Source organism: Carcharodon carcharias, chromosome 2 (assembly GCF_017639515.1).
Source record: "Carcharodon carcharias isolate sCarCar2 chromosome 2, sCarCar2.pri, whole genome shotgun sequence".
NCBI lineage: Eukaryota > Metazoa > Chordata > Chondrichthyes > Lamniformes > Lamnidae > Carcharodon > Carcharodon carcharias.
Genome location: NC_054468.1, coordinates 184,999,679 through 185,288,036, shown reverse-complemented (window position 1 = coordinate 185,288,036; position 288,358 = coordinate 184,999,679). Strand labels below are relative to the sequence as shown.

The following is a 288,358-nucleotide window of genomic DNA, read 5'->3' as shown; positions in this document are numbered from 1 at the left end:
GTTCCACAAAAGTGCGAGTCACGTGAGTCTCACTATATATTTGCTCTGCTGCAGTCTGAAGCTGCCACACAGGTATCATCAGCCACATCCCCTGCAGGTAGCCCTTGTCCATGAGGAGCCAACCCTGCAGCCTCTGTGGACCCTGGAAAACGTCAGGGATCTGAGACCTATTGAGAATGTAGAAGTCGTGGACACTCCCAGAGAATCATGTGCAGTATGTGTTTGCTGTGGTCGGAGACCAGCTGAACATTGAGCGAATGGAAGCCCTTGGGGTTGACATAGTTGACTGCCTGTTGCCACGGAGATCTGAGTGCCGCGTGAGTGCAGTCAATGGCACCCTGCACCTGTGGGAAACCTGAGATCTGCGCAAATCCCAGCGCTTCTGCTTCCCGGCTTTCCTGATCCCAGGCAAAATGCACAAAGTTGTGTGCCTTCAGGAATATGATGTCCATGACCTTCCAGATGAACTTGTGGGTGGAGGCTTGTGATATCCCACTGAGGTCACCTGTGGAGCCCTGAAAGGAGCCACTGGCTTAAAAATTGAGCATTACAGTCACTTTTATGGCCACTGGCAGTGGATGCCTCCAAGTCCCTGTGGCACCAAATCCTGCAGCAGGTGGCAGATGTGACCAACCAGTTGCCTGGACATGCGCAGACTTCGGCTACAATTATTCTCAGTAAATTATTCTGGAGCCCCCTGAAACACTCATTAATTTGCAGTCTGTGCCCGAGGTGTGAAAAGTTCAGGAGCATTTGGTGGCAATTTCATGCCCCTATGTTGCTTGAGTGGGCAGATAAACTAGAGGCCTGACTCCAAGCAGGTCAATGTGGCTGCATCTGAACTGTCTCAGCTGCAGAAAAATACTCACTTACTATAAGGTTTCACTAATGTGTGGCCGCTTCCCTCCACACCCCCCTCCAGCATGTGCTTTTGCACTAGCATCAGACCTGGCTGCCTTGCCCCCACCAACTCCCCTCAGACGCAGTGTAGCCCTTGCCCAGCATCACACTGTCAGCCAGCCGGAAAAAATTTACTTGCCTGTGCCCTCACCTGAATGCATGGCGCCTCTTCCTTGAAGTCAAAAGGGAGACCTCTGCAAGCATTGCACAACATTAGTGTGCACTCACCTCTGAGCTCCCCTTGAAGTTCAGCTTGCCGGTTGCATGCCTTTTAAATGCTGTTGTGAAGCACAATCAGCATACAATCAAGCCAATGTGCCCGTATGGTCCAGTGTGGGGGGATGATTCCAGCAGGCAGGCAAGATGATAAGATGCAAATGCATTGAAGTTATGTTCCCGTCATTGGATGGCGGGAAAGGCGGCCTACCATTGATGGGCGAAGCAGACGATCGCAAACTGGTTTCACGGTGGCTTAAAACCAATTTTTGGCCTTCGTGTCTTATTGTCTGCTTGTGACCACCATGGTGCCCAACACGAACAGGGCAGAGAACTCCAGCCTTAATCTTTATATAGGTTGTCCAAATCAACTTGAAAAAGTAGCCTGGAGGAGGAGTTCATAGACGGGATTTGGAACAGCTTCTGAGAACAGTACGTTTTGGAATTAAACCAGGTATAGACTCTTTTAGACCTGGTAATATGTAATGAGACAGGATTAATTAATTACCTCACATTAAAAGGTCCTCTAGGTAAGAGTGATCATAACATGATGGAATTTCACATTCAATTTGAGCGTGAGGAATCTGGGTCTGAAAATAGTTTCTTAAACTTAAGTAAAATCAATTACAAGGCTATAGTTTTATACAATTGTGTGGCTTGCTAGGCCATTTCAGAGGAAATTTAAGAGCCCATCACATTACTGTGGGTCTGGAGTCACATGTAGGCCAGAACAGGTAAGGATGGCAGGTTTCTTTCCCTTAAGGACATTAGTGAACCAGATGGGTTTTTTATGACAATCAACAGTGGTTTCATGGTCCCTATTACCAAGACTAGCTTTTAATTCCAGATTTATTAATTGAATTTAAATTCTACTACCTGCTGTCTGGGCATTTGAACCTGTGTTCCTGTGATCACTAGAGAAATATTACTAGGAAAACTAATGGGACTAAAGGCTGAGAAGTTGCCTTGACTTGATGGCCTGCGTCATGGGGTCTTAAAGGGAGTGACTACAGAACCAAGATTGTTCTCGAGCCTTGACTCATAATCCTTGTTAACAACAATAGATGGGAGACATAATGAGGCCAGGCCACCAACAGGATCAAGATAGAGCAACTCATCGAAATATGAAAGCAAAGGTTTTAATCATTACATCATAAAATCATAAGAAACATGAGCAGGAGCAGGCCATTCAACCCATTGAGCCTGCTCTGCCATTCGATAAGATCATGGCTGATCTGATTATGGTCTTAACTCTTAACTTCCTGTCTGCCCCCAAAATCCTTGACTCTTTTGTTGATCAAAAATCTGTCTAACTTGGCCTTGAATATATTCAATGATGCAGCCTCCACTGCTCTCTGCAGAAGAGAATTCCAAAGACTAATAAACCTCTGAGAGAGAAGAAATTCCACTTTATCTCTGTCTTAAATGTCTTATTTTGAAACTGTGTTCCCTAGTGCTGGATTCCACCCCCAAGAGGAAACACCCTCCCAGCATCTACTCTGTCAAGCTCCTTCAGAATCTTATGTTTCAATAGAATCACCTCTCATTCTTTTAAACTTCAATGAATGTAGGTCCAACCTGGTCAACATTTCCTCATCTCAGGAGTCATCCTAGTGAACTGTCTCTGAACTGCTTCCGTTTCAAGTATATCCCTTGTTAACGAATATGTAATTTCATGATTCATATGTTTTGGGAGTATAACTTTTACTTTAGAGGTTAACTGTCAGTCATCATCACTGGTGCATTCTCCACTAGCCAACCAATCAGCACTCTCTTCACATACAGTATAAGTTGTCATTTTCCCCTTATATTGGTATTCTTGCCATGGGGATACATTTCAGGGAGGTTTTTTAATTTGGTTTTTGGTTTTATCTGTGTGATTTCTCAGAGAAACAGGTAGTAGAAGTCAACCTAGGAGTACTTTGAGACAGGCAAAGAGAATATCTGCCAGGAGCTCCAAAACAGCTGGAATCAGTACTAGAGGGCTTTAAGGAACCAGGGGTATTTCTGATTTGGAGTCACGAAGCAAAAATACAGTGAGGCCCATGCTTAAGCTGGAGTTCACAATCTTGAGGTGTTGAAAGGGAGTTGGAGGTTTTGCCTAGTCGGATGCTGGTGGAAGGACCCCAAGAAATCTCAAACCACAGAAAATAACAGGAACACTGAGGAGCACCAAAGTGAATTCCTGAGAGCTGTGAGCATGCCTTGGTTTGGTCCCAGGAGAATTGAATGAACTTTCAAGATCCTGTAAAGTATAGAGGAACTCGAGTGGAAATGAAAGTAGAATGGGGAGTGCGATATTGAGATTCTCAGGTTTAAATTATCAGTGTTTATGAATTATCGGCCTGTAACTTCCAGGCTCCGGGGAACACCACTGCTCCATGCCCCCGGAAGTTCCCAGGTAAGGATTTCTCGGCAATTGCCCTGCAATTGGAACCATCCAAAAGTGCGACTTAAATTGTAAACTACAGATGATTCTGACTAGTTACCCAGCAAAAGTTAGAAGAATTAAAGCCACCCAGTTACTCCTGGGTAATTATAGTACTGACACCCCATGGGCCTCCCTCCACAGGACTCCCCCGACCACTTGACCTCCCAATTGACCAGCCCCCCCATTGACCATAACCCCAATCATCTGACCCCCAATCCCCACTAACTACCTGATCCCCCATGACTGACCAACCTAACCACAGCCCCCAACCACCCAACTCATTGACCTCCCCCAACTGGCCTTCCCCCACCGCTGACCACCTGACCCCTCCCCTCTGACCACCCGACCCCCCCCAAACCAACTGAATCCCCCCAACCGACCCTCACACCCCACTGACCATTCAACCCCACCCCAACCGACCGACCCCCCCCCCCACCAACTGACCCCATTTGACTGACCACACCCCTACTGACCACTCAACCACCACACCCCCAATGACTGACTGACAACCACCACCCCCTCAACCCCAGTTAGTGCCATAAAAAAAAGAGGTGTTTTCCTTACCTCCAACTCTGCAGCCCTCGACTGAAGGCCTACATAGCTTTCTCCCAACCTGTGTTGAAAGGTCAGGCAAGAAAGGAATGGCTGGATTTCCATGTATGAAACTAGCGGCAGAGTGGCAATCTGACTCTGATGGCCACTCTGCGGAAGTTCAATGTGTTATGTTAGTAGTACTTGCTTTGGTTAAATCTTGTAAGTAAAGGTTTTGTTTAAATTGTGGAATCTTGTGGTGTAATTCTTTCAGTTAATAACAGGAAGCTTGAATTTCTTTTTAAAAGTTACTAGCCTCTACAAGATCATAATACCCTCCATAGGTAAGTAGACCAAAACTGCACACAGTTCTTCAGGTGTGGTCTAACCAAAGTCCTGTACAGCTGTAGCAAGACTTCCCCATTTTTATTCTCCATCCCCTTACAATAAAGGCCAACATTCCATTTGACTTCCTAATTATTTGCTGGACCTACATGCTAACCTTTTGTAATTCATGTACAAGGACACCTAGATCGCTCTGTACTACAGCATCTCTCTCCATTTAAATAATATTCTGCTTTTCGATTCTCCCTGCCAAAGTTGGCAATTTTTTTCACATTATATTCCATCTGCCAATTTTTTGCCCAGTCACTTAACCTATCTATATCCCTTTGCAGATTCTTTGTATCCTCCTGATAACTTGCTTTCCTACCTATCTTTGGTGTCATCAGTAAATTTAGCTACAATGCAGTTAGTCCCTTCTTCCAAGTCATTCACATAGATGGTAAATAGTTGAGACAGTTCCTCCGGACAGTCTGTTTCCTGTTAGTTAGCCAATCCTCTATCCATACTAATATATCACCCCAACACCATAAGCTCTTATCTTTTGCAGTAACCTTTTATGTGGCACCTTATTGAATGCCTTTTGGAAATCCAAATACACTACCTCTACTGGTTTTCCTTTATCCAACCTGCTTGTTACATCATCAAAGAGCTTGAATAAATTTATCAAACATGACTCCCCTTTCACAAAACCAGGTTGACCCTGCCAAATTGTATTATAATTTTCTAAAGGTCTCACTGCAACCTCCCTAATAATGGATTCTAGTATATTCCCAATGACAGATGTTAGACTAATTGGCCTATTGCTTCCTGCTCTCCGTGTCCCTCCTTTCTTGAACGGTGTTGTTACATTTGCGGGTTTTCAATCCTCTGGGACATTTCCAGAATCTGAGGAACTTTGGAAGATTACAACCAGAGTTAAGACCATAATCAGATCAGCCATGATCTTTTCAAATGGCAGGGCTGGCTCAATGGGTTGAATAGTCTACTCCTGCTCCTGATTCTTATGATTTTATAATGTAATGATTAAAGCCTTTGCTTTCATATTCTGATGATCTGCTCTGTCTTGATCGTGGTGGTGGCCTGGCCTCATTATGTCACCCATCTACTGTTGTTCGCGAGGACCATGGGTCAAGGCTCGAGAATAATCTAGGTTCCCAGATAGTCATACTCCATTCTTCCTTGACCTTCAACTAATGTTGACAACAAAAATTATGTCTGCTGTCAGGGTGCTGGGTGTTGACCTAAATTATTTTATAACAGCGGTCACAATGACTTGAACTTGAATGGATTTGTACCATACTGCTGCTATGGATCTCATCAAATAACCTCTGCTGTTATTTTGAAAAAACCAGTTGCATAACAGTTCAAAGCATTGATAGCCACTGATGGAACAGTCTCTGTCCTGGAATCAAAACTAGCCTGCAACCTCCAGGAGGGGGCATATTTTTGTCACGGCTTCTCTCATGAGACCAATCACAGATCTCCTCTGACACGTCTTTGCATAATCTTTACACACACACAGTTGGGTAAGGTTGTTCCTTGCTCCATAACCTACAGCACAGTGACAGCATTAAGCATTTAGCCACTTTCTCACATGCAGTGTGGACTATTGTATACCAATTATTATACTCTCTGCCCCAAAAAGGTCAGAGAGTCCTTTGCTATAATAGTTCAAGAAGAACTTTGAGTGTAGTATCTTCAAAAGAAGCAGTTCTGTAGCAGAAGCATCTCTATTTCATAATTTCCTCTTTTATACTGCATCTTGTTTCATCCCAAACTTTATAGTTCTAACTAACAGCTGCCCTAGCAAAAGATATCTCATCCCTACAATCAACAAGCACCCCAGCCCTAGGTCCAATCCAGGGAGAGAACAAGAAAATGATATATAAGTAACCCTTGGGGTAATCTAATGAATGTTTTTGAAGATAAAAAGTATTAGTAATAATTGTAAATGCCATTAATATTTTGAATATATCTTTCAGCCTTGCAAAGGATGTTTGGATAACAAAATACCTGGCAAAAAAATGGCTGGCAGAATATATGTTGAGGCAGCATAAACAAATCTGTAGCTAATGGGACAGGACAGCACTCTAATTAAATATTTAATGGTGGGGAAATAGCAAACGATTCTGACTGAGGTGGGTAGTGAGGTAGGTGGTCATGCTTTCCATACCACAGGACAAGTGCAGGAAGAGGACTAGATGGCACAGCTGACCATTACAAGCATTGGCAGGGCCAGCTACATGTTACAAAACTGATTTCACCAGCTCCCTTAACCTTCTTAGCCTCTAGGTAGGAAAATCTTAATTTACATAAAGGCTATGAAAGAAGAACACTTTGAACGTGGGAAGTACTAATGAAGAATAACAAAAAAAGGAACTCCATTCACAGTTCGTCATAATGAACTAGATTTTAAACTCAGCTTCTGCAAAGACCCAAGAAAAACATGTTTTCATACGTGAGAAGGGATAAGGATCAAGGGAGACCAGTTTCACATTAATTTATATAATCAGCCTAAAGATGCCTCTTCTCTTCCTTTCTAAAATTAAGAAACTGATGTGAAAGCTCAATGCCCACAATGCAGAACATGGAATGAATGCAGTTTGGGGAATGTTCCTATTGCGCCCCATGGCTGATAAAAGAGGACCCAGGTGAATATCCAGAAAATGCAAACTTCTTTCCAGGCTAATTGTGACTCCATTATCAGGTGTTACTCGGCCCACCAGCCTTTTCTTAATGAAAGAGGTCTATAAATGGTAAACTTTACAAGGGAATTGGCTGAGTGGCCCCAATGAGAGTTGCAGGGCAAGAGTTTCCAACTCATAGTTACCTGGAACTGGAGACCCAGTAACAGTGCTTGAAGCCCTTCAAAGTCCTTCAAAACCTGGAGAGTTTCAAGCATCTCAATCATATTCATGCAGCTGGATTTTAAGGAGGGGATGGGAAACGGGGTCTCCGCAGTCTAAAAGACAAAGCGAGCCCACGTCCGCTTGGCCAGTTCATCCTGCAGCTGTTTAATGGCTGTCAGGGCATTAATTGGCTTGAGACCGGCCTTAAGCTCCATCTGGAGAGGAAGTCCCAGCTCTGAGAACTGGTAGGGGATCGAATGGCGTGCAGCTCTCTGATCCCAGCAGCGCCACCTGTAGAAGTGGCCACTTCTGGGACTGCAGCCAGTCCCGAAGAAGGCTTGCCGGGATGGAATCGGAATTTAAGGTAATTTCAAGGCCTTGCCAGGGCCAGGCAGGCAGGAACTGGAGAAGGGGGATTGGGGCATGAGGTGGCTGGGGAACGTCAGGGTGGACAAGGCAGTGGGGGAGATGAAGTGAGGGGATGGGAAGACCTCAGGAGGCCCCTGATGGGCACAGGGGGCCCATAAAGGAGGCACCCCCACCCTTGACAGTGAGACCTGTAGTGCTACACACTTGGCGTGGGCCTCTGCCGCCGTGGGTTAAATCCCTGCAGCTGGGGGGCAATGCCCTTAAGCAGCCATTAGTTGGCCACTTAGAGGTCTCAATTGTCCCAGGGGCTGGCGGACCTCCTGATATCAACCCAGCCACTGCTAAGATTGCAGAACAGGGTGGGCAAGTAGATGCCAAGAACGGCACCCATGGCATGGTTTCCAATTTTACAGCCCCCTGCCAAACCCACATGCCCAGCACCTCCCAACCTATCCCTGGATGACCTTACCCAGTCAATGGTTTCTTCCCTACTGGTGGAAACTTGGGGGAGAATTTTCTACCCGTCGGCCAGACTGGTTGAGAGTGGGAGCGGGCACGAATAGACGCCCGCAATTGGCTCTGTGCCACCATTTTATGTGGGCGGGACAATTAATGTCCGGCCAGCATGAATTGCAGCTCCTGAGGACAACAGGAGTGAGCGGGCAGCGGCGGGACTGCAATGACTGCTGGATCCAATGGCGACTTGGCAGCCTGTATAAAGAGTGCTCCTGCAGCCTTTGCAAAGGCTGTGAACCATGGCCAGCAGAAGGACTCCCCAGGACACTGCTGGTGAGCAGGTCAGGCAGGAGGTCGGGTCAACAAGGCACTGTGCCCCTCACTTTTTGGATGAGTGCCTTGCTGCTCTCCTCGAGGAGATGGCAGCACAGCGGGAGATCCTTGTTCTCAGGGACGGGAGGAGGAGGCCCCCCCACATGACCAAAGGTGCCTGGGAGGAGGTGGCAGAGATAGTGAGTTCCCACGACATGGTGCGTTGTACCTGAGGTCATACCACAAACGTTTTAACGACCTCCTGCACTCAGGAAGGGTGAGTACCGTGGTGGCATGGGTCACTTAACACAGCGGTTTGGCATCCCGCCCTGCACCCCCTGCCAACTCTGAATGTAGTTACTGCATTGAATCATTCACGGCATATGTCCTTCATTGGGTGGGCCAGCAAATATTGCCCATGCCCACTTCACCCTGAGAGAGTTGTGCTGATCTGGGCTCTGCACCCGCTGCATGTGGTAGATTGACACCCACAGTACTGTCTTGGGGGCTACCTCAAGGATCTGCACCTAGGCACAGTGCTGAAACTCTGAAACATGTCAAAGTCAGGCTGCTGACACGCTGGGAGGGGAAATTACAGGTGGCGGGGCACCCATCCATCTGCTACCCTTGGCATTCCACATGCTTGTGCGTCCTTGCTTTGCAAAGTGAATGCTTCATATGTGAGCGTGGCCCAGGGTGATTCCTTAGTTCTGCAGGTGCACGGGAACCCATGATGTTATGAGTGACTTATTTGTCTTTGAGCTTTATTGACAAGGCACATAGTTAACATTCCTAACCAGGCAGATGTTGCTCTCAGGCATCGAGTTTGGAGTCTGCAGCCCTGGCGTCATTGGAGGTCTATCTATGGTGTGCTAGCTGAAGGTTCATTGGATTAAAGCCTCCCGGGTGTCCCTGCCTCTCTGGAGTATGCCTGGGTCAGTGTCTATCCCCTCAGGGTTCTCCTGTGTGTGCTCATCCTTGGACTCACTATTGGACTCATCGTGTGCAGCCGGAGCATATGCATCTACATCTTCTTCCTCCATTGCGTCTCTCCTTTCTAGCACCAGATTATAGAGAGCGCAGCATGTAACCACTATCACCGAGACACGATCTGGGGGGTATTGGAGTGTGCCCCCTGAACGGCCCAGGCATCAGAAGCGCATCTTGAGAAGACCGATGGTTCTCTCTACCACAGTCCTTGTGGAGGCATGGCTCCTATTGTACCGCTGCTCAGCTTCTTTTCTTGGATGGCGGAGAGGTGTCATGAGCCACCTTTTGAAGGGATAGCCCCTGTCGCCCAGCAGCCATCCATCCAGCCGGGCTGGAGCACTGAAGAGACTTGGCACCTGGGAGTGTCTCAGGATGTAAGCATCAAGGGAGCTGCTTGGGTACCTTGCACAGACCTGCAGTATCTGTATCCTATGGTCACACACTATCTGCACGTTCATGGAGTGGAAGCCCTTCCTGTTGACAAAGGCACTTGGTTTACCCACTGGCCCCTTGATGGCCACATGTGTGCAGTCCATTGCACCCTGTACACAGGGGAACTCAGCAATCACTGCAAAACCTCTGGCTCTATATTTATAGACTCTGGGTCTATACTCGATGGAGTTTAGAAGGATGAGGGGGGATCTGATTAAAACTTACAAAATACTGAAAGGCCTGGATAGAGTGGACGTGGGGAAGATGTTTCCATTAGTAGGAGAGACTAGGACCCGAGGGCACAGCCTCAGAGTAAAGGGAAGACCTTTTAGAACAAAATTGAGGAGAAACTTCTTTAGCCAGAGAGTGGTGAATCTTTGGAATTCATTGCCAGAGAAGGCTCTGGAGGCCAGGTCATTGAATGTTTTTAAGACCTAGATAGATAGGTTCTTGATTGGTAAGGGGATCAAAGGTTACGGGGAGAAGGCGGGAGAATGCGGATGAGAAACTTATCAGTCATGATTGAATGGCGGAGCAGACTCAATGGGCCAAATGGCCTAATTTCTGCTCCTATGTCTTATGGTCTTATGGCTCGCTCTGTCTGGCTGGCCTCGTTGCAGCAGTAGTGCATGAAAGTCAATGCACGCCTGAACAGAGCGTCTGTCACCTGCTTGACACAAGTGTGGACAGCTGACTGGGAGACTCCACAAAGATCACCCACTGGCTCCTGGAAAGAGCCAGAGGCATAGAAGTTGAGGGCAGCCATGACCTTCAATGCCACTAGCATAGGGTGCTCACCCACACAGTTGGCGCAGATCTCAGGGTCTATCTATCATCTGACAGATGGAGGTCACTGTCTCCCTTTGGCACTGGACCTCAGGCATATTGAGGTAGCTGCTTCGCCACCTGTATACCCTAGCAGCAGGATAGTGGCGTCTTCTGCAGCCCCTTCTGCCTTGCATTTCCTGTTGGCCCTGTGCCCCCTTGTGCCTGTGCCTGTCCTCCCAAAAGTGTCTCCCCTGGAGGCTGAATATGGACTCCAGGCCTCCTCCTCTTTCTGGCTCTCCCTTCCTCCCCAGAGGAGGTGCCTCCAGTGGAGAGCACAACTCCCATTCCCAGGGTAAGGTAAGGCTTCCTGAAACCAGCAAGACCCCAAAAATTATGTTTACTCCAAGGACCTGACCTGAAGCCTGTTATTAGTGTCCAAGCAGATGTGAAGAGATTTGAAGCATTCCTGCTCACACAGGCAAGTAGCAGTGAGTTTAAACATGAATTGTTTACCGAAGACCACTTGCGACCCCACTCACCCCTCTTATCCCACCCGTGGATGAGGTTTATAAAAACGTCGCCTACCCGCCTGCCCGTTGCACCTGTGCAATGATCTGAAGACCACACGGGCCCCGAAAGATCGGCGTCAATTAGTTGCTCGAGGCCCTTAACTGGCCCGTTAATTAATGGCGGCCGCGCATCAGAGATCATCACACGCCCCCCCTCCAAAATATCACAATGGCGCACGGTGATGTCGGGACGCATGCCTGATATCATTGTGCGTCACTTTAAACATCAATTCTGTTCTTGGAGATACAGATGCAGCTACCTCAAATTAACTATTCTCAGCTGTGTTCCAAATTTCCACTAGGAGCTAACCCCGAGAAAACAGTACCTTCACCACCCAAAAACTTTCCTCTTTTAATGCATTCCATTATCAGTTTACAGAAATATTTGTACTCTATCCATCTCATAAGTGCTGATATCACCCAGTTTGCTCATTTTATAAGTCAGTTAATTTAGGCCAGATTTGTGCCTTTTGTCAAACCAACACCCTTATCTTTGACTCTTTTTTCTGATCGATTTTTACATAACTCCAGCAATGTTTAATCGCTTTAATTATGTCTGGTCAAGTTCGCCAGCTCATGAGTTACTTGTCCTACTTCATTCCTGAGAAATGTTTATTTTTCTATTGGATAGGAAGCACTTTGATCTAGGAAATAATACTGGCTGAATTCTTAAAAGTGCTCACCACTTTGATAATGTGCTTTACCTATATGCCAGTCAATCTTGAGATAGTTAAAATCATACAATATTATTACGCTGCTGCTCTTTGATAACTCTCTGAGCTGTCTTTAGATCTCTATCTCCATTATCATTTCCCTTCCTATTTCTGTGCAGATCTAAGCCACATCTCTATTATAGCTGCTGCATTGAATTTCTACAAGACATTGGTTAGGCTACAGTTGAAATATTGCATTCAGTTCTGGGTGCCCTATTATCAGAAGGATATTAGAGCCATGAAGTCAGAATGAGAAAGTAAACAAAAAGCCACCCACCCTATGTCTCCAGCCCCCAAGAACTCCACAAAGAACAATGCCCCAACTCTTCAAAGCCCATCACCACGAACGTAAAACTCAGATGCACACCTGGCCCAGTCAAATACCAGGGACCCTCATCATTTTACCTTAATGCTTATACATATGCTTACCAAAATGTGCAGAGCATTGTGTCGATAACAATTTGCATTTATATAGTACATGTAGTGTGGAAAACCTCTCTAATGCAACAAAATATTCCTCCAAGTGTGATTGCACAGAATATATGCATTTACTTTATAACAAAAAATTATTTCATATGTTAAAGGTGCCACATAAATATAAGTAATTGTTAAATTGATAAAAATAATAGGGGATACCCTTGATTTTGGGCAATAGTATAAAATGCATGACATAGGCTTGAATACCTGTTACACTCCTCCCGATTTTTGTTTCTATTGACTCTCATCCAAAGTCAAAATGACCCCTTTTTAGTTTACAAAGAAGTAAACACCTGTGCATTTGATGACATTTTCTCACTTGCCCAAACAAATGTAAAAATATCACTATGGAAGAGGAAACTGAAGCTATACAAATCCATTCTTCTCACTATTCTCTTCACCTCTCCTACTCCGCACCACCTTTCAGATGTCCTAGCTTCTCTTTCTTGTTCTGCTCGCTATGTCGTTGACAAATAAACAGGTCATGAGAAAACTGTTGTTATGGATTTGAATCCAAGGACACAATTCAAGAATAACTCTTCCATCATTGTTACAGGGACTTTATTTTTTTTAGCACTTTCACACCCATTTTTTTCAATAACTGTGCTTGAAGTTGAAAAACAAAAACAAAAATACCTGGAAAAACTCAGCAGGTCTGGCAGCATCTGTGGAGAGGAACACAGTTAACGTTTCGAGTCCGCGTGACTCTTCAACAGAACTAGGGAAAAATAGAAAAGGGGTGAAATATAAACTGGTTTAAGGGGGGGGGGTGGGACAAGAAGAGCTAGATAGAGGGCCAGTGATAGGTGGAGATAACCAAAAGATGTCACAGAGAAAAGGACAAAGAGGTGTTGAAGGTGGTGATATTATCTAAAGGAATGTGCTAATTAACAGTAGAAAGCAGGATGAGCTAGGTACAGATAGTCCTAGTGGGGGTGGGATGGGGTGAAGGAATCGAAAAAGGCTAAAAGTAGAGATAAAACAATGGATGGAAATACATTTAAAAGTAATGGAAATAGGTGGGAAAGGAAAAGTCTATATAAATTATTGGAAAAAACAAAAAGGAGGGGGAAAATCGGAAAGGGGGTGGGGATGGAGGTCAGAGTTCATGATCTAAAATTGTTGAACTCAGTATTCAGTCTGGAAGGCTGTAAAGTGATGGCAAGTGACAGGGAGGTCTGGGTAATGCCTGCGGACAGACCGAAGGTGCTCTGCAAAGCGGCCACCCAGTCTGCGTTTGGTCTCTCCAATGTATGCAGTAGACTAAGTTGAAGGAAGTGCAAGTGAAATGCTGCTTCACTTGAAATGAGTGTTTGGGCTCTTGGACAGTGAGGAGAGGGGAAGTGAAGGGGCAGGTGTTGCATCTTCTGCGGTTGCATAGGAAGATGCCGTGGGAGGGGGTTGAGGTGTAGGGGGTGATGGAGGAGTGGACCAGGGTGTCACGGAGGGAACGATCCCTACGGAATGCCGCCAGATGATGCAACACCTGCCCCTTTACTTCCCCTCTCCTCACCGTCCAAGAGCCCAAACACTCATTTCAAGTGAAGCAGCATTTCACTTGCAATTCCCTCAAGTTAGTCTACTGCATTCGTTGCTCCCAGTGTGGTTTCCTCTACATTGGAGAGACTAAATGCAGACTGGGTGACTGCTTTGCAGAACACCTTCGGTCTGTCCGCAAGCATTACCCAGACCTCCCTGTCGCTTGCCATTTCAACACACCATCCTGCTCTCATGCCCACATGTCCATCCTTGGCTTACTGCATTGTTCCAGTGAAGCTCAACGCAAACTGGAGGAACAGCACCTCATCTTCCGACTAGGCACTTTACAGCCTTCCGGACTGAATATTGAGTTCAACAATTTTAGATCATGAATTCTCTCCTCCATCCCCACCCCCTTTCCGATTTTCCCCCTCCTTTTTGTTTTTTCCAATAATTTATATAGATTTTTCTTTTCCCACCTATTTCCATTACTTTTAAATGTATTTCCATCCATTGTTTTATCTCTACCTTTTGGCCTTTTTTGATTCCTTCACCCCACCCCACCCCCACTAGGGCTATCTGTACCTTGCTTGTCCTGCTTTCTACCCTTAATTAGTACATTCCTTTAGATAATATCACCACCTTCAACACCTCTTTGTCCTTTTCTCTGTGACATCTTTTGGTTATCTCCATCTATCACTGGTCCTCTATCCAGCTGTTCTTGTCCCACCTCCCCCCACCTTAAACCAGCTTATATTTCACCCCTTTTCTACTTTTCCCTAGTTCTGTTGAAGAATCATGCGGACTCGAAACATTAACTGTGTTCCTCTCCACAGATGCTGCCTGACCTGCTGAGTTTTTCCGGGTATTTTTGTTTTTGTTTTGGATTTCCAGCCTCCGCAGTTTTTTGCTTTTATCTTAGTGCTTGAAGTTGAGCCCTCCTTCAAACTTAGGGAGCCTCCAGCACCTGTACCATATTCATGGGGTTGGATTTTATGGGTTGGGGGAAACGGTGCCTGCACCCACTGGTGTAAAAGTCAATAATGTTGCCAGAAAACAAACCCATTTCATAATTCACCTGAAAACCACTGAACTCCATCAGAAATATGGCTAATGGATTTCAGTAATAGATAGCCTGTGACTTTAAACTGCAGGAGGAAAAATTGGATTCAACCTATTTTCAGGCATTGGAGTTACAATGTATGTTTGCCCTGCATCCAATCCTGTTGAGGCAAGCAGCATCAAACTTTGCATTGTTTCCTCATGACAACAGTTGCAGTGTTCATTTGAGTGTGAAACAAGCTACTGAGTAGCTGAACACTGGAAAGCCAGCCCAGCAGGGTGTGTGGCTAACATATGTTTCAGCTATGCCACATATCTTAAAGTTTGTCCTACTTAAATGGGAGCTAGATTTATTAAACCAAACCTACTGCCGACTGTGGAGAAATTGGCTACAAGGAAAAGGACACCAAATGGAACAGCAGACAAGAGAGAGGCCTCCCAGGTTTTCAGATGCAGCACTTGAAGGCCTTAGTAAAGGAGGCAAGCATTTTTTCAAGGAGACCCTGAAGGTAAACCGTGAGAAGGTAGTCAAGGAGGTCAGTTCTCAGAGTCTGGCCCAGAGGACTCTGCAGCAATTTCAGAAGGAGTTCAGTGACATCACATGGGTGGTCAAGGTCAATGTGAATGCATCTTCACATGACATCTCCTACCGAACTCTCATGCTGCTGTGAGAAGTGCTTCCTGAAGACACTTGCTGGGTGGGGCCTTCATTCAGAGGCCTCTTCCACTCTACGCACAGCTGCTCCTCTACACCCTGTGTTCCATGTCCTTGCCATGTTTCAACCCATGAGGGATATAACTATAGCCCTCATAACTCTAAGAGATGGGACAGAAAACTCCTCTAACTGCCCTTTCAGGATGCAGCAACACTCCCTTCAAAACCCAACAAGTCACCAGAACTCCTCCTAGAGAACATCATAGTACTTCCACAAACCTGACAAGAGCAAAAGTAAGGCAAAAACACCTCAGCTGCAAGTTGGATTGTTGGTCCTTTACACACTAGTTGACGGTTGGGGGGGAAGCACAGTGCCCTTGTGCAACTGAGCAGATATTCAGCTAGGAGTGATTATAAGAGGACATTAACTAGACCTGTGGAGTCCAAACTGGCAGAATGTGCATTATATCAGTGTTATAAGATTGTTTGAAGTCCCTATCCAACCACTGCACATGCTTTTGGAGTATGCAGGGTCAACCATGTTAGCAGGGCACCCAGTGTAGGCCACACCAGAAGTAGCCAGGAGCGTCATAGCTAACAAAGCTCAGGACATCCTAGTGCTGTGACCTGTAGCATCAGATTTCACAGCTATAATGCCTTTACTGCACTGGTTCAAGTGTTGTGTGCAGTTTTGGTCTCCTTACCTAAGGAAAGATATACTGGCCATAGAGAGAGTGCATCTAAGGTTCACTAAACTAATTCCTGGGATGGCAGGATTGTCCTGTAAGGAAAGATTAAAGAGACTGAACCTGTTTCTCTAGAGTTTAGAAGAATGAGAGGTGACCTCTTTGGCCTCATACAAAATTCTTACATGGCTTGACAGGTTGATACAGGAAGGATGTTTCCCCTGGTTGGGTGTCTAGAAGCAGGGGACACAGTCTCAGAATAAGAGGTAGGCTATTTAAGACTGAGATGAGAAGGGATTTCTTCAGTCAGAGGATAGTGAATCATTGGAATTCTCTACGCCATAGGCTGTGGAGGCTCATTCATTGAGTATATTCAAAGCAGAGGTTGATAGATTTCTAGACACCAATGATATTAAGGCTTACAGCGATAGTGCAGGAAGATGGTGTTGAGGTAGAAGATCGGCCATCATCAAATGACGGAACAGGCTCAAGGGGCCGAATGGCCTACTTCTGTTCCTATGTTCCTAAGACTGTTCATTGCACTGGCTTGCAGAAGAATCTTTACTGCTGCATATGGATTATTTTGTACTAAGAAGAGTTAAGTGATTATGTCTTATTAAACGCAATAATTTCCAACAAATACTTTCTGGAATGCATCCAACATTAACAAAGAGAGAGCAAAAAATATAGTAAAAAAAACCGTACCGCTTTCTTTCAGTGAATTCTAATGAATGCAGGACAAATATGTAGGTATCAACTGCCAGATAACTGCTTTCAAATTAAGCACTAATTATTGTCAGGATTCAGAAGAAAGTTATACCTTGTCATAAAAAGGCCAGTTTAGGTTGTGCCCAGTTCTGTATCAATTAATATTCAAGCAGTAATTACCACAAACCCTTTATTTTCTATGGTAATTAAGATTTGATGTTACCTCCATTATGCAAAAAAAGGCATGAATGAGCTAAAGGAAATATTTTAAGTTATAGAAACTAGTTACCTATTCCACTCTTATGTCATCAACCCTATTTGACTATTCTCACCAGCATTGAGATCAAGCTAGAGGCATGGACATTGTTTTGTTTGCTTCATTATTTCCTTGCAGAAAGCTAGGAATATACACAGGCTCCTCCAATCAAGCTACACATCATTGTTCAACGTTTGGGCCTAGGAGAGTACAATGGCTAGATTGTCAAACATGCAGTTACAAATTTAAATAGAGAAATGTTTACCAATGGATTTGTTTTTAATTTAGCTGCTACTTTCCATTTGTTCTGTCTCTTCCCTCATGTCCAATCACTTCCACACATCTCTTCCACCTGGCCTCCTCTCTAAACCAATGTTGATCCACAAGGTGAGGCTTCAAGCTACACCATCTGTTTCCAACTATATCCATGCAACTTAGTCCCAAACCAATTTCTTTACTCTCACTGGAGCCAAATGGTCTGCTTCTCATGGTCCTGCTGTAAATATTGATCGTGTGTTTTCATGGGATAAGAAGGATCACTTATCAGTTTGTCTCCAATGCAATACCTAGAAACTCAGACTGAGTACTGAAATTTATAATGTATACCTTGGAGCCTGATTGCAGAGAGTCACAATTCCACAGCAACTTATGATCTAGCTGCAACATCAAATTAATTCTTCAATAGTAAAGCAAGGACAACTTAAAAATAATTGAAGAAAAGGAAACGTCAGGGATATAAGAAAAATAAACAAAAAGCAGCAGCTTCTAAAATAAGACAAAGCAAAGGTTGAGCAATTAATTAGTATATTAGAAAATTGAAATAGATTGCAGATAATCTGTATTAATTAAATGTCTATAGACAAAAGACAGTTTTAAAGGAGTGACTTTTAAAACAGCGATACATTTGAACTGGCTGAATCATTATACAAGATGCTGTCAAAATATAAGTTTAAATGTGAATTGTTAGAGAGTGTTAGGTTAGCACCAGTACCCAGGTACCCCCAGCATTTTCTGTCTTCTGTTTTTATAAGATAACGGTGCCAAATATATGTTATTCCCCTAAATGTCAGGATGCTTTCCATTGCATGTTCTGCATTTGTATTAGGTTTGGACTTATTAGTGCTTTGTCAATTGAACCCTATTACTTAAATGCAAACAACTGTAGCAAAGAGAACTGTTTCATTAGCTTACATCTTCTGATTGTTGAAAATGGTTCTTTTCTCTACTGCGCAAGTCACAGATTTCCTATAACTTGTTGTATGCTCCAGTAATTCTAGTTCAGCAAATGACAACTCACTCTGCATAAAGGGATACAATTCCCATCAAAAATATTATCTGTGGGCAGGGGAATCTCCATGGACAATGTAAGTGGTAAATGAAGTTATATTGTCAATAATCTATATTGCAATTCTGGTGCAGCTGCCGAGGTGGTCACTGACATAAACATGGAAGTCTGGCATAAATCTTTACTATTCCAATCATATTCTTCCATAAGGCTGACAATATAGCCACATGTCTCCAATATTGCAGAGAAGAGCCATACTCTAAATTGTAACCATATTCATTAAGTCCGGTAGTCTGCATGACTTTATAATTTACTGAGTCCAGAGTTGGAGGTAAGTCTTTTACAGGCCTTGCAGAACACTAACATTGTTCACAGTGACAAGTGGGACTGGCCTATCTTGAATACTGCCAACATCTAACAATATTTTTTAACCAGCTTCATCGTTTGCTTGTCCCACTACAAACTCTGCTAAGAAATATGAATTCTGCATTGATAAAATCGTTGCCTAAATTCTACTAGCACTAAAGGCAGCACATCATTTTTCTGCTCATTATCCAATATGTTTGTAGCCGTGAGTGGATCACTACTCATCACTCAGATGGAGAACTAACCATAGGCCAGGATTTTACATTCGTCGGTCAGGCTCAGCGGAAGCGGGTGGGGGCGGTCGGGAACCCAACTGCTGCCCGCAATTGGCTCCGCACCGCCATTTTACACCGGCAGGCCAATTAAGGCCCGCCCAGTGTACTACGCAACAGCAGCATCAGTGAGAAGGGGTGGGTGGGGGCGGGAGCTCAATGTACACCAGGTCTAATGGCGACCCAGCAGCCGATTCTAAGGCGGCTGTGGCAGCCATGCGAAGGAGGAACCTCGTGTGGACCACCTTAGTGCTGATCACGGCAGGCGGGAGGGAAAGTCAGCAGGGCAGTCGGCCCCGCAGTTTTCCAACGATTGTCTCGCTACCCTCCTGGAGGAGGTGGCAGCACACAGAGATATACTTGTCCCCGGGGACGGGAGGAGGAGGTCCCCCCACCTCACCAAACATGCCTGGGAGGAGGTGGCATCCAAAGTGAGCTCCCATGGCAGGGCAATGCAGGTACAGGGTGGACTAATCAATGCTCCTCTGTCCTTTCAGGAGAAAACATCCCATAACAATGCAGAGACGTTACGGAATGACGGAGGATCACCCCACCTTCTAATCTTGAGTAGACTCAAGCAGGGGGCCCTGGAGCTAAAGAGGCGCCATGCATCTAAGTCGTGGTGATGTTGGGGTGCCACAGGGAGGTAAGAGTGTAGTGCACAGAGGTCAGAATGTCTGTCATAGCAACCATTCCACTGTAGTCTCCATATTGATGTGAGCCTTGAACGTGGAATCCCCATTGATAATGGAAAGATGAGGGCTCCCTGATCCAGATGCCAGGTAATAGTGTAACAACTTCAAATAATGACATGTCCTTGTTCTTCCTTTCAGGCTCACCAGAGGCCCATTGGGGTGAGGAACCTGAAGGCCTGCTGCTCACTCCAGAGGTCAGCGACCACAGAAAAGCACCAGCGTCACAGACTCTCAGCCAGGCAGGCACCAGCACAGTTACCAGCACCTCAATGGGCATTAGATCATCAGATATCTCTGTGCACAGCGGTGAAGGCACCTCACACTCGCTTGAGGTGCAGAGAGTGTCCAGGGTGCCGGCAGCCGGAGGAATGCTGGGGACCAGGAACATGCTCAGTCGGTGGCTGATGATGTGCCTCTAGACTCGTCCCTGAGGCAGCAGATGCTGGAGGTCCAGCAGGGTGTGCGGGAGGATCTGGCGGAGATACCTGAGGGAACGCATGCCATGGTCTCCTTAGTGGAGGAGTCCATGCGGAGCATGAGAAATGCAATGACCCTCATGGCTGACCGCACTGCCTCCTCCATGGAGAGAGTGGTGACTCTCATGGAGAGGCTCCTCCAGGAGAACAATCAGGGGTTCCTGACCTCAGATGGTCAGTGTCATTGTGGGAGATGGATTGGGCACCCAGTATCCCAGCTATCATCCATCAATGGTGAGCAGGAAGGTTCAAAGCGACCTCACGTTGGCGCATGAGCTGACTGGCGTCTCTGCGGGCTCCTCTCAGGGCACTCTGGATGATGGCAGTAGCTCCTCCGCCCTTCTGCCAGTGAACGTGGCATCTGATGAGGCTGCGGTGACTGGGGAGATGCCAGCCGTGGCACTGGCCACTCCCTCCCAGGTTAGGCCAGCACAGGCTCCACCGGCCAGAGGACGCCCGCCAAGGTCATCAAGACCAACAAGACAGCAAAGTGAGCAGGCTGTCTCCAATACCAGTGCCAGTGATGGGGGAGCACCTAGATGTAGTGCGCACAAGTGAAAACTTAAAGCACCTTAAGCACAACACGGACTTATCACTGGCGGTATTTTTCCCCCGCTTTTAAGTTAGTTATTAGTAAGTGTGATGGAGAACACCTTTCCATTTAATTTGTTTTAGTTCTGCCAGGCACCACACCATTAAATGTGTTTGTGTTGTACAAGCATCTGGGTGCTTCATTAGTTCTGCAGGTGCAGGGTAACCCATGATGTTATGAATGACTTGTTTGTCATTGAGCTTTATTGAAATGGCATATAGTGCATGTTGTTCACCAAGCAAATGTTCCTGTCAGGTATCGAGTATGGAGCCTGCAGCTCTGGCAGTGGTTCATCTTTAGTAGGCTAATTGAACGAGCATTGGATCAAAGCCTCCCAGGTGTCCCTGCCTCCCAGGAGGTTGCCCAGGTCAGCGCCTATCCCCTCAGCATTCTCCTGAGTGTTCTCGTCCTTGGACTCACTACTGGACTCATTGTCTGCAGCCAGACAACATCTTCCTCCACTGTGTCCCCCCTTTCCAGTGCTAGATTGTGGAGAGCGCAACATGCAACCACTATCAGTGACACATGATCTGGGGGTATTGGAGTGCGCCCCCTGAGCGTTCCAGGCATCAGAAGCGCATCTTGAGAAGACTGATGGTTCTCTCTACCACGGCCCTTGTGAGGCGTGGCTCCTGTTGTACTGCTGCTTGGCCCCTGTTCTTGAATGGCGGAGAGGCGTCATGAGCCGCCTTCTGAGGGGATAGCCCTTGTCACCCAGCAGCCATCCATCAAGCTGGGCTGGAGCACTGAAGAGCCCCGGCACCTGGGAGTGTCTGAGGATGTAGGCATCGTGGGAGCTGCCTGGGTACCTTGCACAGACTTGTAGAATCTGCATCCTATGGTTACACACTATCTGCATGGTCATGGAGTGGAAGCCCTTCCTGTTGATGAAGGCACAGGGCTCACCTGCTGGCACCTTGATCGCCACATGCGTGCAGTCTATTGCACCCTGGACACGGAGGGAAGCCAGCAATGGCCGCAAAGTCTCTGCCTCGCTCTGCCTGGCTGGCCTCGTCCGTGCGGTAGTGAGTGAAAGTCAGTGCACGCCTGAACAGAGCATCTGTCATCAGCTTGACACAACTGTGGACAACTGACTGGGAGACTCCACAAGGATCACCCACCGACCCCTGGAAAGAGCCGGTGGCATAGAAGTTGAAGGCCACTATGATCTTCAGCGCCACTGGCATGGGGTGTCCACCCACACTGTTGGAGCTGACCTTAGGGTCGATCATCTGACAAGGCCAATCATTTGACAGGTCACGGTCCCCCCTGAGAGGCAAAGCCTCCTTCGGCATTGCACCTCAGGCACATTGAGGTAGCTGCATCGCCACCTGTATACCCTGGCAGCAGAATAGTGAAGTCTTCTGCAGCCCCTTCCACCTTGGACTTCCTGTTGGCCCTGTGCCCCTTATGCCTGTGCCTGTCCTCCCAAAGGTTGCTCCCCTGGAGGCTGAATAGGGACACCTGTCCTCATTCCCCTTCTGGACCTCTCTTCCTCCTCAGAGGAGGTGCCTCCAGTGGAGCCCACAATCCCCATTCCCAGTGTAAGGGAAGGCTGCCTGATACCTGGAAGGCCCCAAGTGTTATGACTCCTCCAGGGTCCTGAACTGAAGCCTCTTATTTCTGTCAAAGCAGCTCTGAATTGAAATGAAGTTGTCCTGTTCACACAAGCAAGCAGCAGCAACTCATAAGCTAAAGTACTAACAACATGCATTAGCAAGCCCACCCACTCCGCTCTTATCCCATTCGTGGATGAGGTTTTGAAAATGTGACCTACCCGCCTGTCTGTTGCACCCATGCGACATCCTGAAAATCATAAGGCCGTGTAAAATCACAGACAACTATTGCCTCAAGGGCCTTAACTGTCCCTTTAATTAATGGCGGGCGTGCATCCATTCTCATAGCACTCCCACCTAGTGGAATATCACGACAGAGTGTGGTGACATCGGGACGCACGCCCGCATGCTGAATGTAAAATTCTGCTCATAATGTATGTCAATAGAGAAAAGTAAACTGCTCTCCTCTGGGGAGGATACCCTGCAATTCTTCTCACACCCACCTCAAGCTGCTGCATGTACCAGCCTTCAAACAGTGGGCCAAGAACCATCCCATCCCTTTACTTGACCACAGAATTTGTTTTGTGCCTTCACAATTGCTTCTTTTTACCACTTATGGCTGCAACTTCTCTCCCCTACCCTTGCCCCCAGGTTGACACATATCTGAACTTGTTTGGTGAAGCTTGAGTAAGATTAAATAAAAAAATGTTTCCGTATGCAACATTTAACCTTTAAGTGTGCATATCTCTTTAATTTGGCCCTGCTGGCCAATTTTTCCCTTTTCCCCATTGGACTGCTTTCCCTGTACCAGGATAAAGTTGCTTTGGCACCTATGAATAATTGTTCAAAGGAACTGAAGCAGAACATCCAAGCTCTTTGTTGACCGCTCCAGTGCTTAGCTTTCTTCCAGCAATGTGACACAAAAGTCTCAATTGCATTAAAATTGTATTAAGCTGGTAATTAAATTTCAATCCTTTAAATTTTTATTTTTAGGATTGCTGAACTCCACACAGCCCATCCATTTGGAGTGAGATGAAAGTTAAAGGGTGGAATTTTCAATTCTGGAGTTTAAGTCCAGCAGTGGGTGGGAAAGTTGGCATGACTCCCACTGTGCTGCGGGGCAGGTGAATATGCACGATCTTCCACTTTTCAGCTCGCTAATTGTGCATCCGTGAGAAGCGCAGCGAATCTTATGGCACAGTGGGCAGGAAGTCGCCTGCCCCACTGTTACCTCACGGGGTCAAAAGTCCTGGCGCCGTATTGAAGGGGCACCCAGACAGACATTCACTCACTGCAGGCCAGGAGCTCTGCATTACTCGTCCAGAGCCCTTGCAGCCGCAGTTCATACTGGAGAAGCTGGCAGATGTACGCAACCACATCCCGGGCAAAACAAGGGCACCTCCAGCATTGTCTTTTGCTCATCTCTAGATAAGAGCACCAGCGGCGGTACACTCATGGTCAGGTCAATGTTCGCATTTGCAGTGGTCCTTGTTTGCCAGCCTCTTGACCTTATAGAGGCCCCACTACCTTGTGCTGCTCAGACCCTTGCTCCTCATGGCCCTGTGCCAACTTTTGATGGCCCCTCCTTCTCCTCATCTGGATGAGAGCCATTACCAAGGCAGGGCTGCCTGGAGCCTGCATCATCGACACCTCAGTGGATAAATGAATTAAATGATACATTTAGTGTGCATGTCCTTTACAGTCTTCCCTCCATCTCAAAGCCAGTAGGCAAGTGCTAAGCCCTTCACCCAGTCTGCATTTAGACTTGGCACCCCCGTCCCACGCCTTTCAGGTAAAGGACATCCCGTAGGGCTAGTGTTCCTCCTGTTCATACATGACTGCACGTGGAGACATCGCTCTTTGACAAGGGTGATGAGAGCCATGTGCAAGAAGCTTCACTTGGACACTTTTCCACTTGACCCCCATTACACTTGAGACTCTGTAGAGGGACCATTGCCTTGGCAGCATAGAAAGACTAATCACATGATTGTCTTGTCAGCCATGGCCATTCACCCAGGAGGATGGAGGCTTGGAGTCACAAGTTGGCTGCCCTCCACCAGCCGTGCCCCTTGGAGGCATCCACCTCCCTCCCTCCCTTCACCCCTGCCTCTGACAGCAGCCGATGACAAATGGCACAGAATGAACGGCAGCTCCGCACTTTGCTGGGATCTTGATGTTATGAGACCAATGAGTCGGGAACAAACCTGCTGCCATGCGGGCTTCACCATAGAGAGAACGCAACTGAGCACCTTTGACATCCGATTGCCTCATAATTATTAGAGTGTCCCTTTAATCAGCCATATATGGTGACCATGAACTCCACTCACCTGAAAAGACCCTCCTGCCACCTCAAGGGATTTCACTGACTGACTAACTGTGTGGTCAAGGTCAGTTTGGAAAAATAGTGCATACAAACTTTCAAACTTGCTCCACCACCTTCTATCTTCCCCCAATCACCCATCAATTTCCTCCCATCATCATAGGCCAACCCAATATCACCATTCCTCACTCGTCTGTCACCTTTGAAACTCCTCCCTTTACCTTGGACCCAATCACGATCTACCTTCACATGCCTTTGCACCCCTCAGAGCCAACACCCATTACCACTTCCTATATCCACCCTTACCATGCCCCCTCCTGTTATCCGAGCCACCTCCTTTTTCCCCCTCTGCGACCCACCCAATGAGACCTTCACCTACCAGACTTTCACACTGGACCTGCCACCCTACCACATCCCACTCCCCCTCTGACCGTGACTGTTCCCTCCTATCTCCAGTGTCCTGAGTTCTCCCCCCAGGACCCCAACATTGACACCACCAACCCCACCCTTTAAGACACTCCCCCACTTCCCTGGACACTCTTACCTCCCTCTTCTCCTGACATTGCCCCCCGCCTCCCATTCCCCAGCCACTCTCCCCACCCTTCCCTGTAAGCTTGCCTCCCCTGTCCAGCCTGTGCTCCACCCTTCCACCCTACTCCCCTCCCCTTCCATCCTTCACCTGCCTCCTTAACTGGCCTTGGTGAACCATTTGCTAATAGCACTCAATATGAGTGAAGTTATGCAAGGTCCCCAAGAAGGAGAAAGCAACATCTACTGACCTCAAAGTCATGGAAGAGGTGAAGCCCGCCAGGTGCAGATCACTTATATACAGTTGTTAAAATGAATGTTCTAAATTCTTGATGGCAGGGAACTTAATATGGAGGGGGAGCTTCATTCTGGTGAGATGGCCTTTTAATAAACAAGCAAAGGATGCTATTGCATGCAAATGGTGTTCCCACCATTGTCCATCAGGAAGCTCGACTCGCCTTTAACCCACCTTGAAAGTCAGGAGAACAAAATTCCAACAGTTTACCCCACCGTCGGGGAACAGATTTTTTGCCTCCCACCAAATTAAGTGCCCCAGACCCACCACAATACCCACTGCAGGCAGGAGCGGAAAATTCCTCCCAAAGTCTGTACTTGTTTGACCTGGAAGAACGTTACATGCTACACTAAATACCTCAGCACTCTTTCTGAGCATCACTGCGAGCTGGTCTATTCCAGAGTTTGTACTCAGCACAAACATCCTCCTACTCTAATTCCCTCATCCCAACTTCATCTTTCCTTCTCCCCCATGTTTGTGTTAAGCCTCCCTTTGAACATGTCAATTCTATCTTCTTTCACGACTCCAAGTGGCACTCATCTTCACATTCCCACCATTTTCTGAGTAAAGAAATTCCTCCTAAATTCTTTATGTGATTGGCTTGTGGCTATCTTAAATTAATGCCTCCTCGTTCTGGACTCACTCGCAAGAAGAAACAGTTTTTCCATGTTCATCCTATCAAACCCCTTCATAACTTTAAAGACCTCTCTCGGGTCTTCTCTTTTCCAAAGAAAAGAGCCTCAAGAAATAATGATGTATGGATCCACAGAAACAAAAGCACCCACTGTCCTGCTCCAGGCAATTGGTAAAGGAAAAAAATCACAACGAAGTTGAGTTAACTATACAGAGTAAACAGATCAGAAACTATTGGAGTCCGAATAGCCTCTTTTTCTGTTGCAATCTCCCAAATTTTGCAAAATCTGGTCAACGCTGCATAGATAAAAATAAGACAAAAGCCCAGAACTTACTTAGCTTTTGGCATGGAACTGTCAGTGTGCACCATCATTCCCCCTCTGAATCTGACCTCAACTTCAGGGTTTAGTGCAAGTGCAGATTAACACAGAAATCCTGAGGTTGCAGTCTGTCATTCACTGCACTGCCACAGGCTGCACTGCCTCCATTCTGATTAATTACTAGATTATTTTTAAAACAGGTTTCCTACATAATTTTTAAAAATAAGTTTGTTCATGATATTTTAACTTCTATCTTAACTCCATGTGTGTGCCTCAATCTTTAATTTGCTCTCTGTAAAATGTTTAAAAAGTGATTTGATTATTAGTGTTTTTCTTCTGGTTGGCTGTACATGGGATCTCTTTAATGTGATTGGTTGCTTGGACAGCTTGATGCCATCTCTGCAGCTCGACACTGGGAATTCCCATGAAACAATGTGACAATCAATTTCACGTTGAGAGAGTTAACATTCTCACCTTGGAGATCACTTCGAGGTCAGCAGTGAGGGCCCTAACTTCATTACCGACCACAAAATCCAGGCCAAAGTTCCCATTCCTCAGAGATGATACAAAAATCTCACTGTGAGAGAGAATTGAAGCCAGAGAGGGAAACAGAAAGAATGAAGTTGCTATTATCTGGTAGCGCCAATTCTCGATTCAGTACCTACAATTTTCTTTTACAACCAGCAGTGCCTTAATTGCACTGCTTGGCTGCAATTCTGAATGTCAGATCCAGAGTGGAGTTCTGCACATGCGTGTTTATTCTTATGTGCTGAGCTCTACTCCCAACCATTTAAAATTTTAAATGTATTGACACTGTTGGCAGGAACATCTACACTGAATACATTTAAGTCAGCACTATGTAAGATTATGAAAGGATAAATTTTAGGAATCTGCTCTCCTGGCACAGGCCTGAATTCCTGGTATGTGCTCCTGTTGGGCAAAGCTCAATGCCCGTTCATAAAGTTGCCCCTGAAGTATTATACTAATGCTCTGAACACTTTGTAAACCTGATGTGATACAGCTCCACAAATGTACAACAAAAGGGGATAGATTTTCTGGACTGGTGTGCATTCAGGAGAAGCTAAATGCTTCACATTGATTTGAGTGGAGAATGAAAGAAAAAAGAACTTGCCTTATTTTTAAATCCTGAGGATGTTTCAATGCAGAACATTGGCCGTGAAGTGCTTTGGGATGTCCTAAGGAGGCAGGCCATATTCAGGTTTCCACAGCCTGCCTCATTAGTATGGATCAAGTGAGCTCTCTGCATGCATAAAGGCCTGTATTGAAGGCTCATTGGCTTGTGGGCGGAAGATCTGGAGTTCTGCAAACTTTCGAAGCTTGAAGCTGGACCCTAAAGTCCATGGTGTTCATAAAGGTAATGTTTGCTTCATCTACAGCAAGACATAGTGGAAGAAACCAGAGGTAAAAGCAAGAGGGTTCATACAGTTTTGGATGCTTGTCTAAATGTTCTGCTGAGCAAAGGTCAAGAGGGCTGCAATATTTGGAATACAAGGGCACAGGCCTCACATAAACCTGGAATGCCAGTGGTGGCAATAGCACCAATTAAAATGTGGCTTCAAGTCTGAAAGACCAATTCCTCAGAGGAAAGATCAAGAACCTCTTATTACATTCTCTGAGTATGATAACAAAGTATGGTTGGCACACTGTACACGCTCAGTCCATTCACACTTCATTACCACATATGTTCATTTAGCCACAAAGCATCTTTGAAACTGTCAACAGCTTACTTCATTTTACCTCTCTTATAGCTTTCCAAGCAAGGTGCACTTTACCTTCCCTCCTTACCAATGCACTTTGCAAGAATGCTGGGATATTCATCAACTTTGGCATCTAATTCAATTGGACTCACATCAGGCAAGATTCGAACCTGCCATATGCACCATTTGAACAGCTGTGTGTGTTTGTATGTGTGTGTGTGTGTGTGTGTGTGGGTGGGTGGGCGGGAGGGGGTGGTGGGGGGAGTTGGGGGGGTGCGGGCCATCCTTAATAGCGAAATATGGAAGCTTTCACAATTTGACAGACACAAGGGGCAGAATTTTTAGGTAAGCGTGCAGGCACACGCCCGACGCGCTTGAGCATAAAAATAGCACGTGATGACATCAGGTGAGCATCCCGACATCATCCCGTGCTCGCGTGATATTTCAGTCGGCAGGTGCGCGCAAAAGTTGGGAGCGTGCCCGCCAACAATTACGAGGTCAATTAAGCCATTAAAGTTGTAATTGGCCCCGATTTTTCGTGGTCCACCCAACCTTACAGTTGGTGGATGGGCGAATCTGCCAGGCGGACTTTGTGTTTTTAATGAATCCTCATCCAAGGGCGGGATGAAGTTTCCATTATTAAAGTTTTAAAAATTAAAATGTATGGACAGAATTTTAATCATGTATATGTTCAGGTGAATGATTCTGATGCATAGACATTTTTTCAAGGTTTAAAAATCTTTATTTATTGGTTTTAAACTCTTCAACTCCCTAAGGCAACTCTTCAACTCCCTCTCTGCCTTCAGGGAGCTTTCATTCCACGCTCCCCTGCACCTTCATTTACGTCAGCGCCCATCCTCCTCCTGCCCCCACCCTGGCAGCGCCGAGCATTTCAGCACAAGCTGGCTGGCCGTTAATTGGCCAGCAAGGCATGAAATCAGAGTCAGGGGCCAATCGCGGGCAGCGGTCTGTACTCTAGCTGCTCCTGGGCCCCACCGATCGCACCCGCACACTGACCTAAAAATCTTGCCCAATGTCCTGTTCAGTAAGGTTTTGATTGTTTCTTGGTATGTTCATCACCAATTGCAGTGCATTTTTATCACCTGAGTAATCAGACCCCTAATTAAAAGAACACAGTTTTTATTTTGTAACTTCAATATGTGCACAGCAACCGCACAGTAGGCTTTTCATGTCATCACGTCCTTTCCCAGAACTCTCCCCATATTCTCTACATGCTCAGTATTATACTGTACTGCACAACTGTCCTCATCATCCATACCATCATAATTCACAGAGAAGTGATGTCTCCATTTCTCCTCATCATCTTCATCTGCCTTCTCCTGTATCTCCCATTTCAATGATGGATCGCAGGAAAATTCTATACAGGTTTAACATAACTTCCTTGTTTTTATACTCCAAGTCCCTATTAATAAAGCCCAGGATGTCATATGCTTTATTATCCACTTTCTCAACCTGTCCTTCCACCTTCAATGATTAATACACATAAACACCCAGGTCACCCTGCTCCTGCCCCCTTTAGAATTATACCCTTCATTTTATATTGCCTCTCTAAGTTCTCCCTACCAAAATGAATCACTTCACATTTCTAACTTCAAACATGTTGCAGGAGAAAATGCCTCACAATGCTTGGGAGAATCAGGACACGGCAGGGAGCAGAGTAATGTGAAATACCTCATTGCTTTCTTGGAAAGGCCATGGGACTCATGGGGAGGTACACTGCTCTTAGAGTGGGACAAGGTGAAGTCAGAAGCATAGTGTCTGCACCATGTTAATGACTGAACATCTACTTTGTGATCATGACATCCTTCTGAAGAGGCTTCTAGCCACAAACTCCCACACCCTTATCTCTCTCCTTAAACCGAAGGGGACAATACTCACCGATTTGAGTTTGTGTCCTCCTTTCTCCTGCTTTGAAGCAATGTTTAGGGCCACAGGGAGAAGGTGGGATAGTGGCACTAGGTGAATTACTCGGGGATCCAGCAGAGATAGAATGAGCCATTTATAGCCATTCGGTGATTCTGTGAAGTTTGAGTAGGGGTAAAGACAAGCAACTGATGAGTGTGTGCCAAGTGGTCTTGAAAAGCTGAAGTAAGAAATGTAGTGATATTCTCCTGTTAAAATGGAGTAAGAGACATTATGGTTGTGCACACAAGTAATTGATGGGAAGGAAGTTAGGTAGCTAGATTATAAGAGATCAGTTGTACATTTATAGTATTTTTGTGCCTAAGGTCCCAAGGAAGAAAAGAGAGAATTATTGTGTTACTTCACCTGCCTAGCTCAGGACATTTAACTTTTTTCCATTGCTGATCTGCAGTACTCTTCTGCTGTTAACTTATCAGATATATAAAGAGTCTATCCCTAAATTAATCCGATCAATCTCATATACTGATCTCAACTACAAGTCTATAATCAGCAAGCAGTTAATACTGAATTACTGTCACATGACTGAACTCCCTTTGTAACTTCTATTATTTATGTCATTAACTAACACTATCTGCTAATTATTTACATAGTCAATGTTAAAATTTAAGTGCTGCTTACTATTATTCTAGGATTAATGATATATTGTTGATTCATGACTTTATTGTCTGACCTCTTTGTTAACTGGCAAAAAAAGTTAATTAACGCACTCAGTGCATGTGCAGATCCTGGTGGGAGATTGGTATTGTAAATGCTAATATAATCTGACCCTGTTACATGTAAGCCAGTTCAATCAGCCAATTTTAGATATCATCAACTCCTGGGCATAAACTGGATGTAAACCCTGGCCAGTTCCTTGACAAGGAGTCAAGGTGAAGGGGTAATCAATTTCTGTGGTGGCCTAGATCAATATTCATGTCAGGATATTAATCCCAGTGTTCTTACATTCACCTCTCTCCGCATGGCATGAGTGACCTTTTATTGGCAGGTTTCTTACCATAGACACCCAGCACTTGATCGCTTCTGTGTTCTATTTTATCATGCAGAGTTTGCAGGTCAGAGTCAGTAAAATTGTGGCACCTTCTTTTTGCCTCAGTGTCATGCCTTGTGCCTTCATTGCCTGCCTCTGCCAGAGTTTCCTGTGTTATGCGTTTTTGTACATACACAAAAACAGTTAGTCCATCTGGCTGACAGTCAAGTGAGTGAGTTCCTCACTGAGTTCCTCAGTCTTTGTCAATCTCTCCTTTGCTGGCCTTCTATCCAACTTCACCTGCTCCATCTCCCTTAAACAGTATAAATTTCATCACATCCATTTCTCTTCAGCTCTGAAGAAGGGTTATATGGACTCAAAACATCAGCTCTGTTTCTCTCTCCACAGATGCTGTCAGACCTACTGAGTTTTTCCAGCATTTTCTGATTTTGTTCCTGTTTCTCACTTACTTGCTGCCCCCCAGACCAGAAATGGCTTTTTAAAGGCTGTGCTCTCATTCACAAGGACCCCAGCAGATTATTTCCAGTTTACGAGGCTTTTACACTAACCACTATTCCAGCTGAGTGTGTAAAAATCTTGCTTTACAAAATCTTGGTGCAGCTATCTCTCCACGCCATCTCCGTAACTCATTTTCCATTGTTGTAAAAACAGTGCAATTCACCACATGGAATTTATGGTCCAATATGTTGTTGCTCATTTCCTGTACCTGTGCTCACATGCATTAAGGAATTCTCACAGACATCTGGGTTGAGTAGAGAGCCTTCAGGCTCTCTAGATTATTCTCAAAAGGCAAGTAACCTATTGACAGAGTGAGCTGCAGATAGGGTCCCCACAACATCTGGCCGCTCACTCCACCTGAGAAGGAAGACATGAAATTCTTGGACAGGAATATTGAAGAAGCAGCGTGAAACAGGGAAAGGGGCATAAAGGGTGCCAGCTGTCGATTTCTCCTGAAGTCATTGTCTCATGTCTCTTCTGGTTTTGTAGTGCAGATGTACCTGTCAGCATACCACAAAGTGGATGTTTGAATTTATACATTTGACTGAAAATGTTGTGGCTATTTTACTGCTTATCTACTCCAACTTAGCTCCTCTTTATCTGGCGGTCCAGTGTGCCTCAGCAATAAGCGGACAAGCAGTGGAGAAATCTGGCCCCTCCGCTCTTGGGCTGTCCAGCTCCTCTCCAAAACAACCACCCACAATTCACTCTCTCTTAATCAAGCACCAGTTCAGAGGCACTCTCCTAGTGGAGGCAAGTGGTCAGTGGGCAGGATAGTTGTGCAACAAGTGCTGTACAGAGAACAAGCAACACATTTTGGTTGGAAGACATAGGCAGTGTTTGTTGACCTGATGGAATTAGGAAAAAGACATCCACCCTTGGCTCAGGAGCCTGAGGACCCAGGTCTCAGGGGACATACATTTAAAAGAATAACCAGACCAAAGGCCATAAATGGAGGATGAATTCAGAGGGCAGTCTCCTCTGACTTCAAAGTGATTAGGACAGGAATACAGTCAAGGAGTGTGATGGAACACTCTGCACTTGTCTGGATGAGTGCAGCTCCCAACAACATTCAAGAAGCTCGACGCCATCCAGGCAAAGCAGCCCGCTTGATTGACACCCCATCCACCACCTTAAACATTCACTCTCTCCACCACTGACACACAGTGTTTACCACATACAAGATGCACTGCAGCAACTCATCAAGCCTTCTTCGGCAGCATCATCCAAACCTGCAACCTCTACCATCTAGAAGGACAAGGACAGCAGATGCATGTAAACACCACCATTTGCAAGATCCCCCCAAGCCACACACCATCCTGACTTGGAACTATATTACCGTTCCTTCACTTCCTTCATGAGCCAAAGTCCTGGAACAGCACTTTGGGTATACCTACACCACATGGACTACAGCAGTTCAAGAAGATGGCTCACCACCACCTTCTCAAGGCAATTAGAGATGGGCAACAAATGCTGACCATGAAAGAATTTTTAAAAAGTATCTTTCAGAGGTTCAGCACTGGTACTATTTTGAAAGCTTTCTGGCTGCTCGGAAAGCCACTGTGGCCAAAGCCTGAGGCCTAGCAGGTGTGCACTTGCAATGATAGTGCAATTTCTCAGGACAGTACATGTAAGCTCCTCCCCCACAACCCATCCCCTGATCCCACTTCTACCTCTTAAAATCCTTGTAGCAGAAAATACCAGGACAAGGTTGTTCTTGCAGCACAGCTCACAGCCGATTTGTCTGGGAACATTGAGAAGAAATAAATTAAAAGTGAAAAGACTTACAAGAGGTAATACAGTGGAATCAAAAAGTAGAAAGACACATAGATCTTTGTTTATTACAAAAAACCGTTTGCAGTGCTGGTTCATGTGCAGGCTCTTTTTCAGCTAGTTGAAATCTTGGCTTAGAGAATGACTTGGAGGATTTTTCAGAAAGGGATTGCTGGAGACTGCTTAACAAATCGGCACAAAACTTTTTGAAAGTTACATTTTTGTGGAGCTAGGAGGAGCAGTAGCTTCGCTTCACTTTCCTTCTTCCCAGGACCTGCCAACATGCCGGTTTGGTCAGAATCCATCGGACTGGCAAGCCCCACGGCAATGCTCGATTGGTGCCTGTCACTCGACAGATTTATTCAAATGAGACCCGATGCCAAGTTTGTCTCAGGTCTCAGGATGGCAGGGATCTGCATGTGTAGCATTCAGTTCACTGACTGGCCACTCGTTTTGGGCACAAGTCCAATTTTTCCGTCTTGTGCCGTTTTATCTCATTGCTTTTTGTGGGACCTTGACGTTTTCTGTTATGCTTTCCTGCATTACAGCATTGTGAAACTTTTTGGGAGGTCATTAAAGATGTTTTGGAAACGAAACTCCTTTCTTGTGTCAGTTGCGTGCACTCTTATCGTAACAGAAATAACATAATGCCATGTAATTTAGTGCATCCTCTTTGATTCATGTTCCTTCCCACTTTTTCATGAAGACAGTATCTTTAATGCAATTAAAGGAAGTGGAAGTACACAATGAACAAAAGATAAAGGTGCAGTTTGAATCAAAATGTGGAACTTATCATTCACAATAAAACTTGCTTAAACCTAGAGAAGTCTGGAAGACACAAAACTCACTTGCTGTTTATTTTATACAGTGCTAAAGCAGAATTAACAATATTTGTAATTCTACCTTGTTTAATTTGCTTCCTCTAAATATATTAAGAATACAGTAAAACCAGTTACCAAGTTGTGATTTCTTAAATGTATCCAACGACTAATAAATAGTTAAAGATGAATTTCGCTATTTTCATATGAAATATCGCATGGTAAATAGTGATAAGTAATGAGATGTTCATTGTTGCCTAATTAACATGCACATAGAAAAGTCAGGCAAGGAGGGGGATATTTATTAATCGTTTCCTAAGGGCACAATGAAGCAGAGTTCTGAATATTCAAGACTTGTTACTGAAGGACAGTGAAGTCTCAAAGCTTTAGCCATCTTCTGAATAAAAATGGCAGTAAGCGGGGGAAGCAAGTTCAGGATTTGGAGGAATAAAAATGGGTTTCAGTGAGAAACTTTCAGTTTTAAAATCTACAGGTTTAGGTAATTCTAAGACTTAATCCCATCATATAATTTTAATATACCATGATTTTTTTTTTGGAGAATAAAATATGATATATTGAGTAATTTTTGTTCATTCTGACATTACCTGATTGTTTCTCAATACACTGTGCGGTTTCTCCTATTAGTGTTCCAAGAATCTAACTCAACAAGGAAGGTGCTCTGTTCGTCATTTCCTGCCTGTGAGGTGGGATTGCTATCAAAAGAAAAACTGATATAGCACAGTACCCTATCCAGACATATCAATTGCACAGTGGGTGCTGCTTTGGTTATTGTTTTAGAGGTCCCTGTTAGAAGACATTGATGCACTGAATCTAGTAATGTCTGTGTCCTGTAGTGCAGAGGTCTACTAGACAGCTGGCAACGTAATATTACCCTGCTTGCCCAGCATTCTGACTGGAATCTGTAATGCAATGCAGTCAGTGGCACTCAGGCTAGAGACTGCAGTGCTTGACAACAGAGGAAAAGGGGGTAATTTTGACTTTTTGCGATTGTGTAAAGCGGACATATTCAGCTGCCCATTGTACATCTCTCCTCATTTACATTTCCATTGAAATCAATGTTTTGTGCCCTTGCCAAATTTGAATTTCACCCCTCTTAGGAATCAGAAGGGAATCTTCTTATACAAAATAGGCTTGTAGACTAAATTATCAGGAGAGACAACTGAAGAGAATAATAAACCAAGCTCAAGAGGCAATAAGTTGCACTCTTGGAGGCAACGGTTTAGGAAATGGTGAGTAAATAGACAAGTGAGGCTTAGATCAGTCAAAAAAACACTAGTTTGGTGGAGACAATGTTTTTTGTGCTTATTCTTTTGAAGTATAAATTATCGCAATGCAACCAGCAAGAACTGTAAATATATATTAACTTGTGTCTTAACAGAAATGAGAAAACGGCTGTTACAGAGGCCCTAACTTATTCAGAGATATAAATTCCATGTTCTGCCAACCTGAAAATTTCCTTCCCTCAAAATTATACATGTTATTGTTGGTTATAGAGTAAGTTTTACCCTTTGGGTGGAATCATCCCATATTTGCATTAAGTGTGGTAGCAGGTGATAAAAAGGACATTTTACCCGCTGGCCGCATTTGTGGATTTTTAAGCCGTATTGTCCCGATCCTGCCTCATTAATCATGCATTCCTGGGAAACACATTGGGTCGCTGGTCCTCTCGTTTGCCTATCCTGCCATCACCTCAAGCCTTCAGTAAACTGGGTGCCATATTTAAAGGTCCCCCCTGCAAAGAGCTAGCACTCTCCAAGGGATAGGAGGCTACTGGGAACTGATGGCTGCCCCCACATTTCACCACTCAGCCGCCTACTGGACACAGTGGAGGCCCGCCTCAATGCCCTCTACCCCGGTCTGGGTGAAGGCCAGCAAGCAAGGTCACCAATCCTGCATGGGAGGCGGTGGCAGCGGTGGTCAGCGTCTATTCCCTGCAAAAGAGGACAGCCACCCAGTGCCGAAAGAGGATGAATGCTCTCATCCCTTCCGCCAGGGTAAGCCACTCTTCTCATCACTCTCAACTCACACACTCTCAAACCCATCGCGCATCCACAGGGATCTCACACTTCAAGGGACAACACCACTAACTCTCACACTCACCCTCACATCTCCATCAGGCTCATATCCTCTGGAGCTTGTGTCCTCATCCCGTCCATGGCTCCACTCACCACACAAACATTCCATGCAGTGCCAAGTGTCCTGCTCACACTTACCATCTGTTTTCATGCAGGAGAAGCAGGCTCACAGCAGCAGGGAGAGGTCCCAGACTGCAGGTGGAGTGGCCCACATTAGGCCCCTCACTCACCTTGAGGAGCATTCCATCGCGCTGACTGGTGAGGACATGGACCGTGCCTGTGGTGATGGTGGGGTCAGTGGCAAACACCCATAGGAGGATCCTGCACCACATCATCCTTCTCTCTCAACGCAACTGTGAGTACTTGCTCTCCTGCTTTTGACTCTGCTACCATGCACTTATCATCTTTAGTTCAAGGGGAGCCTCTGCCAAGCAACTGACAACATCAGCCAGTTCCTCAGCTCCATCCACATCCTTACCTTCTGCCAAGAGGACACCTCTTCTATGGAAGAGCTAGAAATAAGCTAGAAGACCCATCACAGCGCTTACCCACACCCTCCACCAGCACAGAGATACACACCTCACTGGGGCCTAGATCTAGAGCAGGCTCAGGTTCACAATCTGGTGGTTACTGCATGGACACGTGTCTACAACAGGAGGAGGCAGGTTCAGCCAAGCTCCCCAGCACTTGGAAGACTGCTGGGGAAGCAGCATCTGTGAGGTCCAAGTCAGATGACGAGCCTCTGGATTCTGGTTTTCCAACTCATCCTGGAGAATCAGCAGAAGGCAGGGGAACATCACACAGAGCTGTTGGAACCCCTCAACAGAGTGGCATGCGAGTTGGAGGAGTGCAGCTGCCTGGTCTCTGATGGAGTGGTGCCAACATGTGCATGTATGGAGGTCTCCATGGGTAGGAAAGCGGATGCCATGGAGGCCCTGGACCAGCAGAACGTGGAGATGCACGTAGACCTGCACTCCATCGTGGTTCCTGCAGTGGCAACATGGGAGGGAAACAACGCACCTCAACATCTCTCCAGGTGCTGCTTCCCCTCAAGTAGTCAGGCCAGGGGCCCTCAGGCACCTGAAGGGAGGGGGAGCGGCAGCTGGACACCCCTGGGTTATCCACTCAGGAATCTCAGAGGCTTTCTACTCCCTCCAAACCCCTTTTGCCTGTGACCCCCTCAAGCTCGTCCTCTGTCACTGCAGAGGGAGCAGCTGGACCACAGGAGGACAGTCAAAGCAAGCTGGGGCCCTCAAGACCTTGGCACTCCAGAGGACACACGCCAAAGCCATCAGAGGCAACAGGGCCAACCATTGCACAGTCTGTCTCCACGCCTGCTGCAGATGTCAGGGCAGCACCTAACAGAAGTGAAAGGCCTAGAAAAGTTAATAATTTCTGATCACAAGTGGTTGCACGGTTGAACACATTTTGTCACTTTATAATCTGAAAATATATTCACTTTCATTGAATAATGTGTAATGTTGTCTTCCAGCTTCATTTACAGACTTTGCAAGTCCTCCCCCTGCATCCCCCCCACTAGCAGTTCAGCTATATGCAGCCATACCACGAGTGATTCTGGAGGGAGAAGCGTGTGTGTGGCAGATCCCACACACGCAGAGCCTTCCTCCATCGCACTCATTTCCATCATGCTCATCTCAATGTCCCAAGCATTTTCAATGCTGCCTGCTGGGATTCTCTTTCAGTTGTCCATCTGAGCCGACCTGCTTCTCCACCCACCCACTGATCGCACTCCCGTGCAGCATCTGTTCCTGCTCACCATGAGGCTCCTCTCACTTTCGATTTTGCAAGTTGGTATTGGTGAAGCATGCCTTTAGCTCCTTGTCCTTTCCTCTCCCAGAGTCACCCCTGCCCTTTTCCCCATTACTTTTGACCCTTTTGATGTCACTTTCACCTCGTCACCATCACCTACCAGCCAGAAACCTTTTCTTTCCAGGATGTCCTGATGAACGTGCACATTTCCTACCTCCCTGAGAATCCCACCCCCATCCACGCTGACCTCCCCAACCTCCTCCTTCCCAGCCCCAGTGTTCGTGTCTTCCTCTGAGTCCCTACCAACCACCCTCGCTGTCCCTCCTACCTCCACCATCATACTCTCACCCTCCCATGTCACCGGCTCACTCTGCCTTCTCCCATTCTACCATTTCCTCCCACGACGCCCTCCCTCATCTCACATTGACTCCACAGACCTCTTCCTTGCACATTCACCTGAACATCCCCCCGCCACTTACCCCTTCCTCCCCCCGACTCCTTCCTCCCCCTGAGAACTCCTTCCTTCCCTCGACTCCTTCCTCCCCCTGCAAACTCCTTCCTCCCTCTGGACTCCTTCCCCCTTCTGAACTCCTTCCTCCACCCGAAGTCCTTCCCCACTCTGAACTCCTCCGCCCCCCCTAAACTCCTTCACCCCTCCTTCCCTTACACCTCCCTCCCACCTTACTCCTATCTCCCCAGTTGCTGCATTCTCCCCATTACACCCTTCTCCCCACGTATTTCCTCTCCCCAACCTCATCCCCCAACACCATCACTCCCCCCTTACCAACTTCAACCTCCAGCCCCCCGGTACACGTTCCTCCCCCAGTCAAACCCAGCCCTTCTTCTCCACCTCCTCAACAATCGTCCATTGCAAGCCAAGACACTGATGTCCTGAAGCAGACCCTCAACGGTGACCTTCCACCTTCTGTGAGCTGCTTCACAGTGGAGCCATGTCCATGGGAATCCATCCAGCATGCGATGCACATGTTCCTTTAGGGTCTGGTAGCCATACGGCTCCAGCATCCTCTGTTCCTTGGATGTCCACAATATGAGCAAGGCCCTAATGATAAGTCCTGACTTCTGCACATCACGCTTTTCAAGACATGTTCCGCACTGTCGTGTTTTCCTGCTGACATTGGCAGTAAATTTGACCTGGCGGGGGTGGGGGAATGATTCTGACAAGAAGGTTTATAGTGATATGCAGATGTATTACAATGAAGTCCCAGACGTCTGGCGGCAGGAAAGGCAGCCCGCCATTGACAGGCGTAGCAGACAATCGCAAACTGGTTTTACAAAGGCGTGTAACTGATTTTTGGCCTCCCTGCCATATTCTCCGCTCAGCCCACCATGATGCCTGATGCCAACAGGCACAGAACATTCCACCCTTTAACTTTTAAGTATTGTCACTTAAATCCACAAGCCAACTATTTAATAAGCTCTTTTCCAAATTGGGCCAAGGATGTGTAAAATGGATTCCACAAATCCAATACAGTTTCTGAAATCTGAATTATTATTGTATTGTCTTTGGAGTTACAGTTATAACATCTGTTCACAAATCACTCCCCACCCACTAACTAGAAGAAGAACTATGGATTGGAGTACTTATAAAGGAATAAAAGGGGGCATACTAAACAAAATAATTAAGGAACATTTTGAAAAATTGAATTTATGTGTTCCACACAAATTTGTCCTGGTACTACCTGACCTCAGGAAAAGGAAACATGAGTTAAAATGTTGCACAGCACTCATGCAAAGCGCAAGACCAAAAATATTTTGTAATTTTTGGCCTTATTAGCTTACAGAGATTTTAGAGGTATTGGGTGTAATGCTTCCGTGAAGTGCCTTGGATCATTTTACTAACTTAAAGGCACTACAATATAAATGAATGTTGTTGAGATTAGGCCACCCCAAGTTCCAAACCATAGTATTTGCTCAGTATTGCAAAAGGCTTATTCCATTGAGGAATAGGCATCCTATATGTGCAATTTGTGGAGTTAACATACAAGTTAACCCAGAACACATCATCTACCTAGGATAAAAAGTCCATATTTTAAAGAATACAAAATAATTGGTGCAGGTTAATACAGAAATTTTTAGCATTGGCCCCCACGGTTGGTACCAAGAGTCAGCAGTGCAACGATACCACAACTGCAATATACTCACTGCACTGTAATCAGAATGACAAACTGAGTAGTGCAGACACTGTCATGTAAATGGCTACTTTGCATACCGGCATGACTCACATCGTCTTTGTCCTCAGATTTGCATCTGTGCTAAACAAAGCAAAAATAGCAACCATTACTTTATAAAAGGATGCGCACTTTCTGGCAACCTAACATTAATTGTACTATTAATGTCACATGTGTCTTTTAACACTGCTCAAAAGGCTTTTTTTTATGTGATTGAATGATTGAATTTGGACAAATATTAAGCAGATTGTTGTCCGTCGTTCAAATGGGCTCCATTGCTTTTGCATGAAATATTCCTTTTAAAAGATTTCTCACTCTTCACTGAATTGAGTCTGTAAGCCACATCTGTCTTACCACTGGCAACAAAGTCAAGAGGCATGAGGCTTTTTGTAAGTTCTCCAATCCCAAAAGACGCTTTATTACTTTGCATACTGTGAAATGTCACCTTTTGAGCAAGCTGTTGCAATGTTTTCTCTGCGCCAAAATGTGAAACCTCAGAGGACATGAATTAATCCACTGTTCTCAGTGACAGCTTTTTAAAGGCATTAGAAGCCTCAGGCATATCTGACACACACAGTGCAATGCAGAACAGAAACTGCTAGTTACAAAGAACTTTTCTGAATAGCAAAGTGAACAAAATAGCACCTTCTTTTAGAAGATTGCTGTGAACATTTCAACGTAATGTAGATCACATTTTATAGGGTGCCATTGATGTTCAACTAAAGCACACAGAACCATGAGGAGTAATCAGCAAAGATTTCACAGAATCACAAAGCATTACAGCACAGAAACATTCAGTCCAACAAGTCTGCTGTACTGTCCTTCGCCTTGAGCCCATTAGTCTGATCCCAGGCTCTCACTCATTCCCCAGATATTTTGTATTCCTTTTATCAAGTAACTCTTTAATTCTCTTCTAATAGAATTTATGAACTCTATTTTAAGAATACCTTGCACCACACGCTAGCCTCTCCTTTAAATCTTCTCCTGATTATCTTAAATCCGTGCCTTCCCTTCTCAATGGTTTCCAATTATTTATTTTCTCAAAGCCCTTCATAATCTTGAAGACTTTTAGCAAGCCCTCTGCATAGTACAGTAAATGAGAAACAATAACAGCTTCTATTTATCTAGCACCTTTCCTGTTAGATAAACATCAAGGGTACAAAATGGATGTTCAGATTTTAAAAAATAGTAGGTGGGGTGACCTAACGCTTGGTACAAAGATGTGGATGTTTAAAGGTGGGCATAAAGAAGGAGAGACGTGGAGGCGAAGGATCGTGAGTAGGGAATTCCAGATCATGGTAGTTAAGCAGGTGAAACATAAGTGCCAACAGTGGAACAAAGGGAGAGGGGATGCACCAGAGACCAGAGTCAAAGGAACAGAGAGCTCAGGCTGCAGGACTTGTCGCACTAGAAGAAATTATATAGATAAGGAGGGGCAAGCCATGGAAGGGTTCAAATATCAGATTCTGATGATGAGGATTTTACATTTGAGGTGTTGGGGAACTCAGAGCCAATATAGGTCAGTTAAGGCTGGGGTGACAGATGAGTGGGACTTCTTGTGGGATAGGTTATGGGCAGCAGAATTTTGGGTGTTCTGAATTTTACGGAGGATGAAGGATAATCAGAAGGGCTTCGGAATTATTGAATTGCGGGATGATAAACACATGATGCAAGTTTCACTGGGCAATGGAGTCAGGTTATTTTATGGAGGGGAAAATTGGTAACCTTTGGGACAGGAAAGATATGAAGTCAGAAAGTTAGCTCAAATAAGACAAGTCTGGTTTGGCTTGATACAGTGGCTGCGAGGAGAAATGGAGTCAATGGTAGAGCGTGTGCCCAGGAATGTGGTCTTCCCAGCATATAGTTGGAGAAAATTGTGACTCATCCAAGACCAAGGGCGAAATTCTGCAAGATGTGCGACAGGACCAGGGGCTGCATTTGCCAGCAGTATCCAATAAAGTGCCTGATGCCAGGGCTGCTGGAATTAGTAAGGATGGCACACCCCCTCCCCACCACCCACCCATTCTCCCCCAAGAGCTGCTCACCCAATCAGAGAGTCAGCAGCCTCAGCAGCACCACTACTAGCAGTGGCCATTTCTGGGGCTGCCCCTGGAGAATGAGGATGCCTTGATGGCTGTGTGTTCTCAAAGTCAGGTGAGTGGAGGCCTGGCGTCACTCAGATGGGGGGGAGGGGGTGTTGGGCACCGAGGACAGGTGATGCTGATGCCATGGGTGAGGCCATTTCCACTAGGGGTCCCTCCATATGCCAAAGATTGCCCAAAAAGGAGGGATCGCGCCCCAGAGCCAGTTGGGAGGCTACCAGAGTTTGCCTGGAGGTCTCCCCATGCCCCAGGCCCTCCTAACATGGGACAAAATGCCCACAGAGGCATGAAGAGGCCCTTAATTGGCCACAGAAATGGCTCAATTGGACATGGGACGTGTGGGCATGCCATCTGCTACCTTTCTCACAGCTGGCAAAATGACATGGCGAGAGAAAGATGTCAGATGTCATGCCTTTACATGCCACTTTGCCAGGCTTCCCGCCTCTCAGCCTGTCTCTCAGCCTAACAGCACCAAGACAGTGCAGGGTAGACGTGCTGGTGGAGAGGTGCTGCTGGGTGCCAGTAGTGCACAGGTTGAAGCTGACTCCACAGGTGGAATTTTCCAGTCCCAGGAATGGTGGGTTTTATGGCGGGCGGCGGGGAGAGGGGTTCAATGTGACTGGAGCTGAAAACTCGATTTCCCATCGGCATGAAATGATGGTGGGAACGTGCCAGTCATGGTGGGTCACCATTCCCACCAGAGGCCGGCGTGAAGCTGTTTTACATCCCGCTAATGGAATGAAGGCCCAATTGGAATTGTCCCCCTTGACAAATCACCTACGTTGCCAGCAGGATATCACGCTGGTCCAGAGCACATTGGGACATGTCTGGACTCACCTGGAAGAAAATCTGGGGCAGCTTGTGGAGATCCGAAGATGGAGGCCGCCAGTGACTGCTGACCCTGAAACATCACGTGCAGCAATGGGCGGGTGGAGCATCTACCACGTGGATCTTCTCACTGCAGGAGCTTCCAGGACATGGATGCTCTCATTACAGGTGGTCGAAGCATGAGGTACTGTTGGGCAATAATGGCCTGTGGGGGGTAATGAAGAGGTGGGGGAAGTATGAAGGCCTAGAGTGGGGCAGGGGAGGTTGGGGGTGGCAGGGGAAAGATAGAGATGCTGTGGGGCCATGGAATGGATGAGCTGGTATGGAGTGGGAGAGTGAGAAAGGCCATGGTGAAGTGTGGGTGTTGGGGCATGTGAATCTTTGAATGGGCATGGGTATTGGCATGAGGGGAGGAAGGGAAAGGAGTTCAGAGCGAGGTGTCAACTAATGAGTCCTGGGGGGCATACTGAAGGAACTGGTGATAAGAAGGCATGGTGAGGGTTAAAGGGGGCAGTAGGAGCTGGTAGGGTGGGGTGGGAGGGTGAGGGTTTGGCAATGACGATGAGGGCTGTCGGGGGGGATACGGAAGTAAATGCGGATTCTGGGCTAGGCAGGAGGAGGGGCTCATATTTATTGTAATGGGTGGGCTCCTCAGGAAGGTAGGGGATTCACCGGCATGGGACAGAGGGTGATGGGGGCGGGTTGAAGGGTGACTGTGGGAAGGTTAATTGTTACAACTTGGGGGGTGGGGGGGGGGCGGGGGGGCGATGGTGTCAATGATCATGGAGGGTTGGAGGGGGAGATTGTGGGTCACAGGGAACAGTAATGGTATTGGACTCCACATTGAATGTTACACGAACAATGGCCACTCACAACTATCCAGAGCCTCATGGTGGACATCTCAAGATGCTGCATGGGAGCTGGGTCACTGGGGGTGGGCTGAGATGCCTATGATCTCAACAAAGCAATGGAAGGGGGTCCCCAGCAAGTAGTATTTAAAATGTTAGGGTGTTGGAACAGATAATCGTGTGAAGGACAAAGACTCAACGTGGCGGGAAACTTCTTGTACATGGCTTACAAGGTCTCTGACAAATACGTTTGCCACCCTGTACTTCACTGATTCCAGGGAACATAGACCCAGCCTTGGGTGTCTCTCTGAAGATGGTGGGGGATGTGGGAGTGCATGAAATGCAAATAAACCACAGCAGACCTTATTCAAGTGCAACTGTAGTCTATTTACAAAAGTATCAAAAGATTTACAATCATAGTGCACCTGTGCAACCACACATTAAATCAAAACTTCTGAATCTTGCATTCCATACCACTTCTAGGTGCTCCCTCGACATCCGCAGCAGGGGTGGAGACAGCCTGCTAACCAGTTGGCCCTGCTGTCTTGGATGGCCTCGGCAGGCGTCCTCTGTAGACCCAAGGCCTGGAGGGTCTCAATTACTATGGCTATCCTCCTGTGGGGCAACTGCTCCCTCTGTGGTCATAGAGGATGAAGCTGAAGGGGTCACAGACAAGGGGTATTTCGAAGGGCAGACACCCTCAGAAGGTCCCGAATAGAGGTACCAGAAGTGACCAACAGCCAATCCTCTTCCCTTTGGGTGCTTGAGGGCTCCTGCCCGACGCCTTGAGGGGAAGGTGCACCTGGAGGGAGGTTAAGATGCCCCACCCCATCTCACATAGCATTGCAAAGCTCACTCATGGCTACAGCAATGGAGTGCATGTCTGTGCATATCTCCAGCAGAAACTGGGTGTTCAGCTGGACCAGGTTCTCGATGGCAACTGCCACCCTCCCCAGGGAGACCTCAATGCGCACACATGTCATCACCACTTCATAAGCCAACAGGCAGACAGACTCCTCGCCTCAAGTTCCACCCTGTATGGGGCCTCCGCAACCGCGTCCTGATGTTCCCTCGCCTCTTGCAACTTCCCCAGCATCTCGTGCATGGCTGATCCCAGAGGCTCGGCATCCGACTTGGACATCACGGATGCCTCTTCCCCTGTAGTCCTCCTGGTGCTGGAGAGCTTGGCTGACACTTTCCCCTGCTGCAGACAAGTGCGGTGACCACCAGAATGTGAGACCCTGCCTGAGTACCTGCCGAGGTGTTGGTGGAGGGTGCAGGTGACTGCTGTGATGCCTCCATAGGTGCACTTTCTTCCTCCTCCTCAATGTCCTCTGTGGGCTGGAGGACCTGCTGGACAAGTCTTCCTCTTCTGGCCTTGCCCTCTTACTGCTGGCATCTGTAAGTGAAAGAGGAGAGAGCGAGTGGCTGCACGAGCTGCCTACCGATGGAGGAACGCATGATCCTTAGGTTTTTACGTCACTACATTATGTATGGATCCTTACTGAAAGAAGGCCGCCCGCTGATCTCTACATCCGCGCAGGCTCAGTCCGGTTCCTGTCCTTCCAGCTGATCTGCCCACTCCTCGAACCTGTTGAGGTTTTGAGGTCAGGCCGGCCCCTCTCGTCTTCCTTCTCTCTCTCTCCTGTTGTACCTCAATGTTTCCTGCGCATAGAGAGAAGACGTTTCGTGTATCTTTCTCATGCTTCCAGTCTTACAAATAACCCACTGCCATGTGATTGATGTACTGCAGGTGTTCCATAAGAGTTCTGGGGCAGCAGCCTCCAGAGCGTTGAGCCCCTGCAGATATAAGGATATGGCTCACAGAGGCATGGTATTTGTGGTGCTTGCTGGTGCCCTCAATGCCTTAACCCCTCCTCACTGCCCCTCCCCAACACCCCGTCCCCACTACCCACGCACCCCCCCCCACCCCCCCAACTCCCAGACAGCATGTGAGCTCTCTGTGTGGAAGGGTCAGGTACCCACAGTGGCCTCTCCATCTGCTGACTAGATGGACTGCAGTGGGGCTATGAGGCATCAACTCATCACGTTGAGTAGCTCTTTTATACATGGGCCACACAGATGATGCCCTTGCCACTGAGGCCCATGTCCCCTCTACCATTCAGTGAGGTGAGTATAGGCAGTTGAGGGGTCACTTACCCTGGCGGCACAGATGAGGTCATTCATCTGTTTGCAGCATTGCAGGGCAGTCCCCTAGTAGAGTTCATGAGCACCGACCTCTTCCCATGCAGAAGAAACTTCTTCCCATGCAGGGTTGGTCTTACGGCTCAGCTTCCTCCTTCCATCCTCAGATTAGAGGACACCTCTCCTGGCCTCCTGCATTGAGCGGCACTTCGAGGGATGAGTCACTGAATTTGGGGGCTGGAGCTCCCTGTGATTGGTGGGCCATCTCCTCATTCAACGGTGGGTAAGTTGATGTCCAGGCACCTTTTAAATATGGCGCCTGGATTAGATGGTGTGGCACATGCCATCCAGCCCGCCCTGCCGCACAAGATGTTGGGAAACCCCCAACTGCATAATTAATTAGGCCAGCATTGCATGATTCAGCGCAGATTCCCACTGGCCTCCGCAGAGGGAAACACTCCGGATCTCCGGCTGGAATGAGAAAATTCCGGCGTATGTCTGTGAATGATGTCAGTAGAGGTCAGCATGTAGAAAGGGACCAGAAGGGCAAGTATTGATCTTTGGGTACTCCAGAGCTGACGGTGCAGGGTGAGAAGAGAAGCCATAGATAGAAATGCTCTATTTATGATTGGATAGTGCAGAATGGAATGAGGATTTTAAAGGAGAGCCAAGAGGGTTGGAAGAGAGTGAAGTGATCAAAGGAGGAGAAGGTGCAAATGAAGTCCTAGGCCCAACCATCTTCACCTGCTTCATCAATGACCTTCCCTCTATCCTAAGGTCAGAAGTGCGGATATTCGCTGATGATTGCACAATGTTCAGCATCATTTGTGACTACTCAGACACTGAAGCAGTCCATGTCCATATGCAGCAAGACCTGGGCAATATTCAGGCTTGGACTGATAAGTGGCAAGTAACATTTGCAACACATAAGTGTCAGGCAATGACCATCTCCAACAAGAGAGAATCCAACCATCCCCCCTTGACATTCAATGGCATTACCATCACTGAATCCCCCACTATCAACATCCTGGGGATTACCATTGACCAGACGCTGAACAGGACTAGCCATATAAATACTGTGGCTACAGGAGCAGGTTAGAGGCTGGGAATTCTGTGGTGGACTACACAAAGCCTGTCCACCATCTACAAGGCACAACTCAGGAGTGTGGTGGAATACTACCTCTTGTTACTTGCCACTTATCAGTCCAAGCCGAATATTGTCCAGGTCTTGCTGCATATGGACATGGTCTGCTTCAGTGTCTGAGGAGTCGCAAAAGATGCTGAACATTGTGTCTGGATGAGTGCAGCTCCAACAACACTCAAGAAGCTCGATGCCATCCAGGACAAAGCATCTTGCTTGATTGGCACCCCATCCACTATCTTAAACATTCACTCCCTCCACCACCGATGCACAGTGTTTACCATCTACAAGATGCACTGCAGGAACTCACCAAGGCTCCTTCGACAGCACCTTTCAAACCTGCGACCTCTATCACTTAGAGTCACCTAGAGGAGGTGTCAATTTAGCAGCAGTTTAAGCAATGAAAGGGGGTGAGCAGGAAGGGAAGCAAGTTGACAAATTTGTTGACATCAGGTGGAAGGGAAGCAAGAGCTGAAGATGGAGCTGTTGAGGTTGCCTCAAATAACATCAAGAGAGGTGCAAAGGGGAGCTATGGATTTATTCAAAGGAGATTCAAGCCAGGACTGGCAAAAGAAGAGCTGGAATGCAGAACAATAGTGTAAACTGGAACTGTGACGGTGAGGGTAAAGTGCCTGAAATGGAGAAAATGAAAGGTTCTGGGTTACAGGAAGGGGATGAGGAAACAGTTGGGCCCAAGAGGGGTGAAATGTAAAAGAAGGGAGATGGAAGTAATGGTCATGGTCCAGGAGAGAAAATCAAAATGGTATTCCTTGAAGCACCCAATGCTGACTCCTTATGAGCAACAACCCCAATTACCTCATTCTCCTCTCTCACTAATGTTCCCACCCAGCATATTCACTAAAGGTGACTTTGCAAACCTTCCCATGCTGCTCACTCCACCTTTTACTAACTGACCTGAATGCAAATAGAATTTTGGTTGCATGCGTGGCAGAGATTAGGAAAGGCATGGCATAGATACAAGCAGAGGAGAGGGAGCAGGCAGTATTAAAGTCTGAGACCCTGTGATGAAATGGTTGACTCTGTTTGGAGTATCCATGCACCAATATCTCCACGTATTTATTTATTTATCCAGGACCCTTTGAGGGGCAGAATATCAGCTGAGGAACTAGAACATCAGTCAGTAAAATCAGAGGGATGAAAAAGAGAAGATGAACCACAAGTCAGAGGAGGTTGACTCTGGAGCTCAGGAGAAATGAACGGCTTCATGTATCACCAGTGCACACACAGGGAGAGGCAAGGGAGAAATAGTGGAAGTGAAACTTAAGGGCCGAGAACAGAGATAATCAGGTAGCCAGAAAAAGGTGAAGGATAAATCCATAATATCAGTGCATCATCAATATCTGGTGGTTACCATTGACTAGAAGATAAACTAGACTAATCATGGGAGATTTGCAAAGTCACCTTTAGTGAATATGCTGGGTGAGAATGTTTGCGAGTGAGAAGGATGAGGCAGTTGGGTTTGGTAGTAATAACGGAGGGCCAGTGAGTTCCTCAAAGACTCAAAGCAAGCTGAAAGGGTAGGGCTGAGGTTGGATACTATGTGTCGAGTGGCTCCACTACTAGCACCCTAAAGTCTCTCCACCATCCACAAGACAAAAGTCAGGAGTATAATGAAATGTTTTAACTTGTTAGGATGAGTGCAGCATCAGCTGTAGATTGGCCAGTAAGGATGAAGAGTTTTGAGGAGCTGATTCAAACTAGTCCAGTGAAAGAAAAGTGCAGCACAATAGTTAGCCACCATGGGAATCAAGCAGATCAGGGCAACTCAGAGATTGTTTGGCAGCATCCAGTGCAGGATGGGAACAGCAGGAAGGGATCACTGCTCACCAGCATAGAACAGGCCAGATAGACGGATAAATGAAACCCAGCTAGGAATACAGGCTCAGCAGAAAATGGCAGTGAAATGACAGAGCAGCAGAAGCCAAATGGGATTTAATCCTGGAGGCAGAAGGAATTCTGCAAAGGATCCCAAACAGCAGGAGAGTAAACTTGAGAAGCCAGTGGTGCTCTGGAGCAATGCGGAAGCTCAGTAGGTAACAGGAACATTTGGCAGGTGGGCACTCTAGGCTGATACTTGATGAAATTGAATGGCACAGCAGAGCCACAAAAGCCTATTGTACTCCATCTGAACAGTATTGTCCTGTTGGCAGAGGAATCCAACAAAATCAAATGTGAGCAGAATTTCAGCAATAGTTATGAGTTCATATAAAAACACAGAACAAACTAGGTGAAGGGGATGTGTAGTGTACTATATATAGCTAAGTTGAACTTGTAGATTGAGCTAAAGTATACCCAATATGCTTTGGGAATGTGCACAGGCAAAGTCGAAGAGTTGGAGGGAATGCACAACCCTCCAACCACCTCATCTGCCTTCAAGCACCGTCTGCCCTACATGTGTGGGAGTCTCCAAATCGCGCATCTGACTTATCAGCCATATCAGAACCCATTGAACCTGAGTGGAAATAGGTCATCTTCAATTCTGAGGGTCTGCCTAAGGGAAGGGATCCAATATTAGAAGTAGAGCATTTTTAACACTGGAGGAGAGGAGGCTGGGAGGGAGGAGGAATGGTAATGGATGGATTTGCAAGGAGAGGAATTCAGTAGGGAGATGTCAACCTGGGAGCCATCTTGAGATGGCAGCTTCCTCCTGAGACTGGAGGTCAGCATTGTTAATTCTGGAACCTTTTCTGCTCATACTATTCAAAAACAAATAGAAGAAGAATGCTTATAAAATGCTATTCTGACTGCAATTCACATGGCCAAGTGACTGATGTAGAGGACACATAGGGATCAGGTCAAGGACTAAGGAATGCAAGTAGGTATTATGTGATTAAGTACGGGATGAGTGAAACAGAAAACATAGAAGGCAGTAATTAATGGAGTTAAGAGGGTTTTGCCCAACAGCTAGAGAGCCGCATTGCTTCTTTTCGGGAAGGCCCGCCGTTATATTAAGTGTCAACCAGGCACTTAACTGGGCAGTGGTCGGCCTTCCTTGGAATTAAGGTTCCCAGGGGTGGAGGTCCAGCCAATCAGAGCCCAGCAGCTCTTTATTGATTGGCTGCGCCACTGGGGAGATGGTGACTGCTGCCGATACTACAACCCCCAAGATTGCCATGGGCTCAGGCACAGGTGAGTGATGGCAGGATGGAGATCATGAGATGGAGGTCCTGGGGAAGGTGGGGAGGAAGCTCTGCAGCAGTAGCAGAGGGTGGTTCTCAGCACCTCCCCTCTTCCTGATGCAGTATCCTTCAACCAAGCATTGAGTGCCTGACAATGAGGGTGTTAGGTGGGCATTCATTACCCAATTATCAGCCTCAATTAGCAGCAGGGCAAGAAGGCCATCCACAGGACTTCCTGCCATGGACATAATCGAAGTGGTGGTGGGAATAGTGGGGTACACCGCCCCCCCCCCCCCACCCCTGTCACCCTCCAGCCTGATTAAATACCCCCCGCCATCAAACTCGCCACGGGGGAGGGTATTAAATTCCACCCACTCTGTTTGCTGAATAAATGGATATCCGTTAGTAAAGGTGGAAGAGGTGTTATTTTTGTTGTGTGGCTATTGGCTGTTCACTGAACAAATCCAAATCAATGGCAATTACTTAAATTATTTATAACTCATTGCTAACATCTGGAATCTGGAACATAGTGGGTAACTATTGGCACCTTAGCTTCATAAGGCACTGATTCACTTAGGAAATGTTCAAAGAAGAGCAATTACAATGCCTCCAGTTTATAAGTCACAGAATAAAAGGCATGAAGGATGTGAGCAATTTATTTACACTATGTTGATTGCAGAAATAGAGGATACAAATGCAGTGCTAACTAGTCCCTAGCGAGGCCATAGTGCAAGAAATCTCCTTCCCACAGTGTATACATGTTTGGAATATGTTTCTATAAAAAGCGATTACTGTGGCAATTGAGTCTTTTAAAGGACAGCTGGACAAATATGTGGCTAGGGATGGGATAAGGGTAATTGTAGAATAGATGATCAAATACTCTAAGGAATAAGTTTGTTCTGAGACCAGACAATGAAAATGCCATCTGTGAAATGCAAGAGGTTATTAGTAAAGAGTGTAGATGGCAGTGTTGCCTGATATACTCCTTAGAACAAAGGAAGACATCTGAATGAATATTATCTTTGTGGAAGTTCTACATGTGCTGAGCAATCATCCTAAACATTTTAAATAAGTGGGGTGGAAGTCAGGCTGAAGTACTCCATTACTGGCCTCCCACCTTCTACACTCAATCAACTTCAACTTCTGCCATATTCACCAATCGCTGACCTATATTGGCCTCCAACCTGTCCCCAAACACCTTAAATTTAGAAGTCTCATTTTTTTTTTTAAATCTATTTTTATTACTACCTCCATATATACCCTAACCAGAATATGTTGTTCCTCAGACCTTAGTTTCTCATGAGCTCCTCTTTCTTGGCCCATAATTAGTGGCAGAATGTTCAACCACCTAAGTCCTACACTGGAATTCCCTTTCTAAGGCCACCTCCCTCTTCTCCTCCTTTAAAATTCTCAAAGCATTTCTTTTCTGCCAAGCTTTTGATCACCCCTTCTAACCCTCTCCTTTCCATTCCTGGCTCAGCACCTGCGTTTTGTACTCCTACCCGCAAACAACCTTGTGTAATTTTTGAGATTAAACATTCTATATAAATCCAAGTTGTTTGAGGGCAAATTATTCCTAGTCCATGGAAGGAACAGACTCCATTAGTCAAGTGGTCTTATTTTGTTTCATATTTTATATTTTTATAACTACAGATCCTGAGGTGAAAAATAGGACTGGTGGAGTCAGGCCATGATTTTTATCGGCTGTTCTTTCACTGCTAGATGAGTGAATTAGGCCTAGTCAATTAAATAGGACCCCTGCTGGCTGATTTTCCTTTAGTCCAGCATCAAAATTTAGTTTAGCATTGTGTTTGCACTGCTGTCTTATGACAAGAGAAAAATTCAAGTTAAAACTTGAAAGTTATCTGAACTGAGATATTTCAGGTAATCCTGTGACAATTTTTTTTGTCCAGTTTTGAATTAGGATAGCCATATCGATTTTTAAAAATTTAAAGATTATGCAGATAGAGACATAGATCCATTCCAAAATCATGAAAAGTACATTGCTGCTGTCAGTGACAAAAAAGTATGTACATGATTTGTATTTACCCGGTTTAATGGAGAGGGAATATCTTACATCATTTTCCTTGATAGTCTAAAGGGATGATCAATATGAGGAAAGCTGAGTTTACATCTAATAACTGTTGATGCATCAGTGAATATACTTCCATTTCCCTTGTAGTACAGTAAAGGGATACATCCATGTCCACTCGTTTCTGAGGAAAGCTTGAATGTCACCTGGCGGGGTCAGTTTTAACTGTGAGAATGCCTAGATTTTCCAACATCTGAAGCAAAGATCTGAAGAAAAAATTTCCTTTGGATCTTTACCGATTCTCCTAGTATGTGTCTCTTTATTTGTAAGTCAAATATACAGTGACAGGAGCATTGTGATTGATAACCAGTTTACCCAATTGCATGTGCAATTGTGAAATCAAATTATTTGTTCATTCAGTGAACAGAAAGGGTAGAGTGCCCACAGCAAAATGCTTTGGAGTCAAAGAATAAGTGTGATCTGCTTCAGAGTCAACACAGAGATAATTGAAGACACAGTTGGAGATCACCTAAATAAAAATCTCCAAGATATGGAGGATGAAGGATTCCACCAGGGCACATGAAAGTCCATTGCCAGACCTGACCAAAGAAGGTAGAGTTGGAACCTGGCCGAATCACAAAAAAAGGCTGAGCAAATTTCAAAAAGGGAAAAAGATTGAAAAAAGAAGAATCTACTATAAGGAAGAATCCACTGTGTAGATGAAGAGAAGAACCTGCATGAAGGCAGAGTCCAGAGACTTGGCCAAGTCACAAGAAGTGTGAGCAAAATACAGTAAAAAAACCTGAACTTAGTTTTTAAAATAGGCAGCTATCAGGGTCAGTGCATCCAGGGGGCAGCTGGAGGAAAGCTGCAGTGCCATCCAGAGGAAAGCTGGAGTGCCAGCTGGAAGAAAGCTGGAGTGCCAGCTGGAAGAAATCTGCAGTGCCATCCAGAGGAAAGCTGCAGTGCCATCCGGAGGAAAGCTGTAGTGCCATCTGGAGGAAAGCTGGAGTGCCAGCCAGCAACATAACACGAGGTAGCCAAGTTGGTTAAAGTAATGGATTTAACGGAGGAGCAAAAGAAAGACGGAGAATTGAAAACAACTAATAGAAGGAGCAGAATCAGACACATACAAAAGGCACGAAGGATCTATATTCAAGACGGAGTGGTTTTATGTGAAAGAAAATTTGTGGTGCCAGAGGGGGGACAAAACCAAACTGGTACCATGACTTGTGGGGACATAAAGGAACGGAGAGCACCCTGTTTCAGATAAAGGAGATGTGCTGGTGGCCCAGAATGAAAGGTGACATGGAACACTATGTCAAGAATTGTTTGATCTGTGCACAACACAACCCTGATAGAAATGTTAGGAAAGGGGCCCTCTGACATACTAGACCAGTAGAAGGGCCTTGGACTAATTTACAGATAGACTATGTAGGACCCCTTACCCCTCCAGGAGGATACAAGTATATTCTAGTAATAGTGGATACATTCACTAAATGGGTGGAAGCTTTTCTGACCAGAACAAACACAGCCAAAATTACTGCGAAAATTCTATTAGAAAAGGTGTTTACCCATTGGGGTTTACCCCAAAGCATAGAATCGGATCAGGAATACGTTTTACAGCCCAAGTAATGCAAGATTGTATGACCCTTTTTGGGGTCAGTCAGAGATTCCACATACCCTATAGACCACAGACTAGTAGAATTGTGGAAAGAATGAATCGGACATTGAAAAACGTGATAGCTAAAATGTTGCAGCAGCACAAGACAACCTGGCAGGTTGTTCTGCCCTATGTGCTGATGATAATCAGGAATACCGTGGCTTCATCAGCAGGCTACAGTCCTTTTGGACTCATGACAGGAAGGGACATGAGGGCAGTGGAGGGGTTGGTAGGTTTGGATTTGTCCGAACCCGAGGTAGACCACATTATATCAGAAAAATGGGTACAACAGCTAGTAGAAACAGTAAAAGTAGCAAATTATGTAGCTGCTCACCAACAGGGAAAGATGAAACAGCAAAGCAAGGCTTATTTCGACGCAAAAACGGCCTGATAGAGTTGAGCCCTGGACAAAGAGTAATGATTAGAGTACATCAGCCCACCTCATTCTTGAGTCCAAAGTTTGCTGGCCCCTATGAGATAGTAGATAAAGCTAGCCCATCTGTATACAAGATATTAATGACACCAGATAAGAGTTAAAGTTAGCAGGAGAAAATCAAGATAATCACCATTGGCATGTGCTGCTCGATGCTAATGATGTTCCGAATCCCGATGGTCAGGGAGATCAAGAATGGGACCAGCTACAGATCAAAGAGGAGGTAATTGAAAACAAATTTGATACTGTCCGTTCACATGCAGAGGCGAATCCAGGAAAAAAACGAAAGAAAAATAAAACAAAGAGGGAGAATAAGTGGGTTAGGAGAAACGGATGGTTAGAATCTGAAAGAAATTGGGAACAGGTTATGGACAGTCTGGCTCAGTATATGGAGAGACTGGACTTAAAATAGTACTCAAAAGAAACTGTAAATAAGAACAAAAATTACATTTGTTCATTACAGGTCCAGCCTAAAATGAAGGGGGTAATGCATTTTGTTGCTATTGGATTAACCATCATCAGAACTGTGATTGAAGCTGTTTTGGAGCTATCACAACGAATTAATGTGCCCGAAGCAGTATCTACGGAGGAGGGATATCCCGAGACCAAGAACAACTCTGCTGTGCAGAATAAGACAGTCCGAACCAACAAAGGGAAAAGAGAGGACTTAAATTTGTATTATAAGGGAATGGATGCGTTTGTGTGTGTAAGAAAAACTTTGGGTATACCCGAGGGAGCGGGAATACAGTTTTCATGCAATAAAGTTCTAGAAGTGACATCGTCAGTAATCCCAGAAGGAAAAATCATTAGTCAATTTGTGGGTCCATTTATTGAGCGACCATTGGGGAGCGACGGTCGAGGTAAAATTATGGTCCACTGGGACCACACCTATGTGAATATTGACTGGGGTAGCAACTCATATCGGAGGTATATTGATTGGGGAGGATATAGCAGGCATTTTAGAAAGATTGGCTGGATCATCATCAATTGTGCAATGGAAGACACAACACAAGACAGGGATAGAGCAAAAAGGCATTAAGGGCTGCAGACAGGAGTTCTGTCGGGGGCCAGGACCCTTCATAATTTTCAGGACCCCAAGGAGGGATACCACCCCCCCTCCCCCCTCCCCCCGCAGTGATTAAAACCACACCGGAACCTAAATGTAGCGAATGTAGGACGGTGTAGGTCTGGTGCTGGAAGAAATAGGAGAATCTATCACTTTGGTACCAGGATATCAACATGTGCAGGTGGTCTTCAATTTGACTGAACTAACTGCTCCAGAATGGTGTTCATACACCACAACAGATTTATTTATTCACCTCCTTAGGAGACAGTTAAGCAGGAATGAGTTTAGGCCAGTAAACAAAAGGAAAAAAAGAGGCCTATTAGAACTAGTAGGAGCAGGTTATGCATCAAGAGTGGCAACAGTCAACACGTTGGACATAGCAGAATTGGAAAATCAGATACAATCCCTCCAGCAGAAAATGCAGGTTATTACTGGAGAGGGTTATCGGGATCAGATATGAACCAGCCAAATAGGTCAGGATGCCTCACGAATGACCCTGGACACAGTTAAGTTGCTGAAACCTTTACAGGATACAAAGCATTTGATCATTGACCGTACGGCTAATACTTCAGAGGAGGCCCATAAGGCCGAGACGTGTACCCTAGCTGGACTATTGACTATGATTGGGACTAATTTGTTACAGCTCAATGCACACCAAGTTCTAGACTGGGTGTCAGATGAGCAGTTAGAGAAATGGGTCAGGGAAGAAACACCCCTGTCACCTCAGGAGTTTAACCTTAACTAATAGGGTGTTAGATACCTGTCATGAGGATAAAGGGAGATATTATGTTGGGGTGGTGTTTCATATTCCCTGGCATAGAAGCAATTTGACATACCCTTTAAAAAGAGTTCATAAGGTGGGCAAGTATCAGTATTTAGGTTAACAGAATATGAGCACTAGGTTTGTAAAACTTAATAAGTAGATAACTGTTTATTGAACAAACTGTCATTAACCAGTGGCAAAAGAAAGAAATATGAACTGCTAACCTCTAACACTATAACTTAAACTCTACCCACTTCTTACATCCCTATACACACACACAAGACACATAAGACACACAAAATCATGGATATTAAGGGTGAGATGCAACAGTTCAATAGCCCCAATCTCAAGTACAGGATTCAATGGGTTGATTTTGATCAATGTCTTCCAAATTCCTTTCAGTTCTTGTTGATGATGCAAGGTGGTTACTGTTTCAACCATTCAATGGGTTTTGTGTGGTAGCAATGCATCAGAAAGCTCCTGGCCTGCAAAGAGAAAACATCTAAAGTCTCTTTTCTTCATATCTTTATAACCTGGTCTCTCTCTGAAGAAAGCCCTGTAAAAAGGAAAAGGGGAAAGCCATTGTTAAAGGCATTGAAAAGCAAATGCTCAACCAGTGAACTAAATACTGAAAGTGCTGGAAAACCACCTTGCATCATCAACAAGAACTGAAAGGAATTGGGTATGAATCTGTCCTCTTTACTACATTCACTTTCCTGTAGTCTACACAAAATCTAGTGGATCCATCTGGTTTAGGAACCAACACTACTGGGGAACTCCAGCCACTTTGGCTAGGCTCAATCAATCGATTGTCCAGCATAAGTTGGATCTCTGTTTCTAATTGAGCTTGTTTTTCTGGGCTCAACTGATAAAGATGTTGTTTAATCGTCACTGAGTCTCCTGTGTCCACATCATGTTTAGCTAATGTAGTACATCCAGGTGTATCCCTACAAATTCCCTTATACTCCCTAAGTAACCTTATTAGATCTTCCCTTGATCCTTCCTCTAAATATGAGAACACACTATCTAACTGTTGCAGTATTGTCATATTGGCTAGTCGAATTGTAGGAGGTTCGCTTTGGGCAAGTCTACTTCTCCTTCTACCTTCTCTTATTGTCTCTGTCATCCTCCACTACTCCTATCATCTTGCATACTTGTTCTGTCTTATCATCTTCTCTGCAATGATATTGCTTCAACATGTTTATGTGTCATAACCGTTTCTTCTTCCTACGCTCAGGAGTATCTATCCGATAAGTCACTTTCCTAACTCTCCTAACTATCTTATAGGGGCGACTGAATTTTGCTTTCAGGGAAAGGCAACAGTACCAATACTTCATCCCCTGCTTAGAACATTCTAGTTGTAGCATGTTTGTCTGCCCATTCTTTCATTTTGGCTTCGGAAATTTTAAGTACTCTCGTGCTACTTTACTTGCTCCTGTGAGTCTTTCTAAAAACATGGACTCGTAATCCAACATGGCGGATTCGTCTTTCTGCTTTAGGAACTTTCCTTAATCTCTTTTAATGGACCTCTTGTTTCATGACCATAGATCAATCCAAAGGGAATAAATCCGATAGATTCATTCGGAGAATCTCTGGTAGAAAATAGTAAGAAATCTAATCCTTTGTCCCAATCCTTTGGGTATTCATGGCAATAGTTCTTAATCATGGTTTTGAGCATCTGATGGTATCACTCTAAAGCTCCGAGTCTGCAGGTGATAGGCAGTAGGCTTTATTTGTTTGATGCCGAAATTGCTGATTACGTCATGGAAATTTTTAGACATAAAGTTAGAACCTTGGTCAGATTGTATTTCAATTAGTTGGCCACAACAAATGAAAAACTGAGTTAATTTTTCCACTACTACCTTAGCTGTAATTGACCTTAAAGAAATAGCTTCTAGAAAGCGGGTTGTCATATCCATGATTGTAAGGATATACAGATGTCCTGCTTTCATTTTGGGCAATGGTCCTACGCAATCTACTAATACCCGACTGAATGGTTGTTCAAAAACTGGTATGGATATTAAAGATGCTGGTTTGATTACATTTAAGGTTTACCTACTACCTGACATGTTTGACACAGTTTACAAAATTGCACTACATCCTTATGAAGTCTTGGCCAGGTAAAACACTTGTTTATCAATGCTTGGGTATCCCTTATTCCTACAAGTTCTGCCATAGGGATTTTATGTGCTACTTGCAATACCTCCTTAAGATATTAGGGTGGTACCACTATCTGATGAACAACCATCCATTCCTCATCCGCAGGTCTGTGAGGGTGTCTCCATTTCCTCATCAGAACTCCATTTTTAATGTAACAGCACTCTAGAATTCCTTCCACCTCAGCTTCAGTCTGAGCTGACAGTGCTAGCTTGTTAAACTCTGGATCTGCTTTCTGAGCCTCAATTAATGAAACCTACTAAACACTTCCTTTGAATTGTCCTCATCCTTAAAGCAAGGTTTGGCTACTCTAACATCTGCCCATGGTATTACTTTGACTTCTAGTGATGGACCTTGTTTAGCCATTGCCCTGGTCACCACACACGATAGAAAAATACCAGGAACTTGTTCTTGTAACTGTTTTGTCTCTTTAGCCTCTCTTGAACTTTCTGTAATTATGGGTGAAGCTATAACCTTCACTCCTGCCAAATCATTCCCCAGGAGTAAATCAACTCCATCCACGGGTAACTTCCTAACCACTCCTACAACCACCGATCCAGACAACAAACCATAATCCAATTGCACTTTGTACAATGGAACCAGGATATACTCTCCACTTATCCTGTTTACCAATACTTTAGCTTTCATTAAACTCTTTGGAGGGAAAACTAGGTCCTTCTCCAGCAAGAGTGTTTGAGTAGCTCCTGTGTCCTTTAATATAGTTATGGGTTTAGCTGCACCATTTGATGAAAAAAGAGCTGTCTTTCCTTCAGATAAAACCCTTTTATTGGCAGAAATATCCCCCCGTTGGGGGCATTGTGCGAGGGTGGGCGGGAGCCAGCGCAAACCTGATCAGTGCCCCTGATCGGGAGCACGCCACCATTTTACATGGGCGAGCCAATTAAGGCCCACCTAGTGTGATGCACACCTGGAAGCGCTGAGCGCTCCCTGTGTGAGTAGGGGGGATTCCCTAAGTCGAGACCTGCGCTCTTTTGCGCATGTGCGCAAAAGAGAGCAGAAATCTCCCTGAGGCACAGAGGTGCCTCAGGGAGATTAGCCTAAGTTTTGAAAAATGGAATAAAGGTTAAAAAAAATTTAAGGACATGTCCCCTCATGTGAAACTGTCACATGAGCTAGGACACGTCCATTAATTTTTCAAAAATTTTTATGTAATTAATAAACCCTTTATGAAACCTCATCCTGCCCGTGGCTGAGGTTTCATGAAAAATGCAAAGGCCGCCTGGGCTCTTCACCTGCCCGCCAACCTTAAGGTTGGATGGGCAGCATTCTTAACAGCTTTAATTAATTTATTAATAGCCTTAATAGGCCTTTGACAATTCAACGCGCACGCAGTCGCGTCAGCTGCGCACCCACCGAACTGACAATCTAAGTGACATGCGGTGACATCGGGACACCCGCCTGACATCACCATGTGTCATTTTATGCGTCAGCAAGCGGGCCAGGAAAATTCCTCCCCATATCTCTCACCTACCTTATTCACTTCACCTGCCTACACAGCAGTGTTTACCTGCAGACCCTTATTTGTAGTTAAAACTACAATTTGATCTGTGGCACTTTCTTTTTGAGTTTCCTTTTCGGACTCACTCTTACCAACTCCAATAATTCCCATGAGCTTCCCTCGCAACTTCCAGCATTCTGAACAAGTGTGTTCCACTTTATTACAATGGAAACACTTTGGCTTTTCAGTTTCACCTCCACCCTCAGTATCTTCCTTCCTGATCTGGGGAGGAGTTCTCAAGGTATTCCCAGCTATCCATTCTTTACCCAGGCTACTTGCCTTCCTTTCACTCTGCCACTTTCTATCCTTTTCAAATTTATGGGGCTGATGGAAAAAAGGTTTAGTTTATGGATCAGCTCATAATTGTCAGCCATTACTGCTGCTTGTCTAGCAGTTGCAATGCTTTGGTCTTCAACATAGGTTCTTATTACAGAAGGTAGGGAGTTTTAACATTTTTCCAAGAGAATGGTCTCTCTGAGAACTTCATAGGTAGTTTCAACTCCTAATGCACATATCCACCTGTCAAACTATTTTGCTTAATCCTTTCAAATTCAACATAAGCTTGCCCAGGCTGTTTCCTTAAATTTCAAAACTTTTGTCTGTATGTTTCAGGAACGAACTCAAATGCACTCAAAATGGTCTTTTTCACCACATCATAATCCCTGGAAACCTCCTCTGACAGTGAAGCATAAATTTCCTGTGCTCTACCTCTCAATTTGTTCTGCATGGGCAATGTCCAGTTTTCTTTTGGCCAGTTCATCTGTTTAGCTATCTTCTCAAATGAAATAAAGGATGCTTCCACATCCCTTCCCGCAAACCTTGGAAGAGCTTGTACAAATTTAAACATCCCCCACTGGGTTCTGATCTGGAAATAAGTCCTGCCTCACCTACTGGTGTCTCTTTTTTAACTGCCTGAATTCTAAGCTGGAATTCTCTCTTTTTCTCTTTCCTCCTTTTCTAATTCCCTTTCTTGTTTTTTTTCCTATCTCCTGCCATTCTACCTGTTCCCTTTGGAATGCCTTTTCTCTTTCTGCTGCCTCTAATTCCAATTTTTTTTATTTGCAACTGAATTTGAGCCCATTACAATGAACCTCCACTTGGATAAATCGGTCTTTCAGGTGTTCCAATTTCAAGTGCTGCGCCATCTCTTCGATTATCTCTGCCTTCCTAGCTTTGGCAGGCAATCCTACTTTTAATTTATTTGCCAATTCGATTAATCTGGTTTTTGGGATCCCTTGTAAAATCGTCAGGGACATCTCTTCCATTTGCAGGAAAGCTTTAGCAGTTTCCAGTGCCGCCTTATTTTTGACAGTACAAACCTGGTGTTTCCTTTTAGCTTTTATTACTTACTAAATCTACACCCAAATCATCATTGTCTTTTTTTCCAAAATATCCCAGACCCAAGCCCCCAAACTTTGTCACGACTTTCAGTGCGCTGTAATATCAAGCCCTACTCTTCCCTAAGCCGCAACAAATGTGAAAATTGATCAAACCACCAGATTGCCCAATTGTACCTAACTGTTTAATTTAGGTTAACAGAATACGAGCACCAGATTTGTAAAACTTAATGAGTAAATAACTGTTTATTGAACAAACTGTCATTAACCAGTGGCAAAAGAAAGAACTATGAGCTGCTAACTTCTAACACTATAACTTAAACTCTACCCACTTCTTAAATCCCCACACACACACACACACACACACACACACACACGACACATAAGAAACACAAAATCATGGATTTTAAGGGTAGGATAAAATAGTTCAATAGCCCTAATCTCAAGTACCGGATTCGATGGGTTGATTTTGATTGATGTCTTCCAAATTCCTTTCAGTTCTTGTTGATGACATGAGGTAGTCTTCCAGCCCTTTCAGTATTTAGTTCACTGGTTGAGAACTTGCTTTTCAATGTCTCTAACAGTGATTTTCCCCTTTTCCTTTCTACAGGGGTTTCCTCAGAGAGAGGGCAGGCACAGAGATATGAGGAAAATAGATTTTAGATGTTTTCTCTTTGAAGGCCAGGAGCTTTCTGATGCATTGCTACCACACAAAACCCTGGTCACCTGCTCAGGAGCCAATTAAAATGCTGTTGTCAGGCAGCTCCCTTCCTTTCCAGCACCATCCTGTCTTTCATGGCATACTCTGTTCCAGGACTGCAACATTTTATATATATCTCACATCCTGTTCCAGTGGACATGTCCTTTAAACTGCAGCCATTTGTAATTCTAACCCGCAGTCCAACAGAAAGTGAAAAGATATGTTTTTTACAACCGTCTAACAGAAATAAAAAGACATGTTCCTTACATGAGATTTTAAAAGGCTTTGACACATATTTTAAACTCCAATAAAGCACCAAAGGGATGAGCAGACCCCAGAGCAAGGGGGGCATTAGAATCCAGAGAATGGGAGACAAAAGACCTATGCTGAGGGAGACAATACTCAAGCAAACCACAACATAGTAGCAGACCATGTCAGCATAATAAAGTGCATGAGCTGAAGAGCTTAGTGCAGAAAAAAAGGCTGAGAAGAAGCCAAAAGGCTTAAAAATAGAGCTCTTTGAAAATGCTGACACAATACCCATAACTGCAACAGCAGGTGGCAGTGCAGAACAAGTAGATGGCTGTGAATGAGGGAAAGCTATCTGAGGTAACCCAAAAGAAACAAAACCTGCAAATTCCACTGGAAAATGTGCATAGTAAAGTTAAAATGGAAGATTTGAAGCACAGGATTTAAGCTGAGTATATACCTTTGAAAATGCACGATAAAGCAAAGTGTTCAATGAACCAAGCTGTTCGAGATCTGAAAAAACAAATTTCAGAGATGACACAAAGGTACCAGGAGGAAATAACAAACCTCAATTCCACAGTTGTCAAATCGAAGCCAGAGATGGGGAAACTCTAGCAGATGTGCAGCTGGGCACAACAGCAGGCAGAAAAGGCTCTCAAAAGAATTTGCAACCTTGAAAGACTCCTTGAAGAATCAATATGCAGCCATGGATAAACATGAGGAGCTAAGAATATGTTGATCGCTACTTCAGCAAAAGTATCATTGGAACTATCAGCAGTAACAAAGCAACACGCTGAAGTGCAGTGTGAGTTGCCAAGAGGTCAACAAGAAATAAATAGTTGAAAGAACAGCTGATTGTCCTTCAAGATCAAATGCAAAAGGAATATGTACCCCTTCAGAAGCATGAAGAAATGAAAAAACAAAAACAGAATTACCTGGAAAAACTCAGCAGGTCTGGCAGCATCGGCGGAGAAGAAAAGAGTTGACGTTTCGAGTCCTCATGACCCTTCGACAGAACTTGAGTTCGAGTCCAAGAAAGAGTTGAAATATAAGCTGGTTTAAGATGTGTCGGGGGGGCAGAGAGAGACAGAGAGAGAGAAGTGGAGGGGGTTGGTGTGGTTGTAGGGACAAACAAGCAGTGATAGAAGCAGATCATCAAAAGATGTCACCAACAATAGAACAAAAGAACACATAGGTGTTAAAGTTGGTGATATTATCTAAACGAATGTGCTAATTAAGAATGGATGGTAGGGCACTCAAGGTATAGCTCTAGTGGGGGTGGGGCGAGCATAAAAGATTTTAAAATATTTAAAAATAATGGAAATAGGTGGGCAAAGAAAAATCTATATAATTTATTGGAAAAAAAACAAAAGGAAGGGGGAAACAGAAAGGGGGTGGGGATGGGGGAGGGAGCTCACGACCTAAAGTTGTTGAATTCAATATTCAGTCCGGAAGGCTGTAAAGTGCCTAGTCGGAAGATGAGGTGTTGTTCCTCCAGTTTGCGTTGGGCTTCACTGGAACAATGCAGCAAGCCAAGGACAGACATGTGGGCAAGAGAGCCCAATGAAGAAATGAAGACTGTCTTAAACAGCAGAATGGAAAAACAGCAGAAGAAACTTGAGGAGACTGTTGAACTACAAGAGAACTCAAGACAAAGCAATCGAGCTTCACAAAGAAAAGAGAAATGCAACTCAAAGGAGTACAGAAAGCAAATCAAACAGAGACAACCGAGTACTGGAAACAGAGTGCTACAATTTCAACGCCAAAATGATAAAGTCAACCCAAAGCAACTGAGACTCCATTCCTCCATAACTGACAGACCGAGATGTGGAAGAATTGTCGAGCCTCAAAGCCATCTGAATTTATTGTCAGAGACTTGAGTGGGGGAGAAAGGGTAGCAAGGAAAGTAAAGATTGTATTGTAAATAGTTATATTTCGTCAGAAGTGGGAATTTTATTTTTAAAAAAGGGGCATGTTTATATGTCTTTAAGGGATAGTAGCCTGCCATTGTAGTATAAAGGTGTTTGGCAGAGCAAGGGTTAATGTGGGACTGGAGAACAGTACCGTCCATGATATGATGTAGAGAGTCACATGATAGTGGACTGTGTAGTAGAGTCTGGAAGGAGCCAGCATGGAGGCAGCAACCATGCATGGCAGTACCTGGGGCATGTACACAGTTATGGGTTAACAATAAATGGTTTATCTTTAAACATACAAGTCTCCAGACCTCCCGGTTAGACGCCAAATGAAACTTTACAATATGTGGCAGCTAATGAACGAACCCAGGACCTCAACATTCTTCATAATCACACAATTTTCTTTCAAAAGTTTGTATTACCATCTAAGGACACTTCAGATCCACCCAGTGGAGATAATATGACTTGACTACCAATTGCCAAATGCGTCATTGAGAGTGTGCTGGAGTCATTATGCCTTGCTGCTATTACAGTCAGCTTATACACAAATATGAAATGATATAGATTAAACATATATTAATAAACCATGTACAGTAAACTCAGTTCTGCACAAATCTAGACAAAAGAAGCCAAGGAGCAGAACTTTTCATTTGACGTGTGGAGGGCAGGCCCCACACGTCTGTAATGTAAAATGACGCGTGGTGGGTCAGGTGAGCGTCCCAACGTTACCACACGTCGTTGCCACATTTCACTGGGTGGGTGCGCGATGAGGAGCGACACGCGCCTGCCATTAATTAAAGAGCCACTTAAGGCCCTTTAGTCTTCAACTGATGCCGATTTTTCGGAGCCCGTGCGATCTTTGGGTCAGCGCACAGGCGTAATGGGCTGGCGGGTAGGAGATGTTTCTATTAACCTCATCTAGGGCGGGATAGGAGGGCTCAGTGGGGTCGTGCATCTCCTCTGTGAAGTATTTATTGGAGAAAGTTTTTTAAACTTGCCTGTATGATCTGCAGTGCTTCAGAATGCATCTCAGCAGCTCTTCTGGACTCTTAACCTTCAGGTCAGCACTCTGCAGTGAGGAATCTTTTTCCAGGCCTGCAGGCTTTAGGAAACCTTCCCTTGGCCTGGGAATGGGATCTGATCTGTCCACTGGAGGCAGCTCCTCTGAGGAAGAAGGGAGGGCTAGAAGGGGGAGGAGGTCAGGAGTGCACATTCAACCTCTAAGGGAGCCACCTTTGGAAGGACAGGCGCAGACACAAGGGGCGCAGGACCAAGAGGTAGTCCAAGGCGGAAGGGGCCGCAGAAGACATCGCTATCCTGCTGCCAGGGTATACAGGCGGAGAAGCAGCTACCTCAGTACGTCTGAGGTGCAGTGCTGAAGGAGGCTCCAACTGTTGAGGGAGACAGTCAGATGATTGGCCCTGAGATCTCTCCTAACTGTGTGGGTAGACAACCCATGCCAGTGGCTCTGAAGGTCACAGTTGCCCTCAATTTATATGCCTCTAGCTCTTTGCAGGGCTCGGTGGGTGATCTTTGCGGTGTCTCCCAATCAGCTGTCCACACTTGTGTCAATCAAGTCACAGATGCTCTGTTCAGACGGGCATTAACCTTCATCTACTTCCGTTGGGACCTGGCAAGCCAGACACAGCAAATCAGAGGCTTCACGGCCATTGCTGGCTTCCCCCGTGTCCAGGGTGCAATAAACTGTACACATGTGGCCATCAAGGCGCCAGCAGATAAGACCGGTGCCTTCATCAACAGGAAGGGCTTCCACTCCATGGACATGCAGATAGTGTGTGATCACAGGATGCAGACTCTGAAGTTTGTGCAAGGTACCCAGGCAGCTCCCATGACACCTACATCCTCAGACACTTCCAGGTTCCGAGGCTCTTCAGTGCTCCGGCTCAGCTTGATGGATGGCTGCTGGGTGACAAGGGCTATCCCCTCAGAAGGTGGCTCATGACACCTCTCTGCCATCCAATATCAGAAGCTGAGCAGCACTACAATAGGAGCCACGCCTCCACAAGGGCTGTGGTGGAGAGAGCCATCGGTCTTTTCAAGATGTACTTCCAATGCCTGGACTGTTCAGGGGGCGCACTCCAGTACCCCCCAGATCGTGCCTCGGTGACAGTGGTTGCATGCTGCGCTCTCTACAATCTTGCGCTGGAAAGGGGGGACGCAGTAGATGATGAAGGTGTCAATGCAGTGGATGCGGCTGCACACGATGAGTTCATCAGTGATTCCGAGAATAAGCATGCACAGGAAACTGCTGAGGGCCTACGTGTTGACCCGGGCATACTCCAGAGAGACAGGGACACCAGGGATGCTTTAATCCAATGAACCTTCAGCTAGCACAACACAGATGGATCACCAGGACAAGCCTGGGCTGGCGCCTCAATCTTTGACATGTAAGTGCAAAATCTGCCAAGTCATCAGCATAACTAAGGACCTTGTACATAAAGCTGAATGTCCAAAAAAATACTCATGACACTTTTCTTAAATGTATACGTGCAGATGAAACAAGGCATCCTCAGCCATGGTCACACATCTGGCATTTAATGAGTGAATCAGGAGTTATCACAAATATTAAACAATAGTGTAAACAATCCAAAAGAAATTAGAAGGACCTAATCTCAGGCCAACACAAAAGCACCAGTGAGAAACCCGTGGTGGGCCTAAGGTGCCTTATGCTTTCGTTTACAGGTGCTATGTCTTGGTGCTGCCCCATCGCTCGGAGTGGCTTGTGAGAAACCTGCTCACTCTGCTATCCTGTTGGCTTCGATGACCTTAGCGGTCGTCATATGGCCCGTGGAGACTGTGCTGGCCCTGCCTGGGAGGGAGTGGCCTGTTCCACAGCTGGCATCTCCCCAGTCATCACAGCCTCACTGGATGATATGGTCACTGTGAGAGGGGCAGAGTAGCTGCTGCCCTCATCCGGAGCGCCCTGAGAGGAGTCCCCAGAGACAATGGGCAGCTGCTGCGCCGACGTGAGGTCACCTCGGACCTCCCTGCTCACCGTGGATGGATGGCCAACGAGCTGTGGAAGTTGATGCCCACACCATTTCCCACACTGGCAGTGATCAGCTGAGGTCAATGCCGGTGTGAGGGCTTGCTGGGTCTCCTGGAGTAGCCTCTCCATGAGAGTCGCCACTCTCTCCATGGAGGACGCATGGCGTTCGGACATATGGCTCATTGCTCCAGCGATCGTCCGCGTAGACTCCTCCACCATGGAGGCCAAGCCAAGCATAGCCTCATGTATCTCCCCCAGATGCTCCCGCTCACCCGGCCGCATTTCCTGCACCTGCTGTGTTGCAGACAACTCCAGAGGCAAATCATCAGCCACTGACTGAGCATGTGTCTGGTCCCCTGCAGTCCTCCAACTGCTGGCGCCATGGGCACTCTGTCTTTGCCAGCTCCTCCAGCAAATGTGAAGTGTCCTCACCACATTGCTCTGGGACACTAATGGTGTTCAAATTCCCTCTGAGGTGCTAAGGCTACCTGGTGGGTTAAATGCTCAATGCCAACATGGTGCTCACCCTGCCAGAGCGCAACAAACTGTTGAAGCGCTTACGGCACTGGATCCAGATGCGCCGCACCACGTTGCAGGAGCTCACTACCTCCGCCACCTCCTACCAGGCACGTTTGGTCATTGGGGTGGGGGGCCTCCTCCTCCCATCCTGGGGAACCAACACCTCCTGCTGTGCTGTCACCTCCTCGAGGAGGGCAGCAAGGCATTCATCAGAAAAACAAGGGGCGCTTTGGCCCCCCGCTGGCCTACCCCTCCAGCCTGGCCTGCACACCCGAACCCCTCTGGTGTGGCCTACAACTGCCCATTGTGAGCAGCCTACAGGAGGCTGCGAGGCCTTCTTTTAAACAGACTGCCAGGTCGCCATTGGACCCGGCGGTCTGTATGCGCCCGCCGCTGCCCGCACACTCCCGCTATTCACGGGAGTCGGCAAATACGCTGGTCGGGCCTTAATTAGCCCACCTGCGCAAAACGGTGGAGCGGACAAGATCACGGAAGGTGGTTGGGTCTGTGCCAGCCTGCCCGCGCCTGCTCCCACTCCCCAAATGGAAAATCCTGGCCATGATGTAAAATGTAAAAAATATTGAAAGTGCCAATTTCATCTTGGTAAACTGTCAGCAAGAGGATCAGTCGGTTATGCTCACATGGAGCTAAAGTTTTTCTCTCCGATCATTTTAATGTGTAAGTGGGTGTTTTAAAAAGTCGGCTTTTACATTAGGAAGCAAGAACAACCAATTTGTCCCTTTTTGAGGATTGCTTAATTACAGAAATTACAATTACAGAAATATCGATCTAGGAGAATTAGTGCAAAGTAAAAAAAAATCACTTAAGGGCTTTCTAAAATGATAATCAAGAATCATTCGAACTGAATTAAAAACAAAACATGATCGATACTGGAAATCTGAAACAAGAGCAAGAAAAACTGGAAACGCTCAGCATGTTAGGCAGAGCATCTGTGGAAGGAAGCAACCAGATGAAGGGTTATGCCTGAAACGTTAACTGGTCACTTCTCCACAGATGCTGTGCCTGGCTCATGAATGTTTCCAGCATTTTCTGTTTTTGTTTTGTGCTGAATTACAGGGGGGAGGCATAACAGAAGTGGTCAGACATGGCGCCAATGCTTAACTAAGAGGAAAGATCTTGAAATATAATCACAATTGCAGATATATTGGAAAGATACGTGATATTACATTAAAATAAGAGACAGAAGACAGTAAATCTCTTCCTGATTACTGAAAACAGTATAAAAAAACAGCATTATTGGTATATTTACAAATAAGGCTCTCATAAATATGAGTGGTCAAGGATATATATTCAGCATATTTTTGCTTGTTAATCATTTTATTAGTACTTTGACCCACTCCTATTGCCTGAAAGATTGTGTTGGTTAAAAGCAAAAGCACTTCTTCAAATGAAGTCAACAGCTATTTTTTGGAAGATGCCAGCTTTGGTATTATCAAATAGAAAACCTATGTCAGGTTTAACTTTATAAATTATTGGACAACAAAGAACTCCTTTTGTTTTCACTGGAAGACATGAATAAATATCAGCATCCTAGGGGGTTTACCATTGACCAGAAACTGAACCGGACCAACCATATAAATACTGTGGCTACAAGAGCAGGCCAGAGGCTGGGGATTCTGTGGACAGTAACTCACCCCCGACTCCCCAAAGCCTGTCCACTACCTACAAGGCTCAAATCAGGGGCTGAACAGTGCGGTGTGGGGGAGCAGCAAAGCCGACACGGGGCCGACAAGCTCCATTCTGACCCACCCCGCAACCATAAAATGCTGCAGGGCGGCTAAACAAGGACCAAGTGGGGCTTCTACCCCTCACTGGAGCACATCAGTGACAGCTGCCCGGACTGCAGGAGAAGAAAGAAGGTCCATGGATCCCCAGAACAGAAAAGTCTGGAATCTTAGGCAGAGAGGGTTTGGGTAGGTCAGGGAAGAGGGGGGCGGGTGGAGAGAACGATTCGATTTTAGGGGGTGATCAACAAAGGACAGCCCCGTGATCAATAAAAGGTAGCCCCTGAAGAACAAACACCCCCTTCCTTCCCACCCTTTGAAGAGACTATTTAAAAGTTGGGCTTCCCGCTCCTGCCCAACTGCCCACGCTAAAGGTTTTATGGTGCGAGCAGTGTATTATCAGGGTCAATTGGCTTGATTACAAGTCTAATTGACTCTTGATTACTTATTTGATTATGGTGGGTGGGCTACTGATTTTGGGGGCTGCCACTCCCCTATTATGGGGCTGAGGTTGGAGATGGGTGGGGAGCTGGTGGGTGGGCACCCATTATAGTTTGCGTGTCCCCCCTGCCAAAAACACACCCAGAGTGTGGTGGAATACTACCCACTTCCCTGGATGAGTGCAGCTCCAACAACGCTCAAAAAGCTCGACACAACCCAGGACAAAGCAGCCCACTTGATTGGCAGCCCATCCACCATCTTCAACATCTTCCCCCACCACCACCGATGCACAGTGGCAGCAGTACGTACCATCTACAAGATGCACTGCAGCATCTCACCAAGGCTTCCTCGGCAATACCTTCCAAACCTGTGACCTTTACCACCTAGAAGGATACGGGCAACAGATGCATAGGAACACCACCATCTGCAACTTCCCCTCCAAGTCACTCACCATCTTGACTTGTACTGCCGTTCCTCCACTCTCGCTGGGTCAAAATCCTGGAACTCCCTTCCAAACAGCACTGTGGGTGTACCTGCACCACATGGACTGCAGCAATGGCTCACCACCACCTTCTCAAGGGCAATTTGGGATGGGCAATAGATACTGGTCTAGCCAGCCGCGAAAGAATAAAAATAAATAAATAAATAAATGCACTAGCAGCATGAACAGACTACAGTTTTCATTTTGAAAAATCTTCTGTATTAAGAATATTACAAAACGTTTAATTAAAAAAATTGTTTTTGGTATTTGATATGAATCACTTATTTAGTACTGCCCAACACTGTAATATTCCTATAACACTCAATGTGTAATATAATCTCTTCTTGAACAATATTGTTGAGCCTTACAGCAATTACTCATCCTACACTAACACCTTTCCAATGCTAGTATAATCTCTCTTCTTGCCTCCCACCCCTCATGTTACACATCTTCTACTTAGCTGGGATACTTTCTCCATCACCTTCCTCTGCATCCTACACTTTTAAAAGGGTTCACACACATAATTTAGTACACCCATAAACTGTTATAAAGTAATCAGGCTCAGTGGCATAAATGCTCCTTGAAATTATAGAGATTTGTTAGGAATTTCCTCATGGTTTGTCCCTCTTCACCTCCATTACATTGGCAGAAGTTCAGCAGCAACCTCATTCACTGACTTGGAGGAACAAGAAAAGTCCTGAGGAAATTCCCAGTGACAGTCACATAAACTGAACTTGAAAATGACAAATACTTCATTGTTTGATTTGAGGTGTGCTCAATAGCCTATGTTTTCAATTTCACTTTCCAGACTAAAGTATGTACTAATTGGTTAAAAATTGGTGACGGAATACATGACAAGTAGCATTACAAATTAAGCAACTCCTGAACAACAACTTATTGTGCCTATAACATAATCAAAGGTCCCAAGACAATTCCCAGGAGCATTATAAAACATATTATGACACCGAGACACATGAGGAGATATTTGGCCAAATGGCTAAAACTTTGGGCAAAGAGATAGGTTGTAAGGAATGTCTTAAAGGAAGAAAGTGAGGTGGAGAGACGGAGAGGTATAGAAAGGGTATTCTAGAGTTTGGGGCCTAAGCAACTTAAGGCACTGCCACCAATAGTGGAGTAAGTAAAATTAGGGCCACGATTAGAAGAAGTAAGATATCTTGAAGGGTTGCAGAGTTGGAGGAGATTCCAGAGATAGGGAGGGGAGAGGTGAGGGAGGGTCTGAAAACAAGGAAGATAATTTTAAAGTGAAGATAAGTGAACCAATGCAGGTCAGCGAGCACAGGAGTGATTGGGGAATGGAACTTGCTATGAGTTAAGAAATGGGTAGCAGAGTTTTGGATGACTTCAATGCAGGCTGACCTGCATTGGTTCACTTATCTTCACTTTAAAATTATCTTCCTTGTTTTCAGACCCTCCCTCACCTCTTCCCTCCCTATCTCTGGAATCTCCTCCAACTCTGCAACCCTTCAAGATATCTTACTTCTTCTAATCGTGACCCTAATTGCGGAGGGTAGAATGTGGGAGACCAGTAAGGAGTGCATTGGAACAGTCAAGTCTAAAGGTAATGAAGGCATGAATGAGGCTTTCAGCAGCAGATGAACTGAGACAGGGGAAAAGTCAGGTGGCGTTACAGAGGTGGAAATAGGCAGACTTAGTGATGGCACAAATATGAGGTCAGAAGCTCATCTCGAGGTCAAATGTGATATCAAGGTTGCAAACAGACCGACTTAATCTTGGACTGTTGCCAGGAATGGTGTCAGTAGCTAGGGAATGGAGTTCAGAAAGGAGACTGAAAATAATGACTTCCCAAATTTAATTGGAAGAAATTTCTGCTCATCTAGTACTGGATGCTGATGTAGCAGTCTGATCATATGGCAACAGTGGGAGTTGAGAAAGGTGGTGGCAGGAGCTGGGTGTCGTCAGAGTACATGTGAAAACTAACGCTGTGCCTTCAAATTACATCACCAAGAGGTAGCATGTAGATGAGAAATAGGAAGGGGCCAAGAGACACCAGAGGTAACAGTGCGGGAGTAGAAAGAGAGCATGATGTTGCAAATCTGGTTTACACAGAAGTGTTTTTTTTAATTAATAAAAGCTTTTTATTGATTTTCTTATGAAAACCTAATGATCTTTTGTTTTAAATTAAATGTAAATATAAACAATGATCTGCATTTCAGAAAATATCTGGTTTTGACCTCTGTTGCAATTTCTTTCACCCAATTTAGTTTCTCATACTTATCCGTGTGCAAACCTGTAACCTTTACATTTTACTCAGGGTGATATATTATGTGGACTGCACCATAGTTTGAGGGGATGTTGAAGAAAGTGTAATTCTACGTGATAGCACAGACTAAAAACCAACATTTCTCATGCTGCATTCTCAAACAGAAGGCGTAAGATAATCAGACATACAGCTACAGAGGTTAGAGTGTAAACTGCCACAGGATTCTCTGAACATTATCATGAAATAAATGTCTTGCTTGTCACGTTGTTGGATAATTTTTCATTTATCTTCTGGGTTAAACCGGGCTTTGGTGCTCACTGAAATGAAACTGGTGGTAAATAAAATGTTAACATTTCATTGATTAGAAATTTTAAGTCAGTGTTAAGCTCGCTGGTAATGGTGCCAAGTGCTTTCTTTGTCATCTCAATATTAAACTCTAAACACAAAGGAGAAAGGGTCATCCAGATGCTGCAGCACAGTGTTTCCATTATCAACCATGACCATCTGGCACCAAAATTGGCAAACATTTGGTGCAGATTTTGTTGTGGATTCCTGTTCACTGAACTGATGCTGAGTCTGGCAGCAACCAGCTCAGAGTGTATACCAGAACAACAAGCAATGGGTTGTGCTGGACTAAAACTCTATACATACACAGGCAATTTCACTCCCTCTGACAAGATAAGCTTTGGAGTTGCTTTCAATTTTTAAACATATTTTCAGTAACATTTCTACCAGTCACAATTACTACAATCCATTCAACTTGATGGAAAGTCCCATGAGCAAGTAGGATTGTCCAACAAGAAAATGTTTATGCCAAACATTTTAAAAATTAATTTATGATGTGGAATTCATATATTGCCTATCCCCAGTTACCCTGCAAAAGTGGCGATGAGCCATCTTGAACTGCTGCAGTTCATTGGTGAAATTATTCAGAACAATCTCTGAGGAATTCTTTACTAGCAGTCTCATGCAACTGAATGACACTGCTAAAGCACTTTAGAAGGCAGTTAGAGTCAACCACACTGATATGGGACTGGAGTTACATAATGTCAGACCTGCAATGTACAGCTCTGTTGTGGTTCTTCAGTTCCACTCCCAGCTCTGCCCTCTCCCTAGCCAGTCTAATTCCAGTTCTGCCCTCCTGCCACTCCAATCTCAGTTCTGCTTCCCACTTCAACTCTCAGCCCCATCCCTAAGTACCACTCTTAACAATTTGCCTCAGCACTGCTCCCGACTCCATTTCTAGTTCAGTCCCTGACTGTCACACCCAACTATGTCCCTCAGCAACATGCCTGATTCAGACCCCGAGTACGGTTCCCAGTTCTGTCCTTCACGACAATCCCTACCTTGGTCCCTCAGCACAACTCTGATTGCACTCCAGCTCCAACAAGACATAGGAGCAGAAATTAGGCCATTCAGCCCATCAAGTCCGCTCCACCATTCAATCATGGCTGATAGGTTTCTCAATCCCATTCTCCTGCCTTCTCCCCATAGCCTTTGATCCCCATACCAATCAAGAACCTATCTATCTTGGTCTTAAATACACTCAATGACCTGGCCTCCACAGCCTTCTGTGGCAATGAATTCCATAGATTCACCACTCTCTGGCTAAAGAAGTTTCTCCTCATCTCTGTTCTAAAAGGTCTTCCCTTTACTCTGAGGCTGTGCCCTCAGGTCCTAGGCTCTCCTACTAATGGAAACATCTTCCCCACGTCCACTCTATCCAGGCCTTTCAGTATTCTGTAAGTTTCAATCAGATCACCCCTCATCCTTCTAAACCCCATCAAGTATAGACCCAGAGTCCTCAAATGTTCTTCATATGTTAAGCCTTTCATTCCTGGGATCATTCTCGTGAACCTCCTCTGGATCCTCTCCAGGGCCAGAACATCCTTCCTGAGATACGAGGCCCAAAATTGCTCACAATATTCTAAATGTGGTCTGACTAGAGCCTTATAAAGCCTCAGCAGCACATCCCTGCTTTTATATTCTAGTCCTCTCGAAATAAATGCCAACATTGCATTTGCCTTCCTAACTACCGGCTCAACCTGCAAGTTAACCTTAAGAGAATCCTGGACTAGGACTCCCAAGTCCCTTTGCAGTCTAGATTTCTGAATTCTCTCCCCATTTAGAAAATAGTCTATGCCTCTATTCTTCCTACCAAAGTGCATGACCTCACACTTCCCCACATTGTATTCCATCTGCCACTTCTTTGCCCATTCTCCTAGCCTGTCCAAATCCTTCTGCAGCCTACCCACCTCCTCAATACTACCTGTCCCTCCACCTCTTTGTATCATCTGCAAACTTAGCCAGGATGCCCTCAGTTCCTTCATCTAGATCATTAATGTATAAACTGAAAAGTTGTGGTCCCAATATTGACCCCTGCGGAACTCCACTAGTCACCGGCCGCCATCCTGAGAAGGACCCACTGATTCCCACTCTCTGCCTCCTGCCAGACAGCCAATCTTCTATCCATGCTAATACCTTGCCTCTAACACCATGGGCTCTTACCTTACTGAGCAGCCTCCTGTGCGGCACCTTGTCAAAGGCCTTCTGGAAGTCCAAGTAGATAACATCCATTGGCTCTCCTTTGTCTAACCTACTCATTATCTCCTCAAGGAATTCTAACAGATTTTTCAGGCATGACTTCCCCTTGATGAAACCATGCTGACTTTGTCCGATGTTACCATGCACATCCAAGTGTTCTGAAATCTCATCTTTAATAATGGACTCTAAAATCTTACCAACGACCGAGGTCAGGCTAATCAGCCTGTAATTTCCTATCTTTTGCCTTACTCCCTTCTTAAACAGGGGGGCTTACATTAGTGATTTTCCAGTCCTCTGGGACCCTCCCTGACTCCAGTGATTCCTGAAAGGTCACCACTCACGCCTCCACTATCTCTTCAGCTATCTCCTTCAGAACTCTGGGGTGTAATCCATCTCGTCCAGGTGATTTATCCACCTTCAGACCTTTCAGTTTTCCTAGCACCCTCTCCTTGGTAATGGCCACCATACTCACCTCTGCCCCCCCGACTCTCTTGAACTTTGGGGATGTCACTCGTGTCTTCCACCGTGAAGACTGACGCAAAGTAGCTATTCAGTTCCTCCGCCATTTCTTTGTTCCCCACTACTACTTCTCCAGCGTCATTTTCCAGCAGCCCAATGTCCACTTTTGCCTCTCTCTTACCCTTTATATATCTAAAAAAACTCTTGCAATCTTCTTTTATATTACTGGCTAGTTTACCCTCATATTTAATCTTCTCTCTCCTTATTTCTTTTTTAATTGTCCTCTGTTGGTCTTTATAGGCTTCCCAATCCCCTGGTTTCCCACTGCTCTTCGCCGCATTGTATGCTTTCTCTTTAGCTTTTATGCTGTCCCTGACTTCCCTTGTCAGCCATGGTTGCCTTGTCCTCCCTTTAGTATGCTTCTTCTTCCTAGGGATGAATTTTTGCTGTGTCTCCCAAATTACTCCCAGAAACTCCTGCCATTGCTGTTCCACTGTCTTTCCTGCTAGGCTCATCTCCCAGTCAATTCTGGCCAGCTCCTCCCTCATGCCTCTGTAGTTGCCTTCATTCAACTGCAATACCGTTACATCTGATTCCAGCTTTTTCCTCTCAAATTGCAGGGTAAATTCTATATTATGGTCACTTCCTCCTAAGGGTTCCTTCACCTTAAGCTCCCTTATCAAATCTGCCTCATTACACATCACTAAATCTAGAATTGCCTGTTCCCTAGTGGGCTCCACCACAAGTTGCTCCAAAAAGCCATCTCATAGACATTCCACAAATTCCTTTTCTTGGGATCCACTACCAACCTGATTTTCCCAGTCTACCTGCATATTGAAATCCACCATGATCACCGTAACCTTGCCTTTCTTACACGCCTTTTCCATCTCCTGGTGTATCGTGCCCCACATCCTGACTACTGTTCGGAGGCCTGTACATAACTCCCATTATGGTTTTCTGCTACCTTAAAATAGAATAGTTTCCCTAATACAGTTTTTCAAAATCAGTATGCAGTACTTATGGTTTTATTTAACGTGTAATGCACCTTTAAGAATAATGCTTGTTAAGGAAGATCACATGATCTGTAGTAACCAATAGGAGAGTAGCCAGGCTACCTCAGCCGTCAGTGTAGAGATGGAGTTGGAGTTGAAAGCGCATGTGTAGATGCTGCTGAGTATATTGTAAATAAACTTAACGTTTCCACCCAAGAAGTGTCTGCTGATCAACTCTATCATTAATAGTACAACTCAGCTCCCCTTCAACAAGCTGGCAATGAGGATAAAATAGAAATGAACAGAAGAAATCAAGTTAAAAAGAAAGGAAGATATACTCACCAGGTATGCTGTCGCTTTGGGTTAAAGAAAAAATGGGCCCCGATCCAAATGGCTGAGAAATCTCCCAGAGCACTCCCAACATTAAGAAAAATACAAAATTGCAAGACCCCTGAGTGAGAATCCACAAGGCAGATGAACAAAACAAAAAAAAAATCTGTACTTACATTGTGCAATGGGCGGCACCCCGCAGACTCAGTGGGTTGGGGCTGGCACACAGCTTCTGGGTTGGAGGGGAAGGGCAATTGGAACAGAAAGCAGTGCTGCAGTTTTTAAATTTAGAAAAAATGGGAGCCCTGCAGAATCGCCCAGAAAAGGGAGAGGCAATTGCTGCTGTGTTTTTTCTCCAAATGGGAATGGGGTTTTACACAGTTGAAGGTGGTCTGTGATCGTGGGGATCCCGCCAAAACCCAAAAAGCATGGGAAACGCAGCACAGAAAGGCTGACAGCTGCAGAGACAGCCCGAGTTAGAAAATGGTGACTACTCTTAAAGCGACAATGCATTTAAAGTGGTAAATACAAGATAAATGGCTATGGACAGAAAATTAGAAGAGAACCCAGAGAGAGGGCAACTCTGCCAAAGGGAATAAGAGACCCCAGAGAGAGGGTAGTTCTGCGGAAGGCAACAAGAGGCCCCAGAGAGAAGGCAACTCTGCAGAAGGATACAGCCAGGAGAGTGGAATTCGGATGAACACCAAAGTAGTGCCAGCTCAGTGAAGCTAGCTTCCAGCAAAGAGCTGAAGAATCAGCTAAACGAAGCCGAAGAGGCTTTGGAAGCAGAAGTTGCAGAATTTCCCAAGAAGCAGACAGATAATGAAATTTTGGGAGACTCAGCCACTGAACTCAGACAAGTTGAGCTTGCATTTGAGAGAAGTCTGGCCAACAGTGAAGTCAAAAAGAAGGCAGAGATTAAAGTCTGCGCTAGAAAAAAGAAAAGTGCACAATAGGTAATCTATCTGGGTCACTAGATAGATTCACAGGGTCTCCACCCGGTTGAGGAGAAAGTGAGAACCATAAGAGAGGCACCTGTGCCAAAGAACTTCTCAGAGCTCAAATCATGCCTAGGAATGATCAACTATTATGAGCGGTTCTTAGCCAATTTGTCTACAGTGCTAGCCCTCCTGCATTCTCTACTCAAAAAGAACCAATGTTGGTCTTGGGAGGTGTCCCAGAAAGAAGCTTTCATAAAGGTGAAACAATTGTTGCACTCGTCCAATCTTTTAGTGCATTATGACCAGACAAAAGAATTGGTGCTGACATGTGACGCATCTCCATGTGGAGTGGGAGCAGTGCTCTTTCATCGGATGGATGACGGCACAGAATGGCCAATAGGTTATGTACCAAGAATGCTTACCACAGCAGAAAAGGGATACTCTCAGATAGAAAAACGTCTGTCCATCATCTTTGGTGTAAAGAAATTTCACCAGGACGTACATGGCTGTCATTTTACAATCATTTCAGACCACAAACCATTGCTAGGATTGTTTAGTGAAGACAAGGCTATGGCACCCATAATCTCAGCAAGAATACAACGGTGGGCCTTAATTCTGGCAGCATAAGAATACACTTTCATACATAGGCCCGGCAATCAAATCGTTAACGCGAATGCCCTTAGTTGTATGGCTTACAAGAAAATGATGAGCACTTCCCAGTCCCACAGGAATTTGTTTTACTGTTAAATTTCTTAGATTCCTCGTGGTATGTGCTTGGCAGATCAGAAACAGGAGAAGTCGGACCCAGTCCTATCTCAAGTACGAGAACAAGTGCTTCATGGTTGGTCACAGGAGCCCGTATCTGATGAAATGAAACCGTACTTCAACAGAAGACATGAAATAACCAGCCAGGATGGCATCTTATTGTGGGGAGCACGAGTGATAGTTCCTCCAAAGGGAGGGGAGCCACTTTTAATTAAACTATACAATGCCCATCCAGGAATATCCTCTAAGAAGACCTTAGCACGCAGCTATCTATGGTGGCCTGAGAGGGATGGTGAAATAGAATATTTAGTAAAGCACTGTGTGCAATGTCAGCAACTGCAAAAGTTGCCAGTGACAGCTCCGTTACACCCAGGGGAGTGGCCAGGTAGACCCTGGGTGTGGTTATAGATTGACTATGTAGAACCTTTCCTGGGAACAATGTTTTTGCTCAATGTCGATGCCCATTCAAAATGGTTGGACATATATGAGGTGAAGTCGCTAACGTCGCCTGCTACAATTGAGAAACTACGTCAGAGTTTTGCCATTCATGGACTACCAGAAGTAGTTGTTTCCAGTAATGGCACAGCATTTACAAGTGCTGAGTTTCAATGATTTATCAGCCTCAACGGTATCACTCATGTGAAAACTGCACCTTACCACCCTTCCTCAAACAGACAGGGCAGTTCAAATATTCAAGGCAGACATGAAAAGGCTAACTGGCAATTCCTTGACAACTAAGCTAGCACACTTTCTTTCTCATTATAGGACTACCCCTCACACAACAACACCTGCGGAGTTATTGTTGAAAAACTGTCTCAGGACAAGGTTGAGCTTAAAAATGCTGAATTTAGAGAAAAAGGTGGAAAGTAGTTAGGGAGGCCAGAAAGTTATACACGACTGGCATAGTCGCAAGAGGGAATTTACCATGGGAGAGTTGGTATATGTGAAAAATTTCAGGGAAGGACCAAAGTGGTTACTGGGTGAAATAAGTGTGGTGACTGGACTTCCATCTTACCACATGGAGGTGGAAGGCCAGATCATCTGTAAACATGTGAACCAGTTAAGGAAGAGAGGTACAGATCACCAAGAGTTGGTACCACCAGTGACCATGACCAGGTCAGCATTTCCTGTTGAGATTAATCATCCCAGGACTGACATGCCTGATGTTCCTCTAAGAGTTGAGGATACAGAACTGCAAGTGCCCACCAAAGCACCTGATGTTCAGGCAACTCTGGAAAAGGAGGTTCCTGACAAAGAATCTGAAGTTTTGGAGCTGCGGCATTCCACACGTACCAGGAAACCAGCTGAAACACTGAACTTGTAAATATTATGTGTCTTGAAAAATATGTACTTGTGAATATATGTATTGGTAAGTTAAAGGGGGAGGAATGTAGTAATTATGGTTTTATTTAGTGTGTAATGTACCTTTAAGAATAATGCTTGTCAAGGAAGATCACATGATCTGTAGTTACCAGTAGGGCAGTAGCATGGGTGATCTCAGCCGTCAGTGTAGAGCTGGAGTTGGAGTTGAAAGCACACGTGTAGTTGCTGCTGAGTATATTGTAAATAAACATAGAGTTTCCACCCAAGAAGTGTCTGCTGATCAATTCTATCATTAATAGTACAACTTGGCTCCCCTACAACACAGGAGTTCTCACCTACAGTGTGTAATGATTTTCACCTACATCAAGCAATTGAAGTAGATGATAGGAATTGAGTGTAGCACTGAGTGGGCAAAGAGAAAAGTCACAATCACAATCAGGGAAGATAACAAGGGGTTAGTAGTATGAATTGATGAAGTGGAGAAAAGTGCTGGCAGGAACTGAGGATGAGGCAGTGAAGAGAGCTGGTTTGCTCTAGGGAAAGAATCATAGAAAGATACAGCATAAAGGAGGCCATTCAGCACTTTGTGCTTGTCCCTGCTCTTCGGTAAAGCTATCCAATTGATCCCACTCCCCTGCTCTTTCCCTGTAGCCCTGTAATTTATTTTCCTTTAAGTATTTAACCAATTCTCTTTTGAATTGAATTCTCTATTGAATCACCCTTTCAGGTAATGTATTCCAGATCACAACTGTGAAAAGAGGAATGCCAGGATGAACTGCAGCAAGGAAAGGGGAACAAGGGTGCCAGCAGGAAACCATTATCCATCACAGCCACAACTTCTCTGCAAGGACTAAGAGAAAATGCCACAAATTTTGACAGTCTTCTAATGCACAAATAACAGAATGTTGAACACGCCTGCAACTTATATTGTGGCAATTGCCACAATGCATGTTCAATGTCTTATAAGTCTCAGGGGCTATAGTGAGCACTGTTTTTGAGTTGTCAAGTTCTTGCAGATTGTGTTAGTATATTTGAAGCTACTGTTCAGCTTTGCCTGGTTAAGAATTTATTATTCCTGTTAATGGGGAATTTAAGTGTCAAAGCACCACGAATGAAAGGTATTTACTTCCAAGCAATTCATAACTAATTCATTTGAGTTTTTGAATTTGTTAAAAACAAATCCCAGATAATGGGCCTGGCTTGAATATATATTCCAGTCTGATACTCTAATGCAGTGTTAAGGGAGTGTTGCATTAAGATTTGCCAGTGTTTACACTGCCTGGAATTCTTCCATTCAGGAGGCATGTATAAGCTGTACATATGCTTGCTGATACAGATGCAGAAGTCTTCTCTTGCAGTAATTGAATATTAAATGTTTAACCAGGGTAAATAGCAGTGCCTGCACTGCCTATAAACATATAAATTAATTGCAGGCACTTTTTAAACCAGGTTCAAGAGCGCACCAGATTTAGATTTGATGCTCTAACAAACCAGAGCAATGTCAGAGTACATCAGGAAATCTTAGACTGATCTCTCAAGAGTCAGGTTGGAACTGAATGCTCAACTTGCACAACAATGGTAGATTTTGGTTTAGACCTGTTTTCAGGCCAGGTCGCCTACCTCACCAGCTGTGGACTTCAGGGGCAGAATTTTACATCCAGCAGGTGGGTGTGCATCCGACCCAATCGGGGGTAAAATCGCACAAGATGTTGGGCGAGCGTCCCGACGTCATCTCGCGCAATATTTCACTCGGCGGGTGCACACAGAAGTTGGAAGCACGCCCAACAATTAAGAGGGCAATTAAGCCCATTAACAGCGCAACTGTCTCCGATTTTTTGTGGCCTGTCCAACCTTATGGTTGGTGGATGGGCAAATCGGCCAGGCGGATGTTGCATTTTCCATCAAACCTCATCCAAAGGTTGGAAGAGGATTCTATTATTGAATAAAATAAAAATAACAATCTGTGCGCAGCATTTTTATCATCTATATGTTCAGGTGCCTGATTGTGATGCTTGGATTTTTTTCCCCCTGATTTTCAAAACTTTATTTCATGGTTTCCGGTCTGTAGCTCCCAGAGGCAGCTCTCTGCCTTCAGGGAGGCTCCACACAGCGCTCGCCCGCGCCTGTGGAAATGTTATCACCCACCATCCTCCCACTGCCCACCCCGGCAGGGCTGTGCTTTCCAACGTGCGTTTCACACTGGCCGGCCGTTAATTGGCCAGCCAGCGTGAAATCATGGTTGAGGGCTGATCGTGGGCGGCGGTCCGTTTCCCAACTGCTTTCGGGCCCACCGATCGCACTCGCCCGCTTGCTGAGCTGAAAATTCAGGCCCAAGTAAATACCAAGAGGGGGGGTTTGGAGTTGGCTGGGCAAACTGTGACGTCTCTATGGGAACATTTTTCTTAAATGACCTCCCTCTTGTTGGTGACCATAGGGGTGGCTGAACAGTCCTGGGTGGGTTTGCCCCAATGTCAGTCCAGCTCATCACCAACAAATGTTTGTATTTTGTCTTCCAACAGGCATTAGGCCCCTAATTTACACATTTTAGTATTTAAAAGCTCTACATACCAATTTTGACCCAAATTTTGCTGCAAAACAGAAACTGATGTCTGTTTCAGTGGTTCAGATAGACAGTAAAAGTTCCACAGCACTATTTAGAGAGTTCTCCTGAGAGTTCACTCACTATTTAGAGTGTCCTGATCAACATAATAAATAAAAACAGAAAATACCAGAAACAGCAGGGAATCAGAGTCATATTCGACTCAAAACATTAACTCTGTTTCTCTCTCCACAGATGCTGCCAGACCTATTTCCAGCACTTTGTTTTTATTTCAAATTTCCATCATCTGTAATATTTTGCTTTTATATTACTGTCCTGATCAACATAAACTTCCCTCAACCTTTATCACCAAGAGGCAGCGTATTGTTCATAGAAGCTCCAGAACAATCACAAGCTTGTGGAATGTCACTGATTCAGAATCTTTGTCTACAAAGCAGTAGCCCTTCATGTAAGATATCTTGTGATATTTCAGCACAAAAGGTGCTATATTCTTTCACAGGATGTGGGTGTCGCTGACTAGGCCAGCATTTGTTGTTCATCCCTAACTCCCCTTGAGAAGGTGGTGGTGAACTGCCTTCTTGAACCACTGCAGTCCAAGTGGTGTAGCTACACCCACAGTGCTATCAGGGAATTCCAGGATTCTGATCCAGTGACAGTGAATGACTGGTGATATATTTCCAAGTCACAGAGGGTGTGTGGCTTAGAGGGAAATTTGCAGACGGTGGTGTTCCCATGCAGCTGCTGCCCTTGTCCTTCTAGGTGATAGAGGTCGTGGGTTTGGAAAGTGTTGTCGAAGGAGTCTTGGTTAGTTGTTAAAGTGCATATTGTGTAGGTACACATTGCTGCCACTGTGATTCAGTAGTGGAGGGAGCGAGCGTTTAGGGTGGTGGATGGGGTGCCAATCAAGCAGGCTGCTTTGTCCTGAATGGTGTCAAGCTTCTTGAGTGTTGTTGGAGTTGAAGTCACCCAGATATGACTCTGACCAGTGCAAAGTTTACCCCTGATTCCCACTGACTTCAGTTTCACTAGGAGTCCTCGATACAACACTCAAACGCTGCCTTGATGTCAAGGGCAATCACTCCCACCTCCCCTCTTGAGTTCAGCACTTTTATCCATGTTTGGACCAAGGTTCTAATGAGGTCAGAAGCTGAATGGCACTGGCGGAACCCAAACTGAGCATCAGTGAGCAGGTTATTGCTGTCTAAGAGTGTTTTGAGAACTGTTGAGGACCCCTTAAATCACTTTGCTGATGATCAAGAGTAGGCTGATGGGGCGGTAATTGGCTGGGTTGTATTTGTCCTGCTTTTTGTGGCCATAACATACCTGGGCAATTTTCCACATTGTCAGGTAGATGATAGTGTTGTAGATATTGTACTGGAACAGCTTGGTTAGGGGCACAGCTAATTCTGGAACACAAGTCTTTAGTACTACCATCAGAATGTGGACAGTGCCCATAGTCTTTGCAGTATGCAGTGCCTTCGGCCTTTTCTTTATATCACATGGAGCGAATCAAATCAGCTGAAGATTGGCATCTGTGATGCTGGGGACCTCAAGATAGATGACCCACTTGGCATTCTGCCTGACGGTGTTTGCAAACATTTCAGCCTTGTCTTTTGTACTGATGTCGTTATTTTTGTTGAGCCTCCTTCTCTGGTAAGTTGTTTAATTGTCCACCACCATTCACGTCTGGATGTGGCAGGAGCACAGAACTTGTGCAAGTGTAACAAATGGTGTTCGTTACTGACCATAAAATCTGGCCTTCTGAATTAAATTATTAATTGCTGACCGATCGCTTGCTAGGAACAGGATTGACACTGCCAACTCAATGGATGTAGCACCCTATCAGCCTACAAAGAAATGAAATCTTTATCCTGTCAATCTGGCCTGGATTAAATTTGCATGTGTTAATCTACCAATTTGTACCAATTTATTACCCTTCCATAGTTTGCTTACTGCAAACCTGTGGAGGTGGTAGGGGAAAATCGACAGCCTGCAAGATCCTGGTACTTCCCTTCTCGCCAGTGTTTTTCAAACTTTTCTGTATGGGGAACTTACTGTTGGGGACTCCCTGCAAATATTAACTCACACTGAGGAACCACCAGTTCTAGAAAATAAAAGTCACAGTTTCCCAAAGAAAAACAGTTATTGTTGTAAATTATTTATTAGCATAAAAATAGCACACCAGTTAATCAAAAAAAAATTAGTAACAGATGGAAGAAATCAGATGAACAATAGCTGGAGCTCCTGAATTTTCGTTGTGAACTCCTATTAGGGAGCCTATGCTTGATACTAAAGTTTTGCTTTATTTCCAAGGTTGCCAAATCAAAATATGAACATATTGGTTGATCACTTTTAACTAGCTTGGTTATAATTATTGAAACTTAAAAATTAAAGTCAGCTTGTAAATTAGATGTGACTTTTGTTAGCCAGATGATAATTTCATTGGCAGAAGTGCCTGTATAAAATTACACATTGGTCAATTATCACTTTAAAATATAGTCAATTAACATGTTCACCCTGTCGAAGACTGTCGTCTGACTATGGGTCATTAATAGGGTAATTAGTGATGCTGGCTCTGAAACATAAAATACAAGGCTACCTAAGGTCACAGAGGGTAATGAAATTGGGAAAGAACAGCATGTTTCTATGTGACTCCATTTGCTGAAATCAACAACTTAGAAACAAAGGAGGAATTAATCTGCTAATGGACCACATTTGATGTATTGTAAGGTAACTTGAAATGAACTAAGGATAGTAGTGAAATTTCATCTTTTTGTGGACATCTGGCTTTGGTGGTAGTCAAAAACACTGGTCAAATTGCAACAGCTCTGGTGGTGGTGAGGCATTTAAAATATTGGAATATACAGAATTATTTATTTAGCTGCATTCTCCTTTTCAAATAATTCATTTTAATCTTTACTATTCTGTGAAGGGAAGTTCAGAATGATCAACAGTTGGACTGTAATATAATTGTAGGCGCTAAAATTACCAATGTTTGATCTTCCCAATATCTTTGAGCAGTATTGCAAAATAATCTCCACCTCTAGATTCATTTGCAGATATTCTATTCATATTAGGTTAACAAAAACATTTATATTTTTAAAGAGTGCAGTCAAAGGAGTATGAACACTCTTATACCCTGGGGCAAAGAAAGGGTTAATCATCTACAGACAAATATGATCTATACTTGCACATGCCTTTACATCCAAACCTTAGCCACAGAATTCCTAAGGGAAGCAATACATGTTTCCTCTGTGCAAATAAACGACTGCTCAAAATCGTTTAGAAATGGACCATTATTCTCTAGTTCTGAAAGGTTATATATACTGGTATATGCAAGTGAATGATAATGTCAAGGGGTGAAGCATTTGAAATGGAAATTTAATGATCAGTCTGCGAGAAAAGAATATTTCTTTTAAGCGAGTTAAAATTGATTTTTTTTTAGATTACCCAAATTGAAATATTAGTTTCTGTTGTGTCTTCTTTAGCTGCCCCTACATATTTAAACAAAACTTAATTCATCATGGTTGGCTGGAGCTGCACCAACTTGTAACTGTGGAGATGATGACTCCAGCAAAAGAACCCTATCATCCAAAGCTGGAGCTGGAACCAAAGCTGATACCTCCATTTAGGTCTGGGGAGTGCTACCATTTGTCATGTGACAGTACTTCTCCAACTGATTTTGGTATTTTTCAATTTTTGGTACAAAAATTAGCTTCTTAGCTTTGCACAAGAATGTAATTTTTAACGAGCTGTATAGTCACTTTGGAAAATATTGGAACTATTTCTAGGCCCTTTGATAGTTCTGGGCTATGTGCTGCAGTAAGTTAAGACACTAGATTTTTGTCTGATTTTCGGATCCAAGACTGGTGGAGTGAGTCTCTGCTTCACACTGGCCATAAAGGTGCTGAAAATGCCCTTTAATACAATTCGTAGTGACAACACTAATCGGTAATCTTACTCAGGAAGGCCACAGAATGTCTGATTTTTAAACAAAAGGAAATGCCATTGATGCTTTTCCAGAATTGGGGTCAAATCACATTTTTAGATCAGAACAGAGTGTGTTTTACATCCCTCACCTCAATAGACACAAAATTTAGAAAAAAGTAGTTTTATAGATAAATGTAAAGATTGCTATGATATAAAATGATGAAGATAGGTTTGTAAGTAAAATTCATCTATTGAACAGAGACCTCAATGACCAACTTACGACATTTCGTTCTAGCTTAGCTTTATATAAACTTTACAGCAGTAGTATTTCTGGAAATAAGAGGGACGTGCCGATAATGTATTAAAATCAATTGTCCCTCCACAGGTAGTTATGGATTTAGGCCCTAGAGCTTCATGTTACTCAGCTGTAGTAATTCCATGAATGGTGATACTTTCTCAACATGTTTGCTGACCCGTGTGTGGGAAAATATAAAGTACTTTGGTCTGGTATGAATAATGTAGACATTTAATTTCTAAAATGTATTTTGATCAAGAATTCATCCTTGAATTATATTGTGAAAAAAGTCACATTGTTTAGGAAAAAACACAAATTTCCATTGTAGGTAATTTGTAAACCACTTTATTTAGATGGTTCTAATCTATACCCTGCAATTAATTGGTTCATGTAATAAGAACAGTAATTAGTAACAATAGTCAGCAGAAATTACCCTCATTAGTGACAAGCTAAATCCAATATGTTACTGCACCACAAACTATGTTCTATAAATAAATAGGTATTGTGTACATAAAGAATACAATGCTTTTCTAGTCTTGCTGGATTTTCCTATTTTATATACATTTATTCACAGAAGTAGTCATTCCAGATTCTGCAACGTGATCCAGAATACAGCACCTGAGGTGCCTGTAATGCAAATTTACGCATAACAAAATAGTCCTTCAAAATTCAAGTTGTTCTTTTTGCCCAATAGCAGTTAAACAATTCACTACTTAAATGATGGAACGGCAGTCTCATTCCCTGGGAATTGGCATGGTGTGCGCACCCTGAAGTACAATCTTGATTAGTGCAGTAATGACGATGCTTCCTTTGCATTAGTTCTTTACCTCATTACTCTGGACCAGTCCATTGTGCTGAAGAATGGATGTGATTTGATATCTTCAAAACCTGACACACCAGCACCAAGCCTCTCACTGGGATTATACTGCAAAAGCTAAAGATGAGGAAGACAAAAGTATCACACATATCCTGCAGTGGAAATGATTCTGCTACAGATGCTGAATATATGCATTCTATATTTTTACTCACCACACTGACCCCTTCATGATTTAAAAAGCTAAAGAACACCTTTTCTTTCTTGCAATAACTCCAAAATTAATTTGATTTAAAATCTGTCATCCTTATTACTTCTCTTTGAATCTACATCAATTCCTCTCTCACTGATTAACAGTGGGCAATACACTCCAAGTGTGATCTCAATAATGTTTTATTGGTACTACTTTAGTATTCCTGGATTATATTGTAAGAATCTACCTGTACATACTATTGTTTTATGTCTGAATGAAAATATTTTCCACAATTGGTCAACTGGTGACCCAAATATTTTTCAATGCACTTTAATTCAGCACATTCCATCCACTGTGTAATAAAATTACACTTATGGATTAATTCATATTTTCAACATTATTTGCTGTTATGTGCCCAGCCATTAAGTGCCTGTAGATTTCTTAGAGCAGCATCCATCTGCTTGGAACAGACTTCTTCACATAACTAGATATTCAGCTTTAATAATGCTATTCAGGTTATTTTTAACTATCACAAGTGAATGGCGAAAGTTCCAAAACCAATTCTTCAGGCACTTGTCTTGTCACTGCTCTAAATGAAATTACTGCAATTGATATCTACAGTACACCTTCTTATCTAGCGACCAGTAATTCAATTTATATCTATCGTCTTGGATCCCATGAGCTTTCACACCTCAGAAATTCAGATGACAGATCCTATCAAATATTTTTTGAATGATAAGATAAACAATAACCGCCAGCTTACCCTCATCACCTATTCTGTCGAGTCATTTGAAAATAAATTTGTACGGCAAAGCCTGCCTTTCAGAAATGGGTGTTGTCTTGGATTAGTTGCCCCTACTCTTGCTAAGTGCTTTTGATCACTTTCCTCTGTAGCTGACTTCATTATAGATATCAGAATTACAGGTCCAGAATTATGCTTTTGATCCATTTAAAAAGACTGGAATCACATTGACTACCTTCCAGTCATTTGCTTTCAACCTTGTGTCCAAGCACTTTTGCAAAGATCTCTATAATGTTGCACTTTCCACTTCTAACTCATTTTGTTCTCTACTCTCTTCCCCAGGTATTATGTTCCAGTGCAGATAAATCCAGTCATCACTATATCTGAGTTAATATCATCTTTCTTGATTATTATAATTATCAACACTTCAAACCCTGCCATGTTAAATCCACCTTCAATACTCAATTATATGCAATATTATCAACAAAAAGTTTTACAGCTTATTCATGTGTTGCGCATCAACTTGTAACCAATCCCACTTAAGAACCAAGTAGGAATTTGCAACAGCACTCTCCTTAACACAACCAGCCTTCACTGGGTTTAGACATTTCACTCTTGCTATTATGCTAAATTGTGTAGATAGCAGCAAATTATTCTTAAATAATTTACTTTTCTTAGAAGTTATTCATAAAATTGCAAACATTACTAACTAGCTGGTACATACTTAAGTATTTAGAGGCCATGGCTGTGCATTCTAACTAAGAGCTCAAGGAGAACATCTTATTTTGAATAGGAAATGAAAGTCAGAAATCAATGGAACTAAATCCATACATTAAACAAGACAATTTAAAGTGGCGTAGTCTGTAAAGAGAAACACAAGCACCAGAACAAAATAGGGGGCATATCCAAATTTTTATTCTGTATCTTTATAACTGTATTTAGCAGCTGAGTTAAGTGCAATTTGTTTTCTTGCTGTGAAGTGTGTGGAAAAAGCAGTTCGCTTAACTATCTATGCTTTACAGTATTCCATCAGTAGAAGACAGAAGTTCAGAATGCCTTATTTGTCAATTATCAAATGCATTTATAGTGTGTAGTACAATTATTTATCCTAAGGAAATGTGTAAAGAGATAATACATTCCTGCTTCACCTAACTGTGCTGAAGAAATTGTTCTTTCAAATAGCCACGCTTATTTTAAATGCATAGTACTGTTTGGCAGGAGTTACAATTTTAATTTTTTTTAAACTTCCAAAAAAAAAACTGAAACTCTTTGGGGTCACCAAAATCATTTTACGCAAATACTGGCCATCTATTGAAATTTGGATAATAAAACAGAAAATCAGAACCAAACAGTTATAAGTTTATGTATGCTGAGGTAAATGGAATTTACTGAGAGCAGCATTACTTGAGATTTTCAAATTGATAAATTAAATGCTTCATTGTAGCATCAGTCATGTACGGTGGTAGCACTCTCATCTGTAAGTCAGAAAGTCATGGGTTTAAGCCCTGCTCCAGAAATTTGAGCACATAAACTAGGCCACCCCTTAAGTTCAGTACTGTAGGAGCAGTGCACTGTCAGTGGTGGCATCTTTTAGGTGAGATGTTAAACTAAGGCTCCACTGGGCCTTTCGGGTGGGTGTAAAAAATCCCAAGGTACTATTCTGAAACAGGTAAGGGAGCCCTCCCTTGGCTACTATTTATCCCTCAACCAACATCACTATAACAATTTATCTGGTCATTATCGGATTGCTGTTTGTGGGAGCTTGCTGCGCACCTTCTAGCTGCCTCACTTCCCTATATTGTAACAATGGATACACTTCAAAAGTACCTCATTAGCTGTAAAGCATTTTAAGATTCTGAAGTCATGAAAGGTGCCATTTTTTTCTTTCTTTTGAGTGGGTATAAGTACAAAACCACCAGTCAAGGTTTGCCTTCAATCCCTTATTAAACAGCTTATTCCACATGGAAAGGAAAATTCAGGCAAACAATGCAACTATTGTTATTATTAAAATTTACCCTCCAATTTTTCTCCATCTCAGGTGCAAAATAAAAGTCAACCAATATTTAAACAGGAACATTCATAGTCCTTCCCACAGGCAATGCTTGTCCCAGAATAATTAAGACCTTTTGTAAAAGCCCTCCTCATTGCCTCAGTGAAATCAGATTAAGGACGATTGAATTCCACAGCGTTCTGAAGGGGGTCTGGTTTCATTACTGTCAAACTGGGAAGCTTGATCGGTGCTCTCCCCTACATCTGAATACATATGCACAATAAAAACAGACCACTTCCCAAAATCAAGAATCCCCACAATATGACATTGTGGAATTCAACCATTCCTATTCAATCTCGAGCCTGTGAGTGTTAGCTGATCTGAATTTGGGCAGGGAGAAAGGTGCTACAATTGATCTTAATTTTTCTGGGCTAAGAAGTGGAGGGAAATAAAAGTAACTGCAGATTGTTAACCAGTAACTCCTCTCAGAAACTGGGCACATGTGGACTTGGGGTAAGAAGGATCAAGCTTGGCTGTGATCTCCTCACCATTAAGTAATCAGTTCATACGCCACATTTAGACTCACACATGAAGAACGGCCCCTCATATGAAGTATAGGAAAGCTGCTGATATCATAGCCAGCATGAGTCACTGCCCTTAGCAGGGTAGAGGAGACAGGAGAAAATTGCTGAGGCAGAAAAAATGCAAATAAAAGAAAATCACAATGGAAATGAAAGGAAGATTCTTACTCCCCCACAACAGGGATCTTCCTCAGTTCCTCCATGTATCCAAAACAAAAAGGCACTGCTCCTTTAAAGCACGAATCCTTAAAATTTCTATTCTGCAGAATTTCATTATAATAGCAGATTACCTGCTGCACCACTGATCTGGCTTCCTCTGACATGTGATCTGGCATGTTTAGAGCTGTGTGTGTATTTATTCCAGCTGGATGGCACTGAAACAGAGGCTGTAACAAAGAAAATCAGCCACCATCATTGAATATTATTTAGACATACTTAAAAATTCAAATATGCACTGCAGCTCACAACCCTGCTATACTCACTTTTCCAGTGAAGAGTTCAAACAAAATTGCACCAAGACTCCACCAGTCACAAGCTTCAGTTTCTTCTGCTATCCCACCAACCTCTAAATGTAGAAAATAATTTACATATTAATATGCAGTATTTTAACACAGTTCTGGCCTGAATCCTCATTAGGCATCAATATAAGATTCTTTTACCTAAGTAATTTTTGCACCATGATGGTGTCTGATGCCATGTTTCCTGCAGACATTGATTTGGCTACCCCTCTCTCCTGCCCCATCCGTCCTTGCAGTCAACAGCTCCTCATGGACTTGTTTATCACTAAGACTGAGACCATCTGTTCAGCTGCCTTTGCAGATCTCCCACTTTCTTTTAACCACACAGCCAAAACCTCCTTCCCAGTCTCCATCAACCCCCTGCCCTAACCTCCTTCATCCTGAAGCTGCACTTTTTGTGTTGCCCAATCTCCCCATCATCCTCTCCTACTCCATGCAACCCATCTGCTTTCTTGTCTAAATTCGCACTAAGGTACACCCAATGTTCCTTCATGAACCCTTATACTAACTGTTATTGTAAATGGCTCCCTTTCAAAACTACCGTCAACGCTCTCCTCCACACAATAAATCTTTGATCCTTCTGTTTTTGAAACTATCAACCCATCTCAATCTACCTTTCTTCCCCAAGTCCTTGAATGTAATGGTGACTCTGAAATTGTGCCCATTTCTCCGACAACTCCATATTTGAATCTGATGGGTTTCAGCCCCAATACAACATTAATATGGCCCTAATCAAAGCCACAAATGCCATCCTCTGTGATTGTATTGTGGTGCATTATCTTGCCTCAACTTCCTGAAGCACTCTGCAGCCTTTGACACAGTTAATCACACCATTCTCTTCCAATGTCTGTCCTCCATTGTCCAGCTTAAAGAGGCTGCCTTTGTTTGATTCCACTCTTTCCTATGTGAACATAGCAGCGCATATCCAGCAATGGTTTCCCCACTTACCCACACACCATTACCCCGGAACAATGCTCTGGGAAGTATAGGCAAGTTATTTTTCTGGCAGTGCATTTCACCCTAGCCAGGGAAAAGAAAGTTCTGTGCATTCTTGCATGCAAGAAACTATTTCACACCACCACAAATTGTATAGTGTAACTGCCCTATTAGTTGAGATACTGAGTTTCATTTACATAAGGCTCAAATATGCCTGAACAAATTGGTTTGCTTCCCTGATTTAGTTAACAGAACAATTTCTTTGAAGTGAAAGGATTATTTTGCTCTATTGCATAGAGGAAGTGAACCAGAGGCATACAAAGTGATCATAGGATAAACACTAATGTATTTATGGTTCATTTTTCATTGTCAATTTCATACAAAGTACATATTTCATTTGTCTGAAAATCTCCAAGAAGTTGCCAGAAATATAAATCTTAGCACTGAAAAGAATAACGGTTGAAAAATTCAGCTTTGCAATGCTGCTGAATTGGCAATACCAGAGTCAGAGGCACTCAAAATGGCTTGCAGAAAACTTCCGGCCATTTCTAAGATAGCCTGCACAGCGTCCCACACTTGGAAGGGCACTAAAACAGATGTACCATGCATCAGAAGCATGCAGAATGGAAAAATCATGACGTCAAACAGCCTTTCAGGTTGATTTAACACATGTTCCACAAAGTTGGCCCACAAAGGTTCGGTGAATGCCCTGCCCTACTCATTGCCAGCTTCCAACATTATAAAGGGCCAGCCATTCAACTTATTTTTTATCTTGGGACATGAGGGTTGTTGGCAAGGCCAGTATTTATTGCCCATCCCTAATTGCCCTTGAAAAGTTGATAGTCAGCCACCTTCTTGAACCACTGCAGTCCGTGTGGTGCAGGTTGCACTCACAGTGCTGTTAGGGGGGGAGTTCCAGGTTTTGACCCAGTGACAATGCAAGAATGGCGATATAGTTCCAAGCCAGGATGGAGGGGAACTTCCAGGTGATGGTGATCCCATGCATCTGCTATCCTTGACCTTCTAGGTGGTAGAAGTTGTGGGTTTAGAAAGTGTTGCCGAAGGTGGCTTGGCAAGTTGCTGCTGTGCATCTTGTAGATGGTACACACTGCTGACAGGATAGTTGGCGTGATCTGAGCATGGTTGCATCCTAATTGTGCATTAAAAGAATGGAACCTTGTTGCAGCCACAGTACCTCTCCCTGTTTACATATGGGACTGCAGTGCCATGTGCATGCATTCAACAGTTCCCTGTGCCATGAAAATCCCACTACCTCAGAAAAGCCCCATGCTTGCTCTTCCTGCTTCTAATTGGAGAGAATTCGCCTTTCATGGTATAAAGGGCCTCCATCACTTCTCGCTGGGTGCTGAACTGAAAAATGTTTCCTACTCTGCTCTGAAGGATCATAGAAACTAAAAGTGAAGATAATCTTGACGGCCACTGGCAGCGCTGTCCTCACCCTGCTACAAGGCAGTTGAAAGAGGTGGCACAGTTCTGTAACCTTGGTGAAATGGAGGCACCTCAGGAACTGTTCCTGGCTGAGGTGGAGGTAGGGGAAATGTTCCCTGAAAACCTTTGGTCAGTCAGTGAATGTTCAAGATGCTGGATAGGGCATCGATCAAGTGGGCTGCTTCAGGAGTTTTTGATCTACTTTTGCTCTTGAAAAGTTTGTGGAAGGGAGTGTGGCTGCATTCTGACAGGGATGGCAGAGGAGCTTCACGATCTGTTCATAAAGAGGCTGCTGGTTTTGGGGGCTATAGCTACAGTCCCGCTTGATCAGCAAAACAACAGGGAGATGGAGTTGAGGCTACAGAGAGGGGAAACTGCACACAAAGGGAGGAGGAGCAGTTTCAATAGAAGACCCTACCCAACAAGGGGGCCAGTTCCTCGGGGATAGACTCTGGGAATTGACCTCCCTGGTCACAGGTTCCCATTCCCTTCTGAGAGCGTTTCTTGAGGGCCTTGCAGTCCCCATGGAAATATAGTCTCTCTCTTCCTGAACAGGTCCCCCAGCGCCACATCTTCCCTTTTGCTGCATTTGGTGTCCTTTGCCTTATAGCCACTTGCATTACAGGCAGTCAGTGGTAGCTTCTGTATAATGAATGCAGCTCCCCTTTAGAAAGGACAGACTATCTTTAAGAGGTACAGGCTGGCTGAAACACATGTTGGTGGCTACGCATGCTGCCGAGTGCCCAATAGAGCATTCAGCCAGGCAGCTGAATGCTCCAATTAATCATTCAATTGAGGGGGCAGCGCAAAGCTTACTTGTGGCCTGCCATAACCAGGCCGAGTGCAGGGTAATCATGACTCCATGCTTGAAAACAGGAGCAATCTAATTTTTGGCCTAAGATATTTGAAACAGGCTAACAGCTTTTTTAAAATGTGCTGCTTGTTGAGTATCTGCCTGTACATGGTATGACATGGTAGTAGAAACTTAAAGTTTGCCAGAAGTTACCTTCATTTGAAATGGTAGATCAGACATTTAAAGTGGTTTATTGCAAGTAAAATCGTTGTTCTTCTTTTTGGGTTTGCAATTTTAGGGAAATTGAGAATGGCAGTCGGCAGCTGTGCTTTCAGTTACATAAGCCCTAAGCTCTTGAATTCCTTCCTTAAACCTCGCTGCCTCTTATCTCCCTGTCCGCCTTTAAGACTTTCCTTCAGACCTACTACTTTGACCAAGCTTTCGGCCACCTGTCCTAATATCTCCTTCTTTCATAAACTGGTTACAACACTGGAGGCCATTTGGCCCATGTCCATGCCAGCTCTCTGCGATAGCAACTCAGCCAGTCCCATTCCCCTGCCTTTTCCCCATAACCCTGCAAATCTTCTCTCTTCAGGTAATTATTCAATTCCCTTGAAAACCACAACTGTATCTGCTTCCACCACACTCTCAGGCAGTGAATTCCAAATCTTAACTCTCCCCCCGCTATGTAAAAAAGCTTTTCCTCATGTTACTTCTGGTTCTTTCATTAATCACCGTAAATCTAGATCCTCTGGTTCTTGATCCTTCTACCAATAGGAACAGTTGCCCATATCTAGTCTGTCCAGACTCTCATGGTTTTGAATACCTCTAACAAATCTCCTCTCAACTTTCGTTTCTTTAAGGAGAACAGTTCCAGCTTCATCAATCTATCCTTGTAGCTGAAGTCTTGGAAACTCTCTTTCATGCCTTTGTCACCTCCTTCACACTCTCGGCAACACATGACTGGCTGGTCTCCCACATTCGATCTCCAAAAACTTAAGATCATTCAAAATTCTTCTACCCGTGTCTTAACTCTATCCCCTATGCTCTCTGGCCTACACTGGCTCCCGCTCAAGCATTTTTGATTTGAAAATTCTCATCCTCTTTTTCAAATCCCTCCATGGCCTCGCCCTTCCCTACCTCTGTAATCTCCTCCTACCCAAATCCCTCCAAGATACCTGCGCCAATTCTGGCCAGCTGAGCATCCTTGATTTTAATCACTCTACCCTTGAACCCACACCTTTAGTTGCTGAGGCCCTCAGCTCTAGAATACCCTCTCTTTACCATGCCTCTCTGCCTCAATTTCCTCTTTTAAGGCAGTCCTTAAAACCTAGCTCTTTGGCCAAGTTTTTGGTCATCCGACCTAATATCTCCTTATGTGACTCGGTGTTACATACGGTTTTATAATGCTCTCTGTGGGATGTCACAGAGTCGTTTATGACACAGAATGAGGCCAGTAGGCACTGAAGTGTGGCAGCTCTCTGTGCAGCAATCCAGTCAGTACCATTGCCCTGCTCTATCCACGTAACCCTGGAAGTTCATGGCCTTCAAGTGCCCATCCAATTTCTTATCAAAATCATTGATCAGCTCTACCTCATGGACAGCGAGTACCAGGTCATCACCACTCACCATTTAAAATAATTCTTCTTCGCATTCCCCCACATCTTTTGTCCAAAATCTTACATTTGTCTCCCCTAGTCCTTGTATATTCAGCTATTCCTTGTCTATGTTATCCAAACCTGTCATAATATTGTACATCTCTACCAACTTTCCCCAAATCTCCTTTGTTCCAAGGAGGAAAACCCCAGTGTTGCGATTACTGAACTTTGGAGAACGCCACTATATACCATCCTCCAGTCAGAAAAACAGCCAATCACCACTTATTTCTGCTGTCTATCATTCTGCCAACTTCATATTCATGTTGCCACAGTCCCTTTTATTCCATGGGCAATGCAACAAGATTAAACTTTATTTGATAATGCTCCTGTGAAGTTATGCTTTACCACGAGAAAGACTATAACTGCAAGCTGCTGTTGATTCAAAAGGCAGGTAACCATGCCTTGATAGTATTTCTGAAAAGAATTGATTTTAGAATTTTTTTATTCATTCACAGGATGTGGGCTTTGCTGGCTAAGCCAGCATTTATTGCCCATTCCTAATTTCCCTTGAGAAGGTGGTGGTAAGCTGCCTTCTTGAACCACTGCAGTCCATGTGGTGTAAGTACACCCACGGTGCTGTTAGGGAGTTCTAGGATTTTGACCCAGCTACAGTGAAGGAACTGTGATATATTTCCAAGTCAGGATGGCAAGTGACTTGGTGGGGGGAAACTTCCAGGTGGGGGTGTTCCCATCTATCTGCTGCCCTTGTCCTTCTAAATGGTGGTGTTTGTGGGTTTGTAAGATGCTGTCGAAGGACACTTGGTGAATTCCTGCAGTGCATCCTGTAGCTGGTACACACTGCTGCTACTATGCGTTGGTAGTGGAGAGAGTGAATTGTTTGCGGATGGGGTGCCAATCAAGTGGGCTGCTTTGTCCTGGACAGTGTCTAGCTTCTTGAGTGTTTTGTGGAAGATGCACTCATTAAGGGAAGTGGGGAGTATTCCATCACACTCCTGACTTGTGCCTTGTAGATGGTGGACAGGTTACTCGTCGCACGATTCCTAGCCTCTGACCTGCTCTTATAGCCACAGTATTTATATGGCTAGTCCAGTTCAGTTTCTGATCGATGGTAACCCCCAGGATGTTGATAGTGGGGGATTCAGTGTTGGTAATGCCACTAAATGTCAAGGGGTGATGGTTGGATTCTCTCTTATTGGAGATGGTCATTGCCTGACACTTGTTTGGCGCGAATGTTACTTGCCATTTGTCAGCCCAAGCCTGAATATTGTCCAGATCTTGCTGCATTTGGACATGGACTGCTCCAGTATCTAAGGAGTCGCAAATGGTGCTGAACATTATGCAATCATCAGCGAACATCCCCACTTCTGACCTTATGATGGAAGAAGGTCACTGATGAAGCAGCTGAAGATGGTTGGGCCTAGGACGCTACCCTGAGGAATTCCTGCAGTGATGTCCTGGAGCTGAGATGACTGACCTCCAACCACAACCATCTTCCTTTGTGTTTGGTATGATTCCAGCCAGCAGAGAGTTTTCCCTGATTCCCATTGACTCCAGTTTTGCTAGGAATCTTGATGCCACACTCAGTCAAATGCGGCCTTGGTGTCAAGGGCAGTGACTCTCACCTCACCTCGGGAGTTCAGTTCTTTTGTCCATGTTTGAACCAAGGCTGTAATGAGATCAGGAGCTTGGCCCTGGCAGAACCCAAACTGGGCATCAGTGAGCAGGTTATTGCTATGCAAGTGCCACTTGATTGCACTGTTGATGACCCCTTCCATTACTTTACAGATAATGGAGAGCAGACTGATGGGGCAGTAATTGGCCAGGTTGGATTTGTCCTGCTTTTTGTGTACAGGACATGCCTGGGAAATTTGCCACATAGCCGGGTAGATGCCAGTGTTGTAGCCGTACTGGACATGGCAAGTTCTGGAGCACAAGTCTTCAGTACTATTGCTGGAATATTGTCAGGGGCCATAGCCTTTGCAGTATCCAGTGTCTTCAGCTGTTTTTTGCTATCACGTGGAATGAATCAAACTGGCATCTATGATGCGGGGGACCTCCAGAGGGGACTGGGATGGATCATCCAATCGGCACTTCTGGCTGAAGATTGTAGTAAATGCTTCACTTTTCCACTGACTTGCTGGACTCCTCCATCATTGATGATGGGGATATTTGTGGAGCCTCCTCCTCCAGTGAGTTGCTTAATTGTCCACCACCATTCACAACTGGATGTGGCAGGACTGCAGAGCTTAGATCTGATGCGTTGGTTGTGGGATCGCTTAGCTTTGTCTATCACTTGCTGCCTATGCTCTTTTGCACGCAAATAGTCCTGTGTTATAGCTTCACCAGGTTGATAGCTCATTTTTAGGTATGCCTGGTGCTGTTCCGAGCATGTCCTCCTGCACTCTTCATTGAACCAGGGTTGACCCACTGGTTTGATGGTAACAGTAGAGTGGGGGATATGCTGAGCAATGAGGTTACAGATTGTATTCCAGTACAATTCTGCTGATGGCCCACAGCGCTTAATGGATGCCCAGTTTTGCGTTGCTAGATCTGTTCGAAGTCCATCCCTTTTAGCACCATGGTAGTGCCACACAACATGATGGAGGGTATCCTCAATGTGAAGGCGGGACTTCGTCTCCACAACAACCGTGCAGTGGTCACTCCTATCGATACTGTTATGGACAAATGCATCTGCGGCAGGCAGGTTGGTGAGGATGAGGTCAAGTATGCTTTTCCCTCTTGTTGGTTCCCTCACCACCTGCTGCAGACCCAGTCTAGCAGCTATGTCATTTAGGACTTGGCCAGCTTGGTCAGTAGTGGTGCTACTGAGCCATTCGTGATGATGGACATTGAAGTCCCCCACCCAGAGTACACTGTGCGCCCTTGCCACCCTCAGTGCTTCCTCCAAGTGGTGTTCAACATAGAGGAGCACTGATTCATCAGCTGAGGGAGGGCAGTACTTGGTGAATGACAATGACAGGTGGCAAGCATATCTATTACTGTTAATTCAGTTCCATCACACCTTTTTGCTCAGTAATCCCCCCGAGCTAGCTGCTCTGATGATGTCATCGTGTGGGCACCCAGAAGCCCTGAACGGGCAAGTGCTGGTAATTTTCAACCCATTAAAATTAATGGATGGAAAATTAGCGATTGCCCATCCATGATGGATGGAATATTATGATCTGTATTAACATGATTTCCTGAGCACTACACCCTGCCAAGAGTGAAAAATTTCAGAAACACCCCTCAAACGTTTAATTGGAGAATTTTCTCCCCATCGTGCAGGCTTGGCGGGAGTGGGCAGGCGTGCAGCCAATCAGCGCCTGTGATTGGCTGTGCACCGGCATTTTATGTGGGCTGGTCAATTATGGTCTGCCCAGCGTGACGCGCACCCGGAAATGCTCTGCACTCCCTGTGGGGGCGGGGGTGGAGGGAGAGTCGGGACCTGTGCTCTTTCGCTCATGCGCGTGAAAGAGCGCAGATCCCTGAGGCAGCTCCGTGCCTCAGGGAGATTAATTTTAGTGTGAAAAATGGAAAAACAGAATTTTAAAAATTACTCAGACATGTCCCCTCATGTGACAGTGTCACATGAGCTGAGACATGTTTATGTATTTCAATTAAAATTTTTTATTTAATTTATAAAGCCTTCATGAACCTTCATCCCGCCCGTGGATGAGGTTTCATGAGAAATGTGAACGCCGCCTGGGCTCTTCGCCTGCCCGCCAACCTTAAGGTTGGATGGGCAGCCCTTTTAATGGTTTCAATTGGTTTATAAATAGCCTCTATATGCCTTTGATAGTCGGCGGGTGCTTGGCCAACTCCGGTGTGTGCGGCCACCGAACTGAAGATCGGAATGATATGTGGTGACGTCAGGACGCACATCCGACGTCACCGCACATCATTTTATGCATCAGCGAGCGGGGCCTATCCCGCTGCCAACCAGAAGATTCAGGCCCAAGTGTTTCTGTAAACCAGTGAAATCCACTGTGCTTGCCCTGGCTTCCAATATCATTTTTTTTTTTTATGTACCTGATACATAGTTTTTAACCCGAGATACAGGCCTTTATTTTAATGGTGAGGGCAGGAAGAACACAGAATTAGGAATAGGTGTATGGCCCCTCTAACCTGTTCTGCCATTCAATAACATTTCGGCTAAACTAAGGCTGCGTGTGAGTCCAGTAGCAGATGGTGCACTCAAGACAGGTCAGGGACTTGGGGGCGCTGCTGATCTTAATGGGAGGGCTTAACTTAAATAAAATTTTCCAGCCTTCAACCTGACACCTGCAAATTCACTAACTGCATTTTGGCCACAAGAGGCTGCAGCTGAGGACCAGTGGGAATGGCACACAGGAATCAATGGGCTGGAAATTCCCTCAACATCGGGAGAGACAGTGATTCCATATTTGCAATCCAATCAGAGATCAGCAAGCGCTCGGGACTCTGTCTTCACAATGCTTGGTCAAGGGATGACAAGACTGAGGATTCCTGGAAGACCAGGGGAATGACACAGCTAGGTAGGCCCCAAGGTTTCTTCAAGAGCCTGGTAGGAGCATTCCTGCTCCTTCTGACACCCAAAGGGTTCAAAATGAGATAATGTATTGAAAACTTACCTTGGCCAGTGGGCTCCACCCCCCACATTTCTGCTGCCAGGCAACACATACCATGGGCCTCCCATTACCTGAACATTTAAATTAAGTCACGGCATCAATAACATTTTTGTTCTGTGACTTTTGAATCTTAAGTAGACTCCACCTGCTTTTAATGGGAGCTTTATCCAGAAGCCGAATTACTGCCTTAAACCTTATGAGGCAGGTTAGTGCAATAGATTAAAATTGAGGCCATAAGGTTCATCAGCGTATTTTTGACAATCAATTAGAGAGACCAGGAGAACATGAAGCACCTTGCTTTAATTGCTGAGCTTATCAGCAGCATGAGGGTTTACTGTTCACCTCAGGCACATTGCATTATCAGATACTTTGGGTATAAGGTCATACTTACACACATGGTGAACAGGGCCTTGTGCCCTTGATGTTCACCATCTACCCTAAACCTAACAAAGGTGGTCAACCTCTGATATATTAGTTAATGTGCTATTTCAGCTGTGCATATTAATTCAGTTCCTTCACACTGCTATGCTCAGTAACTTGCCGAAGTCAGGAACACACCATGTAGCATTATCAGAATTCACTACTGATTTTAACAAAATGGCTTTAAATATAATTCTTTTAATTTATATTTGTATTGTTTTCATTTCTGGAAATGTACTAGTAACATGACACCTTTTAATAAATGTGAATTCATGATTTTGATTGAATTCTCAATGGCAATACTAACTGATCAGCATAGTGCTTGCCCACAGCAGTGTCATTGTGATGTTGAAGTCTCTTGAAATGTCAAAAACACCAAAAGCAAGGTCCCATTGAGGCTTTAGAAAACTCCAGAAATTCTTTGGCCTGAATGGGTTAAATAACACAGTCTCATTATTGAAGTACATTTGCCAGTGGGTGTATTATATAAACGAAAGTTTGAGTAGGAGCCAAAAAATTCAATGTCAACTCTGAAAGAGGAAGATTGTAGTTAAAGTAAAACATTTTGCGATAATCAGCATGGTGAGACAGGTTCCCTTTTCAAATGAAGGAGTTCCACCTGTCGTTTAAGAAAAATATTTTCATGCAAAGGAAGAAACTACACACTTCCCAATAAGATATTGTTACTTCCTCAGAAGTGTCTAAATCAACTGAGTTAAGAGAGTAAAAGAGAACTTTATTACAACTTTTACATTGCATGCATCTCAAATAATCTACTCTGTCTAATTCAAGTAAAAGGAAGAACAGCTATTCATTTCAGAGAAGCAGCAAATCAATTGTTCTTGAAAAATGGTGTTAAAAATACCCTCTCTCCTTCACAGCAACTTTCCTATAGTCTTAAATAAACGGCCAAGTTTCACTATCCCCTCATATTTCTAAACAACAATCAAACTATTATAAAATTATTATTGTGTTTTTTGCTTATTTAAAAATATTCTATTTAAATAGTGATTGACGATAACATCAGAAAGGATGGTCAGGGGTCATTCCTTAAACCCCCACATCATAGGGAAATAAAACAGTAAATACAAAGGTTATTAATCCCAGTTTTCAGTGATTATAATTTTAGCTATGTGTGTTAAAGGGAAATGATGAGCAATGAAGGACATTTAATATGAAGAAAGCAGAATGTAACAATAGTATCAACAATCTGTTAGGGGAAATTTCTGCTTTTCTCCTCTTATGTAAAGCCTACTGAATCATATATGGATGAGGAAAGCCATTTGGCCCATCTTAATTCATCTTTATCAAGATCACTCCACATTGCTTTTCTTAAATGATTTACATCTTCCTCACTGCTTGGATAGCCATTCAAGGTGTTAATCGCTCTGCGTGAAGAAAACCTGATATCAATCGCAAAGTTACTTTTTACTAGTTTAAAACTATTCCTTGCCTCACTTCCACAGTTTAAATTAACCTTTTCTATACCATTTACTACCTTATATACCTCCTATCCAACAACAACAGCTATTTGGATTCATAAAGTGCCTTTAAGGTAATAAAACATCCCAAGACACTTCACAGGCAGAAAAAAAAATTTAAAGACTTACCACTGAACTACATAAGGTGATATCAGAGCTGGTGACCAAAAGTTTGGTCAAAGGGGTAGGTTTTGAGAAGTGTCTTAAAAGAGTAGAGAGTGAGAGGTGCTGAAATGTTTAGGGAGGGAATTCCAGAGCTTCGGGCCTAGGCACCGAAGGTACAGTCACCAATGGTGGAGCAATTAAAAAAAACAGGATGCCCAAAGGGCCAGCATTGGAGGAGTGCGGATACCTCAGCGGATTACGGGGCTGGAAGAGATTACAGATAGAGACTGGTGAGGCCAGGTAGGGATTTGAAAACAAGGATGAGAGTTTAAAAATCCAGACATTGCTTAACCCAGAGCCAATGTAGGTCAGCGAGAGGAGCAGGGGAAATATGTGGATGGGACCTGGTAAGAATTAGGACATAGGTAGCAGGGTTGGATGATCTCAAGCTTATAGAGGGTAAAATGTGGGAGGCTGTCCAGGAATGCGTTGGAATAGTCAATTCTACAGGAAACAAAGATACAGATGACAGCTTCAACAGCACATGGGCTGAGGTGGATGATGTTCCGAAGTGGAGATAAGTATTCTTGTTGATGATGCAGATATGTAGTCACAAGCTGAACTGAGAGTCAAATATGACACCAAGGTTGTGCACAGACTGATGGAGCCTCAGACCTTTACCAGGGAGTGAGATAAAGTCTGTAGTTAGGGAATGGAGTTCCTCATGGAGACCAAAGACAATAGCCCAGATCTTCAGGCTCCGGATTGTTGGAAACCCAAAGTACAACCCAAAATGCACAATAGGACCCCTCAAAAGTCCCAATGCACTAACTCTGTGGGAATTGCTTGGGAAGTCCAAACAGGGCAATTTCTCTGCTCCGCGGGATCCTCTAAAAAGGCCTCCAATTCTTGAGTTAGAGTTGGAGACTTTGGACTTTACCTGAATAGTCACCTAGGAAATGTTAGACAGAAAAGTCTTAGTCTAACTCCATGGTAACTTTACAACTGACTCCACAACTACTCAAACTGATCCCCCTGGCTCTCCTCCTGACCCCACAACTAATCACCCCCACCGACTTCCTCCTTGACCCCCAACCAACTAGCTGCCACTGCCCAACTCTCCCCACAGCCTGACCTAACCCAACCTTACTAGTTTACCCTGCCGCCAGCTCACCCATATGACCATAAGACATAGGAGCAGAAATTAGGCCATTCGGCCCCTTGAGTCCGCTCTGCCATTCAATCATGGCTGATAAGTTTCTCAACCCCATTCTCCCGCCTTCTCCCCATAACCTTTGATCCCCTTACCAATCAAGAACCTATCTATCTCGGTCTTAAATACACTCAATGACCTGGCCTCCACAGCCTTCTGTGGCAATGAATTCCATAGATTCACCTCTCTCTGGCTAAAGAAGTTTCTCCTCATCTCAGCTCTAAAAAGGTCTTCCCTTAACTCTGAGGTTGTGCCCGCGGGTCCTAGTCTCTCCTACTAATGGAAACATCTTCCTCACGTCCACTCTATTCAGGCCTTTCAGTATTCTGTAAGTTTCAATCAGATCCCCTCTCATCCTTCTAAACTCCATCGAGTATAGACCCAGAGGCCTCAAACGTTCCTCATATGTTAAGCCTTTCATTCCTGGGATCATTCTCGCGAACCTCCTCTGGATCCTCTCCAGGGCCAGAACATCCTTCCTGAGATACGAGGCCCAAAATTGCTCACAATATTCTAAATGTGGTCTGACTAGAGCCTTATAAAGCATCAGCAGCACATCCCTGCTTTTATATTCTAGTCCTCTCAAAATAAATGCCAATATTGCATTTGCCTTCCTAACTACCGAATCAACCTGCAAGTTAACCTTAAGAGAATCCTGGACTAGGACTCCCAAGTCCCTTTGCACTCCAGATTTCTGAATTCTCTCCCCATTTAGAAAATAGTCTATGTCTTTATTCATCCTACCAAAGTGCATGACCTCACACTTCCCCACATTATATTCCATCTGCCACTTCTTTGCCCATTCTCCTAACCTGTCCAAATTCTTCTGCAGCCTCCCTGCCTCCTCAATGCTATCTGTCCCTCCACCTATCTTTGTATCATCTGCAAACTTAGCCAGGGTGCCCTCAGTTCCTTCATCTAGATCATTAATGTATAAACTGAAAGGTTGTGGTCCCAACATTGACCCCTGAGGAACTCCACTAGTCACCGGCCGCCATCCTGAGAAGGACCACCTGATTCCCACTCTCTGCCTCCTGCCAGACAGCCAATCTTCTATCCATGCTAATATCTTGCCTCTAATATCATGGGCTCTTATCTTACTGAGCAGCCTCCTATGTGGCACCTTGTCAAACACCTTCTGGAAGTCCAAGTAGATAACATGCATTGGCTCTCCTTTATCTAACCTACTCTTTACCTCCTCAAAGAATTCTAACACATTTGTCAGGCATGACTTCCCCTTGATGAAACCATGCTGACTTTGCCCGATTTTACCATGCACTTCCAAGTATTCTGAAATTTTATCTTTAATAATGGACTCTAAAATCTTACCAACAACCAAGGTCAGGCTAATCGGCCTGTAATTTCCCGTCTTTTGCCTCACTCCCTTCTTAAATATGGGGGTTACATTAGCGATTTTCCAGTCCTCTGGGACCCTCCCTGACTCCAGTGATTCCTGAAAGATCACCACTAACGCCTCCACTATCTCTTCAGCTATCTCCTTCAGAACTCTGGGGTGTAATCCATCTCGTCCAGGTGATTTATCCACCTTCAGACCTTTCAGTTTTCCTAGCACCCTCTCCTTGGTAATGGCCACCATACTCACCTCTGCCCCCTGACTCTCTTGAACTTTGGGGATGTTACTCGTGTCTTCCACCGTGAAGACTGACGCAAAGTACCTATTCAGTTCCTGCGCCATTTCTTTGTTCCCCACTACTACTTCTCCAGCGTCATTTTCCAGCAGCCCAATGTCCACTTTTGCCTCTCTCTTACCCTTTATATATATCTAAAAAAAACTCTTGCAATCTTCTTTTATATTACTGGCTAGTTTACCCTCATATTTAATCTTCTCCCTCCTTACTTCTTTTTTAGTTGTCCTCTGTTGGTCTTTATAGGCTTCCCAATCCCCTGGTTTCCCACTGCTCTTCGCCGCATTGTATGCTTTCTCTTTAGCTTTTATGCTGTCCCTGACTTCCCTTGTCAGCCATGGTTGCCTTGTCCTCCCTTTAGTATGCTACTTCTTCCTAGGGATGAATTTTTGCTGTCTCCCCCAAATTACTCCCAGAAACTCCTTCCATTGCTGTTCCACTGTCTTTCCTGCTAGGCTCATCTCCCAGTCAATTCTGGCCAGCTCCTCCCTCATGCCTCTGTAGTTGTTGTCATTCAACTGTAATACTCTTACATCTCATTCCAGCTTTTTCCTCTCAAATTGCAGGGTAAATTCTATCATATTATGGTCACTTCCTCCTAAGGTTCCTTCACCTTAAGCTCCCTTATCAAATCTGCCTCATTACACATCACTAAATCTAGAATTGCCTGTTCCCTAGTGGGCTTCACCACAAGCTGCTCCAAAAAGCCATCTCATAGACATTCTACAAATTCCTTTTCTTGGGATCCACTACCAACCTGATTTTCCCAGTCTACCTGCATATTGAAATCCCCCATGATCACCGTAACCTTGCTTTTCTTACATTTCTTTTCTATCTCCTGGAGTATCTTGTTCCCCACATCCTGACTACTGTTCCAACACTTGTACGTAACTCCCATTATGGTTTTTTTACCTTTGCGATTCCTCAACTTTGCCCACACAGATTCTACATCATCTGACCCTACGTCGTTTCTTGCTATCGATTTAATTTCCTTTCTTACTAACACAGCAACCCCACCCCCTCTGCCAACCTGCCTATCTTTTCGATAGGATGTATATCCTTGGATATTTAGCTCCCAGTCCTGATCCCCTTGCAGCCATGTCTCCGTGATGCCCACCACATCATACCTGCCAATTTCAATCTGCGCCACAAGCTCATTTACTTTACTTTGTATACTGCGTGCATTCAGATACAACACCTTCAGTCCTGTATTTCCCATCCCCTTTCTCATTGTCGTCCCTTTATCTGATGTACTTGAAGTTAGATTCCTAGCCCTTTCCAAATACTCTGTCCTATTTTGTGTTCTGGAGACTTTAATAGCCTCTCCTGGGCTCTCTTCTTTTCAGTTTTTTCATAATTTTCCATGAAGTTGAATCCAACCCCCGACACACTAACCTGCTGCTTTGTTTCCCATTAGTCATACTTCTTGGAGTTTTACCCTACCCCCCCCCCCACCCTTTCTAGTTTAAAGTCCTGTTGACCACCCTATTTACCCTTTTCGCTAGAACATTGGTCCCAGATCAGTTCAGGTGGAGACCGTCCCAACGGTACAGATCCCTCCTGTTCCAATACTGATGCCAGTGCCCCACGAAATGGAACCCCTCTTTCCTGCACCACTCCTTTAGCCACGTGTTTAATTCCCTTATTTTTGCGTCCCTATGCCAATTTGCACGTGGCTCGGGTAGTAATCCGGAGATTATAACCCTTGAGGACCTGTTCTTTAATTTAGTTCCTAGTTCCTGATAATCCTCAAACAGGTCCTCTTTCCTAGTCTCATCTATATTATTTGTCCCGACGTGGACCACAACAACTGGATCCTCCCCCTCCCTCTCCAATATCCTTTCAAGCCGGTCAGAGATGTCCCTCACCCTGGCACCGGGCAGGCAACATACCATGCGGTACCCCCGATCCTGCTTATAAAGGATGCTATCAATTCCCCTAATTATAGAATCCCCTACAACTACCACTTGTCTTTTTGCTCCCCCCTCTTGAATGGCCTCTTGTGCCACGGTGCCATGGTCAGCTGGCTCATCCTCCTAACAGCCCTGTTCCTCATCCACACAGGGAGCAAGTACCTCGTACCTGTTGGACAAGGTCAAGAGCTAAGGCTCCTCTGCTCCTGAACACAGGATCCCTCTATCTGCCTCCCTTGCAGTCACACCCTGCTGACCCTGACCACTGACTGAACTTGAGGTACTTAATCTACTGGGTGTGACCGCCTCCTGAAACAAAGCGTCCAGGTAACTCTCCCCCTCCCGGATGTGCCGCAGCATCTGGAGCTCGGGCTCCAGCTCATCAATTCTGAGCCGGAGTTCCTCCAGCAACCAACACTTGCTGCAGATGTGGTCACTGCAGCTTGCATTGGGATCTGCCAGCTCCAACATCATACAGCTACAGCACATCACCTGCCCAGCCATCTCGACTGAGATAATTAATTTATTAATCAGCTTTGCAGTGTTTTTTTTTCAAATTTGGTGCAGATTTCCTACCAACCAATCAGATCACAGCTTCCCTGTGATGTCACATTTTCAGTTTTGGCTTCAGTTATTCTGTGCCCCGAGGTCACCTCCCCCCGAGTCTACTCCCTGGAGACAAGGTCGCAAGTCCCTGAGGTAAGCTAGATTTATACTCACCGCTCCGGTGCTCCTCCCTCCGAGTCTGCTCCCAGGATTTACTCACCAATCAGCTGCTTTTTCTTTAAAATCCACTTTCAGAAAAGTGCGCAGGTCTGGTGCACTCCTGAAGGCACTGCCTCTCCCTCTCTTTTTTTAGGTTTGAGGAGGAAGGCAGGGATGGAAACACTACAGCAATGTATCCCATCTGCCACCCTACTTCCAACACACTTATCTCACCCTATCCACTTACCTCAACCACATTACCCACTTATCCACTTGACCCCATACCTACCCACATTACCCATCCTACCCATCTTACCCCTTTATCCACTTAACTTCTCTCCACAGTTTTTCAAAGGAGCTTTGGGACATTTAAACTCTTTACTTACCAGAATATGGCAGCTAGTGCTGTAAAAAGGATGCATGGCTTCTGCGCGGTTTCCCTTTGCTGAAGTTGCCAAGGTTTCCTGCACTGAGTGAGTTTGGAAGGATCCTCCATTGGGCGACTGCCCAGAAAAACCAAAGGAAGCTAAGTGGGTATTGTCTGATCAGGGTCAGAGCCATTGAAAGTTTGGGCCCATGGTTTTTACCTTTCAACACTTAACTGCAGGAAATTTCTGCTTATTCAGTACTTTATCTCCAACAAGTAGTGATAATTAAGGGAGAGTGGAGGGGTTGACAGAGGCGGTGGTGAGGCAGAGCTAGGTATTGTCCAGATAACTCAGACCCCCAATTCAAAGGACCCACCTCACAGCTCTCCTCTGCACTGCCTCTGATGCTTGATTTCTATGATTGGCTCCCTCATTTTCAGAAACCACTGGATAGAGTATTCAAGATGCAGGATGACCAGAACATCCACAATTTTTTTCACAACTTCCTCAGACTACTATTCTACTGTTTTGTTTATGTAGTTCAACATTTTAATGATTTTGTTGATTGCTGTTCTGCATTGGTTGGACATGACAAGAACTGAATCTACTCAGACTCTTAGGTCTCTTTCAGCTTCAACTATTTCAACACCAATTTTGAAGTGTATATGTTTCCCATTTTCCTTCCTAGATACAATCATTTAAAGTTGTCTGCATTAAATTTCTTCTGTCATTGGTCAGCCCACTCATTTTGCTTAACACATTCCGTTGTTTTGGGGTATCTTCTGCAACTTCTCTGTCTTTCTGAGTTTAAGTAAGCTGCATTGAGTTTCTGGATCCAAGTAGCTGATATAAAACTAGAAACAGCAGTGGTTCCAATGCTAGGTCCTGAGGTATCCCACCCAGTAATCTCCCTCCACACACACTCTTAACATTATTGCATAACAGGACTTGTTTCCTAGCCTTCAGCCAGTTTATTACGCATACTCAAATTTTACTCTGACTCCCCACAGCTTTCAGCTTAATTAGTAATCTTTCACACTGAAGTTTTATCAAATTCCTTTTGAAAGTTTATCAAATGCCTTCTGGAAGTCTAAGTACACATCATGGGGTTTACCACAGTGAGGGAATGGTCACAATGCGGTTAGGCTACAAGGCTAGTAATTGAAAGGCCAGGACTACTGATCTGAAGACATGAGTTCAAATTCCACTACTGCAGCTGGGGATCTAAAATTTAGTTAATAAATAAATCTGTAATAAAACGTTAGTTACAGTAGTGATGACCATGGCCAGGATTTTGAGGATGGTGAAATTTGCCTTCCCGCCATCTGAGAAGTCAGCAGAGAACACACGCCGCTGATACTGCCTGGCCCATAGCCATTTAACACTCCAACACACATTAGTTGGCTGGAAGTGGGACTTCCCTCTCCCCCCCCATTTACTCGGGAGGAAGTCCCGCCTCAAGAGAGCTACTGGCCAAGCTCTCAAGTCCCTGCAGCACAATAACTTGCAGTGAACAGGATTGGGACTGCAAGCAGTCCCCAGAGCCTTAGTCCTGGAGTCCAGGACCAGGTAGGCTTTAGAGTCTCAGGGCAGGCTGGGGAAGTGAGCAGAGGGGATGGGGTGTTGCCAGAGGGAGGATCCGCAGGACACAGCCTTTTTTTTTTGGTGGGGGGGGGGGAGCGAGTCTATGTCCAAAGGAGGCTGCTGATGGAGGCAACCACACCCCTCCCAAAACACCCCCTCCCTTCCCACCTGAGGGCTGAGCAGGGTAACTTTTTGCCCCTGCCCCTGGCCCTGGACACCTCTTGCCAGCCTGAAAATTAAAGTCAATAATTAGCTACTTAAGGGCCTCAACTGGAGAAAGGGCCAGCCGTCTGGCCCAGGTCTTGCCCATCCCACAGTAAAATTGCAGAGATATCAGGGTGGGTGGGGGCCCAGTGGGAAGGCCGTCCGACAAATTTTACGGCCACCAACCCCCACTTACAGACCCACCAGTGGGGGAATGTAAAATTCTGTCCCATGTAGCTATTGGATTGTCACAATAAATCCATTTGGTTTACTCATGTCCTTTATGGAAGGAAATCCTTACCCGGTCCGGCCTGTGTGTGACACAGCAATATCGTTGAACCTTAATTCCCCTCCGAAATGGTCTAGCAAGCCACACAGTTAAAAACAATTAGGAATGGGCAATAAATTCTGGATTTGACAGCAATGCCCACACTAAATGAATAAAACTAAAAAGTCAATGGAGTTGCCAGCCCCTCAAAGAAATGGATATCGGTCAGGCAGGATCTTCCCCATCTAAAGCTATGTTGACTGCTGTCTATTACATACAAACATACGATTTAGGAGCACGAGCTGGCCATTCAGCTGCTTGACCCAGCTCTGCCATTTCATAAGATCATGGTTGATCTGATTGTGACCTCAACCTACCTGTCTACTCCTTATACCCTTTGAGTCCTTTGTCAGTCAAGAATCTAACTAACTCAGCCTTAAACATATTCAATGACCCTGCCTCCACTGCTCTCTGGACAGGAGAATTCCACAGACTAACAACCCTCAAAAGAAAAAAATTTTCCTCATCTTCATCTCAAAGGGGAATCCCTTATTTTTAAGCAGCGTCCCCTAATTCTAGTCTCTCCCACAAGGGAAAACATCCTTTCAGCCAGTCAAGTCCCCTTAGTATCTTATATGTTTCTATTAGATCACCTCTCATTTCTTCTAAGCTCCAATTGATACAGGCCTACCCTGTCCAACCTTCCCTTATAAAATAACCCCTGCATCCCAGGAATCAGTCGAGTAAACTGCTTCTAATGCAATTATATGCTTTCTTAAATAAAGGGACGAAAATGGTACATGCAGTACTCCAGATGTGGTCTCACCAATGCCCTGTACATCTGTAGCAAAACTTTCCTTTATATTCCATTCCCCTCGCAATAGACAATTACATTCCATTTGCCTTCCTAATCACTTGCTGTACCTGATTACTAACTTTTTGCGATTCATGCACCAGGACACTCAGATCCTTTGTACCACAGAGGTCTGTGATCTCTCTCCCCACTGTTCTTCCTGCCAAAGTGGACAAGTTCACATTTTCCTACATTGTACCCCACATGCCAATTTTTTGCCCATTCACTTAACCTATCTATTGACTCCAATGTCCTCCTCACAACTTACTCTCTTATCTTTAAGTCATCAGTAAATTTAGCAACCACACATTCAGTTCTTTCATCCAAACCATTGATATAGATTGTAAATAACTGAGGCCCCAGCAGTGATCCCTGTGGCAATCTGCTGATTACATCTTGCCAAACCGAAAATGACCCATTTATGCCTACTCTCTATTTCTAGTGAGCTAACCAAACCACTATCCATGCTAATATGTTATCCCCTACACTGTGAGTTCTTATTTTATGTAATAACCTTTGGTGTGGCACCTAGTCAAATGCCTTTTGGAAATCCAAGTGCACCACATCTACAGGTTACCCTCTTCATATTTTGAAGAAGAGTCATAGGCATGGCTAAGCGATTTCACAACCAAAAGATCAGATCTAAGTTCTGCAGCCCTGCTATATCCAATCATTAATGGAGGTGGACAATTAAACAGCTTACTGGAGGAGGAGGCTCCACAAATATTCCCATCCTCAATGACGGGGGAGCCCAGCACATCAATGCAAATTATGAAGCTTGAAACGTTAACTCTGTTTCTCTCTCCACAGGTGCTGCCAGAACTGCTGAGTTTTGCCAGCATTTTCTGTTTTTATTTCAGATTTCCAGCATCTGTGGTATTTTGCTTTCTCTCTTTTATCAATGTTGCTCACAACTTCTTCAAAGAACTCGAATTATGCTATCATTGTGCAAAAAAGTTCAGTTGATTCTTTTAATTTACTTGGCTCGGAGGTGAGATTAATGAATATGTGGTTCCCGGTGATTATTTTAGCAACACCTTTAAATATGAGCACTACATGAGCTTTTTGCAATTCACTAATGCCTCCCAATGTTCACGGGAATCCTCAATGGTGTCAGTGCCTCACAAATTTCCTTGCTAGTTTCCCTCAATACTGAGATAAATACCATCTATGTCTGTGCAGGTATTTGTTTTTAACTCTTTAAGCTTGATCTGGACTCCAATCCCATTGAAATAAAAGTCTTGAATGCGGACTCACTGAGTTGAATCATGAAGCCAGAAACAGCAATTGAATAGGTGTACATGGATAGTTTGAGAGCGAATTGCTCTCACTAGTAATGTAAAATGACTCTACCTAGTTAACGAGGCCAAAACTGTTACAGTAATCCAGCTGTAGTCTCACCAAGGTGCTATAGAATTGCAGTTAAGACCACTGTACTCTCATACTTCAATCCCTGACATACTCATTGAACCACACCTTCCAGTCAATACCCCAGACTCCTGCATAACCATCCCTGAGTATGTCCAGTCCCACTGGCAAGGACAGACCTACCAGACGAGGTGGCACAATGGTAGATGGTAAGGACATAGTTGCCAGACTAGGCCTACACAATTGGCCTCACCCTCACTAATCTATCTATATATCGCAGGTACATCAGTCCATGACTGTACTAATAGGAGTGACCACTGCAAACTGCTTGTAGAGAAGAAGTTCTGTATTGTAGCCGAACTGGAACAGCTTGGCTAGGGGCACTGCAACTTCTAAAGACAGGCATCTGTGATGCTGGGGACCTCCAGAAGAAGCTGAGATGGATCATCCACTTGGCACTTCTGGCTGAAGATTGTTACAAATGTTTTAGCTTTATATTTTGCATTGATGTGCTGGACTCCCCCATCATTGAGGATGGGAATATTTGTGGAGCCTCCTCCTCCAGTAAGCTGTTTAATTGTCCACCTCCATTCATGGTTGGATATGGCAGGGCTGCAGAGCTTAGATCTGATCTTTTGGTTGTGAAATCGCTTAGCCATGCCTATCACTTGCTGCTTATGCTGTTTAGCATGCAAGTAGTCCTGTGTTTTAGCTTCAGCAGGTTGACATATCATTTTTAGGTATGCCTGGTGCTGCATCTGGCATGCCCTCCTGCACATTTCATTGATCCCCTGGCTTGATGGCAATAGTAGATTGAGGGGCTGTGCCAGCCCATGGGGTTACAGATTGTAACTTGGTGATGGACATTCTACTGCTGCTGATGGCCCACAGCACCTCATGGATATGCAGTCTTAAGTTGCTAGATCTGTTCGAAATCCATCCCATTTAGCACGGTGGTAGTGCCACACAACCTGCAGCAGGCAGGGTGGTGAGGATGAGATCAAGAATGTTTTTCCTTCTTGTTGGTTCCCTCACCATCTGCCGCAGACCCAGTCTAGCAGCTATGTCCTTTAGGGCTCGGCCAGCTAGGTCAGTAGTCATGTCATTGAGCCACTCTTGATGATGGATGTTGAAGTCCCCCACCCAGCGTACATTCTGTGCCCTTGCCACTCTCTGTGCTTCCTCCAAGTAGTGTTCAACATGGAGTAGTATGGATTCATCAGCTGAGTTGGGAGGGTGGGTTCGGGGTGGCAGTATGTGGTAATGAGCAGGAGGTTTCCTTGCCAATGTTTGACCTGATGCCATGAGACTTCATGGGGTTCAGATTTGATATTGAGAACTCCCAGGGCAACTCCCTCCCAACAGTATGCCACTGTGACACCACCTCTGCTGGGCCTGTCCTGCCAGTGGAACAGGACATACCCAGGGATGGTGATAGTGGTGTCTAGAACATTATTTGTAAGGTACGATTCTGTGAATATGACTCTGAAATGGCCTAGCAAGCCACTCAGTTGTATCAAACTGCTAAAAGGCCTAAAGGGAATGAAACTGTTGCTTGACTTGTCTGTGCGACAGCTCTCCCAATTTTGGCACCAGCCCCCAAATGTTAGTAAGGAGGACTTTGCAGGGTCAACAGGGCTGAGATTGCCATTGCCATTTCCGGTGCCTAGGCAGATGCCAGGTAACCCATCTGGTTTCATTCCCTTTAGGCATTTTAGCAGTTTGATACAACTGAGCGGCTTGCTAAGCCATTTCAGAGGACATTTAAGAGTCAACCACATTGCTGTGGATCTGGAGTCACATGTAGACTAGACCAGGTAAAGGCAGATTTCCTTTCCTAAAGGATATTAGGGAACTAGATGGGTTTTTGTGACAATTGACAATGGTTTCATGGTCATCATTAAAAACCTAGTATTAAAAATCAATTGAATTCAAACTTCACATCTGCCATGGTGTGATTCGAACCCAGGTCCCCAGAGCATTACCCTGGGTCTCTGGATTACTAGTCCAGTGACAATACCACTACGCCACTACCTCCCCACAACTAGGGTAATCACCAGTTCCCCCTTACAACGTCAAAAAAACTAACAGATTGGTCAAACACAATTTCCCTTTTATAAATCCATGTTGACTCTGCCCAGTCATACTATGATTTTCTAAGCACCCTGTTACCGCATCTGGGTGTGAATGCCGTGGTTCTGAGAGATTAAAAAATCAGTGCTGACTAGAAAGCACAGCAGCTCCCTTACAGCTTTGAATCCCATCTTGGAAAGTTTCCAGCATGCTGCTGGCATGGGATAAAGAAAGAAGATTTCTCTTAATTCAAAGGCTACAACATATTCAAATTAGTTAGTACCTCTATGCTCTCTCACCTTACTCGCACCAAATAATATTCATTTTTAATTTAGCTCTCTTCCTCTACCTTTTAACCACACTAAACATAAAAGCGTTATTTCTAACGGTTTGATTTTCTAACAAGTCGCTGCCTCCAGCCAGATTTTCATGCATGTACTGGATAGTCAGCATCCCCATACCCGCAGGATACAAAAGAGTCTACATCCCACCACTCAGCGTCCCCATACCCGCAGGATACAAAAGAGTCTACATCCCACCACTCAGTGTCCCCCATACCCGCAGGATACAAAAGAGTCTACATCCCACCACTCAGCGTCCCCATACCCGCAGGATACAAAAGAGTCTACATCCCACCACTCAGCGTCCCCATACCCGCAGGATACAAAAGAGTCTACATCCCACCACTCAGCATCCCCATACCCGCAGGATACAAAAGAGTCTACATCCCACCATTCAGCATCCCCTAATCCACAGGATACAAAATAGTCTACATCCCACCACTCAGCATCCCCTAATCCACAGGATATAAAAGAGTCTACATCCCACCACTCAGCATCCCCTAATCCACAGGATACAAAAGAGTCTACATCCCACCACTCAGCATCTCCATACCCACAGGATACAAAAGAGTCTACATCCCACCACTCAGCATCTCCATACCCACAGGATACAAAGTAGTCTACATCCCACCACTCAGCATCCCCTAATCCACAGGATACAAAAGAGTCTACATCCCACCACTCAGCATCTCCAAACCCACAGGATACAAAATAGTCTACATCCCACCACTCAGCATCCCATACCCACAGGGTAGAAAATAGTCTACATCCCACCACTCAGCATCCCCTAATCCACAGGATACAAATGAGTCTACATCCCACCACTCAGCATCCCATACCCACAGGGTAGAAAATAGTCTACATCCCACCACTCAGCATCCCCTAATCCACAGGATACAAAAGAGTCTACATCCCACCACTCAGCATCCCCATACTCACAGGATACAAAATAGTCTACATCCCACCACTGCTCTTATTTACATTGGTTAATGTGCCTCACTCCTTTATTTGAATGGGAGTTCTTTGTGCCTGCAAAATGTGTCTGCCAGAAAACTGCTTCATAAACCAGAAGGATGAAGGTGGGACCAAATCCTTCTCCATTTCCTAACTAATTCTGCTCCGTTTTCAAACGCAAACATAACAATGACAAGACCAACACTGGCCTTTACAGTTTCAATCGGTGCAGTGTATGTGGACGAATTAGTAAAACGAAACTAGTTTGGTCAAAATGACGTGGTGGTATATGGATAGTGTACAAATTGAAGCAGTCTCAATTTGAAGAGAAGAAAGGAACCATTTACTCTTGTTGTCAGCATTGCTTCAAGCTAAAGAATGGAGGTCTCTTTATTAGGTGACGAGAATATTTACTCAATGTATGTGGAACATACAGCTTCCAACCTGATAGTTGCCCAACCTCGGACGGCCCGCTTCTATCTCCTACCCAAAATCCACAAACAGAACTGCCCCGGTAGACCGATCGTCTCAGCTTGCTCCTGCCCCACAGAACTCATTTCTCGTTATCTTGACTCCCTTCTCTCTCCCCTTGTCCAGTCCCTTCCCACCTACATCCGTGATTCCTCTGACACCTTACGTCACATCAACAATTTCCAGTTCCCTGGCCCCAACCGCTTCCTCTTCACCATGGACGTCCAATCCCTCTACACCTCCATCCCCCACCAGGATGGTCTGAGGGCCCTTAGCTTCTTCCTCGAACAGAGGCCCGAACAATCCCCATCCACCACTACTCTCCTCCGTCTGGCTGAACTTGTTCTCACGCTGAACAATTTCTCCTTCAACTCCTCTCACTTCCTCCAAATAAAAGGTGTGGCTATGGGTACCCGCATGTGCCCCAGCTATGCCTGTCTCTTTATGGGGTATGTGGAACATTCCTTGTTGCAGTCCTACTCCGGCCCCCTTCCACAACTCTTTCTCCGGTACATCGACGATTACTTCGGTGCCGCTTCATGCTCTCGTCAGGACTTGGAAAAATTTATTAATTTTGCTTCCAATCTCCACCCCTCCATCACTTTCACCTGGTCCATCTCTGACACTTCCCTTCCCTTCCTTGACCTCTCTGTCTCAATCTCTGGTGATAGACTGTCTACCAATATCCATTACAAACCCACCGACTCCCACAGCTATCTCGACTACAGCTCCTCACACCCCGCTTCCTGTAAGGACTCCATCCCATTCTCTCAGTTCCTTCGCCTCCGTCGCATCTGTTCCGATGATGCTACATTCAAAAACAGTTCCTCTGACATGTCCTCCTTCTTCCTTAACCGAGGTTTTCCACCCACAGTCGTTGACAGGGCCCTCAACCGTGTCCGGCCCATCTCCCGCGCATCCGCCCTCATGCCTTCTCCTCCCTCCCAGAAACATGATAGGGTCCCCCTTGTCCTCACTTATCACCCCACCAGCCTCCGCATTCAAAGGATCATCCTCCGCCTTTTCCGCCAATTCCAGCATGATGCCACCACCAAACACATCTTCCCTTCACCCCCCTTATCGGCATTCCGTAGGGATCGCTCCTTCTGGGACACCCTGGTCCACTCCTCCATCACCCCCTACTCCTCAACCCCCTCCTATGGCACCACCCCATGCCCATGCAAAAGATGCAACACCTGCCCCTTCACTTCCTCTTTCCTCACCGTCCAAGGACCCAAACACTCCTTTCAAGTGAAGCAGCATTTCACTTGCATTTCCCCCAACTTAGTCTACTGCATTCGTTGCTCCCAATGTGGTCTCCTCTACATTGGAGAGACCAAACGTAAACTGGGCGACCGCTTTGCAGAACACCTGCGGTCTGTCCGCAAGAATGACCCAAACCTCCCTGTCGCTTGCCATTTTAACACTCCACCCTGCTCTCTTGCCCACATGTCTGTCCTTGGCTTGCTGCATTGTTCCAGTGAAGCCCAACGCAAACTGGAGGAACAACACCTCATCTTCCGACTAGGCACTTTACAGCCATCCGGACTGAATATTGAATTCAACAACTTTAGGTCTTGAGCTCCCTCCTCCATCCCCACCCCCTTTCTGTTTCCCCCTTCCTTTTGTTTTTTTCCAATAAATTATAAAGATTTTCCTTTTCCCACCTATTTCCATTATAAAAAAATTTAAAAAAAACCCCACTAGAGCTATACCTTGAGCGCCCTACCATCCATTCTTAATTAGCACATTCGTTTAGATAATATCACCAACTTTAACTTTAACACCTATGTGTTCTATTGTACTATTGTCGTTGACATCTTTTGATGATCTGCTTCCATCACTGCTTGTTTGTCCCTACAACCACACCCCCCCCCACCTCTCTGTTTCTCTATCTCTCCGCCCCCCACACACACACCTTAAACCAGCTTATATTTCAACTCTTTCTTGGACTCGAACTCAAGTTCTGTCGAAGGGTCATGAGGACTCGAAACGTCAACTCTTTTCTTCTCCGCCGATGCTGCCAGACCTGCTGAGTTTTTCCAGGTAATTCTGTTTTTGTATGTGGAACAACATGGCTATCAGAAATTCACTTGCACCATTACTAAATGGTTCAAAGATTGGTTGATGTATGAAATTGCTCTGTGACACTTGCTTCTCAATGAATGGGAAGCCATAATTCCTCTTGTTTGTGGTGGAATCACTAATACTGCAATTCTACTATTTGTTTTTAGAAGAATATTTTTCATTAATCTTAAGCGAAGTGACACTCCTGCTACCTGCCACTTTGAGTGCTGGTAGAGTGTTCAGCCTTACTGATAATTCTACTTACCTGATCCCTTTTCCCAAGCAGTACACTAACAGTAACCTGCCTGCCACTCCACCTATCTGCAAAGAAATAGGATAACTGGCTGAACTTCTGATAAACCATTTAAAGAAGAAACAGAATCCTACCTCCTAGATGAGTGAAAATACGTTAGGTTACTTTCTTTAATTGTGGAAAATATAGATGAAAGCTGCTTCTTTAAAGAACAAAGTCTACAAAAACAATGATTTATAAATAAAGCATACTTATTCAATAGCTAAATAGCACTTCACCAGGTAAGATGCTAGTTATGAGAATCGATGCCTCTGAAATAAGCAGCATATCAGAGTATTTTCATCTTTTATGATAACCCACATCTGGTGGTTTTTGTTACATGAATATGGGTCATTGTCAAGTTATTAATAGTACAGACTACAGGACAAAAGGGTACAAGGTCACCTTCGACACAGAGATGTGCTGTCATCTGAAAAATAATCACTTGAAGGGGGAGGAATGGAAAGCATATTTAGAAGCTTGCATACAACAAGAAGCTAGTGTCAGAGTCCATAGGTAGAGAAAACTTGGTCTTAGAAAAATTCAGCTTTTATTTTCTTATACTGTCTTATTTCTCCTCTCCAGGCTTTCAAGTATTTTCAATATATAAAAGCTTTAAAAAGAAACTCATGACATAAATCTACAAGATGAGTACGAACACCAGTCCTTCAAGTTTCTATGGATCTGGATTTCAGTGCAGACTAGCATTTTTTAAAAATATAGTTTTGCAGCAACCGGAATTAATACTGCACTGGGGCGTTCCAATATTCCCATCAGGGTAAGTCACAGAGGTAATGGGCCTTCTACACTTAAGTATTTAATCTTGAGTCAATCTGTAACTTCTGTCCAGTTAATAATTTACTTGAAGTCTGTTATACCAACTGTTCTTTTCTGTGGACACTATTTGTAAGCATTGCTGCCAAGAATTTCATCAGTAGTGCATGACTCCTGCAGGTCGTTTGCTATTACTACAGTTTTTCGCATAAAAATATGCTGAGTCTGATTCATGCTAACATACCGTCATGTTTGACAGCAAGACCCCATTTAGCTGTCCTCACCTGTTGTCAGGAAAATATCCTCAAAATCCATTTCAATCCACCTGTATCTGATCAGGTGAAAATGATATGGCTCCCACAAAATAATACTGTTAACATTCAGACCATTAGGGTTAAATTAAATCACAACTGACACCACATTGGACGGTTGAATGGAATTAAAACACGTAGCACCTGCAAGTTGAACAAAATACTCTACAGTAAATATGAATAATTGGCCTATTAGCCATGTAAATTAATACAGCTCAAATTAACTGTCACTATGACCATTCCTACATTACTTTACAATGTATTGTTTATCATCACATTACTTTATTTGGCCTTCCTACTGTGGAACAAAATCCTTGCTACCTTTTTATACAAGAATAGCAAAGTGAGGATAGGATTTTAAGGAGTCAAAGGAATAAGTAGTAATAGGAACATAGGAACAGGAGTAGGTCAGTCAGCCCATTGAGTCTGCTCCACCATTAAATCTGATCATGGTTGATCAACTACCTCAATGCCACTTTCCTGCACTCTCTCTTGATGTCATTACTTTCCATAAATCTATCAATTACTGTCTTGACCATGCTCAATGATCAAGCTTCCACAGCCCTCTGAGGTAGAGAATTCCAAAGATTCAACACCCTCTGAGTGAAGAAATTCCTCCTCATCTCAGTCTTAAACGGCCTACCCCTTATCCTGTGATTATGTTGATTATTAATCAATTGGAACAGAAGGAAAGGAATTGAAATCAGCAAAATAATGCAACAAAGTGTAACTGGTTATGTTTTACTGGTTACACATTGTAACTAAAGTGCTACAGCAAACATTAGGGTTAGAATCTTCCCCATGGGCTTTGGAACATTGACATATGGGGAAAACAGACACCAAGCAGTGATTTCCCCCGAACTGCCCATTAGTGGCCAAGGACGGATTTGCTGTACAATTAAGGGCAGCTAGTAGAGTTTTGAAGCTGGAGGGCCACTAGGAAACCTACTAACATTGAAGCAGCAGCAAGCTGTCCCTACAGGTAAGTGAGGGAGAGGGTGTCTCAGGATGGAGGTGCTCTCTCTAACTTTTTAAACAGTTCAATGAAAAATAGAATCAGCAGGCAGGTCACCATCGTGGAGGGGGAGCCCTCCATAGGGTGGCCTGTGGCTGCAGCTGAAGCCAGGTAGGTGGGAAGGGCCTCAATGCTTGCCTGAAGCACTGACCACTGCCGCACCCCCCCCCCCACCCCCCCCACAACTTCTGGTATGCCACCTCCAGGCAGTTGGGCTTTTTCTTGATTCAAATTTCCAGTCATCCTTTAACAATAGGCCTCAAGGCCTTTTAAGTACTCAAATGGCTACCCGCCAATTGTCCACAGGTAGCCTTGATATCTACCCCACCCCACCCCCCATCCTACCTGTGGGAAAATGGCATGGGAGCAGGATGGTGCTGGGAAACTGGCCAGCCAGCAGTGTGAGTTTTCACACCCGCCCACCTCTCTGCTTGACCTCATCGGGGGTTAAAAGTCCTATCTCAGAGTGCTATCTAGATAGCTAGTGGACAAATAAACCTAAAGACTAAAACAAAACTAAATGGTCAGAAGTCATTTTTACCCTGTAATTTTTCAGTTTACATGTTGTTGAACAGCATATGAGAGCAATGATGAACAGCAACATCATGTTTTCTAGGTTTTGTTTTGTTTAACACCTCAATTTAAAGAATCAATGAGAAAATGAACTGATTAAATTGCATTAATGCATGTAACACCTTAATCTGCAGAATTAGTTTCAGAACTTGAGGGAGCTTCGGTTTAAATGCAAAATCTAAATATATAAGAGTCCTTCTAAACTTAAAAAAGGCCTGAGGAAAATTATTGTTTTATTAGCATTACAATTTGGTAGGACGAACATGGAGAGACAATAGAAAAAAAAGGGCACAATTCTAAAGGGGGTGCAAGAACAGAGATACCTGGGAGTATATGGGCAAAAATCATTCAATGTGGCAAGACAGGTTGAGAAAGAGGTTAAAAGGGTGTTTGGGAGCATAGGCTTTATAAAAAAAGAGGCACAGTGTACAAAAACAATGAAGTTATGATGAACTTTATGGGCAGAATCTTCAGGCTGGCGTGCAGGTGGTGGAACCCGTACGCCAGTGCTTAAAATGTCACGCGAGCGTCCCGATTTCAGCGCACGGCACCACAATATTTCGGTCGGCGGACAGGCATCCGCTATTAATTAAAGGTCTCGTTAAGGCCCTTAACTTGCCAATTGTCGACGATTTTGAGGGGCCCGTGCAAACTTCAGCTCAGTGCACAGGCCCAACGGGCAGGTGATTTTTTTTTTACAAAACTCATCCAGTGGCGGGATGAGGTTTGATAGCAGTTTTAAAAACGTTTAATAAAGTTTTTGTTTATTTCATTAACATGTCTCATCTCGTGTGACATTTTCACATGAGGGGGACATGTTAGTTAATTTTTTATTGTTCCATTTTTTATATTTGCCAGCCTTTCAGCGATCTCCCTGAGGTAGCACTTTGCCTCAGGGAGATGTACGCTCTTTCGTGCGCATGCGCAAAAGAGTGCACTCTGACAGTTGGGGAATCCCCCCCCCCACACAGGAAGTGCATAGCGCTTCCTGTCGGGCAGCCCACTGGGCGGGCCTTAATTGACCCACCCACTTAAAATGGCAGCGGGGCCCACTTCGGCGGCAGCGATCGGTTGCCCGCCCGACGCTGAGCCGGTGGGGCCCCCCTGCCCATCAAGGGCAAAATTCTGCCCTATAAAACACTGGTTCAGCCTCAAATGGCCAATTCTGGACACTGCACTTTAGGAAAGGCATGAAAGCTTAAGCGAAGGTGCAGAAAAGATTTACAAGAATAGTTCCAGGTATGAGCGATTTCAGTTCTGTGGACAGATTGGCAAAGCTAGGGCTGTCCTTCTTAGAGAACAGAAGGGTAAGAAGAGATTTGATAGCGGTGTTCAAAATCATGGGGGGTCTGGACAGAGTAGGTGGAGAGAAACTGTTCCCATTGTGGAAGGATCGAGAACCACGGGGCACCAATTTAAGGTGGTTGGCAAAAGATTTAACGGCAACACAAGGAAAAAGGTTTTAGTGGAGCTAGTGGTTAGGATCCGGAATGCACTGCCCGAGAGTTTATTGGAGGCAGAAAAAATTGGGGCTTTCAAAAGTGAATTGGATAAGCAGCTGAAGAGAAAAACAATACAAGGTTGTGGGGAAAAGGACAGGGAAGTGGCACTAGGTGAATTGCTCTTGTGGAGGGCAAGCACAGACACGACAGGCTGAATGGTCTTCTTCCGTGCTGTAACCATTCTATGATTCTATTATAAATTTTTTTTAAATGCTTCCTCATCCCACCCTAACACTACGAAACAGCAAAACATAAAATATTACACATGCTGGAGATCACATGGTGCAAATGCAGGAATGATCAGTTTGGCTCACTGATAATCTGCATGTCCACAAAATTTGATCCTGCCGTGCTTCTTATGAATTCCATTGAACTCCACATTTCCAACATATGTTCCGTTTGTTCTCTGTCTGTAACACTGTCAATTGTATACCAAAGTTAAAGTTGCATCTACGAATATATGTATTAAAAAAATAAAAAAATAAAAGCTTAAGTAATTCACAGAATAAAATGGGCAAGTTTTGCTCACAGTCCTAAGCTTTCTTGGGTCCTGGCATTTGAGTTTTCCCCCTTTCCCAGTTTTTATTGGGGTTTCCCTCTGAATGTTTTTCCAGCATGTCTGACCTCATTGGTATTAGTGCAAGCCTTCCAAGGTGACTTTTCTGATCCTTTTCAGACAAGATTGCTTCTCAACCCACCTTGCCCCATTCAAATCTTTCTAGTCATGGACCACACCTACTCATCCTGGACTGGCTTTGCTGAAAACAACCACATGTGCGGACCCAGCCCAAATCCTCAAGTTGTTCTCATTCTATCCCCAATTTTGCTATTTTTCCCAATTATGAGACATACCAAAATTGAAACTTATCCAAAAACATGTTGAGTCACAATTTAATGGATACACTATAATAAAAACCTTAGAGTTAGTTTTAACATAAGTCGCTGGGTGGAAAACGTATAGGACCGGGTCAGCAACCTCATATCACACACTCAATTTTACAGTCCGTTGACTGCAATTGACTTTGACCCTTTGTTTTCTCTCTTCTAAGGAAGTTTTCATCTAATTTGTTACCCTTCACCTAGTTACATGCCCATTAATGTTCTTCAAAGACTCCTTGTCAAAGGCTCCTGAAAGTCAATCTATAACACATTTACCTATCCATATCTGCCATCTCTTCAAAGGATTGTTTCAGGTTTGTTACATATACTTTTCCTTTCTAAAATATCTATTGGTTCCTTCTAGTTTCTAGTATCTAGATATTTAGTAATTCCATTTTAATTAAAGATTACGACATTTTAATTACCACAGGTCACAGTACCCTCTAAGCTTTGCGTCTGTGCAGCTGCGCAACAGTTCATCAAGTGCCATGCACTTAATTATTACAGCTACGGACATCCTGATGGTTAAATGAGGTTTACTGCCACTCTGGCCAATGAGCAAAGAGCTGGTAGACTCCTCCAAGACAGGAAATTAATGGAATTAGAGCCAAGCCTGACATGATTAATCAGCTGGAATTAATAGTCAAAATTCACTAAGGTCAGATCCTGAAGCCATGTCAACATTTGTTTTTCTTGTGGCCCGCCGTTTTCTTCTTCAACCCACCTGCTTGGAGTCCCTCTCATTCCCTCCACCCCACCCTCTCACCGCCCCTCTCATTCCCTCCAACCCCCTCACCCTCTCGCAGCCTCTCTCTCGAGTCCTCACATGGGAGGCGGCAAGCCTAAGGCAAGAAGCAGCAAACAGGAGATGAGTTGAAAGAGTAAGTTATTAAGAGTTAGTAATTTATTCGGAGTTCTTAAGGGAATTTTGGACTGCATAATACCACTATTCTAGTGATTATGCTGCAGCTGGTTTTGTAGAATTATTAAAGGAAAGTTGATCCCAAAGACATTCGACGCATTAATAACACAAGTACTCAAATACTTACCTTTACGTTGTAGGCCGGGAACTCCAGTTCCAGAAGAATCTCCGGCTTCCTGCACGTGTGCCAGCCGAGAACTGGCCGCACATGCGCAGTTCGAGGTTTTATGTTCCTTAGGCCAGGGACCAGCCCTGCGCGCCTGCGCAGAAGAAACAAAACAGAACGCTCTGAAAATCCAGGTCAGGTGACCTAAGAGAGTGTCATTATCTTGAGTGTGTCTCAGGGAGCAGAACACAGGAGGGGCACAGGGAGAAAGTCCCAAACCAGGGAGGGGGACAGGGAGAAGTCCCAAAATGTAGCACCAGGTGAGGGATGAAGACAGGGGATGGGAATAAGTCCCATTAAATGAAGTTAAACAAAGGAGCAGAGTAATAGGGTCCAAATTCAAGAAAGAACTACAGGGAGCAGACCTTGAATGAAGTGGGCACAAGAGAAGACCTGAAGATCCGAGAAGGCAACCAAAGGTTAGTGATTCTGTGCTGCTGGCCGTTGGGGCAAAGGTACCCCCTTTGGAGCAGTGGTGTTCTGCTTGGCCAAAGATCTGAAATTGTGCTTGGAAGGTGAAGCTTGCGTGTACTCGGAGATCCAGAGGAAAGGAATCTTGGAAAGCAAAATTGAAACCCAGTGAGGAGGGTCATTGTTGAAGATATCCAAGTGAGAGCGACTTTTTGAAGAGAAATCCAAGGCTAGATCTTCAAATATAGAGATTGGAAACCCTCGTGAGAAAGACAAAGTTTCAGTGAGATTGGTTGGCTCACAATGTGTCAAACATCTGGGTGGATTGTTGAGAAATCCATGGAATTCATTTTGGTCACACCTGTCATCTATTGTGTAGTATTGTGTGTCCGACCACAGTTTGCCTGTTAATTTACATGTGCCTCATACTTACCCTGAATGTTAGAGTATAAGATAGATATTATAAATTGTTTTATCTTTCTGGAATTGTATAGTAAAGTTTATTTTTGATAGTTCAAAACCCGTGGAATCTTGTGGCTTTATTCACTTAATAAGCGTCTTGACTCTCAAACATTATCTGCTTTAAACAAAACGTTATTAATTCCTAACCGGATCTCGCCCACATGTCCCGGGGTCTGGCCAAGGATCATAACAAAGGGCTTTTCTAGGAGTTTGTGAGAAATTTTGGATTCCTAGCCCAGATCTCCAAATAATAACGCAAAAGTTCTTCTGAAGTTATCTCTTGGGACATTTTAAACTGCATAGTTCTAAATTCTACATCTCCCCAATTCACTTTTGTTTGCATTGTGAGAGGCAATTTCCTTTAAAAATGGTGAACCAGTTTATTATTTCACAATTCACAGATTTTTAATTTTTAAAGAACTGTAGCAGGGATAAATGCCACTGCTTCCCCTTAACAGTCATTCTCCCTCCTGGGATTTCATTCTCCACAAGCTTTCTTCTTCAGTTCCCAGATGTAGTTTCTCTCTGTAAATTAAGTGTATGTTGAAGGAACACTGTCTCTCCAGCCTTCACCCTCCTTCACAAGAGCCAACCTCTTTCCAAATTCAGAACACTTTCTCTCAGCCCGATTATGTTTGTTGAGGTCAAGAAATGACTGAACTATTTTCCTCACTATTCATAGCAGTTTTAAGTGAAGAACACACTCAATAAGCTGAAAAAATAATAAGTTGTCATCTCTACATTTTCTATCAATTCAAAAGGCAAGCCTCCTTAGCTCTTTCTATTTTGAGCTCGTCAAACTGAAACAAAAGATCCTGGTCTTGTCTTCACCCATTGCTATCAATTCAGTTTTTCTTCTGCCAAATGACTAAAATACAAGCTACAATATAAAAACCAATAAATGCCTCTCTCATGTATGAAAGTGTAGTAGTTATGGTACTAAACTTAAAACCAAGAGGTGGGAGCTCAAATGCCACCATGGTAAATTTAAAATTGAATTTAGTAAAACTGGTAATATGTGGACTAGCATGTTACCATGTCAATGACTGGGAGTGGTATTCTTCTTTCTTCCTCTTCCACACCAATGATAAGTTTTTAAAAATATATTATATACAGGTTTTTATTGTTTCTACTGGTGGCACACATCTGCACGTTACCTTGCGATTTGTGATGGTAAAATTCATTCCGCATACAGATGAAAAGAATTGGAGGGTACGTTACCATGAATGTTAAACTAAATGTTATTTAAAATCGGGTATTACATTGGTCACTCTTCAGTCCTCCAGTACACACCACATACAAAGCCCGGGCCAGAAATTTATGTCCCGCAGGCGGGCAGGCATACGCCCAACCCATCCGGCTGCGAAATAGTGAGATGACATCGGCAAGCATTCCGACGTCATCGCACCTTCGTTCGATATCTCACTCGGTGGGCATGCTCAACAGTCAGAAATGCACCCGCCAACAATTAAGTGGGCAATTAAGATTTTTCGTGGCCTGTCCACTTTTACGGTTGGCAGACCTTTACAGTTTTGCTCAAACTTTGATCCAGGGCGGGGTGAAATTTCCGTGGGGAAATAAAAGAAGAGATATCTGCGGATTTTTTTTTTAATGAGACATGCTTTCAGGTGATTGAGTGTGTTGCATGGACATATTTTGCAGCATTTTTGTTGTTTTGCTTATTCTGTGGAGTTCTGCAACTCCCTGAGCCATCTGTCTGCCTTCAGGGAGCTCACTGGAAGCACTCACCAGCACCTGCAGTGATGTCAGTGCCCGCCCTCTTCCTGCCCCCACCGGCAGTACTGAGCGCACATTTCATACTGGCTGGCTGTTAACTGGCCAACCAGCGTGAAATCGCGGTCAGGGGGCCGATCGCGGTTGGGGAGCCCATTTCCCATCCGCTCCCTGGTCCACCGATCGCACGCGCCCGACAAGCGAAAAATTCAGGCCCTGGAATATGACTTGCATGCTCTCTATAATTTGTTCTCCATTTCCTTCAGCACTTTTGGGTGTATCCATCAGGTCTTGGCACTTTTCTCTTTTAGCTTAACTAACTTCTCTATTTTCTTTTGATTATAATATATCTTATCTCACATTTACCCAATTCAGGATTTAACTCCTCTCCAATATCCTCCTTTGTAATCACTGCTGTAAAGTGCTTATTAAGTGTCCCTGCTGATTTCCATTTATAACTCACCATCTCTCCCCCTCCCCTCAAGTGTCAACTCACATTTAACATTTTGTTTATAAGGATATTTATATTTTCCAAGATTCTCTCTTCCTTATCCTTCTCTTAATTTATATCTTATTTTCTCTTAGTATATCTAAGGTCCCAAATGTCCTCCAGTTAAATTAAAACGTCCTGAAATGTGAATTAGACTCCATTTTTAATTGTTCATGTCCATTTCTGGATGTCAATTTCTCTTTCCACCTCACCCATCAATTACAGATTAAAAACAATGGGGGCCATTTTGTCTTAGAAAACAGTGTAAAATAGACAATACTGAATCAGCCATCCATATGTCTCTTAATTTTCTTTTCCACTGAAGTCAATAGAAAGTAAAATCAGAAGTGGTGTATAACAGTGTAAAACGAGCAATACTGAATCATTCGCCTATCACCCAAAGTTAAAATTACCCCAATGGCCAGTCTCAAAATCTTTAAACGGTGTTGAAAACAAAACATTGTGAACAACTGAATACAGGATCAACTCCAAACCAAACACACAGAAATCATAACCATCAGCCTCTTAACGTAAGCCTCCCATGGCTCCCAATGCAAAAGATCTTGCTTCACTCCCCCCGCCCACCTGCCCCAGTGCAAATTGCTCCCCAAGGAGTAATTTTTTGACCAAATGTTCCCAATAAACAATCATATTTCCCATTCCAATCCACCCACTGGCTTCCAATCAACCCCCAATGGCTGAAGTCACAGCTCACAAGCTACCTCTATCCCACAATTTACCACACAAAGCAACTCCCCAAAGTCATTCCCTCCTTGCCCCAACCAGCCCCAACTAAATACCTTAGCTTTCAGGATTGGCCTCTGCTTTCATCATGAAATTAGCTTCATTTAGACCTAAACTGTACAGGAAGAAGTTTCTTGGTAGCAAGAGGAATGTATATTAGTGTTTCAAAGAGATTAATGAAAAATGGTTGTTATGATTATCTCTTCGCGTTTACTGCAACCTAATTTTAAGCACAGAAAATAGTATTTTATTCCTGCAAGTCTTGCAACTTTCTTTTCAGGGAAGCTATGAGTACCCAAAGTTTTTTTTAAAATATAAAATCCCAATTCAATATAAATTTACATAAGAAGCAAACGTTTTTTGGAAAAATAATAAATTCTACCCATGTCACACTTTTTAATTGCAAAGAAATGCTTTGCATACCAAATGAACCACACACATAAAGAAAGGTATGTGGGCTGCATAATAGACTGAAGGAAAGGCTTACAAAGTACTTTATATGCAACTAAGTGTTCTAACCTGGGGCGCAGTACATTTTCTCTATGGCACCGCTGTCATAGGAATCGTCAACCTCACTCCATCTGCTAAAATACGTCAGTTGAATGTGTCCTAAAAACAAAATGACATGAGAAATCAAAACAATTTTTTCCTACATTTTCTGTAGAAGTGAACTGTAATTATTCTTTTGTAGCTAAAAAACAGTATCATTAAGAATAATGGCATCATTAAGCACTAGAGGCTATTACTGTGGGTGAATTCACTACACTGGAAATGAGGCTTCAGACAGGAAATGAAGATACTAATTATAGGATAAAACGCCTACTCACTTAATTGGAAGCAAGTAAGCAACAGCAAAAGATATTAGGGAAAAAAATGCATTTGCAAAAGTTCCTGACCTTTGTCATTCAGCAAGATGTTGTTTGGGTTCAAATCGTGGCATATGATTCCTTCTCGATGAAGTGCATCAAGGGCTACAGCTATCTCTGCTGCCCAATATTGAATGGAGCTCTCTGGAATGTAAGCATTGGAAGCTTGCACAAAACTTTCTTCCAGCTCTTTAAACATGTGTGATACTAGCTGATCTCCATCTGATTTTGTGACAATGTGGTTTTCTGTCTCTGCCTTTTCACTTACGTCCTCAGAATGTGGGACATTGTCTTGGCCACAGCTATGGGTGTGTTCTCCATATGTCTGCTCTTCACCGGAAATATCTTTTTCATATGTATATTTTTCTTTCACATTTAAGGAAACCTCTTTGTGATCAGAATAAATTGAACTATTTTCACCTGATTCTGTACCATAAGGACTGGCTTGGTCATGGAGTTGAGGAATCGGGCTCAGATTTCTATGAATGTGTTCCGACTTTGAGACACTACCAGATGCAACAGTCATACATGACGGCATATTTTCAGCATGGGTGATGGCAAACAAGGAATTAAGTTCTTCCTTTTCTTTCTCAACATGCAGACTGGCATTGATTTGCTTGTATGGGTCTTGTTCCTTTACATTCTCAGAAAGTTGTAGCTGTTGCATTGATATATTATCTATGCCTGTATCACAAGAGCCATCTTCCTTTGGTAAAATTTCTTTCAGTGCTCCTTGTGAATTCACGCAATGATCAATATTATAATTAACAATTTGTAAAACGTCAGGTTTTTCATAGAGTCTATTCTCTGAATTATCAATGTTAGTCTCGCCGCATTTATCAGATAAAAGAAGTCCAACTGTCTCACCGTCCTCTATAACACCAGGCAAATTCACTAGTAGGTCAGGCCTACCTTCCTCGCAGCTACTTGTATCGCCGCCTGCTGCATCCTGAAAGGAGATAACTGGTACAGAATCATTTGATGATCCTCTGCTGCAAGTATCAGGGGCCAAAAAGACAACTGACTCCAGCTTAATGCCACTTGTGTCAAAATTGTTCTTGTTATTGTCTACTCCAGACACCAGATTAAAAATTGGTGCTGATTCTGTTTTTGTATTTCGAAAATTTTCTGCAAGGTCAAAACTTACCAGTTCATTTGCACTATCCTTGCTATCGATTCTGAAAAATTCCATTGGACTATTTTTGGACAGAGTTAGAGACTCAGAGGTTTTTGTTGGGCTAAAAGCCTCAGTGCTAATGTCCTCTGTGAAGAGCAAGAGCTCTGGATTTGTAGTAGGGGAACAAAGACTGTCGTTACTGAGAAGAGAATGTGACCGTGAGGTCATTTCCATGTCCGTGGAGCCTCCAGGCACATCTTCACAAACTGTTGGAAAGGTTTCAGAAGTTAGACTGTCAGGCTCTTTTTTCTCCTGTTCATATTCATGGCACAATGTAAGATAGCTACTGGTACATTCTTCAACTGCTTCAGATTCCGATGATGGTGATCCTAACAGCTCCTGTGAATTGTCCTGAGTATCTTCATCTGGGGCACTGCTATCATCCTGTGAACTTGAAGTCGGGTTACTCTTCAAAGGGAGGCCCTGAAGCATATTTTCAAGGTCACTCCCCACTGAGCCTACACTGCTGTTCATGCCTTCGGTGCTTGACTGGTCCATGGTAAAACTACAGTGTACAGAGGCTGATTTGGGACCATGTTCGTCCAAGTCATGAGATTCAAAACTTTCTTCAGACCTTTTCTGGAGAAATTTGCTTACATAGGACCACAGTTTACCCCCTAAGTTCACAAAAAAAAGAATAATTAGTAAAAATAAAAAAATCTTCAAGACAACTTATTTTACAGATGGTTTCTTGATTCACTATCCTTGAATGACTAACCTGCTTACTTATTCCTACATACCATTAAACAAAATATTCAATTTTGCACTATTGTGTAACTGTTCTTAACCATATAACATAGAGAAATGCAGGTTGTATCATTGTAATGTTTTACCTCTGGAGGGAAAGCCATTTCATGTAATACCTTCTGGACCAAGTCACATCAATGTGAAAAGCAAGCTGAGAAATCCTGCAGCTGCACATGCAACATGATACTTCACTAGGGGACGACAAGATGAGTTCTTTCCTTGCAGCAGTCCTATCGACTTTCTTAACAAATGGACAGCCTGACAAGTAAATGCTCAACAAACATTTAACATCTACAATTGAAAAGCTTGTATCTTTACAGAAATAATCAATCTGAATACTTCAAAATATAATATTAAAATGTTCTTGTAATAATAAGAGTCTTAGAATGGTTCCAGCACAGAAGGCCATTCAGCCCATTGTCTGTGCTGGCCCTCCGACAGAGCAATTTGCCTGGTGTCACTCCCCTGCCTTTTCCTGTAACCCTGCAAATTTCACTCTTTTGGAAATATTTTGTGTCTTGCGTCCATTACAGTCTATTAAAGAAGCCGACTCTCAAAAATGTTTCATAGAATCACAGGTGCATGCACTTTTACACAAATCAAAATCGTTTACATATGAAAATAAGTGTAAGCAATGTGCTTACTTTAATTCTGTTAATGTATCTAAAATATTTTGTTCTGTAAAGCCTATTATTATCTGCTTCACTAAGGTACTAAAATCATACTGAGCATCTGCACAAATAATGGCAGCCCACACGAACATCTAGGGCTATTATCATGTTCAATTGATTGTGTTTACTGTGCCAGATTGGAATGCAGGTATAAACTGGCAGCCTTTACTTAATACTCCTCTAAGTGCTTGAATTGTAATGATTTAATTACTACTTTAAACCCAAGTGCACATCACAGCTTCCAGCATATCAAACAGTTCCTTTGTAATAAGGTTTTGCTAAAACTAAAGATGTCATTCCAAATGTCCAGGTCCTCATGTGCAGAGTGCTTATAATATTTGGTAGTTTTATCACAGGAGACATTGGTTTTGATACATTTTTCTACTTTTATTTATTCCTTCAAAACCTGTCTCCACATTCTCCTGGGACAGCAGCATATACAAAACTGAGAGCTTTTAGTGGGCAGCATTGAAGACGTTTTGTGTCAGACAATAACTAAAGACAATGGGCTGGATCTTGTTGTTAATGACGCACACCGGTATTAATGTGCAAATCGGCTATTGGGTTCAGGGGATTAAGGGATACGGCCTGAATTCCAAGCCTTCAGAACTTGCCAGTTGTTTCTTGCACTTAACTTCCCTATTATTTTTTAAGGACTTTCTGGAGTTTCAAATTAATTAACTTTCTGTGGCAAACTGTATAGTCAAGTCTGACAATTAAGAGTAAGGACCTGTTTAACAATGTGATAATTATTAATACAATGCCAATCGACCTCTCTGGCTCAAAACTGAACAATTTAAACCTCAAGTCTCATTCCTTTAGGTAGTAAATTGTTCAAGATTTTTAGAATGGCATTGTTTTTTTTAATTGCCTTAACTTTTCCTCCCTATCTCTTTTCTGTGTCTCTTAATCAAATCTTTTCTCCATTCTCGATTTCACTTTCCGTACCCAGTTTGACTCTAATTCATCCTCCTGCTTCATCATTCCTTAAATCCCATTGCTTAAGAAGATACACTGTTGGTCCCGCCATTCAATGGTGTCCGAAATGCCCCTGTTCTCTCTGTTCCATTTATCAGCTCGCACTTACAGCAAGTTGCAGTGCAAAATAATGTTAAGCTGAAAGGTGCAGAAAGAAGCCTAATTAATAGGGCCGCTGTGAAATGGCCTCCTCCAGCAAATTGTATTCTAAATGTTTTGTAGTATGAGATAATACTTAATATTAGTTCTTCCTCCACTAACAAAAGGACAATTTTACCATGAGGTGCTTTATCTAACATGTTTGAACATAACAGGCTACACCAGTATAACATTCAGCTCAAGAATATTTTTGTAATTGAATGTTAAACAAGACTAGAATTCAAAACTGCAAACTGTGAATGGTGCTCAGTACTCTATAACAGAGTTAGCAAATTGTACAACTCAGAGGACAGTGCAAGAGGAGGACGCTGAGCCAGGCAGTCAGCAGCACCTTGAGGAGAGTGTGAGGGGAGGACACAGAGCATACGGAGAGCGGACCTGCATGAGAAGGGCAGCGGTGGCGGGAGATAAAAACAGGCAGCAGAGCGCCCCTTCAACCTGTTTCTATCTATCAGAGCTGAAGTGTGACAAAGAAGGAAAACAGGTGATTTGGTGGGTATCACTTTCGTGTCTCTTTTGATTGGCCAAGTTATTTAAATCAGTAGATATTATTACAGCTGAAGAGCACAGTTAAGAAATTCATTTTTAAAATATTTAACATCCAAACTAATTAATTAAATAGAATAGAGAAGGCTGGACAGGCGATGTGTTGCAGCTGTAGTATGTGGGAGCTGGTGGATGCTGGTGCAATCCACAGTGACCACATCTACAGCAAGTGTCGGCTGCTTGAGAAACTTCGGTTCAGAATTGAGGAGCTGGAGTCCGAGCTGCAGACACTGCGCCACATCAGGGAGGGGGAAGAGTTACCTGGACACTGTTTCAGGAGACAGTCATACCCCTTAGATTAATTACGTCAAATTTGGTACGTGGTCAGGGGCAGGAGGGTGTGACTGCAAGTGAGGTAGGTATGGGGATCCAGAATTTAGCTTTGGAGGAGCCTGAGCCAATGCCCTCGTCCAATACGTACGAGGTTCTTGCTCCCAGTGTGGATGACAGCACAGGCTGCAGGGAGGATGAGCAAACTGACCAAAGCACCATGGTACAGAGCGCCATTCAAGTGGGGGGAGAAAAGAGAAATGTAGTAGCAATAGGGAATAGCATTGTTCGGGGAATAGATACTGTTCTCTGCAGCAAAGACAGAGAGTCCTGAAGGCTGTGTTGCCTACCTGGTGCCAAGGTTAAGGACATCTCTTCTGGGCTGGAGATGAACTTGGAGTGGGAGGGGAAGGATCCAGCTGTCGTGGTCCACGTAGGTACCAACGACATAGGTAGGGCTAAGAAAGAGGTTCTGCTGAGGGACTACGAGCAGCTTGAGGCTAAATTAAAAAGCAGAACCACAAAGGTGATAATCTCTGGATTACTACCTGAGCCACGTGCAAATTGGCGTAGGGTAAATAAGATTAGAGAGGTAAATGCACGGCTCAAAGATTGCAGTGGGAGAAATGGGTTCCGATTCATGGGTGCTGGGGAAGGAGAGAGCTGTTCCGTTGGGACGGGCTTCATTTAAACCATGCTGGGACCAGTGTCCTGGTGAATTGTAAAGCTAGGATAGTAGATAGGAATTTAAACTAATTAGTGGGAGGGAGGGTTAAATTGAAGGGAAGTTTTAAAATCAAAAAGAAATGAGAGGGCAGGGATGCAGGATAGTGAAGAGGCGAACGATAACCAAAAGTGTGACAGGAAGGGGCAGAAAATATAAGCAGAAGAGTGCAGCAGAAATTAGAACCAGAATGAGTAATAACAGTAAAAAGTCAAAGCTTAAGGCTCTTTATCTGAATGCACGCGGCGTTTGTAACAAGATAGATGAGTTGACGGCACAAATGGAAATAAGTGAATGCGACTTGATAGCTATTACAGAGACATGGTTGCAGGGTGACCAAAACTGGAAACTCAATATTCAAGGGTATTTGACATTCCAGAGAAATAAGCAAAAAGGAAAAGGAGCTTTGTTAATAAAGGAAGGTATTAATGCGGTGGTGAGTAATGATGTGGGTGCAATAGATTGTGATGTGGAATCAGTTTGGGTGGAAATAAGGAATAGCAAGGGGAAGAAGTCACGGGTGGGAGTCGTCTATAGGCTCAAGTATAAATCGGGAAATAATGGAGGGGTGTAAGAAGGGTGTTACAATTGTCATGGGTGATTTTAATCTGCATATTGACTGAACAAATCAATTGGCAGTAGTAACATGGAAGACAAATTTGTAGAATGCATCAGGGATTGCTTCTTTGAGTAATACATTGCAGAACCTACCCAGGAACAGGCTATTTTAGATCTAGTAATGTGTAATGAGATGGGATTATTATGAGGTATCGTAGTCAAGGATCCTCTAGGGGGTAGTGATCACAACATGTTAGAATTTCAAATTCAGTTTGAGGGCGAGCCACTTGGGTCTCAAACCAGCGTCCTCAACTTAAATAAGGGCAATTACAGAGGTATGAAGAAAGAGTTGTCTAAAGCAAGCTGGGAAAATAGACTAAGGGGAAGGTCAGTGGATGAGCAGTGGCAGACATTTAAGCAGATATTTCATAATGCTCAGCAAAAAATTTAGCCAGGTCAAAAAGAAGGACTCGATGAGAAAGATGAACCACCCGTGATTAACAAAGGCGGACAAGGAGAATATCCAATCAAAAACTAAGGCATACAAAGTGGCAAAAACCAGTGGTAGGCAAGAGAATTGGGAATTTTTTTTTAGGAACCAGCAGCGGATGACCAAAAAGCTAATAAAGAGGGAGAAAATTGATTATGAAAGTTAATTGGCAGGAAATATAAAAACAAACAGCAAGAGCTTCTATGGGTATATAAAAAGAAAGAGAATGGCTAAAGTGAGCATCGGACCCTTGGAGGATATGACTGAAGAATTGATAACAGGGAACAGGGAAATGGCAGATAATTTAAACCAATATTTTGCATCGGTCTTCACGGTGGAGACACTATAAACATCCCAAAGATATCAGATAAGCAAGGAGCTAATGGGAGGAAAGATCTTGCAACAGTCTCTATCACAAGAGACAAAGCATTTGACAAACTAATGAGACTAAAGGCAGACAAGTCGCCAGAACCTGATGGCCTGCACCCAAGGGTTTTAAAGGAAGTGGCTGCAGAGATAGTGGAGGCATTGGCCGAAATATTCCAGAACTCACTGGATTCCAGGAGGGTCCCAGCAGATTGGAAAACCGCTAATGTGATGCCCCTGCTCGAGAAGGGATGGAGACAAAAAGCAGGAAACTATAGACCAGCCAGCCTAATGTCGATAGTTAGAAAAATGCTAGAGTCCATTACTAAGGAAGAAATAGCAGGACGTTTAAAGAAGCAATCAAACAGGGTCAACATGATTTTATGAAAGGGAAATTTGCTAGAATTCTTTGAGGATGTTACAAGCAGAGTTGATAAAGGGGAACCGGTAGATGCAGTGTATTTGGATTTCCAGAAGGCATTCAATAAGTTGCCACATAAAAGGCTATTGCATAAGATAGGAGCTCACGGTATTGGGGTAATGTATTAGCATGGATTGAGGACTGGTTAACACAAAGAAGACAGAGAGTCAGGATTAATGGATCTTTTTCAGGTTGGAAAGATGTAACTAGAGGGGTGCCACAGGATCAGTCCTAGGGCCTAAATTATTTACTATCTATATTAATGATTGGAGGAGGGGGCACAGGGTAAAGTATCCAACTTTGCTGATGATACAAAAATAGGTGGAAGGACATGTTATGATGAGAGCATAAGCAATCTGCAAGGGAATATAGACAAGTTGAGTGAGTGGGCAAAAACTTGGCAGATGGTGTTTAATGTAGGAAAATATGAGGTCATGCACTTTGATAAGAAGAATCAAAAGGCAGACTATTATTTAAATGGAAAGAGACTCCAAAAAGTGCAGCACAGAGAGATCTAGGTGCTCTTGTGAATGAAACACAAAAAGTTAGCATGCAGGTGCAGCAAGTAATTAAGAAGGCAAATGGAATTTAAGCCTGTATTGCTAGGGGGTTGGAGTTTAAAAATAGGGAAGTCTTGTTACAACTGTACAGGGTGTTGGTGAGGCCGCACCTGGAGTACTGTGTTCAGTTTTGGTCCCTGAATTTAAGAAAGGATACGCTGGCATTGCAGTCAGTTCAAAACAGATTCACTAGGCTGATTCCTGAGATGAAGGGGTTGATTTATCAAGAACAGCTAAACAGGTTAGGCCTTTACACATTAGAGCTTAGAACAATGAGGGGTGATCTTATTGAAACATACACAATTCTGAGGGGGCTTGACAGGGTAGATGTTGAGAAAATGTTTTCACTAGTGGGGGAATCTCGAACTAGGGGACATAGTTACAGAATAAGGGGACACTCACTTAAAACTGAGATGCAAAGTAATTTCTTCTCTCAGGGGGTAGTGAATATCTAGAATTCTCTACCAGAGAGAGTTGTGAAGGCTAGATCATAAAAGTATTTAAAGAGGAGGTAGAAAGATTTTTGAAATATCAGGGAGTTGAGGGCTATGAGCAGCCAGCACAAAAGAGGAGTTGAGGCCTGGGGCAAATCAGCCATGATCTTATTGAATGGCGGGGCAGGCTTGAGAGGCCGAATGGCCCACTCCTGCTCCTATTTCTTATGTTCTTATAATTTTATTCTATAATATGGCCAGAGCATAAGAAAGAGTACTGCCAAATACAAATAAATGACAAGTAAACACTTCCATAAAGTGGATATTTGTCAAAACAGTTTTGTATTAGAGGACATATGCATAAAAACAGGTCCATTTACTGCAAAGCAATAGAGAGATACATATTTACCTTCTATGTTTCATACGCTGGGCTGTAACAGAGCTACAGGAAAATATCTTTTGAGGTCAAAGGGAGGAATCATCCCACATTTGCACTAAGTGCAGTAGCAGGTGGTTAAAAAGACATTTTACCCACCGGCCACAGTAGCGGCTTTCACACCGTATTGTTCAAAACCCACCACATTACTTATGCATTCGTGGGAAACACGCCTTTTCCATGGCAGTCAGGCTCTCATTCAGCCACCACACGATCATCTCACCACTTCAACACCCACCATATTTCAAATGCAGCTGCGCACACACCTCTCAGCGCTTCCAGCCCAGGATTGCTGCAAACAGCACATGGCCCTGTGAAAGGCGAAAAGACTGCAGCCCCCAGGTTCAATGACACGTCCCTCAAGCACCTTTTGGATGCAGTGGAGACTCACCCTAATGTCCTCTACCCCGCTCTGGCCGTAGGATGGACAGCACCCTCACTAATCCGGCTTAGTTAGGGCCAACATCCTCCGAAAGAGGGCAGCTACCCAGTGCCACAAGAGGATGAATGATCTCCTCCCTTCCACCAGGGTAAGTCACTCTTCTCATCACTCTCAACTCACACACTCACAAACCCATCACACACCCACAGGGCCCTCACTCATTGCCAGTTTAAGAGACATCACCATTCACTCTCTCATACACACTTTCATTTGTCCTCATCCCGTCCATGGTACCACTCAATATGGTACCCACACATGCCAGGTATACTTATCATCTGGCCTGGCAGGCTTCCTGCTTACACCCTCTCCATCTGTCTTCACGCAGGACAAGCTGGCACACAACAACAGGGAGAGGTCTCAGGCTGGTGGAGGAATGCCTGAAATCAAGATCCTCAAGGGCTTTGAAAACAGAGCCATCCAGCTGGCCATCAAGGATCCGGACCGTTCCTGTGCTGACGGTGAGATTGGCAGTGCTCTACCAAGTGATGATCCAGCAATGCAACATCCATCAGACAACCATGCCGTGAGTGAAGTGTCCTGTTTCACAGGCCACAGTAATGCACTAATTATCTCGCCTTGTTTTCGCAGGCACATCAGCCAAACAGCCGATAGAGTCCACAACCCAGGGCCTCCAATTAAGCCCCGTAGAAACCTCTGAAGAGGAATCTGAAGGCACCTTCCTTGAACAGCCATCAGAGTGCTCACCCACACACTCCACCAGCGCAGAGATACACACCTCGGTGGGACCTAGCTTTACAGTTGCCTCGTGATCACAATCTGGTGAGCACATGGCACTGTCTAATACACAGCAGGTTGAGGCAGCAACTTCCCAAGTGTCCAGCACTCGGAGGACTGCTGAAAGCAAGAAATTTGCTGAGTCCAAGTCAGATGACGAGCCTCTGGACTCGGTCACGTCACAGCTGCTGGAGCTATAAAGGCAAGCTCGGCAACATCAGGAAGGGATGTCCGCTGCACCCTCAGATTGTAAGGCACAACATAGGAGCCCGTCCACCTTCAGGCTGAGACAAGGGCGCCAGCATGCCAATGCGCCGAGGTCAACACTGGCAAGATAGCATCTGCCATGGAGACCTTGGTCCAGGACATCGCTCCTGCACCGTTGCACGGGCTCAACTCCATCGCTGATGCCAGCGGCAGGGTTAGGAAGGTTAAGAAGATGCAGTTGCACAACCTGGGCAAGGGTGTTAATCACTTGTATATAATGTTCATTATTATCAATAAACTCCCAAGAATGTCTCCCTGCCTATGGCCCCTTGCACTGATGAGCAATGTTTGTATCACTCAGATGTGAAACCTTTCTGCACACGATAAAGGCAGCTGACTCAGTCCTGGGCCTCTTCCCTGTGCTCTGTGCAGCCTTCAGACTAAATTGTTGGTCCAGCCTCACACTCACTGGACACATTACAGATGCCTGCATCTTGATGGTGCTGGTCATTGCTGCCAGAATGTCTTGGGCAGGTGTCACTGAGTTCAGTCATTCTCTTTGTGCGCTTTCAGCACCCTTAAGGCGGGGCTGGCACCCATCTGTTCAGCATCTATGACCAGTGATGCTGTGCTCCTGAAAGGGGACAAGAGATCAGGTGCGTTTAAAGTTTTATGGCTGCAACACCATGATCTGACCCTGATCACAGAGCGCGAGCAAGCTGTCCTCGGCCAGACAGGAGTCAGACATTCTCAGAGGCTATGTGAAGATCTATGGAATGTCCACACTGCATGTCGTCACCATCCTCTTGCAATCGAGTGACTATTAGGGTCACCATTGCATCTCCATGACAGGGGCATTCTCACAGAAGGTATGTGCGTTGCCATAAGTCAGACTGGAGTCAAACATTTACTGATGCAACATGAGGATCTACGGTGTCTCCTCACTGCATGATGTCATCATCCTTCACAAACCTAGCAGCCATGAGGGCTTCCCAGGCACGCCTGCCTGATCTGGCCAGTGCAAGAGTTTCATCGTCGTCATCGTTGCCTTTGAGGACCTCCTCACCCTCAACACCGTCAACGTCCTCCTCACCAGAGGAGGCTTCCAGCTCTTTCATCTTCTCCTCAGCCAGCTCCTCTCCCCATTGCAGCACCAGATTTTAAAGGGCACAGCAGACGACGACGATGCATGAGACCCTCTGTGGACTATACTGCTGGGCTCCACCAGACCGGTCCAGGCATCAGAACCTCATTTTCAGCATCCCGATGGTTTGCTCAACCAAGTTGCGCATTGCAGCATGAGCCTCGTTATACATTCACTCTGCTGTAGTCTGAGGCCGCAAGGGTGTCATCAACTATGTCCTCTGTGGGTAGACCTTGCCCCAGTGGAGCCATCCCTGCAGCCTCTGTGGGCCCCGGAAGATATCAGAGATCTGTGACCAACTGAGAACATAGGAGTTCTGCTCACTCTCTGGGAACTGAGAGCAGACCTGCAGGATGTGTTTAGTGGTCGCATACCAACTGCACATTCAGCAAATGGAATCCCTTGTGGCTGACATAGTTGACTGTGTGTTGCGACAGAGAACTGAGTCCACGTGAGTGCAGTCGATGGCAACCTGCACCGATGGGAAACTAGAGATCTGGGCAAATCCAATCGGTCTTGCATCCTGGCTGTCCTGGTCCCACCTGAAACGCCTCACGAAGATGGCATCCGTGACCACATAGATACATTTGTGGTGGAGGCTTGTGATATCCCACAGAGGTCACCTGTGGAACCCTGAAAGGAGCCACTGGTGTAGAAATTGAGCACTGTAGTCAGTTTCACAGCCACTGGCAGTGGATGCCCCCATGGCACCAAATCCTGCAGTAGCTGGCAGATGTGACTGACTAGTTCCCTAGACATGCGCAGTCTTCGGCAACACTGGTTCTCGGTGATTTGCAGGAATGAAAAGTGGCATCTATAGACCCTGGGTCTAGCTAGGCGCTGACCAGCGACGGCTCATTGTGGGTCTTCAGTGGAACATGCAGGAGCCACAGCCGCCCCTTCTTCCGGAGGGTGCTGCTCCTCCCTCTGCACAGCCAGGTGACTCAGTTGCTCTCTTCTCCATTGTCTTCGCTCTCTATAAGCCACGAGGCATACAGCTAGTTCATCAGGCTCCATGATTCTGATGTACTCCTCCTGCAGGATGAAAGAGAGAGATGCGTGGGTTAGCTTGGGTGTGATAAGAACCTCTCTTGGTTAAGTCTGAAGGCCTCTTAACGTATCCTGGAGTGTGCTGGCCACCACTTGGAGCCAGAGATTAGCGCGCTGAATGGCTGCCCGAAACCCCACCCTCCTCCGCCCCACGCCACCTGACCCATTGGCGGCACTGGACTGCATGCTGTGCTCTCAGCTCAGGAACAGGCATTCTCTTAACCTGCACTGCAAGGCTGCACTGATAGCTTGAACCATGGGCGAGACTGGTCCAGACCAGGATGATGACATTGCAAGGGCTGTGACTGTCTCCACCAGAGACTGCTCGTCAACAGCTTTAGCAAGGAGATGGTACAACATGCCCAGTCATCCAACTGTTCTGCAGTCCAATGAAACGCTCATTAGTTTGCAGTCTGTGCCCAAGGGGTAAAAAACTCTGGAGCACTTTGTGGCACTTTGATGCCTCTGCATTGCTTGAGTGGGCAGATAAACTAGAGGCCCAAATCCAATCATATCAATGTGGCTGCATCTGAACTGTCTCAGCTGCAGAGGAATGGTCACTTTATACAAGGTGTCCCTAATGCATGGCTGCTTCCCTCACCCACCGCACCCCTCCCCCGTCCCACCACCACCACATGCTTGTGCACTACCTTCAACTGTAGGGCAGCATTTGGCCCCAAAAGTCGCCTCAACCACAGGGCATCCTTTGCCCCCCACCCCCCCACACCAACAACGCGCCTGAAAAGTGAAGTACAACAGCCATCCCTTGCGAGTGCACTATAACATTACTGTGTACTCACCTCTGAGTTCTCCTCAAAATGCAGCCTGCCAAGTGCACGTCTTTTATATGCTGCTGTGAAACACGTCGGTGTGACAGTGGACAATCCAGCAGGGGGGATGAATCCGGTGGGCTAGCCTTATAATAGTATGCAGGCATATTACAATGAGATGCCTGACATCCGATGGCGGGAAACGTGGCCCGCCGTCAAAGGGCTGAGCAGACGATCACAATATCGTGAAACTGATTTTTGACCTTCTCGCCATATTGTCTGCTCACGCCACCGTATATGCCCGATGCCAGCAGGCATAGAAAATTCTGCCGACAGTTTACACAAGGTGTACAATATAGTGATGAAATTACTCTGCTCTACATTAAAAAAAATTAGAAACAGACCTTTCAGAGTCATCTGTCACACTGCTACAAGGAGCAGAGATTAGACTGTCAGATTCTACTTTGCATTTCAGTCATACACAGTGCATTGGTCATAAATGAGTAATAAATGACTTGCATTTAGATTGTAAAGGTTAAATATACAATTTAAACTCAATATAAAATAAACACTCCCAGGCCAGTACTAATTTCCAAAGCTTAGATGCTGAAATACTGGTCAAGTGATGCCAATCTGCAGGATTTCCACTGTAACTGCTCATTGATGGTTCCGTAATGGAGGTCAGGTGAGGAGTTGGGGGGATAGGTATTGATGTTGCTCAGTACCCAAGTTGCCAAAATTAGTAGTGCAAAGGTAATGTATATCTTATATCAAGTTTAAATTGCATATTTAACCTTTACAATCCAAATACAAGTCATTCATTACCCATTGTATGCATTACAATAACACAAACTACCTTCAACATTCTGTTTTCACATTTTGGGAAAGAAAAATGAAAATGTACTTGCTATACAGTTACAATGTGCATACAGTTACAATGTGCATACAGTGTGCATTAAGTGACCAAAGTAATTGTAGATCCAGGCCATTTTTAGAACAGCGAAAAGCTAAAAACAATGATCTCCACAGGGAGTAAGACACAACAATCTGGGAATATCATTAAGTAGTGACAGATTTCGGTCCAATTTTTCCACATGATCAAATTTAGGGAGTATTTTGTTCTTTTGTCCCTGTCGATACCCTGGACTTACCATTAGCGCTTCTGCTTCAGGGACGGCCTGTAGTCCCAGCAGTGGCCACTGCTCGAACCTGGTACTGCTAGGACTACAGAGCTCCCAGCCAATCAGAGTGACCGGCAGCTCTCTAGGGTGGGACTTCCTCCTCAGTGAGGGGCAGAAGTCATGTCCCTAGCCAATTAAGGCTCAAAGGAGTGTCAAACGGCTGCAGGGCAGCCAGTATTGGGTGGGATACATTCCCCAGCGACTGTTCAGGTGGCAGGGCAAGAAACACCACCATCTGAAAAATCCTGCCCCTGACAATTCATAAATTGTCACAGAAATTGTTTATGCAATGTGATGATTTTTCTTAATGATAGTAAAGCTTTTCAAGAACTTTGAATCATTTGAATGTTGCTCAAGGCTGGGATTTATTAAATAACTGAACATAGGACAGGAAGGCCCTCTGAGTCTGTTCCAACATTCTATTAGCCATGGCTGATCTACAAATAAACTTAATTGAACTCCGTTTATCTGCTTTTGTTCCATATCCCTCAATGCCCTTACCTCACAAAAATTTCTCAATCACAGCAATAAAAATCCCACTTGACCCAGTATGCACAGCATTTAAGGGGCAGACTGATCAAATTGCATACATTTCAAATATCTGCTTTATTTATTTGCCAAAGTCTGTGCTAACTTACGCACTTCACCTACAGAACACAGAGTGATGTTATCCCACTAGGGATGCCCTGTCAAAAGCAATATCATCGCTTGATGCAATAATGTGACAGTAATGTAGCTTCTTCCACACAAAATGCTTGGAAGGTTTTTTTTTGAAGGAACCTACTAAACTGAATGGTGAGTTAAAAGTGAGCTCGCAAATCTTCTTAAATTTAATAGAGTAAAGACCAGCACACACCTTCTGCATACTGCAGCAAAAGAAAGATGGAGTCTTCAGAGATGATTTGCTTCTTCAATTGCACCATGTTGGGTACACAGTGGGGAATGATGGTCTTTCTTTTCCTACTGCACTCGCTGCTTTTCCTCAGACTCTGACAGAGAACAGAAAGGTCAGTTGTACTCTCTGCTGCTTTAGAACATGCTGTGCTCCGCACTTATCCACTACACTAATCTATTTGTGCTATTTTGTGCTTCAGAAAACCAGTTAGTCCTCTTCATCTTCTGCTCGGTGCCCCAAGCTCCCCAAGGCCTAACTGATGGCACTTGGCTGCTATCCAACACACTGAGGATGGCACTGAGCTGCCATTAAAATCAATTACATGGGTCAATGTTTTTATTAGTCTCTCTCTCTCTCAACTAAGTCATCAGAATAGGTTATTTAGGTTATTCAGTTAGGTTATTTTCCTCAGAACAAATGCAACTGAATATTATATAGAAAACTATACAGGCTAAGCAAAGGTTAGAGTGAATTTTAAGGCTGTAGATTGTGCAAGCGTGTTCTGCTGAAAAGAGGTTGCTCCTTGTTGGAGAGACGAGACCAGGGGGACAGAGTTTAAAAATAAGATGGAGGTGAGGAGAAATTTTTTCTCCCAGAGGGTCATTAGGCTATGGAATTCTCTTCCCCAGACAGCCGGAGAGGCAGAGTCATTAAATATTTTTAAAGCTGAGTTAGACAGATTCTTGACTGATAAAGGAAACAAACAGTATAAGGGCTTGACAGGAAATTAGAGGCCACAGTCAGATAAGCCATGATCATATCAACTGGTACAGCAGGCTCGAGGGGCAGAAGGGACAATTCCTGCTCCTAATTTGCACGCTCACATGAGTTTTATTGATTTATGTTGCATTAATTCATAGAGGTCCTGATCACTAAATTCTTACTTAAAGATAATTCAATTAATAGAAATTATACTGGCAAGTTCATGGCCTAGATACTTGGGTTTGCCTGAACAGTGAGGTCTGAGGCAACTCCGATATTGGATCTCAGACCTCATTGTAATGTAGTTGACACAGTGCAACAGCTCACCAACAAAGACTAGAGTAAAATCTACTCCCAAAACATTTGATAATTGGGTCTGGCCATGTGAGAGCTAAACAATTAAGGGCAGTGGGCCAGGCTACAAGATTGGTGACTCTATTCCACACTGCCACGAGCCAGTCGCCATTGTCACTTTTAGGGTTGTTTGCAAAATATTAGTAAATAAGCTGGGCACGGATTTTCATGCCTCTGACCGTTTCCTAACAGAGGTGTGGGGGAGGGATTTAAATGGGACCTAATTCCGGGATTCCCAGTCCAGTTTCTGGCACCCCAAATTTTTGTTGGCCGCGCAATAATGGTATGGTTAGCAAGGCCACACCCTGCACTCCTGACTTAACCAACTCATTGAGGTGATAGGCAACACCTAGCACCCCACCCCCGCCAATTTCCATGGAGTCTGGCCAGCTTCTCCATGGTTCGTGGTTCACAGATCTCAGGAGCTTTGAACCACAGTCTGGATTCAGGAACCTTATGAAAGCTAAATTCAAAAGGCCTTATACATGTTCCCATACGCCCTCCAAGGAAACACAATGCCAAATCATGACCCCCACCCACCCCCGATGGCCCATCATACCCTCCATGTCAACTCATGGCCCTTCCTAGTATACACTCGGTACAGAATCAATGAACCCTATAATAACAATGGCATGTGTGAAACTGCTTAGGGAAAAACAACAAACATGCATAATGAGGCTTGGCTAACAGACCAGACCCATAAAAGGATTATTTGAGTGGGAGGTTGCTTACATGTTTGGAAAGAACTGTTGACTTTGCTTGATTTATATTTCTATGTGGTTATGAGAAGTTATTTTTTTGCATGGTCTCTTTTGCCGATGTTTTAATGTCTATTTGCATAGGATTAAGAAAGGTGATGTGCTTAAAGCATCTGTTATTGATACTTTATTGGTCTGATGATTGACACTTTCTACGGTTGTAAGAAAACAATTTTTTTGAAAGGATTGTGTGTTTTATTTTCTCAGCAGTTTCACACATATCTCTGTTACTATAGGTTTCATTGGTTCTGCACATAGTACATACTGGATGCAGGGGCATGAGCTGGTATTGAGTTGGCATGGCGAGTGGATGGGTGGGTGATTGGGGGGTGAGGGCTAGAGGGCATAAAATATAACCAAACAACTGGGACGAAGTCCCAGAAAATCAAGTTAGGCCTTCCAAACAACCCGCCTCGGCATTCAGCCACCCCATCCAATCTGCTTCTGGGGATAGCAGGCCCAACTCTATCCCACACCACCACCTGCCAGTCCCGATAATCATTTTTAGGGCTGTTTGCAAAATATTGGTAAATAAGCTTCCCTATCCTTTTCCATCCCACCTTTGGGGAGCCCTGTTCACCAATCTATCTGCGGATCAGAAGACCCCCAATTTTCCTCTGTGGTATGTGTTCAGATAGCTGCTCTTAGCTGGTGCATCAACAGGGTCTGTACAAATGGCATCCAAAACCTCAAGCCATGGAGAGCAAAGATGAAAATCAGTTGGCTTTCCGCCATTGGTCGCTATCTAGAAACTCGTGTTGAAAAGTGAGCATCTAAAGACTGTTGACACTCTCAGTTTGAACTAACATGTAAGGAACACCCACTGAGGCAATGCTTGTTAAACATTGGTATAGAACCAGTCCATCGCCTAGACTTTCCTACTTATATCTGCTCCCTGGTGTAACTTGGCTTGAACATAATGGAAATTTCTTTGGGAGCTGCCCTGTTGGCTTCCAACTCTCTACACCATTTCCAGAATTTTCTATTGGAAATTATTGGGGGTTGGGGGAAATACTACACATCTGCCCATATGATGTAATCTATGCAAATGTCAGAAATGTGCCATCCAGGACAATGTGATTTATTTTCAAAAATTAAAAATGGTATTTTTTGACTAGTAGAAAGGCAGCAGCCATTTTCTACTCCCTACCCCACAAGGTGAACTCCCTAATTAAAAACAGGAATCGAACCAAAACTATGCAGACCTGACTGCAGAAAACATGCAGCAGGTGGGACTCCAAACCAACTGGACCTCTGCACTCAGAACGACAATGTGGAAAATCCAGACTGGCACCTTTGGGAGATGAGAGCCAAAAGGTGGTGGTGGTGGTGGTGTGGTGTGGGGCGGGGCGGCAGTGAATAATTTTATTCATATGTACATATTTTATATTATATATTTTTATAATATATATATACACACACATATGTATATACATATGTTTATTTATAAATGTGTGTGTATAAAGTGATACATATGCATATGTATATATATATATATATATATATAAACATATACAGTTTCATAAGCACATGGAGGGGTTTCATTTAGAAATCATTAAAGATAACTATGACTTTAGGAAAGCAGTTTGGAAACATTCTGGAATTGCACTACTATCCCAAATAGTTAATCAGCTCAAAACAAACACAATCATTTTGACCAACACGTCTAGGCTAATTGGAATTTCAAATGATTACATATTTTAAAAAGACGTACAATAATGGGGCTAACTTATTATTTATTTTTCTTACTGACAAATTGGTAAATCAATAAAGCATAAAATGCCATCAAGAATGAGTTACCAAGACAGAAAATAGGCAAGTGGAGATTTATTTTAGTCTCACTGAGCATTAAATGCAGCACAAGTTGAACAGAGTACAGAACTGCAATAAAACACCTTATTCCTAAATTTGGAAGAGCAACCCTACCTTACTAGCCTGAGAATTCCACTGCTAAAAGCAGTCATCCTTAAGGCACCTTTGTATGTGATTGCCGAATTAGTGTCAATTGGTGATGAATTATGGGCAGTTTGGTGCTGCTGAGAATGGATTGTGAGCACTCAAACTGTTTTCACTTATGATAACACCTGTCAAGAAAAAAGAGGCAGAGATAGAAACAAAGATTCTATCCCATCTGCCTTAGCTAAATTTAAATTTGTGTTGTACAGGTGAAAGGCTAATACTTTAAGCAGGCCTCATTTTCTCCTTCGCCCACACAAAACAAAAGCCAAATTATGCTCGGTTCAGTACCTTTATTATAAGAATATATTGGTCGAGGGATGAACATTTGGTAGGACAATGGAAGAATTCCCCTGCTCTTCTTCAAAATAGTATCATGGGATCTTTATATCCATTTGAGGGGCAGACGAGCGCTCAGTTCAATGGGTATCTGAAAGACAGAACCCTCTGACATGGCAGCACTCCATCAGTACTGCACTGGTGGCAGCCTAGATTATGTGCTCAAGTCTCTGGAACATAACTTTAAACAACCAACTCACCAAACCATCTATGGAATTACTCCATATGCTCACATCTGGACAACTAAGGGAGCAAATGATGAAAGCATGGACAATTTGCAGCAGTCTGGCCTTACCATTGTCAGTCTTTGGGAAAACAGGTTCTCACTAGCAATCAGCTTGAGAAAGCACTGGTGCAATTTCTCTCTTTTCCCTCCAATGTTACAGCAATACAACAGAGTCAAGGAAAGGAACAAGAGGAAGAATTTTAAAGGGCCCATGGAGTCAGATGGGCCTTTGACAGCTTAATTAAGGGCATTTCCCTAATGTCATCTGGGTTTTCCAGCCAGCATACGGGTGCCTGTTGAGCTAAGAGGCCATCTGTAAAGCAATGATGGATTCTCAGGGGCAGGCTAGGTAGCCAACTGAGTCAGATGCTCCATTCAATTGGGAAGGCGCCAAGCTAATAAATGGCGGCAACTGTGACAATGTTTGTTACTGTGGGGGGAGGGGTCTACCCTCTACTGTCCAACAACCCTAAACCTTTTGGCTCTTCTTATATCCCGCGTTTGTGACCAACAACCAGGAATGGATGTGCCCTCTCTATAACCTTCAGCAGTGCCCACCTCTGAGAGTGGGCTGCCAAACTTTCAGTGCTGGATATTCGTCCTCAAGACGTGGAAGCCTGATTTCATCCTTAATTTGTATGGAGTTTTGTGGCAGCCTCCTCCGAAACTCTATCAGGGTCCTGCCATCGGCATTTCTGGGTTCCCATCCCACATTTCATCCCAACGGCAGGATTGTGATCTGAGACTGAAAATTCTGCCAGCTTTTTAAGAAATGGTTCACTGTGGCTATTCTACAACTAAATATAACTACATAGCAAAGTTGCATTTTTATAACTGAGGTATGAAAAAGTACAAATTCCAAACAGCTGCTTACTTTTAAAATGAGGGTCTCCTCTGTTCTGCAATCCAATACAAGTAAAACCTTTAGAAACAAATTTACACATTATTAGGTCTCCATCAACACAGAATAAGCACCACATTTGTATGCATTTATCCCGTTGTCAAACCAATTTGAAAGTTATATTTAAAATGAATTCAGTTAGAACAGGACGCAATGGCTACTGGAATCATATAGAACCCAAAACTGATGCCTAAAGAAACACCTAAAAAAGGAAAGGCAAAATAACGGTGAACAAATGTTTTCAATGTCTCCTCTCCTCTTTTCTCATAAAGCGTAAGAATATTTACAGTGTGCTGACACGAAGAAAGCACATCTGTGAATTTTTTTTTTTAAATTGGCCGTAGGCAGATAGTTTTCCCAAACAGGTGTTTTATAAATGACTGTAAATCAGCCCCTGGAAACACCTCCTCCAAGCCAGGCGAAACCAATGATAATATAATTAGAGCCAGATACATCAGGCGGGTAGATAGTCTCCATCTGTTCAATGTCATATTTAATCACTTTTACTTCTTTAAATCTGCAGCAATTGAGCTTTCATAAACTTACTCACTAAAACATGAATATTTCTGCTGCCAAGTCCTGTAGAATATGCATGGAATACAGCTGGGTTGTATCTGACCCAACTGGTGCTCTATGATGTAAACAGAAATGCAGTATTTTGCATTTTAATTATTTATCTTCCACAGTAAATGCTTTCTGCAGGGGGTGGCAAACGTCTTTACAAAACAGTTAACATTTTATCGGAAGTGGCTTTTCTCCCTCCCCTCTTCCTGTCATGATGTAAAAAATGATTCCTTTCCTCTATCCTCTACAATAGTGGGTATTTTAAGCACGGTACTGAAGACCACTTACTTGTGGGTGTAAAATTTTGGTAGCTGGTTTTCCAGCTTTGGCTGTTACCACATCTGAAGAACATGTCTTAACATCAAACTAAAAACACATAATTTTAAAATGTTTTATGAAGATACTAGCACTGAAGAAAATTTTGATTTTACGATTGCACAAGCTGTGATTGTGATTCAGTTATTTTAAAGCTGTTGGGAAATTGCAGAATACAACTCCTCCGTAGGTGTTTCTCCAATATAAAGGGCTATAAGTTGACATCAGTAGCCATACTCATTCACTGAGAATTCTTCAGCAGTTTTGGCATTTTAACCATCATATAATTTTAACCATATTTGAATATAGATTCAGTCATTTCTTTTTCATTTCCTCTGATACCATCGGTATACCCTGCAGCAGTGACTCAAAGTTCCCATTCCAATTCATGAATAGTTAGTTACCTGTAGCATTGGAAAGATTAAGAAGCCACAGTTTCCTTGGATACCATTTCTTTTTGAATTGAACCGTTATAAATTTAAACAATCTTTATTTTTCCTTTTCTGTTGATTTTGGGCATTTTTACTGTTAAAAGAATTATGATCAGCTTTTGTATCAAGTTTTTTTCCACTTACTTCCATTGATCATTAATATTCACAAAAGGAAATTCAAACTTAAATAATATTATCAGCAGACAATTCGGATCGAGAATATCAATCCTGGCTTTAAAAATTAAAATTAAATGAGGGGACCATAGTTCATTCTTTCAAAGGGTACTCTAAAGCTCAGTTCAAGTTGCAAAATCATTCTTAAATTTCACTAATTTTCCTGCATTTCAAACATTCCAGTTTTGCTCCCAGCTGCTGAGTGCTAGGATATAAAATGTACTACGTTAAATTTCAGTCTTATCCTCAATTCAAGCAGTCCTCAATGGCAAATACTTTCTAAGTCTGTTTAAGAGATACCTTGAATGTGGACTTGGATTGAATTATTCAAACCCCTCCCCCCTCGGTGTAGAAACTGGTTGCATATCCCTGAAGTAGGATTTTGAAAATGTCTGTGAAGCCCTGCATTTCTGAGACAAACAGTTTTGAATGACCAGCAGTTCATATCTGTAATAAAGTACTGGAAAAACTCAGCAGGTCTGGCAGCATCTGTGGAGAGAAAGAAGCAGAGTTAACGTTTGAAGTCCGTATGACTCTTCTTCAAAGTTCGTATCTGTGCCCTGTTTGACAGGCAAACACTCACATGCTGGTCATAACTGACTTTTTTTCCAATTAACATCCACTAAAAGAAAAACTCTGCATAATAGTTGATTAAAACCCTTCAATTCAGAACACCTCATCACTGCAGTTAAATCAGCTCACAGCCATATCAAGAACCGATTAGGGCCACTGCAACTAAGCAATGGGGGTGCTTCATTGGCCTCTGTGGCTCTTCAGTGGCTTCTGCTGAACAAGATGTGTGCAGATGCCAAGTGAGGAGAGGAACACTCAGTTGTAAACTCTCCACTCTTAACAATCGCTGTTCAGACACACATATGAAAACCAGCCAACTGAGTGAGTATCAGTGGACAGTGGATTGCAAAGTCAACAGCATTACTGTTATACCACTAGGCTATTGCATAACTATCCTTCCAACAAAATAATAGAAACTGCAGTCAACTGGAATAGCTTACATTCTTCTTCCCATTTGGATTTATTGCTTACCAATATAAACTAATTCCCTTTGTGAGTTATAATCAGAAGATGTTTTCAAAATGAAGCAAAATTATAGTTGAATAAATTCACTTATATATGGTACTGACTTTAAATCCAATGTCCTAACCAAATCCCAGTAAAACACAACTGCCCCAGGGGTCCACCATCTGCTGTCACCCACAATCCTGTCAGGCATCTTCGTTGCATTGGAGTTCAGAGTAAAGAGGCATAGTGACTAAAGGGAGAAACTCCAGTAGAGGAGAATTGATCATGTATGTTCAGGGACAAAAGGACAAGTTTGAGGAAGGTTGCCAACTAGGACACAATGGACGATTACATGTTATAGCAGGCAGGGAATAGAAAGAACAACAATAAGGACAGAGAAAGGAAACAGCAGAGCTTATAAATAGATTCATTTAACCTAACTTTTACCTTTTTGTTAATATCTAAGTCAAGCATTTGCAAAAAGCCTGACTATGAGCTTAGCATGATTGCAAGCTAAATATTCCAGGCTGTAGGTTCTTTAGAAAGGACAAGGAAATTGGCAAAAGAGGGGTAGTAGTAATAAAAACAGAAAATGCTGCAAAAACTCAGCAGGTCTGGCAGCATCTGTGGGGAGAGAAACAGAGGTAATATTTTGAGTCCATTGGACTCTTCTTCAGAGTTCATACAGAATTGAAACATTAACTCCGTTTCTCTCCACAGATGGTGCCAGACCTGCTGAGATTTTCCAGCATTTTTTGTTTTTATTTCAGATTTCCAACATCTGCAGTATTTTGCTTTTATCTTAGGGGTAGTAATAATATTGATTTTAAGAAAAATACACAATTAGAGCAAAAGAAAGGATTTCCTTCAGGTTGAACAGGCAGTGGAAACACAATAGGCAAAATTAAAGAACTGCAAAGGATGCAAGACTCTGGTGGGAGTTGTCTATACACCTCCCGACAGTAATGATCTAGTGTGGGAATGCACAAATATAGAGATCAGGGAAGCATATAGCAAAAACTATTTTGTACCAGTAAGAGAATAGATTTGCATTTCGGTACCAGATTTAGTAATGAGTAACAAACTAAGCAGCTAACAATCTGACAGGAAAGGTACATGAAAATATTGACCATAACATGATTGATACTAGGATTGTGAGGGAGAAGAGGCAGTCTCAAACCAAGGTTTACAATTTAAGTATGGAACACATTGAGGGGATAAGAAATGATTTTATCAAAGTTAACTGGGATGAACAATTAAAGGGCAAACCTACAGATACAGTGGAAAGTATTCAAATAATATTTAGTAGAATACAAAACTAGCACAGGTCTAAAAAGCAAAGGTGCTATTTGTTTAGTTAAGCAATTATGCTCAACAATGAGCCATTATCAAACTAAAAGGAAAGGTTTACAAGTGCAAGAAATCCAGAAAACTGGAAGGGCTATAAAAAGCAACACAAAGACACAAAAATGATTTTAAAAAGGAGCAAAAGGAATAAGAAAAACCTGGTAAAGGATATCAAAGCTAACAGTTTTTGTAATATACAAAGAGAAGAAGAGTAATCGGGTTAATGTCAGATTATTAAAGGCAAATACATATCAAGACTACAATGGGCATTAAGAAAATAGCAGACTGGTTAAATCAGTACTTTGCATCTGTTTTCACAGTGACAGCAGAGGACAAAATACCAATGTGACAAAGGAACCCAAAATAAAGTCAAGGGAAGGAACCTAGTGGATTTAATAAAAGTCAAAAAAAAAGGCAACAAAGAAAATAATGGGACTCAGAAGACAGTCAAATCTCCCAGATCTGATGGCTTCCATCCCAAGTATTAAATAGATTAGGCAATTGCAGGTGTATTAGGCAGAATTTTCCAAAGCTTGGTAGGTTCATGAATTGTAACTGTGGATTTGAAAATTGAAATGTCACACCATTACTAAGAAGCGAGAGAGAAACACTGCCACAATTGATATTAAACGGTAAGACTGGTAGTTGTTATCGAAATCTATCAGAGACTGAGGCCCCAATATAGACAAGGAGGAAGCAGTGGGGAAGCAGGGAGTATCTGACTGTGGTTGAGGATGCAAAGGACCTTCTCAATTTAACAGCATGACCTCATTATAATTTTTTTCTTCTGTTCCATGCCTGGTAACCCGTTAAATTGACAAGCTAGACTGTTGATGGTGATAGGAAAACCAGCAGCAGGAAGCTGCAGGCGGGTACCCGGGAGTGGGAAATCACAGAAATCAGACTTCAGATCAAGGTTTGGGTAGGATGGGGAGAGGAAAAGAGGTAGGAAGGGTGGTCAGAGTCTTTTGGGGGTGATCAGAGGCCTTGCAGATGGGGGTGGGAGAGATCAGAGGCCTTGTGAAGGAAGTCAGGAAGGGTCGGTGTGTAATCATGGGGCACTGGAGACAGACAGATTGGATCTAGCAGGCAAGCGAAAAGGCACTTATTCCTGGATGCAGCAGTCCGCACCTTCCTTTCGCTGGTGGATATCCCTAGACCCCGAGACCCAGCCGGCCAAGAACTGTTAGATAAATATGGTCACATGCCCATCTCTATTAAAACTGAAAGTAGGTAAGTCGCAGTCAGGTTCATATATTTAATACTTTAACCTCTCATCTGACCCCACCCAACCCTGTCCTTTTTAGTCATTAAAATTCCCAACAATGAGTGAACAAAACTGTGACAGATGGAGTTCATAGTCATCTACTTCAGATCCTAGAAAAACAATGCAAGGTGAGAGACTTGGAACTCTGGAGATGCAGGAGTTTGGGTGGCCATGTGTACATGTCATTATAAGCTAATGCACAGGTATGCAACACAGTCAAAAGGCCAACAGAATGCTGGCAATTATCTCAAGGGTCTGGAATACAAAGGGGAGGGAGTTATGCTCCATCGTCTAGAGCCTTAGTCACGCTCCATCTAAATACTACATTTAGTTTTGGGCACCGAAACTTGAAGGATAAATTGGCCTGGGAGGAGATACAGCATAGATTCACCAGAATAGTACTGGAGTTTAAAGGATCAAATTATGGGAACAGGCTGCATAAATTAGGTGTGTATTTCCTTGATTTTAAAAGGTCAGGGGGTAATCTAATTGAGATGCTTAAACTAATAAATGAATTCAATAAGGTAGATACAGACAAACTATTTCCTCTGATGAGGGAAATCTACAAGGGGGCATAATCTTAAAATAAGAGCTAGGCTCTTTGGAGTGGAGCCCTTTTTCACACAAAGGGAAGTGCAAAGCTGGCACTCTTCCCCTCAAAACACTATGGATGCTGGGTCAATCCAAGATTTGGATCAAAAGATTGGGATGCACACAAAGAGCTGAATTTTACGCCGCCCTCCTGCCGCTACCCCCAGGGTGGCCTAATTAATAGCCAGTTAAGGACCTCTGCCCATCCTTGCGGCAAATTTTCATTTGGTGGGCGGAGGTTAAGTGTGAAAGTCAGTAGCTTTCACTGCACGGGTTGATGGTGGGTAAGGGAGTACATTGGAGGACCTACTTTACGGGCCCCCTGGGCACATTGGAGAATCCCAAAGGTTTCACTCCACCCCCCACAACTCCCCTCCCCACTAGCCTGTCGATCCTGGCCCCGTACTCTCCCTCACCCTGGCCTGCCAGCCTGGCCTCGGCAATGCCCTCTCCAACTTACCTTTCCAACCAGCCCCAAGGACAGTTGTTTTTGGGATTGGACACAGTCCCAGTAGTGGCCACCACTCCCAGTGGCCACCACTACCAGTGGCGCTGCTGGATCCAGAGAGTTGCTGGCCATTTGATTCCCTTAGAGGTAGAACGTCCTTCTCCAATAGGGAGGGAGGGTCAGCCTCAATTCAATTAATGACCCGCTGGCCTTTAAATGGCTATGGGGCAAGCCAGCAGAGCGGGGACGAGTTCTTCCTCATATTTATGCCAGGGGGGTGCAGGGACCCTAGCCGATCATAAAATCCTGGCCATAAAGAAAGTGAAGATAGAACTTAAGATATGCTGAAAATAAAACCTAATTTGAAATAAGTTATTATGCAAAATATCTTTAAAAATCTACAAATTAATCATGTAACAGCACTCCATGATAATGAAATTATTTTTTCAGAGCCAGTTCTGTTATTTATCACATTTTATTAATCGCATCGCTTTTGAAAACCCAGTTACACCTAATTGAATAAGGTGTGACTTTTTAAGATGCTTCTAACAGCAATGCTGGGACAAGAGAGTTGACCTTCTCACTGATTTCAATGGGCGGAATAGTCCCAGGCTTGCAATAAGTGCGGTAGTGGGCAGGAAAAAGGACATTTTACCTGCTGGCTGCAATGGCGGCTTTTCATGTCGTACTTCCCCATTCCCACCTCATTAATTATGTGGCCACAGGAAACACACATCGGTTCCTCACTCCCAGTGCCATACCTAAACTGTAGCCATCCATGCCGTTCTCAATGCTTGCAGCCCAGGGCTGTCTCTGTGAAGACATGGCCCTAAAAGCCAAGAAGATTTCAGTTCCCTGTCACTGGAATGCCTTTTGGAGGCCCGCTGTGATGTTCCCCACCCTGCTCCAGCTGTAGGAGGTCCAGCTATCTCACCACTCCAGCTTCTTTGGTAGTGGCAGTGGTGGTCAATGTCAATGTTCTTGTGCATAAAACACTAAAAGTTAGCATGCAGGTGTGGCGAGTAATTAAGAAGGCAAATGGAATTTTGGCCTGTATTGCCAGGGGATTGGAGTTTAAAAACAGGGAAAAATAGGGAAGTGCTGTGTACAGTTTTGGTCCCCATATTTAAGAAAGAATATACTGGCATTGGAGGCAGTTCAAAACAGATTCACTAGGCTGATTCCTGGGATAACGGGGCTGATGTATCAAGAACGATTAAACAGGTTAGACCTTTATGCATTAGAGCTTAGAAGAATGAGGGGTGATCTTATAGAAACATACAAGATTTTGAGGGAGCTTGACAGGGTAGATGTTGAGATGTTTCCACTAATGGGGGAGTCTCGAACTAGGGGATGTAGTTACAGAATAAGGGGACACTCATTTAAAACTGAGAGGTGAAGGAATTTCTCCTCTCAGAGGATAGTGAATGTCTGGAATTCTCTAACCCAGAGGGTTATGGAGGCTAGATCACTGAAAGTATTTAAAGAGGAAGTAGATAGATTTTTGAAATATCGAGGAGTTGAGGGCTATGAGGAGCTAGCACGAAGAAGGAGTTGAGGCCTGGGACAGATCAGCCATGATCTTATTGAATGGCAGGGCAGGCTTGAGGGGCCGAATGGCCTAATCCTGCTCCTATTTCGTATGTTCTTATGTAAACCTGCACAGGTGTGGTTGGCCATCCAGTGCAGCAAGAGGATGAATGATCTCATCTGTGCCGCCAGGGTAAGGCAACAATCGCATCACTCTAAACTCTCACACTCCAAGGCCATCACACATTCATTGGCATCTCACTCACTGCCAGCTCAAGGATCATCACCACTCACTCTCACACACATCCTCACATCTGGCCTCATCTCCTCTGGAGGTTACCTCCTCAGCCCGCATCTTCTTGAGGCCACTTGCACAGATCAACATGTATCCCTACACACACCCTGGGATATCCCCCCTTCCCCAGCACAGCCCTTGCCCTGCAGCCTCTTCCCTTGCCGGCGGCCACTTGTCCCCCTTCCCCAAGCAAGCCCTAGCCCTGCAGCCATTGAAAAGCCACCCCTGCCTTATAGCCGGTCTGGTGGGCAGAGACCTGCCCGTGAGCTGCCCTAAGACTGAGGTGGTGCTGTCTGTGAAGCCTGGCGCTGATGACGACGAGTGCTGCCCAAAGCAAACAAACCTCGAAGTCCTCAGTGAAGGGCAGCTCGCCAGGTGCACGTCCACTTATGTTCAGTTGTGAAACACGTTGGTGTGTGTCCGGATGATCCAGCATGGTGGGATGATTCCGGCGGGCAGGACTTATAATGATATTCAGATGCATGAAAATGAAGTTCCCAGTGTGTGACGTTGGGAAATGTGGCCCGCCATTGACAGGTGGAGAAGATGATCATAAACTGGTTTCAAGATGGCATGAAACCAATTTTTGGTCTTCCAGCCATATTGTTACACCCCCACCCGCCATGACACCTGACGTCAATGGGCACCAAAAATTCCACCCAATGATTGTCAGCTCCAGGGTGAGCGACAGAGCACCCAGCATCGGAACCCCAAGTGACAGACAGCAAGCTCAGGATCTCCGCGCTAACCTACACATGCCCAATATCTTGAAGCTACATCAGTTTCAGAGGGGTAATGACAGCGGATGCTGACAGTTCACCATCAAACCCCCAAATCCTCCTCATTTCCTCCAAATCCACTGCAATATCTGGCCCATTAAGCTCCCACAATTTTTTTTGAAGTCAACATGAATCTGCATAAATTGATCTGTATGTAAAGTAAATAAATATCTTGTAATTTAATTTCCGTTTTATCAAACAAAACTTGGGTCTCAAATTAAAATGAGGAAATTGGAACAAATGGGGACATGAGAAGAGCTAAACCTACATTCGTCTACTAATTTAATCAGGCTTTTGCCTTGTAATTTACTTTCAGCACTCCTAGTGTTAGATTAGAAAAGGAAGCTGCTGAAAATGATTCACTGTGATAGTTAAGACGACCCCTCAGGATTCTGCTTAGTCTCTGAAGAATAACATAATTTGTGAAAGTACTTAAGAAAATTAATATAGTTTGGCACATCAGTTTAATACAAGGTCACTAAATAAAGTCTCCTTTGAAGATATGATTGGAATGTCAAGAGGTTCTCATTAATTTTCTTTATATAATACTTTATTTCTGCCTGGATATCAGTTTTCTTTACAAATATGAACCTAAGGATATCTATGCATACATGGGAGAGAGAGGGAGGGAGAGTAAGAGAGAGAGAATGAGAGATCACAGTAATAGTTCACTCTTTAAAAAAAGTAAAGCTGTTCATATTATGGTATGATAAGAAGTGAGGTTGTTACATGGTGCTCTGTTCCTTCATTTCTTACATCATCTACAGCACAATTACTCTCCTTCTATCATGTTTAGTGTGGAAGCAATAAGTAAAACAAAACGTTACACAAACTGGAGACACTATTAAAGTCTGGCAGTGAAACTGGAACTTTAGATTAACTTTAGTTTTCCATTGACCCTGACAAACTACATGAGTTTTGCTCTTGAAGGTTAAGCTGTCACAATAACACTTGACTGAATTACCGGCATTCATCTATTATTCTGCATCACTTACCTCATTGTGTAAACATGGAGTAGCATTGAACGTGTGGGACAAAACTGAACCTACCTACAACCATCACTGTGAAATAGCCTAAGGGTCTCGTAGCATTTAATGAGGCAATCATGTAACTATAAATGTATCATTACTACAGTGCTCTGAACATTGAACTAAAAGTCTTACACCTGCAAAAATCATTGTATTCTGCTAATTTTGTCAATAGATCTTTCTTCTCCCTAATAAAAATTGTTTACATTTTGATTTTACTGCAATACAGCTCAAATATTACCCTTTTACAGTGGCAACACCCTAGTATGCAGGCTTTTATATATTATGAGAGTAGTTCTGATTTTGTTGGTCTCCCTCATTTTTGTGGCACTTTGAGCATTTAATCCCTAGTTTTGAATCCATAAAATCTTGCTTTTACACACTTCGGTAAGCAATACTTTACACCTGCAGTTTTTGTTACTGTCTTATTCACAACTTGTCAAACAGTTAGTCTATTGAAAGCATAAGATGTGGCTTAGCTTAGATATTATTTGCTGTTACAATGCAGCATTAGTATTTACAGCACCGTAAATTTATATAGCACCTTTACTGTAATAAAACTTTCATTTCCTAGTTATTTCAATGTTACATTGTAATATTGAAAAGGCCATGCTGAATTCTCTCCATTAATTTATAATGCACAATATACCTACACAATCTTACAATCCTGCTTAAACAAACTCACTTTGCCCCCTCGGTTTCTGTAAAATGCAGGCAAACTGAGTCATTTTTCTTTTGTTTCCTAGCTGTCAAAACCAATAGCTTCAAAGCTACAACCTCAGCTGGTGGCTGATTTATGGTTAAACCCTTGAAATGATGCTGAAGAATTACCTTGTCAATCACCCCAAGGACTCTGAAGGCCTTCAGCTCCTCTGCAGGATTCCTCGGATTCCAAGCAGGCCTTGAACTTAGTGGTCCCGGAGGCTAATAGAAGATATCAAAGGTATCACATCAATCACAGAAACACTTAAAGGAAGATGGCCTACTGGAGCAAATGCCAAGTTATAGAAAACTAAATTTGTCACAGAACAGTTGTGGACAAGATCAAAAGGTAATTTGTTTCCGCTTCAAACCAGTGTCTAGCACAGAGGAGAATCCCCGTAGAAATATTTATTTGGTTAGGATACAGTCATTATTAAGTTTAGAGTGTGACAGCTGTTCGAAAATATCAACAATGCAATATTAACAAATATGTTTCCTGTTGTGTAAAGAAAATCTAGCATCACCAATCAACAAAATCTTCAGGTCCTAAAAAATGTTAAGATGTAGCCAATATAAAAATAATTGATGATTAACCATAATAGATTAGAGCACTGGTCCTGAAAATTTGCAGCCATTTCAGCAAACTCCCACCATAACTTCAGTGGACTACAACGGAACGAGCTTGAAATGCAGCTGAAAACTGGATACACAGGGTCTCAGCTCTTCAGCCAAGTGTTCTGTATGGCCTGTTGGGCCCATCAGCTCCTTATATCAGGAGTTCCCACATTCTGGGCCTTCAGAGCAATCATACATATAGTCAGTCAAACCAGAACTACTTACCCAATCACCAGTAAGGACGAAGTCCTCGAAGAAAGGAAGACTTTAAAAATTGTCACTTGGTAGTACAGAACTTGAATATTGCTGAAAAGAGAGACATGTTGCTGAATTTTTGATCTGCATTGATCAGGACAATTGATCAGGAATGTCAAATTTCTCCTTTTGTTCTGTACAGCAAGTCCTTGCATAAAATTGCCCTGCTTAACGCTATTTCATTGTCAAGTTGTTTCTTTTTGAGGGCCTGTTTCACAGAACTATGTCATGATTTCCGTTTTTATTTCGTTGCGCGCTCTCACCATCTGAATGGTCATCGTGTGTCAGGTCCTCATTGCACATGTTGGGCATTGTCTTGTCTCTGCATGCCGATTTCAATTCTGGAGCTCAGGAGTGCCTGCTATGGGTGAGGCATGCTGAAGTCTATGCAAGAGAGGCATTTGCCACTGTATACAGGTACAGGAAAGTTGCTTTCCTTGTCTCAGGGCTTGTTCGGGTGAAAAATACAGGATGCACCCTTTAATAGGCTGATTTTGCAAGCATCTGATTAATTTTGAGCTCCCCCCAAGTCTGACCCTTGTTCAAGTCTGCAGCAGGTATGGCAAAAGCTATTTTAAAGCCAGTATGAGAGCCATTTGCCGCAAGCGAGGATCAGCATCGAGGCTCTAAATCACTCAAAGCCATTTCCACTGAAACACTTTGGGGATGTCCCCAAAGCATCCCTGAAGAGATCAAACATCTCCACCAACTCTTGGCGACAACTAAAACGGAAAAGGGTTCATTTAGGAAGGCACCGAAGACAGAGGGAATTCAACAGGAACATGCAGAAGCTAAGCCAAGACGGTGGAGAGAGTGCAAAAACCTCCAAGCAACACCTGCCACATGTGGCAAAGTCTGGAGATTGTGCATTGGACATTGACCATCTCAGAACCCATCGAGCCAGAGTGGAAGCAAGTCAACCTCAAGCCCAAGGGACTTCCTTATGAAGAAAGAGAGACTGGTGAGTGTTACCCAATTTGAATTTATACAGTATTTCTTTTATATTTAGTGATTTATTTTATTTTGCAAGTTATTTCAGTGAGGAATGCACAGTATTGCATACATACGGGACAGTATTTCAACTTGTACATAGGTTCCTTCTGACATTTCTCACCCAGAAAAACCAAACTCTGCTTTAACATTGATTCCTGTGGTTACACATGATTCACGTAAAGCTGTTTCATTTAAAATCACGATTTTCAGGAATGCAAACACAACTTTAAGTGAGGACTTATTGCAGTATAAATTGTTGTGATTGTTTGAAATTTGGCATTCTTGTTTGTTCTTGCATTTGCCCTGATGAGTACAAGATGAAAAGCTTCAGCGACGTGGCTCTTTGCAGCAATATTTTTTTAATTAAAAATGTTACACAGACACGCTTTTTATGGGAGCTGTGTTGACTCTGGAGGGCAGGAGCAAAGGGGGAGGATGAGGTAAGGGAGACCACCTCCTTACCACTGGAAGTCACCCAAGATAGGACCTTAGTAGCATTGCCATTAGCAGGTAAATGAAGGGATTTTTCCCGACTTATATAGCATATTGTCTAAAAAAAAAACAGAGCACAGGTAAAAGTCAACTGGAAATATATCTCAGCTTTAGAGTTATGGGTCCAGATCTTGCGGTGCAGATTTCTGGTCAGTGTCAATGCTGTGAGCATTGCTGCTGCCCAAGAATATTTCCATGACCCAATCATATTGTGTTGTTTCAGCCTGCACTTCCAATCCTGGCTGCGACAGCAATGGGTCAGCCTTCCCAGGGCAAGACAGGCGAGCAAAGGAAAAGGTGAGCCAAGACAGGGCATGCCTACTTTTTACAACATTAGCGTTCAGGTAAGTTTTTAAATGTCTCCAGTCCTTCAGTGCATTAGTGAATAGGTGTGAGAGGGTGGGCAAGTGAAGTGAATGAGTGAGCAAGCAAGCAAGTGAGTGGCGGAATGGAAGTGTGTAGTGGAGCTGTTAGTTGGGTTGGGTCTTGGGATGGTGATTGGGGGTGGTGGTGGGGGGAGGAAGGTTGGATAAATTGTTTGTGCTTTTCAGTTCAGTTATGCTGTCTAATCACCAAGTTATATCAGAGACTGGCCAGCATAACATTTCCAGGACAAGTATCCAGGTAAGTTCCGCATACCTGGCCCATGTCTCTGATCCTGAGCTCAGTGTCAAAACTTTCACCTAGGGGAGAGTTTTCTCCCCGTCGGGCGGGCCGGTCGGGAGCCAATCGCCACTATTTTGCGTGGGCGGTCCAATTAAGGCCCACCCAGCGTGATGCGCACCCGGAATCGCTCAGCACTACCTGTGCAGACAGGGAGAGGATGGAGAGTGGGGGCCTGCGCTCTTTCCCACATGTGCGCGAAAGAGCGCAGAAACCTCCCTGAGGCACAGAGCTGCCTCAGGGAGATAAGTTCAGTTCAAAAAATGTTTAAAATAAAAAATAAAATTATTCAGATATGTCCCCTCATGTGACAGTGTCACATGGGCTGGGACATGTTTATGAATTTTAATTAAAAAATTTAATTTATAAACCCTTCATGAAACCTCATCCCGCCCAGGGATGAAGTTTCATGAGAAATGCGAAGGCCGCCTGGGCTCTTTGCCTTCCCGCCAAGCTTAAGGTTGGACGAGCAGCCCTGACAATCACTTTAATTGGTTAATTAGTGGCCTTAGCAGGCCTTTGACAGTTCGACGGGCGCGCAGCCAACTCCGGTGCGCGCCCGCTGAACTAAAGATCGGAATGACGCGTGGTGACGTCGGGTCGCACTCCTGATGTCACCGTGCGTCATTTTACATGTTGGCGTGGAGGGCCCGCCCCCACACGCCAAACAGAAGATTCTGGCCATAGTGTCCAAGGTGGCGCAAATCAGCTCATCGGAAATTTAAACTTCACAGGCAATCTCAGCATAAGTGCGTGGGTCAGGGCTTCACCCACAACAGCAAATTAAGTCCAAATTTCGCTGCTCTGGATCTCAGAAGATTCGGGCCACGGTCAGTTAAGAATAACCACAGGCCAACTTGTAAGAAAAGAGAAATGGAATTCTAGTACAAGGAGAATACTTTAATTCCAAGAATCAAGACCTTAGCACCTAAACCTTAATAATCCATCCTTTTCATTCATCTGTTTACTTCACATAACACTTGAGCATCTTATTTGCACTACTATTTCACAGGACAAAGAGAATTAATCTAAAGATACAAAGCACTAAGATGTCAGCCCTGACTCAATTAGTAGCACTCTCGCCTCCGAGTCAGAAGATTGTGGGTTCAAGTGCCACTCCAGGACCTGAGCACATAAATCAACAGTTGTGACTGAAGTCAAACTTACATTGGAGGCAAGAGCAGAGGTTGCGAAGACCAAGTCCCCACAGATCCCGGAGTTTCCACGCATGTGCAGACTGGGAGTGGGCTGCACATGCGCAGCCTTGCATTTCGAGTTCTTCGGGCTGAGGACCAGCCCAGCGCACCTGTGCAAAAAGAAAAGGGGAGTGAAAACCCAGGTCATGTGACCAGGAGCAGAGTGCCATTGAAGACAAGTGTCCCAGGCAGGGGACAGGGAAAGGACCCAAAAGAGGAGTCCAGGGTACAGGAGATAGAAGTCCCAGGGGACAGGAGATAGAAGTCCCAGTTAAGTTAAAAGTAGGAAAATGTCTGCTGTTAACAGACTTTAAGTGAAGAGGGCTCAGGAGAAGCCCTGGCAATCAAAGTTGATTCAGGAGAACACTGGCGATCAAAGAGGGCTTGAGCGAAGCCCTGAAGAACAAAGGCGGCTGCAGAAGGTTGGTGACTCTGTGCTGCGGGCCAATGGGGCGAAGGTACACCTTTGGAGCAGCAGTGTTCTGCTTGGCACAACCAAAGGGATAAAGTTGAGAGTTGGTTCTTGGGTCCAGACTCGGTAATCCAGGGGAACAGAATCTTGGAGGATGAGATTCAAATCCTACAAGGTTGGCTGTCATTGAAGTTGTCCAAATTGAAGCGACTAGTGGAGAGATCTTCGCAGATGAAGATGGGAATCCCTCATGAGAGAGGGACAGAGTTTCAGTGAGATGGACGGACTCACAGTGTTTACTGACATCTAGATGGGTTGTTGAAAAATCCATGGACTCTGTCTTGGTCGCATCTGTCATTTACTGTGGTGTGCTTTACCACAGTTTGCCATTTACCTCATATTAACCCTGAATGTTAAAGGGTATAAGATGGATATTCTGAACTATTTTATCTTTCTGACCTTGAATAGAAAGGTTTATTTTTGTTCCTCAAAACTTGTAGAATCTTGTAGCTCTATTCCCTGAGCAAGTTTCTTGAATCTCAAACTTTGTCTACTCGAAAAAAAACGTTATTGGTCCCTAACTGGATCTTACCAAAAAACATGGGGATCAGGTCTAGGGTCATAACACAGTGCAGTACTGAGGGAGTGCTTCACTGTTGAAGGTGCCAACTTTTAGATGAGATATTAAATCGAGCCCCAAGTGTCGTCACAAGTGGGTGTAAAAGATCCTATAGTACTATTTCGAAGAGGAGCAGGGAGTTACTGGTGGTGCGGCCAATATTTATCCCTTAAACAACATCACAAAAATAGATTATCTGATCATCATCACATTGCTGTTGTAGGTGCACGCAAAGTGGCTGTTGCCTTTCCAACATTACAACAGAGACTACACTTCAAAAAATAGTCATTAATTGGCTTTAAAGCACTTTTGAGACGTCCAGCGGTCAAGAAATGCATTGTATAAAAGCAAGTCTTTCTTTTCTTTTCCATTCCTGACAAGAGCAATTTGCACTTTTTCTACATTGTCAGGTAACGTAATTATTGAACAAGCAGAATGCCACAAGGATCAATGGTAAACTGTATGAGGCCTGAAAACACTTTAGCCATGAATGCATTTGCATCTTCAGTTCTGGTTGGCAGAATTTGGGAAATTGGTGTCTTTGTTGATCTCTCCAGAGAAATACAGACAAAACCGTTGCATAAGGGCTCCCTGAGGTTTGCTGTGCAATGGCAGGGGGGGTGGGGGCGGTGCAGTTGTTTGCAACCAGCTACGGCTTTAAAATCAGAAGTCTGGCACCAATATAATCTCCGCTACTAATTAGAAATCAGTTTTGGGAAACAATGCAGACGACTGTCAGATTACTGTCATTTCAAGCCTCCTCCCAGATACTGCTATTAAATTTCAAGACAGTTATTTTTGGAAGCATGGTTTCACCTAACAATGTGAATTCTGAGAAAACAGTAGTTGCAGTCCTTCAAGAAGATCCCTAAATGTAATACTGGTCTCTCATTAGGAATGTCCTTGCTGTTCGGTTTGCTATAAGGCAGACTAGTGCTTTTTGCAAGTGGATGATTTGAGTCTTTCCCTTCATCTTTGTCTCGTCTTTCCTGTGCCCAGACCCTGGGCATTTTTAATAATAATCCTTCTGAATCTCTCACATGTTTGTTTCGTTGCATTTTCAGGAAAAAAGTTAGCAGAATTGGTTAATAGAAAACATTTTGGTCAAGCAGGACACAATACAGACACTAAATTAATCTGATTAGCTGTACTAGATTGCCAGCACTGTAGATAACAGAGACCATACGAGAGCAGATGTGTGCATAAAATCAAATTAGAAAAATTCCAAAACAGAGAAATACTAAGCAGGTGTCACAAAATAGAACCAAAAATCAATTTTTCCAGGTTTTACACCTCCTTTCAATAGGACAATTTGCAACTACAACTAATGCTGACAGAAGGAGAAAGGGACTGAAGGTGGTAATGGAAAGGAGTGTCTTTGCAGTAAACAAGGATCACGAGGCCTCTGGATGGCAAAGAACAGCATCATTATGATTTCCCTAGCTGCAAATACATACTTTAACCATGACGTGATTGAACTAATACATAAATGCATTTGTTCTATGGTATTACAGTTAAGAGTACACAGCTCTGCTATGGTAGGGATTCAATCCAATCTGACCGAAAATTTAAAACAGCAACAATCCTAATAATTCTGAACTGGGCTGGTAATTGGGGTACTTTTCAAATGACCATCTTATTTAGAAAGAAGCAAAAAGACAAAGACATGATTAAGCTTGCCTGACCCCAAGCTCACTTATCCAGACAAGGGATGTTAAGTGCAGAAGTCTGCTCCTTATTGACTTACCTCCCAGCTGAAAGACACTGCACAACATAAACCAAGAAGAGAGATGTGAATAAGAAAATGTGTAAAAATTTCAAAGATCAATCACAGGATTGAAAATTTGCAAAGTTAGCTCAAATACATTGTGAATATTGAGAGATTTGCCCTGAGGAATCCTTGGTTGAGTCAAGTGAAGTGAAAAGTAAGCAGAATTTTCAATTGATTTAAAACCTGTGAGAGGGCTGGATACAGATACAAGGACAGATGTGTGTGTTTATATCCTTTACTTGCACGGTTTTATTATTCTCATTCAGCACAATACCCCAACAGACCAGGTTAAATACTGTCATAAATAAACACAATAGACAGTGAACAAACAATAACAAATCTAATTTGAAAATAGTCACTTATTTTCGGTTTCCTTTTTACCTTTGAAATGTGCAAGGATAATCTTCAACAACTGGATAGAGAGGGAGTAAATGTTTGATTTGACCATAGTTCATTATCAGACAAATTAAAGGCTTAAATTTCTTATTGACTCAAAAAAGTTCAAGTATTCTCTTCCTCCTGTTCTGATTTTTCTACATTAAACAAAAGCTCATTTCTGTAAAGAAACTTATAGCACAATAATGTGAAATAATTTCTAAATAAAAGTGGAGCTCTTTCTAATGCACTTTCAGCAAACATCATGCTTTTTATGGAAGATGTATCAATTCAATGTAGGGTTGTTTAACTCTGTTGGCTCGAGTGTGGTGGCACAATGGCACAGATTCAATCTCCATACAGGTTGTGATAGTTCATGAAGGCCTGCCTCCTTGCCATGCCCCAAGCTTGATGCAGGGTGGTGCCCCTCAAGCTATATAACCACCTGTCTCTTTCTCTCTCTCTCAGAGAAAGATGTCTATGGTCCCTCATGGACTATGGCTAATTACAATTTCAATTCAATATGGTTCAACTCATCCTGTGTGACTTTGGCATCACGTGGCAACACCAACAATTCACAGACCTGGATCTCACAGACAACATTGCCCTACGTGCTCCAAGACATGAACATCAGTCTTGAAAGTAGCGATGCAAAGGATGGTCTATGCATAAGCTGCGACAAAACCAAGACAGTGATGGCTGGACATCAACAAGGTTCTCTCCCATCACCATCAGGCAACAACAAGGATGCTGACCACTTTCTCTATCTAGAAGGCAATATCGCCAGAGAGGGCAATGTAGAGATTGATGTCCCCACAAGAATCATCAAAGCAGCTTTGGTCTTCCAGGGTTTCCACACGGTTTTGGCATCCAACACCATCGATACAGCCCTGAAGCTGCAACCCTACATGTCCATAGCAGTACCAATCACAATCTATGCCAGCAAGACATGAAAGAGAACAACAGCAAAGGTGTCACATAAGTTGAAAGTCTTTCACCAGTGCTGCCTACCTAAGATCCTGGGGCATCACATAGACAGCATCACCGACGTAAAGTGCTCAGACGACTGGTAAGAGACAGCTGCGGGATATCCTGATGGTGAGACAACTGAGGCTGGTAGGACACATATTTCGCCTCCTGGACGTAAGCCCCACCAGAGTGGTAATAGAGTGGACACCACCAGGCAGAAGAACAAGATGGGACCGGCAAAAGAAGACCTAGAAAAAGGCATTTAAGGAGGGCCTTCAAGAGCAGTACACCACCTGGGCTGGTGCGAAATAAATTGTGATGGTCCAGGACCTGTGGCAGAATCTTGCTGCCCATTGTGCCGATTGGTTCTGGAGGAACTAAGTCTAGGTAAGTCAGCTCATTCTGGCCTGGGCATCAATTAGAATTGTAGAAATGAATTCTACACACCTATTGATACTCCTAACTATCAGACAACAGTAAGAATCACACATATCACAGGCAGAAGCTGGGATTTCCCTGGTTTGCACAGCTTAGCTATTCATTGGATAAACCTCCAAAGCCATTAGCAGAGCTACATACTTTTAAAACAATAATACTCTAGTAGATGTATTTAGAAACAAACAAAACAATTTCCATTTATATAGCACCTTCAACATAGGGGAGACCCGGCGTAGTGGTAGTGTCACTGAACTAGACCATGGCAGCTGGTGGAATTTGAATTCAGTTAATAAATCTGGAATATAGAGCTAGCCTCAGTAATAGTGACCATGAAACTATCATTGACTGTCATAAAAACCCATTTGGTTCACTAATGTCCCTTTAGAGAAGGAAATCTGCCATCCTTACCTGTCTGGCCTACTTGCAACTCCAGACCCACAGCAATGTGGTTAACTCTTAATGGCCTAGCATGCCATTCAGTTTAAGGGCAATTAGGGGTAGGCAACAAATGCTGGCCTTGCCAGCAACACCCACATCCCATGGAGGAATGGAGAAAATAAGTTAAAAGCAAAAATAAAAAGATCATGGTGCTTCCAGCACAGGAACAATGTCAACTGGAAACAATCTATGAAGGAAGGGGTTAGGAGGTTACCAAAAGCTTAGCTTTAGTAACAGTTCACAGAACAATATATGTGAGTATGCTTAATCTCTGTTCGTAAAGATTTTTTTTAAAACCAGCAGCTTGTATTTTTGCAGCAACTATAATGTAATAAAACATCCCAAAGCTTCACAGAGGCATGATAAAACAAAATATGACACAAAGCCACATAAGGAGATATTTGGGCACATGACTAAAAGTTTGATCAAAGAGGTTGGTTTCTAAGAGTGTCTTAAAAAGGGAAAGTGAGGTAAAGAGGTGGAGAGATTTAGAGAGGAAATTCCTGAGCTTAGAGGCTACATAACAGACAGCATGACCACCACTGGTAAAGTGATTAAAATTGAGAATTCTCAAGAGGCCACAATTAAAGAAGGGTAGATATCAGAGAGGGTTGTAGGGCTAGAGGAGATTACAGAGATAGGGAGTGGGCAAGGCCACAAATTGCTGAGAAAACAAGCATGAGAATTTTACAATCATGATGTGACGAATATCTAGTTCATGTTGATATTTTAGAGGTATTGTTCAGTTCTGGGAGGATTATTGTTGCGAAGGTAAGGTAAGCAAAATGCTGGGCTTTAGGGATTGTCAGAACACCTAAAAGAAAATGACAGTTCAGAAGGTTACTCATGTTTGTTTAATGAAGTCAGAATGAGGGAGTCATAAAACAGCAGGTGGGCTTACTTAGCTGGAGAACTGGAGACATGATGCACTGCTTGCAAAGAAGTGCAGTCCAGAGAGATGTTTTGTTTCGTGAGTTAGAGCTAAATTAGTTTTAAAGCATATAGTGAACCCTGAAAGGATAACATCATCATGAAGATGGTGGATCTTAAGAAGGTGCACTGGTTTCAATTGAGCTGAGTGTTCTGCAGCAGGGGAAGAGGCTCGAAATGGAAATCTGCTGTTAGCAAGCTCCAGGCAGTTAGGGCTCAGAGATGCCCTTGGAGCCATTCAGTGTAGCTGAAAGTTGCGGTTTGGACCTTGTGAACTGTTCGGTGCATTGAGGGCTCAGGAGAAGTCCTGGTGAGCTGAGAAGGTGGGAGAAGGTCATGGTTCCATGCTGGGGACAGCTAGGGTTCAGAGAAGCCCTGGGAACCATTTATAGCTCAATGCAGCCAGGAGACTGAAGTGCTAAGAAACCCAGGGGCAGTGCCAGCTTAGTGAAGTAGTGGTCTGTGAAAAAGGTGAAAGTTTGTCAGTAATAAGGAGCAGGAGTGCAGCTTTGTGAATCCTGTGGAATGCAATCTCAGGAGGAGAGACCTGGTCATTAGATGAGCAGCTGTTGAGGCTGTCCGAGTCAGAGCAACTTTTGACGGAATTCAGAGGCTAGATCTTCAAAAGTGAAGGGCTGAAATCCCTCATGAGGGAGAGGGTTTTAACAAGATACCATGACTTACAATGGTCACTGACATCTGGTTGCGCTGCTATGAAATCTGTGGGAACTATCCTGGTTGCATCTACCATTTAGTGCGCAACGTGATGTGTTCAATCACAGTTTGCCTGTTATTTGATATTTACCTCATGTTAATTCACAGAACCTTAACGACACAGAAGGAGGCCATTCGGCCCATTGTGTCTACACCAGCTGTCCAAATGAGCATTATGACCTAGTATCATTGCCCTGCCTTTCTCCCATACCCCTGCACATTGTTTCTATTCAAATAATCATCTAATGCCCTCTTGAATGCCTCGATTGAACCTGCCTCCACCGCACTTCCAGGCAGTGCATCTCAGATCCAAACCACTCATCGTGTTAAAAAGCTTTTTCTAACGTCACATTTGCTTTTTTTTGCAAATCACTTTAAATCTGTGCCCTCTCGCTCTTGTTCCTTTTACGAGTGGGAACAGCTTCTCCCTATCTACTCTGCCCAGACCCCTCATGATTTTGAAAACTTCTATCAAGTCTCCTCTCAGCCTTCTCCTCCCCAAGAATGTTGGTGTATAGGATTGATATTGTAGATTGTATAGTAAAGTTTATTTTGTTTGTTTAAAACCATGGAATCTTGTGGCTTTATTCTCTTAGTGGGTAACTTGGGTTACAAACTTTACTTTAAATAACAAGTTATTGGTCCCTAACCAGATTGTAACAGAGATGTTGTTTAACAACAGTCAGTATTGGTCAGCAAGCACAGGGATGATGTATTTTGGTGAGTTAGGACATGGGAAGCAAAGTTTTGTATGACCTCAAAAGTTTACGGAGGGCAGAATATGAGAAGGCTGATCAGGAGTGCGTTAGAATAGTCAAGTCTGCAGATAACAAAGGCATGGATGAAGGTTTCAGCAGCTGAAGAGCTTAGGCAGGGGCAGAGATGGGCAATCTTACAGAGGTCAAAATAGGTGGTGTTACTGACGGTGAGGATATATGGCTAATGACTTATCTCAGGATCAAATATGACACCAAGGTTGTGAATGGTCTGGTTCGGACTCAGTCAGTTGCCAGGGAGAGGCATGGAATCAGTGGTGAGGGAGCTAAGATTGTAGCAGGGGCCAAAGACAATGGCTTCTGCCTTCCCAATATTTAATTGGAGAAAATTTCTGGTCATCCAATACTGGATGTTGGACAAGCAGTCTAACAACTTATGACAGTGGAGGGGTCAAGAGAGGAGGTGGTGAGATAGAGCTGAGTGTCATCACCACACATGTGCAAACCAACCTGTTTTTGGATGAAGTCGGCAAGGATGAGAAATAGGAGAGGGCCAAGGATAGACCTGTGCATGAAGAGAAGGCATTGCAAGAAGGCATTAGATAGATAAGTTAATAATGGAATCAGGTGAGTGCAGTCCCACTCAGCTGGATGATGATGGAGAGATGTTGGAAGAGGACGGTGCAATCAACATTCTCACAGGTTGCAGTCAGGTCGAGAAGGACGAGGTGAGATAGTTTGCCTTTGTCACAATCAGACTGGGTGTCATTTGTAGCTGTGGTAAGAGCCATGTCGGTACTGTGTCAGGAGCAGGAACCTAATTGGAAAGATTCAAATAGGGAGCTCTGGGAAAAATGGGCACATATTTGAGAGGCGAATGAAGCACTGTGTTTGGTATTTGAACGTTAAATCAAACAATAATTGGAAACTAATAGCAATCCAACAATTATTGAATTACTGGAAGCAACTTGAAAAAGAAAGACTTGCATTTTATTGTTCTCATGACATCCCAAAGCCCTTCACAGCCAATGAGGTATTTTGAAATGTAGTCACTGTTGCAGGAAATAAAGCAGCTGACCTTGTGCACAGCTAGCTCCCAAAAACAGGAATGTGATAATCACAAGATTATCTGTTTTAGTGGTGTTGATTAAAGCAAATATTTATAAATTGTATTTTGAAAATATGAACAAATTTATTGCTATCAATTTGAATTTTCAGGATATTGCATAATTTTTTTATAATCATGAAAGGAAGTTTTCCAGAGGTATTTTTGCATTAAAATCTCTCAAATCTGAGCAGTAGTTAGGAGAAAAATGTGTTTCCTTGTATGAAATGATCCTTGACGCCATCTCCTGATAAAATTGGGAATGAAACTCAGATTATCCTTTAACATGATACTGTAGGATTAGGTGCACTCCATAAGGAACACACTGTTCATTCCAATAAATATTTTTTTTCCATCCTCTCAAAAGAGATTAAAATTAAATTTCAGAATCTGTTCTCACAAGGTACTTCTAAAATATATAAGATCTAAGGTTTGTAGAAGCCTTCAACTGAAGACTTAATTAAATACCTGTGTCTACATATCATAATACCTTGAAGCTAACCCAAAGTTCTTTCGCACTTGGTCTATAAAATATTTCTTTTACCTTACAGTTCAGCTTGTTCAATCATGACTTTCACTACATTCCACTATAGGATTATATTTTTAATGGATTTAAAATGCTAAATAATAATGGGAAACTGGCAGCACAGAATCACTAATTATAAAATGGCAAATTCTGCAAATGGCAGTTTGGCGCTTAATCTCAGTGGGCAAATTACCCAGGCACCTTCCCAACAGCAAGCTACAGAACAGTGTTGGCAAAGACATAGGAACAGGTCGCCCGCCTGCCACTCGGCCAATAAAAATGGGATGGAGCAGGCCTGATGACCTGAGAAAGATTCTGGGAAAAGAACTGAAAACATGGAGAAATTGAAGTTTGAAAAATAGACATCACTTAGTTTTGATAGTTAACAATTTATATCTTAAGCTTCATTTCATCTACGTAAACTGTACTCTCCAAGTTGTTTACAAAAAAAAAAAAATCACTGGGCACACTCCTGCAGAAAGAAAATTACCTTGGCCAGAAGTTGAATAGATTTTCATGGACTTTAAAAATTCATTTTATCTATATATTTTGACACTATTCCCAAACACAATGAAAGTGCGGGCATACCATTGAATGAATTGATCCATTTTCCATGGATGTCCTGAGATACTGAGTAGAAATCTGTTCTGCACGTATCAAATACTCTGCAGTCTTCCTTTTCACTGCTTCTCGACGACTGGGGCTTGGTTCGCCTAGAAACAAAGATGAAGGGTTAGGAACACTTACATATACAGTGAGAGTTACAACTTATATCGCACTCTGTCTGGAAGAGTTTGAAAATTAACACAGCCACTGTAAATTAGTGGAGTGGCTTATACACTGTATTATATGGTAGTCAGTTTTCAAATTGAAGCTAATGTCACAAATGGCACAAGTAATTACCATCTGTGAAAACAATATACTTTTTGGCCACATCACCACATATTGGCTACAGTATTTAGGTTTATTAATGCAAAATACAAAGATTTAATCTGTCAATCATTGGAGTAGAACTTTCTTTATGGTACACTGCCTCTTTTTAATTATGTTCTCAACTGCTATCGATGTCAACTGTTTCTCCTGTGACTAAATATTTCAAACCATTCTAATATGCACTTATCAAAAGGCAATAGACACAATTCATTCTTTCCTGCCTAATACCTCTGTGGAGCACTTTTTGAAACAAAGTCAATATATAATGTACGATAGGCAATACATTAAATGACTTCAAATTTATGTACAAATCAATTTTACAGTATGTACTGCAAAAGAAATGTCCTGGTGACTGTAAACTGTTGTCTGATAACAGTAAATCTACAGTGAATGTAAGCACGTGCGAGAGACAAAGAGATCTTTCATAAGCACACACTTTTTATACAAAATTGCACTGCTGTAATTAGGTTCTTTGCTGGCAGGAGAGTGCAATTATAGTGTACCAAGTTTATATAGGTTGTTTCCATTATAGGTGTGAACCCAAAAATTAAGAAAAGAAAAGCTTGCATTTTTTAGCAGCTTTCATTACCACCGGACGTCTCAAATCACTTTACAGCCAATTATGTTTTTTTTTGATGTAATATAGAAAATATGGCATACAATTTGCACACAGGAATGTGATAATGACGAGATAATCTGATTTTGAGATTTTAACTGAGACAAAGCTATTGGTCACACCACTATGGGTAACTCCCCCGCTCTTCTTCAAAATAGTGCTATGAGATATTTTACATCTGCCCGGGAGGGCAGACAGGGCCTCAATTTAACGTCCCATCTGAAAAACGACACCTCTGACAGTGCAGCACTCCCTCATCACTGCACTGGAGTGTCAGCTTTGGTTTTTGGGCTCAAGTCCTATAGTGGGACTTGAATCCACTACCTGCTAGCTTTAATTGCTGACTCCTGTATCCGAATATGGACATCACTGATGCTCCCCACTGACTCCACCTACCTGGGTCAACTTTATACCACAACAGGCCTTATACCACAACTGTCCCCATTGTCTCCTTTCTGTTCCCCATTCACTACTGTGATAAATGCATCCTAATTAAGGCTACGTAATCAGGTTATATATCAACTTGAGGTTTCCCTATGTTCATTCAAATTCACACTGAGAATACCCTCCATCATGTTATTCACGATAGTATCAGGGATGAGGAACTTTGGTTACGAAGATAAATTGGAAAAGTTAGGACCGTTTCCCTTGGAGAAGAGATGGCCAAGAGGAAATCTGATAGAGGTACTCAAGGTCATGAGGGGTCTGGACAGAGTAGATAGGGAGAAACTGTTCCTACTCATGAAAGGATCGAGAACGAGAGAGCAGAGATTTAAAGAACTTTGCAAAAAAAGCAAAAGCGACACGAGGCAAAACTTTTTTGAGCATCGAATGGTTAATGATCTGGAATGCACTGTCTGAGAGTGTGGTGGAGGCAAGTTCAATTAAGGCATTCAACAGGGAATTAGACCCGTATTTGAAAAGGAAAAATGTGCAGTCGGTGATTGCTCTTTCAGAGAGCCACAAACACAATGTGCCAAATGGTCTCTTCTGCTCTCTGACAATTCTGTGATTCAGTGTTGTGTGGCACTACCACCTTGCTAAATGGGGGTAGAATTCAATCAGGTCTTGCAAATCAAGACTAGGCAACCACGAGGTGCTACAAGCCATCAGCTTCAGCAGAATTGTACTCAACCACAATCTGTAAGTTTATAGCCCTGATTCCCCACAATCTGCCATTAACACCAAGCCAGGGGATCAACCTAATCACTGATGCTCAGTATGGGTTTCACCAGGGTCACTTGGTTCAAACATGGACAAAGGAGCTGAGTTCCAGAGGTGAGGTAAGAGTGACTGCTCTTGACATGAAGGCAGCATCTGACCAAGTGTGGCATCAAGGAGCCCTAGCAAAACAGCAGTCAATGGGAATCAAGGGAAAACTCTCCACTAGTTGGAGTCATACCTAGCACAAAGGAAGATGGTTGGTGGAGGTCAATCAACTCAATTCCAGGACATCTCTGCAGGAGTTCCTCAGGGTAGTGTCCTAGGCCCAACCATCTTCAGCTGCTTTATCAATGACCTTCCTTTCAGCATAAGGTCAGGAGTGGGGATGTTCGCTGATGATTGCACAATGTTCAGCACGATTCCTGACTCGTCAGATACTGAAGCAGTCCATGTCCAAATGCAGCAAGACCTGGACAATATCCAGGCCTGGTCTGACAAGTGGCAAGTAACATTCACTCCACACAAGTGCCAGGCAATGACCATTTCCAACAAGAGAGAATCTAACCATCACCCCTTGACATTCAATGGCATTACCATCACTGAATCCCCCCACTATCAACATCCTGGGGGTTACCATTGACCAGAAACTGAACTGGACTAGCCATATAAATACTGTGACTACAAGAGCAGATCAGAGGCTAGGGAACCTGTGACAAATAATTCGCCTCCTGACTCATCAAAGCCTGACTACCATTCACTAGGTATAAGTCAGGAGTGTGATGGAATACTCTCCACTTGCCTGGAGGAGTGCAGCTCCTACAACACTCAAGAAGATGGACACCATCCAGCACAAAGCAGCCCGCTTGATTGGCACCCCATCCACAAACATTCACTCCCTCCACCACTGACACACAGTGGCAGCAGTGTGTAACATCTACAATATGCACTGCCGGAACGCACCGAAACTCCTTAGGCAGCACCTTCCGAACCCCCAACCACTACCACCCAGACACATGGGAACACCACCACCTGCAAGCTCCCCTCCAAACCACTCACCATCCTGGCTTGGAAATATATTGCCATTCCTTCACTGTCCCTGGGTCAAAATTCTGGAACTCCCTTCCTGACAGCATTGTGGGTGTACATACAACACATGGACTTCAGGGGTTCAAGAAGGCAGATCACCACCACCTTCTCAAGGGCAATTAGGGATGGGCAATAAATGCTGGCCCAGCCAGCGAAGTCCACATCCCATGAACGAAAAACAAACAAAATCTCGGATGTGACATCACATGTAAATATCAAATGATACCAGACTGAGACTGGCATTCCAATAATAGCAAAAATTATCGAATTTACATAAAATAGAAACAATTTAACTAAGAGTTTCTTAAATATTATATGACACTAACAAAAACTAAGTTAACCAAGTTAAAAAGTTAAAATTGTAGCCTAACCCACCTGAACAGAACATATTGAACATTTTGACTAAAAGGTTGATGACTTCAAGGTTTGCAGGACCAAAGTACTCTATTGTACAATATATAAAATTGAATTTACTTTACATGATATTGTGCTTGTGTCACAAAAATGTACCGTTGTTCTTGCCAAATTATGTCTTTTTAACTTGAACGATCCTCAAGGCTCCCAACAAGTAAGCGGCATTCAAATTTTCATTTTCACCCATGAAGATCATGTAGCTGATTTTACTCCTCCTCAACCTCTGCTTGGGTACTAGCCGTGTCAGGACATTCTGCCAGATTCAATTTAATTAATGCATGCCCCACTGAAGAGCATCGAACCTGGAAGCAAGAGGCCTGCAAAAAAATAACGGCCGCTGATAATGGACTGTCCGACAAAAGAAGACAAAGGGCTTTGGGCCTCAATCCTCACCCTTTTGGCATTGAAAAAAACATTCACCTCCTGGCTTTAACAGTTAGCGGTCAAGTTCTGCTCAGGTTCTTTTATCTGAGTGGGCCTGTGCACTTGGTCAAGGCTCATGCCTTTTGGGCACCTGAGTGCTGTCCCAGCAGTGAAGCAGGAAAATAAGACAGGAGGCACCACTCCCTCATTTAAATGCTCCTTCAGGGAAATGCCAGAAATCTTCCGAGCAAAACAAGGCAAATTGAGTCTCTAATTTCCTTTCTCCTGAAAGGTGGCCAGGAACCAAGAGAAAATCAACTCCCACATCTGCTCCTTAATCCCAACAGAATATTTAGCCATTCATTAAGACCAATTTCACAAGTGGTGTTTTTTTTTTTATTCATTCATGGGATGTGGGCTTCGCTGGCTGGGCCAGCATTTATTGCCCATCCCTAGTTGCCCTTGAGAAGGTGGTGGTGAGCTGCCTTCTTGAACCGCTGCAGTCCATGTGGTATCGGTACACCCACGGTGTTGTTAGAAAGTGAGTTCCAGAATTTTGGCCTGGTGACAGTTTTATGGGTGGAGGGATGGGCAAAAACAGAATATTCTACTTTATTATACAATATATAGAGTTTAATTTTTAGTCACATAACATTGTGAAAATATATCCAATCTCTAAAACAATCACCAGTTTACAGAACTTTGTAAAGTCATGGCATTTTTGGAACAATTATACACCCAATTCTTCACCAGCTGCTTTCATGCATTTCTGCACCACCATTCTACATTCTTCAACAAAGAATGTACACAGCTCAGGAGGAATAACAAAGGGAAAAATGCACGGTGACACCTACATCAAATGACTATGATATAAATCACTGGGCGTTTATCAAAACGTGATTATCATAAAAATAAAGTGTTAGTATCCCCTACACCAACTTTCCAACCTCGCCCTGGGCTTATCTCTTGCTCGTATTACTGATATACGGGCCAGGATTTTATCACCAGCATGCCATTCCCGACGTCATAACTGGAACTATTCACAACATCCACTTTCTTTTTTGCTGTTCCCCATGTGAGTGTAATTAAAATTCTAAGTGCCAGTGCAGGACAAAATACATGCAATTTGGTGGTGGGGGAAAGTTTTCATTGGTGAAATCCACCATCAGCTGACAATGCTGCATCAATGGGCAGCCTATTAAAAAGCCTCCTGTCCAAACAAGGAGCCTGTGCATTGCTGCCAGGACAATCCACTAATTGAGTGTGCCACATTCTTTGCAGAAATGTCTGACTGCCGAAGCAGACCAGCCCCACGGTTCAGCAATGTCTCCCTGTATGTTCTCCTCTAAGCCATCGGGAGATGGGGGAAGGGGTAGTGTTCATTCCCGAAGGTGGCACCAGGACGGTCTCCTGCTAGACCAAGGCATTCTGGATGGAGATGGCAGCAGTGAGCAACCGTGTGCTCATGCACCAAACCTGCGCCCAATGCAGAAAATGGGTCAACGACCTACTCTGATTTGCAAGGGTAAGTACCAGCGTCGCATCTTCAATAGGAGTCCCTTGTGTGGTCATTAATAATGCTTATGTGGAAGTGGGCAGCTATGCCAGAAGAGTGAATGTATGATCAGCTTTAGTGCCACGTAGCAATTGAGGGCAAAGCATATGGAAGTTGCCTTTTGTGTCTGCTTGAATGCAACATGTGAATCAGAGGACCATATGTGTGTGTGTGATGGGGATGCATGTAGTTAAGGGGGTTAAGGCACCACATGACATGTCACCATCTCTGCACTTTGTCATAGAGCACAAACAGAGCCATAATTCCAGGATGAGGAGACGCATAGAAGGAGTTCCCGACCCAAGGCTCCCAACAGCCACCAAGGAGGCAGCAATGAAGATCACTGGCAAGGAGGCAGAGCAGCAAGGTGTAAGGAGAACAAGGCAACCATTCTGCTGGTGGCAAATGGGCACAGAGGATAGATGTGATGAAATGTGAAGTGCTCAAACTGTAATTATTCTTAATGTGATTCTTCTTGTTCTCTACTACAGGTCGTCACCATCCAAGGACCAGGGCACAGCCACGGGAGGAGCCAGAAGACTCCATTCTTTGGGGATGAAGCAGCCAGTGCCCCAGAGGATGCAGCATCATCGACCTCATCTCACACCTCCATCAGCATAGTTACATGGTACACAGAGGGCTCGCGTGTAGATTCAGAGGCACAATCTGGTGAGCACACCACAGAAACGTTCCAGGAGCTGAGGGAGGATGTGACAGCTGGGCCTTCTGAAAATCGGAGGACTGCTGAGGATCAGGCCCCTGCTGAGCCCCACACTGATGACAGGCCTCTCTGGCTGTGGCCATAAGAAGCCTGCTGAACATGCAGCAAGGGCCAGGAGAAAATATGGTGGAGATACCAGGGTTTATGCGCAGCTTTGCATGAGGAGTCAATGCACGCCCTAACTTCTGTCACGTCCCAGGCATTTGAGCGCATGGCTTCATCCGTGGAGAGAATGGTGATTGTCAGAGAGAGCCAGGTGGAACATCTGATCTATATACACTCTGACCTGCATTCCATTGCGCAAGCCATGGGCTCAGTGCAGCAGTGGCTAGGCAAGAGGGGAATGAGGTACCTGCACCTTTCCCCCCTCCCGGAGCCCCTTCCCTTCAGGGAGGTGTCTTCATGCACATAGATGGAATAGGAGTTCATGTCAGCTGCACTGGAGCCTACATCTCAGGATAACCCTGAGATTGGCATCGCCTCTTTATCCCCCTCCAACACTGACCCCAACAGCTCCAGCAGGTGAGGCCGAGGGGATGCCCCTGCACCAGTGCATGAGACACCCTGTAGGCTGGAACTCTCAAGACCCCATGGCTCCAGAGGAGGCCCACCATGGTCAACCAAGGCAACAAAGCAGGACACTGAACAGACAGCATTCACCTCAGCTGCTGATATCGGGGCTGGACAGTCAAAGTAAAAGAAAATAACATTGAAAAAATATATGTGCGCCAAGGTGGCACCAGTGATTTTTCCATGTCTTTGATTTGATAAAATACGCATAATATAACTTGTAATAGTTTGTATAATAATTGAGAACTGTTGGGGCCTGTTATAGTATGAGATGTAACATCATGGCCCCTCCCCTTCACATTTCTCACAATGTGATGGCTAGAGAGGAGAAAGGGACACAGACATTATTCCTGAATGCGACGTGTTGCCTTTCGTACCTTCTTTTTTGAATGTTCATGTGAATTGTCACCTGTGTGATGATCATTCTGTGTAATATGGCATAAAATGCAGGCACAGCTCTCCCCCACCCCTCCCCCCATCTATGCACTCTAAAGGATATTGGCCCACTTTTACTCCCGGTCGGTATATAAACAAGACAGGTGAGGTTGTATTCAAAGCGCTTGAACAATGGTGCTAGATCTGAATAATTGAACAAGGCAGGCTGTTACATGGATGTCCACATACCCCTAAGATGCTCTGGGTACCAGCACTCTGTGCGTGAGACAAAGCTCCACTCCCCATTTTATTCTAGGTGGCAGAGGACGCAGGATTAGAGTTAACTCGGCAAGGGAGATTGGCAAGGCTAGGTCTACACACCAGGGAGGCAATGGAGGTTAGATGAAGGGGCGATGATTCCTCTTTCAGATAACAGTCTAATTCCTTTTTGAATGGAACCTGCCTCTACCACACACACAGGCAGTGCATCTCAGACATTAACCACTTGCTGCGTGAAGAAGTTTTTACTTTAAATCTGTGCCCTCACGAGTGGGAACAGTTTCTCCCTATCTACTCTGTCCAGACTCCAATGATTTTGAACATCTCTATCAAATCTCCTCTCAGCCTTTGCTTCTCCAAGGAAAACAGTCCCATCTTTTCCAATCTGACTTCATTAATGAGGTTCCTCATCCTTGGAACCATTCTCATTAATCTTTTCTGCACTTTCTCCAATGCCTTCACACCTCTCCTAAAGTGCAGCGCCCAGAACTGGACGCAATACTCCAGCTGAGGCCAAATTAGTGACTTATACAAATTCAACATAACCTCCTTGCTCTTGTGTTCTATGCTCCTATTAATAAAGCCTAGGATGCCGTATGCTTTACCAACCTGTCCTGCCACCTTCAATGACTTATGCACATATACACCCAGGTCCCTCTGTTCTGTGATTAAAAACAAAAAACTGCGGATGCTGGAAATCCAAAACAAAAACAGAATTACCTGGAAAAACTCAGCAGATCTGGCAGCATCGGCGGAGAAGAAAAGAGTTGATGTTTCGAGTCCTCATGACCCTTCAACAGAACTGAGTGAATATTAGGAGAGGGGTGAAATATAAGCTGGTTTAAGGTGGCGGTGGTGTGGTTGTAGGGACAAGAAAGCAGTGATAGGAGCAGATAATCAAAAGATGTCATAGATAAAGGAATCGGCAATGGTTTCATGGTCATCATCGGGCTCTTAATTCCAGATTTTTATTGAATTTAAATTTCATCATCTGCCATGGCAAGATTCGAACCCAAAGCATTATCCTGGGTCTTAGGATTACTAGTCCAGTGACAATACCACTACGCCATTGCCTCCCCACAAGGGTCCCAACCCTGGCCCCGGGGGAACTCCACTTCAAACCTTCCTCTAGCCCGAAAAACATGCATTAACTACTACCCTTTGTTTCCTATCACTCAGCCAATTCCATATCCATGTTGCTACTGTCCCTGTTATTCCATGAGCTATAAATTTTGCTCACACACCAGTTGAATGTTAAATGAGTGAAACCTTTCACGATTTTTTAATACAGCTGGCTGTTCCCAGGGAGCTTTAGTGACCATGAGTGCAGTGAACGACAACTTGCACTCAAGGAAACCCAGCAATGGTGCCAAATATGGCTGACCTTGCAGCCTGTCTTTGTTGGTGGTGAAGTTGATAAAATCATTGCCACAATGAAAAAGGGCACCTTTGTGTGGCAACTTATGAGATGCCACATGTCACCCTGAAAGCCACCGCTGGCATAGAAAATGAGCACTGCTGTAACCTTGAGAGCCAATGGCATGGGGTTTCCACCAAAACCACATGGTCGCCCATCTTGATGAACAATCCAACATATCTCGGTGACCATTTCCCGAGACATCCTCAGATGTCTCTGGCATTGCCTCTGACATCTAGAGGTAGTTTGTTCTTGTCCTCTGGATGCATTGATGCAGCATGTGCTCATCTTCTCCAATGCCCTCCTGGATGTCTGCGTCTGGACCTACCTCCCCCCTCTGATGCTGCCTGCAGTTGGACAGCAAAAACTCCCCTTCTTCACATTGTCATCTCCTGCTCCCAAGGTTACAGGAATATCAAGTGAATGAAACCCATGGTTATGGCAGTAACTGCATTGTGTGAAGAGGGCAGATATACATGTGACAGCATGCTCGTCCCTGGCTCTCATCCACTGAACTAATGACTTGGGAGTCCCCCTTAATTGGCCAGTTGTGTACACATTAATTCCCCACCCAAAACGACCCTCCTCCCACTTCCAACTGACCTTACATTCAGAAAAACTGCACTCAAAAAGAGACTTTAAAATTATGGTGCATGACCTTTGAAACCCAATTCTGTACCTTCCACCCTTCCTATCACCCTCATGCTTGCCCTCATCACCCTTGAACCACCTAACATAAGCTTTCCTCTCCCCTCTGTTACCCTTGAACCTCCCCATGTTACCTGGGCCCTATTACCATTCCCTACACATGTCACCTCTCTCCCTACACCCATGACCATCCCAATGCCTATTCTGACCCTGAACCTTCCCATTATCCTCCACAATGCTTTCATCCATTCCTGAGACCCACCGAAGACCTTCAATACCCAACCCTGACTCTGGACCTGCCCCCATACTGAATACAATCTCCCTTTTTGATTGTGACTGTTCCCTCCGCCACCCAGCATCCCTCAATTTGACAGTCAGGACCCCATCATTGATTGCATTGACTATGCTCTTTCAGCCAATTATCAATTTTTTAATCCCTGCCCACAATACCCCACCCTCTTACAAGACCACCACACCCAAAATGTGAGGCCCTTCCCCTCCACCACACCTCCCTGCACCAGAACACCACCCGCTGACAACTCTTCATTCCCTTCACCGCACTTCTCTGCACCTGACCATTAACATTTCAACACCCATCGCATTGTTCATGAAAATGGACAATCACTTACCTTAGACACAACTGCACAAAACCACCTCTAAACAATCATGAACTGGTTGCCACGAGATTCTCGTGCGCCACTTATTTTATTCCAAGTAGGACTTTATTGAAGACAGTTTTACGTTAATGAGTATGCATAGCATGCAGATGTATTACAAGTACAAATCTACCACAGGCTGCTGTAATGTTTGACACACCACTGACTTTATCTCTGCATCTCAACCCACTGTCAGGAAATTTCAAATCTCACCTAATTAAGTCACTCCACACGCCACATTTCCCACTCTTGGGGGCTCCATAAAATCTCTCCCATGACATTACTGAGCTCACTTATAGTCTAGCTGCTAGTAACAAACTCAAAAGTATACTGCGCACATTTCACTCTGCCTATTTTTACCCCTGTACGTCTTGCACTTGTTATGGCTCTGCTCCTATCCTTGCACATCCCTTGAATGCTGAAATTCACCAGTCAATACTCCAAATGATGTCATAATGATGGTAACATCACACATAAGTCCGACAGTGTTTGGGTTGTTAGGGGTTGTGTATGTGGGGTATTACTGACATACTGAATGATTTGCATCCATAAACTGTGTCCACTGACTTGACAAATTGGACTTGGGCACAAGAAATCATTTATGGGCTAATCTGCAAAATTTATATTTTTGATTACAAGACTCACAATAAACTAATCTGTGTAAGTACCTAATTATTTTAACCGGCTTATATACGGACATTAGAACATATGAATTAGGAGCAGGAGTCCACCATTTGATAAGATCATGGCTGATCTGATTATGGCCTCTACTTTCCTGTCGGCCCCATGGACCTTTTGATTCACTTGCCAAACACTTAGAACCAATTTAAATAGGAATGGATACCTCCAACTAACCAGTTGAGATATTCTGATGCAAAACTGTATCAATGAACACTATCATTTGAACCCTAAAATGAGATTAAGTAAAAATATGAATAAATTTTCCAAGATGTAGCTCATAGTGGGATAGGCTATACATAAGGGCGTTTATGCCATGTAGGGGAAACTTTGGGCCACTGATTCACAGTAATAGTAAAGTCAAATTCCAGTTACATTAAATGGGGATGAATTTCACAACCCTGCCCATGTCTTTATTTGTGAAAAATATAAATGAGCAAATATTTCTCAAAAGGCCATAACTTAGTCCGATGCTGATTGCCACAGAGGGTCACTCCATGCCCACTTATCTACACAAAGTTTTTCCATGCCTATCTCGCCTGACCTTCCAACTTGGGCCAGGCGAGATCCAGGCAGCGCAGCTGTCTCCAAAGTCCAGTACCAGTGAATTGAAGGAGGACATGTCCCCTTACTTTTTTTTTTGAAACTGCACTAGCTGCCGTAAAACGGTAAGTTTAAATGTCCCATTGAAATTGGCAGGCCTGGGAGCAGGTAAATACTTAAGGCAAGTGAAAAGAATTTGGGTGGTGGTGGTGATGTTCGGAGGTCGGGTGGGGATCAGACATCGGGGGGGGGTGGTGTGGGGAGAGTTGGACATTGGGAGGGGGTGGGGCGGACCGGTATTTGTCGGGGGGTTGGGGGGGTTTAGTCAGGGATGGGAGAATCCGATCTGGGTCTTTACAATAGTTACCCAGAAGTTATAATTCTTCTAACTTTTCTGAATAATTATTGTGTTAACCATCCGAAGTTTACAATTTAAAGTGCATTTTCGGATGGTTCCCAGCGCAGTGTGATTGTCCAGAGGAAGTGCGCACTTCTGGACAATTGCCATGCAAACCCTTGCCTGGGAACCTCCAAGAAGGATTCCCCAGCACACCTTTGTGGTACCCCCAAATCCGACGTTAGGGTGCTATCCTGAGGAGTACAAGATGAAAAACTTTGATAGCATGTCTTCTTTCTTCAGTAATATTCTTTGTACTACCAAACAACTATGTAAAAATACGTCTGTAGATATATATAGGCAGACTTATTAGATATTAGCAGACATTGAAAAAGAGGCAGAGATAGAGAGACAAGTGGATAACTTTTATTTAACAGAACATCTACTGTGCAATTTCTTATATATGGCTGGAAAATATCTTGAGAACACATTCCTGTGCTGCCTTCCTTTTTTAAAGTAATGTTGTATAAAATCAGTATGGGAATATGCACAATAGAGAGCACATGGCATACACCTGTAGATTTACAGGCATGTTTTGCAAAAAGGGTTTGGCAAAAAAATTTACATTACATAGTTTGTGTTACCTATAAACTGGGAGTGTTTTTGAAACATGTTAATTATTTAAGCATTGACATGACAATTGGACACTTGCTTGAAGATTAATTTTTAGAGGTATAGGGATAAAGCTGGGATATGGGACTACATTGAATAGCTCTTGTAAAGAGCTGGCAAAAGTATGACAGGCCAAATGGCCTCCTTCTATGGTGTACGTTTCTGTGTGTTATAAAACTCTGAACAAAAACTACCCCCAGGATCTTAAAAGGAAACCATTGTTTCCTTGTCAGATGAAGCCACAGCTTGAACGTGCTATTTCATCCAGCCATTCAATGGATGGCTGATGAACATCAACTGAACTGGTGTGGCAGACAGCTTTGGGAATTCAACACTCCATCTTCTGTTTTGAAATCAGACTGTTGATTATTAGTTACGTATTAGGTTCGGAGGCGGGGGGGGGGGAGAATGATAAATATAGATATGCAGGAACAATTACAACCTTTTGAAACTTGGCCCTGCTCTCAGCTGACATAGTTTTTAGGTGGAGAAAGATCGGGGAATTAAGCAAAAATAAGTCAAAAGAACAAAAATCTTGGAGTCTACTGCATTCTAATTTGAAGCGGCAGTGCACAAGAGCAAATGGGAGGGTATGCATTGATAAAGTAACTGGCTAAATGTAATGCATTGCAATGATAGTATACATTGGTTCTCTTCTGCTGCCCAGTTTCCTGTGGAGTTGAGAATCTGAAAGTAGGATAAGGGCACCCAGATTTTCCGCTTTTGACTATTACCAAATACTTGGAATTATACATTAATTGGAGACAGCTCTCCTCTCCAATCAGCAAATCATGGCGTTATTGAAATTCATTTACTGGAATGAGTTTCCAGGGCAGCTGATGTGACGCTTTGGTGACACCAGATAACCACAGCAGCAAATAATAATAATAAATGATCACCAATTGCTCCATATGGGGAAAGCGTATTGTACAGTACCACATGGGGACAGGAACTTGGCTGCTAGAGTGGGTGGCTTGGCATTCAGTACAATCATCAAGGGGCAATCCAAGTTTTCTTAAGATTATATAGCCCCTTACACTCACTTAGAAAGAAATTAAGCATCGGCGCTTATTCCCTCATCAAAATGTTCAAATCCACCACTGCAGAAATTCCATCTATATATACTTTGAAACTTATTTCAATCTCTGATACATCTGATGTAATACTGGGCCATTGCTTCAGCTTAAAGTTACAAGAAGATCATGGCCCAGTTCACTCCCATTGTAACTATTTATTTCTGTAGATAAATACATAATGCCAAAGAGTTTCAGTTTTTCAAGGAAAACAGAGTTGTAGAATGTGATGCTAAGACACCAATAAAAATTCTGAATTTCAGTGTATTAATAAAAGAGTTTAACTTATTCAGTTACCTTGAGGAACTGGCCTTGGTCATTTACCTTTATTCACATTTATTTTCCCTCAATTGTAGACTGTTTGCGTTGACTGCTTTTCAAGTTTTGTAGGTTGGCACGTTGCTCAGAAAGAGGTAGGCTATTGGCAGTGGGATCTGAAGAACAGACTTTGGATCCCCTGGCATGTGCACTGCACAATATGACCAGCAACAATATAGTTATCTTTGCTCCAGCAGTCACTTTTACTTGTTTGAATTCTGGAAACAAAGATCAGGCTGTTCTGTGGTTGACGAATGCCAAGCAAGCATACTGATTATGGGCACTTTACTGCCATCCACAGGAATATGTGACTCAATGCACACACCTCTGAATAGTGTCTCAGAACAGTGAGGCATGTGGCAAAAAGCAACATTGTTTTGCAGAACCTCATGCTTTCCAACAGCAGCACTTCTCCATTTCTAGTGGTTAAGGCAGGGGTTCCCAAACCATGGGTCAGAAATTTTGGGTTCGGAGGCCATAATGGCAACCATGGAGCAGAGACTCTGTTGGGAAAGTCCTGGGAGCGACTCAGAGGTCCCATGATACACATGGCTGATTTTTTTCCCCTGCTTGCACTTTGCTGGGAGGAGAGAGGAATGAACAAGCTTTGCATAGACAGCCTTAATATCCGCCTCGAGTACATCTGATGTTTTTTTTAAAGCTCACTGGTCTGCATCAAATCTCAATATTGATCAAGCCTGGATGTCACATCAGAGATCAGATGTGCACTGTCAACCACACCGTGAGGTTTTGAGAAACTGTGTCATAACATGCATGCCTATTCACTAGGCCCAGTGAATAAGACAACATTTTCACAAAACAGCTTGAATTTAAAAAACACATGATTTTCAGATGTTTAAAGTTAGTATGCACTTTAATAATTAAATAGTAATGGTTACTATCCTGCTGCTTTATTCTATCCTGACTCCACTCCCCCACCCCCGCTTAACAATTGAAGGCCACCCACCTCCACCACATACCCACCCAACCCTTGAACAAATAAACTCAGATGTGCCCCAAATTTTCACTCTGGGGTCACACCAAGTCTGAGGCTTTAAAATGGAGTCACACCAGAAAGAGTTTGAGAAGCACTGGGTTAAGGTATAACTTCAGTATGTTATTATCTTTGCTTTAGAATCTCAAACTCCTGCCATGATTCAGGCACTTACTGTTACATACGAACATGTGAACTAGGAGCAAGAATGGGCCATTCAACCCCTCGAGCCAACTCCGCCATTCAATAAGATCATGGTTGGTGACTGTGGCCTCAACTCCACTTTCCTGTCTATCCCATCTACCCTTAGGATTCTTGTCTAACAAGGGAGTCAATCTACCTCTGCCTTAAAAATATTCAATGACCCTGCCGCAACAGCTTTCTGAGGAAGAATGCTCCACAGACTCAAGGCCTTCAGAAAAAAATGTTCATCTTCATCTTAAGTGGGAGGCCCCTTATTTTTAAACTGTGCCCCCCAGTTCTGGTCTCTCCCACAAGGCGAAACGTCCTCTCAGCATCCACTCTGTCAAGTTGCCTCAGGATCTGTTTTAATAAGATCACTTCTCATTCTTCTAAACTTCAATGGATACAAGTCCAACCTTTTCTCACAAGATAACCCCCTGATCCCAGTAAACAGTTGAGTAAACCTTCTCTGAACTGCTTCTATTGCAATTACGTCCTTTCTTAAATAAGGAGACCAAAACTGTATACAGTACTCTAGATGTGGTCTCACCAATAGCCTGTACATCTGTAGCAAAACATCCCAACTTTTATATTCCATTCCCCTTGGAATAAACAACAAAATACATTTGTCTTCCTAATCATTTGCTATATCTGCATGATAACTTATTGTGAGGTCCCTCTGTAGTGCAGTGTTCTGCAATCTCTCCCCATTTAAATACTATGCTACTTTCTTATTCTTCCTGCCAAAGTGGACAAGTTCACATTTTCCCACATTATACTCCATCTGCCAAATTTTTGCCCACTCATTTAACCTATCTACATCGTTTTGCAGATTCCTTATGTCATCTTCATAACTTACTTTCCCACCTAGTTTTGTCATCAGAATATTTTTCAACTATACATTCATACAAATCATTGATATAGATTGTAAACAGTTGAAGCCCGGGCACTGATCCCAGTGGCACTTCACTAGCTACATCTTGCCAACCTGAAAATAACCCAATTGTGTCTATTCTCTGCTTTCTGTTAGCCAACCAATCCTCTCTCCATGTGATTATGTTTCCAACTACACCATGAACTCTTATGTAATAACCTTTGACATGGCACCTTGTCAAATGTCTTCTGAAAATCTAAGTACAGCACATACACAAGTTCCCCTTTTTCCATGTTGCTCGTTATTTCCTCAAGGAAATCTAATAAATTTGTCAGACATGATTTACTATTGGAAAACAAAATTAATTTAATATAGAAACGGATCCAAACTATAATAACCAGAGTTTCCCATGTTATTTCTGTAGCACGTTTTACAACACAATTTATTCCAAAAGACATCACTGTGTAAAAGAGAGCCTGAATTGTTACAGTTTAACTTCTGAAGGCACTGCAAGGAAACTAGCAAAAGAGGCAGAAACATACAAAACACCAGAGAAAGACAAAAGCTAAAGGAAATGGAATTTATTTTACTGTAGTCTACTCTGCTAATTAGCAATGTCTTGGTCTCTTTTTCTAATTTACTCCTAGCTTTTAAGATTCACCACTCACACTTCACACTCTGACCGCCTTGGAAAGAGAGGAGCTTGGGGAGGATTTTAACCCAATCTAATTGCCCTGGTCACTTACCCACCAGAAAGGTGATAGGAATTCATCTTTCTGAATTTTAACCTACTCTACTAGCCAGACACCAAGGACACCCACCTAAAACCAGAGGTCTTTCTTTACACATGCAGGGTCCCAATTAAATAATCAAAGTCGGACTGCAATTTTAATTGGTGTCCTGGAAGGAGTAGCTGCTGTAGTTTTACCCCACTGAGTCAAAGGAGGCCCTAAAAGGTAAACTTTTGATTTTCCTTGCAGGTCAAAAAAAAAGCAGGTCTGCTCCTCTAGGACCCACAAGGAAAACATGGGCCTCCTCTCCCACAGACTCTCAACTTCCCAAATGTATCCCATGACACATCCCTCAAATTTAATCTCAGCACCTTTCAATCAAGACTGCTACAAAGTTATCTACTAGAAGTTCTATTTAATTTTACTGCGTCAGGAAAAGTGGTGCAAATAACACTTATAAATTGCCATTCATTGAAAACGCCATTTCATCGGGATAATTCTGATCTCCCCCCACCCTCTAACCCCTCCCCTTGGGCAGCTTCTGCAATAAAAATGCAGTTCTGCAAAGGGTGGACAATTCTTCTGTCAGATTTTAATCCAGGCAATGAGTATAAAAATTAACCCCAATCGTCTCAAACTTCATGTATGAGCACATGTACCTACAGATCCTTCAACCTGTGTGGAGGAAATTTCAGTTTCAATGGTCCAGACAAAAATGTAATCAGCATTTTTTAACAACATGGCAAAATATAATGATATTCACAAACTTATCCAACTGTCTACAATATCATTAACAGGCATGCAGCTCAAATCTTAAAAGGAATAACCTGTTTTAAGAACATAAGAACAAGGAGCAGGAGTAGGCAATTCAGCCCCTCGAGCCTGCCCCGCCATTCATTACGATCATGGCTGATCTCATTTCGGCCTCAACTCCATTTTCCCGTCCTCTCCCCATAACCTTTCAACACATTATTAATTAAAAATCTGTCTATCTCCTCCTTAAATTTATTCAGCATCCATTGTACTCTGAGGTAGTGAATTCCACAGATTAAATCTACCACTCTTTAGCCTAAAACTATGACCTCTCGTTCTAGAATTTCCCAGAAGGAGAAACATCTGCTCCACATCTACTTTGTCTATCCCCTTTAGCATCTTATATACCTCAAATAGATCTCCTCTCATCCTTCTAAACTCTAGTGAGTATAGGCTTAAACTGCTCAATCTCTCCTCATAAGACAAGCCCCACATCTCTGGAATCAATCTAGTGAACCTCCTCTGAACCGCCTCCAGTGTAACTACATCCTTCCTCAAGTAAGGGGACCAAAACTGTGCACAGTACTTCAGGTGCGGTCTCACCAATGCCTTGTACAGTTGCAACAACACTTCCCTATTTTTATACTCTATTCCTTTAGCAATAAATGCCAAAATTCCATTTGCCTTCCTTATTACCTGCTGTACCTGCACACTAGCTTTCAGCGATTCATGCACAAGGACACCCAGATCCCTCCGTACTGAAGCATTCTGAAGCTTCTCTCCATTTAAATAATAAGTCGCCTTTTTATTCTTCCGACCAAAATGAATAACTTCACAATTATCCACGTTAAACTCCATCTGCCAAGTTTTGGCCCATTCACCTAACCTGTCCATATCCATTTGTAAATTTCTTATTTCTTCATTGCAACTTACTTTCCCACCTATTTTGGTGTTATCTGCAAATTTAGCTATAGTACCTTCTATCTCTGAATCCAAGTTATTAATATAGATTATAAATAGTTGGGGCCCAAGGACTGAACCCTGTGGCATCCCACTAGTTACAGCTTGCCATCCAGAAAAAGACCCATTTATCCTGGCTCTCTGCTTTCTGTTGGTTAGCCAATCCTCTATCCAACTTAATATATTACCCCTAACTCCGTGTGATCTTATCTTGTGTGTTAATCTTTTGTGCGGCACCTTATCAAAGGCCTTCTGAATGTCCAAATATACTACATCTACAGGATCCCCATTATCCACTTTGCTTGTCACATCTTCAAAGGATCCTAGCAAATTAGTCAAACACGATTTACTCTTTTCCAAAGCATCAGCAAATGATCATGTAAAGATCCACAATGAATACATATTTCACCTCTTTTATGCAATCTCAAAGATGCAATCCATTTTATATGGAGAATGGATGCAACCAGAGGCTCTTTATATCAAGCAAATGCAAGACTGACATCTTAAGCTTTCCTATTGTTTTGGCACCCAAACCAAGGTAAACTGGCAAAGTGAAGCTATGCATTTATACACATCTGTCCAGCCAAATATGAGAGACACAACAGCCAGGATTTTAATTTTTATGGCCCAGTTGGGAGCAGAGGGTAGAAGGGAGGTGTTACGTGGTCATTAAGGTGCCAAGAGCCGGGAAGGCAGACTTCCCTCGCAAGCTGGCTCCTTGCCCAGAAGCCAATCAGATTCATGGGTTTGCCTTTAGTCAAACAGGGAGTGGACCAGTCGAGATCCCAGCTTGTGGGGGGAAATCAAAGCCCTCGTGTGGAAGGCCGGGGGTGCCTGATCACGGGAGATGCCCAGGCAGATACAATAGATCCAGAGGTAGTTGTTAAGGCACTCACCTCCTTGATCTGGCAGTCCTTGCCCGAATGTACTGCCAGGTTTACAGATGCTCAGGATGTCCAGCCATCCATAATTAGATTTGAAAAGCACAACAATAATGTTTGGGTTGGATCCTGACTTAAGACTTTAACTACTCCCCATCCTGACCCAAACTGGTCCTTTTTTTAAAAAAAAAGTTACAATTCCACCCCTCCCAACCTTCCAATTACCTCTATCACTACGAAACTAAATGGATTAAGGATCGTCTCTAAACTGGGCGTTACCACGTCCACTATGTATATTATCTTTAGGAGCTACAAGTGCCTAACCTCAGCACCTGATGAGAACTTCCAGTATGAGGGAAAAAGCATCAACTTCAGCTCAAGGTCACAGTTGGGAGACCTGAACCCATTCTCAGATTCTAACCTCATTTGAATTTTACCAGTGAGTTGCTGATACCAAAGGGAATTTCAAAATAAACACTTCCCTCAAAGCAGGACACACTATGCTCAAAGATTCAGCAGCTGCACAGCACACTCAAAATCAGTGAGGCAAATGGGACAATAAAGCGTTCAGTATCTTTCAAACAATATGTAAATCAAACAAACAATTTTTACATGCAAGTCCTACCATTAAAATTCCTTTCAGCTACTGGAGGTTACTCAGCCTTCCCTCAATTGATTAAAACACCTAATCTACCTTGCTTACTATATATACACAAATAATCAAAACAGAAATTTCTCAAAAATATAGAACAGGCCAGTCATTACGTTAAAGAGAAAAATAAGTTAACGTTTCAACTGAGCCCTGTCATCAGTGGGATTAACCTGCTTATTTCAGATGAATTAGATGTTATGTACTTCAAAACATTTTCCATTTTTATTTCAAATTTTCAGTAGTTTTTTTTTCCCTTTTCCCTATATTTAGTATGTATATCCATTAAGGCCTAATTATAAACTGTCCTGCTCAAACTTAAATTCTCATTCTTATCTTTAAATCCCTTCCTGGTATTATCCCTCCCATGTCTGCAACTAGCCCTACAACAGCACAGTCCCCCCCCACCCCAACTAGCTCTCTATCCCTCGGACACCAGTCCTTCGTGCAGGTCCTCCTTGACCCTACCAATGTCAACTATGCCTTCATCCTTCTAGGCATACACTCTGGACTTCTAGCCTTAACCCCTCTGCTTCTTTCCCTCCCTCTCCTCCTTTAAGGCCCTCATTAAAACCAACCTCTTTGAGCAAGCTTTCGGTTATAACCCCACTCCTAATCTCACCGGTTTTCTCACAACATCCATTTTCCTAATGTCTGATGCTGTTTTTCTATGTGAAAGGTGCTAAGTAAATGCAGCACGCTTCTGTTGCACACCTGCACAGTTATTATTGAAGCAAAATGTTTTTAAACTGTTTACTACAAACCAAAAATAGAAAAAAAATTCTCTAAAAATATTTTTCTGAGCATATTCTGGCCATCATTCAAAAGGCCTGTGGAATGGCATATTTAAACTTCAGAATGTGCAGGAAAGAAAAAGGTCACATGAATAACAACATAATATCCGTTTGCATGCAGGTGCCTTGTTCAGCTCATCATATCATCTAGGGGAACACAATTCTGTAAGAAAATTAGCAGGATTAAGGGTCTTACGTATATCCAAACTAATTTACTGTGGTGTAAATTAAGGATTAACTATGCTACATGTACAGACACATAGGTACCCATGGCTTGAGGATAATGTACCATAACACATGGTTCAAAGGCATACTGATCAGAATCTCCAGGTTCAATTCCCAGTCTATGCTGATTTGGTGACTGATTTGGTGATCTTGGCCAGAAAAATCATTTGGACCATTGCACTCGTCCTTAGCATCTTTGGGTTAACGAAGGAAGAATTCAGCTAAGGTCCCTATTCCAAATCGCTTTCCAGTGGCTACTGCTGAAAAGCAGTGTGTATGTTCAATAAGGGCAGATCTGAATTTGTCTGTGATTCACTCAATCAAATAGCATGCTAACAGTGACCATATAGGCTCAGACATCGTGAATGCTCACTTGGGTAAGGTACCTAGATAACTAACTTACACAGTGAGCCATGAAAGCTGTTAGCTGTTTAAAGAGTAAAGTTGCCCTCCAAGTCACACCGCATTCTGACTTGGAACTATATCACCATTTCTTTGCTGTCACTAGGTCAAAAATTTGATCTCTCTTCCTAACAGCATTGTGGGTGTACCTACACGACATGGACTGCAGCAGTTCAAGGCAGCAGCTCAGCACCACTTTCTCAAGGGCAATTAGGGATATGCAATAAATCCTGGCCCAGCCAGCAATGTTCACATCCCACGGGTGAATAAAATCAAATCTAAGTGAAGATGATTTGTGTAACTACGTTTTTTTTTCATATTCACTACTTGAAATGTATAGAAGCCAATTTCCACACAGCAGACTTGTAAGCCGTTAAAAAATTAGTTCACAAAGCAAAGTGAACAGGCATTATATTGGTTTCAAACTATAATGTTTTATCCCCCTACAAACCTAGTATTTTACTACAAACATGATGAAGCAAAAACAAGGTCTCTGAAATCAACTCAGTGAGTATCGTGGTGAGACTGAAATAAATGTATGATAGGATAAAATCAGCTAGGGACACATTTGGACAAAAGCCTCCTAATGGCAACCTTTGTTGTTTCTGTAACCATTCGCTTACATTAGCGTCTGTGCAGCTGCGACTCATATGGTTTCACTTGAATGAAAATATTAAGGCAAGAAACCACCCGCTTATTTTGTTTTCATTCAACTTTACTGTAATTATTTTGTAAACTGCGTGCATAACAATACACTAAACATCTGGAGAAGCAGGTAATTAATGTGTCATACCAAATTAACGCATTTAATACTAAGCCCATGCATGTGATCATAATTATAGCTGTTTTCTTCTAAATGATGATACTGTAGCTTAATGTTTGATATAGTCTGCAAGTAGTGATTTGCTGTGTATTCAGTACAAAAAAGGGCAGCCATAACTTGCCACGGTTCAACTAATGCAAATCTCACAACTCAAGTTTCACAAAGTGCACACAACAATGTTTCCCTCTATCATTACTACATGCAGAATTACAAAAAGCTCCAGTAAATTCTATGAAAGTGTTCCCATTTACTTTTAAGTAGTTATACTAATGATTACAATTAGTCTATTAATTGAAAAACATTTTCTAAAATGTACTGTACTGCCCGGTGCTCCTGCTAAAATGGACTCATTTGGATAATTTATGTGCAAAGTACTTATTTGCATACCACAACAGCATATTTAAATCAACTTTCAGGGGCAACAATCAGATATTCTATTTGCAATGAAAATTTTAAAAAGTGTCTGTCATTTTTTTTCTATGTAAAAATACATTATTGTAAGACATAAAGCTTTTTGGGTTTTCTACAGACCAGTCTACTAAAGGTGCCATTCCTATGGTCTTGTTACATCTCACATTTTGCAGTGTGTACTCATATACAATGATGTGTTGCACCACAGTATTGGAAACTTACCAACTAAAATTTAATTGGTTAAAATTTAAATTAAAATTTAAATTTAAATTAAATTTTAAATTTAAATTAAAGCTTGCCGGCTGAGTTCTAATCGGCTCTGTGGGACTGGATCAGCCCAGACCTGTTAGAAGTGTACGAGAGTATGTTTCTGGCCGGAGGCATTTCAGAATCCACAAGGAAAGGCATCATCACCCTCATCTACAAGCACTAGGGGGAAAGGGAGGAAATTTAAAATTGGCGACCTATTTCACTGTTGAACGTGGACTATAAGATTCTGTCCAAGGTCATTGCCAATCAGGTCAAGTCCGCTCTGGAATTGGTGATCCACCCTGACCAGACCTGCGCTGTGCCCGGCAGGAAGATCTCTGACAGCCTCGCGCTGCTCAGGGATACGATTGCCTATGTGCAGGACAGGGGTGTGGACACCTGCCTCATCAGCCTGGATCAGGAGAAGGCCTTTGACAGAATATTGCACACCTACATGGTGGATGTGCTCTCCAAAATGGGGCTCGGGGAGGGAATTCGCAATTGGATCCAACAGCTCTACACTAATATCAGTAGCGCAGTCTCAATCAATGGGTGGGAATCAGATAGCCTTCCTATTAAATCTGGAGTCAGGCAGGGCTGCCCTCCCTCCCCTGTCCTGTTTGTGTGTTGCATAGAATCCTTTGCTGAGTCTATCAGGAAGGATCCGGGCATAAGAGGAGTGATGATCCCAGGCAGTGGACGCACTCAGGTCAAAGACTCCCTGTACATGGACGATGTCGCCGTCTTCTGCTCAGATCCGCTGTCGGTGTGCAGACTGATCCACATCAGTGACCAGTTCGAACTGGCCTCGGGAGCCAAGGTAAATCATGGGAAGAGCGAGGCCATGTTCTTTGGGAACTGGGTTGACCGATCCTTTGTCCCATTCACTGTCAAGGCTGATGGCCTGAAGGTGCTGTGGATATGGTTTGGAGAGACTGGGGCATGCGTTAGAAACTGGAAGGAGCGAGTGGCTATAGTGCAAAGAAAACTGGGCATGTGGGAGTAATGCTCCCTCTCCATTGCGGGTAAGAACTGGTCATCAGGTGTGAGGCACTCTTGCTGTTGCAGTACAGGTCTGGCCCATTCCAGACTCCTGCACGATGGCGATCACCCGAGCCATCTTTCACTTTATCTGGAGGTCAAAAATGGATCGTGTCTGCAGGGACGTGATGTACAAAGCTCTAGATGAGGGGGGAAAAAGCGTGCCCAACATCACCCTCATATTGATGGCCATCTTTCTGTGCGGCTGCATCAAGCTGTGTGTAGACCCTCGGTACGCAAACACCAAATGTCACTACGTGCTGAGGTTCTACCTGTCCCCGGTGTTACAAAGGATGGGTCTGGCCAAGCTGCCGCTGAATGCTCCAAGTAGTTGGACTGTGCCATACCATCTATCCCTCGTGGTAAAATTTATGCAGAGAAACACCTTTGACCACAAGTCCATCAGGCAGCGGTTGGCACATAACGCCCTAGAGGCCCTGCGGGAAAAGGAGAGGGTGGATCCTGTGGGATGGTTCCACCGAGCAGACTGTCAAAGTCATTTGGCGGAATGTCTCTCACCAGGACTTTCCAACAAGCACCAAGATGTAGCTTGGCTGGTGGTGAGAAAGGCCCTCCCCACCAGATCCTTCCAAAATGCCAAGAGTCTCACCCCCTCTGCACGTTGCCCTCGAGGTGGCTGTGGTAGGGATGAGACCGCTGTTCACCTCCTTGTGGATTGTGCCTTTGCAAAGAAGGTCTGGAGAGAGATGCAGTGGTTTCTGTCGAGGTTCATCTGTGACACAGGACTCTGTGCTCTATGGGCTGTTCCTAGGGATACACACTGAGACAAACATCAACTGCAGCTGGAGGATCATCAACTCGGTGAAAGATGCTCTTTGGTCTGCCCAAAACTTGTTGGTCTTCCAGCGCAAAGAGTTGTCCCCGAACGAGTGTTGCACACTGGCACATTCCAAGGTCCAGGACTACGTGCTGAGGGAGGCACTAAAGCTTGGGGCAGCCACCGCAAAGGCGCAACGGGGAAAGCTCGCTGTCTGAGACCTTTCTACTTTCTACCATAGTGCACTGAGGAGCTGGGAACTGTTGAGAGCCCCTCAGGCTGTACAGCTCATAAATAATGTATGCATTGAATACTAGTTGTATTATAATTGCATTGAAGCACCTCAGAGTGCAACATGATGTATGTTGATAACTCCAATACCATTGTCTGATTGTCTGTAATGACCATATTGAAATGATTGTAATATTCATTGATTGTATTGATGCACCTTGTGATCCATGGGTAAAAGTTGAATCTGAATGTACTTTTTGTGATGGCGATTTTTAAATGTTTTGCAATGTTCTTTCAGGTATTTTATGAATAAAGTAGTTTTCGAAAAAAAACTTAACCAACTAAAATTTAATTGGGGAAATTAAAAACACATAATATGATTGTTGCATTTTCGTGTCATGAAACTATTTAAATCCACATTACTTCTGCGACCTCCACATCTCAGTTCTCGCACTCTGTTCGTCTGAGTCTACTGTGCATGGCACCCTCCCTCTGCTCCACCATCTTTTGCAGTCTTCAGCTGTCATGACAGGCCATTCCAAAATTTTCTCTCAAAACTCTCCAAACATGCCAATTCTCCTCACTTTCCAAAGGCCACTCAAAACGTACCCCTTCGATCTCACCTTTAGATTGTTTCCTCTTCTCACACATCCCATGTATCCAAATTTTCCCCTCACTCTTGTGAAAAGCCTCATGACGTTCTGCTTAAGTTAAAGATGCTATGTATGCAATTGTACATTGTTGTACTGTAGATTTAAGCTTTCTTTGATAGCTATGACCAACATTGCAGCAATGTTCTAATTTGCACTCCAACCAAGCAACCAAATCTGCCTGAAGGCAACTCATTATATATTGTATTCGAATTACACAAAAAATTTTGCTGGTGAGTTACGATTATCCAAATGTTAGATGTGCTATGAAGTAGGAGAGAATTACGACTGAACCCAATTCTATCCTCACCTGGAACTCAATTGAGGCAGGATATGAAAAATTCTCCATGCCCTAACCTCCAGAACCGAGGTGCTGTCTTCAGGAACTGAACTGAAGCTCACCGCTTCCTCACTGGATACAAAAGAATTCTGAATAGGAGGAAAAAAACCTGTGATGATTCCCACACAGGTCCCAGCAGTTGGTGTTCCAGAGTGGCATTAGGAAAAAATAACAAGCTATTAAACCACTAAATGAGAAACTGTTTAGTACTCAGAGCAGAGACACTCAGCAACAAGGAGAAGAGAAACTGCTTTAAAAAGAGGAAGTCTCATCCTCAAATTGAGTAAACAGTGCCTATTTTTCAGGAACTATAAGAATGCTTATTAACCAGCATGCAGCCAAAGAGCTAATTATTTTGTACTACATTCAGAAATCAGTTTTGATGTGAAAAAACTGTGGCTCATAATATATTAGGAAGGTTTGAAAATCTTAGAAATTTCAAATAATTAAATCTTCAGAGCCAAAGTGTTAACTGTTATATATATGTGTTAAGAAATTAGTTTTTAAAGATATTTTGTAAGAACCTAGGAGCTGGATTTAATGGAGGCGACAGGGGATCTTGCCCACCAGTTTAAGAGCCAGCAGGAGCCCCACTTCATCACCTTTGGGAAGGCCTGCCGAATTAACCGGACAGTGGTGGGCCTTCCACGGGATCAAGGAGACCGGAGGCAGAAGTCCTGCCCGCCAAGAGCTACTGGCCAATCAAAGGCCAGCAGCATTATTGAACAGGAGCGCCACATGGGAGGCAGTGGTACAACTGCTGGTACAACACCACTCAAGCCTAGGATCATCACTGGAACCAAGGCCACAGGTGAGTGATGGTGGGAGAGAGGGTGAGAAGCAAGGGCAGGTGGATGGCTCACAGCAGGACCCCCACCTCCTACTGCTGGGTCCCTCAATCAAGCACTGAGTGCTATTGAATGAGGGACCCCATCCCCACCAGGAGCCCAGAAGCAACCCTGACAGAGTTTGGTTGTCATGCTCCCCGCATGGTAATCCTTTCGCCCACTGGTGAGCTAATACCCGCAGTGGCAGGATGAGACCCTAAAACGGGCATTAATTGTCCATATAAGGGCCTTAATTGGTGTGGAAGCAGGAAGGCAGCAGGGTCCCTACCTGCCAACCTCCCATCTGATTAAATGCCCTCATTTGCCCCAAACACCAAATCCACCATGAGGAAGTGCATTATATTTCATCCTAAGAAACACTAAACAAGGTTGTTCAAGACACCAATGGAGTTTCTTTTTTACAGCATGTAAAATCCGCCATTTCATGAACTCTGCCCTCTTTTTATGAAACCAAAAAAGAGGAAAAATCTACAAAATTTCTTCCAAAATTCCAGAATCAGTCAAGCAAACTTGTACAATTCACAAGATATTTTCACGAACATTTCCCTTGGGATATTTGATTAACTATCCTTTTATAAATCAAAAACAAATATTTACTTAGCTCAACTTTGAATAAGTTAATCCAGACACCATGAACTATTTTTGTTGAAAGACTTCAGGGTCATTATGTTTGACAGGTAGAAATTAGATGATGCTGCTGCTTCGACTTTTTTCTTAACTCCTCTGTGGGCCACAAAGATGGACATCTGATGCAGCCCTGTTGACACTATAGTGTCTCATTGCCACTCCATTTGGCCTTAGAACCATGAAGCTTTTGTCATTTAATCTCCCCTGCCCTCCAACCTATAAGAGACCTTCCCTTTTGCTCCTCTTCCAACTCTGCACCCTTTCACTTGCTCAAGACCTATTATCCTTCTAACTTATCCTAGTTCTGAAGGAAGTTCACAGGTCTTCAATATTAACTCTTGCTGTCTCCACAGATGCTGCATTTCCAACATTTTCTGGTTTTATTTCAAATTTCCAGGACCTGTACTGTGTGTTGTAGTAGAGGTTGGGTCACTTGAAGGTTATTTCTTTTGAGTATGGTGATGACAAGAATGGTTTTGAAAGCAAGAGAAGGACAGTGACTAGGAAAAGGAGACATCAACAATGACTGCTAGCATGGGCTCCAGGAGAGGTATTTGAGTGGGGAAGGCATTAGGAAGCACCAGGCAGGTTTCATGGAAAAAATAAATTTAAAGAGAATAGAGATGGGGGTGGGGAACAGAGATAGGAGCAAAATTGCAGTGCAATAAGCGATCAGGACAAAGGGTGAGACACAATGGAGGTGGAGGTAGATGGGGGAAGGCTGATCTGGCTGAGCAAACAAGTCATAATAATGCTTGACTGATATCTTGCATTATACTGATCTTACACAATATGTGAATCTGGAGTCAGGCTATCATTTTGAGGGAATGGTCAAGGAAATCTAGAGAGGCCTCTGATGCAAATGCATCAAAAACTTGTCAAAAGGAACTGAAGTGTTACATACATATGAATTACGCGCAGGAGTAGGCCACTCAGCCCCTTGAGCCCGCTCCGCCATTCAATAAGATCATGGCTGATCTGAATATAGCCTCAACCCTACATTCCTGCCTAACCCCAATAACCTTTCACCCCCTTGTTAATCAAGAATATATCTAGCTCTGCCTTAAAAATATTCAAAGACTCTGCTTCCACTGCTTTTTGAGGAAGAGAGTTCTCAAGACTCACAACCCTCAGAAAAAAATTCTCCTCATCTCGGTCTTAAATAAACGACCCCGCGACCCCTTATTTTTAAACAGTGACCAAGTTCTAGATTCTCCCACAAAAAGAAACATCCTCTCCACATCCACCCTGTCAAGACCCCTCAGGATCTCAAAAGCTTTAATTAAGTTGTCTCTTAGTCTTCTAAATTCCAGTGGATACAAGCCTAACCTGTCCAGCCTTTCCTCCTAAGACAACTGCCCATTCCTGGTATTCGTCTAATAAACCTTCTCTGAACTGCTTCTAATGCATCTACATCTTTCTTTAAATAAGATGACCAGTACTGTACACAATACTCCAGATGTGGACTCACCAAAGCCACATACAACTGAAGCATAACCTTCTGGCTTTTGTAATCAATTCCCCTCACAACAAATGATAACATTCTATTAGCTACCCTAATTACCTGCTGCACCTGCATACTAACCTGTCAAGATTCATGCACTAGGACACCCAGATCCCTCTGAATCTCAGAGCTCTCCAATCCATCACCATTTAGATAATAAACTTCTTTTTTATTCTTCCTGCCAAAGTGAACGATTTCACATTTTCCCACATTATACTCCATTTGTCAGGTCTTTGCCCACTCAGTTAACCTATCTATGTCACTTTGTAGCCTCCTTCCGACCTCTTCACAATTTACTTTCCTACCTTTCTTTGTGTCATCAGCAAATCGAACAACAATTCCTTCATCCCTTCATCCAAGTCATTTATATCAATTGCAAAGCACTGATCCCTGTGGCACACCACTCGTCACATCCTGCCAACCAGAAAAAGACCCAGTTATGTCAACTCCCTGCTTCCTGTTATCTAGCCAATTTTCCATCCATGCCAATGTGTTACGCCTTACCCCCCCCCCATGAGCTTTTATTTCCTGCAATAACCTTTGATGTGTTTATCAAATACCTTCTGAGAATCTAAGTACAGTGTATCCACCAGTTCCCCTTAATCCATAGCACGTGACTCCTTCGAAGAACTCCAATAAATTGGTTAAATCCGATTTCTCTTTTACAAAGCCATGTTGGCTCTGCCTGATTGCCATGACTATTGCTGTACCTTGCCAGCAAAATATTATTCTCTCTTTTATACTCTGTCCTGTGTGGTTTCAATTAGGGAGTCTGACTTCTTTTGCATGGATAGAAGATTGGCTGACTGGCAGGAGACAGAGAGTGGGAATAAGGGGGTCCTTCTCAGGATGGTGGCCGGTGACTGGTGGAGTTCCGCAAGGGTCAGTGTTGGGACCACAACTTTTCACTTTATACATTAATGATCTAGCTGAAGGAACGGAGGGCTAAGTTTGCAGATGATACAAAGATAGGTGGAGGGACAGGTAGTATTGAGGAGGCAGGGAGGCTGCAGAAGGATTTGGACAGGGTAGGAGAATGGGCAAAGAAGTGGCAGATGGAATACAACATGGGGAAGTGTAAGGTCATTCACTTTGGTAGAAAGAATAGAGGCATAGACTATTTTCTAAATGGAGAGAGAATTCAGAAATCTGGACTGCAAAGGGACTTGGGAGTCCTAGTCCAGGATTCTCTTAAGGTTAACTTGCAGCTTGAGTTGGTAGTTAGGAAGGCAAATGCAATGTTGGCATTTATTTCGAGAGGACTAGAATATAAAAGCAGGGATGTGCTGCTGAGGCTTTATAAGGCTTTGGTCAGACCACATTTAGAATATTGTGAGCAATTTTGGGCCCCGTATCTCAGGAAGGATGTGCTGGCCCTGGAGAGGGTCCAGAGGAGGTTCACGAGAAGGATCCCAGGAATGAAAGGCTTAACATATGAGGAACATTTGAGGACTCTGGATCTATACTCGATGGAGTTTAGAAGGATGAGGGGGGATCTGATTGAAACTTACAGAATACTGAAAGGCCTGGATAGAGTGGACTTGGGGAAGATGTTTCCATTAGGAGAGACTAGGACCCAAGGGCACAGCATCAGAGTAAAGGGAAGATCTTTTAGAACAGAGATGAGGAGAAATTTCTTTAGCCAGAGAGTGGTGAATCTATGGAATTCATTGCCACAGAAGGCTGTGGAGGCCAGGTCATTAAGTGTATTTAAGACAGAGATAGATTGGTTCTTGATTGGTAAGGGGATCAAAGGTTACGGGGAGAAGGCGGGAGAATGGGGTTGAAAAACTTATCAGCCATGATTGAATGGCGGAGCAGACTCATTGGGCCGAATGGCCTAATTTCTGCTCCTATGTTTTATGGTATTTATCATTCCCCATCTCAACCCAAACCGCTTCTACATCCTGGTTTTCTGAACTTGGGTCATCCCTCTCTAATGTGCTAATACCATCATTAATTAACAGAGCCACACCTCCACCTTTTCCTAACTTCCTGCCCTTCTGAAATGTCATGTACCGTTCAATGTTCAGGTGTCAATCTATGTTACCCTGTAGCCATGTCTCTGTAATGGCTATCAGATCGTATTTAGTTATTTTGATTTGCACTATCAGTTCATCTGTTTTCTTTCGAATGCTACGTGCATTTAGATACAGAGCCTTTAGTTTTGTCCTTTTACTATTTTTGTAGTGTCTAGCCTTATCTGCTGATTTACTTAGATTTGTACTTTCTGTCCCTTCTTTACACAGTCTGTTTATCATTTCCCATCACTCATCTTGTCTCTACTCTTTGGTTTACCACATCTTCCCAAGTTTTATCCCTTGCCCCTACTATTCAGTTTAAAACCCTCTCTACTTCCCTAGTTAGGCGGCTCAGAGGACACCAGCCCCAGCACGGTTCAGGTGTAGACCATCCCAACCGTACAGACCCCTCCTTCCAAAATGCTGGTGCCAGTGCCCCAAAAACTGGAACCCACTTCCCCCACACCAGTCTTTGAGCCACGCATTCATTTCTCTAATTTAATTTGTCCTATGCCAAATTGCACGTGGCTCAGGTAATAATCCAGAAATTACCTTTGAGGTTCTGCTTCTTAATTTGATGCCTAGCTCATCATACTGACTATGCAGGCAAGATGAGGGAGGAGGCTCTATGTTGTTAGTACCCACATGGGCGACGACCACTGAATCCTCGCCCTCCCACTGCAAGTTCCTCTCCAGCCCTGAGCAGATGTCCTGAACCCTGGCACCAGACAGGTAACAAAGCTGTCTAGACTCGCGCGCTTTGCTACTGAGAACAGTATCAACCCCCTTCACTATACTGTCCCCTACGACCACTACATTCCTTTCTGCTCCCCCCACTTGGATGGCTTCCTGTACCACAGTGCCATGGCCAGTTTGCTTATCCACCCTGCAGCCCCCATCCTGATCCAAACAAGCTGAGAGAACCTCAAACCTATTGGACAATTGCAGACGCTCATACTCCTGACCCCTGGGTCCCCTTACCTGCCTCACTCACAGTCACACCCTCTTACCCCTGGCCATTGACCAAATCAGAAGATCCTATCCTAAGTGGTGTGACTGCCTCATGGTATAAAGCATGCAAGTAACTTTCCCCTCCCTGATGTGTCGCAGAGTCTGCAGCTCAGCCTCTGGCTCAATGACTCTGCGCCAAAGTTCCTCAAGCCGCAAACATTTACTGCAGATGTGCAAATCACAATGTTACCCAGGAGCTCCCACATGCTGCAGGCTTGTCCAGCCATCCTTAATGTTTAAAATAATGACTTAATTATACTAATCACTTATTAATGTTGCTTTCTTATATATTTTATTAACTTTACCACCAAATTGTGTACTATTTCAAACCTTGGGGATATAATAGACCTTAACTGCTTACCAGATACTTACCAGTTAGCTTCTTTCCCTGTAGGAGAGCAAGAACCAACTTCTGTGCAGTGAGAAAGATAGAAAAGGAAACGAACAACTCCTTCCCCAAACTCCTCTCTCACCAAACACCAAAGGCTGAATTTTGACCCCCATCAGGGAATTTGTGCGGGAGCAAGCGTGAACCCGATCGGCGCCCCCGATTGGATGCGCACTGCCATTTTACATGGGCGGGCCAATTAAGGCCCACACAGCGTGGCATTCCCTGTGCGAGCTGGGGGAAGGAGTGGGGGGGGGGGGAGATTCCCTGAGTCAGGGCCTGCGCTCTTTCGCGCATGTGTGCGGAAGAGTACAGAAATCTCCCTGAGGCACAGAGGTGCCTCAGGGAGATTTGTTTAAGTTTAAAATTTCTAAATAAAGTACTTGACAGTGTCACTTGAGCTGGGACATATCAATGATTGTGTATTTTTAAAATTTTATTGAATGTTTAAACACTTCATGAAACCTCACCCCACCCGAGGATGAGATTCCATGAAAAATGCGAAGGCATTTAAGGCAACCTTAAGGTTGAACGGACAGCTCATTTAATTGTTTAAATTAGTTTTTAAACAGGCCTTAAAAGGCCTTTGACAGTTTGGCAGGCGCACTGCCAAGTCAGCTGCGTGCCCACCGAACTAAAAATCTAAATGACACGCAGTGACTTCAGGACACCAGCCTGACGTCACCGCATGTTATTTTACCCGTCGGCAAGTGGGCCATGCCCCCACTCGCCAACTGGAGATTTCAGCCTCAAGTCTTCCCTCAGTTAGTCAGCTGCACTCCGTTTGCCATGTTGAAGGCAAAAAAAGGGTAAAAAACTTCTTCTATATCATCTTATCTGTTAGCTCAAAGGGTTCTATATGGAATAACTTTGGGCAGTCTCAATTGCGTTTTAGTGGGCTTGAAGTAAAATTGTCCCTAATTTGACACTAAATTGATGCTCTCGCCCACAGAGGCCACATGCTAACTGATGCAATTAGAGATGTTTTTTCCTAGTTAGGGCTGAGGCACTTGTCGGAGCTGAAGAGGTGCTTTACTCTGTATATAATTGTGTTACAAGAGAGTGTCCATTGGAGAAATAGAAAATGCCAATCTCGGACGGCCCGTTTCTATCTCCTACCCAAAATCCACAAACAGAACTGTCCCGGTAGATAGATCGTCTCAGCTTGCTCCTGCCCCACAGAACTCATTTCTCGTTATCTTGACTCCCTTCTCTCTCCCCTTGTCCAGTCCCTTCCCACCTACATCCGTGATTCCTCTGACACCTTACGTCACATCAACAATTTCCAGTTCCCTGGCCCCAACCGCTTCCTCTTCACCATGGAAGTCCAATCCCTCAACACCGCCATCCCCCACCAGGATGGTCTGAGGGCCCTTAGCTTCTTCCTCAAACAGAGGCCCGAACAATCCCTATCCACCACTACTCTCCTCCGTCTGGCTGAACTTGTTCTCACACTGAACAATTTCTCCTTCAACTCCTCTCACTTCCTCCAAATAAAAGGTGTGGCTTTGGGTACCCGCATGGGCCCCAGCTATGTCTGTCTCTTTATGGGGTATGTGGAACATTCCTTGTTCCAGTCCTGCTCCGGCCCCCTTCCACAACTCTTTCTCCGGTACATCGACGATTACTTCGGTGCCGCTTCATGCTCTCGTCGGGACTTGGAAAAATTTATTAATTTTGCTTCCAATCGCCACCCCTCCATCTCTGACACTTCCCTTCCCTTCCTTGACCTCTCTGTCTCAATCTCTGGTGATAGACTGTCCACCAATATCCATTACAAACCCACTGACTCCCACAGCTATCTCGACTACAGCTCCTCACACCCCGCTTCCTGTAAGGACTCCATCCCATTCTCTCAGTTCCTTCGCCTCCGTCGCATCTGTTCCGATGATGCTACCTTCAAAAACAGTTCCTCTGACATGTCCTCCTTCTTCCTTAACCGAGGTTTTCCACCCACGGTCATTGACAGGGCCCTCAACCGTGTCCGGCCCATCTCCTGCGCATCCGCCCTCACGCCTTCTCTTCCCTCCCAGAAACATGATAGGGTCCCCCTTATCCTCACTTATCACCCCACCAGCCTCCGCATTCAAAGGATCATCCTCTGCCATTTCCGCCAACTCCAGCATGATGCCACCACCAAACACATCTTCCCTTCACCCCCCTATCGGCATTCCGTAGGGATCGCTCCCTCCGGGACACCCTGGTCCACTCCTCCATCACCCCCTACTCCTCAATCCCCTCCTATGGCACCACCCCATGCCCATGCAAAAGATGCAACACCTGCCCCTTCACTTCCTCTCTCCTCACCATCCAAGGACCCAAACACTCCTTTCAAGTGAAGCAGCATTTCAGTTGCATTTCCCCCAACTTAGTCCACTGCATTCGTTGCTCCCAATGTGGTCTCCTCTACATTGGAGATACCAAACGTAAACTGGGCGACCACTTTGCAGAACACCTACGGTCTGTCCGCAAGAATGACCCAAACCTCCCTGACGCTTGCCATTTTAACACTCCACCCTGCTCTCTTGCCCACATGTCTGTCCTTGGCTTGCTGCATTGTTCCAGTGAAGCCCAACGCAAACTGGAGGAACAACACCTCATCTTCCAACTAGGCACTTTACAGCCTTCCGGACTGAATATTGAATTCAACAACTTTAGATTGTGAGCTCCCTCCCCCATCCCCACCCCCTTTCTGTTTCCCCCTTCCTTTTTTTTCCCCAATAAATTATATAGATTTTCCTTTTCCCACCTATTTCCATTATTTTTAAAAATTTTTAAAAATCTTTTATGCTCTCCCCACCCCCACTAGAGCTATACCTTGAGTGCCCTATCATCCATTCTTAATTAGCACATTCGTTTAGATAATATCACCAACTTTAACACCTATGTGTTCTTTTGTTCTATTGTTGTTGACATCTTTTGATGATCTGCTTCTATCACTGCTTGTTTGTCCCTACAACCACACCCCCACTCCACTTCTCTCTCTTTCTCTCCCTCTCTCTGCCCCCCATACACACACCTTAAACCAGCTTATATTTCAACTCTTTCTTGGACTCGAACTCAAGTTCTGTCGACGGGTCATGAGGACTCGAAACATCAACTCTTTTCTTCTCCGCCGATGCTGCCAGACCTGCTGAGTTTTTCCAGGTAATTCTGTTTTTGTTTTTGTTTCCAACTTTTAGCACCCTGGCCTGTTTCAGCATGAACATTCACATATTGTAAAATATTCAGAAGTTAACATTGTTAATGCATTTAAGAGATCTTTAATTCAAAAACAGAGGCACTCCCAATAAAAAAATGATTGCATTATATTTTATAATCAAGAAGCCACCAAAAGACAATAAACTTTGCTAGACATACCTTGAACTCCCTGAAGAAGCAGATCAACTCCATTCCTGTAGAAATTGAAGGCACCTTCATAATCTTGTTCTGCCTCCTTTTGCAGGGCCAACTTTATCTGCTCTCCTGCCTTTGCCAAGTAGTCACCTCCTCTCCCTGGTCTAAGTTTCAGGCTTCCCATTTGTTGTGACCACAAGCCTTTGCTTCCTTCTGCTTCATCTTTGCTCCTCTCCTGATAAGGAAGGGTAGCTGATCTTGTAGGTTCAGGGGTGGAACTAAGTCTTGTATATCTGCTTGGGGAACTTCTATTTGATGCCATTCCATCATCACATTCAGTGAGAGAATCCCCATCCACCGTCAGTGACAGCAAGTCACTATCACTGGATAAACCTGGTTGGTCATGTTCTATGGCAAATGAGGGAAGAAGAGAAAATTAAGGTAAAGAGAAAAGTTTCAGTCAATACATTTGTGGAATAGAGTACATTATTTTAAACATATTTCAAATGGATATTGACCCCCATTAGGTTTTGCAGGAAAGGACTTAAGATTTAAAGACCCAGAATTCTAATGGTGATTATAATTCAGATCCATCTGAATAAATTTATTAAGAATCTATTTTTTAAGAAGCTCCCCATAAGTAGAACAATACACCTCAGAAGGAAGAAGCAGAGTTACTCCTTTCCATTTTCTGGTAACATCAGGCACAAAAAACTTCTAATGTTGAACTGTAAATTAAGTAACCATGGCAAGTCCACGGACCTTTGCATTCTAAGGTAATTATAATCTAAAGAACATCTGCTGTTTGTCCAAAGTTAGCAATTTAGTACACCATTCCCATGTGTTACAACTTGAGCACTCTACTGTCTCCAATTTGAGAAGAGGAGAGCAAAGATCTCAGCTATCCCAATACAATATGCCTGCCAAGCATTTTTAACTATTGCTTCTGATGGTGTTACATCTCAATGAGAAATGGGGCCTAGAAATATGCATTTAAATCACAAACTTTATTTTTTATAATTCCTTGCATGTGTCCAATATTAAGTTTCTGTAATCCTTTTTTCCTAAATAAAAGTCCTGCTCATAACACTCCCTGTATGTGGAACATAAATTTCTTGTAACACTAGTCTTACTACCACCAGCATATTACACGTTTCACCCAACTCCATTTCCAAAGTTAGGTGGCTACTCTCCACAGCACCATCCCGCTAAGAATTCAGAAGATCAGGGCTTTGGCCTAGCACTCCATCATGTGACATTCAGCCATCTCTGCCCTTACTCTTCTTCTTTATGCCACTTCCTGTCCCAAACAAAGGTGCCTCCTTCCAATGGCCAGTCCTACCACCCTCTACCTATCTGATCACATTCTACTCCCCCACCCCAACACAAAAACTGCTTCTGTGCCAAATTCTTAACTGTCAATAAATTCTTAACTGGGTAGAGTCAACAAATAAATTGGATGTGGATTAAGCACTCTAGGTGAAGTAAAACCAGTTGCTGGCTGACACTGAAGAATTTATCAAGAGGCATAGCTTTGAAGGCCATACAGGCCTGCTAGGGAGAGGAAAGCAGGTTAGTACCCTGAATATTGCTGATGGGGGTGTCCAATGCTTACACACTTAGCATCTCCCCACTGCTACCAAAACACTGACTCAAACTCTAGGGGCTGAATTTTCCCCCATTGGGGGGGTTGTGCAGGGACGGGCAGGAGCGAGCGCAAACCCAATCGGCACCACCGATTGGGTGCGCGCCGCCTTTTTACATGGGTGGGCCAATTAAGCACTGTGCGCTCCCTGTGCGGGCAGGGGGGTGATTCCATGAATCAGGGGGGCCTACACGGAGGTGCCTCAAGGAGATTAGTTTAAATTTTGAAAAATGTAAAAATAAGTCAAAAAGAATTTAAGGACATGTCCCCTCATGTGAAACTGTCACATGAGCTGGGACATGTCCATTATCTTTTTCAAAAAATTTTATTTAATTGATGAACCCTTCATGAAGCCTCATCCCGCCCGTGGATGAGGTTTCATGAAAAATGCAAATGCTGCCTGGGCTCTTCGCCTGCCGTCCAACCTTAACAACTTCACTTACTTTGTTAATGGCCTTAATAGGCCTTTGACAGTTCAGCGAGTGCACAGCTGACGTGGCTGCGCACCCACTGAACTGAATCTAAATGGCACACAATCTAAATGGACGCCCGCCCAATGTCACCGCGTATCATTTTACGCGTCGGCGAGCGGGCCCCGCCCCACACAGCTTTGGGAAAATTCTTCCCTAAGAATCTCCCTCCCAGTCGAGTCCACACAACCTTCATCTACAGTTCAGCCACACCACAGTATACCCTATTTCTGTTAAATCCTAGGGCCTTCCAAACCAGTATCGAACCCCAGTGCCTCTTTTAAAATTTCACAATGCTTTCAATCCTCAAAATTCTCAGCAAGTACTTTGAAGCTCCACCATCAGCATTTAAGCTGCCACATCAAAATAAAATGTGGATACTGAGTAATCAGGGCTATTCCCTGACTATCTTGTTCAATACTTCACTGCTCAACACAACCACGTGCATATAACAAGAGCTCTGCTGCCACAAGAAACTTCCGTCATGCAGGCATTGGGGTGTTCAAGCCACTGCCTGGGCCACTCTAGAGCAGCCATGTGGTACTCACAAGAGCATGTGCCACGATTCATTCACATTGCAATGGCATAGCCCTTGCCAGCAGTTTTATGGCAAACAGCAAGGAAGAGGAAGTGGAGGTGGTGGAAATCAAAACAATCCCCTTTCTTGCACAGCTATACATGATCAGCTCATCGAAATGCAACCCAAATTCCCCATTCTACAGCAATCCCACTTTGCCTTCCTTCTGTCACTATCACAGCATTCTTATCACAACGCTAAAATAAAGTAACCGCAAAACAACCATTCCAAACCAACTTCTTCAAACCATCCAATCGTCAATACTATTGGAGACAGCTAATCACCATTATGCATTCCCTTAGTGCCTATCTCTCAGATGCCTTTGCCCAACCTACCACTCGAAGCTTGCTTGCTGTCTGCATTGGAAGGAACGGGCACAGATTAAATCACACATTGTGGTCTCTGCATCCGTTTCCGGGCATTAACCATTTTTCACCCCATAGATTCTCCACCATTTGCACCAGCAGGCAGCACTTCTATGTATGATGCACTGTTACAGGTTAGATACAAGTTAAAACAGCTTCAAACTACCACCTCAGAAAAAACGCACTCCTGGTGCAACCAATTTAGTAACTTCTAATAGCAGAAACATAGCTTTGCGGCAGGTAAGCACAGGTACGAGTGCCATTGTCATTTACTGCTAATCACGTTACCACAGAATAGAAGGCAGAGACTGCACTAAGAGATGCTTCAGTGACCCCTAAAAGGTGCACATTATAAAAAGTAGCCCTCCAAATTAATAGGTTCATGCATTGTGAAATTGTAACAATTTGTTAAGTGCTGCGGGTTACTGTTAAAATAAAAACCGTTTAAAGATATTTTTTAGAAAGCTAATAAAAATTCAAATTAAGATTAGAAGGCTGCATGATGTAGTGCTAAGCTATGCAGTCTAGGGACTGCACACATTCAAGCTCTAATCTATGCTGAACTAGTCATTTTATGCCAGAATGATAGTGGAGATGATTAAATTCAGTAGCTCTCTATTAGGTTGAGGGAATGAAATGCAAGAGTTCCCACTCCTCCAGTGACTGCTGCTTGTAAAGTATGCATATGGACATCAAATGAGGGCAGGACAAAGTTTGGATGTGGTACCCTCCACAGTTGAATGTCTTATCAGCATTCAATGTTTAGGGTTACACATAAAGTATGGTCAGGCGGACATGGCAAACAAAGCAAATTAGAACACTTTTGGGTACAATATTTAAGTAACGATGTTTCAGAAATTTGGAAAACTTGACAAAACACTAATAAAATCAGTTTCTTCACAGCGTCCTCATAAACTGCGGCAAGCTGGAAGCAACCACTCCGGGGCTAAAGAAGTGTGTATAATAGACATAAGCATTTATGTTAAACTGACAATAATGTAACTGGAAAAGGACCAATTACACATAGGGGTGGGGGCAGGCACCGGCGGGAAGAGACCATTACAAATGGTTAAAATCCCCTGTCAAAGCAGAAGGGTTTTTGCAATTCTTCAAAATGCTTCCTTTTAGTTCATTTATACGCCTTTTCACTGAAGTCAAAAGTGACATATTTCAGGCACACAAGATATTTGGTGAAAATCAAACAAACAGTAACAGCCTCCTCTTAAATACCTTTCAAGAAAAAAATGTCAGCTACGGCTGTCACTGAATCCTTGTCCAAAAAACAAGCATAATCCTTACAAATCTATAATGTCCGAATGGTTTGTTCAATAGCATACTGCATTGCCCTCAGGAGAAGTTTAATTGCCCCACTGCATCCAAACTCATTTCATGCAGTTTACATGTATTTTTAAAATCAAGCGATTAATGTGTAAAAATAGTCACATTACAAAGATTGTCATTTCATGCTGCTACAGCACGTGGGAGGTGCTGGACACCAAGGTGATACAGAGCGAACACATCTGTAGTAAGCGTTTGCAGCTCAAGGAGCTTCAGATCAGAGTTGAGGAGCTGGAATCCGAGCTGCAAACATTCCGCCACATCGGGGAGGAGGAACGTTACCTGGACACTTTGCTCCAGGAGGTGGTCATGCCCCTCAGATTAGTAATTCAAATTTGGTCTGTGACCAAGGGCAGGAGGGTGTGACTGCAGGTGAGGCAGGAATGGGGACCCAGGGGATAGCATCCAAGGAGCCTCAGCCCCTGCAAATGTCCAACAGTTATGAGGTTCTTGCAAGCTGTGTGGATGACAGCAGGGTCTGCAGGGAGGATGAGCGAACTGACTATGGCACCGTGGTACAGGGAGCCATTCAAGTGGGGGGAGGAAATAGGAATGTAGTACTGGTAGGGGTCAGTATAATTAGGGGGGTAGATACTGTTCTCTGCAGCTGTGAGCGTGAGTCCCGAAGGCTGTGTTGTCTGCCCAGTGCCAGGATTAAGGACATCTCCTCAGGGATGGAGAGGAACTTGGAGTGGGAGGGAAGGGATCCAGTTGTCATCATCCATATTGGTACTAACAACATTGATAGGGCTAGAAAGGAGGTTCAGATGAAAGAATTTGAACAGTTAGGAGCTAAGTTAAAAAGCAAAACCTCCAAAGGTAATAATTTCGGGATTGCTACCTGAGCCATGGGCAAACGGCATAAGGTAAGTAAAGTCAAGGAGTTAAATGTGTGGCTCAAAGATTGGTGTGGGAGGAATGGGTTTCAGTTCACGGGGCACTGGCACCAGTGCTGGGGTAGAAGGGAGCTATTCCGGTGGGATGGGCTTCACTTGAACCATGCTGGGACCAATGTCCTGGCAAATCGACTAACTAGGGCTATAGGGAGGGCTTTAAACTAAACAGAAAGGAAGAGGGTTCTGGAGAGGTGATAAGTAGGCTTACAAAGCAAAAGGATATGGCTGCATTGCAGCGCAGTTATTTAGGTAGTGATTCCCACACTGGAAGGAACAGAGTGTACAAACATTTAAAAAAAGCAGCAAATAGTGTCAAAGGGGGAAAATATGGTAAAAAGGCAAAATTAATGGCTCTTTACTTAAATGTATGTAGTATTTGGAACAAAATAAATTAATTAACGGCACAAATAGACGTCAATGGGTATGATCTTATAGCCATTACGGAGAAATAGTTACAAGGAGATCAAAGCTGGGAACTAAATATTCAGGGGTATGTGACTTTTCAAAAGGACGGGCAGAAAGGAAAGAATGGTGGGGTAGCTTTGTTAGTACGGGAAGGAATAAGCACAATAGCAAGAAAATATTTTGGATCGGAAGACGTAGAATCCATATGGGTGGAGGTAAGAAATAACAAGGGGAAGAAGACACTGTTGGGAGTAGTCTATAGGCACCCTAAAAGTGGCTATACCTTAGGACAGAGAATAAATCAGGAAGTATTAAGGGCATGTAAAAAAAGGCAGTATATTAATCATGGGTGACTTCAATCTTCATGTAGATTGGGAAAATCAAATTGGCAGAGGTAGCCATGAGCAAGAATTCAGGGTGTAATCAGAATAGTTTCCTAGAACAATATGTTGTGGATCCAACCAGGGAGCAGACTATTTTGGATCTGTTAATGTGTAAGGACGCAGGTTTAATAAATGATCTCAGAGTAAAAGATCCCGTAGGAAACAATGACCAGAACATGGCAGAATTTAGCATTCAGTTTGAGAGTCGGTAACAACTGTGCTAAACTTAAATAAGGGTAATTACAAAGGAATGAGGGCAGAGTTGGCTGGAGTGGACTAGGAAAGGAGTTTATCAGAAAAAACAGTTGATGAACAATGGCAGATGTTTGAAAAAACAGTTCATGACTCACAACAAAGATACATCCCAGTGAAGAAGGAGGATCCTAGGAAGGGGATAAAGCAACTATGGTTAACCAAGGAAGTTAAGGATAGTATCAAATTAAAGAAAAACATAAAATGTGGCAAAGATTAGTGGTAAACCAGAGGATTCGTGAAGTTTTAAGAACAAAAGATGACCAAAAAATAATAGAGGGAGAAAATAAACTTTGAGGGTAAATGAGCAAGTAATATAAAAATGGACAGCAAGAGCTTCTTTAAATATATAAAAAGGAAGAGAGAGGCCAAGTGAACACAGGCCCCTTAGAGAATGAGGCTGGGGAAATAATAATGGGGAACTAGGGAATGGCAAAGGAGTTGAATAAATACTTTGCATCAATCTTCATGGTAAAAGACATTAATAGCATTCCAAAAATACTAAATAATCAAGGGGCAAAAGTGGAGGAGAAAATAAATACAATAACTATCACTAGAGAAAAAGTACTAGGGAAACTAATGGGGCTCAAGGCCAATAAGTCCCCTGGACCTGATGGGTTGCATCCTAGGATATTAAAGGAAGTAGCTGCAGAGATAGTGGATGCACTGGTATTAATCTTCCAAGAATCCTTAGATTCTGGAAAAGTCCCAGAGGATTGGAAAACTGCCAATGTAACACCCTTATTCAAAAAGGGAAGGAGACAAAAAAAAACAGGTCACTATAGGCCAGTTAGCTTAACATCCATTATTGGAAAAATGTTAAGAGTCTGTTGTAAAAGATGTAATGGCAGAGCATTTAGAAATGCATAATATAATCAAGTAGAGTCAGCATGGCTTCATGAAGGGGAAATCATGCCTGATGAATGTATTAGAATTCTTTGAGGAGGTAACAAGCAGGATAGATAAAGGGGAACCGATAGATGTAATATATTTGGATTTCCAAAAGGCGTTCGATAAGGTACCGCACATAAGGCTACTTAATAAGATAAGGGCCCATGGTGTTGGGGTAGTATATTAGCATGGATAGAGGATTAGCTAACTACTAGAAGACAGAGAATTGGGATAAGGGGGCATTCTTAGGACGGCAGCACGTAACTAGTGGAAGTGCCACAGGGATCAGCGCTAGGGCCACAATTATTTACAATATATATTATTGACTTAGATGAGGGAATTGAAATGTACTATAGCCAAGTTTGCAGATGACACAAAAATAGATGGAGAGGCAAGCGGTGAAGATGATACAAAGAGTCTACAGAGGGGTATAGACAGGTTAAGTGAGTGGGCAAAAACTTGGCAGATGGATCATAATGTGGGAAAGTGTAGGGCTATGCAGTTTGGCAAGAAGAATAGGGGAGCTGAATATTATTTAAATGGAGGAAGACTGAGAAAGCTGCAGCACAGAGGGATTTGGAGGTCCTCGTGCATGAATCACAAAAAACTAGCATACGAGCTTGGAAGGTAATAAGGATGGCAAATGGAATGTTGGCCTTTATTTCAAAGGGAATGGGCTATAAACATAGGGAAGTCTTGCTAAAACTATACAAAGCACTAGTTAGACCACACCTAGAATACTCTGAATAGTTTTGGTCCCTGTATCTAAGGAAAGATACACTGGCATTGGAGGCAGTCCAGAGGAGGTTCACTAGGTTAATCCCGGGTATGGAGGTTGAGTAGGTTGGGCCTGTACTCATTGGAGTTTAGAAGAATGAGAGGCGACTTTATTGAAACATACAAGACTTAGGGGGCTTGACAGGGTAGATGCTGAGAGGCTGTTTCCCCTTGTAGGAGACTCTAAGACCAGAGGGCATAATCTCAGTGTAAGGGATTGCCCAATTAAGACAGAGATGAGGAGGAATTTCTTCTCTCAGAGGGTAGTGAATCTGTGGAATTCTTTACCACAGAGGGCTGTCGAGGCTGGGTTGTTAAGTATATTCAAGGCTGAGATAGACAGACTTTTAAGCAGTAAGGGAATCAAGGATTCTGGGGTAAGGGCAGGAAAGTGGAGTTGAGGATTATCAGATCAGCCATGATCTCACTGAATGGTGGAGCAGATAAGTCTGGGCCTACTTCTGCTCCTACGTCTTGGGGTCTTACATACACTACAAACTTCCCACATGGATTCAGAAGTTCATAGGTCATCATAACGTTAATGCTGCCAACCATGCATAGCATACTGAGGATTTTATGAAAAATGCCATTTGACAAATAGGAAGTTATTATGTGCAAATAGTCATTTATTAGCCAAAAACAATTGAATGTGGCCTTAGGCTACATCTAAATCACATGATTGTGGATCTAAGTTACATCACTGACTGCACTTTGAGCTCAGCTTAAAAAAGAAATTTTGCGCTTACGTGCTCAGATATCATGATTAAAATCAATGAATAAGCCACAACATTCAAACTGCATTAAAAATTCCTAAAATAGGCATCAAAACCTACCTGCAGCAGGTGCACCTACATGGACTGTTCTGATGTTCACAATGATAAAGAGCTAGTTTGCATTCGTACACACAGCAACTGGGTCCCTGTGCACCACAACATGAATTTTATTTTAAGACCACTAGCTCCCACTTGCTGAAAAATTAAAGGCACTCAATTTATCTTTCATAGGTCTCGGGAAGATTCATCATCTGTCCTCTAAGTTATGGCCTCCTAAGGAAAATTAAGGTTCGAAATAAAAATCATTATGCTAAATGGATCCAGCAGCAAACCCATGTTGAACACTATCGAATTCCCTCCCCAAATGTCACAATTCAGCCCTTCTCCCAAGAGTTTTCATGCACTGCCCTCTTGAGCCTTAGCCAGTGCTATCCCCAGACTCAGAATCCACTCCTCCTTAACTTCAGTATTGCTTCCTTACGATGTGTGTTCTCACCTTTAGATACTCATCCCTTTGCTCCCAATTCCCTATCTATTGCTTGCACTCTCGGCTGGCTCAGAGACTCCTTTCCCTCACCCACCAGAAAACTACACAATTCTTCTATGGAAAACTAATCAATCTTAAAGTTCCTCTCACCCATTCTAATCTGTCTCTCTCTGAACTTACTGCACTCCGTTCTCTCAGGTCCAACCCCAACATTGTCATCAAACCCGCTGAGAATGGTGGTGCTGTTGTCTGGCTCACTGACATCTCCCTCACGGAGGCTGAGCATCAACTCCCAGACACTTCCTCCTACTTCTCCCTGGACCATGACCCCACTACTGAACATCGAGCCATTGTTTCCAGGACTGTCACTGACCTCATCTCCTCTGGAGATCTTCCTCCCACAGCTTCCAACCTGAGAGTCGCCCAACCTCGGACAGCCCACTTCTACTTCCTACCCAAAATCCACAAACAGAACTGTCCCGGTAGATAGATCGTGTCAGCTTGCTCCTGCCCCACAGAACTCATTTCTCGTTATCTAGACTCCCTTCTCTCTCCCCTTGTCCAGTCCCTTCCCACCTACATCCGTGATTCCTCTGACACCTTACGTCACATCAACAATTTCCAGTTCCCTGGCCCCAACCGCTTCCTCTTCACCATGGACATCCAATCCCTATACACCAGGATGGTCTGAGGGCCCTTAGCTTCTTCCTCGAACAGAGGCCCGAACAATCCCCATCCACCACTACTCTCTTCCGTCTGGCTGAACTTGTTCTCACACTGAACAATTTCTCCTTCAACTCCTCTCACTTCCTCCAAATAAAAGGTGTGGCTATGGGTACCCGCATGGGCCCCAGCTATGCCTGCCTCTTTATGGGGTATGTGGAACATTCCTTGTTCCAGTCCTACTCCGGCCCCCTTCCACAACTCTTTCTCCGGTACATCGATGATTACTTCGGTGCTGCTTCATGCTCTTGTCGGGACTTGGAAAAATTTATTAATTTTGCTTCCAATCTCCACCCCTCCATCATTTTCACGTGGTCCATCTCTGACACTTCCCTTCCCTTCCTTGACCTCTCTGTCTCAATCTCTGGTGAGAGACTATCCACCAACACCCATTACAAGCCTACCGACTCCCACAGCTACCTCGACTACAGCTCCTCACACCCCGTTTCCTGTAAGGACTCCATCCCATTCTCTCAGTTCCTTTGCCTCCGTCGCATCTGTTCCGATGATGCTACCTTCAAAAACAGTTCCTCTGACATGTCCTCCTTCGTCCTTAACCGAGGTTTTCCACCCACGGTCATTGACAGGGCCCTCAACCGTGTCCGGCCCATCTCCCGCGCATCCGCCCTCACGCCTTCTCTTCCCTCCCAGAAACATGATAGGGTCCCCCTTGTCCTCACTTATCACCCCACCAGCCTCCGCATGCAAAGGATCATTCTCCGTCATTTCCGCCAACTCAAGCATGATGCCACCACCAAACACATCTTCCCTTCACCCCACCCCGGCGGCATTCCGTAGGGATCGCTCCCTCCGGGACACCCTGGTCCACTCCTCCATCACCCCCTACTCCTCAACCCCCACCTATGCCCACCTCCCCATGCCCACGCAAAAGATGCAACACCTGCCCCTTCACTTCCTCTCTCCTCACCGTCCAAGGGCCCAAACACTCCTTTCAAGTGAAGCAGCATTTCACTTGCATTTCCCCCAACTTAGTCTATTGCATTCGTTGCTTCCAATGCAGTCTCCTCTACATTGGAGAGACCAAACGTAAACTGGGTGACCTCTTTGCAGAACACCTGTGGTCTGTCCGCAAGAATGACCCAAACCTCCCTATCGCTTGCCATTTTAACACTCCACCCTGCTCTCTTGCCCACATGTCAGTCCTTGGCTTACTGCATTGTTCCAGTGAAGCCCAACGCAAACTGGAGGAACAGCACCTCATCTTCCGACTAGGCACTTTACAGCCTTCCGGAATGAATATTGAATTCAACAACTTTAGATCTTGAACTCCGTCCTCCATCCCCACCCCCTTTCTGTTTCTTCCCCTTTCCTTTTGTTTTTTTCAATAATATATATAGACTTTTCTTTTCCCACCTATTTCCATTATTTTTAAATCTTTTATGCTCCCCCACCCCCTCTAGAGCTGTACCTTGAGTGCCCTACCATCCATTCTTAATTAGCACATTCATTTAGATAATATTACCACCTTCAACACCTGTGTTCTTTTGTTCTTTTGTCTGTGATATCTTTTGATTATCTGCTCCTATCACTGCTTGCTTGTCCCTACAACCACACCACCCCCCTCCACTTCTCTCCCCCCCACCCAACCCACAACCTTAAACCAGCTTATATTTCACCCCTCTCCTTGGATTCACCCAGTTCTGTTGAAGGGTCATGAGGACTCGAAACGTCAACTCTTTTCTTCCCCGCCGATGCTGCCAGACCTGCTGAGTTTTTCCAGGTAATTCTGTTTTTGTTTTGAATTGCCAGCATCCGCAGTTTTTTGTTTTTAAATCTTTAAAGTTAATTTGCCTGCACGCAGCATAAAATGATGGGGTCCAACGGGGGTCAGCAATGCCTAGGACAACTAACAATGAAAACTTCAAACAACGGAGTTGCGCCCCATTGCTATTAAATCTGCAGTCCAGAAATAAATGTCGTTCAATGAAATGGAAGAAAGAGAAGCTGGGATTATTCTCCTTAGAGCAGAAAAGGCTAGCAGTGATTTAACAGAGACATCCAAAATTACCATCTTCTTAATAGAGTAAACTGGGACTCCGCCATAACAGTCCACAGGGGCCATATCTTGAAACTGCATTATGGGTAAGACTGCGTTATAATAGCATTCAGTGTACTTCATAGGAAATATATTTCACTGGACTGGGTATAAACGACAGTGTAAGTGTATGTGCATATTTTTATTTTCTAGATCAATCAGCATTTCTTCCCCGGCTAGGAGAATGGTATACACTGGGCCCACTCATAGCTGTGGCAACAGCGCTAGCTGGTTTACTCCTTTCCTAATGCAACAGTGCTGAGGTCAACAGAAATGTCTTTAGTGTTGCCTCTGCAGAACTCATTCAGCAAGCTGGAAGCCTTCCTGACTTGTGGTTTTATGCCACACTAGACAAACCTATTTATATGAAAATACTGGGGTCCTAGGTGGACCTGCATTACACTGAGTTCCATACTCTCTCTCACGAGGGCCCAGTAGTTCTGCACTAAAGCAAGGTGCCAGTGTAAACAGGAACAGTTTTAACTGGCAGGAGGGTATGTAACCAGGCGAAGCAGGCACGATGTAATTGACAAAAGAACAACATGGGATACGAAGAGAATTTGTTTTTGATGCAACAAGTTATGACTTGGAATACACTTCGAAATGGTGGCGGAAGCAGATGTAATGATATAGTTCAAAAGGAAACTGCATGGGGAAAGTGCAGCAGAGTGGGACTAACTGGATAACTCTTTTAGTGCCAGTACAAGTATGATAGACCAAATGACCTCCTTTGGTGCCGTATGATATATGAAATATATCACTTTATTCCAAAGTGGCCAGTTGTAAACCATTACATATCTTTTTTCTCTCCGAGACTCCATGTTACGCTGAAGTTGCTGTTCTGTGACATGATTGAGAGAGACTATTTGTTTTCTAAAGGTATGTTGACAATACATTCTTTTTGAATCAGGATAGTCTTGAGCTAAACCTATTTCCTATGATTCCCTGCATTGTTAGGGTGGAATTTTCCATGCCTGCTGGTGTTGGGCATCATGGCGGGTGTGAGCAGACAACATGGCGGTAAGGCCAAAAATCGGTTTCACAACATCATGAAACCAGTATGCAATCGTCCGCTCTGCCCGTCAATGGTGGGCCGCATTTCCCACTGCCGCATGTCAGGAACTTCATTGTAATGCATCTGCTGTCATTATAAGCCCAGCTTGCTGGAATCATCCCCCATGCTTGATCAACTGAGCATGCACGTCAACGTGTTTCACAACTGTACATAAGCGACGTGCAGCTGGTAAGCTACATTTTGCTCAGGACTTTGAGGTCGGTTTGCCTAGCTGGCTTCGGGCAGCATTCGCTGTCATTAGCACGAGGGCTCTCAAAGCAGCACCACATCACTTTTAGAGGGACTCATGGGCAGGTCTCTACCTACCAGACCAGCTGTAAGGAGGGGGTGGCTCTCCAATAGCTGCAGTGCCTGCTTGGGGAAGGAGGAGATGTGGCCTCAGGCAAGGGAAGATGTGGCAGGGCAAGGGCTTTACTAGGGAAGGAGGATATCCCAAGGTGTGTATGGGGGCACATGTTGATTTATGCAATGATTCAAGATGGTGAGGGCTGAAAAGGCAGGCTCCAGAGGAGATGATGTCAGATGGAGATGTGAAGGTGTATGTGAGGGAGTTAGTGGTGATGTCCCTTAGCTGGCAGTGAGAGTTTTTTTTTATTCATTAATGGAATGTAGGCTCCGCTGGCTGGGCCAGCATTTTATTGCCCAACCCTAGTTGCCCTCAAGAAGGTGCTGGTGGCTTGCTTTCTTGAACGGCTGCAGTCCATGTGGTGTAGGTACACTCACAGTGCTGTTAGGAAGGGAGTGCCAGGATTTTGACCTAGGCACAATGAAGGAACAGCAATATATTTCCAAGTCAGGATGGTGAGTGGCATGGAAAGAAACGTCCAGATGGTGGTGTTCCCATCTATTTGCTGCCCTTCTTCTTTTAGATGGTAGTGGTGGTGGGTTTGGAAGGTGCTATCAAAGGAGTCTCGGTGAATTCTTGCAGTGCATCTTGTAGATGGTACACACTGCTGCTTCTGTGAGTCGGTGGTGGAGGGAGTGAATGGTTGTGGATGTAGTGCCAATCAAGAGGGTTGTTTTGTCCTGGACATTGTCAAGCGTCGAGTGTTCTGGGAGCTGCACTCATCCAGGCAAGTGGGGAGTATTTCATAACCCTCCTGACTTGTGCCTTGTAGATGGTGGACAGGCTTTGGGGAGTCAGGAAATGAGTTACTCGTCACAGGATTCCTAGCCCCTGACCTGCTCTTGTGGCCACAGTATTTATATGGCTAGTCCAGTTCAGTTTCTGGTCAATGGTAACCCCCAGGATGTTGAGAGTAGGGGATTCAGTGTTGGTAATGCCATTGAACATCAAGGGGCGATGATTGGATTCTGTCTCGTTGGAGATGGTCATTACCTGACACTTGTGTGGCATAAATGTTACTTGCCACTTGTCAGCCCAAGCCTGGGTATTGTCCAGTTCTTGCTGCATTTGGACAAAGGCTGCTTCAGTAACTGAGGAGTTGCGAATGGTGCTGAACATTGTGCAATCACCAGTGAACATCCCTACTTCTGAGCTTATGATAGAAGGTAATTGATGAAGCAGCTGAAGATAATTGGGCCGACGACATTACCTTGAGGAACTCCTGAAGTGATGTCCTAGAGCTGAGATGACTGACCTCCAACAACCACAACCATCTTCCTTTGTGCTACCTATGACTCCAACCAGCGGCGAGATTTCCCCCTAATTCCCATTAACTCCAGTTTTGCCAGGGCTCCTTGATGCCACACTGATGTCAAACATGGCCTTCATGTCAAAGGCAGTCACTCTCAACTCACCTCGGGAGTTCAGCTCTTTTGTCCATGTTTGAACCAAGGCTGTAATGAGGTCAGGAGTTGAGTGGCTCTCGCGGAACCCAAACTGGGCATGTGGGCAGGTTATTGCTAAGCAAGTGCCACTTGATAGCACTGTTGGTGACCTCTTCCGTTACTTTACAGATGATGGAGAGTAGACTGATGGGGTGCTAATTCGCCAGGTTGGACTAATCCTACTTTTTGGGTACAGGACATACCTAGGCAATTTTCCACATAGCCAGGTAGATGCCAGTGTTGTAACTGTACTGGAACAGCTTGGCTAGGGGCGCAGCAAGTTCTGGAGCATAAGGATTCAGTACTATTGTCAGAATATTGTCAGAGCCCATGGCCTTTGCAGTGTCCAGTGCCTTCAGCCATTTCTTGATATCACGTGGAGTGGCTGAAGACTGGCACCTGTGCTGCTGGGGACCTCCGGAGGCCGAGATGGATCGTTCACTCGGTACTTCTGGCTGAAGATTATAGCAAATGCTTCAGCCTTATCTTTTGCACTGATATGCTGGGCTCCTCCATCATTGAGGATGGGGATATTTGTGGACCCTCCTCCTCCAGTAAGTTGTTTAATTGTCCACCACCATTCACGACTGGATGTGGCAAGACTGCAAAGCTTAGAGCTGATCTGTTGGTTGTGGGATTGCTTAGCTTGGTCTATTGCTGGCTGCTTGGCATGAAAATAGGCCCTGTGTTATAACTTCACCAGGTTGACACCTCATTTTTAGATTTGCCTGGTGCTGCTCCTGGCATGCCCTCCTGCACACTTCATTGAACCAGGGTTGATCCCCAGGCTTGATGGTAATGGTAGAGTGCCAGGCCATGAGGTTATATATTGTGTTCCATTTCAATTCTGCTGCTGCTGGTGATCCACAGTGCCTCATGGATGCCCAGTCTAGAATTGCTAGATCTGTTTGAAATCTAACCCCTTTAGCACAGTGATAGTGCCATACAACACGATGGAGGGTATTCTCAATATGAAGGCAGGACTTTGTCTCCACAACGACTGTTCAGTGATCACTCCTACTGTTGCTGTCATGGACAGATGCGTCTCCGGCAGGCAGGTCGGGGAGGACAAGGTCAAGTATGTTTTTCCCTCTTGTTGGTGTCCTCACCACCTGCCGCAGACCCAGTCTAGGAGCTATGTCATTTAGATCTCGGCCAGTTCAGTCAGTGACGGTGCTACCAAGCCACTCTTGGCGATGGACATTGAAGGCCCCCATGCAGAGTACATTTTGCACCCTTGACACCCTAAGTGCTTCCTCCAAGTGGTCAATACGGAGGAGCACCGAATCATCAGCTGAGGGAGGGCGGTACATGCTATGAGATGCCAGTGAATGTGTGATGGCCTTGTTGAGTGTGAGAATTTAGTGATGAGATGGTTGCCTTACCCTGGCAGCACAGATGAGATCATTCATCTTTCTTTCTTTTGCACTGGATGGCCAACCACATCTGTGCAGCATTGGCAGCGGTGGGCAGTGCCATCACTTACCAAGCTAGAGTGGTGAAATTGCTGGACCTCATGCAGCCAGAGCAGGGGTAGTGGACATCACAGCGGGCCCCTGAAAGGCATTCCAGTGATGGGTCACTGAACTCTTTTTGGCTTTCAGGACCATGTCTTCACTGGAGCAGTCCTGGGCTGCAAGCATTGAGAACTGTGTGCACGGCTGCAGTTTAGGTATGGCACTCGGAGTGAGGAAACACCGAGGTAACGCCATGCTGGGCAATTCAGAGGCCGGCCGCCAGCGAGACTGTGTGTTTCTTGTGGCCGCATAATTAATTAATGAGGTAGGATTGAGACAAGACAGCGTGAAAAGCTGCCATTGAAGCCAGAGGGTAGAACGTCCTTTTGCCTGCCTGCTACCACACTTGGTGCAAATCTGGGATAATTTTGCCCCTAGTTTCTGGTGAGTTAGGGACAATAAGAAATCTGCTTAAAGCAAGGTTTCTTCTCCTTGTGATGCAGAGAAGAACAGTAGCAGAGTTAACCCAAGTTTCCCTCTGACACCTCCAAACAGCTGGTTACAAAGGCATAAGAGAAAATTAGTTCCCTGCACACCTCACCAGAGGGCAATGAATGGGACAAAGAATGGGGACGGGAGGGAGAAGTTGGAGAAAATAACTACAGAAAAATGAGGAAGGGTTAAAATAAAAAAGCATCTCAAATTTGAACAATATTCAACTATATCTCATTAAAGAATGGTCAGAAAATGATTTAAGTTCAGCTCAAATTTATGCAGACTAATTGGTCATCAGTTAATCAAATCATGTTCAGTCCATCAATATGGAAACATGCTGCTCTCTCAATTAGATGGACTGTAATTATGAGTCAAGGTCTTCTGCTCCATATGCTCATTAATAGTACAGAGAAGATACCATTAAAAGATGCTTGCACAGTATTCTCAAGCACATTGATGCAATAGTGAGCAGCAAAATACTCTTGCCACTTAAAAAAAAAACTGCTGTTTTACTGCTATTATTTACTTGATGTTGAAACCATTACGGGTTACAGAACTGCTGAAATATTCTGGCAGACGGGCAGGAAGAATGGTTAAGAGTTACAGCTGATATACACTCATTTAAAGAGATGCACAATTAATTTGGTCCTGCTGTACTTACTGCACTAGTTAAGATAAATAAACACTGATGCTTCCTGAATTAGAAACTGTTTTAGAAACACATCTGGAAAAGACAGGTGCACACATCACTCGGGTCATTAGCAGAGAAAAGGGCTAAACAAGGTGACTTTAAAGTAATTGCTATTCCAGATACAAGAGCTGAGAATGGCATTTCTGTTCTACAAATGATTCCTGAAACTACAACTAATTGTATTCTCTTAAAAGTCTCTGTCCCTGACCCTAATGCATACTTGTAATAACAGCACTCTTCCTGTCTCGCTTAGGCAATAGAATTATATTGAACTGAACTCAAAGTCATTTTAAAGGGGTACTTTCTGCATTTGGAGGTTTTGAGCAGAATTTTTTCTTCTAAATTTGCCACATAGAACCATTATCGCTACAAGTGGCTCTGTGATATGCTCAATTCTCTTGCTGCTGAATTTACCCCATTTATATTTTAGCTGGATTCCTCAACCAATATCTGCAGGGACCAAAGCTCAGACAGATAAAACTGGTCTGCAATTGGAAAGATAAATGTACATAAATGGTCTAGTCAGGATTTCCCTTGACATCTCCAGAAGGATAGTGCACCTAGGATAGGTGCTGTTACCACCAACCATTGCTTATATATTTGGCCCAATTCCACCCTCTGGGTGACAAAAGATTTCCCTCATGCCCCCCATCTAACCTGTCTACCAATCACTTTACACCTACATCACCTCCCCCCCAACCACCCCCACCACCCCGGTACCCGGTAACTGCACCCAGTGATAAAAAAACAAAGTTCTCTCCTCTCATGGTGGGGTTGGGGGAAGAGTCGAAATGCCTTAAAGAGAGCTGGCATTTGCTGTATTTACTTTTCTGGCTGCTTCCAATAGCAGGTTTGCTGTCAGAGGCAGTCTGTTAAGTAAATGGAGTAAGAAACAAATTAGTAATGTCAATATGGAATTTTCACATACATTTCCATAAAAACATGTTCCACAAATTGGTACAGCAGGTAATAAAACAAAGGTCCTTTAACAACAACAAGAAAAATCATTAATGCACATCCGAGCCAAGTTATAGTTCCATTACTAATCTTGCCAAGTATAAAGAACTTAGGGACTTTGTTCATTGCTTAGAATGAGAGCTGCTATCACCATTACAATTCTCTAAAGGATTTCCTTCAGTCTGGCTTTTGCTTGGCTCAAAATACCAAGATCACACTTATCAATATCAGCAATAACAACCTTTACAATTAAGAACATAGTCTGTTATCCTCCAAGCTTTCTGCAGCATTTAACTATCAACCGTTCCACTAATGTGGTCTTTGACTGCCCTACATTGTTCTACTGTTAGCTGTGGCACAGTTGGTAGCACTCTTGTTTAAGGAGTCACCAGATTCAAGTCTCACTCTAGGGTTTGAACACAAAAAGAAAAATCAAGGTTGACAGTCCGGTGCAGTACTGATACATTAAACAGGGGCCCCAGCTACCTGCTTGGGTGGATGTAAAGAATCATTTGTGCTATTTCAAAGAGCAGGGCAGTTATCCCCAGTGCCCTAACCAATATTTATCCCCAAATCAAAGATCACAAAAGAACAAATCATCTGGTCATCATCACATTGTTGTTTGTGGGAGTTTGCTGTGTACAACATTCATTTCTGTGTTTCCTACTTCACAACTGTGACGACAATTCGAAAGTACTTAATTGGCTGTAAAATGCTTTGAGGCATCTGGTGGCCTTGAATGGTGCTATATAAATACCCTATATAAATTTCTTCTAAATACCCAAAGGCTGCCATTATATGTTCTGCCTCAGCAACATCATCTGTAGAATGAGATCAGTTCCATTCATATCCATTGATGACACCCATCTCTACTCATCACAGCCAGTATCTCAACTCCAGAATTGTCTCAATGTTGTCAGACTCTCCAATATCTAAGCATTTAATAAAACAAAACTTCTCTTTAAGCAGTGTAAAGACAAAACCATTGTTTCCTGTGTTACAACAGTGACTACACTTCAAAAATACTTAATTGGCTGTAAAGTACTTTGAGAGTTCCAGTGATCCTGAAAGGTGCTATATAAATGCTTTGAAGTCAGCTCCAGTTAAAATACTGACTCCATTCACCTCAAGACTGAACATCATTGAACAATCTTGAACTGAACCCCATAAACAATCCACAACCAGGAGCATTCACTTCCATCTTCATGACATCACCTGTCTCTCTTCCCTTATCTTACCCCAACTGTCATTGAAATCCTTATCCATGCTTTTGTTACCTCCAGGCTTTTCTTTACTGGCAAACTAAGGTCACACTGCACAAAGTCCCAACAATTTCCAAAACTCTACTGGTCCAATACTATCCTGCATTAGGGCCTGACTCGCCCGTACCCCTGTACTCCCTGACTTCAATTGGCTCCCTGCCCCCAATGCAATGAATTCAAAATCATTGTCTTCATTCAGAAATCCCTTCAAGACCTTGACCCACCATATCATGCAATTCCTCCAGGGCATGTCCTTCAGTCATCTAACTGTGGCTTCCCTCACTCATCGCAGTCCGGCTCTTTATAACTCTTCCCCTAAACCTTTCTGCCTAACTATTGCATTTGCCTCCACCTTAAAACCGTCCTCAAAGCTTCTCCAAAGCCTTTTTATTACTGATGCTATTTCCTCCCCCAACATATCTAATGCTTATTTCCTTCCAAGCTTTTGGAATAATGCTCCAGACTTTGAAATGTCTACGAATCATTCTTGTAAATTAATCACCACCAGTCCTCGCCCAAGTACTTTTCATACTTTTATACTTTATTTTAGCTCTAATTTAAAATGATGTTTTTGCTAGGATAGGGAATTCAGAACAGGCTTGATTTGCCTAACTGCCAGCAAGTCTGCTAAAATTAATCTGTAAGTCAGCGAATGGAAACAACATACCATCACTGGTAACCATGGTATTGCACTCTCTCTCTCTGAACAATACAGCCTCTGAAGAACTGAAAATTACACATTACATACAGAAGACATTAAGTAGTTAAAAAAATGCTCAATCTCCCCTAAGTTGTTTTTCCAGCAGTTCAACAACATTTAAAATAAATAAGCTTTAAAATAATTAAAGCTTTACAATATTGAAAAGAAAATGAAATAAACCTTGTCCTTTCAGGTAATGCATAATTTTTCTGTCTTGTCCTATCTTTAACCAAATTACATTTTAGGAATTCCAGATGGTCTTTATGATGCTCATATAACAAAACTGATGACTTGAAGAAGCAACCGAGCACCATTAACATTCACAGGGTGAATGGTTGTGATGGACAGTTTACTTGTTAAATACAAAATAATTAGGGTTTCGGTTCATCACTGATTCATATTTCAATACTGCAATCAAAATGGGTGTAACTAGGTTTTAATCATTATCATGTCAATTATGTGATAATGTCATTAATCAGTTAGTGATCTGTAGATTAGTCCAAATTAGCAGAAAGGACAGCAATAAAATATAAATAATTATTATAATGATTTAGATTTATGTTACAGATGTCAACACAAACCACAGGAAATGATGAACATTCTAATATTATACTGTACATTTCAGGGTAAAGGGAAAAGCAGGATCTACATGTTACCTATTATGCAAACTTACATATATTGCACAGATATACAGGCTAATGCCCCTTTTGATTAATCTTCCATGTCTCCTGTGACAAATTTAAGTAAACTATTCATTGCACAATGTCTTCTACTCATTAGAGTCTCAAATTCATGAAGATAAGAAAGCTCAAGAGATAACGAGAGTGAAAAAATAATTCGTAAGTATATTTTAACCCTGGATTTTAAAGAAATTCTGTTGCATACAAGTAACAACAAACCAAAAAAATAGAAATGGTAATTCAGTTCTTTAGTCACATCCAGGCTACACAGCAACGTTGCCTCTCTTCCAAGCTGCATCCTAACTCTCCAAATCTCCGTCACATGCATGCTATCTGGTACTAAGTCCTATTTCTCTCTTATCCTTGTCCTTGAATTTCTATTGGCTCCCCATCCCCAAAGCACGGACTTCAAAGCCCAGATATTTGAACGCTCCGTGCCTTTGTCCCATCCTATCCACGAAACACTCGAACACTATATCTTAGCTTGCATTCTCCGCTCTCCCAATGATAGCAACATTGTTCTCCCTTTCCTTTCTCTTCATCACAGCTGACCGAGCCTTCAACCATCACATTCTAACATTTTGGAAGTTTCTTCTCCAAACTCTCCAGTTTGCTACATCTCATCTTACAACTGCAAATATCTGCTTTCATAATTCAGGAATAACATTTTAGCTGAGAAATTGAATCTTAAATGTAGATAAAGTGAAACACTCGGTTGAGAAACTGGTTAACAGGCCTGGGGCAAATGCAATTCAAAGAGTAACCTGTGTTTAGTTAATAAGGTCAGGGCTGGAAGTGAGAAAACTTAAACTAAGGGTGACCCATCTCAGAGCTTTGTAGGGACATGAGTTCTACAGTTATTTTAATAAGGGATTTAAATTATTCATGTAGCTCCCAGATCAAAGAACTAAAGAAGAGGGTTTCTTGGGGAAACAAGCAAGTTTGGAAAGAGGGTCATTAGCTCCACTGGAGCTATAAATTATTCACAAGAGACCAAATCAACAGGTTGTTTTGAAGATAAAAGATAATTGATTTAAATTTCTATTTGGAACATGCTAGATGTGCCACATCGCCGTGGAGATAGATAGGTTGCCAGGAACTACTCTTTTGTGTTTTGGGTTTATCCGTGTTTTTGCTCACAGAAACAAGCAGTTCAACTTGGAACAGAGGGTCGAGGGAGCAAAATACTTAAATATGTTAGCCAAGCCTGCACCTTAAGCAGACAAAGTAATAACTTTATTATTCACTGTGTGGAAACTCTCACTCATCTGGTGACTGAATTTGTGAGGAGGAAGAAAGGCTGGAAGATTTCTTGAGCTTGGAGCTGGGGGAAGAAATCTACAGTAACCCTCATAATAAAAGGCATTTAGACTGGGAGAGAGGGGTCTGTGCCAGTCCAAAGCCAGGACAAGGAGCAAAGAGGCCTTTAGGAACCACGGGTATTCCTGATTTTTAAAATTACTAAGCAAGAATGCAATGAGACCCAAGCTCGAGCTGAGGAGTTCACAATTGTGAGATTTGAAGGAAAAGTTGGAGATTAACTTAGCCAAAAGCTAATGGAAGGAACCTCATGAAATTTCATACCTCAAAGAATAGCTGGAACACTGAGGAGAAACCAAAGTGGATTCCAGAGAGATGAAGCATATATGGTTTGATCCCAGGAGATGAAAATCAGCCCTCAAGATCTTGCAATATATAAGGAAACTCTCCAGTGGAATTAGGAAGTAATAGGGGGAATGAAATTTATACTCCAAGTCCTGACAAGCTGTAGGGTTAATTTAGTTGTGGTTGTTCTATTTACTTTTAACATACAGTAAGATTATGGTTTTGTTTAAAAACATGAAATCCCGCGACATTGCTCTTTCAGCTAATCACTGGGTGTTTGAATTTCTCTTTAAACATTAACGTTCTCTACAGAGATACTAACATTACCTTCAAAGACTTTGTGAAAACCTACTTCCTCGGCTTTTCCTTCAGTCATCCCTTCCTCCCCAGTTCCTCTCCTAACTCTTGCTTATTGTTCATTTGCAATTCTTCCCCTACCATGAAGCACTTTGTGATGTTTTGCCACTTTAAAAAGGTGCCATATAACTTGCAGTTAAACAGCTTCATTCCTTCCATTATTATCCTATGATAAGCCTTCCATACTGGAAAGATATTTAAGTAAGTGTACACAAAACATTTAACTGTGATAAGCAAATACTGAGATGCATGTTTTTTTTGGTGAAGAGGTTCCTCTTTCAATTAGAAAGATACAGGTGTGAAGAATGGTTGGACTATGGTTTGGTCTTCAAAGTTTGTGCTTTAGTGGTAAACAATTGATTGCGGTTTGGCACTGAGCAAACTGAAGATAAACAATGAGATCACTCCACAAGGGTCCCTCACAGCACTCCAAGCTCAGACTGGTGAACTCAGTACAGAATGAAATCAACATTTCAAGAGACCACCAGTGGCCTTTGAATAGGATGCTTTGATAATAGGAGGGTATGGATTCAGAATAAACAGCCAGGAAAGTAAAACACTGCACGTCCACAGGATAAAACACTGAACTCTTCACTTCACTTAGATGCTGAGCAGTAAAAGGTGATTCTGCTCTACAACAGGGTCTACTGATTATACATAACTGCCAATGCTTACTGTCAGGTCACTAATTCAAGTATACCTACAGCCTAAATGAGAACCCGCGGGGCCTAGTTCCTATCTCTAGTCATTCTCTTATTTAAAAATTCCAGCAGACCTCCTGTGGAGTTGTTCATGTTAAATCAGTGGACAGTTTTATAATAGGAGCATTATGCCACATAACCTACAAGATGTTATTCTGTAACTGTGCCTGTGAAAGGTCATGAGGTCTAATTGATGTATCATCACATTCTGAGATCAGTTAAAGGATAATTGTGGATAGGCAGCTTGCCGACAAAGGAAAGCAAGTTCTGACATCTTACCTCCACATTCCGATTGACTACTAATAGTGACATCATCAATGCTACTCAAGTCTTTTCGAGCTAGAAGGAATACAAAAAAAAAGGGCAGTTTACTTAAATACAAATCTTACCAACCATGAAATTTCAAATATTTTAGACTATTAGTAGCTAAACATTTCATGATTTATTCTCATTTCCCTCTTCCTCTGTTTTCTAAAAAGGTCTTCATTCACATTCTGTACTCCTCCAAGGCATGAATAACCTGCCTGATCTCAGGCATCTGCTGCTCTTGAACCAGTCACCTTACTACCATTTGAGACTTCCCAAATCCTCCAAATATCAAGAGATTTCAACAGCTTCATAAGGCAAACAAATCTCAAACACAATTCCACCATTCTTCAGTTCAAGGTTTTAATACACAATCATCCTACAATAGTGAGCTACAGATGATGTACTATTATTAACAAAGTCTTATTAACAAAATTTACAGTCCAATCCCAAAGAAATTAGGGACCTCTGCTACTCCAAAGCGCTAGTAGGCAGATATTCATTATATGAAAGACATATTAAGCAGAGTAATAATATCTGGTAAGAAAAACCATCTTTGTTATTCACTTTATTCTCATTTTTCCTGGTTTTTCTCTCCTTCACAAACCAATTGGAGCCTTACATCATCTACATCCTCCAACTGGGCAAGTGATATGGCCCAGGCTAAGCACGTAGCAGCAATAAAACAAGGGGAGAAGGTTAAATACAGGATCCATATTAGTTCACTGACTGTGCTAAAATCTCTCTTGGAACTGAACTCACTCTCAAGCAAGGTTTTCTCATAAATTTTTGGCCCACATATTAAACTGAACGTAAAGCTATTAAAAGGCATTTTTAAATGCCTGAGTTTTGATTTGAACCATCTATTTGAGATGTACCCAACATTACAAGTATGGGTAGGTTGGCAAGGGGAGAGAAAAATCCACAGGCAATGAACTCTACATCTTAAATGCAACGGGTCTTGAAAGTAATATTGGAAAGCTGCCTTTAATTTGGTTGGTTTGCACATTTCTATTTCTTAGTTGCAGAGATTATTATGTCTATTGTTAGGGAAACAACACTATCAGTAACCTGGAGTGGCACTGAGCTGAATAGGATGTGAGCCACCGACATTTGTTTAATTAAAACCTGCACTGTTAACTGGTCTCAGCTGGAATGCCACTGGACAAGGGAAGTAATCAGCCAAATCAACTCCATTACTGATCATCATCCTGTGGCCCTTCCTAGAAAGAGCTGATGTTGTACACAGACAATCTTTGGATTCCCCATGGTTAAGGGATCAGGTAGACAATAACCACAACCCAAGTTTATACATTACAATTATGACCCCTTGGGCAGCGTACATAAATGCTGTTGGAATCTATGCAATTACACTACAACAATGAATCACTGGCAAATTGGAAAAGAATCAACATGGTCGGCCATGCATGGTTACACAATACATTGGGTATTTTGGATCCTGCCTGTGATACCATGCACTGTGAATTCTCATTCACAACTGCCTTGCTATGGAAAAAGGATTTCCTCTCCTCACCAACACAAACAAGGAGGGGGAGAAATGCTGGAATAACTGACATTGCTTACTCTCAACTGTGTCTGGTTGGTCAGTTTAAATTGACATTGTTAGAAGTCATTTAAACAGATTGCCCAGCCACTTTACTGCATTTGCTATGAGCCCTGGGAAGTCTGTGTAAATGAACTTGAGAAAGACAGGTACAATTTTTTTGTGGAATTACATACAAATTTTATTTACTGTTTCCAAAACAGTAGGACATTTTTTCAGTTCTTTAGAGTAACTTCAACTCTCCACTAGAACATAAAAAAGCCTAACATTCATGCAGGGATGAAGTTGTAATGCTTTGCCCACTGCACTGAGAGCATGGAGAGTGTGTAAACTCAAGAAGTTTATGAACATATTGCGAAACCATCAAAGGACTGGATAAAGGTTGAATGGTAAGTGGAGGAGGTCATTGCTGTGATGAAGCAGCAAAGTAGGAGAGAGAATAAATCGATCACAAATCAACAAATTAATGGAAAAAAAAGATTCTGATAAAGCCACACAAGAAGATATTTAATAGCCACTAAACGAAGACTTGGTGAGAAATCATACAATGAAAATGTCTTTAGAAATGAATGGTACTAAGCCCCATCAAAAATTTGGAAATGCCCAAGTCAGTGAAAAATGATTCACCAAAGTGTTCAAGAATAGGTTTCCAGAGGTACAGAAAGTAGGCAACAAGGAGCAGAATGGAACAAATATGCTGAAATCACACTAGAGATTTGCCAGAGATGCATAATTAGAGTTAAAAGTAGCTCCCATCACTTTACAAAGTACCAAAGCAAGGTCAATAAGATGACCACTTGAAGAGAAAAAACAATTAATTATCTTAAGGTTAAAATGAATGCAAGCAAATTTCCAAGAAGCTCTGGGTTAGGAGTAAGAAATGAGTATGATGAAAGTGATGCCATTAGGCCCTCTCGCTGGCGTCCAGAGTCCAAAAAACTTGGCACAATAAAGCTTCATTTTCGAAACAACAGAATGGAAGAATAGAGCAAGATTGTTTAACAAGATCATCAAGATTAGTGTGAGAAATAAAAGTCAGCACTGCTTTTTAGAATAGTTTGCAACAGGAGAAATACAGGCAAGTCAGTTTTATTTGAAATTATGTTTGTATACAGCCAATTTATTTGCAAACTCGCCTAAATTATTATAAAATATTACAGGAAGCCTAAACCACTGCTTTGCTTTTTGTAATTTACACCAGGAGGGGATAATCATCCCTCGATTCCACAGTAAGCCAATTTTTATACTGCTGCAGCAAAATTCTCTCTCTCTTCCACACGAGGGCAGTAAAGTCCTTTGCCTGCGAATCTAGCTGTAAAGCCACAAAAATTCACAGGGAATCTACATTTTTGTACAGAAAAGTGTCTTTTTAACAATGGGGGTGAATTTGTTAGTTTATCACATTAATAGAGAACTAGATTTTTTCCCCCATTATTGCATCAGGTGTCAGTGTCAAGAGTCTCTATTTAGCATAGATTGAAACACTGTGCTCTGCCGCAAGTTGCATTTTATCCCTTATTGCACCAATTCAAAAATTTAATCTCTCATCCCGATTTGAAATAACCATTTAGTGCCAATTCGTGCACAGTTTTATGCTGTTCCTCGAAAAGTAATTGGTAGCATGTCTGATGAAATGTCCGCCTCAGAAATGATAACTCATCTGCTTGCTCCAAAGATGCTGAATGGTCTGGAGTGTTTCAACAACAACTTGGATTTATATAGCACCCTTCAAGGAATAAAACATTCCAAGACTCTTCACAGGTGTGTTATTGAACAAAATTTGACACCAAGTCACATAAAGAGATATTAGGACACAGAGAAGAAGAGAGGCAGAGAGGTTTACAGGGAAATTACAGAGCCTGGAACCTATGTGGCCGCCAATGGTGGAGCAAAGAAAATGGAGGATGTGCAAGAGGCCAGAATAGATGCTGCACAAGTATTTGGAAGGGTTGTAGGTGGTTAGAGTTAGGGTGGGGCAGGGTCATGAAGGGATTTGAAACAAGAATAAAAATTTTAAAATACAGCCATTGCTGGACCGGCAGCCAATGTAGGTCAGCGAGCAGAGGGGTGATGGGTGAACAGGAGTTTGTGTGAATTAGCACACAGGCAGCAGAGCTTTGGGGGAGCTCAATTTACAGAGAGCCAGAGGAAATGAGTCAGGCCAGGAAAGCTTTAGATAGTAGAGTCTGGAGATAACAAAGGCAAGGATGAGGGTTTCAGCAGTAAATGATTTGAGGCAGGGCAGAGACAGGCAACATAGGAAGGTGCAAGTAGGCAGTCTTGGTGATGGAGTGGATATGGTATTGGAAGTAAATCCCAGGGTTAAATAAGATGCCAAGATTGCAACCAGGCTAACTTAGCCTCAGTGGCCAGGGAATTAAATGGCTTCAGTCTTCCCATTATTTAACTAGAGAAAATTCCTGCTTACCCAATACTGGATATTGGACAAGCAACATGACAAATCAGAGGCTGTGGAGGAGTCAAAAGAGATAGTGGGGAGGCAAAGCTAGGTGTCATCAGCATAAATGTAGAACCTAACATTGCAATTTCAGATTACATTTCCAAATGGTAGAATGTGGCTGAGAAAAAGATGGAAGCCAAAGATAGATCCTTGAGCAACTCCAGAGCTAATGGTGTGCATGCAGGAAGAGAAACCTTTCATTACAAGTAATTCTCTGGCTACAACTGGGTAGGTAGGAATGGAACCAGTTGATGGCAGTCCCACTCAGCTGGGCAATGGGAGGAGCAGCATTAAAAGAGGATGGTCTAGGCAACTGTGCAAACTGCCATGGACAGTTTGTTTTTATTTCAAATTTCCAACATGTGCAATGTTCATTTTCATTAAAATAACCTTCATTTTGGGTCCTTACAGTCAGCAGACAGAAGACTTAATCCCATTAGTCAGAGTTTGAAATACAGTCAGAGGTAAAACTACAGCTAAATTTTAGCTGTCATTCTGCATTCTCCAGAATTGGCTACGCAAGGTTCACATGATGTGATTTTCACATGGGCCTCGAAATAAGTGGCCAGAACTCCCACCAAAAACAAGTAGCAGCCTAAAGACTCAAGCAAATTGGGGTCCTATACCAGTTGCAGAACCCCATTTGCAATTTTCAGTGCCAATGATTGGACTGCACAATCCATCCAGGGGGATTGGGGGAGATGAAGGTGTAATAATAATGTCACTAGGCTAGACCAGGGCCCAGGTTAATGCTCTGGCAACATGGGTTCAAATCTCACCACTGCAGCTGATTGAATTTGATTAATAAATCTGGAATAGAAAGCTAATCCCAGTAATTGTGCCAGGAAACTAATGTCGATAATCATTAAAAAATCCATCCAGTGGGACTAGGAGTGGAGCTGTCTAACCAGTGATCATTAAAGGAAGCATTGCAGACTGCTCAAAAACAGGTACGTTTCAGGTGCAAAAATGATTTTTAACAAAGAGAGTGCAAGTTAAAACTTCTGACATTTTTTTAAAAAAAACACAAGGATGAATTTAACAAAAGTTCCACTTTTTAACGTGCACGTATTGTCTTAGCTTTTGAGTGGTTCTCACCTTCAGTACTGCCATCTGATAAACTATCAATCAGTGACTCTGAACAGGGATCTACTGGCCCGATGAGCTCTGATCCATCGTAAACTTCACCATCCTGCAAAATAAACTTTAAAATGTAACATGGCAAAATAAAAATCCCCTTATTTTCATACAAAAGGTTTTTTTTAAAAAGAACAGCCGGGAAGCTATTTTAGATCCTTGAATACAATGCTCTCTAGCCAAGAGGGCAGGATCTCCATCAGTGCTCTTCTTGAACTGGCTGGGGGACCAACATGTCTTCTGAACGGCTGAAAATCAAAAATCTGTTTGGTAGGAAAACAGCTCTATTCTATCGGATTGATTAGAGCCAATCTTAATACCTATAATAAATTTTCAACTATTTTACTGTTACTCACATTGTTTAAAAGAAATTCCTTTGCTGAATGTGTTCACAGAAGCTTGGGTCATGTTGGCACAGGTGCCCTTCAATACCTCGCCCACATGGCAAATGTTCATGTTTGACAGTAGACACTGAATATTGGGAGGTATTCCACAAGACCTCTTTAGTTTCATTTAAAAGTAAACTTCCCCTTCGTGCAATTGACAGATGCAAACCATTGTAACTTCCACTTCAGGCCAGCTTGGGGGTCGAAGTTTATAATTAATGCTGTGCTGTGGCAGCATTAGTATCCCTTTTGCATCTGTACTTGCAAGTCACTCTCCACCCCAATTTCACTGTCCACCCCAATTTCAGCAACACAAATTGCTTGAACAATCTTTGAACGTTAATATTTACAAAGAAAGCGCAAATAATGGAACTGTTGGCACTGCAAAAGAGGTGAGAAATCAGGAAAGGAAATTTATCCCTTGCCTCTGGAAAGTAACTTGTAGATGGAACTGGATTCCCACAAGGATGACGCAACCTGATTTCACATGTTAAGACTTCTACTGTAACAAAGAAAAATAGGAGCAACATTGTCTAAACACTATGGGTAGAATTTTCTGGCTGGCGTGCAGGTAGCGGAGCCCGCATGCTAGCACTTAAAATGGCGCACACTGACGTCGCATGAGCGTCCCGACATCAGCGCGCAGCATCGCGATATTTCAGTCGGCAGATGCGCACCCGCCATTAATTAAAGGCCTCATTAAGGACCTTAACTTGCCAATCGTTAACGATTTTGAGGGGCCCGTGCGAACTTCGGCTCGGTGCACGGGCCCAACGGGCAGGCTGGTAGGTGATTTTTTTACAAACCTCATCCAGTGGTGAGATGACATTTGATAGCGGTTTTAAAAATGTTTAATAAAGTTTTTGTTTATTTCATTAACATGTACCATCTCGTGTGACATTTTCACGTGAGGGGGATTTATTAATTTTTTATTGTTCTATTTTTTATATTTGCCAGCCTTTCAGCACTCTCCCTGAGGCAGCACTTAGTCTCAGGGAGATGTGCACTCTTTTGCGCACATGTGCGAAAGAACACACTCTGACAGTTGGAGAATTCCCCCCACCCCCCCACACAGGAAGCGCTCCATCGGGCAGCCCGCTGGGCGGGCCTTAATTGACCCGCCCACTTAAAATGGCGGCAGGGCCCGTTTCGGCGGCAGCGATTGGCTGCCCACCCGCCGCCGATTTGGTGAGGCCTGCCCGCCCATCAAAGGCAAAATTCTGCCCTATTTGTGTGGACAACTTATACTTTAAAGTGCTGAACAAACTTTCCCATTTTATTTTTTAACACAACCGAAAATCCCAGTTCACAATTTATGCTTTACACAGTCCCTTAGGTGGGCATTCAATCCAAAGTGATTCTTGGTTTGAGGGCTTTCTTTTGTTCTCTTCCTTTCCCAGTCTGGTAACTTTCAACCCCAGAGCTGTCTTTCATGGCAAGGGGTTTTCCCTCTAGTGCAAGCTAACTCAATCTTCCAGCCTTGTTTTAAATACTCGTGAACTTGGTCTTTTCAATTCAAGCACGAGCTCCCACCCACATTACTGCATGGTGAACCATACAGACTCAAGCTGCTCCCTCTCTCTCAGATCCTGACAAACAGACTGTGTCTTTGAGTTTTCAGGGATATCTTAGAAACTTTTTCTTTCTCAAAGCCCATCTCAATGGCAACATGAATCACAGGGGCCTTGTATCCAGATAGAAATACTGACTAGCTATCCTCAAGATCCCAATCCTCTTTTATCTTGGATGTAAATGGACAGTTTAAAGCATAACTGTTTACAATCCTATATTCTCAACACCTCCTCGGGACTTTGGAGGCTAGAAGTATAACTACTGTAAACACAGATGCTGCAGCAAAAACAAAAATACTGCCGATGCTGGAAATCTGAAATAAGAAAAAAAATTGCTGAAAAATTTCAGGTCAGGCAGCATGTGTGAAGAGAAAGAGCTAATCTTTCAGATCGGTGACCTTTCATCAGAACTCAGATGCTTCTGCCATTGTCTCCAAGTGTGAACACCTTACACATTCTTTCCAGCAAAACAACCAACGTTTCCCTTTAATCTTTACCACATCACCTAGGCCTGTTGTTATGCAGACTTCAGATGAGGTGACATAACCCCCTTCATTTATCCTATTTTAAAGACACAGCCCCGAAACATAATAATCTTATAAATCTCATACTTGTAACAATAGATTGACTATTAACCTGTTTTAGAACACTATTCAGTAAACGTCACTAAAACTTTAGTCCCTGCAATAATTTTCCTAGTCACCTGGTGGCACTCAAGTATTTACCATCGACCAGGCAGAGGTGACAGAAGCACAGCATTTGGCTTGAAACTTATCTGACCTATTCACCAGCAAGATCAGCCAGCTTTATGAAAAGGTTGTTTCTCAGTATATGGTCTTCCATAGGGCTAAAATGGTTAAAATAGCTCAACTATCACTATGTGTTAAATTGCCATCTTGATGTACAATGAAGGCAATTTTAAATGAAACCAGAAAATGCTGGAAAAGCCCAGCAGGTCTGGCAGCATCTGTGGAGAAAGAAAGGGAGTTAATGTTCAGAGTCTAATATGACTCTTCTTTGGAACTCAATTTTAATTTTAGTCACTTCAGTGATAACAAAAACATGCAACAAGGAACTGGCAACCCGTTTTATATCCCTTTCTATTTTTGCTGAATTCCATTGAAATCAATACAAATTAAAAGTTAAGATGTGAAACGGATTGCTAATTAGCTATCACCATTTTACACTACTGCAGTCAAAATTACCCCTGATTAGTCATTCATGTGTGTTAACTCAATTCCCTCAATAAATCAATGGAGCTACCAGTCATATTCCAGAAGTCCAGCACGCATTCCAAATATAAACAGATGCATTTATTTATATAAAAAGGCCAGCCAGTCTAACAAGGAGGAACAAAGAACATCAAAATAATTAGATGCAACTGTTCTTTTTTGAGCAGTGTTAGCGATAAGTAGACTTGTCCTCCCCAGCGCTTCAAAAATTATGTACCGTTCTTACAATGTCACAGTTAGCAAGTAACATACAAAGAAGCAATCATCTTGGTCAATAGTGCAGAGCATACAGTACACCTGTAAAAACCACCTTATCACTCTCAAAATCTTAAGTTTATCACATTTAACAGGTTTTTTCCAAAATAACTTCCTCAGTTTCCATGGCATTATTTAAAAAAAAGGCATGAATGAGGCAACAATGCAACAGTCTGACGTCTCACAAGAAATTTAAGCAAACAGAGGGTTACAAAGAAAGAACACAGGCCGTGTCATCTACAACTTGATAATACAGCATATACAATGAATGTTACAGAGGAGTCAACCAGAGACTTGAGCAGAAAATCTAGGCTGACTTCAATGCAACGCTGAGGGAATGCTGCACTGTTGATGTTAAACCGACGCTCTACTTAATGTCATGTAATCCTTTTATACCCAAGAAATTATCAGAAGATTAGCAGGAGAGTTTCCCCACATTGACGAGGTAGGGATTACTATTGGGATTGCTAAAACCTAATTGCTGGGTGATTGCTGGTAGACGATTAAACTGAGATTCATCTGGCCCCGATGAGACTAGATGAAGCAGAACAGGGGAACTGTCTTGGTACCCCACCTGACTTTTATCCTTTAAACACCGCCACCAGAAACATATCATCTGGTCGTTGAGTTTATTGATTTTTGTGGGATTATTAAAAAAATAATTGATGGGATGTTGGCATCGCTGGCATTTATTGCCCATCCCTTGGAACGGTGATATATTTCCAAGTCAGGATAATGAATGGCTTGGTGGGGGACTTCCAGTGGTGGTGTTCCCATGTGTTTGTTGCCCTTGTCCTTCTAGGCGATAGCGGATGTGGGTTTGGAAGATGCTGTCTAAGCAACCTTGATGGGTTCTTGCAGTACATCTTGTAGATGCTACACACTACTGCCACCTTTCATCGGTGGTGATGGGAGTGAATGTTTATGGATGGAGTCCCAATCAAGTGGGTGGCTTTGTCTTGGATGGTGTCAAGTTTCTCAAGTGTTGAAGCTGCACTCATCCAGGCAAGTGGAGAGTTTTCCATCACACTCCTGACTTGTGCCTTGTAGATGGTGGACAGCTTTGAGGAGTCAGGTGTGTTACTCACCAAAGGATTCCTAGTCTCTGACCTGCTCTCATAGCCACAGTATTTATACAGCTAGTCCAGTTCAATTTCTGGTCAATGGTAATCTATACAATAATGTAATAGATCATGAAGCCTGCAACAAATTCGTCCCCACCTATACCTTGAAATGACGAGCATTACTAAGTCAAACAATATTGTTCTTTCACTGCTAGGACCATTTCTATATTCCAGCTAGACTGCAACAGCATTAATTTTTGCAGCAGGTGACATCCTCCTCCTTCCTACAATGTAAAATAGCTTTGGATATGATCTACCCAAGGTCAATTCTGAATGCAAATTTATGAATCTCCCCAAGGTCATCATAAAACTGAATCCTTTCAATCAAAGTTGAAACATGCACAAAAACAACTTGGATATAACTGGCACAATGTATATGTTAATAGTAACCTCAAGAATTAGAAGTACAAAGACTGATCAATGCATCTCCCTCATAACCAGCTCCGCAGATTGAGGGACTACAATATTTATGCTTTCTTACTCAGAACCATAGCTGCATACAAATGAGAATAGGAAAAAAATACTTTCATTATATATTGTCTTCATTGAGTATTGGTCTTGCAACCTTGAAAGAATCCAACTAAACAGCTGGCCTTCAGTCCCAGTGTTAGGTAGAAAGAAAGCATTTTCTGACTCCAGTCTACCAAAGTTTCAGCATTCCTTCCCTGGACCTGCTAGCAAATTGACCACCAGTAAGGTACAGCTTTGACTAAAATGTTTCTGCAGCCACTTGTTTGCATTCTACTTCTTATTTCAAAGTTTCTTAATTTGAATTGTGCAGATTGAAGTTGAAATCTTCCTCCTGTATTATTTTATTAAAACTGAACAATGGAACTTTGTCAAACACAAAAAACTGCTTTGAATTAAGAGGAATCTCGGCTATTCTAAAATCCTAGAAAGTGGATTGGCCGGAGGAATAATACTGCAGGTTCAGCAGGCAATGTCTGGATTTTCACATTTCCAAAGTGAGTTTCAGTGCTCAAATTATGGTCCAAATTAATATTGACCTTTAAATACATACGTTAATACTTGCTGCAGACTCTCCTATTTAAAAATAGAGAAAACAATTAAGAATTAAAATCCATTCAAAATGCATCATATCTACATTCTTTTCAAAATAACAGCTCCAAGTTTACTTCCTGAAATCAAAGACCGAGGAAAGCTTCCAGAGACGCTGGAGTCTATAAATATAATGTGGTCTTTAAGGTGAACAGCTATATGGAAAAAGGTTAAAGGAACAGCAAAACATTGTTCTAAACTTGCATGACTTGAACTGACCTCTTGTTGATGTCACCACTTTAACACCAAAAGGAAGGGTGTTTGGTGCCAAAAATGACAGCTAAATATTAATAAAAGCCCAAACCATTTTACAGCTTTCATTGTCAGTAGCATGGTTTACCTTTACTGAAACTGAAGTTGTCACACAGCTGCTAAGTCTCAGCCTGCATAACCCTACAGAAACACAGGACACACATGATCTGCACATAAACTAAACGAACAGATGGTTTGCTTTCCTGATTTTCTGTACACCGACCTCTTGATCAAAGGCTGGAGTGCAAGTAGCACAGAAATAAATTGGACCACTTTAAAATCAAGATCAAACACCTATTCTAACATCCAAAATGAAAAACTAGATTTAAAATTGCCATTTTCATTTACGGCAATATTTCTCTAAGGTGATGTCGAACACAACAGAACAATCGCAAGGGTGAGAGCTGTCATTTTAGACACCTGTTACAAGATGTTAGTAACTGCCCTTCATGATAGATATAGCTGATGGTTCTCAATGACCATCATCACATTGTACACCTTGATGATCCATACAACAGATTACTACAGTCCTACAACCACACTCAACAACACACTCTGACTCAGGTCTTTTGGACACCTCTTGTCCTCCATCACCATTTCTTTCACCTTACCACTGACCACCATGCCATCAGTCAGCTTGGACCTATTCTCTGGAATTCCCTTGCCTCTTCATTTCATCTCTCTCCTTTCAGATCCTCCTTAAAACTCACCTCCAAGATTTCTCTCCCATTATCAACTACATTTTTACAAAATGTTTCAGATTGTTTTCTCTTTTCCAAAATTACTTTTACAAAAACGAGGCATCAACAGTATATACCTTAAAGAAATCTTCAAGCGGTTTGCTGTTATACAAGGCTGGGATATTAGCAGAGAACTGTAGGAGGTCTTCAGCACATTGTCTTCTTTCTTCAATCACAGTCTCATCAAAACGACCTGCAACCAAATATGTAGTTATCATATTTTTTCCTAGTTTTATTTCACCTATAATTATACTGACTGCCCATTTTCCTCTCATAGCATCAAACATTCAACAGAAAGGGCAGGGTTTTTCAGGTGGCGGGGTTTCCCACCCCGACACTCAAGAGTCGACAGAGAACGCATCCCTGCCAATACTTGCTGTCCCACAGCCATTTTAAGGCTTGTCAAAGCATTAATTGGCTAAGGGCAAGACATCTGGCCCCATCTGGGAAGGAAATCCTAATTTTGGAGAGCTATCCAATTGGCCAGCAGCTCTGTAGTCCCAGTAGCACCTGGTTTGACTGGTGGCCGCTACTTGGACTGCAGGCAGTCCCCAAAGAAGAAGAGGTGTTTATGGAGGCCTGGCTTCAGGCAAGTCCAGGGTATCAGTGGGGTGGGGGGGGGGGGGGGATGCAAGTTGGGTGTGGGAGCTAAATTTGAGAGCCGGGGGGAAAGATTGACAAGGGCATATGTCCTTTTTAGGGCTGCATCCAATGGGCACAGGGGCCTCCCAAATGAGGTGATCACCCTCTTGCCCGACATCTGCTCGTGCAGTAAAAGCCGCTGTGCTATTCCCACCTGGCGAGGGTTGCCACCTGCCACTTTAAAATAGCGGCTGGGGTAGGCTGAGGCACTTAAGTCGCCACTAAATTGACCTCAAGGGCCAGCCCACCGCCTCCACTGACCCCGATAAATTGGGACATAGGTCAGGGCAGGCAGATAGACAATGGATAGACCATGCGTTCTATTTTACAAGCCTCCATCCTGCCTTCAAACTTCCCAGCAGTGGACAGTAAAATTCTGCCCAAAGCTTGTTTTTTAAATAAATCAGCACACACTTTACAAAGCACATCCTTAAATACAAACTTGAGTGAAATGATTCAAATCCATTCATTGATTTTATTTGGACTAGCTTTATTAGTCACAGGCTCTGCTGTGCTTTAGTCCAGTCAGCACAAACATAAAATATCATCAATTGACACAGGCCACCATATTCGGAAAGAAATGGCTGGTTTACATGACTAAATAGTACATCAACCTCAATATTAATTCTATTGTTGCAGTAGACTGCAAGCTGTGGGTAGTGCACAGCAAATCACAACAATCATATAACTTTTTAAAAATCATTATAATCCCAACATAATGAGACAAATCAAAATGGGTTACATTACATTATTTTCTTCATGCTGACTACTATTATTTAGTTGAGACATAACCTACTACCAAATTAAGTTGCATACCTCATAGCCCTGAAGGGATGATGGGGCGAGTTTATTTGAGAAGGGGTAAATGGGAAAACTCTGAAGCTAATCTTTACAATATTGCATAGAAAGTCTTTATCAATTAGTGGGGCAAGCAAATGGAATATTAGTTTTGCATCTTATTCACCGAGAGCACATTTCCCCCACCCCCAGATACCAACATGGAATGTCCTAACTGTTCCGAAGACAGGTACACTGGTCCCTGGATAGGCCACAAGACAAGACACTTTCAACAAGTGAACTGAAAAACAAGACTGTAAAACATAGTGAAAGAATACCAGAATTATTCAATTCTCCACAGCAATTGCAAAAAGATTAAAGACAGGTCCTGATGTACTCATTGTCAAAAGTATCCCAGTGTCTGACGTGGAAGTCACTTAGAATACTAACAAAAATAAATGATAAACAAATTGTCAGAAAATGAATGACATGCTCGTGAATAAACAGAAACAGTTTGCAACTTTTTAAAGTTTCTAAGTTATTCACTTTCATGAGTTGCATTCGTGAGTGCATAACTCCATTATTGAGTATAATCAAGGCTGAGAAAGGCAGATTTTTGATCCCTCAAGGGATAGGAGACCAGGTGGGAAACTGGAAATTTGGCGGAACATCAGCAATGATCGTACTAAAGGGTAGAGCAGGCTTGAGGGACCGTATGGTCTACTATTTCTTATGTTCTGAGTCAGATGGCTAAAGGTTCAAGTCCTACTCCAGGTATTGAGCACACAACCTAAGCTAACACCTCAGTGCAATACCGAGGGAGCACCGCACTGCTGAAGATATGGCCTTTCAAAAATCATGGCCCTGCCCTTGGCACTATTTGAAGAACAGCAAGTCAGTTCTAATGGTGTCACGAACAATTATCCCTCAATCAACACCCCATTTAAAAATAATTAACTGGTCATTATCTGAGTGTTATTTGCTTGTTGTTGGGACTTTGCTGTAGAAACCTAGCTGACACAACAGAGACTACAGGCAGAATCTTGCCCGGTCACATGGAGGTGAGGAGGAGCGTAGGACATCAGGTAATTGGGACAAGTTTCCGCCTCTGGCCAATACTGCTGGAAACTGGGTAGAAGGGGCAAAGGACTACCCACCCAGTCACAGCAGTTAGCCAATCTGCACATGTATTTAAGTGCCCAATTGTAGGCAGATTGGGGACCCGGATGGGATTTTCCCGGTGGCAAAGGGGGCCTCCACTGGAGGCAGCTTACAGATAGATGGCCTGCAAGGCCTCTGACACCTCCACCCACCCTCTCCACCCCCCACAGACATCTGCATGGTTCAGCAGGCCACAGCTGCAGGTCATCCTGTGGAGGGGTTCCTCCACACAGATGGTGGCCTGGGTAACTGTGGTCCATAGGTAATTTTTATAAAATTGCAAAGTCTTCAGAGGGCACCTCAAGATGGAGACACCCAAGTGGTCCACATCCTACAGCGTCAGCACCCACCTCTGCCAGTGGGGCTGCAATCTGCCTTCTGATTGGAGGGCCTGAAGCCTCAGGAACCCATCTGCCATCTCCAAACTGGATTGGGGATGCCACTTCCTGGAAGATCGTGCAAGAGGGTGCGATACCAGCAAGCGTGGGGTGGGGACTCGAGAATGGTTTCAACCTGTGATCATCTTTAAAGCAGTGAAGATTCCACCCTACCCTTTAGAAGTAAACCATTGACTCTAAAGCTGCTGAGGACATCCTGAGGACATGAAAGGTTGCATGTAAGTTTTGCTTCTCTAACTAAGACCTCTTTATCTATTCCCCTCACCCACACCAAACTGTTTCGTCTGTTGTATTTTCTCATATGGTCATATCCTTAGGAACCACACAGCTTACCTGCTGTATGTGTCAGCATATAAAGAGTCATTGCCATCTGTTGCTCTATATCCAAACATCTAGCTACTGAATCTGTTCATCACACTTTAAATTTTCCCTCTTTCTAGGTCTGATCTCTTTGCCCCCACCCATCCCTCCCCCCCCCAACTAAAACCTTGGTTAATTTCTCCCCCATTACCTAGCTACCTTACCTAGATGGATATTGATATCAGTTCAATTCAAATGAAGTCTCTTCCTTTTGTACCACTTCTTCCGGCTCTAGATTGTGCCCTAAAGACCGAAGAACATGAAGCCTTCCTTTCTACACCATCTTTCCAGGAGGGTGTCAGCCTCTTTCAGCAGTACCATGGTCGCCTAAGTGAAGGATGTGGATTCAAGTACCACTTCAGAGACTTGAACACAAATTCGAGACTGACACTGGAGTGTAGCATTGACAGAGTTCTGTGTTGTCAAAGGTGCAACGTGTTGGTTAAGATAATAAATCCCCTGTTCGCTCTCTCAGTTGGGTGTACAAAATCCAATGGCACAGTTTGAACAGAAACAAGGGAGTTTGGCTTGATGTCCCTGCCAATATTTACCCCTCAATCAACATCACTAAAACAGATTATTTAGTCATTACATAATGCTGGTTATGGAGGTTGCTGTGCATATAATGGCTGCCCCATTCCCTATATTACAGTTGCAGTTACTATACTGAAATTCAGAGAAAGTTCACTAGGCTGATTCCTGGGATGGAGGAGTTTCTATTATGAGGAAAGGTTGAACAGGTTGGGCCTGTACTCATTGGAGTTCAGAAGAATGAGAGGTGGTCTCATTGAAATGTACAAGATTCTCAGGGGGATCAACAGCGTGGATGTTGAGAGGATGTTTCCTCTCATGGGGAAATCAAGAACTAGGGGGAACTGTTTTAAAATAAGGGGTCTCTCATTTAATACAAGATGAGGAGGAATTTCCTTTCTCAGAGGCTTGTTAAAGTGAGGATGGCCAACTCTGGGAGAAAGAAGGAAGGGACTCTTGTTCAGGGGACGGGGGGAGTTATGCTGAAGAAAAACCGGAGAAATGGAAGAGATGCAGGGTGGGTGGGCAGAGTGGTGAAAAGACCAGAGGAACGGGGGAGGGGGGTGGGGGGGCTGTTGGCTGAAGATCACCAGCCCCAACAACCCTCCCTCTCAGGCATGGGCATGCCTACCCCCACCAACCCCTCTGGAGAGGTGCCCGATGCCCTCCAGCCCCCCACCCCGCTCTCAGGCCTGCCCGGAGCCCCCACTTACATCTGTCCAGAGCTCTCCACCACCCCAAACCATCAGGCCTGCCCGGAGCCCTCCACCCAACCTTCAGGCCTGCCAAGCACCTCTCTCCTCCTCTCAGGTCTGCTGACAGCCCACCGCCTCCCAACTCCCCCCTCCCGACTCCCACCCGCCGCAGGCCTGCCCAGATTCAACTCTTCTCAGGCCAGCTGGAAACCCCTGGGCCCGTTACAGACTCAACCCCTGGACTCGAGGCTCAGAGTGCTGCCACTGCTGGAGCCCCCCCACTATCAGGAACCCCCCAATCAGACCTGCCCAAAGCCAGGAAACTGTCAGGAAGAAGAGCGCCGGTCAGTACTGTTGCTCACTCGTGGCTGGCTCTGGAGACACACAGTCTCTTCACTTGCTGCCAAAGGAATCCTGGAAAAATTCTGCCCCCAGAAGGCAATGCCCAGGATGCAGGACAGGAAGCCAAATTCCAGGACAATCCTGGAAAATCCAGGATTGTTAGTCACCCTGGTTACTGTTTGAAATTCTCTTCCCCAAAGAGCAATGAAGGCTTGGTCATTGAATATACTCAAGGCTGAGATGGGCAGATTTTTGATCTACAAGGGAGTCAAATGTTATAGGGGGGGCATGGAGGAAAATAGAGTTAAGGTTACAATCAAATCAGCCATTATCTTATTGAATGGCGCAGCAGGCTCGAGGGGCTGAATGTTTTATTAAGAACATCAATGATAGGAAGTCAATTACAGTACTTTAAAAAGTATTTAAACAACTGTAAAGCATCTGGACTTCTCAAGGGCAATGAAAGGTCATATATAAATGCAGGTTTTTTAACTCTTTTTGCATGCTGCCACATCTAATTTATTTCTCTCACATATCCAGTACATGACAACAGGGCTAATACGATCCTTGTAGTCTTGCATTTTAGTCTACAGCCTAACTCAACAAACTCTCTCTCTAAAAAGTCTACATTTCTCTTACAAAGTCTCTTTCCCACCCAAGTGTATCCTTCCTAAACTACAACTACTTGTTGGTATCCCTCCCTTCTTGAGAAACTCATTCAAATGTTTCACTCCATCCTTTAGGCTAGCACTTTGGAGATGCCTTTAGGGATCCCTGGTCAAGCCCAGTGGGAAACCAGGGGATTGGGAAGCCTACAAAGACCAACAGAGGACAACTAAAAAAGAAATAAAGGAGGGAGGAGATTAAATATGAGGGTAAACTAGCCAGTAATATAAAAGAAGATTGCAAGATTTTTTTAGATATATAAAGGGTAAGAGAGAGGCAAAAGTGGACATTGGGCCGCTGGAAAATTATGCTGGAGAAGTAATAGTGGGGAACAAAGAAATGGCAGAGGAACTGAATAGGTACTTTGCATCAGTCTTCACGGTGGAAGACACAAGTGACATCCCCAAAGTTCAAGAGAGTCAGGGGGCAGAGGTGAGTATGGTGGCCATTACCAAGGAGAAGGTGCTAGGAAAACTGAAAGGTCTGAAGGTGCATAAATCACCTGGACCAGATGGATTACACCCCAGAGTTCTGAAGGAGATAGCTGAAGAGGTAGTGGAGGCGTTAGTGGTGATCTTTCAGGAATCACTCGAGTCAGGGAGGGTCCCAGAGGACTGGAAAATTGCTAATGTAACCCCCATGTTTAAGAAGGGAGTGAGGCAAAAGATGGGAAATTACAGGCCGATTAGCTTGACCTCGGTCGTTGGTAGGATTTTAGAGTCCATTATTAAGGATCAGAATAATTGGAAGTGCGTGGTAAAATCGGGCAAAGTCAGCATGGTTTCATCAAGGGGAGGTCATGCCTGACAAACCTGTTAGAATTCTTTGAGGAGGTAATGAGTAGGTTAGACAAAGGAGAGCCAATGGATGTTATTTACTTGGACTTTCAGAAGGCCTTTGACAAGGTGCCGCACAGGAGGCTGCTCAGTAAGATAAAAGCCCATGGTGTTAGAGGCAAGGTACTAGCATGGATAGAAGATTGGCTGCCTGGCAGGAGGCAGAGAGTGGGGATAAGGGGGTCCTTCTCAGGTTGGCGGCCGGTGACTAGTGGAGTTCTGCAGGGGTCAGTGTTGGGACCACAACTTTCCACTTTATACATTAATGATCTAGATGAAGGAACTGAGGGCAACCTGGCTAAGTTTGCAGATGATACAAAGATAGGTGGAGGGACAGGTAGTATTGAGGAGGCAGGGAGGCTGCAGAAGGATTTGGACAGGGTAGGAGAATGGACAGATGGAATACAACATGGAGAAGTGTGAGGTCATGCACTTTGGTAGGAAGAATAGAGACATAGACTATTTTCTAAATGGGGAGAGAATTCAGAAATCTGGAGTGCAAAGGGCCTTGGGAGTCCTATTCCAGGATTCTCTTAAGGTTAACTTGCAAGTTGAGTCGCTAGTTAGGAAGGCAAATGCAATGTTGGCATTTATTTCGAGAGGACTAGAATATAAAAGCAGGGATGTGCTGCTGAGGCTTTATAAGGCTCTAGTCAGACCACATTTAGAATATTGTGAGCAATTTTGGGCCCCGTATCTCAGGAAGGATGTGCTGGCCCTAGAGAGGGTCCAGAGGTGGTTCACGAGAAGGATCCCAGGAATGAAAGGCTTAACATAAGAGGAATGTTTGAGGACTCTGTGTCTATACTCGATGGCGTTTAGAAGGATGAGGGGGGATCTGATTGAAACTTACAGAATACTGAAAGGCCTGGATAGAGTGGATATGGGGAAGATGTTTCCATTAGTAGGAGAGACAAGGACCCGAGGGCACAGCCTCAGAGTAAAGGGAAGACCTTTTAGAACAGAGATGGAGAAACTTCTTTAGCCAGAGAGTGGCGAATCTATGGAATTCATTGCCACAGAAGGCTGTGGAGGCCAGGTCATTGAGTGTATTTAAGACCGAGATAGATAGGTTCTTGATTGGTAAGGGGATCAAAGGTTACGGGGAGAAGGTGGGAGAATGGGGTTGAGAAACTTATCAGCCATGATTGAATGGCAGAGCAGACTCAATGGGCTGACTGGCCTAATTTTTGCTCCTATGTCTTATGGTCATAGCAGCAAATAGTCCATCTACACCCCTAATTATAGAATTGTTCACAACTACAGCTCTCCTATTCCATTTGCTGTCTTTATTTGTCCCTCACAGGTAACCCCTCATGATAAAATGGTGTTAATCTTGGTTCATTTCACTGTATCTCCATCCTTGTGCTCATCACAGAGAACTAAAGATGGAAGGATTGAAGAGGGGATACCTGTTCAACAATTCCAAACTGATCAGAGTTTTCTGTAAAGCCCTCCTGTCCCCTCCTCCTCCAGTGTCATTCATTTTACTTCCTCTGTTTCACTGGATAGAAATTTGCCCCCGTCGAGGGGGTTGTGCAGGGGTGGTCACGGACCCCATCGGGTCCACGCTGCCATTTTATGTGATGCTCGCCCAGAAGCGCTGTGTGCTCCCTGTGTGGGCGGGCGGGAGTTCCCTGAGTCGGGAGTGCACAGAGGTACCTCAGGGAGATTAGTTTTAAGTTTTAACAGTTCAATAAAGTGTTGTAAAAATTTCTATGACATGTCCCCTCATGTGAAACTGTCACATGAGCTGGGACATGTGCATTAATTTTAATAATTTTTTCTGAAAATTTTAAATTATTCATGAAATCTCATCCCACCCATGGATGAGGTTCCATGAAAAATGCGAAAGCCGCCCAGGCCCTTCGTCTGCCCGCCAACCTTAAGGACGGGCAGCTTTCTCAATAGGCTTAATTAGTTCATTAATGCTGCGCGCCGGCCGAACTGAAAATCTAAATGACGCGCGGTGACGTCGAAACACACCTGACATCACTCCGCATCATTTTACGCCTTGGCGATCTGGCTCCGCCTCCACTCACCGAGCCAAAGATTCAGCCCACTATTTCTATTTGTGGGTTCAACACCTTCTGGAATGGGTCTTTCAGAAATCTTTCCTCCCCACATATGTTTCAAATGTAGCCAACTGGTCCTCAAGCTCAGTTATTCCCTTGCTCAAAGAACACAACTTTTCAATGCTTCACGTGTGAACATTCATTCTGGAATTTCAGCAGGTTCGGGATATTTCAAATCTTACTTGTCACACAAATCATAAGAGCACCACTTGCTCATCATTACTAAACTCAGTTTCTTTCCTCTCTAGATTTAAAATTAAAGAATTAATTCTCACATATCTGCCTGGTCTTGCACTTGGTCTCAGTGCTTAACTTCTGTTCTCTCATGCAAAGCTCACAATCAGCACCTTACACAGTTGGCTTCTCACAACTAACAGGTTTGTTACATAAAATAGATTTCTCATGGCAAATGGCTCAATGTTTGTGTTTGAACTGATGCTGACGTTCAATCTCGTTACAAGTCTAAGTGTGGTGCAAATCATACAATACTCCAACCAGGAAAGGAAAAAATTGGCAAAAATTAATTATATGCATTAAAGAAGGAATTGTTTGACTACTTGGATCCTAACTGTTTCCATCAGCAACAGGAATTTCCCCCCAAAACGGTTTATGAACTATGGCCAATTATGGCCAACAGTTGACTGCTGGAAATTCAGAACCCACAAAGGCATTGCTGGCAATTTTAGGGGCAGTCAACTCAAGTGAAATCATTACTGTAAATCAATAATCAAATTGGTTGTTCTGGAATCAAATCACTGATTCCAACAATGACATATAGCTCCTTTTATCCTTGAGGGACTGCATTTGGGTCACAAATGCAGTCGTTTAAAAAAAGGTTTGGAATTAGTCACAAGTGATTGTGTGTTATTCACAATATTGCCCTTAAATTTTCATAGTCAAGATACCACATTCAACTGAATATATGAAGCAGCACTATACTCAAATCTCAAAACTGGAGATATAAAATATGGTCACAAACAACATTTATTAAAAGCTGAAGCTATCTTGTCAAGGCACATAATGTACTGAGCTTCTTAAAAACAAAAGCTGTGTATCATGGCAAATAAGCCAACCCAACATACAAGACAACCCTATTTTCACAGCCCCAGAAATTATATTTTTCATGTACTCAGCATATATGGCACACCTGCTTTCAGCTACAACATGCTATACTCAGTCGTCAGTTTCAATTTTTCACTCCACAATTGCATGTTTTACTTACCTTATAACTGGGTGAAAGGATCAAGCAGGCGATAAGGGCTGTGTTGCAAAGCATTTGTTGCTATGGGGAATTTTGCATCAGATGCTAATAACTTTTCAAAATGGCAACCACTACACCCACACCGATGGTTCACTTTTATACTTGGCATATAAGTCGACCCTGGTTTTTGAAGGGATTTTGGGGTTTCAAAGGTCGACTTATATGCCAACATTCATCCCAATAATAGGTTTTTCATCCATTCAGCCAAGCTCATCAATATCATATGACGTTAGTCAGTTTTTACACTAACCTGAAATGTGTCAATTTTTAAAACTGGCATTCTGCGGGTGAACAAATACGTTAAAGCAATTTTAACTTGTAATTTCACTGCATCAGTACATTATACTTAGTACAAAACAGAAGATGAACTGTGATAAATTGCTTCGTTCATTAATAAAGTTGCTTTGCAAGTTTTCTAATGATTATTCATTTCTGGAATTGGAATCACTATTGATTTATCAAAAGGAGAAAAGCATAAACCATCTCACTTAAGTAGGCTGTTGCACCTTTAAACCATAAATGAAGTATACCAAGATTTGATTATCATAAGATGCTGATTAATGATAACGCAGGCATACCAGTTACTGGGTCAAAGTGGGAAGACATTAGATTGAATGCAGCGCTGCAGCTTTCAAGTACAGTTCTCTCAAAGCACTGACACGATTGCAACAAACCACAAACTAGCAAAAGGGTGTTGAACCTGCAAGCAATGGTTATTTATCCTTCAAGTGGAAAAAATTAATGGGCAGATTAGATAAGAGAAAATATTACAACAAAACTGTAGTGCACTTCAAATTGTTACTTGGAACCATTTTTACCTTACAACACTTTACCTTCGTTTAGTAAAATAGGTTTAAGTCAAGAATTCAAAACAATTAACAGCTATTCAAAAATCTTTATTTAAATTAGAAAGACAGAGGGGGAAAAAAGGAAATTACAATGTGACTTTGAACAGTACACCTTACACAATCCTTTATTTAAGCACAAAACTATTTTTTATAATGGATACATACAGTGTCTTGGAACACTATGTATGGCCTCATTCATTCTATTGGTTTATTATTGAACACTGTGATCGCATTGATCTGACTTTAATCAAATTTTCAGACCAAGCAAGTGGGAATTGATTTTTGTATCTTAAACATTAGCAGTCATTCCAAGGATGATAAAAACAAAAAACTGCGGATGCTGGAGATCCAAAACAAAAACAGAATTACCTGGAAAAACTCAGCAGGTCTGGCAGCATCGGCGGAGAAGAATCAAGTTGACTTTTTGAGTCCTCATGACCCTTCAACAGAACTAAGTAAAAATAGGAGAGAGGTGAAATATAAGCTGGTTTAAGGTGGTGGGGGGGAGGTGGGGGGAGAGAAGTTGGGGGGGGTGGTTGTAGGGACAAGCAAGCAGTGTTGGGGGAAGATAATCAAAAGATGTCACAGACAAAAGAACAAAGAGGTGTTGAAGGTGGTGATATTATCTAAAAGAAAGTGCTAATTAAGAATGGATGGCAGGACACGCAAGGTACAGCTCTAGTGGGGGTGGGATGAAATAAGACTAAAAGGGCATAAAAGGTATAGATTTAAAAATAAAGGAAATAGGTGGGAAAAGAAAAATCTATATAAATTATTGGAAAAAACAAAAGGGAGGGGGAAGAAACGGAAAGGGGTGGGGATGGAGAAGGGAGTTCAAGGTCTAAAGTTGTTGAACTCAATATTCAGTCCGGAAAGCTGTAAAGTGCCTAGTCGGAAGATGAGGCGCTGTTCCTCCAGTTGGATGATGGTGGAGGAGCAATTGAAACACTAAAGATCACCTTGAATAAAGCTGCTATTACCATTTTTGTTACTGACAAAAACATTCATCACAATTTCTGCATATATAACAGACTACTCAGCGAGGCGAAAAAAGCAGATTTCAAGCATGATGGAGACAAAGTGGAAGAAACAAACACAAACAACAGAAGCAAAAAATATAAAGAAATATAGAAAATAAAGGCAAGTTGGAGGTAAAGGAAATTTTATAAGTCATTAAAAAGAAACAGAACATCACTTACTTTAGTCTCATAAATTAATACAGCTCTACCATTAAGCAATTAGAGGTCTATTTTAAAGCATAAGAAAGCTAGCATTCAGCCCATCTACAGTTTCTTTCACAAACAATGAATTTTTTTTTTAAAGTAGGTTCTCAGGATGTGGGCATCAATACCAAAACAGACATATATCGCCCATCCATCTCAGTGATCTGCCCCATAATTACAGTGATGTTGTTTCATTATGTATTTTACATTTATTTTGTCTCAGCAACAAGCTAATCAATTTGTGAGAGCTGAAACAAACACAAAGTATAAACGGCCATACTTGGGAGCTTGTTGGCTATATTTGGCCAGTGGCTGGTCTTGATTGAATAAGTCACTGGCCACCAGTGATTACAGTGCCAAAGAGAGACAAATGCCTTCAAAGAAATGACAAGCAAACTCTCAAGAAACACCAAGCTCTCAGTCATGAAATTTGCTCAGCAAGCCACCTCTCACTTGATCGTGTTAGCCTTTAAGGGGGAATATAGCAGCATGATCAAGCTTTGAGAACTTTTATTAAAATTTTACATTAAATACAAATAAGCAAGAAGCCTGTCTGCCACACGTTATAACATTATAAAGATGCCTTGTTACAAATGTTGAATGGCCAAAAAGTATATGACAAACAGCACTGTAGCCATTACACAACACTGCTTGCTGCCACTGGTGACAGGAAAGACATCTGATAAGGGACCATTCTGCATCACGCTAGCTATCATGTCATTATGAAATGAATGGATGATCCTGGTCATCTTTTCAGGGCAGCCATATTTGTACAGGCCTTTGTTTTACTGTAGCAAAGGCCTGCATGTCAATGAACACCATGTCAAGGTCCTTGTTCTGTTTGCGGGACTGAGAGTGACAATTGTAAGAATTCTTCCCACTGAGGAGAGAAGTGAAATAGCACAATAATTTCTCAATAGACTTGCTTCCTTTTTGCTTGTACGGTTCAGAACAGACAACAATCTCTTTAATCTGCAAAAGCTGAAGGCTTGCACAAAGATCACAGAACAGTTATTAAGTGAACTCTTGTTTGCTGAATACCGTCTTCTCAATAGCACATACACCAGAGGACACTGAGCTGCTCATTGACTGCTTTGCCCAAGCCTCAGAATACGTCTTGTGCTCCGAGGCTTGGGCAAGGCGGTCAATGAGCAATAAGTCTGAAAATGACAAAGATTTTGTACCAATCAGTCCCTGACCACAAAACGCCAACAACCCATAGTCATAATCAACAATGCACCTTGCAGCTCACTTCAGAATTTCTGCTATCTCCTGGGAGTATCCTTTCCAACAACACCACGTTGGATGATTAAATTGTCCATCATCTGGCAAAAGCAAGCTTAGGATTTAGCAGGCTCAACCACTGGGTTTGAAGCGAGCATGGAGCTTTAATCTCAAAAAACAAAGATCAAAGTCTACCAGGCAGTGGTTCACACATCATTTCTCTACGGTTGTGAGGAAGAGATAACCTACATCGGTATCACAAAGCAACTAGATGCATTCCAACTTCGCTGCTTAAGATCCATCTGCAACATCAAGTAGCAGGGTTGCAATGTGTTGCAGACCTGGTATTGAGAGCATGCTCGTCAGAGCTCAGCTTCACTGGGTCGGCCATGTGGTTCACATGGAGGATTTCAGCATACCAAAGGCGGTGTCATGAAGAGATATTAATGCCTCTAATGTTATTGGAAATCATTTTTAAATTGGACTTGTGGTTGGGTCTGTGGCTGTGTGTGTGTTTGCATGTGGTTTAACAGGATTAAAGCCAGCTAGGCTGGGTGCTGTGAAGCATAGTAGTTTTGAGATGTTAGATAAACAAAGGAGAAAAAGATAAAGTGTACATTGCATTTGTTGAATAAAGCATTCAAGAGTGGGAGTAAAATCTAGCTGGGAGTCACTAAGCAATGGGCTGAATTTTCCATTCGTTGGGTGGGCGGGGCTGACCCAATCGCAGGCCGCGCCGCCATTTTGCGCGGGTGAGCCAATTATTGCCCACCCAACGTGACATCCGCAGGGAAGCGCTATGCACTCCCTGTGCGGGTCGGGGGGGGGGGTAATCCCTAAAAATCGAGAGTACGCTCTTTCACGCATGCGCATGAAAGAGCGCGCTCATTTCCCTGAGGCTAAGTGCAGCCTCAGGGAGATCACCTTGACTTTTAAAAATATTAAAAATAGAGAAAAAAAATCCCTTACATGTCCCCTCATGTGACAATGTCACATGAGTTGGGACATGTTCATAATTTCCATAACAACTTTATTAAAAATGTTTAAAATCTACATGAAACCTCATCCTTCCGGTGGCTGAGGTTTCATGTTTTTTCTAGTTGCTGCCGGGGCTCCTGGCCTGTCCGCCAACCTTAAGGTTGGATGGGCAGGTCCTTTAATTGCTTAAGTGAACCTGTCCATGGCCTCAATTGGCCATTGACAGGTCGGCAGGCGTGCAGCTGATTTTACCGTGCCCCCGCCTTCCTGAAAATTTAAATGGGGCGCGGTGACCTCGGGGGTTCCGCCCAACGTCAACCCACGTCATTTTATACGTCGGCAAGTAGGCCCCGTCTGCCGACAGTAAAATCCTGCCCAACGTGTTTATATTACTAATAAAATTGGTGGAATGAAAAGATTACGGATAGGTGAGATAAAATTTAAAAACCTAGTAATACAACGGAAAATTTGCATTCAAAGGGAAAGCTGGGTACAAACTGAAAGGTGTGTGTGTGTGTGCGAGCGAACGTGCGCGCGCGCGCAGGGCAGAGGCACTTAACGTCTAACCAGCCTGTAAGCCTACAACTGTGTGCAAAGGAACCAAATTGCAAGAGACCTCGTTTTGAATTCGTAAGGTCAAATATGCTTTGCCTGGTATCTATTTAAAGTGCTGCCTTGGTGAAGATTTACCTGGGAATGATTAATTTGAGAATTTGTTTAAAAATTATTATGGTAGTAATTTGTAGACATGTGCATGTGTTTAATTTCTTGTTAAATTAATAAATGTTTAATTTAGTTTTATATAAAAAAAACCTCTTGAGGCTTAGTGGTCTTATTACTGAATTCAGAGCTGCATCTCAAACTTACCAATTGAAAATATAGGTTATGACAGTTGTTCAAGTTTTCCTCTGGGATTTAAACAACTCAGCCTTTCACAGCTGCTGTGTCATAACACCAGCTGAGCATGGGAACCCGCACCATAGGATGTCCCAAATCCAGGTACAAAAACAAACACAAACAATCTCAGAGCCTGTAAGTTGGATCCCAATACAAAGCAAAAGAACAACCCCAGACAGATCCAAATGGTCTATGTCATCAAACAGTCTGAACATTTGACAATAGCAGAGTCAGGTGCCTGCAGGGCAAGTGATCACACTACAAAACCAGTATCTTTACCCACCCCTCCAACATTGATACCACACGTAATAGTTGTAATCACAAATCAAGATTTGGTTTAACATCATATGAGGCAACACCAACATAGACAGTGAACAATTCAGTCTCCTTGCTGAACATTCACCTGTCGAAGTGACGTGAGAATCTATCATCTCCTCACTGGCCCTCTTAAATGAATTACCGTTAATTTAATTAAACATTTAAATGAATTGCAAAAGCCTGGAATGATTTATTTAAGCATAGTGCTGGCTCACTAAAGCCGACGTGTTATATTCTTTTTGTCAATTAACGTGTTAAGACCTTTATACAAATGCTTTTGTCTAGTTGTGAGTACAAGCCAATGATGTTCCAAAGTCTTTTTCACCTCATCAGGTGCCAGAGCTCAAACACTTTTAGGTGATAATATGTCTAACTATTTTCTACTTTAATTTTTGTTTTAAATAGAAAGAACATTTATTTATACAACACATTTCACTGCCTCAGCACATCCCAAAGGGCTTCAAAGCCAAATTAAATGCTTTTGAAGTTGGTCACTGTTATAATGTGAGAAACACAGAGCATGGTCCCACAAATAGTCGTACAATAACAGGCCAGATGAATTATAAACAACAGTGGCCCCAACAGTGACATTGGCTGAGGGATAAATGCTGACCAGGATCCAGAACATCCCTGCGTTTTTCACAGTGTTATGGAATCTTATATATCCACCCTAAAGGAAAGATAGGGTGTTAGGGAAAAATTAAAAGTGCTAAAAGAGAACACTAAGAATTTACTGAAAAATCCTAAAATCTCCAGGCAGACATGGCTGCTAAATATATTAAGAGTTGAAGATTACCAGATGAACATTGCATAGCCTTGAGAGTCAGACTGGAAGACACAAGCAGGACATAAATTAGATTAGGTGTACTCCCCTCTCACATAGGGAAGGGGCACACAGTTTTAGCTTAGATATGGGAAGACATACAATGGACAAAGAGGGGGCTTTGATGAAACACAGTCTTGAGTTGTGAGAACCAAGGTCGTTGCATACGTGTTTTAATTTTGATTGCATAATATAATTATGTATACATCCTTTAGAATAATTGGTTAGCAAAAATCACATGTTAACGTACTCAATAGGATAGAGTTAGCATGGGACCGGTGTGTCGGTTACCGATTGGATGTATTCAAATATACTCAAATGTATTGTAATAAGAAAAAGTACAAAAGTAATGAAATGTAATCAATCTGGAAGCTTAGGCTCCCTTGCATATGCTTGAATAAAACTGGTTAGAGGAATCCTGAGTCTCTGCGGTCGCTGTGTGATCGGGGATTGTAATTTCTCCTCTTCAACTGGCTTACGTGGTAGTTGCTGGATTGGAGGGAATACCGTCTTCATAGCGTCTCAGTTGAAAGTCTTATCTGGAAAATGGCACCACCAATAGTGCAGCATTTCTCTACTGAACTGAAACGTCAGCCTAGATTATGTGCTTAGATCTTGAGTGAAACTTGAATCCATGAGCTTCTGATGTAAAAAGTGAGAATATGCAAGGGAGTTTCATCAAACTAATTTAAATATTTAATGATCAACTTGATTTCAGCCTCTAATGCAAGGAAATTGATACATAACCCATTATTCCTCTAGTACCTTTCATACAGTTCCTCCCATTTTGAAACTTTTGCCACTAGTAATATGATTCTCTCCCAAAGTGAAATGTCAAATAATTGTAAAAAAAGTGTAATTCAGCACCTTTTCCAATCTTTTAAATCACAGAATTTTAACGGTACAGAAAGAGTCCATTCAGCCTATCATGTCTGCACTGGCTCTCCAAATGAGCATTATGACCTAGTGCCATTGCCCTGCCTTTTCCCCGTACCCCTGCACATTGTTTCTATTCAAATAATTATCTAATGCCCTCTTGAATGCCTCGATTGAACCTGCCTCCACCATACTTCTGGGCAGTGCATTCCAGACCTGGACCACTCACGGTGTGAAAAAGTTTTGTAAGAATTATATAATTTGTACACAGGTTTGCATTACTGGGTTCAACAGATTGTCAATGTAATAATTTCACAATTTGGAAATACAAGGGAAATCTCAAAATTAAGTTTCTGGAATTTTGTCCTTCAAGTCCAAGATGGCTTCTTGCAAAAAGAGCCAAATTGAACCCACTGCCTCATGTGGCAATTCTCAGAATCTTTGCTGATACATTTCAACAACAGAAGGATGTGGATACCCATTAGGTTCCTTTAGAAAAAATAATACCTTGCATGATTTGTACGAGAAAACAAGCATGAGTCATCTTTCGCAGTGAGCTCAAGTCACTGGAATGCGGTTTTAGTCTATTTTTAAGAAAAAATTCAATTAGGGGTTTCCAGCCAGTAGATTCAAAAATCATTTTTGACATAAAGCAGGTTTTCATGACAGACAATATGCAGCTCTACCTCACCTCCACCTATTTTATTCCCTCCAGTCTCACATCTAAATTTACTCCAGCTAAATATTGGAAAGAAGGCAGCCATTGTCTTTGGTTCCTGTTACAAACTGAGTTTCCTTGATACTAACTCCATCCCTCTCCCTGACAACCACCTGAACCAAACTGCTATATTTGAAACAAAAACAGAAAATGCTGGAAATATTCAGCAGGTCTGACAGCATCTGTGGAGAGAGAAACAGAGTTAACGTTTTGATTCTGCATGACCCTTCCCTTCTGAAGAACGGTCATACAGACTTGAAATGTTAACCCTGTTTCTCGCCCCACAGATGCTGCTAGACCTGCTGAGTTTTTGCAGCATTTTCTGTTTTTGTTTCAGATTTCCAGCATCTGCAGTATTTTGCTTTTATCTTTGCTCTATGTGGCCCCAAGATGAGCTTCCAGCTACACAAACCACACTAAAATGACCTATTTCCACCTCCATAACACCACTCAGCTTTGCCTTGCCTCAGCTTTTCTGCCGCTGAATCCCTCGTTCATGTCTTTGACTATTCCAACACATTTGGCCTCCATAGTTCTACACTCCACAAACTGGAGGTCAAAGTGTGAATGACTCTGTGCCAATGCTAAACTTTTTGGGTTTCCAAGTTCAGGAAACTCCAAAGAATGGGAGCCTAATCCCTCTTCATTCTGGTTTCAGCTCAAGCACTAGCTCTGGATTCCACACTTATTGCCCCAGCTGAGATCTTTGCGCTCTGCCAATTCTGGCCTCTTTAGCATTCTGATTTTAATTGCACCACTATGGGTAGCCATTGCCAAGGCCCTAAACTCTGAAATTCCCTTCCTAAATCTTTCCAGTTCTCTCTTTCTTTCCTCCTTCAGGATGCTCCTTAATATCTACCTCTTTGACCAAGATTTTGGTCATCTGGCTGAATATTTGTTTATGCAATTCAGTGTTAAATTTTGTTTCATACTGCAGTATTTATATAGCACCTTTAACGTGACTACAAGTTGTTCCTAATTCAAGAGTAGAAAGAGGACTACCCATATAGTGACAGCATAATTAAAAACTGCCCATATAGATTTAGAAGTGGGAGGTCCTGCATCGTAAAATTCAACGTCTTTTGTTTTGTTTGTTTTTTTTTGATCCGTCACCAGAATGAAGAGGGATTCAGACTCCCATTCTTTGGAGTTTTTTGAACTTTGAAACCCAAAAGGTTTAGCATTGACATGGAGTCAATCACACTATGAAAGGACACTATACTTGTTGTATGAACATCCCATCGTGACACCAAAACCAATTTGAATTCTGGGATAGAACAAGGAATAAAAATAGGAAACAATGAGCACTTTTGAGAGATATAGGGCCAAATTTTCACTCCTGAGTCAGTAGCGCAGAATCGGAATATAATCCCTCTGCTCTCCAGTCCCACTGCTTTCTAAATCCTCAACCTGAATACAGGGACTTGGTTTTGACTCTCCACATGCAATGTCACAAGTGAAGAACCAGTTCCTTAATTTATTTTTTTTAAATGTAACAGGACATCAAAAAAAAATCCTGTTGTTTATGCTATTTTTGTGTCTTATGATGTGAAGCCATTCATTTTTCAGATTTTAAATTAACATCTGTTCAAAAGAAAGAAAACCATAGATCCACAGAAAAGTTACGGTGCAGAAAGAGGCCTTTCAGCCCATCATGTCTGCACCAGCCAAAAAAAAGAGAAAAACAGAAAAATACTGCAGATGCTAGAAATCGGAAATAGAAACAGAAAATGATGGAAACACTGAGCAGGTCTAACAGCAGCCAATGGAGAGAGAAACAGAGTTAACGTTCCAAGCCTGTATGATTCTTCTTCAGAGCACAGAGCACTAGCAGCTCATTTTAATCCCACCTTCCAACACCTGGTCCGTGGCCTTGCAGGTTACAACACTTCAGGTGCAGATCCAGGTACCTTTTAAATGAGTTGAGGATTTCAACCTCAACCATCAATTAAGACAGTGAATTCCAGACGCCCACCACCCTCTGGGTGAAAAAGTTTTTTCCTCATGTCCCCTCTAATCCCCCTATCAATCATCTTAAATCTGTGACCCTTGGTAATTGACTCCTCATGATCCAGGATCCCACCCCGATTGAGGCTCCATACACAGTCTTAATGTATAAAGATGGCAACACTACCAGATAATGTTGTGAATAATTACAAAATCAGGTGTTTTTTCAGGCAGGTTAAATAAACAATGCAATTTTTTTTAGTTATATTACCCAAAGTATCAGACTATAAATCAGTTTTGCCACCTTTGTTGTTAAATTGCTAAAACTGTAAGTATATATCTTCAACAAAACTTCTGAGAGCTGTCCAGGAAGCACCATGCGCAGTGCATGAAGCATTTAACCCATATGGGTAGAGGGTAATTCAGGATGGATAAGCAATATAAAAACAAAAAGGGTGTAAAATCCTTAATTCATTATGCAAGCCCACATTTAACATTTATGACATGCATAAGTACACTCTTTCTTCTTGACTGAAGTTATTAAAAAAAAACTTGAGCAGCACTCAAACATTACCTATGAATTTTAAAAGAAGCTATTTAAGAATTTTTCAAAAGGAAGTCAAAAATCAGAGAAGGAATTATCGATTAGAAATTGAGCAGCTTTATGTAAAATTCACTTGGAGCTTTTCTGCTGTTAACAAATGAACAGTAAAAAGGAACTGGGGCAAACTGGGGCTTTCCGCCACAGTTCTTTCAACCTGAGAGCTCAAGATACAAATCATATCTAAACAAAAGGGTTGAAGACACCAGCTTCTCTGATGGTGTATGGGTCCCAGCTGAACCGCATTTGAACAATCTTTACCTAGTTTCTGGTAAACACAGGTTACAAAACCAAGCTACTGTAATTCTGCCTAATAAGCAAACCCAAACAAGCCATAATTACCACAGAATGAGTAGTGCAAGACATTAAAAGCAACACACTAGTGCAAGAGACAACGGTTTTCTTGAAAATGGAGTCAAGGTACAGGTAGTTTTTGGAGAGATCAATTCTGCATACATCAATGCTATATCTGAATCCTGCCTGAACTAGGTGTTAGCACTGAAATAAAAACTAATAGAATGGTCTTAAAATAATATTTTCCAGCTTTCTTGGTGCCCTAAGTAATGCATAATTCTCAGATCAAAATGGATATTGTTGCTAGGCCAGTCTTCAGCTGCCCACTAGGAATAGCATGAGAGCAATCTAGGGTGACTTATCTTCTTACTTTTCTTCTCTCTGGGGGGATCTACCTAATTTGCATTTGATGACTCCTCTCAATGACATAAGGAATGCCATTGGTTAGGAATGCCAGACACAAATTCAATCCTGCAACTTCTGTCACTCAATTCTCAAGTATCAGTACACTACACAGAACAAAATAGAAATTACAGAACTGAAATAGGCCATTCAGCCCAATTGGTTTATGCCAGTTTGTATGCTGTACTTAAGCCTGGCCCAAACCTACTACATCTAGCCGCACCAGCAGATCCTTCTATTTCTTCCTCCCTCATGTACTTTTTTAGCTTCCCCTCAAACACATCTATGCTATTTGTCTCAACTACTCCATGTGGCAGTAAGTTCAACATAAATACTCTTATTATAAAGCAGTTCCTCCTGAATTTTTTTTTGAATTTATATTTCTGACCCCTAGTTTAAAACTTCTACATCTAACCTATCAAACCCCTTCATAATTTTAAAGACATCTATTAGGTCACCCCTGGCCTGAAGAAAATAGCCCCACCTTGTTCAGTCTTTCATGATAGTTATAATCTCTCAGTTCTCGTGTCATCTTGTGAATCTTTTATACAACTTCACCAATGTCTCTATATCTGTTTTATAACATGGAGAACAGAAACGTGCACAGTATTCCAAAGGTTATCTAACCAAGGTTCTATATAAATTTAATATAATTTTTCTGCTTTTGAATTCTATAACTCTAGCAATGAGCCACAGGGCTTTGCTTGCAATTTTTATAGCTTTGTTAACCTGCATTGCTTCTTTAACGACTTGTGAATTTGTATACTTGGATTCCTTTGTCCTCTACCCCATATAAATTCCAATTTTCCTAGGAGTTTGAGGCCTCCTTATTCTTCCAACTAAGTTGCACCACCTCACACTTGTCAATATTAAAATTTGTTTGTCAATTATACAACCAATCTTCATGGTTATTAATGTCTTGTATTTTGTTGCAGCCTTCCTCAGTATTAACCATACCCCTCAACCTAGTATAACCCGCAAATTTTGAAATTAGATTTGATTCCAGAGTCAGATTCTTTATATATATGGTGAACAATGGCATTGATTCCTGTAGAATACCATTTCCCATGTTCTACCAGTCTAAGTGACTAACTTTGTTTTGTAGCCTGTTTTCTATCCGTTCTGCTACTGTGTATCCCGACTCCACACCCTCTGACTTTACAGTGCTGCATTTCCATAGCACACAAAACAAATTTTCAAAAACTCAAAAGCACATGCAGTGGTTTATCTGTAAGTCAAGATTAATGTACTTTATGCATACACAGCAACACATTCCCTATAATTATAAACTGAAGTCACTCAAACTGGTACTGTAAATTTTGCAGCAAAAACAGAAACAGAATTCTGGCACTGCATTTTTGCAAACAGTTAGAAATAAAACATAACTGCCTTACCAAAAACTTTTCCTTTAGCAAAAGGTGGAAATAATTCTGGATGCCTGTATAAAGATTTATGAAGCTGCCAGAGCTCTTTGTGAAGTTTCTTAAAATCACTGTAACGTTTCCAAACTACTATCTGAAACAAGGGGGGAAAGTCAGTTATTAGCAAACCAATATGGCTATTTGCACCTTAACACAGTAAATTAAAGTAGCTACATTGACAGAGAGAAAAAAAACCTTAACACAAGGTTCTGGAGTTGCCCTAACAGTGGCTGAGTACGCCAGACAATATAGTACTATGCCATAGTTTGTGTCATCATTTAATCACGAACAGGCTAGCAGCTACAATTGGCCTTAGTTCCCTGAGTGTAGGGGAAAAAATCAGCCAAAAGAACCAGAAATCCTGGCTAGCAGTGACCCCTGTCAACAAGTTCATGTGTGAAGGCCCGGTGAACACAGAAAGATACTTGGCGGAGATCATCTCCAAGATCAAATAGTCAGCTGGCATTCAGCATCTCAGTTCATTTAAGTGGCCAGTAGAGCCCATTGAACCACACCCCAAAATTTATGTCTTCAGGACGGAAATGACAAAATTGAGGCAACATTTTCTTCCCTCCAAACCTGTAAATAGAGCACTATGTTGCTGGTAACTCAGCAATTTGTGCTATCAGAATAAAAATGAAAATCAAACTGAAAAAAAATCGTAATGCAAAAATTAATACTGCAGCCAACAGAACAGCTTCAGTGCAAACAGCCGGTTTGTTTTTCCAAACTTACTGTTTCCAGCCCATAAACCTCTGTATGACAAAAGAATTCCTTGGTGATGAATATTTTAGAATATAAGTTATATTGCTTAACAAATCAGCTAAAAACTGTGTGTAAGTCTTTGCTTGTAACAACATAAACCAGTGATTTCAATATGCAGTACCTGGTGTGTGAAAAATATCAGAATTAGCAGGATTTATAAATAATGTAAAGGAAAATTGAAGCATATGGGAAAATATTAAATTCCAAAATGTTTTGTACTATACATATGATTTTAAATAAGCAAAGCAGTTCAGTATCAGATTGCAAGATATACACTAGCAAACAATGCAACTTTAACTTCCAGCGTGTTAATTAAATGAACCTTGAGCACCATAGTTTGAGGACAAGTACAAAGGCAATTGCATTAAATGGTGGTTTCAGATTTAGGGTGAATTACAGATATGATTTGGCCATCAGTTCCTTTGAAATAATCTAATAAATATTGTAATATGTTCTCAAGGACAATATTTTTGCTTGAAACATTTTAAGAAACCTAAATTTTAGCAACTGAAAACAGAAAGTACTGCTTAAGTTTCATGCATAAAATATGTACAATGCTGCCACAGTGCACTGGATCAGGTGCATTGGGTCAGTACAACCATAATCAGCTAGGTTTTTTTCCCCCATCAAGCTGGGTTTCTGATTTCAGCCAGATCTTTTAAGAAACAAAACCAAACATAAGCCAGCACTTACTCACAAGCAGACACAGGAAATAGTATGCAATAGAGCACATGGACTCTCCATCACCTCCTGTTGGCTGGTTGCAAAGTTGTATAAGAGACTATCATCCAAACATTCCCTCAACCAAAGAATCATTAGAGAAACTCAAATTTGTAGGCTAATAAATTTTGTATTTGAGGATTCCTTCACGCTATTTAAAAAATAATAGCAATTATCCCAACAGAACTGTCCTAAGTCATCCAATCAGGAAGGATCAATAGCACCAACCCTATCAGAGAATCCAGCAGTTTTTTGAATAATTACAAAGTGCACACCACCATCACTCATGGAAGCCAATTCCAAGAGTTCATCAGCCTCTGAAAGAACATCGTGATTTATCTTTATTATTGTGGGTTACTAATACTGCGTTGAAGGGGTTATCTTATGAAGAAAGGTTAGGTCTGTATCCACTGGAGTTTAGAATGAGGGGCAATCTTATTGAAACATACAAAACCCCTTTTTTATATTCATTCATGAGATATGGGCAAAGCTGGTTGGTCAGCATTTATTGCCCAGCCCTAACTGCCCTTGAGAAGGTCTTGAGTGGACTTGACAGGATGGATGCTGAAAGGGTGTTTCCCCTTTCTGGAGAGACTAGAACTAGGAGGGACACAGTTTAAAAATACATTTAAGACAGAGATAAGGAGAATTTTTTTTCTCCTAGTGGGATGAGAGTCTGTGAAACTCTCTTCCCCATAGAGCAGCGCAGGCAGGGCCACTGAACATTTTTAAGGTAGGGTTAGATTGATTCCCCTGTTCATGAAGAATCTAAGGGTGTGAGGGTAGGCAGGAAAGGAGGCTACAATCGGATCAGCCATGATCTTAACAGCTCGAGGGCAATCCTGCTCCTAATTCACATGTCCGCTTAATAGTGACTACATTAAGTGATGAATAAGCCTAAATTTATTCTTTTAACGCCATTGATGAACATGTACAACCCCATTTTTTCTTCTATTGTACATTACTTTAGATTAAATTTTACACAGAAATATATCACGAGAAACTCACCTACATATTTTTAGATCTTTGACCACCTCCATGGATTCAACTTACACCTCCCCATTCCCCCACAATCCCGTAACCATGATTAAGCCCCAATGATTTATAAAGCTTACAATTTTTATGGAACAGGAAAATTCCTGATAAAAGTCTGAGTGAAGTCTGACAAACAGCCACAGAGGATCTTAGATCCGAAGCTATATTATTGAACATATAAATTATATTTTTCAACAAGATGAGACTAACTGTCAAGGAATAAGGCTCATTGGAATTGGGACAGCAACATGCAGTCAGAATAATTTTATTGGTCCTTCAGGACCCAGTTAAAGTCCCACAATGAAGATGCTTCTTACACCAATGCCTGGGATCGTGTGAAAGCTTTATCTGCTCAACTAGTGGAAACCTAAAGAATGCTGGTCATCATCACATTGCTGTTTTGGATTTTTGCTGAGCACAAATTAGCTGCCTTCCTTCCTACATTACAACAGAGACTATACTTCAAAAAGTACTCTGCTGGCTGCAAAGCACGTCGAGATGACCGGAGGTCATGAAAAGCGCTATATAAATGCAATTTTTTCTTTTAATATTCAAATTGATCATAAGTTGGTCAAGTTTAAAGAAAATGGATGAAGATTGTAGGGATATATACAAGTTGATCAGAGACAATTAATTTCAGCAAATATATTAGGAGTTTCATCTATCTTGTAATCAAATTTATAAATAACTGGAAATTAGGGACATGCTGACTTTTCTTTGCAGAAGTCAGCAACCATTCAATTTCACAGAATTATGGAAATAAACTCTAATTTCTTAGCAAGAGCATACGAGGTGCCCAATACATCAGAGATGAATTAAGGGGTACAAAGAACATAGATGATTTGAGAACAAAATTTCCAGAATTTAAGTAAAATGCAGTACAATTATCTAACAATATAATGACTTGAACAAGTCATCTTAATATAATGCGCCAACATTATACCCAAGTAGGCTGGCAAGAATGAAATACCGGAAGAGAGGATAACATTTAAGGCTTGATGTGAACAGGAATTTGAAATACTGCAGATGCTGGAAATATGAAACAAAAACAAAAATTGCTGGAAAAACTCAGCTGGTCTGACAGCATCTGTGGAGAGAAAGACAGAGTTAACGTTTCAAGTTCGTATGACTCTTCTTCAGAACTAAAGAGAAGTAAAAATGTGGTGAAATATATACTGTTTTTTGAGGGGGGGGGGTACAACTGGTGAAGCTGGATAGAAGGCCAGCGATAGGTGGAAGCAAAGGAGAGTTTGCGAAAAATGTCATAAACAAAAGGTCAAAGGGGTGTTGATGGTGGTGATACTGGCTAAAGGAGGTGCTAATGGCGACATTAATAGTAGAAAGCAGGATGAGCAAGTGACAGATGGGGGTGGGGTGGGGGGAGGGGACGGTGTGGAAGAAAAGTTCAAAATAGGCTAAAAGGTGGGGATAAAACAATGAATGGAAATAAATTTTTAAAATAATCATAGAAATAGGTGAGAAAAAAATACATGTAAGAATTTAAAAATCAATATTTGAAAAAAGGGGATCAAAAAGGGCTGAGGATGGAGCAGAGAGTTCATGATCTGAAGTTGTTGAACTCAATATTAAGTCCGGAAGGCTGTAAAGTGCCTAGCTGGAAGATGAGATGTTGTTCCTCCAGTTTTCGTTGAGCTTCACTGGAACATTGCAGCAGGCCAAGGACGGACATGTGGGAATGAGAGCAGGGTGGTGTGTTGAAATGGCAAGTGACAGGTAGGGTTGGGTCATGCTTGCGGACTGACCTAAGATGTTCAGCAAAATGGTCATCCAATCTGTGTTTAGTCTCTCCAATGTAGAGGAGGCTACATTTGGAGCAGCGACTGCAGTGGATCAAATTGAGGAAAGTGCAAGTGAAACACTGCTTCACTTGATAGGAGTGTTCGGGCCCTTTTGAGGGGGGGGGGGGGGGGGTAAAGGGGCAGGTGTTGCACCTTCTGCGATTACATGGGAAGGTGCCATGGAAGGGGATTGAGGTGTTGGGGGTGATGGAGGAGTGACCAGTTTGTCCCCTTTGGTATTCTCTTAGGCAGTTTTCTTTTTGGAAAGCAGTAACAAATGCAATGGCCCAGAGTTTGCAGTAATAATGAGGTCAAAGCTGTCAGCCTTCGTCATCGTTACTCCTCTGAAACTGACAGCAACACTGGAGTCCCTACATGTGCACCATCAGTGAATCTACAATTCTCCATTGTGTGCTACTGAAATCTCTGCAGACTGTCACCAATTAGAAATCACTAAACTGATGAGCACCTGCTCTTTTATGTTATTTGCCTTGCTCATTGAATGATATGTAACTGGGTTTTTAAGTTCATAATTACTGTGGAAGAACATCTCTGGGCCCAAAAAATTAATTTTATATTTGTGCACTATCAAATTTCTCCTTGTAATAAAAAATAAAAAACATTTTTTCTTAAATTACAATGTTTCAGCTTCTAGCTTAAACTATGTGTATGCCCCATTTATTTCAGTCTTTGCAAAATTTAATTCAAAGTGAAGGATAATCTGGACATTTTGCTTCCATCCTCCTGCTGTTAGAATACTTCAATGTGATTGACTGTTTGCCCTGCTTGATGATATCACTCTTGCTTGGCACAAAGAGATCCCCTTAGCACCAAATTCAAACAAATGAAAGGAAAGGGGAAATCCATGCCACAGAGATGGCCTTGGTAGCTTTCTTCGAGCTCAGCAGCAAGTGCCTTTGCTTCACCGACCTCATATCAAGGGCTACAGCAAGAAGAAACATGGATACAAAAGTATGTATTCAGTGCCAAATCTACTGAATGCTCTGGAAATGTCACGTACTCACAGCATGAGTTGATACATGTTTGTGCCAGTATATGACATGCTGCTACTGAGAATCATTACATTGTTAACTGCTCCTTAGTGGGAAAATAGATTAGAAAATAATCATTTTGAACAATTGTTTTTCACAGGCAAGAAGAAACTAAATGTACTACACCAAATTTGGGGAGGGCTCATGAAATCCCTTGTTGTCTGGTAAATTATGGTCCTTTGTACTGTAAACTAGAGGAGACAGCTGTTATTCTCCTTCCAGCTGCACACACAAAATACCAAATTGCCATGGTCCCAAGTTTTCATTATTCCCCCACCCCTAAATACAATCAAAATTATTCTTAGTTTGTTCATATATCAAAGTCAATTGTTATTTCTAATCTTATGTGCAGAATCATTCCAGAAAATAAGCTACATTAGATGTTTAAAATACTATCAGCTACAATATCTAACTCAGCAGCATAGTCAATGTTCGATAGCTCATTACCTCCTGGACCTCCTCTGGATTTCTTCTTGAAACAACCTAGTTTAAAAAAAAAACATATTAATGAATCTGAAAAACGTCATATATCCAGTAAATTACTAAACATCAATTAAGAATATCCAATTACAAATCACACGTTGTTCAAAATACATTATTAGTCTCACAACATGGTGCATTACAGCACCACCTCATCTGGGTGAACATGTTCAATTGCAGACAGACAAAATTCATTTTAACCCAGCTGCAGGAATTAAACAAGCATCTTCTGGATTGAAGCATTGTGAATGACGTAATGCTGTAATACAGTGACACGGAAAGGCCAATGCAAAGTAACCAATATACTAGGCAGCACCAAGTGCTCTGAAGAAGGGTCATAAAGACTCGAAACGCTAACTCTGTTTCTCTCTCCACAGATGTTGTCAGACCTGCTGAGTTGTTCCAGCGTTTTCTGTTTTTATTAATGCTTATCACAACAGTTTGAAATACACCGAACCTCTAGCACCTGATACTACCAATTGTTGGAACGATAAACAAGTGGATCGCATAACTTCCATGAGTAATTTGACAGATTTTTTTTTGTGTGGGGCAGTAATATGACATGCTTGTCTACTGACAGTGGCTGGGCTGCTGTTCGCTCTCACTCTTACAGCCTGCAAGATGCACGCTCTCCCAGGGCCCGTGTTGTAATTGTCCCGGGCGCGTTCTCTTTTGGAACCCGGGTAAGCCCAGCGCTGCCTGGCCCGGCTCGAGCCCAGCCCAGCCCAGCCCAGCCCAGTCCAGGGACCCTGCCGGGTTGTCTCAACTGCAAACATCTTTCCACGCACACACAAAGCACCAAGACAGCTGGCTGCACTGGAACCCCTTCCATCCCTATGCTCAAAGGATGGACTCACCCGTGCCGTCACTTTATAAACCGTGTAGCCTTTCCTGTGTCTCTTCGGATCGGTTATCGTGTAAAAGCGAGCCAGCTCCCCTTTGTTTCTCTGTGATAACATGATCTGTCAATCCCTAACCGCAGCGTCTGTATTTAAGGTACTGTCTCCTTTTTTACATCATTTCCTCATTCACTTATCCCCGCCACCTACTTCCTGTACGTTTGTTCTGAGGTCTTCCCCCTTGTCCTTTGATTTCACGTAGAGAGGAGTTTGCATTATTATTGTTCCTTGTGGTGGGTAAAATGGCTACTCCCCTCCCCCCAACCTTTAATTATATAAAATTACATCAGAGGTCACATGAATATGGCAAGCCACAATATACAAAGGTATTCATCCAAACATCCTACTTTTCACAAAAAGATAAAATATATCATGCTCTATCGTTTGCAAGTTAGTCAACATGCATAGACCATAAAGAAAATTATGACACATGAACAAAAAACTGTTTGCTCTTTCTAATCTGTTCCAATTTCATCTGCCCCTACACACGCATTGCACAATTGGGGCAGAATTTTCTGTTCTGGAGACTAAGGGCAGTGGTGGGCAGAATAATCAGCTTGTTTCCCGCTAGGCAGTGGGGCAATTCTCGCTCTTGACTGTAAGCTTGGAACCTCATTAAGTATACACTGGCAAGCCGCTCTCCGAATCACATGGCAGGGCGTGCACTGATTCATCCGCCCAACCATTACCTTAAGGAGCTGAAGGTATTGGTGACATATATGAATGCCACCCAGACACATATATTCACTCTCAGCAGCACAACTGTGTGGTGTCCACTCACTAAGATGGCCCCTAGGAGAAGGAAGCCCTGCATCCCAACATTCAGCCATGACTCCCTGGTGGCTCTACTGAATGCCGTCCACAAACGTCGTGATGTCCTATTCCTGAGGGATGAAACCAGGAGGTCCACCACCCTCACCTCGCCAGCCTGGCAGTATGTTGCCATGGAGGTCAATGCCATTAGGACGCAAAAAGAAACGCTCCATCAGGGTAAGTCAACCTTCTGCTCACTCTGGACTCACACTCTCACAATGGTATCAGGCACTCTAAGGGTTACACTCCACAGGCATCTCACACACTTATAGCGGATGGGACTTCAGCACTGAATGTCTCACACACACTTTAACATCACCACCATCTCATGTGATATCCTGCGCAAACGGCATCGTCAGCCCTTAATGGAGAGGGCTCAGCACACACAGCAGGCATGCATGCTTCCCAACTTCTCCAACTATTCACATCACATTCCATCCATCTTTCTTCATGCAGGCCAAGCTACCCCACAACAGGCAGGAGAGATCCCAGACAGGAAGAGGGACGCCTGAAATCCAGAAGCTCACTCCCTTTGAGGAGAATGCTGCCGAGTTGGCAGAGATCGCTCTTGTGGCAAAGACATGATCAGCCTCCCCCATCAACCCTGTACAGATGAGCCACGCCACCTTGAAGCTTCCCTCCCAGCATGTCATCACCCTGACTTGGACATGTCCTGGAGTTCAAACACAGCGCCCAGGTGCAGCTCCTCCAGGTTGCCCCCAAACCAGTCATGTGGCACTCAGTGTAACACATGCTGCGGGAGCAAAACACATCTCTTCATCACCCTCTCAGGCTGACCTTAGCATAGGCAATATCTGCTGGCCCACCCAGCAAAGGACAAATGCCGTCAATGATTCAATGCAGTCACTATACTCAGGCTTGTAGGGTGGGGGGGTGGTGCCGGGTGGCAGCAGGGGGGTAAGCCGAGCTGCTGGGTTAAATGACCAATGCTGACATGGGTGCTCATCCTGCCAGAGCACAACAAGTCATTGAAGCGCTTGTGACACTGGATCCAGGTGCGCCGCACCACATTCAAGGAGCTCACCACCTCCGCTACCTCCTCCCAGGCACGTTTCGTCATGTAGGGGGGCCTCCTCCTCCCATCCTGGGGAACCAGCAGCTCCCACCGTGCTGGTGGCAGCAAGGCATTCATCCAAAAAACAAGAGGCACATGCCCCCCACCCTACCCTCCAGCCTGGCCTGTCCCGCTGCCCTAGCCTCCGGACTGGCCTACCCTCCGGACTGGCCTGCTCACCAGATGCCCTCTGGTGAGCCCTTTCACTTGCTATTGTGAGCAGCCTTGCAAAGGCTGCCAGTGCTTCATATAAACAGGCTGCCGAGTCACCATTGGACCTGGCGGACAGTGCACTCCTGCCACCGCCCGCCCACTTCTGCTATCCTCAGGAGTCACGCATTACGCTGGGTGGGTCATAATTGGCCCGCCCACGTTAAATGGTGATGCAGACCCGCCAACCAGAAAATTCAGCCCCTAGATTAAGCTCGGGGTCATTTTCTGATGAGCACCTCACTGACATGTCTCTGCGACAGTCAGAGGCAGTCATTGACAGCCCAGGTCTCCGGCACTCGGAGGACTGCTGGAGAACAGGCACCTTCTGAGTCCAAGTAAGATGATGAGCCTCTGAAAACGGCTGTTGCTAACATGCTGGAAATGCAAAGACAAGCGGTGGAACATCAGGCAGAGCGCGAGAGGCAGTCAACAGACTAGAACAAAGCATAAAGGAGTCTGACTGTGTTCTTTCTGATGTCATGGCTCTGACATGTGAACGCCTCAAGGTCACCATGGGAAGGGTGGTGGCTGCCTTGGAGACCCTGATCCAGCAGGTTCTGCCAGATTTGCACTCGGGCCTGCACACCACCACTCTAGGCATAGGTGGGTTACATCAGTGTCTAGGCGAGATGGGTCGGGGCATCTCAAACTTCTTCGAGGTTTGCTTTCTCCTCAAGAAGTCAGGTAGGGGCCCTCGGGCACCCAGATGGAGGAGGACCATCAGCTGGATACCTGGGTCCACCTACCCAGCAGACTCCAAGAGTGTCCAGCTGCTCCCAATTCCTTCAATCTGTGACCCCATCAGCTCCAGCTGCACAGGCCGAGGAGTGTTAGAAAAATTAAGTACTGAGAGCACAATGGTGGCTTGGGCATTCACTCACCGTGTATATCATGCACCTTTGTAAAAACAGTTTGATTTCATGATAATGGTCTCAGCATGTGAATGCCTCTTGCATATAAATTGATGTGCCTTCTTATTGCAAGGATGGCTCAGCTCCCACTCCACAATTGCTTCCTTTTGATTCCCTCGGATCCATGATGTTTTGCAGACTCATGTCAGTCACTCGCCCCTTAAATCATGTAAGGGAGTGTCAAGCCATATCCTGAAAGTGAATGTACATTGAGATTTGATCCTTTAAACCTTGCAACACATGTGTGCTCATGTGTCTTGGAGAGTTAAATCTAATGTTGTGTCATTAACAGTGAGCAGTGTTTGTTGTGAGTGTGAAAGCACATGCCCTGGAGCCATTATGGTCTCTGAAATTGTCTCCTTCAGGTGTCAATGACTGCAATATGTGAAGTTGATGCAGAGTGCGTCTTGGTGTGCCGTCTTTCACCTCATACACCAGCTATAAGCAGCTTTGGGTGCTGACCTTTCCAAGAACAATCCTTGAGGATTACAAGTCCAAGGCTGAATGCTGACCTTGCTTCCAATGTCACTACTTGTATAGGCCTTTCCGATCAATGGCATTGTGCTAAGGGGCTGGAGAAACGTGCTTGGGTCCCCTTGACTGGACCTAACTCCTGTTTGAACCTTGAGGCTATCAGTATATCATGGGCACATCCTCCCCATCATGCCACTGCGATTTCATCCTTCCATGGAAGCTGACCATCATCGCCCTCCTCAGGTTCCTGCCCTTCAAAGTCCTCATCAACGTCGGGCCCTTCTTCTCCTCCTCAGTGTGAGTACTGCCATCAAGAAGGTAACATTGACCACAACCTCCATTCTGCAATCTTCCTTCTTCCTGTGGACAGATAGATCAAAGGCATGAATGTAGCTTACCCTACAATTACAGACCTCCCACTCCAAGCCAGAAGGCCAATGTCATGACCTTAGGCTGTGGTTGCACTACCTGCCTTTCCCTGTTCCACCCTTATAGATGAGGCACTCCCTCACTGATCGTAGGTACCCCAACAAATTGACATCTCAATCTCATATAGGATGGAAGAGGATTGAGCACAGCCATGTAATCTTGAGCCTCACTAAAGGCACTCATATAATGCCTGATTTGGAATTGAGGTTACCCCTGCCTTGCATCTTTAGAATGATTGGAAGCCTTGTGCCCTCTGACCTATGTCACATGGACAATGCAGTTTGCAGGGTTTGATGGAGCTTCTTGCATACATCCAGCAGCTGTGCTCCCTTAATGATTGGCCGCCTCTCCCCTTCTCACATTCCTCTGATGGTGAAATGCTCAATGAGACCACCTCTAATGTGATCCCATTGCATAGTGTAGTCTCATGTAAAAGTGCACCATGAGTTACTGGTTCCAACTCTAATATTTCAATAAAGTCTTATATGAGATTGCCCCTTGAAAGGGTCCCACAGTCCAGCCATGGACTCCTCCCATCCCTCATTTTTTAACTCCATCATTGATTCAGGTCCTCAACATGGTGGTGCTGCATTTCTACTTCTAGACCATGTTCAACCCTCCCCCTGTCACCATTCACATCCCTCTGATCCTCCTGGAACCCCACGATGTGTAGGTAGACCTCCCTCCAGTCACTCTCCAGCCTCCACTAGTAACGTTGGAGCCCATTGTGATTGCTGCGGATATTCCTGCCCTGCCAACTGAACTTATCACTGTGGATATCCCCAAGTCCCATGTGAACCTCACCCCTCCCCATCTTGAGGCCACTTGAATGGTCATCTTCAGAGACACACCCCTCCTCCCCGTCACCACCAGAGTTTTGAAGCACCCCACCACCTCCACCCCACCCCGAACACCCACTTTGTTACGTTTTCTCTATTTAGTGGCTGCAGATGCTGCCTTGGACCATGATTATTCCATCTGTTGCCCAGTATTGAGCTAACCACTCCCAGGACCACCAAGTGTGAGACAATGACCACACCTGCATACCAAGCTGTGCTTGACCCCCAGGTTTTGCCCCTCCCTGGACCAGGACCGCACTGTATGTGCAATGAATAACCCTGCAGCATGGCCCACAAAGCCCCAGGACTGCCTTTAATCTGTTGCCACGAGCATTTGGTCTCAGCCCCAGGACTATGACACTGATACTCATTCCCCACTTCCTTCAGAACTGCCCCACACCCCAGTCTGGAATCTGCGTGAACCCCGTCGATGTCATGCTCCAGCTCCCCCACCCCCATCACCTCACTGTCTGCCATTCCACACCCCTTGTTCCTAGTACCCCCCCCAGCACCTCCTCTGCCCCAGTCATCCCTCTGCCTGCCTTCCCCCCCTCCCTCCCATGTTCCCTTCACTCTCCTTTGTGCCTATTCCCACAACCCACACCCCTACTCCCCCATTCTCATTCTGGTCTTTGCTGGTAGACTGCAGCCCTGCCTGTGCCCTGCAGCACCCAATATGTGCAGTCCTGCCTGTGCCTCACAGCACAAAAGTAGAACTATTTAGTGTAGTCAAAGACCACGTTGATGGAATGGTTGATAGTTAAATGCTGCAGAAAGCTCTGACAGCATAACTGTCTCCAACAAAAGAGAATCTAACCATTGCCCCTTGACATTCAATGGCATTACCATTGCTGAATCCCCTGCTATCAACATCCTGGGGGTTACCATTGACCAGATACTGAACTGGACTAGCCATATAAATACTGTGGCTACAAGAGCAGGTCAGAGGTAGGAATCCTGTGGCGAGTAAGTCACCGCCTGACTCCCCAAAGCCTGTCTACCATCTACAAGGCACAGGTAAGAGTGTGATGGAATATATGGTGCTCCACAGCACCACTACTGACTGAGCTGGCCAAGTCCTAAAGGACATAGCTGCTAGACTGGGTCTGTGGCAGGTGGCAAGGAAAAAACATACTTGACCTCATTCTCACCAACCTGCCGGTAGGAGTGACCACTGCAAAGTCCTTGTGGAGACAAAGTCCCATCTTCACATTGTTATGATCCCCGATGAGGCTACCCCTGGATAAGCCTGATCCCAAAGTGGAACCCAGCCTGATAGATCCTAACTTTTAATTTGTTTGTTTAGATACGTGGAAAGTGGCTACTGAACAGAGTCACCAGAGTCAGCTAATGAACTTTTAATGAAAGAATAAAACATTATTAAATAAAAGAAAGATGAACTATATTACAATACTTCTTCACCCACAACTATACTTTTACAGATATATACTGATTTGTAAGGATAACACAAGTTACAAAAGCTATCTTATACTTTAATGTTCACAGTAAATACACAGTCCATGTAAACTAATAGGCACAGACATACCACATGCTGAAACTATGTTACAGATGCCACCTCAACCAGATGCTATGGATCTCCCCTCAGCTCCCACTCCACAGACACTTGTCACACCATGAGCCAACCGGTCTCACTGAACTCCATCTTTCACGTGAGAGCTTCCAATCTCCATTTTCCAAGAACTCACCTTGAAATCTTCTCCCAAACTGACACTTTCTCACAGATACCTTTCGCAAGGGTTCATCTCCAGGGTTTCGAACTCTCCTTCCGAGGTTCCTCTTTCTGGGTCGCCAATTCAGCCATCAACAATACCATTGCCCTTTACATGCCCAGAGCAAAGAGTTATAGACCTTCAGTTGTCTCTTTGGACCTTCTTACCTCTTGCAAACTGTTCTCACTTTAAATCTGCTTTCTGCAGCTTGGAGCTTTAAATCTGAAGCTTGAAGCCTTTCTATTTGCCCTCACTATTAACTTTAGCAGGACCTTTTCCAAGCTCCTATCCTTCCTTTTGTCCAAAGGCCTGCTTGGGACTTCCTTCTGTTCCACTCCCATAGATTTTGGGGTCTTTTCGTTAGCTTGGGACTGGCTATCTATCCCCTTTTAGGCTGCTTCTCTGGCAGCTATCTTCAAAATCTGCTGAACTCCAACAGCTTTCAAAACAAAATGCTGTTTCCAGCTTTTCTGTGTGTGTGTCTGTGGGAGAGACCTGCCTCTCAGGACCCCATTGCTAGGCAACAGCCCAATTCTTCTGAAGAAGAGTCAAACGGACTCGAAACATTAACTCCATCTTTGTCACTGCAGATGCTGTCAGACCTGCTGAGTTCTTCCAGCAATTTTTGTTTTTGTTTCTGATTTCCAGCATCCACAGTATTTTGCTTTTAGCCCAAGTCTTCTAATCTTGTTTGTCTACCTTAGCTGCAACAGCCATAAAAAACCTCATCAGAAATGTAGGCACCTTTTGAAAGTGAAACTAAAACTCAATTTGACCTTTCTTAACACAGTGATACAGAAATACAAATCAAACCTAAACTTTAAAACTAAAATTAATTCCTAACGCCTACAAATACCGATGTAACTTATTTAAACTATATCTATTTCTTAACAACACTGAGGATACACTCCATTGTGTTGTGTGGCACTATCACTGTTCTAAGTGGGATAGATTTCGAACAGATCTAGCAACTCAATACTGGGCAACCATGAGGCGCTGTGGGCTCTACCTTTACCACCAACCCTGGTTCAATGAAGAGTGCAGGAGGGCATGCCAGGAGCAGCACCAGGCATATCTAAAAATGAGGTGTCAACCTGGCGAAGCTGCAACCCAGGACTACTTGCATGCCAAACAGCATAAGCAGCAAGTGATAGAAAGAGCCAAGGTCGTCCCTGGGGCGTGCGGGAGCCCGGGGCAAATCACACTGTGTGGGCCCCTGTAACAGTTTTAGACACGTTTCCTCCAATGGCTGGGGCCTGAGCATGTATGTGAAAAGGAGCACCAGGAGTGTCCCAGCTACTGAGCACTCAGTTACAAGCGCGTACTGTGCTATTGACTGTGAAAACTGCGCCGCACATAAAACTACACCTTGCTTTCAAGGCTGAACATAATTGTTAGCTCTCCTTTTTTAAAGAGAAATCCATGATCTGTATGGGATTCCGTTATAACATTTTTACTAACACAACCCACACCCCAAACTTTAAGGCCGGAATTTTCCAGCCCCTCACGCCAGCGGGATCTTCCAATCCCGCCGATGTGAATGGAGATTTCAATGGCTCACTGGCCTCGTCATGGTGGAGCTGGAAAATCCTGTCATCACTGCAATCAACATTTTTCTTAAATATGAGGAACAAAATGTTATTCTTGGCCTTTCCAGCTTGGAAGTTCTATTTTGACATGGGGATGGAAAACAAAACAGGGTAGATTGTTGACTTGTCCACCTGCAGGGGTGGGGTTGTGGGGCTAGTAATCTGATGAAGCTGGTCATCTCATTTATGGAATCCACTCTGCTCTCAATCCTGCTCCAGATGAAAAATCAGGCTGTTTCAACAGCAAACAAACAATCCGCTGTGTTAGGTTATGGAAGACAATAACCTACACTCACCTCTCTAGCCGGTGTCCCTTCCCTCCATTCAGTGAAGCTGCTGTTCCATCCTCCTCAATGACATTTCTCACCTTTGCAATGTATCAATAATCTGACTTTTTTTTTAAATGGCTTTCCACCTTCCAACATTAAGCAAATGTTAGTTTCAAATGCGTACTGGAACAAAAATAAAATAAGAAGCAGAGGGTTTCAATTGCCCAGGACCAAAAATAAACACAGTAAGTGAATGACTTACCCCGCAGGTCGGACGCTATGCGCTATATGCCCACTTTAAAGACATTAATTGGTTTGGAAATTTCATCTTTCCCCTCTGTGGTGAATGAGAGTTGGAATAAAAGCCACCCTGCCGCTGCCGCTGAGGTCAGCGCTACCGTCTCTGAGGGTGACGGATGGTGCTGAGCCAACACCATGCTTCCGGTTGTCCAAACTGCTGTCTTGGCAGTGATTTATCCCAGTTCACATGGTTTTAATCTGCTTTCTCTTCTACCTTTTTATCGGTTTTGAAGAGGGATACCTGCTTCATTTATTCTCTTATTTCCACCAGTAAACATCCATTTTGAGTTAGAGTGTAAGAGACAATGGATTAGCTGGTATGTACTACAGGCTGTATTACATCTTACACTGATGTGATGTCCAAGCACGGGACCCCCCAAAGAGCAGGGCTCAGGGCGGTCACCCGATTCGCCATACCATAGGGACAGGTCTGGACAGAACAAAGCAATTCCACACCCAACAAATCAGGTCTAAGCTTTGCAGTCCTGCCACATCCAGTCATGAATGTGATGGACAATTAAACAACTCACTGGAGGAGGAGGGTCCACAAATATCCCCATCCTCAATGATGGGGGAACCCAGCACATCAGTGCAATAGATAAGGCTGAAGCATTCGCAATAATCTTCAGCCAGAAGTGCCATGTGAATGATCCATCTCGGCCTTCTCCGGAGGTCCCCACCATCACAGATGCCAGTCTCAGCCAATTTGATTCACTCTATGTGATATCAAGAAACAGCTGAAGGCATTGGATACTGCAAAAGCTATGGGCCCTGACAATATTCCGGCAATAGTCCTGAGGACTTGTGCTCCAGAACTTGCTGTGCTCCTAGCCAAGCTGTTCCAGTACAGCTAAAAAAACAGGCATCTACCTGGCAATGCAGAAGTTGCCCAGGTATGTCCTGTACACAAAAAGCAGGGCAAATCCAATCTGGCCAATTAACACCCCATCAGTCTACTCTCAATCATCAGTAAAGTGATGTAAGGGGTCATCAACAGTGCTATACAGCAGCACTTGCTTAGCAATAACCTGCTCACTGATGCTCAGTTTGAGTTCCGTCAGGGCCACTCAGCTCCTGACCTCATTACAGCCTTGGTTCAAACATGGACAAAAGAGCTGAACTCCAGAGGTGAGATGAGAGTGACTGCCTTTGACATCAAGGCAGCATTTGACCGAGTGTGGCATCGAGGAGCCCTGGCAAAAATTGAGTCAATAGGAATTAGGGGGAAAACTCTCCACTGGTTAGAGTCATATCTAGCACAAATGAAGGTAGTTGTGAATATTGGAGGTCAATCATCTCAGTTCCAGGACATTACTGCAGTAGTTCCTCAGGGTCGTGTCCGAGGCCCAACAATCTTCAACTGCTTCATCATAAGCACCTTCCTTCCATCATAAGGTCAGAAGTGAGGATGTTTGATGATTGCATGATGTTCAGTACCATTTGCGGCTCCTCAAATACTGAAGCAGTCCATGTCCAAATGCAGCAAAACCTGGACAATATCCAGGCTTGGGCTGACAACTAGCAAATAACATTTGCACCACACATGTGCCAGGTAGTGACCACCTCCAACAAGAGAGAATCTAATTATCACCTCCTTGACATTCAATGACATTATCATCGCTGAATTACCCACTATCAACATACTGGGGGTTACCATTGACCAGGAACTAAACTGGACTAGCCATATAAATACCGTGGCTATAAGAGCAGGTCAGAGGCTAGCAATCCTGTGACAGATAACGCACCTCCTGACTTGGAAATATATTGCCATTCCTTTGCTGTTGCTGGGTCAAAACTCTGGAACTCCCTCCCTAATAGCATTGTGTGCGTGCCTACACCACAGCGACTGCAGCAGTTCAACAAGGCAGCTCACCACCACCTTCTCAAAGGCATTTAGGGATGGGCAATAAATGCTGGCCTAGCCAGTGACGTCCACATTCCATAAGTGAGTAAAAAAAACTTATACCTGGTCGTAAATCAGATTGGTCTAATTTTCCACTGGCATGGCATGTAATTAGGAGGGAGAACGTGATTCTGGTGAGTTGTGTTTTTAATGGGCATTAATGATATATTCATGTATGCAAATTTGTTTCCCAACATGGGTGAATGGGAAAGTCGACCCGCGATTAGGCTGTCATGAAAGTGCTGAGGGGAAGATTCAGACTTATTTTCCTGCCGGCAGAAATCCAAATTTGGCCTAGTCTAAATTTCCTGCTCCCACTTGCCAAAATTCTAGCAGCTGGCAGGATTGGAAAATTCCATCCTTAATCTTTAAAGCATTCAGGTCTTCTAATGATACCCGTTTGATTTGTTGTTGGCTGTTCACCTGGTGCTTCCTGATTCCTGGGATGACATTGCCACTCTGGGGAATTTTGCTGCCCTAATGTTGCTGCTGTGCTAATTGTTGCTGCTGATCGTTGCATTTGTTGGGGAACTGTTGACCTCTGGGACTGAAGCTCATTCATTCCTTGTTAAGTTGGCAAAATCAAATCTGCCTGATCATCTGTCTGCTGTGAAGGAGCAGATTCTCCAGTTGTACACAGATGAATGCAACAACAGATCTGGTTGTTCACTTTCATTGTGTACAATCAAGGTGACAACTTCTGTACGCAGGTCCCAAGTTGCCATGTTGGCTGATTTTTGTTGAGTGCATTGAATAGTTGCACTCTGACTGGCTCTCCAACTCAGTTTTAGCAACAGTTTGGCAGCTTTATCAAAGTGAAATTTGGCTTTCTGTCACTTTGTTTTAATCTTGTCACTCACTCCTGTTACTACTTCTAGCTTCAATAGTTTTGCAGCTGTTGGAAGAGTATTCTGGAAGCAGCATGACATTAGTCGCTGGAGTGGGCTACTTTCCATTTCTTCAGCAGCTGTGTTTCGCTATTCTAAGACATCTGTGCTGGATCTAATCAATTTTTTGATGATCTCTTTGACGATTTTCACAAATGCCTTAGCTTTTCCATTTGACTGGAGATAGTGTGGAGATGATGGCTCGTGCTGAATTTCCCAATCATTCAAGGAGTGCCTGCATTCTCCGTTCATGAACTGAGGGCTATTGTTGCTCATCACAATGTCGTGAATGCCATGGCGACTGAAGTGTGTATTCAGGCATTCTATGATCTGTTTCAGACAGGGAACAAAATAAGATGGTTCCCCTTTTTTCTAACTCTCCACTAACTGCAACAAGATGTGCTTTAAAGAAGTATTTAACCCCTTGAGTACTATGACTTTCAAGAACAGACACAAGTCAGGCTTTCTCATAGGTTTTCTCATAGGCTTAAATTAAAAGAAAGAATAAACATTTATTTTTTCAATACCCAAAATGTAATCATAACAGCACATACTCACTTATTCACACAAGACACACTCACACAATAAAAGATGATTACAAAAGATGAAGATTTTTAAAGAATCCAAAAAGTCACTTTTACTATTAGCTCTTGAGATAGTAGCTAGAAATATTGCAGGCCTGAGGATACTCTCTTGGTTCACTGAAGGCAATGGAGTTTGTAAGTTTTCTGGCAATTAATTCATAATGGCTTACTCTATGCAACAACAGGTTTCTGGCTTTGCTCCAGTCAAAGTTGTATACAAGCCCCATTAGTGAAGATGCAGTCTGCAGGTAAAGAATAGCCCACTTCTCTGCCTACGGTGAATTTCTAGGCAGGGTTCTTCCATTTTTGGGCTTAATCTCTTTCCTCTGTGGTCTCTTTGTCTCCGAGACTAAACGACCCCAACTGTTCAAAATGTGAATTAATAAGGTGTTTCTTACCATAAACTGGTCTCTATCATGTGACTACATTATCAGTGTTCCCATTGTCCACACAAATGTCCTGACGACATTAGCATTGACAAATATTTGGGTTTGAATGTCAGCCACTTGCACCTTCTTGTGATAAAGTGGTTTTCTTCACACCAACTTTGTGGAATTTCAGTTTGCATTAGTTTCTGTTTACAATAGTAGCTGTCCCAAGTATGCAGGAGAAAGCTGGTGAATTTCTAATCGCCTGACAAGAGAATGTCCAAAAGTTCATTACATTTTAATATCCTGACCATACAAGCAAGCTACTTCCAGCCTCAGGCAATTTCATGTGTTTGCAGACAAGGGGGAAGGTTACCTGACCCCCTGAAATCCATCTTGTGTCAAGGTAAATTATCAATTATCATTCTGCTTTTTAAAAGTAAAATGTCCATTATTTTTCAAAAATTCTCAGTCATAATATGAGGGCATAACAGATAACACTGGTATTTGTTGATGCCAGCTGGTCTAACTCCCAGTAGTCTGAACATTAATCAACTGTGACAAGATAATAAGTTCCTGTGAAAGTGATGAGGTCTACTCCAAACTTC

The 288,358-nt window shown here is 43.5% G+C and overlaps 1 protein-coding gene across 2 annotated transcripts; it reads right to left on the bottom strand.

The window, feature by feature from the left end:
* Positions 1-56,640: 56,640 nt before the first annotated feature.
* rps6kc1 (ribosomal protein S6 kinase polypeptide 1) lies at positions 56,641-275,595 on the bottom strand. Of its 2 annotated transcripts, none has more exons than XM_041174609.1 (16): positions 275,325-275,595; positions 274,435-274,470; positions 268,590-268,710; positions 246,380-246,495; positions 239,645-239,738; positions 234,495-234,554; positions 210,431-210,814; positions 174,873-174,997; positions 161,187-161,279; positions 150,540-150,587; positions 145,292-145,424; positions 130,400-132,163; positions 130,023-130,112; positions 91,755-91,837; positions 91,563-91,658; positions 56,641-57,053 (listed from the first exon to the last, which is right to left on the bottom strand). In XM_041174609.1, the coding sequence occupies exons 1-16, from the start codon at positions 275,424-275,426 to the stop codon at positions 57,024-57,026; spliced, it is 3,375 nt and encodes a 1,124-aa protein (XP_041030543.1). In that variant the 5' UTR covers positions 275,427-275,595; the 3' UTR covers positions 56,641-57,023. The 2 variants fall into 2 exon arrangements, with proteins under 2 accessions (XP_041030543.1, XP_041030534.1); XM_041174600.1 differs by lacking the exon at positions 56,641-57,053 and adding an exon at positions 87,282-87,886.
* Between the last annotated feature and the right edge of the window lie 12,763 nt (positions 275,596-288,358).

Bases quoted from the DNA above. Each gene is read 5' to 3' on its own strand.
- rps6kc1 (XM_041174600.1), bottom strand. From the start codon at position 275,426: ATGTTATCACAGAGAAACAAAGGGGAGCTGGCTCGCTTTTACACGATA. The intron at 210,815-234,494 runs GTAAGATGTCAG...CATTTGCCATAG, and splicing joins TAGTCAATCGGAATGTGGAG to AACATGACCAACCAGGTTTA. The intron at 87,887-91,562 runs GTAATCTGCTAT...CCTCATCTTTAG, and splicing joins CCAGATCAGTGGTGCAGCAG to CTTTTGCAGTATAATCCCAG.